The following is a 288,358-nucleotide window of genomic DNA, read 5'->3' on the forward strand; positions in this document are numbered from 1 at the left end:
CCAGCGCAGGTGTTCACACTGGAATAAACAAAGCAATGGACACATTGGGAAAATGTAGAGAAAGACTTTAGGCTTACTTAGAAGCTGAATCAAGTCGAGCTGAACTCATTGACTGAGCGTGGATTCCAGGTCGGCGCTGCTCACTAAGGGTCATCGGTTTAAAGCAGAGAACACATTTTATCGTGTGCACCGTGTGCTGTGCCTCAGAATGACAATGACATCACTTAACTTTAAATTGATGCTATGCTATATGATTCAAGACTCTTCTGGGTTAACCCTGGCACACAAACACATCTTGTAATAATTAGAAACTAAACTACAATCATAAAAGTTGCATAACCTACTTTTTTTGCACCCTCTGAATCTGAAACGCTCACCGACAGGTTAGCGTTCCTAACCCAAGTCAGTCCATTCGGTGGTTTTTCTAACTGGAAACATAGCTGAATCGGAATCGTTCACCGACAGGTTAATGTTACTAACCCGAGTGATCAATACATAACTTGTGATCCCTACATAATTATGAGATTTTTTTTCTCGTAATTGTGAGATCCTGATCTTGTAATAGCAGCATAATTTTTATAACTAGAATCCAAAATTCCTTGGACATTTTGATGGGCCTGTCCGGGCGATGGTCGCTGCAGCGGGTGTGGCCTCTAGAGCTGATGTCAGCTGTAAGAGCAGGCGGTATAATTACAGTAGCCGATGAAACAGGCGGTCACGTGACTTCAGGTGATGTTTGGAACATGTTCAAAAACTAGCATGTTAATGCTAGCACGATAATGTCAAAAATGCTAACAGGGCGTGGCCAAAATTCGAATGCTATCATGCTAACATTAAAAATGGTATAAGGGTGTGGCCAAAATGTGTCATGTTAAATTTGGTGACGTTTGGAGCATGTTTAAAAATGTTAACTAATGTTAGCATGCTACCATCAATAATTTAACAGGGCGTGACCAAGATGCGTCACCTTAAATTTGGTGATGTTTGAAGCATGTTGAAAAATTAGCATTCTAGCATTAGCATGCTAACTTAAAAATACTAACAGGGCGTGGCCAAGATGCGTCACGTTTAATTTGTGATATTTGGAGCATTTTGAAATAATTTGCATGTTACCATGGACTACCTTTTTAATGAGGAGCAGCGGTGCTAATATTTTTATTGCATTTTCAGAAAGAGTTGCTAGATTCACTGAAGTGCCTGACCAAGTCCAAAAACTTCTTTATGTAATTATGATATCTTTTCTCGTTATTGTGAGATCCTGGTCTTGTAATAACAACATAATTGTTGTAATTTTAAGAAAAATAAGTTATTAAAGAATTTTATTAAAGAAGCGTTGTGCTTCTTTAAAAGGAGGACTTAACTAAAAGAAAGAACCATAACCATAAAAGTTGCATAACCTACTTTTTTTGCACCCTCTGAATCTGAAACGCTCACCGACAGGTTAGCGTTCCTAACCCGAGTCAGTCCATTCGGTGGTTTTTCTAACTGGAAACATAGCTGAATCGGAATCGTTCACCGACAGGTTAATGTTACTAACCCGAGTGATCAATACATAACTTGTGATCCCTACATAATTATGAGATTTTTTTCTCGTAATTGTGAGATCCTGATCTTGTAATAGCAGCATAATTATTATAACTAGAAACCAAAATTCCTTGGACATTTTGATGGGCCTGTCCGGGCGATGGTCGCTGCAGCGGGTGTGGCCTCTAGAGCTGATGTCAGCTGTAAGAGCAGGCGGTATAATTACAGTAGCCGATGAAACAGGCGGTCACGTGACTTCAGGTGATGTTTGGAACATGTTCAAAAATTAGCATGTTAATGATAGCACGATAATGTCAAAAATGCTAACAGGGCGTGGCCAAAATTCGAATGCTATCATGCTAACATTAAAAATGGTATAAGGGTGTGGCCAAAATGTGTCATGTTAAATTTGGTGACGTTTGGAGCATGTTTAAAAATGTTAACTAATGTTAGCATGCTAACATCAACCATTTAACAGGGCGTGACCAAGATGCGTCACCTTAAATTTGGTGACGTTTGAAGCATGTTCAAAAATCAGCATTCTAGCATTAGCATGCTAACTTAGAAATGCTAACAGTCGTGGCCAAGATGCGTCACGTTTAATTTGGTGATATTTGGAGCATTTTGAAAAAATGTGCATGTTACCATGGTACCTTTTTAATGAGGAGCAGCGGTGCTAATAGTTTTATTGCATTTTCAGAAAGAGTTGCTAGATTCACTGCAGTGCCTGACCAAGTCCAAAAACTTCTTTATGTAATTATGAGATCTTTTCTCGTTATTGTGAGATCCTGGTCTTGTAATAACAACATAATTGTTGTAATTTTAAGATAAAGAAGTTATTAAAGAATATTATTAAAGAAGCGTTGTGCTTCTTTAAAAGGAAGACTTAACTAAAAGAAAGAAGCGTATTACATTGTCACATGATCACTAATAAACTAATCACATTGAGCTATTTTGATGATGTCATCACTTTAAACATATTTAAGCAGTAAAGAATCAAGGAGTTCACACATTTTTACTAAAGTGAGAAGAGAATTACGCTGTGTTTTCTTGAAAACCAGACTGAAAGAAAATGGCCAGTAACCTTTTAAATTTTTCTGTGACTAACATGAAGGACACAATTGGCAAAAATGAGCTGATTGCTATTGCAGCAACAGTCGCTGTTGGATTTGCCCATTACCTGATAGATAAGAATTTGAGCAGGCGACAAAATGACGATCTATTAGCAGCGATGGAGAGGATAAGTCATTTTGAGCAAGAACTTCAGAGCCTGAGGAACAATGTGGCTGCGCTCAAATATTGGCGTAGATGAAGTGACTGACCCTGATATGCACATGGAAAAACACTGGATTTTAGTTGGATTACCTTTTTAGAATGAAATAAAGGAAAACAAATGAATATTCATATAATTTTAAATTGTAGTAAATTTATTGCAAATTCCTGCATTTAATTGTCAGGGTGAAAGCATGACAACGCCGGTGAAACAGAAATGTAAACCTAATTGCAGAATAGTGCAAAGGAGCCGGTGAGTATCGCGCTTTTAGTCTGTGAACGTGGATCAGTATATACTGCAGCGCCCACCGGCGCAGGTGTTCACACTGGAATAAACAAAGCAATGGACACATTGGGAAAATGTAGAGAAAGACTTTAGGCTTACTTAGAAGCTGAATCAAGTCGAGCTGAACTCATTGACTGAGCGTGGATTCCAGGTCGGCGCTGCTCACTAAGGGTCATCGGTTTAAAGCAGAGGACACATTTTATCGTGTGCACTGTGTGCTGTGCCTCACAATGACAATGACATCACTTAACTTTAAATTGATGCTATGCTATATGATTCAAGACTCTTCTGGGTTAACCCTGGCACACAAACACATCTTGTAATAATTAGAAACTAAACTACAATCATAAAAGTTGCATAACCTACTTTTTTTGCACCCTCTGAATCTGAAACGCTCACCGACAGGTTAGCGTTCCTAACCCGAGTCAGTCCATTCGGTGGTTTTTCTAACTGGAAACATAGCTGAATCGGAATCGTTCACCGACAGGTTAATGTTACTAGCCCGAGTGATCAATACATAACTTGTGATCCCTACATAATTATGAGATTTTTTTTCTCGTAATTGTGAGATCCTGATCTTGTAATAGCAGCATAATTATTATAACTAGAATCCAAAATTCCTTGGACATTTTGATGGGCCTGTCCGGGCGATGGTCGCTGCAGCGGGTGTGGCCTCTAGAGCTGATGTCAGCTGTAAGAGCAGGCGGTATAATTACAGTAGCCGATTAAACAGGCAGTCACATGACTTTAGGTGATATTTGGAACATGTTCAAAAATTAGCATGTTAATGCTAGCACGATAATGTCAAAAATGCTAAAAGGACATGGCCAAAATTCGAATGCTATCATGTGAACATTAAAAATGGTATAAGGACTTGGCCAAAATGTGTCATGTTAAATTTGGTGATGTTTGGAGCATGTTTAAAAATGTTAACTAATGTTAGCATGCTAACATCAACCATTTAACAGGGCGTGACCAAGATGCGTCACCTTAAATTTGGTGACGTTTGAAGCATGTTCAAAAATTAGCATTCTAGCATTAGCATGCTAACTTAGAAATGCTAACAGTCGTGGCCAAGATGCGTCACGTTTAATTTGGTGATATTTGGAGCATTTTGAAAAAATGTGCATGTTACCATGGTACCTTTTTAATGAGGAGCAGCGGTGCTAATAGTTTTATTGCATTTTCAGAAAGAGTTGCTAGATTCACTGCAGTGCCTGACCAAGTCCAAAAACTTCTTTATGTAATTATGAGATCTTTTCTCGTTATTGTGAGATCCTGGTCTTGTAATAACAACATAATTGCTGTAATTTTAAGATAAAGAAGTTATTAAAGAATATTATTAAAGAAGCGTTGTGCTTCTTTAAAAGGAAGACTTAACTAAAAGAAAGAAGCGTATTACATTGTCACATGATCACTAATAAACTAATCACATTGAGCTATTTTGATGATGTCATCACTTTAAACATATTTAAGCAGTAAAGAATCAAGGAGTTCACACATTTTTACTAAAGTGAGAAGAGAATTACGCTGTGTTTTCTTGAAAACCAGACTGAAAGAAAATGGCCAGTAACCTTTTAAATTTTTCTGTGACTAACATGAAGGACACAATTGGCAAAAATGAGCTGATTGCTATTGCAGCAACAGTCGCTGTTGGATTTGCCCATTACCTGATAGATAAGAATTTGAGCAGGCGACAAAATGACGATCTATTAGCAGCGATGGAGAGGATAAGTCATTTTGAGCAAGAACTTCAGAGCCTGAGGAACAATGTGGCTGCGCTCAAATATTGGCGTAGATGAAGTGACTGACCCTGATATGCACATGGAAAAACACTGGATTTTAGTTGGATTACCTTTTTAGAATGAAATAAAGGAAAACAAATGAATATTCATATAATTTTAAATTGTAGTAAATTTATTGCAAATTCCTGCATTTAATTGTCAGGGTGAAAGCATGACAACGCCGGTGAAACAGAAATGTAAACCTAATTGCAGAATAGTGCAAAGGAGCCGGTGAGTATCGCGCTTTTAGTCTGTGAACGTGGATCAGTATATACTGCAGCGCCTACCAGCGCAGGTGTTCACACTGGAATAAACAAAGCAATGGACACATTGGGAAAATGTAGAGAAAGACTTTAGGCTTACTTAGAAGCTGAATCAAGTCGAGCTGAACTCATTGACTGAGCGTGGATTCCAGGTCAGCGCTGCTCACTAAGGGTCATCGGTTTAAAGCAGAGGACACATTTTATCGTGTGCACCGTGTGCTGTGCCTCACAATGACAATGACATCACTTAACTTTAAATTGATGCTATGCTATATGATTCAAGACTCTTCTGGGTTAACCCTGGCACACAAACACATCTTGTAATAATTAGAAACTCAACTACCATCATAAAAGTTGCATAACCTACTTTTTTTGCACCCTCTGAATCTGAAACGCTCACCGACAGGTTAGCGTTCCTAACCCGAGTCAGTCCATTCGGTGGTTTTTCCAACTGGAAACATAGCTGAATCGGAATCGTTCACCGACAGGTTAATGTTACTAACCCGAGTGATCAATACATAACTTGTGATCCCTACATAATTATGAGATTTTTTTTCTCGTAATTGTGAGATCCTGATCTTGTAATAGCAGCATAATTATTATAACTAGAAACCAAAATTCCTTGGACATTTTGATGGGCCTGTCCGGGCGATGGTCGCTGCAGCGGGTGTGGCCTCTAGAGCTGATGTCAGCTGTAAGAGCAGGCGGTATAATTACAGTAGCCGATGAAACAGGCGGTCACGTGACTTTAGGTGATGTTTGGAACATGTTCAAAAACTAGCATGTTAATGATAGCACGATAATGTCAAAAATGCTTACAGGGCGTGGCCAAAATTCGAATGCTATCATGCTAACATTAAAAATGGTATAAGGGTGTGGCCAAAATGTGTCATGTTAAATTTGGTGACGTTTGGAGCATGTTTAAAAATGTTAACTAATGTTAGCATGCTAACATCAATAATTTAACAGGGTGTGACCAAGATGCGTCACCTTAAATTTGGTGATGTTTGAAGCATGTTGAAAAATTAGCATTCTAGCATTAGCATGCTAACTTAAAAATACTAACAGGGCGTGGCCAAGATGCGTCACGTTTAATTTGCTGATATTTGGAGCATTTTGAAATAATTTGCATGTTACCATGGACTACCTTTTTAATGAGGAGCAGCGGTGCTAATATTTTTATTGCATTTTCAGAAAGAGTTGCTAGATTCACTGAAGTGCCTGACCAAGTCCAAAAACTTCTTTATGTAATTATGATATCTTTTCTCGTTATTGTGAGATCCTGGTCTTGTAATAACAACATAATTGTTGTAATTTTAAGAAAAAGAAGTTATTAAAGAATTTTATTAAAGAAGCGTTGTGCTTCTTTAAAAGGAGGACTTAACTAAAAGAAAGAACCATAACCATAAAAGTTGCATAACCTACTTTTTTTGCACCCTCTGAATCTGAAACGCTCACCGACAGGTTAGCGTTCCTAACCCGAGTCAGTCCATTCGGTGGTTTTTCTAACTGGAAACATAGCTGAATCGGAATCGTTCACCGACAGGTTAATGTTACTAACCCGAGTGATCAATACATAACTTGTGATCCCTACATAATTATGAGATTTTTTTTCTCGTAATTGTGAGATCCTGATCTTGTAATAGCAGCATAATTATTATAACTAGAAACCAAAATTCCTTGGACATTTTGATGGGCCTGTCCGGGCGATGGTCGCTGCAGCGGGTGTGGCCTCTAGAGCTGATGTCAGCTGTAAGAGCAGGCGGTATAATTACAGTAGCCGATTAAACAGGCGGTCACGTGACTTCAGGTGATGGAACATGTTCAAAAACTAGCATGTTAATGATAGCACGATAATGTCAAAAATGCTAACAGGGCGTGGCCAAAATTCGAATGCTATCATGCTAACATTAAAAATGGTATAAGGGTGTGGCCAAAATGTGTCATGTTAAATTTGGTGATGTTTGGAGCATGTTTAAAAATGTTAACTAATGTTAGCATGCTAACATCAAGTGAGAAGAGAGAAGAGAAGTACGCTGTGTTTTCTTGAAAACCAGACTGAAAGAAAATGGCCAGTAACCTTTTAAATTTTTCTGTGACTAACATGAAGGACACAATTGGCAAAAATGAGCTGATTGCTATTGCAGCAACAGTCGCTGTTGGATTTGCCCATTACCTGATAGATAAGAATTTGAGCAGGCGACAAAATGACGATCTATTAGCAGCGATGGAGAGGATAAGTAATTTTGAGCAAGAACTTCAGAGCCTGAGGAACAATGTGGCTGCGCTCAAATATTGGCGTAGATGAAGTGACTGACCCTGATATGCACATGGAAAAACACTGGATTTTAGTTGGATTACCTTTTTAGAATGAAATAAAGGAAAACAAATGAATATTCATATAATTTTAAATTGTAGTAAATTTATTGCAAATTCCTGCATTTAATTGTCAGGGTGAAAGCATGACAACGCCGGTGAAACAGAAATGTAAACCTAATTGCAGAATACTGCAAAGGAGCCAGTGAGTATCGCGCTTTTAGTCTGTGAACGTGGATCAGTATATACTGCAGCGCCCACCGGCGCAGGTGTTCACACTGGAATAAACAAAGCAATGGACACATTGGGAAAATGTAGAGAAAGACTTTAGGCTTACTTAGAAGCTGAACCAAGTCGAGCTGAACTCATTGACTGAGCGTGGATTCCAGGTCGGCGCTGCTCACTAAGGGTCATCGGTTTAAAGCAGAGGACACATTTTATCGTGTGCACTGTGTGCTGTGCCTCACAATGACAATGACATCACTTAACTTTAAATTGATGCTATGCTATATGATTCAAGACTCTTCTGGGTTAACCCTGGCACACAAACACATCTTGTAATAATTAGAAACTCAACTACAATCATAAAAGTTGCATAACCTACTTTTTTTGCACCCTCTGAATCTGAAACGCTCACCGACAGGTTAGCGTTCCTAACCCGAGTCAGTCCATTCGGTGGTTTTTCTAACTGGAAACATAGCTGAATCGGAATCGTTCACCGACAGGTTAATGTTACTAACCCGAGTGATCAATACATATCTTGTGATCCCTACATAATTATGAGATTTTTTTTCTCGTAATTGTGAGATCCTGATCTTGTAATAGCAGCATAATTATTATAACTAGAATCCAAAATTCCTTGGACATTTTGATGGGCCTGTCCGGGCGATGGTCGCTGCAGCGGGTGTGGCCTCTAGAGCTGATGTCAGCTGTAAGAGCAGGCGGTATAATTACAGTAGCCGATGAAACAGGCGGTCACGTGACTTTAGGTGATGTTTGGAACATGTTCAAAAATTAGCATGTTAATGCTAGCACGATAATGTCAAAAATGCTAACAGGGCATGGCCAAAATTCGAATGCTATCATGCTAACATTAAAAATGGTATAAGGGTGTGGCCAAAATGTGTCATGTTAAATTTGGTGACGTTTGGAGCATGTTTAAAAATGTTAACTAATGTTAGCATGCTACCATCAATAATTTAACAGGGCGTGACCAAGATGCGTCACCTTAAATTTGGTGATGTTTGAAGCATGTTGAAAAATTAGCATTCTAGCATTAGCATGCTAACTTAAAAATACTAACAGGGCGTGGCCAAGATGCGTCACGTTTAATTTGGTGATATTTGGAGCATTTTGAAAAAATTTGCATGTTACCATGGACTACCTTTTTAATGAGGAGCAGCGGTGCTAATAGTTTTATTGCATTTTCAGAAAGAGTTGCTAGATTCACTGCAGTGCCTGACCAAGTCCAAAAACTTCTTTATGTAATTATGAGATCTTTTCTCGTTATTGTGAGATCCTGGTCTTGTAATAACAACATAATTGCTGTAATTTTAAGATAAAGAAGTTATTAAAGAACATTATTAAAGAAGCGTTGTGCTTCTTTAAAAGGAAGACTTAACTAAAAGAAAGAAGCGTATTACATTGTCACATGATCACTAATAAACTAATCACATTGAGCTATTTTGATGATGTCATCACTTTAAACATATTTAAGCAGTAAAGAATCAAGGAGTTCACACATTTTTACTAAAGTGAGAAGAGAAGTACGCTGTGTTTTCTTGAAAACCAGACTGAAAGAAAATGGCCAGTAACCTTTTAAATTTTTCTGTGACTAACATGAAGGACACAATTGGCAAAAATGAGCTGATTGCTATTGCAGCAACAGTCGCTGTTGGATTTGCCCATTACCTGATAGATAAGAATTTGAGCAGGCGACAAAATGACGATCTGTTAGCAGCGATGGAGAGAATAAGTCATTTTGAGCAAGAACTTCAGAGCCTGAGGAACAATGTGGCTGCGCTCAAATATTGGCGTAGATGAAGTGACTGACCCTGATATGCACATGGAAAAACACTGGATTTTAGTTGGATTACCTTTTTAGAATGAAATAAAGGAAAACAAATTAATATTCATATAATTTTAAATTGTAGTAAATTTATTGCAAATTCCTGCATTTAATTGTCAGGGTGAAAGCATGACAACGCCGGTGAAACAGAAATGTAAACCTAATTGCAGAATAGTGCAAAGGAGCCAGTGAGTATCGCGCTTTTAGTCTGTGAACGTGGATCAGTATATACTGCAGCGCCCACCGGCGCAGGTGTTCACACTGGAATAAACAAAGAAATGGACACATTGGGAAAATGTAGAGAAAGACTTTAGGCTTACTTAGAAGCTGAATCAAGTCGAGCTGAACTCATTGACTGAGCGTGGATTCCAGGTCGGCGCTGCTAACTAAGGGTCATCGGTTTAAAGCAGAGGACACATTTTATCGTGTGCACCGTGTGCTGTGCCTCACAATGACAATGACATCACTTAACTTTAAATTGATGCTATGCTATATGATTCAAGACTCTTCTGGGTTAACCCTGGCATACAAACACATCTTGTAATAATTAGAAACTCAACTACGATCATAAAAGTTGCATAACCTACTTTTATTGCACCCTCTGAATCTGAAACGCTCACCGACAGGTTAGCGTTCCTAACCCGAGTCAGTCCATTCGGTGGTTTTTCTAACTGGAAACATAGCTGAATCGGAATCGTTCACCGACAGGTTAATGTTACTAACCCGAGTGATCAATACATATCTTGTGATCCCTACATAATTATGAGATTTTTTTTCTCGTAATTGTGAGATCCTGATCTTGTAATAGCAGCATAATTATTATAACTAGAATCCAAAATTCCTTGGACATTTTGATGGGCCTGTCCGGGCGATGGTCGCTGCAGCGGGTGTGGCCTCTAGAGCTGATGTCAGCTGTAAGAGCAGGCGGTATAATTACAGTAGCCGATGAAACAGGCGGTCACGTGACTTTAGGTGATGTTTGGAACATGTTCAAAAACTAGCATGTTAATGCTAGCACGATAATGTCAAAAATGCTAAAAGGGCGTGGCCAAAATTCAAATGCTATCATGCTAACATTAAAAATGGTATAAGGGTGTGGCCAAAATGTGTCATGTTAAATTTGGTGACGTTTGGAGCATGTTTAAAAATGTTAACTAATGTTAGCATGCTAACATCAATAATTTAACAGGGCGTGACCAAGATGCGTCACCTTAAATTTGGTGACGTTTGAAGCATGTTGAAAAATTAGCATTCTAGCATTAGCATGCTAACTTAAAAATACTAACAGGGCGTGGCCAAGATGCGTCACGTTTAATTTGCTGATATTTGGAGCATTTTGAAATAATTTGCATGTTACCATGGACTACCTTTTTAATGAGGAGCAGCGGTGCTAATATTTTTATTGCATTTTCAGAAAGAGTTGCTAGATTCACTGAAGTGCCTGACCAAGTCCAAAAACTTCTTTATGTAATTATGAGATCTTTTCTCGTTATTGTGAGATCCTGGTCTTGTAATAACAACATAATTGTTGTAATTTTAAGAAAAAGAAGTTATTAAAGAATTTTATTAAAGAAGCGTTGTGCTTCTTTAAAAGGAGGACTTAACTAAAAGAAAGAACCATAACCATAAAAGTTGCATAACCTACTTTTATTGCACCCTCTGAATCTGAAACGCTCACCGACAGGTTAGCGTTCCTAACCCGAGTCAGTCCATTCGGTGGTTTTTCTAACTGGAAACATAGCTGAATCGGAATCGTTCACCGACAGGTTAATGTTACTAACCCGAGTGATCAATACATAACTTGTGATCCCTACATAATTATGAGATTTTTTTCTCGTAATTGTGAGATCCTGATCTTGTAATAGCAGCATAATTATTATAACTAGAAACCAAAATTCCTTGGAAATTTTGATGGGCCTGTCCGGGCGATGGTCGCTGCAGCGGGTGTGGCCTCTAGAGCTGATGTCAGCTGTAAGAGCAGGCGGTATAATTACAGTAGCCGATGAGACAGGCGGTCACGTGACTTCAGGTGATGTTTGGAACATGTTCAAAAACTAGCATGTTAATGATAGCACGATAATGTCAAAAATGCTAACAGGGCGTGGGCAAAATTCGAACCGTATCATGCGAACATTAAAAATGGTATAAGGACGTGGCCAAAATGTGTCATGTTAAATTTGGTGACGTTTGGAGCATGTTTAAAAATGTTAACTAATGTTAGCATGCTAACATCAATCATTTAACAGGGCGTGACCAAGATGAGTCACCTTAAATTTGGTGACGTTTGAAGCATGTTGAAAAATTAGCATTCTAGCATTAGCATGCTAACTTAAAAATGGTAACAGTCGTGGCCAAGATGCGTCACGTTTAATTTGGTGATATTTGGAGCATTTTGAAATAATTTGCATGTTACCATGGACTACCTTTTTAATGAGGAGCAGCGGTGCTAATATTTTTATTGCATTTTCAGAAAGAGTTGCTAGATTCACTGAAGTGCCTGACCAAGTCCAAAAACTTCTTTATGTAATTATGAGATCTTTTCTCGTTATTGTGAGATCCTGGTCTTGTAATAACAACATAATTGCTGTAATTTTAAGATAAAGAAGTTATTAAAGATTTTTATTAAAGAAGCGTTGTGCTTCTTTAAAAGGAAGACTTAATTAAAAGAAAGAAGCGTATTACATTGTCACATGATCACTAATAAACTAATCACATTGAGCTATTTTGATGATGTCATCACTTTAAACATATTTAAGTAGATAAGAATCAAGGAGTTCACACATTTTTACTAAAGTGAGAAGAGAAGAACGTAGTGGATTTCTGAGAACCAGACCTAAAGAAAATGGCCAGTAATTTTCTAAGTTTTCTTGTGACTAACATAAAGGAGACAATTGGGAAAAGTGGGCTGATTGCTATTGCAGCAACAGTCGGTGTTGGATTTGCCTGTTACCTGATAAATAAGAAATTGAACAGGCGACAAAATGACGATCTATCAGCCATAAAGGAGAGAATGTGTCGTTTGGAACAAGATCTTGAGAGCCTGAACAAAGATGTGTTTGCGCTCAGATATCGGTAAATGTAACGTAAATGAAGTGACTGACACTCATATGCACATTGAATACAAATGTAGGATTGGTTCAGGTTTACACTGTTGGAATGAAATAAAGAAAAAAACTTGGTGAGATCTACAAGACAACATCAAAAACTTCTTTGTATTTCAAACCATCTGGACACAAAGTCCAAAAAAGTCAAATTTTGGACTTGAAAAATAAACACATTCTGAAACCGGAACCGAAACCTTCGGCCTGACCTCTCCGTTTTTTTTTGTGCCCTTCGCGGTTTTAGCGTTTCAGCCTAAGCGTGGCAGCCTTGAATGTAACACATGTCCTTTTTTGCCTTTCCCAGTTTTCCAGGTGAGTGAGTTTTCCAAACCTTCGTTGGCGGCATCAACTCGTCCCATATGTCGGACCGTAGTTTCTGTGCCAAGGGAAAAGGATAAATGTTCTAGCATTACAAACACACTGTGTCATGAATTTCAACGAGTGAATTTTTACTCATTGATTTGCCGAACACCGTGATTCTCACTGAAGTAATGCTGGCGAAGGCTTCAAAATATGTAGGAAGCACTGCTCTAGTTCTGTCGTGTCCCGAATTGCACTTGTAACGTGTCATATGCCTCTCCACGCTGAGTCATTCTTCATTCGCCTCCTTCTGTGAAAACAGACTTGAGAGGATCAAGCCGTTTTTTGCATCAAACTCGGTTAACCAAGAGTTCTTAATGCCTTTATTATTTTGATGTACAGTATTTATTGCAAAGCATCCAGCTACTGCACCCAAAACTGTGCTCTGGTAAAGCAGAAACTACAGCATCTTCATCCAGAGTGTCCCAGTGGTAGCTGAAGGAACGACGGTCCCTTTGGAGATCATTACTGTGTTTGGGGGAAGGTCTGCATGTCTGTTGCGCACAGCCATCTACCTGCACCTTCAGCTTCTATAATAAGGCCACTGGAGGATGAAGTTGGGCCTCAGCTTTGCCTCCAACACCTGCACAGTAGACGAGAATGTGGGGGCAACAGAAGAGAGTGTTCCAGAGTGTTTCTCACAAGGAGCATAGAAAATAGTGTCTTATTTTTGAGGCAAATGATGAAATGAAAAAAAAAACAAAGCATGATGTCATGAAATTAGAGAAGACATTGAAGTGATAAAATGAGTAAGAAAAAAATTAATTGTGTACTTTAATAAGGCGGATTTTAACGCACGTTTATGGAGACTTTTTGAAGAATTCAGTTCAAGAAACATTGTCATCATCAAAACCGCTTTATGAGTTGACATGAGTGAATGATAAGAAAGTGTTCAGCATAAACCTTTAGGACAGTTGGAAACCGTGCCCGTTATCGAACTTAAGGTGGCGGAGAGAGTGAAATGGTGCCATCACAGCAAATCTTCCTGCTTAGGAGAGATGCAAAAAAATTTTTTTTTTTGCTTTTCTTTGTTCCTTCGATCACCTTTTGCTTTTAAGGAAGCCTGTGCCGAATCCTTCAGTAGCTAAGACCACTATCCCACTCCGCCGTTATTGATGACATGTTTCCTTTAGTTTTCTCTTTCTTCAACGCGAGACGCCTCCAGGGCGTCTGGGTTTCTTTAGGAAACCTCCACTGTCTGGGTGAGCCTTGTCAGGCCTCTTATCCCTTTCTGGACAAAGCCTCTTGAGGACTTCTCTTGACTTTGTGAGGTGAGTGAGTGAGTTGGTCGATTTTTCTCCCGGGTGTGCTTTGTGGCTTATTGGCTGTCGGCCGGTGGGGGTAGCTGCCCCGATTGCGACGCAGTGGAACCCCCGACCCTCTCTCAGCGGGCTGATTATGGACCCGAAGCCTCATTGATTACATGAGTGTAGGGAGCGAACACAAAAATACCTCCACTTCATCATGAGTGCAACCAGTCAGCCGCAAAACTCACTGGTGCATCAATGTGACTCCTGCACAGTCATTTCTCGTTACTTAATTCATCTGTTGATCAGAATCAGGTCGTGCTGAAGTGTGAAGTGCTTATTTCTGTACACAGAATACAATTCGGTGCCAAAAAAAGTGGTTATATGATGAAGAAAACCAACATACATTCTGCTATGTTTTGTCCACAGAAAGATATGACCTAATCAAGCAAGAAGTCGTCAAAAAGTAAGTGGGGATTGAGCCTGTGACTTTGGGGTCATCTGGTTCATAGGCGTTACTGAATAGGCTACTACCATGATGACAGATCCCCTTGGTGCAGCTTTTGGGGTCCTCAGCCCAAGTGTTTTGTGGGTGGGTGCTATAAGGGTTTGGGGATCCAGCCTTCATCCCACACGACAGAGGGGTTAAAGAAGACAGGGTGGTGGATCAGGCCTCTTGCAACCTGAGATGGGCTGGAGGTCTGAAACAGGTCCTGACCGAAGAGGAATGAGGGATAGATGGGATTGGGGACCCAACCTCCGAATCTGGACACACGGAGAGGAGGCTTCAAAGTTCACAAGCCTGCCTGTCTGCTCACAGCTGTCAGAGGACCATGGCTGGGAAAATATGGCCAAAGGAATTACTAATAATTTTTACTTTCTTTTTATATTTAAAAATATATATATTTTTAATATATTTTATTTAAAAAATATATTTTTGTTTTGTATTTGTTCATTGAAACTTGGTTGCTTTTTTATTGATAGAACCGCATCCCAGTTCCAGGTCTGTTTTATCCCAAGAGACGCAATTAGCCAACCTCCCGCTCCGAGTTTTATTTATTAAATTTTTTTCATGATGCACTGGCACTGCCTGCCAACTGCACTGTGTCATCCGATTTTCAAAATTGTTACCATGGCATTCGCAGCCGGGCCACACCCTCCTTGTGCTCCCCACCCCATTACACTCCTCTGTTGCTCTGTCATCAGCTAAATGCAGGGGCGCAGTCGTTTTTCTTTTCTCGTCTGGATGACACCGTGGGAGCCTCCACTGAGTCTCTGGGGTCACCTTGTGTCACGAGGCTGGAGCAGGTAGAGTCTCGCTTTGTCTGTTTTCTTCTCTGCCCCTCGGAGCGAGCCAGGGGAAAAAAGATGATGGGATGGGAGGGGGCTCTGTTTATACATATTCATCAGCGGATAAGGTCAGGCCGGAGGAGCGGCGAGGAGGGAGTTCGCCGCGTGGCGCTGGAGCAGTAAATCCTCTCCGCCTGGTGCCAGGGCCACCGCGAAACGTGGCATTTCATTCAGCTCCGAGAACAGAGATCTGTCATTCTGTTCACCTTCACCACACAAGAGCTGTCACTTTGGCCACAAGTCAGCTAGGAACCTGACGTGTCATAAAAAGGTCAGGTACAGTTATGAGACAAATGGCCTGGGGTCTCTTTTATAGACACATCAAGTAAAATTCTACCTTCAAAGACTGAGATAGAAGAGGCTTTGCTGATGTCTCCTCACACATTAAACACCTTGTCCAATACAGAATGATCACAGAAACCATAATTGCTTTGCTTTATTGGATTTTTTTTAACATACAGATGAAGACAAACATTCAATTGGGAGACATGAAGGTGCTACTCAATTCAAATTGCATTTAGTTTAAAAGAAGAGCATATGTACACTCTAAAAAAAGCCAACTTGTTAAAGTTAGTTAAATTAATGTTGCTGGGTAAAATGAACTGTGAAGTGTAAACTTGAGAATCTATGAAGAAGATCCATTTTATCCACTTTACAAAAGAAAAGAAGTTAGAGAACTTCCCAGAATGCTCCGGGACAATACTACACAATTTAAAATCAAGGAAACCAAGGGTTGTCCTGATGGTATGCCGCCGTGTACTCAGTTCCGGATGATAAGGAGACACTTATTTATTATTATTTGTGGAGTTTTAAGAATTATGCCTGATTAGAGTTTTTCTTACAGGTTTCATTAGCTGCTAGCATCTGCCATTACGATTACTCAGACAGGCAATAGATCCAAAGCAAAGTATGTAAATCATACCAACCTCCATTTGTAATTACAGCAAAATCAGATTTTGATATTAGTTTGATAATGAAGTACAGGAAGCTTTAAGATCTGTTGTAGTTTCTGTGTTTCATGCATTTGGTCAATTTATGGATTAACTAAATAAAATAGTGCAACACGTTGGTCTAGGGGTGGTAGTAGCCTAGTGGGTAGCACACTCGCCTATGAACCAGATGACTACTAAACCACAGGTTCAAACCCCACTTGCTACCAGTATGTTGCTGAGCAAGACACTCAGAGCTTGAAGCTAGAAGGCACTCTCAGTGCAGCTACCAGTGATTTACATTTTGACCCAGCAATGTGACTTTTTGTGTTCTAGACCACCTGTAGTACTAAACCCCTCTGTCGTTTAGGATAACACCCACCTTGCAGCTATACTCTCACACCGATTTCTTCGGCCGATCTGTTGGTCATTTTCTGCTTATTTTTACATTGAAATAACACAGATGCAATTATTTAGTAAAAAAAAAATTGAGGATCTTCTAAGTGGTGGGGATGGATTTGAACTGACCTGAGCATGGTTCCTTGTTGCTGCTTTTCCTTCACGAGTGTCTGATAACATCAGAATTGCCTTTAGAGATGCAACTCTGAACAATCTGATCCATCCAACACACTTTGTTTTCTTCCGTAAAAAAAAAAGAAAAACAGCAGGCCGTGGCTGGAAGTGAATATCTCACTAATATCTTTAAGGTGTCCAGTTACACGCTGTAGCCCGTCTGCCACTGTTTATCATAGTTTATCAAGCACCCACTATGCTATTCATCAGTGGCATCATTTAAGTTTGGAACCTTTCCCACCACAGCCACCAAGTAGGCTGAGAAGATGCCAAACACAAAGTGTTCTTTTTTTTATGTACATTGGTTAAATAACATGATGGTATACTTTCAGATCTATTGCAGTAATTGCATTTTCTCTGAATTTTGAAAGATGTCCTGCAGCATTGCCCTGTGGAAGCAGCTGTCGCACGAGAGAAATTGTGGAAAACCTTTATTGTCTCTGGATCATTTTTAGTGCCGCAATGCTACGCTGCTCTCAGCACTGGAGTCCTCATCGTCGAGCAGTTATATCGTTATATTTTATTGCTTTCATTGTAAGGACGCAGCATTGCTTTGTTTTCATTTCAACATCACTAAATGGGTTTCGGCATACATTTGTTATATATTTTTTTAACATTGCCACCTTTGTGAATTGGAACTGCATCTAAGAAAAAAAAACCCCCAGAAATTAAAGTATTCATAACACAGTGTATGGGATCACATTGATGATACTACTTTCTTTTCTAGACTGTAACTATAAATGTGCTGCTTGTATTTTTTTTCCCTCATTTAAATGTTAAATCTCATTTAAATGTATTTTCCATTCAGACTAGCAACTGTGGCTCCATCCCTATGGAGAAGTGTGGATAAAGGGGAGCACATGCAAGGCACACTAAAATTAATCAGTTCATGAGCGAGAGCTGTGGGCTCCCCGATCTGTGAGATTTATGGGGTGTTGTTGGAGAAGGTTTGCATGGTACCCGCCTGCTAACTAGAGCGATGGGGGCTAGCGGGGAAGGGAGATACTAGTTCATCATGTTAACCTAGTTACCCTAAGGCGGGAGAGGAACGGTGAGGAACAACTTGCGCTGTGTCACAGTGCACTCATAACCATCAGTCACCTGGAAAGCCATGCATCACATGCGCCCCTAGACACAGAGCACATGCAGTCATGTAGTTACAACACATAATGCGCTTAGACAGCAGAATTAACTTTTAATATTAATGTTGCAAGCTACATATATAATTAGTACAATGTATCATTTTCATTATAACATGTTTAAATATGTGTAATATATGTGTTTGTTTAAGTTAAAAATATTAGTTGGCTCTTTTAAACTAAGCTGTCTAATTAATTTTTTTAGCTGGTTTGTTTGGTTTATTCACTTTTCGGCAATGCTGTAATATTAGATGTGACATATTTCTTCAATTTTAAAACTGTATCCTATGTTTTCATTTTGTTTAGTATGGGTGAATTTTGGTATAATCATATCGATATAGTATATTTTGAGTCCTTGGATGGAATAAGAAAAACAACATTTATTTTTATATTTAAATTTCAGCCTTACTTAACACCAACATAATAAAAAGAAAAAAAGAAATATAATTTTTATAATGACTTTTTCCACCACACTGTTCTCTCACTGTAAATAGTCACATTCTATTTATTCATTTCTATTAAATGTATTCATTTTATGTTCACATACCAAAATTGAGCATATAGTGAAAATGTATCATATAAATGTATGCAAAGAGTCATTGTTTGTTAAATTACCTTGATTTTGCAGTGAATTTATGCCAAGAAAAGCAAATCCCTCATCAAGAAATGTGCTACAATTGTTTGCACTCTTTGAAATTAATGAGAAGCAATGTAATTAAGTGTGTTCTCACTTTAAATCTTGCCAATTGATCTGAAATGCATGTCCAAATCACTTCTGCAACACTTATCTTTTCAGAAAATCAAGGTCCTGCCATGGCCATCTCATTCCCCTGACCTGATCCTTATTGAAAACCTGTGGACGAAGCTGAAGAGGAGAGTAGACAGGAGATTGGCTAGGACCCTGGATGATCTGGAGAACTTCTCTAAAGAAGAATGAACTGAGACGGCTTGATCTGCCTTCGTCAACATTATAAAAGAGAAGACTTCATGCTGTTTTGCATTTATTCTCAGAAAGAAAGGAAGGATTAAGCATAAATGCAGACACAATGCTGCATGTAGTCATTGTGAAGTATTTCAGCTTAGTAACATGCTTTTAAATGAATAAGGCCTTTAATCTTGCAGGTTAAGTGCAGATTTAGTGTGGCTAAGCTGAAACAGATATAAGATAAGATATATATACGTCTGGCTCAATCCTATTACATAAGTAATATGTGAATGCTGTTGCATAAATCAGATTTTTTTATGCTGTCATGGACATGTAAATGTACCATGGTGTCTCATGGGGCCTACAAAGCTTCCTGGCAGCCTTGAGTATCAGACGACAGGCCTACACAAACTAGCGCTTGGCGTCACTAGCCCTTGACATTTTCTTGACATTTGTTGACATTTCTGGACACGTGTAAACAATAGAAATGAGAAGTTAATGGAAGCCGAGGGAGAATATTGATGCACATATGTTAACATGGACCGCCATCTGCCCCACTGGGGTCAATGAGGTCAAGGAAAAGGGACACCGCTGTCCCGATACACACACGAGTGTGTTGATGCACATCAGACGAAAAAAAGCCCCCAATTTTGAGTAAATGGAGCAGTTATTACATTTGCCTACATACTCGATAGATGGCAGAAGAGATTCAAGCGCAGTCTCATTTGAGATAATGCTTTGCTCTCATGCAAACGTTTTATCAAGCCTCATGAACTGGATTGACATTCCTCCTTAATGCACTGCTCGGACATCGTGTCCCCGCTCTTTGAAAACCAGCCCTGTCTCGGCGTTCAAATATGGTGGAAATTATTTTTAAAAGAATGTTATCTGAGAGGAACTTAACGTTAGTAAATGCTATGACTGAACTAGAGCTCCTCTGACGGCTTGTGGAACCCAAAGCGCACATGTGCATTTTTGTAATTTACAATTTTATTTTTCGAACCCCGGTGAGTACAGCCCTTGTCACTGAAGGAAGATCGTAAGATACGGTTAGAAAGGAGCTTGGCAAACCGAACGCTGGGATCTTCAGAAGATTACAAAAAAAAAAAAAAATCACTTTTCAGTTCTTTCCTGTCTCGTATCTCGGCCGACCAAATTACTCCATCTCCACCTCCTCCGCTCCTCGGTGGAAGTGTACACAATCAGGATGATAAATCTGAAAAAAATAAATAACTGCCATACCCCCAGCCTGACTGTGTGTGTTACAGCTCTTACAGCCACTCAGAAGTAGCTTTGGATCTAGAGCTTGAATCCATCCCTCATCCATTCTTTTCGTGATTTTCCTCCTGCCTTAGGGACCCTGTGATGCCACCAATCTTTGACAGTGATACTCTGCCTTTGGTTGGTCCCAATCCCTTGTAAACACCATGTAGGCTTTCATAAGGTCCCGGTTTCTTCTCAGCTGTGCCAAGAAGCAATTAAAATCAGTTTAAAACAAGTTATGGAGCATTAAGTACAGAATTCTTCAAATTCTTCTCCAAACAGCAGGTTTCTCCTAATGGAAGCTGGATTTGTGCAAACAGTTGTGCAATGCAACAAACCATAAAATAATAAGTCGTTAACAAATACAAAGGCTATTTGTAACTAATAAATATTTAACTGTTCCTCCCCCTGCCATCACTTAGGCATGTTCGAGCCTGTTTGACAGTACAAATATGGATCAATTTTCCTTCTCAAGAACATGCTGTTTTCGACAGACACAAGCCCATCAGCTCAGAAATAAGTGAAAAAAAAAAAAGCCTCCTGATTTTTTAAGCCTGAGGCTAAAGATTTGTCCATGAACGGACATGCACTCACGTCTAGTTTTAAGTTATGTGAAGTAGACAGAGCCATGCATGCTGCAGAATGCCACGTGTTCTAAAACATTTTAAGGGGTGAAGGTGTACTGAATTTTTTCGTTCATCTCTTTTTTTAAAAAGCAGTGTTCGTTTGTAGTTAGTTATTTTTGGATGTATGCATATTTGTAGCATGCTGTTGGACAGTAACATCTACAGGCTCGCTATGGGCTAATATGCTGATGGCATTTTTAGCAAACGCTGCGTCCCGATTAAAGCAAGCGCCTATAGCTACACTGCGCAAAATGCGAACGCTGCATTTATTTTACTTGATCACATGCAAGGTTGACAAGCTTCTACAACTAGTCACCTCTGTGGAAATTCTAAAAGCGTTATGAAGCAATGCATGCAACAGCAGAACCCTGATGTGACAACTTGAAGTTAAAGTTGAGCTTTATTGTCATTTCAGCTACATACATGTTGGACAGCACATAATGAAATGAAATAACGTTTCTACGGAACCCGGTGCTGCATGTAACATTTGGACGATTAGACAAAGTTACATACTGACATAAATTGCATGTGTGCGACACAGGCAAACTGGTCTACCAAAAGTGCAAAGGTGGGACACAGGCAGCGCAAGAATAACAAAAAAAACATGTAGACAACAATGAGACAGACGGCACTAAACGGGTGAAGTGAATAATAAATGTGCCAAATAGTGCAAATATTGCTGTGCAAAATGGAACGGTGCATTAATACAGGGAGTGCAGAATTATTAGGCAAGTTGTTTTTTTGAGGAATACTTTTATTATTGAACAACAACCATGTTCTCAATGAACCCAAAAAACTCATTAATATCAAAGCTGAATGTTTTGGAAGTAGTTTTTAGTTTGTTTTTATTTTTAGCTATTTTAGGGGGATATCTGTGTGTGCAGGTGACTATTACTGTGCATAATTATTAGGCAACTTAACAAAAAACAAATATATACACATTTCAATTATTTATTTTTACCAGTGAAACCAATATAACATCTCCACATTCACAAATATACATTTCTGACATTCAAAAACAAAACAAAAACAAATCAGCGACCAATATAGCCACCTTTCTTTGCAAGGACACTCAAAAGCCTGCCATCCATGGATTCTGTCAGTGTTTTGATCTGTTCACCATCAACATTGCGTGCAGCAGCAACCACAGCCTCCCAGACACTGTTCAGAGAGGTGTACTGTTTTCCCTCCTTGTAAATCTCACATTTGATGATGGACCACAGGTTCTCAATGGGGTTCAGATCAGGTGAACAAGGAGGCCATGTCATTAGTTTTTCTTCTTTTATACCCTTTCTTGCCAGCCACGCTGTGGAGTACTTGGACGCGTGTGATGGAGCATTGTCCTGCATGAAAACCATGTTTTTCTTGAAGGATGCAGACTTCTTCCTGTACCACTGCTTGAAGAAGGTGTCTTCCAGAAACTGGCAGTAGGACTGGGAGTTGAGCTTGACTCCATCCTCAACCTGAAAAGGCCCCACAAGCTCATCTTTAATGATACCAGTCCAAACCAGTCCTCCACCTCCACCTTGCTGGTGACCCACTCTCATTTCATCAGTCCATAAAACCTTAGAAAAATCAGTCTTGAGATATTTCTTGGCCCAGTCTTGACATTTCAGCTTGTGTGTCTTGTTCAGTGGTGGTCATCTTTCAGCCTTTCTTACCTTGGCCATGTCTCTGAGTATTGCACACCTTGTGCTTTTGGGCACTCCAGTGATGTTGCAGCTCTGAAATATGGCCAAACTGGTGGCAAGTGGCATCTTGGCAGCTGCACGCTTGACTTTTCTCAGTTCATTGGCAGTTATTTTGCGCCTTGGTTTTTCCACACGCTTCTTGCGACCCTGTGGACTATTTTGAATGAAACGCTTGATTGTTCGATGATCACGCTTCAGAAGCTTTGCAATTTTAAGAGTGCTGCATCCCTCTGCAAGATATCTCACTATTTTTGACTTTTCTGAGCCAGACAAAATCCTTTTTTTGACCCATTTTGCCAAAGGAAAGGAAGTTGCCTAATAATTATGCACACCTGATATAGGGTGTTGATGTCATTAGACCACACCCCTTCTCATTACAGAGATGCACATCACCTAATATGCTTAATTGGTAGTAGGCTTTCGAGCCTATACAGCTTGGAGTAAGACAACATGCATGAAGAGGATGATGTGGACAAAATACTCATTTGCCTAATAATTCTGCACTCCCTGTAGATACAGTACAGGCCAAAGGTTTGGACACACCTGGACACATGTTTTCTTTATTTTCATGACCATTTACATTGGTAGATTCTCACTGAAGGCATCAAAACTATGAATGAACACATGTGAACACACCCAGGATTTTGGGGCGAATGTCAATGATTTGGGGAGAACATCTATTTTCATTACTTTCTATAAACATGTGGCTGCACAAAATGACTTCTCTTCCTTTGCCTTCTATTTTGTCACATTTTTTGGTTTTAATTGTGGCCTTAATCTCTTTGAGAAAATGAATCATTTGCATGCAATGTATGGATTTACATTCGTTATATTTACATTTACATTTAAGGCATTTGGCAGACGGCCTTATCCAGAGTGACTTACAACATGCTTTCCAGTTACCAACAATGAAGTGATCAGTTCTAGTTCATTAGGACCCTCAACTATGAATACAATCTTTTTATTCACTCTGTTGTAGATTCTGTACACAAGTTCAACAACAAGAAAGTTAAAAGTTCATCTAAATATTCTTTAAAGAGGAAGGTCTTGAGCTGTCGTTTGAAGGTGCTCAGTGACTGAGAAGTTCATTCCACCACCGAGGGGCCAAGACGGAGAAGAGTCTAGATGAATGTTTTTCCTTTTACCTTTAGCGATGGAGGGACCAGGCGAGCAGTACTGGAGGCTCGGAGTATACGAGGTGCAGAGCGAGGTGTAATAAGGGCTGTGAGGTAGGATGGTGCTACTCCATGTTTGACTTTGTAGGCCAGCATATTTTGAATCTGATGCGTGCAGCTACTGGGAGCCAGTGGAGGGAACGTAGCAGAGGGGTGGTGTAGGAGAATTTGGGAAGGTTGGAGATCAGTTGTGCTGCTGCATTTTGTATGAGTTGTAGAGGTCGGATGGTACTTAGACGTAGACCAGCTAGAAGGGAGTTGCAGTAATCAAGTCGTGAGATTAATAAAAACTGAACCAGTATCTGGGTGGCCTGATTCGTCTGATATTGTAGATAAGGGCAGATTCGTCTGATATTGTAGAGAAAGAATCTACATGAGCAGAAAACACTGCTGATGTGAGTTGAGAAGGAGAGTTGGTTGTCTATTGTTACTCCAAGGTTGTGTGCTGTTGTAGAAGGAAAGAGCTGTGAGTTGTCCAGAAATTTGCCTTAATGCATTCACTAATTAACCATTGATTTGAAATGGGTCTGCGCAATGATTATTTTATTTTATAGCAAAAAATTATGTCTTATAATGCTGAAGGTGATGGCCTATTGCCTGTTGCAAGTAGGTTCAAATGTGGTGAAGTGTCAAAAATTTTGTGCGATGTGCCCAGGGCCTTCAAGAAAGCGAAACAGCACACCCCGAAGATCATATGAAACATTATGTGAGCTGGAGATTATGCACAGCGTCTGGAGATGTCAGTGGAGAACATGAAATGAAAAGCCACTTGGAGCCCCAGCACCGGCTCTGGATGTCCTTTGGCGTGTGTTCAGAGACGCTTGTTCCCTAATGTGCCCGGTGTGAACACAGACAGCGCGTGTGTCCAGGACTCTTCGTCCCTGGCTCCGCACGGAGCTATTTTGCACAACCGCGGTAAATAAACTTGCATGCGGACGCTTCATGTCCGGTGTGTGAGACGAAGGAGGGCTGATCTGGACCTACTGGGCCATAGACGTATGTGTGTGTGTGTGTGTTTATGTATGCAATGTAAATGATACTGTACCTATAACATCTGTTTTGCACAGCCCACGAGCCTCTGATCTGCTTCCAATTTACATTCCTGGCCGGCGATTTCTATCAGCGTTCGCCGATAAATCATACCAAGCAAATTGCATGGAAGCAACGCTGTGCGCAGTCACGCAAACTTTACTAACTCGGGTGACTTCAATGTCTTAGGAAAAACAGAGCAATTGCACAAAAGAATAGAGCTGGGGGAGGGGGAGATATTCATTGAGAACAGAACAAAGTCGTCTGCATCCCACTTTTCACTCATACCAGATCAACCGTTCTGACATAAAAGAGCAAAAAAAAGGGAAAAGCTGACAGACACGCCTGAGCCGCAGAGAGCCTCGCAATCATTAATTCCTCTCAGAACGTCGTATTGATTCCTTCCACGGGCGGCCTAGTTTCGTCTGAAAACGAACAGGGAGACAAATGCAAAGTCTTACTTCCTTGTTTAATCTCCTTTCAGTGAATCTACATTCTCAAACAAGGAGGCCTCGATTTTGAAATGCATTGCATGGTTATTGTTTTGTTCCACTTACAGAGACTGACCGCTCCAGAATGTTGCAGGCCTGATGATTTTCACCAATTACACAGTCATGTTTTTCTCCCGACCCTGGTTGGCGTGTCACTTTTCACCACCACGTCCCTCATTCACCATGAACGAAATTATAGAAACTCGTATACATGCGAGGTCACCCCTCTTTCATCCCTCTGAAGGATTTAAGCAAAGGCAGAGACACACATATAACAGACACGTTTTAATTTTAACAATAGCCTTGAAAAACATGAATAGAAAAAAATACTAAGAGAATAATTGATAGTCCTCGACAATATTTGAAATAATGATGAAGGCCGAACCCACATCATGTGCCAGTTTTATTGCTTTTTTAATCACTGATACTGTTTTCAGTTATATAGAAATATTTGAAAAGGGTTTTCTAATAATTAATGAGGCTTTTAAAGCAACAGACGTGGGCTAACAAGCATTCCATTTTTTTCTCTACAGTTGATCTGACTAGTGTGGTGTCGATTCAAGCCCTAGTCTGTTTTTGGTCTTGGTCTCATCTTTGTGTGTCTTGGTCTTGGTCTTGATGCCCTCCGGTCTGTGCAATATCTTGGTCTCGGTTTAGGCAATCGTGACTACAATAGCCTGTTTGTCCAGAGTTCCCCTTACAGCGCTTGGTACGGCCCATTTTACGTCACTGCGAAAGCTCCGCTACTTGTCAGTGCACAGATTGTCCGGTTGTCAAAAAGAGAAAGATAAGAAAGAGCGAGAAGAGATAGAGAAGAAGGGGGGACAGGTAGTCACCTGCTTTTTTTTCAAAGTAAGGTTTTTTGCTCAGTCATAAACACACACTTTTCTGACAAAGCTGCTAGCTGAATTATCTTCGTTTCCACTCACTTTACTTTAAATGAGAAGCCTAAAGGTCAGGTTTGTGTGCTTATTTAATATAAAAGGTTATTTTGCTCGGCCTGTAGGTTGTCAATGCCCACATCTCATCCAAACATTTAGTCTATTGTCCTATGTGAGACGCAGTTGCATATTCTGATGAATATTCTGACTCGTCCTAAATGAATATTGTTATTGATGATTTAGAGCCAGGACCCTCTTCAGAAAGTTAGTAGCAAGAAGTTAGTAGGAAGAAGTTAGTAGCAAGGTTAGGGTTAGGAAACACCATCAGTTGTGTACGTTGGGTCCCTTTGGGTCACTTACAACATGATCAATGACTGGAGTGGAGTTTTCACCCATTGTATGTTTTTTTTTATTATTATTCATCTTTAAAATGAGGTCAGCATAATCACAGACTTTGCATGTCTTTTTAAAATCTGTATCAATTTATTTGTCACACAAATTTGCTGTGTCTGTACAACACATTGGTTTGCCACTGCATTGCTTTTTAATTGCGGTTTCATAAATACATTTGATCAATCGATTCATTGATGCAATAAGCAACTGTCTCCTAACCAAAAAAGGAAACATCTAAATGACCGTAAACTTTTGAGCAGTAGCTTCCATGTTTGGTCTGTTTACAACTCAGGACTGTCGCCAAAAGTGACTCAGCATTATTGTTTATGCAGTCATATGTTAAACACTGCATTTTATTTATTCTATATTAAAAAAAATAGCAGAATTTGTTACCAGCTGTTTGGAGCATCTCAAGCAATACAATACAATATATGATTAAAAATATCTATACAATATGAAACAGAATCATGTAAAATTATGATGATATTGACAGACTTGGGTAAAATGGGCGAGATCCAACTTTTCTTTGTTGTGAGCAAAGCTGTCATTTCTTTGGTCTATTTTCTGCTGCTTGTCAGGTGGAGATGGATCTTGGCCTTTTGGCTCTCATTTGTGAAGCTGCAGCTGAGGCTTTTTTCGTCAGAACGAATGGGAGGGAGCTGGGCCGGGTCAAGGGTCACAGGCACCCCTCCCATGTCACCATTTACTTTCTGTGCTAACGGCCACGCAGTGAACCTTAACAATGTATTTGTGTGTGTGTGTGTGTGTGTGTTATTTGACAGCCATGATATTATGGTTAATGGAATTCTACCCGTTTTTTTGATAGAACACAGATATAGCATCGTTATGTTAACTTTAAAGAGGGAAGTTATTTTAATTAACTGTGTGTCAAATCAGATAATCGGGGGGTGCACAGAGTTTCTTTGGACAAATTATTTAAACAGATAGAAATTGGTACAATTTGACCACAACTTTTTTTCAGCCATTCAGACATCCTCACTATATAGGAGGGTGTTATTTGGAATGAGCTCAAGTGTTAAAAAAAAAAAAAAAAAAACTAGTGTGGCATGGATGGATCAAAGTAGATACTAACAAACTTAGCATTAACAGACTTAGCAACACATCTTATTAAGGCACATGCCACTAGGCAAATTATTAAGAGCTACCTCTTTCTAAGCAATAAATTAGCTCAGCTGTTACCAGGAAGAACCTTTTTAATGTTCTGACTCCATTACTCATCCTTAAAATGTATGCCGACACTCCACTGAACTCAAAAGGCATAATTTTAGGGGAAGAACTCTCTGTGACTGAATGGCTGAATTATTAATGGTCCTTTTAATTATGGAAATGAAAGTCATGACAGTTTCTGATCAGGGAGCAGTTTTCCCAAAAGTATGCAGGAAAGTAACTATTTTACCTAAAGCGTCTCCTCACTTCCCCCTTACCCCTCTTAAGGAACTTGAGTGGCTGATGGTTGACCTTTCTTCAAGCGCGCTGTCGAATCACTGTCAATGCTCTGCAACTGTAAATAAGTTATTGTATTTTATTTTTCTCTGCGCGCCCTTGGTTAAAAAAAAGGCATCTTAATTTGTCAAAACACCAGTGGTGAACGCGTCCTGTGGTGTGTCTGTGACCGATTGCTCTGCCGTAGTACATTCACTTCTGCCAATATCTCGATCCAGAGCGGTCAGATCAATCACGGTGCTGATGGCTCTTTTTGCTGCATGACTGGACTATTTTTTTTTCTAGGCCTAGACTGTGGTTTTGTGGGCAGTGCTTAACTTTGTCCTCTAAAATGTGAAGGAGAACATTTTATTTCTAGGTGCACTCGCCATTCTGTGCTAATGACATTAAAAGGAATATTATTTGCATTTCAGAAAAAGTTGAAAGCCCAGAATTTGGCACCTTTTTGGTCTGGAATATCTATTTCGTGTCAAAGTTTGTCACCATATCCTCATGAAAACAAAATTAAGTAAAATTAGAATAGGGATCGACTGAATACAGACCAGAAAAAAGCCTGGCTATCTTGGTCCTATTCGCTATGGCTGGAGGTGCGCCAGTGATCCCTCACATCTTGCCAGCTCCATCTTCCAGCCAGTGGCTTTAGGGGTGAGATTCGGGACAATCGAAACAAAAAGCCCATGTCACAGAGACAGATTTTCTCCCTCTGGCCGTAACTCCCTCTGGCCATAAGGACATGGAGCACCAACCACTCCAGCACTGAATATCATTCAGTTTACCTGCCTACCTGAAACTGCAAATTCTACTCATGCCAGAACACCCACTGTTTGCTGTATTTCCATATTCTTACATCATTTTATTTGACTGTCCATGTGTATACATCAATTCAATCAGTTTTATAAAATGGGTGATTCCTCAACTATATTGCGTGGTCTTGGAAGAAATACAATAAGTAAAAAAACAACAACACTTAAGTTTGATTATGCAATAATATTCATGCATGTTTTTAACTACACTGCATCAGTATGACTTTGGATCCTCAACATTTTGAGTTAAATATAAAAATGATGTTGACCTCAAATACAGTTTTAACATTATTATATGACAACCAAATACATTATGCCTCCTAATATGTATTCAAGTTTGTCTTTTATCTAAAAAATAATTATTGTCACTCGGTATTACTCTCATTTCGACAACACAATTCAGTATTCTGGGAACATTATTAAGGATTAGTTTACTTGGTAACTATAGCAACAGTGAATGGTTGTGAATGGTTAGAAAAAAAGTGATGACAATACAAGTTAATAAAAAGGTGAAAATCCTTCAATGGCGAGAGTGTTTACAGGTGTCAGTGCCAAATAATCATAGTTCACCTACTGTAAGAACAACTGAATCAATTTCATTTCCACCACCTCGCTCCACAAATAGAGATACTGGTCAGCCGGTCATCATTGTCATTGTTGCCACAGTTAAATGTCAATTTCTGTTATTTATCCTTTAAAAAGAATTACTCAAATGAAGAGAAATGTGTAAACCATTTTTTTAAGTGAAGTGATTGTCATTGTGATACATTGCAGCACAGCTCACGGTGACACAATGAAATGTGTCCTCCCCCTTGGTGAGCACTGGGCAGCCATGACAGGCGCCCGGGGAGCTGCTAGCTGAATTATCTTCGTTTCCACTCTCATTCATAAGAATAATAAAATGAGAGTGTAAGCTTTTTTGTCCTTGTTTAAAGACCTACCTGATACACGCTAGAAAACCAACAGTAAATTAGTAGGTTTGTGTCTTATTTAATATAAAAGGTTATTTTGCTTGGCCTGAAAGTTGTCTATGCCCTCATATCAGCCAAACATTTAGCCAATTGTCCTCTGTAAGATGCAGTTGGCTGTTCATTGCAGCATATTCTGACTCACCCTAAATGAAAAAATCTGCCCCCTATTCCTAGTGTACATTAATACTAGTTATGGTAAGACAAAACACATCTTCTACAGTCAAGACCCTATGTTGGCAAATGCGACATAGTCCAAAGATACTTCTTTGCTACAGAAAATGTATAGCACCATCACCCACTCGACAGACGTAAAATGATATGCATAAAGACAAATATGATATGCATAAAGTTGTTGCACTGTAACCAGTCTCATTAAATAGGGCAAGTGGTAGATATCTAAACTGGGTTTGAAAAATCGGCATTTATTCTGAACTGAATACTGAATTTCCATTTTTATTTATTCGCTAGAATTCTAAAAGAGCCATGGATGATGTTCAGTGCTGGTCTAACTTGAACAGTATTGGTCACAGATTGCATATATATGGTTTCTTTTTTATTGGATAAAAAGAGATTAAACAGTCTGATTATCTTACACACCCTGACAAAAGTCTTGTCGCTTATGTACAAATTGCCCCAATCATGGTCTGGGGTTACATCCTGTATGGGGGTGTGCGAGAGATCTGCAAGGTGGAAGGCAACATCAATAGTCTGAAATACCAAGAAATCTTAGCTACCTTTTATTTTCCCAATTTTCCTATTTTATAGTCCAGATTCTGCAGCAGTATGGTGCTCCATCACATACTTCCATCCCTTCATCAAAGTTCCTCAAGGCGAATAAGATCAATATGCTCCAGGATTGGTCAGCCCAGTCACCATACATGAGCATCATTGAGCATGTGTGGGGTAGGATGAAAGAGGAAGCATGGAAGATGAACCCAAAGAATATTGATGAAACCTGCGAAGCAAGCAAGAAGGCTTTCTTTGCTGTTCCTCATGACTTCATCAAAAATATTGTATGAATCCTTGCCAAACCGCATGGATGCAGTCCTTCAAGCTCATGGAAGTCAAACAAGATATTAAATTTGGATCTCACAGCACCACTACTTCATATGTTCTGACACATTTTTGTATTTGCAGTAATTTTGTTCAATTTCTGTATAGGCGTCAAAACTTTTGTCTTGCCAAAATTGGACTTTTCTGTCTTGATAAAATGCTAAAACTTTTTTCAGTGAAACTAATTCATTTCAATGAATTAGACATCATTTGGTAGGGTTTTAGCTTTTCATATGAGCTATTTCTAACAACAATTGATTAAGTAAAAGTCAGGTTAATAGCAGGTGTTTCTACAAAATAGATAAGCGACAAGACTTTTGTCATGGACTGTGTAGACCGGACGTTTGTGTACACTGAATGCTCATTTACCGCACAAGCTCAACCTGACCCAGACCTAAATACTAGAAATTTAGCCCGACAGCGATTGGATGTTTTTCTGGGGGGAGGGGGAGTGGCAATCTGTGCAAAAACGGAGGGAAAGAGTGAACAAGATGAGAAACGTGTCATCTAATTTGTGCCTTTTCCCAGTAGTATTTCATCTACTGTAGTAAATCTTGTCCATATTCACTTTGCGGGTAATCTATAATTTTTTTTCTCAACTTTTAAGTGTTTGATTTATGGGGCAAGGCTTTTGTTTTAGGGTGGTAGTCGCCTAGTGGGTAACACACTCGCCTATGAACCAGAAGACCCAGGTTCAAATCCTGCTTACTACCATTGTGTCTCTGAGCAAGACACTTAACTCTAAGTTGCTCCAGGGGGGACTGTCCCTGCTGTAATGTAATGTAACTACTGTAAATGTAAATGTTTAAGGGGGCATTGCCCCCTCTCGCCCCATGGACAGATGTCTCTGATTCCAGACATAACACACCTAGAAACCAATTTGAGGTGGAGGATTAGTGCTCACTGCAGTAGAAAGCTTTTCACAGCTCGCTAGCTGCTTTGTCACATCTCAAACAAAAGTTGCACAGGGTCATATTCGTTAATTATTGCCTTCCTCCATTTATTTTTTTTTGCTGTTGCATATATCATTCAGAATCCTTTCTCCTATAGGGGAGACCGCACACTAGGCTTGATTCCTTTCTTCTCCAGGAACTTGCTCTCAATTTTGAGGTGAAAATTGAGAACATTGTTGTTTATCACTGTTTATTGTTTTTTTGAGAACGGTGTCTTTATGTTCCCCCTGATGGTGGAACCCTCGAATGATACAGCCAATTGCCTTCTATGTGTTATAGCTTTCCCAGAATGCTCTCATCATCACCTTCTGTTACGTCCCACGCCCTGTGGGCCGAGTCTGTTTGTCTGTCTTCTGTGTATCTACAGGACTGTGACGTCCAAAACGCGTCCTTCTGGCATTGGTGGAGTTGTGGCCCCAGCGCGAGCATTCAAAGGAGAAACTCGGCTGACCTGTAGTTCCTCTTACCATTACTTACTGTTCACTGTAGTTATTATTCACGGAATAACACCTTACTGAAACCTCTCTTTGTGAGTTAGTGGGCTTGGACTAGTGCGGTCCAACACTGTTTTGTCGTTGTCTCCTACCCCTAGACATGAGGACATGACACCTTTTTGAATAAAGGAAGTACCACAAACACAAAAACGTCTATATAGGCAAATGTTTTTTTTTTGTTTTTTTAATGATACTGTCTGCCTCATGTTTCCAATTAACCTCTTCAAGCCTTCTAATTATCATAGCTAAAAACATAGCTGGATTTTAGCCAGATTTGACTTACAGACACTCTTATGGTTTGACATGTAGTGTGTAATAATTATTGTGAATTATTTTTTACTTTTTTGGATTATTCAGCAATAAAAACACATATCCAGCACAGATCTTGGTAAAGTAATGCTGATTCATATATATTATTGTGAAATCACCATTCTATTTTCTAAGACCTGTGCTCAACAGTTTTCTTAAATTAGTTTTAGAATTCATAGGAACGATAATGCATTATTAATGAATGGCGTTATAACATCAGAACTTAGTGCGGTTCAACTTCTCAAAAATAGTGTTTTAATTCCCTACCATAGATGGCAGTGTGGTAGAAAAATAGCTCTGGTGTCTGGTGCAAGAGGCATATGTTATGTGTGTGTATGTGTGTGTGGTGCATTACAGACAGAAAGAAAAACTGGAGCATATGTCTCTTTTTTTTCTCTTTTTTTTTGTTATCAAGTGTGTAGAGATCTATCAGAGTGACATTAGGTACGAGGATATATCCATCATGCTGCTTCTTCTGAATATGGGCCGGGCTGCTTTAGGAGGATATTGGCTGAGTGCTTGCAGGTGCTGCTGATGCCCTTTTCTGGGTTTGTAATAAGAAGCTAGGGGAACCAGACAATGCTCTTTACCACTGACACACGGCAGTTGGACCGATGCAGATACTGCAGAGAGAAATTACTTCCCCTAGTGGCCACGTTTATTGACATCACAGGCATTACACAATTTTCCTTCAGTAGCTGTCAGAACATTCCTCCCATTCGCTTTGACAGGAGCTGTTCCTACGAGTGTTGGTGGATTTCAAGGATTGTTCAGGTTGATGTCTGCAATTTCAGATCTCTGACCCTCTAGGGAGGACCAGATGAGAGAGCACTGTTGATAAATTGTGCCTTTTTGGAGGTGACAAAAGATGTCTCAAGTAGAACATCCTGTTACCTGCAGATTTTGACGATCCTAGTATATATCTATGATGTGCCAGATGTGTTCAATTGGATTCAGGTCTGGGGAACGGACGGGCCAGTCCATAGCATCAATGCCTTCGTCTAGCAGTGCCTCTGTGCCAATGCCAGTGCCAGTGCCAATGCCTCTGAGCAAAGTAGCCTGAGCAAAGCACCGTCCCCACACACTGCTCCCTGGTCGCCTGTCATGGCTGCCCACTGCTCACCAAGGGTGATGGTTAAAAGCAGAGGACACATTTTGTTGTGTGCACCATGTGCTGTGCTGTGTATCACAATGAAAATCACTTCACTTTCACCTTTTCACATTCACAAACTGCTGACACACTCCAGCCACATGAGATATAGCATTGTCTTGCATTAGGAGGAACCCAGGGCAAACTGCACCAGCATATGGTCTCACCAGGGGTCTGAGGATCTTATCTTGGTACCTAATGGCAGTCAGGCTACCTCTGGCGAGCACATGGAGCCCTTGTGCCCTTGTGCCCTTGTCTTTACATGCATCATACATGCATACATACAATTGCACATTGTAAATCTTACAGAGTTTTAACTTTATTATTATGTGGTTCTGAGTTAACGTTTTTTCATAAAAATCACTGTAACATCACTGTTACACATGTACCAGATTCATTTGTTTATGGACAGTTCTGTTTAGTTTGCATGTATTAATACACACATAATAATACATATAAACTCAACTTAATAGTCACTGTATAATATATTTATATATATAAAACTATGTATTATATTATTGGATCGGCTAACAATGCTCTTCTATTTCTCTTGCCTAAAAAAAACATCCCCGGTGATAAACGAACGCGGTCCAATCATCAAGTGGGTTTGGTCCAATTCGCAACAATCCCCAGCTTTTTATTGGCCAACAGTGAAGAATGAGATTCCAGCTGTTCGCCCGCCCCCCTCCTCCTGTTGAGCCGCGATTGGCGGGTGGCTGGGCCAATAGGAAGGCGCGGTGCGTGCCAGTCCCGGTGCGTTTGGTGAACGGGAGAGAGAGGGGGGGGGCGGGAAGTGAAGTTGAGTCCGAATCCAGATGAGAGGAGACTCGCTGTAGACGCGCTGCTGCCTGGGAGAGTACAGAGACTTCTGACAAATTCTTTTTTTTAATGTTCATGGTTTCTTTTTTCTTCTTTTTATTTGAAATAACACCGCGTGCATTTTTAAGCTGCTGCTTAGACCTGCATCCCCACCCCTAAAAATCGGATATAATTCATGCGAGGATGAGGAGGCATCAGCGCATATGTTGGGCGTCGGGGGAAGATTGAACTTCTTCCGCTCTTTCATCTTTTTCATCTTCTGTTCCTTGTGCCTTGACGGGATCGCTCCCTAGTGATTCTCCCCGAGCGCGATTTCGGGCGCTTCCAACATGGTCTACGAGAGCCCCTGAGTTCCAGGGGGGCGTCGGGCTTTTGGAGATGCCCACAAACCTGCTTCTGCTGTAACCTGAACTCGGACCCGGAGCCCCTCTTTCCCCGTCCCTCCATCCCTCACTCGGTACGGGGTGCGCTTATCCAGAAAAAAAAAGATGGTCATGCGATGACTGAGCCCGGTCCAGGCGCATCGGCACAGTCAATTACAGGTAATTCCGCGCAGGGACGGCGCAGCGCGCACGCCGTTCCACACTTATAACAAAATTCTAAGTCAGACGTCATCTTTGTGTGTGTGTGTGTGTTTGTGCGTAGAAACGAGTGAAGTGCAGTGGAAAGTGCATGCATTGTTCAGTTTGGTGGTCTCTCTCTCTCTCTATCTAAATCTCTATCTATATACACACACACACACACACACACACACACATACACTAAATTAGTCTATATATCCAAAGTAATACGCTGATACACTTCACCTAAATGTCTGAAAATCACGATGCATCCGTGCTTTGCGCAGCAGGTGATGGGTTAAAATATTTAGTCTGTACCGTTATAACACATTCAAACCGGCGAAGTGTTGCCATCGTGTTCAAATTCGCACTTCCATCGACATTGTCCGACAACCAGTCGTGTATAATAGCGGAGTGGATTCATGTTACGAACGGCCGCATCCCCGGTGTCTCAGACAACAGTTCTTAGCAGCTCGCGCGTTCATGAAATTATTTAATGTGCCAGTGAAAGTCAGCGGTGAGTGATGCATGTTTATTTTTCATTTTTTTAGTAATCATATTTATGCATATATATATACACACACACACACACACACCACTGGAACAAAATGGCTTATTCATAAGTCGTTCAATAATGCATCGTAAAGAATGCGCCTCGGAGATGCGTGGAACGTCACGTGTGGCCAGGTGAGAAAGTCCTGACTCCGCTCCCGTCCCTCCAGGGGGTGAATGATGGCCGAAGATGGAGGAAACCTCTCCGAGGACCAGAACGGGAGGGAAGCGGAGGGTGGGCCCTCTCTCCCGCGGACTTTTATCCGACTCAACGACCTGTCCGCCGGAGGGGAGCGCGGCGAGGAGGACTCGCCGGAGCCGGAGCCGGAGCCCGAGGCGAGGGACGGCGCGGCCGGCGCGGAGGAGGCGTCGGCCGGCGGCGAGGAAACTTTACCCTACCCGACCCTGGCACCTGTCGTGTTTTTCTACCTGAAGCAAACCACCCGGCCGAGGAGTTGGTGTCTGAAAATGGTCTGCAACCCATATCCTTTCTGGTCCGTAAATGTTGTGCGTTAGTGTCCAGTTGAACTGGACGCAGAGGATCGACGTCATAGCGCGCAGCTGTGGAGGTAAGACGCGCTTTTTACCTTCCGCTTGAACCGAATGGAAAGGTGTCTTAAGCCGCTTCGGAGTCGGCTTAGCATTTTTCGTCATCTGAACATATATACAGCGAAAACATTTGTCTTCGTTTTTTTTAGGTAGCCACTCATTTTAACCTATTTGCAGTGGGTTTCGTGGCATATCTTGTTATTTCTTCCCTTTTGTGGGTTAATCTGAGGCCTAGAAGGCTAGCTAGATAATCGGTTTTTGATATTGTTCATCAGGAAAACGGCTCTGGTTAGCGAGTTTATAAAGTAAAACGATGTACATATTAATAACATGGTAAATAATTTTTTTTGGGGGGGGTAGGGGGTGGGATGCACACTTTGCTGGATGTTTCCGATTCCTGGTTCATTCAGACTTTACGTTATCATTCGGTACATTTTTTATTTTGTTTTGGAATGTTGCTAAGATGGTCTTCCTATGGTCCTACAGCAGTTTTGTAACTTATTTTGTTCAGGTGAAGCAAAAAGGGACTACTGTGTACATCTTGCTCATTTTCACTTTCTGAGTGGTCTGAGGTAATCTGTTTGCTCGGGATGGGGATCTTCCACACATGGCACCTGCAAGAAGGTGCACCAAAGGTCACTGCACACTGTGGGAGTGAATAAAACAAGCTTAAGCTTAACAGGGCAGCGAGTGGTGAGTTTGGCATTCTTTCTTCTTGACCACCATTTGTTTAAGCTCAACCTTTGTGCTGAAAAGGAAAAAATCCTTTGTGTAAAGTATCGAGCGTGAGTGTGTGTATTGATAACGTAATATCCTCTTTATTGCTCTTTATTCACTCTAAACTCTTTGCACAAAATCACTTTGCACAAAATCTTTTTTTTTGCTTTTTTGATCTTATACATTGACTTGCACACCTTCAGCTTACCTGTTACACAAATTTTATGTTGTAATATTTGGTTATTTTTGCAATATTTGCATATTGGTTTTCATTGTATACTTGCAACATTTGCAATACTGTGGTCTGTAGCAGTCGCAAAAAGCATTTCACTGCACATCATACCGTGTATGACTATGTAAGTGACAAATTTGAATTTGGCAGCGGCTGGGCGCATCAGATGTTACTGTTCCGGAGGTCGTGGTGTACAGCGAGTCGTCTGGCACGGGAAGCGATTTTGTGCGCGGCCCGGAGAACGTCAGGGTCCTGGTGTTCCGTTGAAAGGTCAGAGTGGTGCCCGCAAAGGTGTCCGCCCTGCCTCTCACAGCGAACCCCCCCTCCCAGGTTCCCAGTCTCAGTTGTCCGTTACCGAACTCATCTAAAAAAAAAAAAAAAAAAAGCAGGCTCCCGGGCGTGGAATTTGTATGGGCATGCCGAGAGCAGATCTATTTCGGCGCGTGGAGGTGCTTTGTTCAGATGGACGCGCCGCCTCATCTCTGAAGGAAAGAATGCTGTTTTGGACCAGCAAGTTGGCTGGACCTCGTTGTGATGTCTGGGTGCAGATGCTTTGTTTTTGTTCTGAGGGAAATATGATGAATCTTGTGGGGCCTGAATAACTGCCCAATTAAACACACATACTCTCTCTCTATCTCTCTCTCTCTCTCTCTCTCTCTCTGTCTGTTTTTCTTCCCTTTCTCTCTGTATCTCTTTACAATCTTCCTTCAAGCCTCTTGCCGCGAAGAAACCTCTTCACCTAACAGACAAAAGGAAAAAATAGCATTAAAGTCTGGGTGCTTTGGTGCGCTTCCGCAGGTCTCGACTGTTGTAGAGATATTTGACGCCTGGGATTCCTTAGAGAGCCGCTCCTCGTGTTTTCAATCTGCTAAATGCCAGCACTTTCCGTGCCTTCCCTTTGGTGAAGAGGTCCCGGGAACCTAAAGGGATCTCATTAAGTGTGCTTTGGTGGAAGAAAGAGAGATGTGAAAACGTTCCTCCTTGTGGTCCCTTGGTCGGGGTAACAACAGCTGTATGGCCAATCTGTTCACTCTGGGGACTCAATGAAGCAATGGCAATCAATGAAAGAATGCCAGCCAATGAGCAGGCATATTTTCTCGGCATGTGAATGAGTGCACTTACACACAGTGACAGAACGTTTGTCACAGATGATGGGAACTGTGATCGGAGCCAACAGAAAGGAAGCAACTCTGACATTTTATTAGAGACACCTTGTACGCAATGCTTGGACTACAGCCTTGTACCTACAGTAGCAATGCAACTGTGTGGATACTATTGGGAAGGCAGACATTCCGATCACTCCAGTCCATGCCTCCCTACCACATCAATTTTTCAGTGTTGTGAGTAATGGTCTCAATCAGCAGTGGTCTTTTTTGGGGCTGGAAATTGACCACCGATGAATGGTCTTAAGGTACAACGAGCCAACAGCCTGTTTTTAGAGTAGTTTGCATAGTTGCACAGTTTATTAAGTCTCGACCCGAACGAGTCCTGGCACTCCGGGCCAGGTTTTCCTGTTGTTTTTGTGTCCATTGTGCGCCTGATTCTTCCTGAATGTTATCTGTCATGTTGGTATAAATTAGGGCTGCACGATTTGGGAAAAAAAGACATATTGCAATTACTGAGATCAATATTGCGATATGCGATTGCGATATGATAAAGGGCACTTGCTTGTATATCAATGAAAAGTCGCATACAAATTACTAATAGTGAAATGTTTAGTTTCAAAGTGAAACATACAAACTATTTATAACAACTTGAAATGCCCAGTGCTTTCAAAATACAATATTCTACAAAATGAAATAATCACAAAAAACTCTTTACATTACTGTCAAACGACAAACCCTGGTAAGGCTAAACAACTGTTTTGATTATATTTGGCCATTATAAAATCCCGCATCATAGTTCTAACGTTTAACCAAAACGTTGTTTGGAGGCTGACTTGAACACAGGGATGCATAGCTTTGCTAGCTTAGGTAAGGTTAAGATTTGTAAACTGAGGTGAATTTCTTTAGGAACTTTTCTATGAGAAAAGTTAACTAAACAGCTAAGAACAGTCTAAATAGTTAATACCTATGTTTAGCCAAAACGTTGTTTGGAAGCTGACTTGATTTGAAAACGGGATTTTATAATGGCCAAATATATTCAAAACAATTGTCCAGCCTTACCTATGAAATGTAATCCCCCTGGATCTGGTTTGGAGCATACAGCGGTTTGTACAGCCCCAAGCAGCACAAGAGTGAAGCATTTTAAACATGTATATGCTTCACACAATATGGCGGTGACGCTGACGTACGATGCAGCTCGTCATGCGGCGTCTACCCATATGTCTCCGAATCGAAAGTCATGTGACCATACACGTCACATTCGACTGAAGTGAGACTTCAGTCAGCTCGCAAACTTTGAGAGAAGGAGTGATATGTTGCCGATTCAATCCATGTACTAATCATTTAAATCGCATTTTTTTGCGTTCATGTAATCGCACAGACTGACATCGCGATTACGATTGCGATTAGATTAATCGTGCAGCACTAGTAAAAATGTATCCTGAATGTATCCGGTTATGTCATTAAATCACTGTTTGCATTTGCATTCCCCCTGGCCTGCACTGTCGTGACATATTAGTATACACTACCATTCAAAAGTTTAGGGTCTCTTAGAAATTCTAATTTTTGATGGGAAACAGTAGTTTGGTACATTAAAGTGAATGTGAAGTAATTGCAATGCACATGATGCACATAATGAAATATGTCCTCTGCATTTAACCCATCACCCTTGGTGAGCAATGGGCAGCCTTGAAAGGTGCCTGGGGAGCAGTGTGTGGGGACACTACCTCAGTGCTCAGTGGCACCTCAATGGCTGGGTATTTGAACTGTCAACCTTTACGGGTTACAGGTCCGCTTCTTCACCCGCTAGGTCACCACTGCCCTGTCATCATATCTGTGAAAACTCCTGTTAAGACATTGTTAATGTTGTAAATGACTGTTAGCTGGAAATGTCTGTTAATGAAGAATTTCCTCTCTATATGGCTGCAGATATTCCATCAGTGACTATTAGTCTTGAGTGGAATGTTCGTCAACCAAAGTTGGTCAATTAAAAAGGTTATTTGATTATTAGAAAACCCCTTTCAATGACCCTAGTATAGCTGCCCTGATTAGTGAGAGTGAAGGGATTGTCATTGGGAAACAGTGCAGCACAGCACAGCACACGGTGACACAACGAAATGTGTCCTCTGCTTTTAACCATCACCCTTGGTGAACAGTGGCCAGCCATAACATGCACCCGGGGAGCAGTGTGTGGGGACAGTATCTTGCTCAGTGGCACCTCATTGGCACCTTGGCAGTTCAGGATTTGAACCGGAAACCTTCCGATTGTGAGTCCGCTTCCTTACCCGCTAGGCCATCACTTCCCCAGTGTCCCTTTACTCAGCACAGTTGCGTACTCTGTGAAATTGAACTGATGAAAGAAGCAATAAAACTGTCCCTCATCGCACTAGTAAAGTATCTAGTGCATCATCTAATGTGGGTTTGATTGCATTATTATTTCAAGCTTTGTCAATAAGTATTGTTTTTTCTTTTTGTCATTTTTCTTTTCAAACCCATTTCAGTTTTTTTTTTTCATGGTAAAACAAGCTTTCTAAATGACACTAAATTTTTGAATGGTAGTGTAACTTACGGAAACATGTCAACATCAAGGTGTATTTATTAGAAAACACATTTAACATGTAACATCACTGAATGGAAAGGGCAGTCATTTCACAACTGTGTTTAGTTTTGAGCAAATACATAATAGAAATTTGATTAGTTATCAGAATTCATGACAAAAGCCCTTTTGGTTTAATGGAGAGCTTTTTGTTATTGTACATTATATTTTTTTACATTTTCTTTTAAAGTTTATAGCCTGATTGGTTACTTGAATACTACTTGGTTAGCACACCAGATGTAGTGGTCAATTAGTTGGTTTCAACTATTTGCAGGTTCTAATAATTACTCTTGTGCTGCTTATTTATTTTTCACCACAATTTCTCAGTATTACATCATAGCTGAGGCTTAGTGTGTGGTCGTCTCCAGGGCTTGTTATGTGGTCTACATTTATTTGTGTGTGTACTACTCATGTCTGCCTTTTAATGCATCTCTGTAGCCATTACAGAAAGGTCAGTGGTTTTATAATACTTGGTAATGTAACTGAAATCGATCCTGTGCCATCCCCCAGTGCCTGACACACTTGCAGGTGGCTTATGCTTAGTGACACATTGTCTCCCTGGCCACGTGCCGATGACAAAGGCAGCATGCTTCGCTGTCATGTGTGGTTGGGATATGCATCCATGGGGGCAGGCAAGAAAACTGTTTATTTTTTTCTCAAGAGGACAGAGTGACACGGCGCGATAGCTCGCTCGCTGGCTCCCTCACTCTTAAGTGACTGGATAGGTTGACGCAAAGCACCAGACAATAAATAGACTGGAATTTTAGTAAGCTTTTATTTTTTTTAAGCCAAAAGTGTAAGCCAAACGTACTGGCTACTGGCTACAGTTGGTTAACAGGCGCAAGTTTTCACAAAAGAAACGTAAAACCTGTAAGAAGCATTGTTGTGTTGATCATATGGCTATTCTTCTCTTCCTCCAGACAATATTCGCACCAACCCTGGTCTCGGAGAGCCTTGAGCAGCTTCGATCTTCCCAAATTCCTGTGACTCAACTCAAGAGCTGTGTGGTTATGAGTAGAGAGGTTAATATGTGCCCTCCTGGACCAGTTCTGTTGGCAGCATCTCTCACTATTTTAATGTTTTTGCACTTGCAGTCTACTCTGCGTAACCCTTCAGCACTTGTTCTTTTGTGGTGAACCATGGTCACTGTGCAGATGGCGAGTGTAACGTCCAATTTGTCCTCAGGATTTACATAAACAGATCACATATAAAAGAATCACTTGGTCCTTATAGCTATATTTTGAAGAACAGAAGCTAACTTTTTGAAGGTGTAAGAACTTGGGAGGAGCCTGTTGAGTGACAGCTGTTGCTCTCACAGCTTCCTCATGTTGGATGATTTAAACCCGCACCCATCAATACGTTATATAGATATATTTTTGCTTTGCTTCAACCAGTTCCCACGCCAGTTTCATACACCAGCAAGGCCAGAAAATGCTTTAAGAAATTGATAGGAAGGGAAACCAGACTATGTGCAAACTTTGTCATATTTTGTCATTTGCCCCTGTCCTATTCTTACTGGTTCAGCCCCTCGGAGTTTCACTTAAACCTTCACTGGCCTTTCTTCCCTGTGTTTTTGGGCTTGCACCAGCTCCTCTCCACCGCGCTCCCCAGGAACCATTAAGCATTTGGCGCCGCTGGAGTCGGCACGGCGAGCGAACGCTCCCCTGACGTGACGTCTGTGGAAAAAGGCGTACTGATAGGTTTGCAAACGACTCCGACTGGACGCTGCAGCGGTCACGCGGGAATCTCATAGGTGTCGCTTCTCGGCCAACAGACCTGGCCATTGCCAAAGCAGTCTTCGTGGACCGCGCAACATGACTGGGAGGCTTTCCAGCTCTCTCTGTCTTTGATACTGATTTAACATGAAAGGATTACGGGCCCTGAAGTCCTGCATAGTGGCAGATTGCTCCTAATTCCCTGGTATTTTCTAGTTGAAGACCAATTTGTGCTCGTAAGAAAACACATATATCTCGATCTTTACACATCAAATTCAAATCAATTCTTTCTTTCTTTCTTTCCTTCTATCTTTCTTTCTTTGTTTTCCCAAGAATCAAGCATCAGCGCTCGGCCCGTCTGCATTTCCCTGTAAAATAATAGGACATGAAGTGAACACTTACTTAATTTGCAGAAAATGCTCGGCTTGCGGTGCCAGGAGAACGAGGACTGTGCATCTGCACTTTCCTGGGAGAAAAACACGAGCAAATTAAAGACACGCACACACAGATGCAATTTTTTTTTTATTATTTGTATTTTCCCTAGCAGCTTTCCGCAGACACTCGCAGGTTTAGGCGCGTGCGAGATTTTTAAATTCCGGCCCCCGTGCTGTGCAGTGTTACGCCGGGGCTCTTCCATCCCTCTCCCTCGCTCTGCATGTCCGTGTCCAAATATGCAGCCTTAGCCTGGCTGGGCCTTCGGTGATGTGCAACAATGCACTAGCCAACCTGCATAATCAGAACACACACACACACACTCCAGTACCCTTTATGCACTTCCTGTCCCTTAAGATCAGAGACAGAGCTCGAGTGCGTTAGTAAGTGTGTGTTTCAGAGGTTAGTGCAATATGTATATTCCAAGGGGAGGGGGGGGGCAATGTTTTTTTTATTTCTTTTACACCGGTACTCCATCATATTTGACCCCGTGGCCACCAATAAGCTGCATATTACAGTATCGATTGTTCGGCAGCCCTTCTGTCGGAGCTTACGTAATAGAAGCCCTCAGTGTCCTGCCAGTCATTCATGTACGGCTGTATTTCAGGTAGTTGTCTTCATTAGCAAACACTGAACTCCTCGCCTCACCCCTACAGTCCCCTCCTCGCATATCTGGAGGTAGATAAATGACAGCTTGTCACGTTGTCCCATTAACATTAATGATAACATATTTCTGCTGAAGCATGACCACCCCAGTCACGCCGTGAGTGTGTTTGAAATCTGTTTGACATTCCTGTGGCTACATCGACGGGGCATGAAGGCTTGTGTTTTTGTAAAAAAAAAAAAAAAAACAATGGGATGGATTTTGGATTGCATGTCTGGAATGTAATATGTTCTGCTGCAGTGTTCGAAACTCAGGGTCAAAATAATAAAACTTCATAAAGAGATTTTAACACATTGCTTAAAATGTATAAACTTTGCTTTTTTCACCTTCACTGTAAAACAGATGGAAAACAATGCAATAAAAGCATACGTATGAGGTCACGTGCCAACCCAAAATGCAACTGAAAAAAATAGCAAATAAACAGAAAACCAACATGTTGGGTTTATTTGAGGATGTTGGTATCTGTATATATATACCATACATTGCATGACTAAAGCAAAGTGTTAAAGATTCTGGGTTAATGAAAGCTTTATCTTTTTAGTTCGGCGTACATTAAGAAATGATTGATTCGATGCTACTGTTCAGCATGTAGAAAATCGGTTCTTGGCTTTGATCAGACGAACCGCTTCGATTTATTTATTTATTTAGACAGTGGAATTCGGCAGTCAGAAAGTGCCTTTCATTAGGAGAAGATCTCAATCACAGAGCGGCTTTCTGCTGCAGGCATCCATGCCTTTTATCTCCGTGGCCTTGTAACATCACAAGTGCTTTTGGATCTGGAGGAATTTTTTTTTTTATTTTGTTGTCCTTCTGGCAGTTTGGGTTACAGCTTCCATCATCCTGTTGATTTATGGAGAAGGATCGTTCCCCTGTAGGCAGTCACAATTTGAACGATAGTCAATTAATCACAGTTTAGCTGCCGATTCTGCGTAAATTGACCACAAACAAAGGGCCAACACTGGAGCTTCGAGGCATAAAGTCTGACTCTCCAGGCAGAAAATGGCCATTACTTTGTGTTCAATATTTCATAATTCCATCATTTCTCAGTTTCAACTTTTTTTCCACCCCCTTCTTCTTTTTCTTCTTCTATCTTCTGTGGAACACGGGAAGAAAAGTGAGCGCTCATATATGCCAAGGCCATGAATTAATGCATAGCGGAATCATTACGCTGTCCTGTCACACCGGGGGGGGGGGGGGGGGGGGGGGGGGGGGGGGGGGGGGGGGGGGGGGGGGGGGGGGGGGGGACTGTAATTACAGCTTTACTCATCTCGTCTTTAAATAACCCGTCACTTTAAACACGCCAGATATCTACTGAGGGATGCTGTGCACTGTGCTCAGTGCTGTGTTGAAGAGGGAGGGGAGACACTGGTGCCTCAAAAATATCAAAATTGTAGAGCCTGATATCTTTTTAACCCAAGTAACTGTTTTAACTTTCCTAATTGGCAACAACTGTCTTCTGGGTGACAACAACCAAATACACATAAAGTTATAGATTTTTAAATTTTTTGGGTCGTAGTAGGGTGATAGTAGTGGTAGTAGTAGTAGCCTAGTGAGTAACACACTCGCCTGTGAATCAGAAGACCCAGGTTCAAATCCCGCTTACTACCATTGTGTCCTTGAGCAAGACACTTAACCCAAAGTTGCTCCAGGGGGACTGTCCCTGTAAATACTGATTGTAATTTGCTCTGGATAAGGGCGTCTGATAAATGCAGTAAATGTAATTTAAACGAATTGATAATTGCATTACTTAGATGGATGGGTGATTATTAAAACTTTCTTCTTAAAATTGCTATAAGGTCATCACATGTTTAACTGCTCTATAGATAATTATATTAAATATTAAAATTTTAAATATTTAAGTATTTTCACTCTATCCTCTTTCCTTGTCTGTCCCCATGGACACAAATCCCGATCACACAGGACAGCGAAGCATGCTGCTTTTGTCATTGGCACATGGCCAGGGAGACAATGTGTCACTAAGCATAAGCCACCTGCAACATTATAACAGAAAGTCTATGATATTGGGATAAATATGAAAATGAATATGAAAGTACAATTTGTAAAATCTTTCAACAACTACTTTCATGATTTAAAAGAATGTTTAATCAACTGTTGCGCTCCTCCACCGTGACCCTCAGAAATGGGTAGTGAACAGCGTTTATGAAAAAATATAGTTTGATTATTGCAGTCGTTTGTGAAAATACAGAACACTAATTTATCACTAAGGCAACAGGTCATGGAATTTCCACAACCGTTCATAGCAGTAATAATGGAGCATCTCATCAATTCATCACTGGTGATATCACTGGTTTTTGTGTATCAAGATGTAAGGGGAGGGACAAGGCCACTCATTTACTGCCCTTATCCAGAGAGACTTACAATCAGTATTTACAGGGACAGTCCCCCCTTGGAGCAACTCAGGGTTAAGTGTCTTGCTCAGGGACACGATGGTAGTAAGTGGGATTTGAACCTGGGTCTTTTGGTTCATAGGCAAGTGTGTTACTCACTAGGCTACTACCACCCTCCTTAAGTGGGTGTGGCTACCACATTCTTCTATCCGATTCTTGGTTGGTTGTTTTGTGACTGCAGGTCTTCTCTCCTATGGCCCACCCATCAAGGCCACGCCCACGTCGTGAAGGGCGGCGCATCTAATGTTTTTCTTTGTATCAGAAAGAGATGTGTACATGGTGTATGAATGTAGTGCCAGTATCTGCGTGTGTGTGTTGCATGGTTTGGCTTGGTTACTGTGTGTGTGATGTGAAAGTGTGTATGTGTGTGCTTTTTATTTGATGAGTGTTTGGGGTCACGAGAGGCGTGTCTCCCACTAATTAATTAAAATTCACAGGTCTGACTCTCTCTGAAGAGAGACATCCAGCCAACAAAAGTGTGTCGACTGAAATAAATAATTGAAATAGTTGTTTTTTTTTTTTTTCATTTCAGAAATCGTCTATTGTTATTATTATTAAGTATGTTTTTTTTTTTTACTTGACCTTTCTGTTGATTCCCTCTGTTTTCAGCCTCTGCTTCTCCTTTTCTCTCCCTGGGCTGTTCCGTGAGATGTCTGTAAGTTTATATAGGCATCAGGCCAGGCTTTTCCTACCAGCTTTTTCTCATTAGAGTCCTGGAGGAGACTGAGGCTGGGGGCTGGTGCGGTGGTGGTGGTGAGAGATGGAGGGGGTGGCATGAAGCGTGGAGGGAGGGGAGGAGGGGAAATGTATGTTGGGCAGCCCAGCCAAATCCCCTTGTGGCCCCTGAAGAAAACCAACCCCTATCACTGCTCGCCTTGGCTTGGCTACGTTAAGCATGATTATTCAGAAGCTTAGCCTGAGTGCAACATGTGCTGCAGGCCAGAACTTTGGGCCCACCCTCACATTAGCAATACCTAAAGTAAAGTAAAGTCAAAGATTGCTTTTCAGTGTTTAACAGTCTACATTAACACATTACTTTATTATATAATATATTTTTAAGAAGAAGACAAATCAGGTTTGTGTTTAGTACATTGACATTCACTTTGGATGCTTGGAAAGGTTCTGGGAGGGCTTGGATAGCAGATTTCTCCAAAAGAATGTATCCAATCTGTTGGGAAAAAGATGAAACTTGTACAGAGACTTTCACATCCATTCAACAGCACTTACAGTGGTGCAAGTTCTCACACTTCAGAACCAATCATTTCCTTTTGTTTGTGAATGTTTTCATGACTCTAAGGGTGGGCCCAAACGTTCAAGCTACGTGTGCTTTTAAGCGCCTTTAGGCAACGTTTGTTGTTTTATAGATACCACTGTAAAAGGATCTGCTGAACTTTTGCAAATTCTGGCGATGGAAACTCATAAGATGCTGTTCCAAAAGCATAATTGCGGTCATCCCACATCATCAGATGGCAAAGCCCCAGATAGCTCTGAGACCTGCCCTTCATTTGTTGGCATTTTTTAAAAACTTCCCATCGTTTGATCTGACGCCGTCCAGAGCGGAGATTCTCCTCTCGCTGTCTTTTGACAACAAAGCTTGACTCCAGAACCCCCAACTGTATAACTCTGGCTCATTTCCCAGACCTAAATCCCAACTCTCAACACCACTTTTTTTTTTTCCTTTTTAGAAGAATTGACGGATTTCACAACAACATGACATTAGGGATTGTCTCACTTTTGTTTTTTTGTCCAAGTCAGGGATCTTCCTTGTTCCTTGTTTCGCCCTCTTGCCATATTAAGCCTGGATGACGTGTCCATGAGGACTGCAGGGGTTCGGCCGGGACAAAGTACGACACCCTTTCTTTGCTGGGTCACCAACACTTCTAACGTGGAATTGCATGTATAATTACTACACTGCTCCCTACAGTGTACGTTTGAATGACAGGGCAAAGCTACGGTCCTCTATAAAAGGTTCAAAGATTTATTGTCAAATGTATAGAATGTAGTATTCAAGGGACAATTAAATTCTTTGCATTTACACAGCCAAGACAATAAATGACTAACATTTAACAGTGCCAAATCACAATAAAAAATACAACATACAGCACAAGTAGAGGTATACATGTTATAGAAAAGGTAGAATTTGAAATATGGAAATTGCTGTGGCGTCCATTTTTTGCGGTGCTGCACTCGAATGAAACTTCTTGCTTGATTCTCCTGTTGTTGTCGTCATGTGAAATTTCAACTGTTCTTTAACCGCAGGCTGCTGTAGTAACAGTGTTTTTCACAATAAGCATGTTATGGACTGTCACAGACCCGTACGTAAGGCTGTGCATGTGACTTTGTGTCCACTGGAAAATAGGCCCCCGAAAGCAATAGAAATGCTTTCAGAAATGCTCACTAGCAGTAGAACCTTAGGCATTCATACATTTACATTTATGACATTTATCAGATGCCCTTATCCATAGCGACTTATAAATCTGTGGTTACAGGGACAGTCCCCCTGGAGAAATTCATGGTTAAGTGCCTTACTTAGGGACACAGTGGTAGTAAATGAGGTTTGGGGGTGGTGGTCTAGTTCATAGGCAAGTGTTTTACCCGCTAGCCCGCTGCCACCCCCACCCTGTTCTTCAACACTCCTCACATCCCCTAGTGTCTGTCCTCTCTCCCGCCTGCTGTTCTGTAAAGGTCCATTTTAGGATGTGTTGGTTGACTTAACTGGAGGCCCAAGGTGGCAGTGATGATGACCAGAACTGACCAAAGACACTTATCTCTCCTACTTCACCTTCACTCTCTGCCTATCTCTCTCTCTCTGTCTTCCTCTCTCTCACCCTTTGTCCCAACGTCATGCAAATGACTGATCAGAATTCTCATCTGAGGAATGTGTGTCTGGGAAAAAATAACAGTGATAAAGAGGCACAGAGGAGAATCTACGGTCTAATTTAGAATAAAACGTGTTCATAAAACGTAGATTATAAATAAGGAGTATCGTGGTGTTATTCAAGAGTCTTGATAAGAAGGTTCTGGATTTACACTTGTTTGTTCTGGAGACCAGGTCCTGCTGGATTAATTTGCATTTTCTCCCAATCCTCAAACACAACCCCGCAAACATGCTGGTCATCGGAGCTCTGCTGAGTGACCTCATACCAGTCAGAATACCCAAGCCAACCCCTGTTCACTAACAAAAAAAACTAAATCACGGTATCTTTTAGGTCATGGGGATCAGATGAAATAACAATTTCCTTGGGGACGAGATGCACGATAAAGCATGAAGGCCAAACAGCTAACAGGATCTGCTGCTAATCCTGCGGAGTTCACGCCTTCCAGAGATGAACAAAAATAATTACCATGGTCCATTTTGTACATGCAAGACATGTTTCTTCAATGCCACGCAAAATACCTCCCCTTTTTCCCATCGCCTACCTTGTAGGGTATCTCTCTCATGAACTTCCAGCATATCAGTGACAAGTCTGGAGACAAGAGGGAGGCAGCATTGACTGTAGAAACGTCACCTACAATTACAAGAGCGAAACGAGGACAGTTCCTGTCTGCATTAAGAGCTGCGTCGTTAACGTTTCTACGCGTCACCACGTGGCTTGAACATGGGACGTTTTTGGTGATCGTTACACTAGTAGTAGCGACCCAAGCCGTCCGTGGGTGACAGTTGCTAGTTTTGCCTCTCAAGGTACAGATCACTAGCAAGCAGTCACCGGAAGCCCAGCGTATGCAAGTCTTTCAATGTTTAATTAGAACAGTGTCCTGGCAACAACAGTTAAGATTTGCAGTAATGTGTCACTTGCTCTTTCTGTGCACTTTGTGGTGTTAATAATGCAGATACGTTGAAATTTTTATGTTAATGTAACGTATTGTTAGTCTTTTGCAATTCCTGAAAAAAGATTGCATCCATACGATTTTTACTTCAGAAAAAAATTGGTTTTCCTGTATTTGATTGCACTATATTATTTAAACCAATTGTAATCCCTTTGTGGGGTCAAATGTGTTTTTGTTGCATATGAGCCACCAGTATCAGGCTGGTGATTTTAATGTTGCGGCTCATTGTGCGTTCCTGAGCTTCCCTTGCCAGCCCGAACCCCACCGAAACACACTGACCTCAGAACGCATTTTCCTAAAGCCTCTTTACGAAATCGTTGTATAAGACAAACGAGAAAACTTGGCGCAGTCGGCCAGTGCCACAATGTGTCAGAATCAAGCGGCCGAAGCGACACAGCGGGAAGAACTCACACTAGGCAATAATAATTGCCGTCCTGAGCTTGTCAACCCCCCCCCCCCCTCCCCACCCCCCCAGCATGCTTAATTAAAAAAATGTCTTCCGGCGAGTACACCTCTGCACCTTTCCCTCCCCAACAGCGGCACTTCTTCTTGTAAAGCGGTGCTTCCAGGTCCGGGAATCCGTGTCGTCCCCCTCCTCTTCCAAATCCCGACTCGGTGCGGTAATTGCCGCGCGACTATCCGTTTGCGTTTGGTTGGGTTCATTTTGCTTGCACCCCGGCTACGACAATAAGACGGCAAGATCAGAACGAGAGCCGCGCCTGGCAGCCACGGCCGGCGCCCATTTGTTGATGAGAAGCCGCCGTGACATTTACACTTTCACAGCCATTACCGCTAATAGCTGCCGGTGACGGTGTCCATGATGACTGCAAAATAAACTAAACTTTCTCGGCCCCATATTCCTCTTTTATTTAGTTATTTATTTATTTTGAAGAGCAAATTCGGACCGCGAGGCCTCTGTGAAAGCTATGCGAATAATAGCGAAGTAGCTGCTAGTCTGCTTTATAATAAGAGCTGCAGACGAAAGATTACTTTACCCTTGCGTGGTGTTCATGTTTTTGGCGGGGTGTGTGCATAGTGTGTGAAGTTGTCGAAAATTCGTTATGTTAGTTCCTCTTCACAGAAAGTTGTCAGTCTGAATGAAATATTCAGATTTTCTTAAAACCCAATGACTTAAACGTTTATTGAAATTTAACATATATTCGTCGATCCATTATGTTTTATTTATTTCAGAAGGTTACAAAGTGTCACGACTACGGACTTACGAGGGAAGGAAGCGCAGAGGTCTGACATACTGGGGAGGGGTTTTTATTCTACAACAAATAAACAATAAACTCAAAGAAACAATGGCGCGGTGGCCGAAAACAGTTTAACGTAAATAAAGAACTTAAACAAACCCGTAGGCGTGTGGCGATTGCCAGAACTCAAAACACATGAAAACAAAACTAGGTCAAGTTCGTGCAGCGAGTTCACGAAAATGCCAGCGACCCCGAACGGGCGAAAACTTCCGGCATTTATGGGGCGTCAGGAGTGCATTCCGGTGTGGAGCCCAGCTGCAGGCAATCCTGACAGAGCCCCCCCTCCAAGGGCTACGTCCTCGGAGCCCCAACAGTACCATCAGTGGAGGCGGCGGGGCGGACGGCGGCAACCACAGGGCTCCTGCCCTGCTGTATCCTCCCCTTGGAGGACCCGGTCCTTCGGGCTGGCTCCCCGGCGTGGTCAGGCGTGGCGGCCCCGGTCCCTCGGGCTGGCTCCCCGGCGTGGTCAGGCGTGGCGGCACCGGTCCCTCGGGCTGGCTCCCCGGCGTGGTCAGGCGTGGCGGCCCCGGTCCCTCGGGCTGGCTCCCCGGCGTGGTCAGGCGTGGCGGCCCCCGGTCCCTCGGGCTGGCTCCCCGGCGTGGTCAGGCGTGGCGGCCCCGGTCCCTCGGGCTGGCTCCCCGGCGTGGTCAGGCGTGGCGGCCCCGGTCCCTCGGGCTGGCTCCCCGGCGTGGTCAGGCGTGGTCAGGCGTGGCGGCCCCGGTCCCTCGGGCTGGCTCCCCGGCGTGGTCAGGGCGTGGCGGCCCCGGTCCCTCGGGCTGGCTCCCCGGCGTGGTCAGGCGTGGCGGCCCCGGTCCCTCGGCCTGGCTCCCCGGCGTGGTCAGGCTTGGCGGCCCCGGACCCTCGGCCTGGCTCCCCGGCGTGGTCCCGCTTGGCGGCCCCGGACCCTCGGCCTGGCTCCCCGGCGTGGTCAGGCGTGGCGGCCCCGGACCCTCGGCCTGGCTCCCCGGCGTGGTCCCGCTTGGCGGCCCCGGACCCTCGGCCTGGCTCCCCGGTGTGGTCCCGCATGGCGGCCCCGGACCCTCGGCCTGGCTCCCCGGCGTGGTCCCGCATGGCGGCCCCGGACCCTCGGCCTGGCTCCCCGGCATGGTCCCGCATGACGGCCCCGGACCCTCGGCCTGGCTCCCCGGCGTGGTCCCGCATGACGGCCCCGGACCCTCGGCCTGGCTCCCCGGCGTGGTCCCGCATGGCGGCCCCGGACTCCCGTACCTGCACACAATAATCAGGGCCGATCCATCTGGGTACGTGTGGGCCCTGTCTCCACATGTCCCCTCTGACACGTCTTGTGTCACCCCCTGCACCGCGCAGGGAGATTGTCCCAGAGCCTCCGGCGACTGTTCCAGGCACCCCAGGCTGGTGCCTTCTGGGACTATGCAGCCCCTCTCGCTGCACGGCCCTGGTGCCAAGGGGGGGGCATTGCCAGACCATCCGGCTAGCCCCTTCTGCGTCCGTTGGGACAAGCAGGCCCTCTTCCTGCCTGTCCCAGCTGGGTCCTCATGCCTACCCGGGGGCTCTATGGCGCTCCACCCCTCTGGAGGCAGACGCAGGCCCATGCCTGGCCCGCCCTCCTCACTGGCTACCGGAGGACCCAGCTCCATCGCTTCCCCACCTCCCCTCCCCTCAGGAGGAGTCCCCAACCCGAACTGCACCCCCCCAAAAAATTCTTTGGGGGAGCACCCCCCCCGGCTGGACTTCGGGGTACCTTGGGGCTTGTCCACCTCGCCTTGGACCAGCACATTCGGGTCAGGAACCTCCTCCCTGGGGTTCGGCTCCGCGGCTGGGTCGCCATCTGGTGGACACAAAGAGGGGAAGTGGGGGGCGACATACGGACACATATGCCACGCACACACACACAGACAGAGACAGACAGAAGAGAGGGTCGTCTGGTTCCCTCTCTGAGCTCTCCGGGACCTCCTCAGGGGGCACAGCCAGAATCTCGGGAGGCGCGACCTTCTCGTCGCCCGCCAGTGCTTGGTCTTCTTGCCCCGGATCCTGACTGGCGCTGGATGTGGTGGAGGGGCAGAGTTCGATCCCTGGCTCAGGCTCTGGCCGATCAAACTCCGCCCTCAGTCTCTGCTGGAAGTCCCGAAAACTCCTGTCGGTTTCTCCCTGCTGCCAGGCAGCGTCGCTGGAGATGGTGGTGGGCGTGTGGCGTGGGGGGTGGTGGACGTCTTCTCCAGCATGCGGGGGCGCTGGTGATGCGCTGCCGTTCAGCTGGGGAACGTCCGAGCAGAGGGAAGGCGGGTCGGCGACTGGAACTGGGAGGGCATCTTCCCTGTGAGGCAGTTCCGACAGTGCAGTTGCTGGTTGGCGACCTCCTGTCGCCCTGTTCCACCAGCTTACGCCCGCATCGCTGTCCTCCTCCTCACTGTTGTCGCACCTCTGGGACTGACGTGGGTTTCCACGGACCTCGCAACGGACGGGCACGATGGGCGGAGCCATCCCGGCACCGACTGCCCAATCGGCGTCATCCTCGTGTTGGTCCGTGTCGACCTCATACCCTCGGAAGTCACGTGGATCTTCACGGATGTTGCGACAATCTCGGACGCACGCGCTGGGTGGAGCCATCCCGGCCCTGACTGCCCAACGAAAATCCACGTCATTGTCGCTTTCGTCATCCGTGTCCTCCCACCTGTGACTCCGAGGGTCGTCCACCCTGCGGACATCCTGGACCCAGGGTGCGATCAACTCCCAGGGACAGTACTCTGGCCATTCGGGCTGGAGGCTGCCCATCCCCTCGCTGGAGGAACGCCGCCGTTGTTGTCGCTTCTCACCCCCCTGGAAGTGACGTGGGTCCCCACGGACCTTGCGACGATCGCAGACTGGTGCGATGGGCGGAGCCCAACTCTCGTCTCCCGTGCTCTCGTCGTCGTCCGTGTCGTCCCAGTCCACGGGGAGCCTTGCCAGCAGAGCGCAGAGTTCTTGGCTCGACATGGCGAAGATCGTGGGGGTCGCATCTTCTGCGCTCGCTGCCCACGTCACTTCCTCGCTGCTGCCGACGCCAACGTCCTCGCTCCGCCCACTCACCCGCCGACGTTGTCGCTTCCGGGTTTCGCGGAGTTTCCCGGGGGTGACGTCATCACGCGGCGCCGCGTACCACGGCTTCTCGGGGAGAAAACGCTCCACCAGAACGGGCGGCGCGTCTCTCCCCTGGTGTCCGCGTTCGCCGCGCCGGGCTGCGTCCTTCGCGGCGTTTCTTCTCCTCTGTTTTTTACCTCTGCGCTTTTGGGTGGGTCGCTGGCATTCTGTCACGACTACGGACTTACGAGGGAAGGAAGCGCAGAGGTCTGACATACTGGGGAGGGGTTTTTATTCTACAACAAATAAACAATAAACTCAAAGAAACAATGGCGCGGTGGCCGAAAACAGTTTAACGTAAATAAAGAACTTAAACAAACCCGTAGGCGTGTGGCGATTGCCAGAACTCAAAACACATGAAAACAAAACTAGGTCAAGTTCGTGCAGCGAGTTCACGAAAATGCCAGCGACCCCGAACGGGCGAAAACTTCCGGCATTTATGGGGCGTCAGGATTGCATTCCGGTGTGGAGCCCAGCTGCAGGCAATCCTGACACAAAGTTACATGTTTTTTTTATAGGACCTACTACACTGATTTAAATTGCCCACTGATTTAAATATATCCACTGGCTGAAATTCTGAAAATACAATTACACATCATATAATACAATTACACATCAGCTGGGCTCTCAGACGTCTAACTTGGTCAAATACTATGACACTGTTTGAATGACTCAGTTTAGTCATTACGTCACGAGTTGGTAGACGGCTGCCGTTTCGTCAGGGTTGAGAAATGTTTTATTGTCATCGCGGGCCTGAAGACAATAAGACAAGCCAGCGCAAGGCTGCAGAGCAACATCAAAGTACCGCAACGACACAAGTTTGGCGACGGGGCCTTTAGCAATTAGAAGCATTGCTCGCGACAAGTGCAGGAGGCCTGGGTCTGATTAAAGGCCACAGAATTTTTACACGCTTTCATTTCTCCCCGGCCCCTCCCCCTCGCCGAACTCATTCGGCTTTACTGCATTACCGCTGTCGGCCAGCAATTGATTTAACCGGGTTTTGTGTCAGCTGCCGCACTTGTGTATGGCGTACGCAGGCCGCGCAGCAAACATTTGTGCATACGCCGAGAGCGCTCGTGAGCGCTCGTGAGCACGAACTCCCGGTGTAGCTGTGTGACGGGGGGCCGAATGGGCGACAGCGGTTTTCGTGTCGCTTGTTAACATTTTCTGTTCAGGACTTCCTACAAGCAAAAAAAAAAAAGTTCCAGACTGCCTTCCACCCATCCTCCTCCCTCTACTTCAGAGAAGACAAGAAACAAGGAGGGGAGGGGAAAGGGGGGTAACCAGAAGTCTGTTTTTAATTTACCAGAGGAGTCGGTCCTCCAGGTCCTAGCTCCAACCCACAGGCCCGCGTCTAAGCCGGTTCTGCCAAGTTAGTGAAGGTGGGAGAGAGAGCGAGAGAGAAAGAGAAATACATATTAAAGCGAGAAAACGGTCCAGTGCCTTTGGCGCGGCAAGAAGACTTTTATTGTCTTTTTTTTTTTTTTTTGTGTCCCTGCACGGGCGCCCGTCTCTTATCCAGCACGTGCGTCACACTCTATTCCGGGGCACGTTTCTAGTGTGTTGGTGTGTGTTGGTTTTGCAGCGTGCATGTGTGTTTTTCGCTGGCGTCGAGGGGGGAAGCTGGGGTGGCATCTGATAAGGCTGCTCGAAGGAAGTGAACAGATGAAAGCAATAAAAGTTTTCGCATACCGGGAAGACACCCATCGCACCGCATGCCGCGCTCTCTCTGTTCTAGCAGTACGTTCTTGCCCCAGGCAATTTGTCAAATACCAACAACGACGTTCTAACTATATCATTAAAAAAAAATAAAAATTATATATATATATAAAAAAAAAACATTTTTAAGAACTGATCTCCTAAAATGATGTTGAATGATCCATTTTTTGGAACCTATTCTGAGATTTTTTTTTTTCTTTCTTAATGTTCTACCAAACATATTTCATAGGTTCCTGGAACATTCTTGTACTTTTTGGAATTTTTTTTTTTTTTTTTTAAACAGCACCCTCCGAACTCGCAGTGTGCCAGGAATGTTTGCAGATGCCCCAGAACATTACCCACTCTGACAGGTTAGTGTGGATGATGGGGGGCATCACACCAGCGAGACAGTTGCGTTTGAATCTCCTGCTGCCTTTTCTTTTAGTCACGCCGGATTTTTGGACGATCATTTCAAAAGTAATAATAACGTTTTATGCCTTTTGTTTATGGCCGATTTCATGCAGGAAGAACGCAAGCGGAACGTTTCAGAAAGGTGATAAAATCAATGGATCCCAGGGTTTTACTTAGTAGAATATGATTAAAGAGAATTCCTTTGAGAAATCTAATTATTCCGGGAAAGAGCACAGCAGACAAGGTCTGCGTGACCCAGGAAACCTAGAAATCTCATTAAAACTTGTTACTGCCAATCGGTTTCTTCGGTTCATTCTTATTCTTATAATCCACCTCAAAGCGTTGAAGCTTTGTCCTCTTTTGTGATTTAAAATGCCTCTGTGTGACATGGTAGCTACAGTGACACGGAAATGTACTTTTACGGCAATATTTTGGATTTTGGTGGAAGATGGTCGGCCGCCCGACTCCCGGGGCCGGGCTCTGTCTCCGTAGGGTGTGAGTAATCGGGTGAGACGGCACAAAAAAGGCCCAGACACCTTGAAGCGTGCGGCCCATTGAAGCCACCGTCCTTCGAACGGAGACGTGGCGGCGAGGCCGATGACATTAGGAAGGTGCCGGAGTCGACACCTGCCGCCGAACGCGGTGCGCTTAGCGCACCCCCTGGGGAAACGTGGCCGATGTTTCTAGGTCGGCTATCAGCACGGGGACCTCAACGTTCCGAAGTATGTACACGGTTCATTAGCACAACAAGCATAACCCAGCCTGCTGGCTGTCGTCTGCTTGGGCGGAGCACGTGACCTATCCCTTAAATAGGAGAAAAAGAGAGAGAGGAGGGCGAGAAAAAAAACGAAAAAAAAAAAAAAACGAAGTCTATAAATCTCGGAGGACAGGAGCAATACCAAGTTGTTGTTGTGGCTCGCGCGCGCTCTGCCCCCCCGGGGGAGAGGAGGTCCACCGCACCATTTATCTTGTCCCGGAAAAAAAGCGTAATCGCCGGGGTGCCGCGCAGGGTCCGGGGGAATCACCCCGGGGGAGGGGTATCCCCCCACGTCCGATCTGCCCTGGATAACGGCCCGGGTTACGGAGAGTGTCCCGGGGAGCGGTGGCGAATCAGGGCGGGAGGGAAAAAGAAACGTGGCAGATGTGGAGCGGTAAGACGGCCGGGCTGCCGCTGGCCATTATTTTAACCACTAAGTGTTCTATCGATTGGTTGAGTTAATCAAGATGAATCAAGTTATCAGATGGGACATACTTTTTCTTCATAAAAGAAAACAAATCAATTTTGATTATATGGCAGAATATTATGTCAAACCCCCTGACCTGGTTAACCTGTAGTGCATTGATGTGCCACATTACATTCTTGCTTAATAATCATTTAGCCTTGTTCTGAACGATCAAATTCCAGTCGCTGATTTTCAGCTTTTTAACGTGAGACTCACCTCGTACCAAAACCAGAACTGACATTTATTAGAAACAAGATTACGTAATGGTTGGAAATACAATGATGAATAAAATTTTTCTTTTTGTAGTCTGCACCATCAAATCCCGTCTTCCCCTCAAATTCGACTTCATGGATTAAATTTAGCGTTGACGTAAAGATTTCATTCAAACGATTTTTTGAACATGTGCAAACTGATTCAGCCCTGTAAGAAAGTAGGTGTGTTGCTCAATTAATCAATTGGATATTAATAGCTTTAATCAATAAGAATTTAACATGAATAAATAGCTATGTACAGTGTTATCAATGGAGAAATGAACACATTAACAAATCCATTTTGAATCCTGCAGTGAATCCTGCAGACTGTTGGCTGGGTTCATGTGAGTAGGAAAGTGTGACGAGTAAGAAACATTATCTTGAGAAATGTAGCCTGTACAGTACTGATAATGAATTTGCATAATTGGCATAATTGAAACATTTTTTTGGACAAGTTCCAAAAGCAGTTGCATCCAGCCCGACACATAACCCTAGGTGGCAGTATCCTAGTGGGTAAGACACCTATGACCCAGAAGACCACAATGTCACAGGTTCAAACCCCACTTACTACCACTGTGTCCCTGAGCAAGACACTTAACCCTGAGTGTCTCCAGGGGGGGACTGTCTCTGCAACTACTGATTGTAAGGCGCTCTGGATAAGGACGTTGGATAAATGCCATAAAATGAAATGTAGATGTACAAAATAAAGAAACAAACAGTTCTAAATGCAGCGCCTGGAGTCTCGAGATTCCAAAACCTGGCCGCGTTCGCCTGTTAACCGTCTGACCGCAGCCTCATTTCAGATGATGTATTGAATTACAGTCGAGCCACTGTCCGCTATTGTTCAAATGCACGCCTGTGTTTGTGCTTATGGTTACAGGAAGCGGCTTTGTCGGGTTCCATCTAGGGGCAAGTTCCTCTCGTTTCCACCTCGCCGTAGGCTCATCACACGTGAATAATCACCGCTGCACCTTTTTTACAGAGAGGCTGTTAAAAGGCGGGTAACGAGACCCTCGTAACGATTTTAAATAAAAGGCAAGTGCCTGTTTAAATCAAGCATGAATATGAATTATTTAAGCCATCTGACTTCCTCCAGGAGATCTGGAAGCAGAGAGGGCAGGGCAAGAAGTCTGGGCTTGGCAATAACTCCAGGCTGTGCAATATGGTGCTCCCTTCTTTCTTCCATTCTATTCCTTTATTTTTCTTCTTAAGCGTAAGAGCCACCAGCTCTCACCTGTCTTGAATTCAGCCAGAGACACCTGACAAACTCGAAACGTATGACGTGATGGGTGGAAATTGCGGATGAAAAAAAGTGCAAAGATGACACTGGATCTGTCCAAAACTAAAAATGGAGTAATCAGAGTACGATGAAGGTCTTCAACATGCTAGACTACCTGGTCCTTATCCCAAGACCAGGAGGATGCCTCTGACCTTACAGCCCTACACTTAGCCCTGCGCTTATCGCTACTTTGAAAATAGTGCCCTTTGTGTTTTCCATCCTTCTGGGTTGTCATGGTGATCTCTTTACTTTTTTCGTGTGTGTAAAGTGGAGCTTGCTTCTCCACTTCATATTTTTTTTTTTTGGTTGCCATGGTTTCCCTTCACAGGGTATGGTAAAGGTGTTCTCGATGCTCTGTGCCACAGTTACTATCTGTTGTCCGATTTATTGAGCAGTTCGATTGCGCTCTGGGGGGTGGGGGGAAGGGGTGGAATGTCTGCGTTGAGAAGCTTCCAGAGCCTATGGATTTTCGTCCTGTTCTGGTACTCATTTCCAAATGATTTCCACATTTCCTTATTTTGTCCTTCCTTTGTCTCCCACAAAGAAGGAGAATTTGCAATGATGTGCTTGGATTTCTGTCTTCACACATATGCACACATGTTTTTGCAGACACTTTCACTTCAAACAGTGTGCGTGGAGGTGTTGACTCAGGGAGAAACCCCCTCTGTCTAACAATAGACAGGGTCTCCACGGCCGCCGGAGAAGCGCCTCCTTTCAACTCACTGATCGCTAATGAAGCCAACAGTGGCCCGTCTGGGCGCCACCGTCTCCAGCGGCACGCAAAACGCAAGCGGATAGAAATCACGGTTCTGCAAGATAGATTTTCCTCGTATGAGACGCTTCTCATTGGGAGTCAGCGGCTGGTGAATGGGGATCAGTGTGGCTGGTAATATCCTAAATGCATAAGTGGAAATGGCAACGTAATGGAAGAATGAATTGAAAAGAACGGAGACCTCTTTCGCTGAGGCCTTATGCTTTTTAGATTATGAAGGAGGGGGAAAAAAAAAACATATTTTTCTCAACCAAACCTTTTATGAACGTTGAGCACCGTGCTTTTTTTTTTTTTCTTCCCTCCCTTTTGTGAATGCTGCACATCAGCTGGATTTCGCCTGCGTTCACTCAGTCCACGTTGAAGTCGGATCGTTTAGAGGAAATAGAGGAGATGTGCTAATGTGACCTATGGGTACGATGAGCCGATGACAGCTGAAGACAATGCTGTGACACAGGCATCACACACCGGGCCACTATCTGCCCCGACAGTCTGTCTGGGGCCATAAGTGTGTGTGTGTGTGTGTATTTAGGTTGAGTCACAACTTCTGGCAGTAGTCCATTTACTTTTTAATGCAGGGGTTGATGACCTAAAGCTTTCCTTTTGTGTGTGTGTGTGTGTTTCATTTGTAGCTTGTCTTGGTATGTTTGAACTTCACATTTCTGATGATTATGAAACATTAATGTGTGTGTCAGCAATTCAGCATTTGGCTTAGAACTTTGGTGGGAGAACTCTGCGAACGTGCACACATTAGCGTCAACTTGTTATTATCAAAGTCTCCCTCGCACACACTCAAGTACTCACACCCCAGACTTTCACCCCCGCCATGTTAAGTAAATATTCATGCCTTCTCCTGAGGCGGTTTGTGGCGAATCACATGCGCCGCATTTTTAGCGCCGCTGCTCAACCCCATAACCTGAGTGGCCAACTGAGTCAGCACTTACCAGCTATTAGCGTCTTTATACCACACATACTTATTTTTTCCGACATTTTGCCTCCTATGGTTATGTTTACTTTATACATTGCACGACTCTTCACCGACACTCTTATCTGGCGTGTTTTATTATGCCTTAGACGTCTTCAGTAAGCCAGTAGAAATCACATCTGCACATGTTTAGCTTTAGCTTAATGTTTAGATTTAATTGTCTTATAATCTTGCACAAACATCATTGACATCAGTGACCAGGGAGTAAAAAAGGCTTTTAAAAAATAGCTATAATTTTTTGGCAACAGTTGAACATATAATGTAACCCCAAATATTTGGCAACACTACCCCCAACACTACACTACACACACAGTTTTTCACAAACTCAGTGCTGTTAGTGAATTATAAAACTATTTATATGTGCTTTTTCCAAAATCCATAATCTGAAGCCCGAAATCCATAATCGGTTCCCCTCATACTTATTTTCCCAGTCGGGGCTGTGAGAGTCTACGGACAAAAAAAGTGATACTATGAGTGCTAGGGTATGAATGAATACTGTCGTATTGTTTAACGAGATTGAAATGTTCTGAGGACACAGCTTAGCAGAACCTGTACAAAAGTATTAACACGTGATTGTGCTCGAACTGAACCGTCCAGACTCACTGTTAAACAATAATTACTCATCCACTAAAAGGTCACCGTGCAGTATTTTGTCCCCATACGGCTGTGCTCGGTCTGCCAGCTACCGTCTCTCTCTCTCTCTGTTGTTCCGACTTCCTTAGGGGAGGGGTGATGAGAGAGAGCGGAGCGAAATCGTCTCAGTCCATCCCATTGTTGACTTTGATCCACTGTAAGAAGACCGACGGTGCACTTTTTCTTCTCCGATTCACACTACCTGAAAATCTGAGGCTGTGATGGGACTTCATTCTTAAATACTTCCACAGCATAGGAGAATGAGTTGGGAAATAAGATTGCTGATTGCTTTGCAGACTCATGTTTTACAGGCATTTTCAAATAACGTTTGAGTTTATGTAAATGGTAAAAGTCCACATTCTATAAAGGAGATTATGCCACAGATTACGACCCTGCAGTTTTTCTTCTTGTCCTCTCCTTTGTTTATGCCCCTTCAGACATCCTGGGTTCTCCCTGCCTGGTAATTACTTCTGTGAGTAATGTAGAGGTGCCTAGGCCGACTGGCACAGGTCAGTCCTGTCCGAGTTTAATGGAGCGTGTGGACTCAGGAGTGCTTTGCTTCCCTAAGTACACCTTTGGGATTATGGAAGACCCCCGTGGCCTGACATTCCCAAACTGTTGCTGAAGACATATGCCTGGGCTGTTATGCTCTTGGTCGGCTCTGGGAACCTCAGGCCCCTGAAAGTGCTGGGAACTCACTGGATTCAGCAGAAGCGGTGAGACAGAGCCATCCATCACGGGGGTTTATGAAAGTGGCACTACATCTCCCAGTCCTCTCCTGGCTGGATCGTGTGCACTCTCTCTCTCGCTGGCTTTTTTGTCCATTGTCTTGCAGGGCCGTGTGGGAAGAGTTTAAGTATGGACGGTACCACATGGTCAGAAAACAGTGTGGCACCTTCAACATTAATAACTACCGATATGTAGCTATGCACTGTTGAAATCAAATAAAATAAAGAGGTAAAATAAAGAAGTTCCGTTGCTGCAGTGTGATCCTAGTCTAAACACCCATGTCCATAAGTCCTACAAAACGGTGCTAAACACACGGGTTCATGCCAACAACCACAAACACACAGATGGGCATGGCTTATTCTGTATGTTGAGGTAGTTTTAGGTTGAAGCCCGACTTTATGTTTCTCTGGAAACACATCCCTGGCATGAGACCCGAGAGTAGATGTTGCTTTAGGGTAATAGTGAAATGGAACATATCTTTGAATTCCAGAGCTAAAACACTGAGAGTGTTTTATTTTACTTTTTGTTTTAAAATGACTGTTTGATATTTATTTTATGCCAATAGATAAATTCCACTATTGAAGAGCTTCATATATGATCAAGCTTATCCCAAACATGACATTTAGCAGCACAATATTTAATATAATATAATAATTTAAGAATGTTGATATTGTGAGCTATTCTGACTCCCAAGAGGCCTCCAGCCTACTTTTTTCAAAGAACCATAATAGATGTGGTGCATGTACATATAATAGGTATAAGGCTGTAAGTTGCTTTGGATAAAAGCATCTGCTAAATAAAGTAAAGTAATGAAATGAGTATTGGGTTCCTCAGTACCTATTGACGTCATAGTGAAATCGCTAACGTATAATAAATTGCTCCCTCTGTTGTGTTATGTCACATCCGCAAACTTAAAAAAAGAAAAAATGAAAAAGTGAAGCGATTGCCATTGTGATACACTGCAGCACAGCACACGGTGCACACAACGAAACGTACCCTCTGCATTTAACCCATCACCCCTAGCGAGCAGCCAGGCACCCCGGGGAACAGTGTGTGGGAACCTTCCGCTTCCGTACCCGCTTGGCCTCCACTGGCCCGTAGACTGCGGCGCGAGAAATAGTTGCATTGTTGAGATATATGTGTCATATATTTGACCCTGTTACATGTTGATGGAAGTCAGGGAGGAAACACTTTGTTGCATTTGGGATGGTGAGCACCATTTGCTGGAAATCGAACGTTATTAATCTGATCAACTCCAGATTAAGCCTTGGTGAGTTCTGGCCTCTCCTTCTTTCTCTCTCTCTCTCTCTCTCTCTCTCTCTCGATTGTTTGCTTCCAATCTGTTGCAATCCGGCCCTGCCAAGAAGCCTGGTGATTTGACAGAGATACCGGGAAATACCTTCCAGTTTAGTGACCGAACACAGTTAAAATGAAGAGGAAATAAATAACCAACAATGAGAACAGCTGATCTGATTGCCGGTTGCAGTGGGGATGGTTTAAATAAGCGACAGAGAACTGTTTTTTTGGGCCGGGTCGCAAGAACAACGACTCATTTTGGTGTTTCCTTGGCCGGGAGGGTGAAATCACAGTGAGAGGACATAATCGCACCGTTTTAATTCCACTCACTACAATCGCTACCCGTTTCAGCTTTGCGCCCCATGGGACAACGATCTCAACTTGCCTTTTTTCTTTTTTTGTTCTTTTGCGAGCAAAGCAAGACAACAAAAGAACCCAGGACGCTTTCTTTGCAGTGCTTTCTTTAAAGAGGTCACATGGCTTCCAGTTTATAATTGAATAAGAAACACTGAAGAACTTGGAACATCTCAGCAAAGCGAGGGGAAATGTGCCTGCAGACAGGATTTTATAGGCCTTTCCATTAGATGCATTTTCAAATCAATCAGAGTAGTTATACATCCTGTGGTTTTTAGGTCCAGAAGTCTCAAATATTGGATTAAAAGCTTTTTTATTTAGTGTGAAACAGCATAAATTGCCTATTATATGAAACATATTACATTAATTGTGCTTTAGTGCCAGGTGAGTGGAATCGTAATCTCTCCCATTTTCGACTGTGAACACAGTAAATGGTCTAAAGAGTTTTTCATAGCTGATCGAGATGAGGGAGATCTGTATATGCCAGCCTCCCTGCCACAAGTCCCACAGTTACTGTGCTTCCAACATTTGCACCCCTTTCACTTGACCTAAGGACCTCAATATGACTCTTTGACTTAGAGACAGGAGTGAAGTTCATATATGGAGCAGTTATGGAGCAGTATGGAACTGATATTGGGTCCTATTTATTAAATCTATTGTATCAATATTGTGATATGTTTTCTAACATTTTAAAACTGAAGCTTGATCATCAGAAAATACAATTTTTTGCTATAGTCATATAATAGTACATTTTATAATACTCAAAATGGGAGGAAATAGAAGTCCAATGTTCCTTGTTTGGCTGATCTTATCATCTGTTAAGCAGCTCATCATGCTGAAGGTGTTAATAATTAGTAATAATAACTAATGGACATGGAATGGCTGCCACAGAAACATAAGAGCAGATGTTGGGGTGACAGTATTGATATTGTACACCAATGGCGGTAGACTGTATGTAGTTGCACTAAACTTTGTTGTCATTGCTGTGGTCAGGTGACTGGTCACGATGTTGAGAGTCGACGTGAGCCTTTTTTCTGCCCTCGGTACGGCACCACGGGGAAGTCCTTGGGTGAGCGAGGACCTCGCCAGCCTCTCTCTTTCCCCCTCATGCTGTCAGGCTGGAATTTCACCCTCCTGTCCTTCCCAGTAATCGATTGCTCCGGCAGTCAGTCAGCGGGTTCTGCCAGCCTACTGGGCCACCACACTGAAACGATCCCATTGATGCGCCCTACTTTCATACTTCTGCAGGGATTGATCTACTGTACCACCTCTTACCTCATTTTGCCCATGTGCCACTATCTCGCTCTCTCTCTCTCTCTCTTTCTCTCTCCCTCCCCCTCATTGCCCATAGCTCTAGAGCATGGGAACCGTACAGGGAGGGCTTTGTGAATGAGTGTTTATTTTCATTTGCCTGTATAGATAGCAATTTAGTTCCCAACTGGGGACGTCTCTGAGAAGAAGGGCAGAGAGAATGATGGGTAGCAGATAACAGGAGCATGACGGACTGGCTTGTATGCGTGCTGGGCACAGAACACGTAAAGAACCACACACACACACACACACTCACACACGCACATGCTCAAAACAAGCAATGGCAGTAAAACAGCCAGATGTTTATTTGGCTTTTCTCGTGAAGACAGTAGAAAGAGAGCAGAGTTGACGTTCGTGTAAAATATGAGATCTTTTTAGTTAAGTTCTGTGACAACCCTGAGAAACCTCTAGTCTCTCTCTCTCTCTCTCTTTATTTCTCTCGAGCCACCTTAAGAGTTCCTCTGTGGGACTCTGGCCTTTCTGTTTATTTATTTATTTGCTCTCTTCGCCGGGGTCGGTTCCGTTCCGAAACGCGAAACCCAAAACAGAACGGAGACCCGCCTTCCGATCCTTCGTCCTCTTAACACTGAAAGTGTTAGTTTGTAAGTCATTAAGAGAAAATAATAACGTAAAATAATGCAGTCGAGAGTATGTTTGGTTTTATTTCACTTGTGCCTTGGCTTCAGCTGAGAAAACAGCCATTCCTCGACTGACGTCACGACTGCTCAACCCCCAAGTGTTTGGTGCTGTAACTTCCTCGGAGGGTCGGAGGTCGCTATTTCAGTTTTCTCCCGAGACCAGTGAGGAGAACCAGCGAGACTCGTAAACCGGGGCCAGCCCCTCAGAGCTCACCCAAACACGGCAATTTTATTAACATGGTCCCAGGACCCGCTGTCAATCAAATGTTGATCTGTCTATGAACTTGTCCCCTTGCCCCTTCCACTCCAAGTCCTTCTGGACATGTGCACTGTCAACCTACTCCTATCTGAATTAATGCAGTTTATTTGCCATTTTATTGTCATGAATTTCTGTTAATTTTACCTTTAGTTTATCTTAAGCCTAATTATCATTTATTAATAAGCACTTTGTAAAGAAAGTGAAAGTTTCTGAAATTTTGGTACACAGCATAGGACACAGTGATGAAATGTGTCATGCCATGACAGGCGCCCGGGAGGCAATGTGTGGGGACAGTGCATTGATCAGTGGCACCTCAGTGGCACCTTGACAGTTTGGGTTTTGTGGAACCCTCAAAATTTCAGTTACGAGTCCACTTCCTGACCCCATAGACCACCACTGCCCACAAAGGATAATAGTTAGAAGATGCATTTGTTTGCATGCCCTGTATGCATGGCTAAAATGTCGTTATGTTGCCGTCGCTCTCCGCCGTCAATGTGCAGCAGACCCATGGAAAGTCCAGGGGAGATGAGATGCTCTGCAGAAACACAGCCAATCATCTTCTCCCGCAAGCCTCTCGGCATGGATCTTGCAGCTCCAGTTGTCTTTCCTAGTTCGGAATAATCGGTGAGGGTGATGGATCTGCAGGTGGGTTTTTTTTTTTTTTTACTTTATTGGACTCTCTATTCCCGCTTGGCTTTGCAACTAAGTTCCTCATGATTCCTGTCCTGTTAAACTGAAAGAGCAGTGTCATTAAGATCCAGTCAAGCATTGTTCTGTAGAAAACTGAAATACATTGTTGTACATATACAAAAGTAACAATTACATCAGATTAAATAACTACAACGAGGCGATTATGGGATTACTGTCATCATGTAATTATTGTTAGATTATAAAAAAAACAGTAAAAATTACAGTTTATATACTCCACAGGGCGCTTTGATGAGCACATATTAAGATTATTCGTAGATTATATCTAAACAGCTCCCTATGGCGCAGTTGGCCTGAAAACAAAAGCAGAACGACGATGCAATTCCACACCCAACAGTTGATCACTTCACCCGACTGTCCAGAGGGGCGACTCCGTCACAGATTACCTTTCATTTGTCTTTTATAAACAGAGCAAAGTGTGCTGGTAGCGTCCTGCTCCATGGGACACTTCTCCCAGAAAGTTTTTCATTCCAACCCACACTGATTGCAACCATCCACATTCATTACTGGGCCATTAAGAAACTCCTGAGCCTAATTATGGTCGCGTTTGACCGAAAATGTTCTGGCAGCGGTGCCTCTAGGAACACATAGCCGTCAATCCTGAGAACTTCGTTTCATCCCTCCGCGCCTCCAGGCTGCGATTATTAGTGTACGAATGATCATCTCAGACCAAATGAGGTCCGGAAGGAACAGAAGTCCCCATCCCACCGTCCTGCCGGGCTGGTCTGGGTTTCTTTACAGTTTTATCTTTTTTTTTTTTTTTGCGCCTCTGCTTATCTGAAGTGCTTATTATACTCCTACACAGGGCACACGTGCACCGCGCTCTCCCAGTGTGGGGGCTGCTCAGGGTAGTTCAGATAACTGGAGTGAGCTTGACTTCATTACCCATTAGTGCCAGTGATTTGTTTTTCATTGGCTGACCACTCACGTCGCTCATACTCCAAATACTAACGCTATCTTAGAGACAAGCAGATTTCAATGCAGAACCTCAAAGGGTTTATTTTTGGTTTCAGCCAAAGACCCGCAAATACTTAACATACCTAAATCAGAATTGGGTTCCACGGTACCCATTCTCTACGAGGGATCATCCCCCAAATACCAAAAGAATACAAAACTGCCTAATCTGGCAACAGATTCTTCCATAATAAAACTTCTGGAGACCACACCCACAAACCAAACATGCAGATGAATTATCAGTGACTTCTTCAGGATTTTTGGTTGCCGATATATATAGTGCACAGAGCGAAATGCGGTCTCTGCTTTTAACCCATCCCATGGGTGAGCAGTTGGCACCAGTGTGTGGGGACGGTACCTTGCTCGATGGCACCTTGGAGGTTTCCTTCCCCGCTAGGCCACCACTGTTGTTTAGCGTTGTGATCTTTAAACCTTTGACGTGTTGACGTGTGCGCCACTCTCGCGGCGCGGGTACGGGATTCTCTGACTCAGGAGGAATGCCAGGGAGGCAGGAGGGGATGGGGAGGCCACGAAAATCTGGCCCCCGGTTGTATTTCTCACGGCCGACTGGGCTCTGCAGAGTCACTGTGCCGGACTGTCACCAGCCGGGAGCAGCTAGCCGTCCGTCGCCGCCTTCGGGTGACCTGGGCACCCTTCACTGGTTTGGCAGACGAGTCGCTGCCGGTGTTCTGGAGTGGAAAATCCGTCCTGCTTCTCTTTAAAGCCGAGACCAGGGCAGAGGACGGAGAGAAAAAAGGGAAATGTCCCAAGGGAGACATTTTAGCTTGGAGATCCATCGCTCTTTGTCTCTCACAGAAACCTCTGGCTTTCGGTTTACGCCTCGCCTTCCGAATCCGTCTCTGTTATCAGGCTATTGATGTCATTTCCTGCTACACGAGCGGGACGTTTGATCGATCGCTACCGCGGCCAGAACAGCCTTGTCGAGAATGGATGCATCTGTGGATATGCTTCTTAGTCGTGGGTGAACCGCAGTGTAAATTTGTCTGGTCAGTCATATTGTGCTTACACAGTCCAAATATGAAGATTGAAGCCTTGTTATCCATGACGATGAGGACGTGTATATTTGTCATAGCGTTGGCTTCGACCTTGCTTCGTTCCATCATAGACCGTCCCACTACTTAAGAAAAAGTTACAATAAGAAAGTAAAAGGAGATGTAAACATGTTTTCGCACATTCTGAAAAAGCGAGGGTGCTGAGGCAGCCATTTTCCCATGTATGTGTTTTTTTTTTTGGTGGTTTTCCAGTGATGCATTTGGCGGGCAGCGGGACTGTGGCGTAGATGGTGGCTTCTGGAAATTGTCATGCTGTATGACGGCCTCAAAGCAAAGATAGATAATTGGGAAATATATGGTGTAGGGGATCTGGCTAATTGGACGGAGCAGCTGGATTGCACATCACTAATGCTGCACATATGGGCCTGTTTAGGGTTCGAATGACGCGGGGCCCGGCGGGCTGTTTGGGACGGGGGCAACGCGTCGTATCTCTGACCTACAGCGAAGAACAGAGGCCGCCGGAGATCAGACGAACCTCAGGATGTTTAGGCGAGCAACAGCCAGCCACCGGGTGGTGGTGGTGGCGGAATATATTGCTGTTTTTTAACAAGTCTGTATAAGACAGAAGACAAGACGCCACATTTATTGACACAGAGAAGTGGGTCGTGTGTCCTCTGTCGGTTGATTTGTGAAGATGGTGCTTTGTTACAAGGTTAAAACAGGATATGAGACACGCAAAAATATATATATATGTCTTAACAAATCTCAAAAGAGATTTTTTTAGTTCAACTGACTTGGTTTTTACCTGTAAAGAAAAAAATCTATTTAAAAAAATTTATTATTTGACCTAGCAGATTTTAGTAAATTCTAAAAACTTGCATTTGTTTTGCAAGTATCATCCTATAATGGTAAAGTTAATGTTAAAAATAAAAAAGGTGCAGTAGATCAAAAGTTACATTAAACATGTATATATATTTTTGAAGTGTGCCTTTTACTCTTTTAGTGGTTCTGACAGTCGATGTAGAAACAACAAAGTGAATCACCTTTTGCAGATTCTTTTTATGACCCTATTTTCAAGTCAGGAACATCAAAGGGACATTTTGTATATTGCTTTGAATTGTAATTTTTATCCCAGATGTCAGCTTGTATACATGAAAGTGGGCCGAGAGCAGCTCGTGCTAATTTACTCCTGATGTAAATCCTGCAATGTACACATAGCTGGAGCAATACTGAGCAGGCTCATTACATTGTATTGCATGGGAGGGGTGTTGAAAGGGTTTGTATTATTTCCAGATAACAATGACATTATACTATTCAATATGCTGAGGCTATTACCGTCTGTGTTGAAAATCATTTCCCCTCCCCAAATGATTATTCAATAGTCCAGTCAAAACACCTCACAGCTTCTTCTGGCCTTTTTTTCGTATTAACATTTTAATACTAATTTTGTGGTCTGACGTTTGGACATCTATACTCTATGGATGCTATAGAGACTATACTTTAGTTTGAAGAACCTAATTTTGGAAACGTAAGAGAAGAAAGCATAATTGTGTTTAACGGATTAAATCGTTAAACACGCCTCTCTTTACCTCCTTCACACACCATCATGAGCAGCTTCATGAGATGGTCATTAAGCTGAGTGAAGGTAACTGCAGGAACAAGTGTTCATAGGGACTCTTACAGGACTGTTTCATCCCCATTGTCTAACTGGTGGACGAGAGAAGCCAATAGTTCAAAATTCTGTCAACACAGCAAAAGCTCCCTGCTTTGAAATATGAAAACTTTTGCTTGGTATACAGTTGTTTTGTCTTTAAAATGTAAAAATTGGAAGACCAATAGATGAGTAGTTTTTGTAGTGAATATGTATCTGTTGTTTCTATGAGCTTTATTAGGACTGCAAACTAAGTGTGTTGTATTGGCAAAATGTCAGGGCTTGACAAGACGTCAATTTGCTTTTTCTGCTCCACTGGAATTTTTTTTTGGTAGCATGAAATCATTGCACAGGAAAAACTCTTTAACTGAATTTAACTGCATGCTTTTCTTTTCTTTTAAGCAAAGATTAGGCTTTGACCAATCCCCTAATCCACAAATCTTTCTCTCACTGTGTCGGTGGTGATGTCAGACAAAAGTGTCCCAATGTCCATAAATCAGCACAGGTTCCACAGAGGGCGTCAAGTGACAGTTGGCTTAACTGTACCGAGATTGAGGACGTCTTCATCACGGTACACCAGTTCATTGACCAGCTGAGGTCATAAGCAGAATTGTGATGCAGAGCCGATGCCATTGGCAAGTTTGAATAATAACCACGCTGTAATTGCCCAGCCATTCCTTTTCACTGTCAATCAGGGAGTCCCCTAATGAACGGGAAATTACAATATTACGATCCTTGACTGCTTTCACCTAATAATCACCCCCCGGCTCAGGAAATTTGGACTTTCTCTTAGAAAGTAAAAAGTAGGGTCCCTCCTTTTCAGTCATTCTCAGATGCAAATGCAAGACAGTTACAAACGCTTAGTTAGTCATATATTTGAAGTCAATATTTTAAAAAAAATTCTGTGTGTGTGCGGATAAGGAATATTATACTGATCAAACACTGCTACAGTGACCTTATATGGCACATGGTCATTTAAGATACATAAGCACTGATATTATTGAAATGGGTATTGAGTTGACACTAAATGAAACACTTTCCCCATTGCAGGATTTTACTTGAACTAGTGATTCATGGGGAACAGCCTGTACCTGTAATATTGTAGAGCCGTATTTTGGTGATCTGTCAGAAAGCAGGAAAATAAGAGTCCATTTTGACCGATGTCGAGACACTGCCAAGTGGAAAGAGGTAGTCCTTAATCTTCTAATTAGTCAGAGGTGGTACGTCCAATCAGCAAATGAAAATGCATGGGGACATCATGCATGGAAGCACAACAGTTCCACCTAATGGATGCAATGTCACTTAGTGAATTAAAATGATTTTCTATATAATGCCAGTCATGTATCATTCAATTGCATATTTTGAATTCATATTTAGATTAAGAATCCATAGCCTTTTATTTTTTAGATGTACATCCAACACAAGCATGCTGCAGTCTTCAGTACCGCCATCCATACCTCATTTACCCAAAAGCCCACACCCAACAACACTAAAAACTCCGTAAATAATTTATTGTTTTAAATACACCTCCAGAAAATGCTTAACGGAATGTGATTTTGATCATCAAAAGAGGGACCATAATGTGCACAGAGGGGCCAAAGTTTATTGACTTTTATTGACGGGCTGTATAATTCACCTAGTGCAGATACTGTATACGGTATTGCATACTTTATTACACTAATTAACCACAAGCAATGAACTCTGTCGGCATGATTAACATGAAGTGTCTTTTACACGTGCACTCTCATCATTTTCAATGGGAGCACACAGCTGGCATGCGCAAACACAAGAGCAGTGCACTTGTGACACGCTTGTGTCTCCACGTTCCCATTTTTCGGGGGGAATTTTAGTCCGTTAGTTTGCTTCTCCATAGCGGCATGATGCCATGCATTCGTGCGGCCTTGGCGGAAGCCGCCCGAGCTCAACCCCTGAAGGGCCACCTTCATGTTTCTTTTTTAATTTCTTTATTTCTGCCATTGTTGCGGCCTGTGTCTACACACCAGTCTATTTATTTGCACTGTCGGTCTTTACACTTGCTAATGAGGCCCTGCTTAAATCAGTAGCAACATTTTATATTCATTCTGCGCCGGCTCTGGAGCATTCACTGGCACTGGCAAACGATCTGTGTGTGTGTGTGTGTGTGTGCTTTATGTGTGTATCTGAACTATGAAGAGTGCGCAAATGCATCTGTGTAAACTATGAGGAGAACAAAGGTGTGTGTGTATAAACTTTAAAGATAGTTTTCAACCTTTTGGCTCTTCCGCACGGTCAGGTTTTCCTCATCTGCCACAAGTGGACGACGATCCTTTTGTGCGGGTCGGACCGAACCTGCATAAATAAAGCACGGCTGGCTAATTTCACCGTGCCGTGAATCACTAATGCGGCCTGTCATTGTGGCTCTGGCGACGCGACACGAGCGGGCGCAAATGGCCGATGTGTATTCCACGCGGCGCCTTGTCCGGGAGGAGCTCACCTGGCTTCGCTCATTTGCATGTTGCTGCTTCGCCGGCTTCTCCTCCGCATGAGGAGGCACAGGTGCGTTGGGTGCTGTGTGGAACATTAGCATGTTCTCACCAGCAACCATCTCATCTTCCTTTTCTTTGCTTTTTTAACCATTTTAATGGCCACTGATGTGACAAAGGTTTGGACCATCATGATCAATTTAACGGTGAGACACTTATAACATATAACGCTTTTTTAACTGTTACAAATTAACTCAGTTAAGCAGATAATTAAGTTGTTCAAATTAAGTCAATTTTGCAATACAGCAGAAAAACTGAACTTGTTTGAATTACGTGTTTTTGTGTGACAGTTTTTATTAGTTTTTATTCTTTTTTTTTTTGTCTTTTTCTGTGGACATAATGTAAATTCAAATTCATGACACTGAAATCAAAATAATCATAAAAATCAACATGCGAACTGTAACGATAAGCAAACAATACAAACAACGTGGTACATACAGTAACACTACAATGAAATATATCAAAACTTTTATGACAATTATTATCGCTATGAATCGTTGAGCAATTGTGTAGCACAGTCTATGCTCTTCCCGTGTGGGTTTCCTCAGGTTCTCCGGTTTCCGCCCGCCATCCAAAGGCATGCATGCTAGGTGAACTTTCCATAGTTGTGAGTGAATGTGAGTCAAATGTGACTGGTCTGTATGTTCTATCATGTTTGTTCCATCACTGGTGACTATCGCCTTTCCTGCAGTGACTGAGTAATCATAACAATGGAGTTAAATAAAGCCTCACCTCCTTTCACTGCATCTATCTATAGACTTGTTTTCCTCACCCACACATGGTCTTCCTTTGCAGTCACCCTTTGTTCTTATATCAATTTAAAAAAAAAAGTGTGTTTTTGTGGCTCCAAATTGAGCTCCAGTGCATTTGATCAAAGGGCAGCTGCAATTTTCAGCCCAGTGTCGAAATCACGCGAGGGAACACCCCAGGAAGTGTTTTCTTCTATTTTCGGCATAATCATCTCTTGGCTCACGTGCAGTTTTAGTCACGGCGGCTCCCTCAGCATCATGCGCTTGTCATTTACCTCCTGTTTTTAATTAAGCCCGTCCCTGCCGCGAAACACAAGCCTTGCCTGGTGGTGATTCCGCTCCTGGTTTGTATTCACTTCCTTCTTGGAAGGGTCCTCCTAAAGTGCATCCCCGAAGTCACTCGAACGTGATTATCACCATTCCCTGCAGGAAGAAAAATAAAAAAATAACCAGCTAATAGCTGACTCGCCATCGCCGTTCACGCCGCCTCGCTACCGGCGTGTGGCATCTTCCGCGTACCCTCCGCGCTATTGTCACTGTAATGATAACAGTGCTGGAGACAGTAATGGATTTGGCCGTTCGAACTGGCGTCTGCAGTATGCAGGTTTGGCTAAATCTAAGAGCAAATGCAAGTGAAGGTGGGTTTGTTACCATGTTGCCATCATACAGAGTAGTATTACCTTAATGTGCTTAATTACGTTAATTACAGCAAAAAGTAAATAAATACATGAATAAACAAAACTATAAAAGGGGCGAATGCATTCATTAATTAAATGGCACGAATTGATGAATGAATGGCAATGCTAAAACTGGGGTTAATTACTAAAGCAAATTCTAGATGAATGAATTAATGAAATTAACAGAAATCCAAAAATTGCCCTCCCACACACTACCACTGTCAGAACTGTTTTGCCAGTATGAACACAACAAACATACTAGCTTCTACACACACACATAAGCACATGCTACATTTTCACCGAAGTTTATAGATGAATTTTTCTATTGTCAACTCGCCTCATTCCCTGTAGGTAACCTGAAGAGTACGGAGGAGTAAAGGGAGTTTTTCACAAGACGCTCTGTGGGACTTGATTAGTACATTTCACCAGTACAGGCTGTGCCCGTAAAAGGTGTTTCATCGCGTTCTGAATGAAATCCGAAACTTGGAATTCTTGCCCATCCTCCCCCCCACCCAGTCTGGTCCCGACCGTCTCCAGCACAGAACAATATTTCAGCCAAAAGTGTCACAAGGAGTCTGCACAAGAAGCCACGAGTTTATTTGGTAGCAACGCTTCCCAGTGAATGTTGGCGCTAATGATTTTTTATGGTGATGAGCATCTCTTGTGGGAGCAGGCGCTCCAGAGCAGCTCAGCTGCCAAAGATCTTCTGTAGCCTCCTTCAAAAGGGAGCATTTCAATGTGGGTTTTCAGAAAAGTGCTTCACTGTGCATAAAGGAAGGTAGTTTCTCTAATTACTGTTTTCCTTGAGGGATGAGTGAGATGACATTTCTACCCCTTTTAAAAATTTCACAAGATTATCTGCAGTGGCAAGCAGCGTTGAATTGCTGGAAGCCACAAAATGCCTCCGACTGCACTTTTACCCCCTTTTTACCATCCTCCACAAAACATACAGGTTTCGACAACCAACACGGCAATATGAAATGTGCTTGAAAGAAATTGCTGGTAAATTTGATTTGTGGCCGTTCATTTACCAACAAATTGTTTGAGACTGTGGATGATTATTCACAAAGTGAATCCGCCACAGAAATATTGTACGTAGAGTCACAAAAACATAAATCACCCATCTCAGCTTAATTCACAAAAACATTTATTTTGCCTAATTCTGCCCAATTCCAATCCAAAATTGCAACATCCCACACATAAACATGCACATTGGGGCAGTGGTGGCCTAGTGGGTAAGGAAGCGGATCCGTAATCAGAAGGTTGACAGTTTGAATCCCGACCGCCAAGGTGCCACTGAGGTGCCACTGTGCAAAGCACCGTCCCCACAAACACTGCTCTACCGGGCACCATTTATTTAATTTTCAAGTAGAATTGATGATAGAATACATACTAATGTTATGTAATGTTTGTTATGTCAAATTATGCATATATCTGGTATTATGGTGATTTTATGACAGACTACTTCTGTCAAGGGGATAGAAAGGAGGAGAAGGAGCCAGGTGCAGATTTGTACCAACTTATATTTGCAAAGAACTCACCTTCACACATACACACACACACACCTGTCCTCAGGTGTGTCCTGTCGGCCCGGGACCCACCCTGATCTCTGGCATACAAAATGTACCGATTTCACAGAATAACCCATATACACTTCAAGTTACAAATTATAATGCAATCAATATTTTCCTAAAAAGTCGGCTTTCAAGTCATCAACCAATAGAGTCTAATTTGAATGTGAGTGAAAGTGAAGTGAAGTGATTGCCATTGTGAAACACAGCAACACAGCACACGGTGACACAACGAAATGTGTCCTCTGCTTTTACCACTTTGCCTTAGTGAGCAGTGGGCAGCCATGACAGGTGCCCGGTGAGCAGTGTGTGGGGACGGTGCTTTGCTCTGGGGGACAGTGCTTTACTTTACTGAACAAACCTCCCATTGAGGACAATATTTTTTTCAAAATGAAAAAAATTAGAACTGATGATTTTGTTACAGAAAAGTCATTTTCACACATTCAGTGACCCTAAAAGGGCCGACCAGCTTTCTCCCCATGATAACGTCCAAAAAGATAACCTCCTTGCTGACATTGCAGACTTGTTGGAACATGGTGTTCGTCCACCAATCCTCCACCACTCCATCCATCTGGACACCCATTAGAGGACTGAAGAAAATTTGTCTTCATGTATTTCTGGGCCACACTGTAGCCATTTCTTCTTGTAAGCACTGGTTAGGGGTGGCTGAATAGAAGGTTTATGCATGACTTCAAACTTCGGGAGGATCTACACCTTGATGTTTGTGGAACTCCAGGGGCACCAGAAGCTTCAAATACCCGTTTGCTGCTTTGTAATGGAATTTTAGCAGCTGCTCTCTGATTCCAATGTCATTGTGCCTTTATCTGCATGAACCCATGTGTGCTCTGAATCAGCCACAGATCTCTTTACAGTATGATGATCCCGCTTAAGTTTTTGTGAGACCTTGTCCAAAGCATTCTACTTTTTTAGGCTTTTTCGGCAGCAGAGAGATCATTTTCCTTCCCATAGTAATGTGGAACGTCCCTCATCAGTAATTTTTCTTTTCGTTGGACTCATCTGGCAGACTGATAAGCCTTCCGAGATTCATTTCAGTCATCCAAAGAACCATGAGACTCAATACCATCCATGAGTTTAATTGTAAAATACATCTTTGACGCTTAATACAACTTGCATAATAATTTGGAATGCATTGTAAATTTAGACAGTTGCATTGACTTAGGATAATTAGGAGTTATTCTCATGTTCTGAAGGGGTTGGTTGAAGGAAACGTTCAACAACATTTACATTTACAGCATTTATCAGACGCCCTTATCCAGAGCGAATTACAATCAGTAGTAACAGGCCCCCCCGGAGCACCTTAGGGTTAAGTGGGGACACAATGGTAGTAAGTGGAATTTGAACCTGGGTCTTCTGGTTCATAGGCGAGTGTGTTACCCACTAGGCTACTACCACCTCTACAACAATGGGCTGCAAAAATACCACCACATTGGGGGTATTTTTAAGATGAATTTAAGATGTTTCTCAAAGTACATTTGAAAAAAGTGCTGCTGTTTAAGATTCATGTCATAGACACGAAGCGCAATACCAGTAAATGCTGCCATATACAATGTTTTAATTATTCTTGGGAAAAGGGATCATTTTATATTTGGGGCTGTTTTATTGTAGGGGTTAATAAGCCTTAAGAGATGCAAACACTAGGAGGATAAGTGGTGGATAAGAGGTTAAGTGGAAGGTTGATCGTGTTTACATGGCAAAAAAAGTGCCAGAACTTTACAGATGATGAATCCCTTAATGAGAACATAGTACAAGAATTTCCATTCATTCTTCCATTCATTCTGTTGTCGACGCTACAGTGTGCCGACAGTTAACTTGCCTTTGATTTCATTTGTGGTGCACATCTTAATCCCATTTGCCGTCATGCGGCAGAAGCTGTATTTCACATCTGGCGGCCCATGTCAGCTGAGTGGTGCATTTTGCGGGGATCATAAATCATGCCTCGGAGGAAATAAGTGAGCTATTATTTGACGCCCCTCGCCAAGTTCGCCATATCATTATGCTTTCGTAACAGACTGAACATGTTGTGGCGTACCAGGCTTGGCTGCTAGTGAGTGATCAGTCCTTCAAAAAAAAATTTGACATGAAGTTCTGAGATTTCCTCTTTCCACTTGTTCATATCGTTTTTTTTTACAGAGTTTTGTTTAATTGCTTATTGATTTTTCATATGCGTAATATTGGGAGACTGGAACTATACAAATCTGCCTCAAAATGTCGCCTGCGGTCTACAAGTCGCTCGCAACAGCTGGAAATAGCTTCTGTTCTCTACCGAGAAAAGATGAATAGTCGAATAAAAAGCGATCCCTCTTGTCCCTAGACCTCGTCTCATAAATATTATAAGGAAGACTATAACTTGGAAGAAGGGGAGAACTGGAGGAGGTGGGAGAGCCCGTTCAGATCGGCGGAGGGAAAGTAGGGCACCGGGAGGAAGAGGAGAACAGCAAACGATGATGATGGGAGGAGAATGGAGGGTGGGCGTGAACAGAGGCACTTTAAAACTCTGCCCAACACTAATGAACAGCGGTGTCACAGGCACACTGGGAGAGAAAAAGAAGGGAGGGAGGGAGACGGAGGGAGACGGATGAATAACAACGCCACTCTCCATCCCCAGGGGTCCTGCTGTGGCGTTACGGAAGCCCTTTTTTGTCTGGGTCACTTTTTCTCCCCGTTTCAACGCTATCTGCACCCACCTGAAGACCCAGGACCAACCGATGCTTGAGCTTGACTGACTAAACTAGACTCAGGAGCCAGGAGCTGGGCGAGGGTGTTGAACAGGCTTCTCTTTATCTTGTTAAACCAGAGGAGGAAACCCCTCCATTAAGGAGCGGCACAGATGTCTCTGGTTGGCAGAAAACACATGTGGAGGCCTGGAGGAGGAGAGACTTCGCAGCTGATAGTCGCCAAGGCTCCTTATCTTGGCAGACGCTCCGGCTGCAGCGTCTCCTGTCGGGGCGGCGAGCTGAGTGGAGGAACCTCGCAGAAGCCCGGCGGCGGAGGTGGAATATGTTTGCACGCGCGCACGCACGCACACATGTGCTGAAGCCATTCAGAAAGCATGACTGGAGTCTGACGTGATGTCATCGGGGGGGTATGCGAAACTGTACACTGTACGCGCGGGCGCGCTCCATTGTGAAATCCACGCGCTCTGCTAAAAGCGTCATTGGGCAGCGTGTCAATGTTTTCCACGATCACAGGCAATTTTACATTTATTCACGTCCACGTCTCTGACGCTGTCATGCAGAGCAACTGCATCAGACTCCAGTAATTATATCCCATGCAGATACATAAGAATTCACACACATTAGGGCCGCATTTTCCGGGCAATCGGCCATAACATTATGACAGGTGGAGTGCACGACCCCTTTCATCTTGTTGCAGTAGCACCCGGCAGTAGCTGAACAACTTCCTATGGTCGAATCAGAAAAAAACAGTGGATGGATTTGAGCAACTTTAAGACAAATTTGTGATGGTTAGATGGCTGAGTCATATCATCTCTGAAACTGTGGGATGTTCTCAGTCTGCGGTAATCAGGACCTACCAGAAATTGTCCACGAAAGAAATCCATGCGGCTCAAAGTGTTGTGTGATTCACTAGAAGAGCTACTGAATTTGGTATTGTGTACTGGGCTATGTTGCTGCAGACCACCAAGGTGCCAATGCTGACCACCAAGCTATAATGAACATGTGAGCACCAGGTCTGGACCAAGAAATAATGGAAGAAGGTAAACTGGTCTAATGACAGGGTGCTTCTCAATTGGGGAAGATATAAAACCATGGTGCACCATGCAAAGTAGGCAAGTCGGCAGAGATAGTAGTGAAAGTGAAGTGATTGTCATTGTGAAACACAACAGAATGTGTCCTCTGCTTTTAACCCATCACCCTTGGTGACCAGTGGGCAGCCATGAAAGGCGCCCGGGGAGCAGTGTGTGGGCACCTCAGTGGTACCTTGGAGGCAACCTTCTGAATACGGGTCCGTTTCCTTATCCACTAGGCCAACCACTGCCTAGAATAACTAAGCCCATGTCCTTTTTCAGCAGGATAATGTACCCAACCACACTGAAAAAAATGGTTCAAGCATTCATTGAGGAGCTCAAAAGGTGTTGAACACAAATTGAGGTGTTGACTTGACCTCCAGATTCTTCAGAGCACAATCAAGTCATGAATCTGTGGTATGTTCTGGTTAAGACAAGTCAGATTCATTCAAGATGGAACCAGCTCTGCTACAGACAGCTTGGTGGCGGATACTACAGCATACGTAGTACGTACAGAGGTCTAGTGGAGTGTATGGCCCTAAGGGGCAGGGCAATCTTAGAAGAAGTTGGACCCCCTGTAATGACACCCTGTAGTACAGATGATTGAAGGTTATTAAAACTGAATGGGTGCTGGTCCTTCTAACCCTACTTTATACTCCTAATGCTAAAGAAATGCTGTCCTGGATAGACACATACACACACACACACACACACACACAGTGGTACTGAAATGTATTGTTTTCCAGTAATTGCTTACCAAGCTTTTAATTTGTTTTTCTTTTTTGTGTGCGATGAGTGTGTAGGAATGAAATGAGAAAGACTGCGAAAAGACCAGTGTGTGTGTGTGTGTGTGTGTGTGTGTGTGTGTGTGTGTGTGCCTGACAGAGACTGAAAGAGCAATGAAAGGCCTGACATGCCTCTTTTTAAACCTGTAGGTTGAGAATACCCAGCCCATTCTGTGTGATAGATCATAAAAAAACTGTACAGTCCCGGGCTATGTTTGTGTTTGTGTGCGACTGGAAGGTTGTCTGTTGATAAGCCCCTCGAAGTGGAGTGCCTGCTAACGTGCCAAGCAGCGGGGCAATTCGCTTGTTATTAGAGTAGCCAGGGGAGGCCTGCTGAAAAAGCAAACATCGTCTGGATCCATCAGGAGACATGGAGAGCAATTTGCTCGCGCCTCCCGATTACAACGCAAAATAGTGGGGTGTCACTGCACTAAGCGGCGAGCTTCTCAGTTACTGGGGTAGGATCACAGCTTCGTGCAAGAAGAATAACGCAGCGGTGCGGAGGGGAGGGGCTCGTTTTGTTCCATCAAGTCATTTGCTGTTACATTTTTTTTTGTTTATTTCTTGCATTTCGTTGAACTGACAGCAGCACGATCCTCCTTCCCACATTAGATATAAATAGAACATAAAACGTGGCAACATCACCCTTAGTGAGCAGTGGGTAGCCATGAAAGGCACCCGGGGAGCAGTTCGTGAGGACGATGCTTTGCTCAGTGGCATCTCAGTGGTTCTGGGTTCTTTACCCGCTAGGCCAACCACTGAAAGTGAAAGTGAAGTGATTGTCACATGTGATACACAGCAGCACAGCACACGGTGCACACAGTGAAATTTGTCCTCTGCATTTAACCCATCACCAGTGGGCAGCCATGACAGGCGCCCAGGGAGCAGTGTGTGAGGACGATGCTTTGCTCAGTGGCATCTCAGTGGTTCTGGGTTTGAACCAGCAATCTTCCGATTACGGGTCCATTTCTTTACCCGCTAGGCCAACCACTGCCCCATGGACAAAGAAACTGGAGGGGAATAGCTGGACACGGTGCTATAGCTGGTTGTGTGATGTATAGACTGGAGGAGATTTAAATCATACAGAATGCAGAAGTAGCTGTCAATCATGCCTTCAGGCTCTTCCCCTTTAAATCTTTGTATACAAAACCATCATAAAAACTCATCTTCTGTTTGTCATTAACAATTTAATATCCAATTACAGGTAACAATTGACCTGCATATTTCTCTAGCTTGTCCCGTACTTAATCCATGCAAGACTTATTTAGCCCCAGGGAAAATATGTATGAAAATGTATTTTTGAGTCTGTTAAATCATTTCTTGAAACATACCAAAAATAATGACCAATATGGCAGAACAATGTCATTTAAAAAGCAAAACAGTGTCAATTGCTTTTGACTTGCTCTTTTTCATCCAATTATTATAGAAAGGTTGTCAAAATGCTACAATGGAATCTAATCCCTGTTAAATACCGAAGTTCAAACTAGAGGGTGAGAAGTCTTAAGACACAGACGTGCATATGACAGCGCTTCTTGACATTCAGTAAATGGCAGGATGTTACCGTCGTTTCAATCCTGGCAATCAAAGCAATGAAAAGAAATTCGATCCTGCCGAATCGAACCGACCTGAATCCCAGCCCTCCGCCTTTTTAAAACGTGACGGCTGAAGTAAGCAGTACTTTATCTCTAACATTTAACCCCGAGTCAGCAGCTCTGTGGTGTCCTGTGTGCGCGGACACCAGGCAGAAGTAATGATGTGTATTACGAAATGTCTCTTAACCGGGGGTCTCGTGAAGGTTAATGAACATGGACCTGATCTCCTATGGCCCAGATGATCCATAGGTTGTCACTCTTATGCTTCACATATGCATGATGAATGATGACATTGTGAGCATGTGTAAGTATGTCCTGTACCTGGGATATAATGAAACCTTCTTTTACCCTGCAGATGAAAATGGAAGTCATATGACAACGCGCTAAAGAACTGCATAGTTCTAGAAGCGGTATTTTTACTCATTTGAAAAAAAAAAACTTTGCAAAACTGCAATGGAATGACTCGCAATATTTAACTGAATTATAGTTTTAGTTTGTGTTTTAGCAGTTTTATCATGAGGCTTGTGGGTATCGCTGTAGGGTTCATTTGTATTTTCCCCAGGTTTCTGGCCACGTGCAGCCTATAATAATATCCTCATTAGGAGTGTCTGAGGTGTATTGAACTTTATGGCAAGTCAAACGGCACCGAAATATATCGCTATTGCCCCTGCTTATATCAACCAGCAGACTCCACTGCCTCATTAAGGTCTAGGAGCTCTCAACACCATGACCTGCACTTCAAAGAGCTGCTGCGTCCCAGCCTTTCCTCCTTCATTCTTTCTTTCTTTCTCTATCTTCACGATTCTCCTCATCATGCCTTTCCTCCTCCCTTTACAAAAGTATGTACATTTAGGCAAACGTAGCACACGTCTCTCACTACTCTTGTGGGCAAAAAAAGTTAAAAAAAGGAATCTCAGACATGTGCATGTGAAGGCCCATAAAGCTATCGACCTGCTATACATAAAGTCACGTTTCTCATTCTTCAGGCAGGGACATGAGGCAGTAAGGTAGTAAAATGACACAGTTTATTAATTCCACCCGGTCTGTATCATAAAAATCGAAATAGTCTGTGGGCAAATTGCTAATGTGCGAGGCTTCGCGTGCCAGACCATAGCTGGGGTTTGTTTATGTGAAGTGCCTCTTAGTGGTCCATTGACCTGGAACCATATCATTACCAATGGCTTCAATAATAGCTTCTTTAAAATTCCACTTCTTCAGAAGAATTCAGTTGGAGAGAATTAAACAGAACGCTAATTGGTACACTTCGAATGCTGATTAATGTTACAGAGTTAGATGTTAGTAAAAGTTCAGATTAGGTTTGTGGTGATGGTCCATTTTGGCTCAATGAAGTGAAAAACCGATGTAATCCATTAATGTTAAACAATTAGCCTCACTGTGCCGAGCCACAACGTTCTTGTTTTATATACATCACTTTTACAAGACTCGGCTGTGTGACCAAACCATTTTCTGTGACGTAGAAACATGCACGTCTATTAATGGATATAACTAATTACGGACAATTAGATCCTGTTCTGCAGCACATTAAATTGGGAATTATTTTCGCTGGAAACAAAATGGCCTTATGCCTATGAAATGTTTAAAGTTCCAGCTGTTTGGGTCTCCCATGTGGCCCCTGGTTTTAAGAGGAAGTCTTGACTCATTGCAACTTGCAGAATGTTCCGGCTTCCATCGCCTATGGCTACGGAAAGGCTGAGGTGCCCCCTTCCCTCCCCCCATCCACCTGAGGGTATTAAAAGCTTTGTTAATTGTGAAGGATCACAAATTAGGGGAAGTGAGCTTTATTTGTGCAAGGAACAAGGGAAAAAATCGTCCAGCCAATTAGCCGAACTTTGAAATTTTGGCTGCCATCGCAATGTTCCACAATGTGCTCTCCTGCCCTGAAGGGGGGGTGGGAAGGGGGGCTGGGTTTGGTACTCTGTCGGCGGGATAGCCAATGGGAAGCCTGGGCTCGCGGCAGCCAGCCAGTGAGGGCCTGGCATTTGTGTGCATCTCCCGTAGACTCTACAATAACGCAAACCAGATGAAGCCAGCATGCGGCTGGAGTTTAAGGGCCGCTTTTGTGCATGCGGCCCCGCCAAAAAAGCAAGGCCTTGCAGTTTTTGCTAAGTGGGCAAGGGTCCTCTGTTGCCTCGCCATTCCTGCAGAACCACATAGCTGGTTGAAATATTAATCAAGGCGAATGTCTGTAGTGACTCCAGCTTTAATCAGACATTTAGCCCTCTCTCAAAGCAGTCAAAGTATCTGGCAATAAAGTCTGCTAATGAGCATTACTCACAAGTGCATTAAGTGCTGGCTAATTGCTGTTGTTGTTTTTTTTTTTTTTTTACCTTTTCATTTTGAGCTGTGCAGAAATAAAGGTTCTTGACTTCGACTGAAGAAAAATTCAGTCGGCCGCTTTTACTTCTGCGCGACAAATGTTGCTCAGTTGAGATTTGCGCTAAGAAATGGTATATAATTGTAAAGGAATAGAGGGTGTATAAAGGAATAGAAACTGAAAAGTATGGATGAATAAAAAAATCTCTACTTGTCGACGATTCGGCTCTAAAAAATGACGACGTCAAATCCAGTAGTCGACACATCACGCCCACAAAACAAACGTTACTCTCGCCAATGTTCACTAAATTAATTGCATGTTTGTGTAACGTTAGTAGTGTATTGTGCAACGTGTACTTGAGCTCTCCGCTTTCTGATTTCTGATAATAACTAGTGGCTAAACAGTGTTGCGCTAACGTTAGTTAGAAATAGCATATACTGCTGGCATTATTGGTAACTTATAGCTAAAGGAACACCGCTATCTAGTGTCGGCATACGGCCAGTTTGCATCACCAAAGTGGCGAGCTGCGGCACATAGCAGATCTTTTATACAAGAGATTTATTCTCGGGCTGTAAAACCGAGTGCTATTCCTTAAAAACTGTGAAACAGTACATTTATTTTGTCTTGAATAAGCTGAGATATCCATACTGTGAACTCCACAGTGTTTTGTTTTGCACTACAACTTTTTTTTGAGTTATTGGTACTGTAAAAGAGTTTTGTTTAACAAAACCATTTTGTATAATACTGCTGCTATTTTGTTTTAAGCAGAAGATGTTTTGGCTTTGGATACTTTTGTATAATAAAGTAATCTATTTAATCTTTAGGGGCAATTAGTGATTTAATGTTTTTTTCATCATGCAACAGAAAAACAATAGATAAATCATCTAATTAGTCGTTAGATTAAGCGACTATTCGGTAAAATTATCGTCTGAATAATCGTCTTAAAAATAATCGCTTACCCCCAGCCCTAGTATCTATGCCACATTCAATAAAAGTGTTAATATCTGGATGGTGCACAAAGACACAAAAAATGACACTCATACTGAATGGTACTAGAGTATCAAACTTGTTCTGAAAATATAAAAGAATAAAAAATAATCTAGCAAAGATTCTAAAAACAACAATGGAAAGTTTTTTTTGGTTTTACTTTTCACATTTATAGGTCACATGGTGTCATTGACATGGATCCATATGATTACCCATGGAGTTCATAATATTTTTTAGAATATTTCTTTTAAGTGCTAATTAATACACTCTGTGTAATTAATAGTACAGAATTATCATTAACAGAAGTTAACAAACTGGTGGCATAAGTCCATTTTGGCTCCACAACTAGACTGAGATAAATATATAATTAGTAATCATTCTGTAGATTAATTTAATGTGAATTTAATATAAAACAGACCTCATTTTTTTCTTGCAGTTACATACTCTATCTAGTCTGCAAAATTTCTTCAAAAAGGTTCTGCTGTAGTAGATGGAGACTCATGGCTGTTGGCGAATTTCACGATGAAGGCAGAGATATATATCCTGCGTGACGAAGCCTGGTTCATATCACCAAAAACAAGCTGCAGGCGGTGAGATCTCTTAGTTTCAGATGACTTCTTCAGTCCTTCAGTGCCAAGCGACACCTCATCTCTGCTGTATCTGTATCTTATCGACTCTGCAGCAAAACAGGGGCTTTTGTATGTGTTTGTGTAATCTGCTCACTGTTGTCCATTTGTTTGCATGAGAAGATTGTGCTAGCGAGGGAGAGTGTATACTTTTCACTGCACTGCTTGACACTACATGTTCCATTTACCTCACTTATCTTCTGATACATTCGTTAGTTTACCTTCCCAAGATGATTGGTTCCCTCTCCGATCTGTGGAGATGAAGGATCTTGTTGCATCAAAACGTTTTCTGTTGTTTTTCTGCAGCTAGACATGGATCAGAGGAGTTTTCGGCATCATTGTCATGGACTCAGGGGGCTTTCATATGGATACCCCCCAGCTTTGATAGTGTCCTCGATTCGAATTGCGGCTGGCTTTAATCACGCCTTGCCTTCTGGTTAAAATATAATCAATACACAGTTTCAGAGCAAAGGCTTGTCGGCTTCAGTTATTTACTAAAAAATATGTTTTTTTCTTGAGATATTCAAGTTGCTTTGAGCCCTGGTCCCAAAAAATACATACACACACACACACACACACACACACACACACACACACACACACACTCACACACATTCCATTGGTCTGTATAAACAGCCTACCACTGAGATCAGACCTGCATGTATTATATCATTAAACCTGTGGATGCCATACCAACACAGAGCTTCTTAGGCTTTGTGTCAGATGGAATTCTTCCAGTTGTTCATCACTGCTGTTCGGATCGCCAGCCGCAAGCCTGAATCGCTCTCCCCACTTTGAGAAGGGGGCCATTGTTAGTGAAGGACTGAATCCGAAGGTGGCCAAATTAGCTTTAATGGCAGAAGGCTAGGGGGGGGTTGCAAACACACACAGACACACACACACAAACACACACACAGACACACCATTTATTATTTTTAGGCACCAACGGAAGAGATATAAGTGAGAAGTGATGGAAGTTGACTGTAAGCTGGGCCACGGGCCATGTTGTCAGGCTGTTTCTTTCTTCAGGGAGGGCCAGTTGCGAAGCGATTTCCTGAGCACTCCCTTTTGGATAATGGATGTCCACGTTTCACGCATCATATTCCTCCACTCCTTAGTCTGAAAGAGGAACGTTCAATGGCTTAGTGCCAAATTGAATTTTGTGCAACCATAAAATATCAGAAACTGGGAGACTTGAGCCACCCCCCACCCCGACCCCACTTAAAATTTCCCTTATACTTGCTATGGAAGGTATATAGGCTTACGAAATCAAAGAATATCACAACATTGCATAATTCACATCATAATTCACATTTTACATTTAATTTATTTTTGAATGCCCTAGACTAGATGTCCATTTATGAGAGATGAGCTTCAGCTCATTCTCATTCCTCCATCACCGATTATGGTGCAGCAATGGTCCCGATCACGAGTGTGACACTTGCAGAGACCCTCATCAAAACAGAGAAATGGAGCTTCTCTGATCTTCTTTTGTGCTACTTGCTAAGCGTGAGGACCTTTCAAGAATGTCCTCAGGATTTACATGAAAGAAGAAATAATGTGGAAATTGGACTGTTCTCTATGTGATGCACAGGACATTTTGATAAGTTGCTATTGTGTAATTCAGTGTAAAGTTATGACAAAAGTCATACAAGCATTTTGAAAACCATGTGATGCACGGGACACAAAAAAGTTCTACAATAAAATTCTGTGAACTCTTTAAGCATTCACACAAAACTATTGCACCAAATATTTCAATGTTTAAAAACTTTTTTGACAAAGTGTCAAAACTGTGCAACACTAAACAATAAAATAATGTTTATGCATATATGCAACTAAAATGACCAAGATGATGTGATGCACAGGACAACAATTTCACTGGTCTAAAAGCTACACAAAGGCTGTTAGGTTTAACATATGTAGTACTAAGAGTTAAAATGTGGTCCATTGTATGTATGTTTTAATTAAGCCTGATGCACCATTTAATATAACATATATAAACTGATCTTTGAATGTCTAGGTTATGATAATAATTTGCTTTGAATTTCATTGAAATGAGTAAAGTGTTACATCAGGAGAGGTAACTGTGTTATGTCTGCAAAACTTTACTTTTTTAAATATGTTGAAATTAAATGATGTTCCACATTATCTGAGTACCCATCCTAAATACTAGGACAAGTAAAAGTGCATTTTGGTTTTATTGTCCAGATAATTGCCCACTTGAGTGCTTGGTGCACTGCCTCAGGGCCATGGGGCCTTCACAGCATTTACATTTACAGCATTTATTAGACGCCCTTATCCAGAGCGACTTACAATCGATAGTTACAGGGGACAGTCCCCCTGGACACTTGGTTAAGTGTCTTGCTCAGGGACACAATGGTAGTAAGTGGGATTTGAACCTGGGTCTTCTGGTTCATAGGCGAGTGTGTTACCCACTAGGCTACTACCACAGCAGGTGCCCAATACACCTGATTATGGAGTCCTGATCCATCCAAGCTGACACCAATTAGGCTTAATGGATCTGGACTCCGTGAAATAATCCGAGAAGCAGCCCTCGTGCCATTTCTTTTGTTGTTTTTAAGGACGCCTGTGCATTCTTCACCTCTCAGGCATGACACTTGTGAGCTGTCCATTTAAAAAAAACATCATTAAAGATTGAGTTCTGGGTTACAAATCATTATAAATCAGTCAAAAGCATAGTTGGTTTCTCTTCTTCAAGACACAGATGGCTACCAAGCAGTTCTTTCTTGTTTTGTCAGTTTATTTATGTGAATCCCGAGGAATCCCCATATTTTAACATTATACATACTTTTTCTATATTTAATGTTAAAACCAACATGTGCATGCTAATGCATGAAGTTCTAGTGTGAGTACAAGCCGATTTGTGCTCCAGCCTGGTAAGTGTGCTGCACCACTTCATCATGGGACCAATGTTTACATTAATACCTTAAGACATTATGATGTGCTATATACACTCCATGCAGGGCATGATGCAGCAAAAGAAAGATGGATGATGCCGTTTCGTATGCACACCAAAGGAATTCTGTTTAAGTTCATAATAACATTTGGGGAACCCTCAGTTTGGAGGCTCTGGGGTTCCAAATGCATGCATTAAGGCTTTTAGAAGCATGACAGAGCTGATTTCTTGTCATAAATCATGAGAAAGGGGTAAATGTAAGCCAGTGCCGACTCTGTGGACCTCTGTAAAACCAGGAGAGGGGAATGCATCGGCCAGCTGCGGCTTACAGTCCCTTTCTGAGGACAACTACTCAGTACAGACACACGTCACAAAAGTTCCTGGTCCCATGACACACTGACATTTCTATACAGCCAAGTGTTTTGTGGATGGAAGGCACCTAAAAATCACATTCACTCTGAGATTATGAAAAAAGTTGCAGTAAGTGCTCAGTTTTGATAGAACATACTGAACTCTAATCCCATGTAAGGATTCTAGTGAAGGGCTTAATGTAGAGAGAGTGAGAGAGAAGGTTTTAAAGGGTCTTACGGTGAAAATTGACAGTGATAGGCACAGTTTAAGAGATTATGCAGTGTCTCAAAAGTCGCATGGTGTATTAAAAGTATATATGTCTTATTATCAGCTATAGTCTTCTTTGAAAAGAAAAGTACTTTGATCCATTAGCTTCAACTCATTCTGTCATAGTGATGATTTTGACTCTAGCTCTCAGACTTTATTTGATCTGGTTAGGTGTTGTGGTTGTCAGCAAAAAACGTAAGGTAACTTGTCTAGTATGACCGGTATCCCACCCACTACTCAGGCACAAAAATGCGTGTAACCGCACCACTGGGTTTAAAAATCACTTTTGCGATTGCCGTAATAGCTTTTGAACTGTGGGTCCGATTTGTGAAAACTTTGTTGTGCAATGATCCTTGTCTTAAGCTGCAACTTCACAAAACCACGCCCATTAATTTTCGGCATATTGATTTTGTTTTTGGTAATTTGCACTACTGCTAGTCCGTGGTTTCTGACCCACGTATGGAAATTTGATGTCTTTTGGAACGAGAATCAATGTTACACAAGCAATAGTTGCTTTAAGCAAATTAAAGTAGTCAAATTTGCATACTGTCATAAAATCAGTAATTACTCTTATATCCATGTGGACTAGGGCACCAAACTTGGAACACACATGTGGGATGTAACTAAATAAGACAGCCAAATTGCGGCACCATTGGCCCCTAGGTGGCGTTATCACACATAAAAAAGCACTGACTTCACATTGTTGTTAACCTTGGTGGATCCTCATCAAACTTGACACACGTTAACATTTCCACTTAGAGCTTATGGTTCGAATTTGGTTAAATTTGGCTACTGGGTGGTGCTATGGCCGACATGCAAACTTGAACATTCTTTTTTGGCTCTAGCTCATGAACAGAATGACCAAATGTTGGCTTTTTTAAATGCATTGCTATATACCTATATATTGCTATAATTTAAAAAAATGTGGAATTTATTGTGCTAACTAATTTAATTTGCACACAGTTTACGTGAATCTTAATTTTTTTAACTAGTCCTAGGATTCTTGAGCAATCTGCATGAAACTACTCTTAAATGTCCCAGGAGAGTCCCCAAGCAATTAGTTATTGCATGCAACTGCATGCAACCTTGGAGTAACAGACAGCCAACTCTTCTTCTTGACTTACATCACCAATCCTTCCCGCTCATGTACGTTCCTTCTCTACAATATGAGACGTATCTGCTCTTATTTATCAAAACAGGCCACCCAGATACTTGTTCAGTCCCTAGTAATCTCACGACTGGATTACTGCAACTGCCTTCTAGCAGATCTACCCCTGAATGCCGCCTGGCCTCTACAACTAATACAGAATGCAGCAGCATGAATGGTTTTCAACACAAATTCTCTAACACCACAACCCACTGCTACACTCCGCCCACTGGTTCCCAGTAGCTGCCTGCATCAAATTCAAAATACTGGCCTACAACTGGCCAATCATGGGGTAGCACCGACCCTCCAGTACTGCTCGCCTGGTCCCTCCACCGCTGAAGGAAGACACTCATCTAGACTCTTCTCCGTCTTGGCCCCAAGGTGATGGAATGCACTTCCCCTCGAGATAAGAACCGCACAGTCGCTGAGTATTTTCAAACGGACCTTCAAAAGACCTTAGACTAAATTGTAACTTTCTTATAGTCTGACTTATAAGAGTAACAGAGTAAAATGTAATGATTGTATTCATGGTATGAGTCGTAGTGAACCAAAACTGATTACTTCAGTGATGGTAACATGAAAACATGCTGTAAGTTGCTCTGGATCTGCCAAAAGCCATACATGTAAATGTAATTATCCAAAAAAAATTGGACTTTTCATAACAGAATGGTTGCCCTATCGGCATACTTTATTGAGCCATTGGCGTTAGTGAAAGTGATTGCCATTGTGAAGCACAGCTAGCACAGCCCACGGTACACAAACAAAAAATGCGTCCTCTGCATTTAACCCATCACCCTAGCTTTTGGCTATTATTTATTATTATAATTCTTATTATTATTTTATTCATGTCAGGGCCACAGCAACAGAAGACTCAGACATGCATAAGGATCCGTTCTGGTGGCCTTGCCTGTCTGCTGTCTACAGACAGACACTCTGTTTTACTGTATTATAACAATAGTATTTTTGAGCAAACAAAATTAATGGGGGCTGGGCAGGGTTGGACAAACAGAATAAAGGTGTGTGTGTTTGTGTGTATAATTTTTACATTACCTGTTGGTATTTATCAATTTGAACTACAATTTTGTGTGTTTGTAGACAATTCCCTTTGGGAAGTGGCTGACTGTGGTATGTCATTTGTTATAAGTAGGAGGTCAGAGATGGGGGGCTTGTTGTACAAGTGTAGATGGTAAAAGCTCTCTTTTAAAAAGCTCATCGGGTGATTGTTCACATTGCTCTCTTGTGTCAGTCTATGTGTGTTTGTTCGAGAAATTGAATGGCACTCAGGATCGATGCCCGTGTCTCAGAGGATATTGTTTTTCGGCACTCCTCCTGGGTGCTCGGCCCTCGCCGAGATGGGGGGGGTCATAGCGAGGCGAGTGGGTGAGGGATTAGGCGGGTCAGATTCGTAACGAGAGGCAGAGATCCGTCCGTGGGGAAAGGAGAAAGCTCCGGATCCACCGGCTGTAATGAGAACACCAGGCCAAATGCAAATCAGAATTGATTCTGGCGGCTGTGTTGTTAACAGTTGCTCGCTTCCAATAGACTTTGTGTTTGTGTGAGAAAGAAAAACATATATCTGCTACTTTTTAGTGAGAATTGTGAAATTGGTACATCTTGGTTATATGCAAAGTACATAATCAAAATAATAAAAAAAAAAGTAAATGAATTGCACAGACATGTGTACATGTGTGTTTTTTGAAGCGTGTGAGGATACAGATGTGTGCATGTGTAAGCAGTGCCCCCCGCCGTGCCGCCGCGTCTCTGTTTGGTATCTGGAGGCATTCAGGCTGTTGACTGAAAGAGAGCAGACCTCCGGCGGGAAATGAGTGACATTTAGACAAGCAGTCAGAGCAGGGCAACCATTGATCACGACCGTCCACACGCAAAAACAAACTTCGCGCCAGAGCCCGCAACGTAACTTTATACAGAACTGGGGTCACCATGGTGATCGTATTGCTCCACCATTCTCATTCTGATGAACGTCTAATTAAAACGAGCCGGAGACGGATATTCGGCAGTCCATTCACTGTGATTATAACCATAGTTCAAAATACGAGTTAGCTCCTTTGATAACCCCCCCTCCCTGAGCCACTTAAAGTAAAGTGAAGTGATTGTCACATGTGATACACAGCAGCACAGCACACAGTGCACACAGTGAAACTTAAGAGGAGCTCTAAAAATAACAGTGTACTTTTGGGTTTATATTATTATAATTCTAAAATAATCATTTAAACACAGCATAACATGTCATTTATCATAACATTTATTTGCTCATTACGTTCCATTTTCTGAACATTCTCCACTAATAAACACAATGTGTCTACTATGCAGTGGCCATCCACACATTGTGTTAATTTTTTTAATTAATAATATAAGCAGTGCCTTTATTCAGTAATTCAATGGAGGGGAAAAGTGGAATTTCAGATTTTTGTAGAAATGGCCCATCAAAGTCTTTCTATAATAATTCTGATGTGTCAACATGGAAGTGTGGTAGTAGCCTAGTGGGTAACCACTAGCCTATGAACTTACTACCATTGTGTCCCTGAGCAAGACACTTAACCCTAAGCTGCTCCAGGGGGACTGTCCCTGTAACTACTGACTGTAAGTCGCTCTGGATAAGTCCGTCTGATAAATGCTGTCAATGTAAACTATCATTTCAATGAATATCTTTCCAATAGTGTTTTGTGCATTAGGGGGCGCTCAACATTACAACCAACCTTTTAGCTGTAGACATCCTAAGGGGCGGTGCTACATTTTTTCCCACTGCTCTGTCTGGAGAAATACAATGATGTCATATTATGTAAAACATTTAATAAATCAGCAGTGCAGTTGTTTATGCCCCTCACAATACCAATCACCATGGAAGCAAGACCTTAGTTTATGGCTTTTTTTCCCCCCATTTGGTTCATTTCAGTGATTATATCAAGGCTAGTGTTTGCATTTCCATAGCCACTAATACAATTGGCTTCCCTTCTGGGAAAAATGTATAATACAAAATGCATTTTGGTTTTCTTAATAGCAGTAGTACTAGCATGGTGCACCATCGGGCTAATGTCTTTCATCCACAGCCCTCCAGTCCAATTCCTTGGTTCGCTTGGTTCACCGCAACTGGCCAAATGCACCCGTTTCAAGATCCTTGTTTGTGATCTGACCACTTCTTCTTACCTTTCTACGAACGTCACCAAGGTGTGTCCTTCAAAACCTAGTTGTCGTTGTCACCTGCATGAGGACGGTTGTGCAGTAGATGTTTCTGACTGTAAGATGCACCTTTAATCAAACTCTCGGTCTTGTGCGCCTAACAACCGTCTAATTTGCCTATGGATTATTTATATATCTTTCTGAAGCCCATCGGGACTGAGATCCAACAGCTAATTATTCCAGCGTGCCTGCTGTTGCGTGCCCTCCGCTTCGGAAGTGAGGGCTCTGGTATAAGTGCAACAATTACCATAGAAACTAGATCTCCTAACAACTAGGAGAATGAAAGAGAGACCATGTTCTTTGGAGTGTAAACACGCTGTCAAACTGTACCATGTTGCCATGGTGAGCCGCAACGTGTTTACATGCATTTCCTAATTTGATTCATTTTTAGTATGGCTATGTGTATGCGAGGGAAGTGGGCTGTGAGAACCAGACAACATTTTTTTTTTTCCTGGGAGACTTTGATGACCTTTTATATAAAGGGGGTGAGTGGGTGGGGGCATCTTACACACATCCATATTACCAAAGCAAACTAAAACGTTTGACATACTTTGTAATAAGTAAATTAATTTCATGTAATGAATAATTTAATGAACACAACATAAGCGAGAGCTGGGCACCTCAAAGAAAGTTTATTACCGTTGAGAGGGAATAATAATTTTCCGTTGTCCCTTCCATACCTTTTAATAGCCTATTTGCTTCTGTTGGTGCAATTCACCAGGCGTAATATTTTGCTTTATTGCTTTTTTATTGCGATTTTATTTCTGAAATCACAAAATGCTGCTGGTTTTGTGATTATTTAGTTAAGCCTGTTCTGCTCACACTATTTGTCTCGACCAAGGCTTGTGCACTGTTGAACAGTCATAATATCTGGAATATAGACTAGATTACAGCACTGTTACACAAGACCTGTGTGCTCGTAAATTCACACAACTGTAGGTGCTTTGCCATGACAAGACAGTAAATTTCAATGCACAGAGCTGCAGAAGTGCTGTACTGTAGAAATAAGGTATAGTAACTGTGCAGGTCATCGTTTCCAGATGCAGCGCAAACGTCAGCGTGTCAAAATTTGACACTTAATTACTTTAACATTTAGTAAAAAATCAAGAATTTGGATACTTTAAGTGCTGGTTTTTATGTGTTAAGTCCTGCAAGGGGGTAGGTGGTAGTAGCCTAGTGGGTAACACACTCGCCTATGAACCAGAAGACCCAGGTTCAAATCCCACTTACTACCATTGTGTCCCTGACACAAGACACTTAACCCTAAGTTGCTCCAGGGGGGACTGTCCCTGTAACTGCTGATTGTGTGTCGCTCTGGATAAGGGCGTCTGATAAATGCTGTAAATGTAAGCCAGAAGACCCAGGTTCAAATCTGTGTCCCTGAGCAAGACACTTAACCCTAAGTGTCTCCAGGGGGCACTGTCCCTGTAATTTCATTTTAAGTCGCTCTGGATAAGGGCGTCTGATAAATGCCGTGAATGTAAAACATAAAATGTAAATGAAACTAAACAGGTTTATAATTTTTTTTTTCCTGCCCTTTCTAGCACTTGCGGCATCCTCGTTAGCGCGGCAACAGACCTGTCGATTTCCCTACAGGCTCCGCCGTCTTTATGTGGAACCATTTCCGGCTGGTGTATCCAGGAGCTCGCCGTCTCTCCCGTGGCTTATTTGGGTGCTTAGCGGGCAAGCTTTCTGCTTTATTTACTGAACATAATGGGCTGCAAGGTGCCAGGAGATTGGATGGGCTATTTTAGTCATTCTCATTGTCTTGGTTCTTTCTTTTGGTGGAGCATGGATGAAGGTGTGTGTGTGTGTGTGTGTGTGTGTGTGTGTTTCGACTTGGACGTCTGTGCATCTCCTTGAACCAGAACGGCTACTTTGCAGTTAAGGGTAGAAGGGGGAGGAACGGAGACAAGCAGAGTGGAGAGAAACCCTGACCAGATGGCGTCCAGACAATGGCGGCAGCTCCTCCAGAGGGGGGACCACCGTGTCCACACGCACCACCCCGTTCTTATTTACTTTGCCTCCTATTTACCCCATTAGACGGCACTATTTGACTTCCTCCACACTTTTCTCGCCCCCTTTGTTACTCCACCTCCACCCTCACTTCCTCATTGTTGGTTGGCAGCACTTGAAGAACTCTGCACATCCCATTTGGTTCATGTTCTCGTTGTTTGCTGGAATCACAGGCTACATACTTTTGTTCGTTTAGCCGCGGGCCGGCGTGGAATAAACAGCGTCGCTAACATGTGCTCCGCTGGCATTTGCACGTAATAGAATCAAACGGGGGCGGCAAACGATTCTGACAACTTGCCCGGCCCCGTGTCGTGCTTTCTACCTTACGTAACCTCTGTTATGTTTTTTGGGTTGCTATGTTTGCAACTCACGAGCGCCAGCGAGAAGCCTATAGCTTGTGCTAATGCTAACACGCCGTTAGCCAGGCCACGGTTAGCTCTGCCGCCACCTCCTCAACGTGGCTTCTTGTGTGATACATAAATAAATAAGTAAAATCCGGCACCCCTCAAGTGGTTTGCTGAAATCCATGCCAACTTTGCCATCGCTCCGCGGCGATGGAGCTTTGAGGCTTTTTAATAGACTTCATAAAATGATAGCCCGCCCCTGTCATTTACTTCCCAGCCATATCTCCTCCATATGTCTCAATCCCGTAAAGTGTCTGTGTGCTTTGAATTCACCGGGCATCTGTCAGCCTGTGGTCGTGCCAGGCTGCCGGTGCGCGCTTGGGATGGGAATTCACCCTGCCAGAAATGCTGAGAAGAGTATTCTCCCGTACAAGCAGTATAAGCGCAGAAGGTCAACGGTTAAAGCGTCTATTTGTGTAGATGCCGAATGAATGCTTATGGGGCACATAATTGGTGACTTTGATCTACCCTGATCTACATGACATATGACAAGGAACAGAAAAAGAACATAATCTGCAGTATGTACAGTGTTTATGTAGCCATGATGCAAGCAGATGACAAAAAACTGAAATTGCCAGACATGATATAGTCACGTGCATGTTCACAGGTGAAGGTAAGAATCAAAAGGAAGGCTTATGCATAGGGGTTTCTGTCAAATCCTGCTTTCACGGGCTATTATAAATTACGTGACTAATTACGTCAAACTATCTATTTACGTTATTTACTAGTGGAAAACTCAAAATGCTAAAATGTTAAGACGTAAGTAGATGGTAAACTGGAACATTATGAAGTTCACAAACTTACTTAGAGTCTGTAATTTAACAAATTTTTAAAAAGTAAGACACCTCATTGCTGAGCATCCATTGGCACTTCATTTACAACAGCATGGCTTGCTGTTTAGTCACTTTAGATTTGGAAAGGTTATCCATTTTTTCTAAAAGACTATTTTTTCATTCGACTGAAGTTTTTGAATTTGAATATGCTTAGATAAAGTTGTAATAGCAATTTCCAAACTGGGTATTATAAACTTTTGATAAGCGCGATTTGTGGCTATTTGCATTGGGAATCACCATGGAACACTGCTATTGACATTAAAGAAATGCAGTTGCGCCGGCAGAGAGCAGAACTTTTTCATATTTCATATTGTTTGCGTTCTCCATCTGAGTCCCGACCCAGAGATGGTGAACAGACGTTCTGAGGGATCCAGGTTTGACATGAGAAGACACTGATCTCACCATTACTCAGTCCGTCTGTGTCACCACGTGCACGACACACAGATGAATCATCTCTACACGACATATGTCTGTTTTACGCTTACAGGGGTGTATTTGTTGGCTCTGGGTATTTAAATGTTTTATTTCTTTGGCAGTTATCAGCTCACAGTGTTTCTGCTATAAGCTCCTCCATGGGAACGGCATTTCCAAACTTCACCAGCCCTATCAATCGCTCAAAGTGTCTTACCGACTCCAGTAAGAGTTTTTTACGGACTGAGCCAACCTCAAATTTTAACATTTCGTTTTGTGGTTCTACAAGTATCATTTAGTTAGCAATTTAATAAATGACAAGGTCACTCGTTGTCTGAGCATATTAAGCAAATGCTTTTGAAGTGTGACTATGATCTTCTGTTCAGTGGTCTCCATCGGGTGTCAGTGCCATGACCTTGCAGTTGTGTCTTTCTGATAATTAGCATCAAAGTGTTCTGAATGCTAAATTAACATAACTTTCTATTGTCCTTCGGAGTAATGTTTTCAAGCCAAAAAGTTCATTTTCTAGTAATATACAATGTTGCTCTACATGTGCATCTGTAAAGTCACTTTTATCACATTTTTTTATGTTACAGCCTTATTCCACCTAAACCTTTTTTCACATTTTCATTATGAGGCGTTGTGAGTAGAATTCTGAGGGGAAAAAAATTTATACAAATTTTTAATAAGCTGTAACATAACAAAATGTGGAAAAAGTGATGCGGTGTGATTACTTTTCGGATGCACTGTGTGGTTTACCTTCCATATCATACAAACATGTTGTATTTTATTGTATATTTAGCATAGCAACTGTATCGTGTTTAGTATTTATTTATTGGGATATTACTCTGGGGAAGCTTTCAGAGGAGAATTCCAGTGAACCCTGTACGCTATAGTCTAGTAATATTTTGGTCTGTTTGCTGGTATCTGATCAGGCGTCCTCACGTTATACACAAATAGCTGCTTTATAGTTGTCTGCATCTTGAAGGAGAAGAGAATCATGCAACAAGTTTTTTTTTGTCGACATACAATTGTTCACCCATGATCTTTAATGACGTTTTCATGAATAGAGTTCACAAAATGGGAGGCGACCGATGAGTGAAAGCTGTCACATCATTTACATTTACATTTACATTACATTTACATTTACGGCATTTGGCAGACGCCCTTATCCAGAGCGACTTACAACGTGCTTTCAAGTTACCATCGATGAAGAGATCAATTCCGGTTCACTAGGACCCCAACTATGAATACAATCTTTTTATTCACTCTGTTGTAGATTCTGTACACAAGTTCGACAATAAGAAAGTTACAAGTTCATCTAAATATTCTTTAAAGAGGAAGGTCTTGAGCTGTTGTTGGAAGGTGCTCAGTTGTTCTGACCTCGAGGGGAAGTTCATTCCACCACCGAGGGGCCAAGACGGAGAAGAGTCTAGATGAACGTTTTCCTTTTACCTTCAGAGATGGAGGGACCAGGCGAGCAGTACTGGAGGCTCGGAGTATACGAGGTGCAGTGCGAGGTGTAATAAGGGCATCACATGATTCCAGATTATTTAAAACAAACGTCATTGCAGATCGTCTAATTAATCATGTAAAAAAAAAAAAAGCTCCACATTTATTGCATCTTGCTGCACTTAGTGAGATTTGTAAAATAGCGTCTTTTGAATATCAAGAAGCAAATGATATTTTGTGAATAGCACATGTTGTTCGGCTGTGCAATAACATGAAAAGCCTGGCCCGTATTAAAGGAACAAATACATGCACACACAGGAGATTTGTGGGATCTGTGGAAGTCCCTCTTGTACTGATAAGGACGTTTGTTTACAGTTAATTAAAACCTTCTAGAATGATCCCTTTGATCGTCAGCCCCCACCCGCCCTGCTTTATGACTTACAAGTAAACAGAAGAGCGGAACAGACCGAACGCCGCGCTCTCCTGCCCTCACGCCGGTGATAACAGCGCGGCGTTCGGTGTTAACTTGGCGTAGAGCCTGATTCGCGGAGGTAGCCGCAGCGGCATTTACATCTTCCTGCTTCCACGTTTTTTTGGGGTTTTTTTTATTACGCTCTCCCCCAGTCGGGTACAGACTTTGTGCTTAACGCACCCTCCTTTTTCTAGAACAACTTGACACCCACCTCACACAATCTCGCTCACACACACACACACACACACACCTGTTCTCTATCCGCTGTCTCATTGCTTTATGGTAATACATGCAGCTACTAGCAAGAGGTGTGTGGTGTGGAAGTGCTCTGGTGTTTTTCTGTTGCGGTGTGTGTGTGTGTGTGTGTGTGTGTGTGTGTGTGTGTGTGCGCCTGAAAGCAAGCTGTCGTAGAAAACTCAGAGATGGGCTGGCTTTCATCTCGCCAGGGTCGTGGCTGCGGGGAAGATGCGACCTGGCCTCGCTTTAGCCGAACCCACGCTGCCCGCCGGACCGCGGCCGACCGAGACAGGCACACGTCAGATGGATCAGAGGACGGCGATTCATTGATGAGAGTGAACACATCGAAGTCACGAGGCGTTCATCCCGTTCTCTTGTCCTCACCGCACCTTCGCCGTGCCGCCAATCAAACGTTCCTTCTGCCAGGATAAACGGGGGGCGTATCTCCCTCCTCGGCTCCGGCGAGGAATCTCCACCAAATCCCCCTCTGTGCTCACATAGACTTGTTTCGTTTTGTCTCGTTTTTCCCTTTTTTGTCTAAGAGCCGCGTCTGGCAGGTTTTATTTTGTGACCTTTTTTCACAAGAGTCTCATAAAGTAGTCGATCCCTCACTCTTTTAATGATCTCTTTTAACCTGTGTAAGTCTGTAAAGATTCCGCACACAAAGACGATGACGCGGGTCGTTTGAGTTGCATATTGATGTCCATTGTTGCAGCGATTCGTTATGCGAGGTGGAAGAGGAGCTTTGCACGGTACTCCGGCAAAGGCCAGATGCATCCACCTCAACAATCCAGAAGTCCCTCATATCATGTAGCCGTTCCCACACTGGATTCCATCATGTTTGCATCGGTTAATGAGCTGCAACATAAATGAACCTAGAAGTACGAATTTTTATGCAAATAAAAAAAAAAAAGGATTTTTTTGGTACATTGAGAATTTTTCACTATATATATACACACACACACACACACACACACACACACACACACACATATATATATATATATATAAAAACTTTATGCTTGTCTAGTTTTGGCTGAGTTTAAAATGTGCAAGTCAGTCTGACCCACACCATAATGGATGTAATTTTGTAACATTACAGGAGGGTTAAGTTAAAAGGGAGTCCTTTTTTTTTTTTTTTTTTTAACACTAGTCCTGCCTGCTGGTTCAGAAGGTTAAACTCTCTGAGCCACGCTCCCTGTGTTGCTCCGTCTGGATTAAAGAGCTACACGTCCCCAAAATCTATAATTCATCACTTTCCTTCCGTTTGTTTGGCCCTGCGCTGCCAGCAGACTGGATGGAGACCTGTTATGCGAGAGTACGCTTCTCACCACAATGTATAAACTGTTATCTTTTTCCCCTCCAGTATGCTGGATGATAATTCCTGACATTTCTGAGTGTTATGAAGCTCCAATTCTGCGCTGCAGAATACGGCAAATTTGATGCAATGCCGGGTAAAAACCTGATTTCTTTTTGGCGTCGCAATTTAATTGAAAATAAAAAGTTAAGTTTGCTTGCCGTCTTATGCTGATCAAAATGACAGTAACACTGTGTTGACATTCTGTTCCTATAAACACGGTGACATCATGCTTAATTCTGGTGTTTGGCTGCGTGAGCTCGAGCCTCTTCTGGCTGGTTCGACTCTCCGCCGTGGTTTACAACGCTGCCCGCGCCTAACGAGCGGATGGCAATATTTACGGCCGTAATTGACGGTGCAGCCAATGCGCTCAGACACACATGTCTCAGCGGTTCCTAAGGGGGGTGGATGTTAGCGAGAGAGACAGAACAGCCCACTAGCTCGCTACAACGATCAGGAGAAAAATGTGTTCTGAAACCCCAATGCGCAATGACAGTGGCAGCTTGTTTACTGGTTAATGAAGTCGATTTTTATTTAACATTTTAACATTTAGTCTTTTAAGAACCAAATGCATTTTCTTTATGAAGCTTGTTTTTTTTTTTAATGTAAAACGGTTCACTTTTTTGAAAAGTCCTCTGCTTTTAACCCATCACCCTTGGTGGGCAGTGGGCAGCCATGACAGGCGCCCGGGGAGCAGTGTGTGGGGAGACGGTGCTTTGCTCAGTGGCTGCTCAGTGGCACCTCGGCGAATCGGGATTCAAACCGCTCACGTAGCTCATTCTTCGGGATCCTTGATGTAGATTGCTGGTGATCTGTTTTCATGTTTGGTTTTTGGCGACCGCCAAGATGTTTAGAGCAGAGATCACATTTGTGATGGCCCTTTGGTTCCTATGTGTACAATGGGGTATTTGGATTGTAGAGAACGGAGTAAAACTGAAAACAGATTACGAAGAGGAGACAGATGCGGTTGCCATGGTTGCCGATTGTTTGGTAGGCCGGTTCGAATGAAACACCCCTCAGTTTGTTTAAATGCTCCAGATTGAGGAAGGAGGGTGTCATACCTATGGGCTCCTCCCACTTTAGTCTGTAATTATGAAAACCTCATTATTAAATAGTGTCCTTTGAATAAATCAGTGTTCAGTGGCCACACTTCTCAAAGACTGTTTAAACAGGGCATCCTCAGAGGAAGAACCAGGTAAAGAGCTAGAAGTGCAGCTGAACACCAGCCGGTTGTCTTATCGGCGACCTGCCATCATTGTTCCCTAATGTAAAAATAGCGGTGAATCACCTCCCGCCCGTCTGCACAAACCATTCAAGTACGTGTCGCACTCCGTCCTGCCTGCAGTTTCGGGTGTTTTTCTAAGCCGAATGTTTTATTCATCTCCCCCTAACGCACGCTGTTGTGTTTTTCATCATCTGCCGCATTCTGGTCTTGAATTGTTTTTGTCGGCCCGAGCCCCAAAAACACACTTTTCGCCGACGCTCGCGCTGTAAAGCAGCCAGTGGTAAATGCAGACTGCCACATGCTAATGGGCTTCTGCATCCCAGCAGCCCCTGCAGAAGTTTTATCAGCTGTCAGCAGCAGCTCAGCGCAGAAGTTTGGGAATCAATGAGGAGCCGGCGGAACAGAAATGATCGACGAGGGGGCAGAGCGAGTTGGCCAGACGGATTTTTCCCCTCACAATGCAAGATAAGATGAAATTAAGAAGGGGGTTGGGGGGAAGTATGTAGTTTTTCATCAAATACATTCATACGTTTCTGTCATTTTTAACCCAGTTATTCATCTGTATCCAAGTAAACAAAAGAGTCTGTATTAGACTCAACTGTCCATGCTGTGTGAATTGGTGTTCCCAGGATGGCCTATGGGTGACAGCATATTTATTGTTTCCGCCCATTTAACGGTTGAAGCATCATAATAACACCAGTTTTAAACACATTTCTTGAATAAATATCGCTATATATGCTACATTGAGCCTGGTCACAATAAGAATGAAAATGAACATTACAGTTCATTTTGTATATTGCCGATATTCAGAAAATCCTGAAATGGGTCTTTTTGGGGTCTTGTTGGTTACGACAGTGAAACTCGAAGTTATTCTTTCCCAGCCCTCAGAGATATCTCCAACACTAGGGTTACGATGACCCTGCAATCATTACAGCATAGTTTCGCATGATGGTTCACCCGACACGATGCTCGGGATTACATACGATTGCAACTGGAAACATAATTATTTACTATAACAAAGAAAAAACCCGTAGGGTTCGTCTGAAGGGTTTGCCATTTGTCAAGATGTTGAAATCCTGTTTCCTTTGATGATTGCAATTATGACAATGACATAATAATTACACTATATGTCTTATCATCATTAAAACGAAGCTAACTCTATTAGTTTGACTTGAATAGAATATGGCTATTAGATCATAACTTTGGTTTCTATGCCATTTATCTGCTGTCTGCCGTTGGCACAAAAATGGCAGCTTCCCCTGTGCAGCTTCACCGCTGGCCTGTATGCTAATCCACACTCTCCCAAAGCAGGTGGAAGTGTCGACTCCAGCAGTTTATAGTGCAGCTTAGTCTCAATAATGCTCTCTTTCAGGAGCACTGTGTGTGTGCGCGCACGTGCATGTGTGTGTGTGTGTGTGTGTGTATGAGAACCATTGTTGCTTCCCGCTCGGTGCTTCCTGGGCACTAGAAATAAGACGGCCGATAGCGGCGTGTTAACGCGGGAGATGGACGTGGTCCCGGCACGGTCCCGGACGCGCCATTTTCAGGGTGCTGATGTGCGCGAATCGGCCTGGATCCAGTTCGCCGTTTCTTTAAAAGGGTGTTTAGCCGTACTGATGTGTACAGGCTGGTGGCTTCACTTTGTTCAGGTCCCCGCTGTGGTTTTGGCGACCGGATAGCACAGTGAGAGCAATTGTAACTTTTCTAAGTAATTGTTGCAACTTGCAGGAAATGCTGAGCGCCGTGACTCGACTTCTTTTCCCTGCTGAGCAAAATCTCTCCAGCACCCTGATCCATCCCCCCATCCCCTCCACACTTTTCTGCGCACTTCTTTTAATTTTCTCTCTAAATTCCACCCTGTCTCAGTCCCCTTCTACCAGAGAAATCATTTGGACAGTCATAAAATCGCAACTTTAAACAGGGATTAATTTAATCTCTCCGTAGCACACAGCAGCAGATGTAGTGCGGGGAAGTGCGCCGGGGCAAGCGGTGACCATTGTCGGCACTAGCATTTGCATTTCATCCATTTAGCTCTCATACAGGGTGACTTACATACGCTAATGACAGGGACCGTCACCCTGGAGCAACGTGGGGTTCAGTGTGATGATATATTGTCATTAGAATGTCTGAATGTAAGATGTTTTCTAATTCTTTGAATCCTTCTGAAAAGGTTATGTGGTCTCTAGACAAATATGATTATTTTTTTAACAGCTGCCTTGTGATCCGGCAGTTAGGGTCGTGAGGTCGAATCCCCGCTCCAGTTTTATGTCGGTGCCGTCTCCAGGCATGCACATGTGGGTGCCGGTATCCTCCAGGTTCTCCGGTTCCCTCCCACCGTCCAAACGCATGCATTGGTGGTTCTCAAGTGTCCATTGGGGTGATGGCAGCCGCGACCCTGCTTGGAATTAAGCGCTTATGGGTAATAAGTGAGAGAGCATGAGTTAGTAAGGATCATGTTAAAAGTATTATAAATGTCACAGAGGCCTGTTAAAGAGGCGTGGTGGACAGACAGGCACATTTGCACGACTTTCACAAACATGCGTTTATTAGTATGAACACGAACACGCACCAAATCAAGACATACGAGGACATTCATGCATACAAAACAGCGGCACACGGTCCGAATAAAAGCGAACGAACACAACGAAATCCAGATCCTGACAAAAATACATCAATATTGTGTAATATTCATTCAGTACGTTCCATTTTCTGAACATCTACCGGAGTAATACAATTCTGCGTATATATCTTCTATGGCCGTCCATTTGTGGAAGTTCTTCACTGGAGTTACCAGATTTGTATTTACCTTTTCAGCACTTATCAGACGCCCTTATCCAGACAAACTAATAATCAGTAGTTACAGGGACAGTCCCCCTGGAGACAATCAGGGTGAAGTGTCTTGCTCGGGGACGCAGTGGTAGTAAGTGTAAGCGTACTTCGAGTCATTGAGTGGTCGTGGAAGTAATTAGTTAAAAAAGCAACTACTCGACGACTTGTAACTGTATGAAATGTTCACCACAGACTGCAGTAGGAACAGTGGAGTAAAGCTGTTATTCGCTATGCCGCAAACACACTTGCATGTATGTGGCCCGGGAAGTAGCGGGAAATTGTTCACTTCCACTGCAAGAATGACAGACTTGTGTTCTTTTCACAGAGCTTCCAGAACATCAGCTCGTTCTCCATTATTCAGCTTCCCAGAGCCACATTCAGCTTCTTATCTGGCAGCACCTGATGGTGGAGGTTTTTGGAATCAGCGATGGGGGGCTTTGGGAAGGTTTGGAGGTGAAGGAACCTGATTGCTACGGCGCCTTGGGGTTCCCTCTGGAAGATGTTGCGCGGCAGTCCCTCGCGGCGTGGGTCTCCTCCACTGTCAAATCACAGCGCAAAACGGTCGAATAGATGGCAACCGATGGAGGAAAACTTTCCTTGTGCCACACGCTCGGCTCATGCGACACATACACAGTCACGCGGAATGTAGGAACATGCATGCACGCACCGAGGAACGCATGAGCTCAGCGCTCGCGGCAGTCTTGCCCGAGCCAGGAAACACCCCTGTCCCCGTGCGCTCTGAAATGTCTGTTGCTAGGCGACGTTGGCTTTCGCGAGGGAGACTCATGGTTCAGCAAAATAACATCTCAATTACTGTCTCGGGTGACAGAAGAGAGGGACGGACGCTTCCGAGGATGCATGATGGTGCGTTCTGATGTTCTGTAAAAAAAAATTCTTAAATAATACCAATAATAATACTAATAATACAATTCCGGTCTTTTGAAAGCCGATTTGATTCCATAACACTAATTATCTTTTGTGCAACATGCTTTAAAGGCCCATGATTTCCTCACGACTTGTTCCTTATCATCATGAAAAATGTGCAATTTGAAGTGATGCACAATAAAACTCATTATAATCTCCTTTGTTCTGCTAAGAGAGCCCTGCGGTGTGTGTTCTTGTTCTTTTCCGCAAGGCAAAAATACCAAAAAAATACCCCCCAAAAAAAAAACGTTGCTTGGATTTGCATTAACCCCGTTAAAGGTGGCATAAAAAATGATGTTGCATAAAGCTCCACAGTAATAGATATCAAAGCAACCGCGTGGCGTTTTTTTTTTTTTACAAAGCAACAACAGAAAGCTACAAAGAGGCGAAAAGCGAGAAGCGGGGAGGAAGGTAATTACACTATGTTTGACTTAACCGGTGTGGAGATTTCTCTAGAGGGGATCTTTTTTTTTTTTTTTTTTTTGCGCGGGACTGTTTGCAGTGACTGCTGTCTTATTGCAAAGTGAGATTAACAGCAGTACACTGGTGCATCTAAAAAAATGTTATATTGTTCTTGTTCTTTTTTGTAATTTACTTTAAATAGCTCCAAACCTTTAAACTTTTAGTCCCAGTGCAGTGACTGTATAAATGAAGACAGTTTTTATTTGTTAAACATTTTTTTAGTTATCATAGTTCTTAAAGCTCAGATATTTCAGATTTACTGTGAAAACAGCGTATATGAATGGTTTTTGGGATGGAATTACAATAGAAAGTTACCTATTTACATTTTGATAGATGTAGTTTTCATGAATATTTGCTTATCATCACCATCTTCTCTCCTACTTAGCTATATATTGCTAAGTTATGGTTCTTATATTAAAAAATAAGCGTCAATATAAATGTTATTTGTTTGACCTCTTTTTGAACATAGCAGAATAGAGCAATGCAGATAACCAGGTCTCAACTCCTGCGTGAATTAGAATAGTTTTTTGAGGATTTGATATTTGTTCAGGTTCTTTTTTTTTTTTGTCTACGAAACAGAAAACCGCTGAATCATTCTGCTTCTTGTTTCTCCACATTAACATATCAGCATACTTTAAAGGATGTTAGCTACCTCATATCTCATATCTGATAACATCGTTTCCAAGAAAACATAATTTCAGCAGTCAGCAAAGTCATCCATAGTCCAATTGTTGTAAAAAAATAAATAAAAAAAGAAGAAGAAGAAAAGAAATACTGAATTCCAGGAATCGAACGCATTAAACGAATGCATTAAAGCAGCAAAAAATGGAACACTGGGGGAGGAGGTAGAGGCGTTCAGATTTTAGATGACGGTTCTACTCCTGTGTGTCATTCATCTTGCTGGGAATAAGTGGATTTGGCACTACAAGGAGACGCCAGGAGCGGCTGGGAGACAAACTGTGATGCAATGGGGTGACCAAAGGGCCAAAGCTGAGCCTGTGCTCACGCTAGCACTGAGAGGCAACATTGCTCGAGTTCAAATGACCTTTGTCTTGTCGGTCGAGTACCCATCTCATCCTGGCTTTGAAGCTTTCCACGTCCTCTTCACGCTTCCTGTTTGCTTCCTTACACCTGAAGCCTTTCACGGTGTGAGCTGTGTATTGTGCTGAGGATGCTGCCACAGGCCTTGGACAACAAAGAAACGTTGAGTCGGACTGAAGGACTCATTCAGGGGACTCCTGGAGTTCTAACATTTCAAGACGCTGACTGACTCTCACCCCGTTTCAACCCACGAAGGTCAGGCTTCAAGCATTTCACTTGCAGGGCACTGTTTTCAATACTGCACTAAGCGCAGTGCTAAATGTTGCCAAGCTGTAGGGTGGTAGTAGCCTAGTGGGTAACACACTCGCCTATGAACCAGAAGACCCGGGTTCGAATCCCACTTACTGCCATTGTGTCCCTGAGCAAGACACTTAACCCTAAGTTGCTCCAGGGAGACTGTCCCTGTAACTACTGATTGTAAGTCGCTCTGGATAAGGGCGTCTGATAAATGCTGTAAATGTAAATGTAAATGTTAAGCTTGGGATTTTTGCGTGTAATAGATTACAACCATTAGGCTCCTCCCAGTTTTCAACTTATTTGTAAAAAGCATCATTACAGTAACGTGTACCTCTTCTTTGAGATACCGGTAACCACCAAGAAGTTCTCTCTTGTTTTATCTATTCATGTAAATCCAGAGGAGGCCTTTGATCTTACACTAGTTAACAAGCCTCATGCTTACCGCACCGTGCCAGCACACGTGAGCAAGGTTTTCGCATGTTTGGGCATTCGCTCGAGCCAAAATTCCCAGGGATCCTGCACTTCAGCGAACTGCTGCTTGAGGAACTGGGGTTTTCGCACCACTGCCACGTCCTCCATTACTGCTTTTTGCAAGCTGTGAGGCGCTCCCTGGGGCGGTGGGGAGTCCATGTCTCCCGTCACTCATGCCAAGCTTGCTTTTTAATCTGAAGTCCACCGCGAGCCTTCCGTCCCTGCCAGGGCTGCACGTCACCTCCTCTCTGCAGCCATGAGACGGAGGTGAAGTGCTCAGTTTTCCTCCAACTCCTTGAACAGGCGAGTGTCTTTTTATACTAGTGTCTTTTTATATGTCTATTTTTTGCAACATTCACACTTAGATTTATTCATGTGCACAGGGCGTCTTCCATTCATCAAGTACTGCAGCCGTGAATTTATATGAGTTGCCATAAAAAAAAAAAAAAACCAGACATTTGCTCCTGCTGTATCAGTTGTAATCTTGGTCTGGCATTTGGAGGGGAGGGGGGGGGGGGGGGGTGGTTTAGAGAATCACTTTCTACGGTTTAAGTAGGTTGTGTTCCAATGAGATGTGTGCCATAAAGCCGACAAATGCTTTCTTTTGGTTGCCAATGAACTTGCACCATTTCCTCCTCAGGGATCTCCATATTTTAAAATCTGACTGCAACAGCAATTTTTGCGAGGGGCTCAATGGTGCTCAAAAAAAAAAAATGTTGTTGCCTGATGCTTACTAAAGAATAATTACAATGATGACTGCATAACTGCTCCAGTGTGCCAAAAAAGATGAAATATTCATCATGGCTGATTAACAACACAAAAAATGCTGTATTTCCCCCCTTTGACTCGATGTAGATAGATTTTCTGTGTCTTGTAGAGGAGGAAGTAACTACCTACACAGACCTTTTAGTAGATGAATATTTTCTTTCTGACATCCAGAAGATGAACTGTTTTTATACATTTAAAAAGGGGGAGGAGCCTGTTTGAGAGCTCTCACATATCCTCGTTCTGGAGGATCTAATCGACCTCCCGTCAATACATCTCTCGCTCATGTGATGTCTGCTCTGGACATGACCACGCCCCGCAACAGAAACATTAAGATTATTAGATGTCAAACTCCAAAGTTCTGATGGGCGATCTAATGAATGTGACAACAGTGAATAATATCAGGTGAATAGGGAAACTCTATAATACTGAAATTCTATGCAAGACTAACAGTGGAACACTGACAAAGTCCAAATCGAGTTCTTTGTTTCATCAAAGTGTGTGTTCTTTACTGTTGGACCTTCTTTTTTTGAGGATATTTGTTTGAGAAGAAGAACCAAGAACATGTCTGAATGAAGTCTGAGGGAGCAGAAAAAATTTGACTAGTCAAGCTTGTACCCCTGTTCTGTCTGGACCAGGGGTCCAGGTGGGCATATTCTTCACAATTTTTTTTTTTTCTCAAAATTATGCATGTAATTATTTTCATTCCATTATTAATCAATAACATCATTGATGTATTAGCGTAGTGCTGCATACATTTTTTTCAGATTTCGTATATATCTGTCCTTCACAAAAATGTAGAAGTTAGCATTTTCAGCACTGCACGGTTGGAAGAACAAGAGCAGGGCTTCCACTTTAGATCATAATGTGCACCGGACAGTGTCAGAGTGTGGAAATGAGGCCCTGGAGACATGTGCTACAGCATTACGCTCTGTCATGGCCGACCATCAGTTTCTTGGTGGGTCGCACAGAATGATTCTAGGCATAGTAAAGATCTATATGGGTCTGGCTACTTTGCCCAGCAGCTAAAGGAGGGTGGGCGGATTGCCCCAGGCAGTGTTTGAGTGAATGTACCGATGGGTGAAGAGACAGCATTTATGCGGCCACATGTGACAGAATGTCCGTAACAGCGACACACATTCAGGGTACAAAAGTATCACAAGAGTTCACGTTGTTTTTTAATGAAAATAATGAACCAACGTAAAAGACATGGCGTGATTTGTTTTGTCTTTGTTTTAAAACCCAAACTGTGTGGCTAAAAGATGAAACGATTAAGCACTGCTGTTCAACAATGTTTGTATTATATCTTTTTACATGTTGGAAAATAATACATTTATGGTGATAGAATCTGTATTCAATCACAGCTTTTTTTTTTAAATTACTTCACCGTTTTTCTAATCTAATTAATCATTATTATATGGTTCTGGAAACAGTGTGTGGAATAATGAGTGAAATGACAAACACTATCTGTCACGTCTCGGGGCTCAAGGGGGAAAAAGCGCAGAAGCGAGGCATTGTGGCAAAATGGGATCTAATAACAACAAATGGAATCAGGAAAAGGAAAAAGGAAAAAAAAAAGCCTCAAACTAACCCATAGGCGTGTGACAAGATGTCAGGAACATAAACAGAAACATGGATATGAACAGCGTGACCGTGTTCATATCCACATTAAGGCAGCAGCATTGTCCTGCTGCTCCCTTATGACAGGTCACGCTGATCGTGACCTGATGTCACGCTGATCGGTGCAGGCTGTGAACACCATATTACAAAATCCATTAAACATATATAATATCGTATTTCTGATGTATTTAGACTGTTGATGACAAAAAAAAAAACCTGTATGTCTCTCCATGAAAACTGTCATCCTTTCATCTGTCTGCCATTGCCATAATGTCTAGGGAGTAGACGTGGTGTTGTGATAGACTGAGCTGGGTGCTTTTGTTGAGTAGGGGTGATACACTGCAACCCAATGTCAATATTGGTCTAATCAACCATTGAAACATCGAAATGAATCCAGCAAGATCATTTCTGTTCATTTTCATTTGATCTATCTAAGCAACAGACTAGTAACGCCCTGAACTGCTTCTCTATGCTCTATTTTTAATGCTTCTCCTCTTATCTGGATGTCTATCATTAGTCTGCAGAATCAGCCACTGGAGATGTCAGGAAGAGGTAGAGATTACAGTCGAGGACGAGAAAGACGGCAAGACTTTTGGGGTTTTTCAGACTCTCTTGCTCCCTTTTTGCCTTGTTAGTAGAGCAATAAGAGGGCTTTGGTGCATGAAGAGACTGCCACGAGGGAATTTGGCTGCACATAAATAAACCAGGAGGTGTTGATGAGGTTTTGATCCTGCTGTCACCTCTGAGTGAATTCCACCTACACTTTCTCGTGATTGGAAGACGCACCATGTGGGGACTACACGTGAAGTGTGAGGTGCATGGGTGTGTGTGTGTGAATGCATTTCACAAAGGTATCCATCTTCTGGAAGTACAGCACCGCGTTAATGAATTTTTCTGCCACTTAATTGCACCTGGTGGGCCGGCCTTTAAATGAAAGACATGTTTCACATCCGAGCCCTTTGTATGATCTTATTGAACACTAAGGGCATGCGGAGAAGAACCGAAGAGGAACGCGTAGCTACATCTCAGTCCAACGCAATTAATCAGTTCCCTGAGAGAAAAGCCCCGACTGTGCAAGCTCTCGCCAGCACAGTTTCTCATGCCAACATGTAATTAATGCTTACTGGTCCATGCTACAACTTATGATTGATTCTCACAAAGAACTGCAAGTGTCTGCAACAACTGAAAAAAAAAAAACAACAACACAGCAATCAAAAATTCACCGGAATTCCGGTCTTTATTGGTACTTCCAAAGTTGGTCTCAGTTCCACACCAGATTCGCATAGTCCGTCACATCCATCCTCTTCTTGTGGACTTTGGAGCTGGTGCTTCCATCCATCTCCGGAACGCGGAGATCAATGAAACCCTCAGAGCCATTAGCAGCTTGTAATTAGTCTTTGCCCAGACTGCGGGAATGAGACACATTCTGCCTGTTTACATTATTAATGAAGAATGCACTATATCACAGGCGCTTGCAGTGGGGCGCTGCGAAGTAGCGCACTTGTCGCAGAACGTCATGCTGGCAATCCAAAGCATCAGGGACCCCCTGGCAGACCAGGAGGCTAAGCTAGCGGTAGAAAAGCGTCGCTGAAGGCATCAAGCCATGCTTTCCCACAGGGCGGCAGTGGTCAATGTCACCCGTGTTACATCATAATTCTTTCACCAGAGTTACGTTTCAACCGGCAAGACCCTTTAGAACTTCATCTCCCCCTTTTGATGAACCTTCCTGTCATTTGTTCCTTAATTGCGTCCCTTTGGTAATGCTGCCGTCAGTAATTGAGAAAAACGAGTTCCCTTTGTGTGGCGCGACGGCGTTCAGACGACGTCCCGCTGATGCTACATTAGCTTAAGTCCCGCAGATTTAATTTGCATGGAAATTTTGCCACAGCGACCTCCTACGATGAAGTTGGTCTCCACCGGTTGGGTTCACAACCTCCATCCTTTTGATCAATTACCAGCCCGGACAGTAACGGGATAAAAGTGGCACGGGTCATCTGTTTCTCAACAAAGTAAATCAAAGGGGCGAGACAAGATAGAAAGTTCTCCTTCCTAATTGCCACATGACCTTGGGAAAAATGGCCCTGGTCCAACCTGCATAATGTGTATTGGCCATTGAATTTTAATTCATGTATTTTGTTTACCTACTAAATCAACTAAGGGCTTAATTTTAGTTGATAGTCAATTTTCATTCAGAACATGCTTTCAGAACATTAGAACATTTACCCTTTTTTACTCATTTTTTTAAAAGGTATAATTATTTTATAGCTTTAAATTACAGTGAATAAATGAACTAATGCCTGAGCTGTGTCGCTGTTATCTTTGTAGTTTTTTTTTTTTTTTATTGTTCAGCCAAAAGGTTCAATGGTCCAACATTCTTATTGATGGGATACAAACAGGTCACACAAGCTGGATGAGTTTTATTTTCGTAGGTTTTTCCTTACCTTTTTACAGCATGAGGTCTTCTGTTTCACTTTCAGAATGATTGTGTCAGGTGAGAACTGCCAATATCTTGTTTTGTCTCTTTTGTTTCTTTCTGACCCTTAAATGATCATGTGTCTTGAGCATCTGCTCCAAGCATATAGCACCTGACCAACGTAGGAGGGTCACCATGAAAATGTCTGGTCTCTGTTTAATACACGCATGAAGAGCAGACAGGGAGGCATGTTTTGAATGTGGGTGTCATTGCCGGTGTTTTCCTTAACTCCGCTTTCCACATGGTTCGAGAGAGCCAGCATGCTGGTCATTCTGCTGAACTGCGTCACACTAGGAATGTTTCACCCCTGCGAGGACATCGACTGCGACTCGGAGCGATGCAAAATCCTGCAGGTGAGTACCAACCTGAGATTTTGGATTCATATGAACAGACATTCCCATCAATTTGATCTTGGAAGTATATATTATTTTTAAAGGAACATACAAACTATTGAACCTTGGGTTATTTTTGCTGTAATATTACATATAAAGACATAATATTCAAAATATACACATTTGGATCATTTTGTGAGAAAATGTTTTAGTATACATTTTAGTTTAATTTGCATTTTGAAGAAAACATGTTTTGAATAAAAATCATGTAAAAGTGATGAATTCTCCGTAGCTGTGCTTTCATGACTTGTTTTTCTTCTTTTGCTCAAAAATCTCCCGGTAATCAGGTGCAGCTAAGTGGCTTCTGCCAAATCGGAAGCAAATTGCAGAACGAATGCTGCTAAAAAGCCAAAATTAAAAATAATAATTAATACTAATTCTGGCGTGCGGAGTGTGTTCTGCGTGCAAGCTGATGGAACGTGAAATGTTTGGGAACTAAAGTGTCACTGGGTCTTCACTTGGGCCTTCAGCTAATTTGCTTTAATACTTCCGAGTTTAGTAGGTCTCATTTAGAATAATTACTTGTTGCTCAACAATTTCAAAGATGCATTAGTGCTATAAACACTAAAACAAAACACAATTTATTTCCCACAATTGTAATGTACAGTTTATGGCAGTGTTTTGTCAGACTTTATTATGTATAAAGCTGCAAAAATGTCCTACAATTACCATAACTAATTGATTATTATTCAGTAAACTTTATAGCAATGCTCTAATTAGATTATATGATTGTTTACAGTACAGTCAACCTCTCTCTTTACAAACGTGATATAAGATAAATAATATTATAAACATTTTGATAATACGGTGGCTAGCGGTTAAGGAAGCAGCCCTGTAATCAGAAGGTTCGAATCCTGTTCTGCCAATGTGCCAATGAGGCACCGTCCCCACACACTGCTCCCCGGGCGTCTGTCATGTCTGCCCACTACTCACCAAGTGTGATGGTTAAAAGCAGAGAAGCAATTTAATAAAGTATATAAAAAATTCAATAAGTGGCATGGTGACTAGTTACGTGGTCTTACGAGTTTGCATGCTCTCCCCATGTTGGCACGGGTGTCCTCCTTCCGCCCAAAGGCACATACGCTAGGTGAATTGACGACTCTGGATCGTCTGTATCTGTGAGTGAGTGGTGTGTGTGTGTGTGTGTGTGTGTGCCCTTTGTGTGGTGTGCTGGGCCCTTCGCTCTGAGTGAGTCCCCACCCTCGCCCGTTCTTCCAGGATGGGCAGCCGCGACCCTGAGTAACAGGACTGAGTGGTTATGCAAAGTGAGTGAGAGAGTGAGTGAATATTTTCATAATGATCCACCTCAGCATGTGCATGTAAATGTCAAAACAAATTCAATTAGCAGTAATGCTAATACTGAGCTCTTATTGTAATGTGGAACCACTGCAGCCTTTAAAGACCTTTTCCTAAATAGAGATGGACATTTGAGAATTCAAGGAGGAAATTAAGAGCACCAAATAAACTGTTTTGCTCTATGGCCTGCCTCATTTGATTACATTGCCAGGTCACACACACACACACACACACACAAAACAAAAAAGAGAGATCAGAATTTATAGACTTGGCATCAGGGAAGATTAGCACATAAAAAGAAGGCTGGAAAGTCGACGCCGGTTCACTGGAGCACCGCAATCAGCTGTCTCGGCTACAAGATGAGACTTATTCTGACGTTGAGTAAATCACCTCTCATTTCTAAATGATTAAACTAATGGCCGCGGTAATGACTAAAGCTAATCTCTAGCCGTGCTATGACAGTGCTACTGTATAAATGACACCCCGCGTTAACTGTATAGTGGCTGCTCCGCGTTTCATATTCCACTGTAAAAATTTGGACCCAGTCCTTGTTGGGGACATGAAGGTTTTTTTTTTTTTTTCCTTTCTCAGCGCTGAGGCTGAAGTGAGCAGAAACCCCCACCCACTTTTCAAGGTTTGCGGTGATTATATCCTCCAATGACTGTAATCAAATCACCCCCCCACCCTTTCCGTCCATTCCCTTCCCCTCGTGCAGTCGGTGCCTCGGAGGAACGAGAATTAGGCGGGCGGCAGGCCCAGCAAGAGTGGAACTCCCGCCTGTCATGGGATTCACAGAGACATCAGATCCGCTTCCCATTATCCTGCATGGGGGAGGACATTCTGCATGGCTCCTTGGGCCCCCCCCACAAGCTACGGTTTACCGCTTGGCGAGCCGAGAAGAACGCCTTTGGTGGAATAATGGAAGTGGAGGCGATACAATAAAAAGCCTTCTGGCGCGCCAGGGCTCCCTTTTTCCTTATGATCCGCCCCCGCGATTTAGCCCACACAAACATCATCTGCTCTTCCGCTTTTGCGCCCCGTTTCCCATGGCAGCGCGGCAGCCCGGGCCAAACACGTTCCTCACAGACACCCGCTGTTAATTCCGTGCGATGACGTGAAGATTCAGAGATGAAGTTGCAAGCGCGCTGTGTCATCCCCACAACACTCCAGCAATCAGCACCATGGACAGCTCCCTGGTATTTACACTTATTAACTACATTAAATTAATGCAATACCAACATGCATGGAGTTAGGATCTACTAAAGGGCACAGTCTCCACAATGACCTACAAAGATCGGACCCACAAAATAACAAAGCATGCCAAAGCATCAATATTGTTGTGTACAATCCAAATCATGACCTCTGTATAGATCCCTCAAAACAAAATCGAACAGTTTTGTGTATGTTAAAAAATGACCATATTTCAAATGTTACTAAGGTAAAAGTGGCCTTTTGTTCTTCTGATAGAAAAGTTTTCCGTCATGCAGGGGTTAAGGGGTTAAACCTTGATTTACTGGTACAGTGTACAACTCTCTCACTCAGTTACTCACTGTCCCAAATCGGTAAAGCCCAACTATTATTTAAGATATTTCTCATTATATCTGAACCAGTCATGAATACAAAATGGTTTGGCTGTAATGCTGTTATTATCATGAACTACATTGTATCAATAGAATACATAGATAGCTGTGGTAGGTGATGTGGCCTCTAAGGTTGTGAGTTTTAATCCCTGCTCGGACTGTCAGGATTGCCTGCAGCTGGGCTCCACACCGGAACCCAATCCTGACGCCCCATAAATGCCGGAAGTTTCCGCCCGTTCGGGGTCGCTGGCATTTTCGTGAACTCTCTGCACGAACTTGACCTTGTTTAGTTTTATGTGCTTTGAGTTCTGGCAATCGCCACACGCCTACGGGTTTGTTTCAGTTCTTGATTTATGTTAAACTGTTTTTGGCCATCGCGCCATTGTTTATTTGTATTTGTTTGTTTATGAATAAAACCCTTCCCAGTATGTCAGACCTCTGCGCTTCCTTCCCCCGTAAGTCCGTAGTCGTGACAGAATGCCAGCGACCCCCCCAAAAGCGCAGAGGTAAAAAGCAGAGGAGAAGAAACGCCGCGAAGGACGCAGCCCGGCGCGGCGAACGCGGACGGCAGGGGAGAGACGCGCCGCCCGTTCTGGTGGAGCGTTTTCTCCCCGAGAAGCCGTGGTACGCGGCGCCGCGTGATGACGTCACCACCGGGAAACTCCGCGAAACCCGGAAGCGACAACGTCGGCGGGTGAGTGGGCGGAGCGAGGACGTTGGCGTCGGCAGCAGCGAGGAAGTGACGTGGGCAGCGAGCGCAGTAGATGCGACCCCCACGATCTTCGGCATGTCGAGCCAAGAACTCTGCGCTCTGCTGGCAAGGCTCCCTGTGGACTGGGACGACACGGACGACGACGAGAGCACGGGAGACGAGAGTTGGGCTCCGCCCATCGCGCCAGTCTGCGATCGTCGCAAGGTCCGTGGGGACCCACGTCACTTCCAGGGGGGTGAGAAGCGGCAACAACGGCGGCGTTCCTCCAGCGAGGAGGTGGGCAGCCTCCAGCCCGAATGGCCAGAGTACTGCCCATGGGAGCTTATCGCGCCATGGGTCCAGGATGTCCGCAGGGTGGACGACCCTCGGAGTCACCGGTGGGAGGACACGGATGACGAAAGCGATGATGACGTGGATTTTCGGTGGGCGGTCGTTGCCGGGATGGCTCCGCCCAGCGTGCGCGTCCGAGATCATCGCGGCGTCCGTGATGACCCATGTGACTTCCGGGGGTACGAGGTGGACACGGACGACGACCAGGATGACGCCGTTTGGGCAGTCGGTGCCGGGATGGCTCCGCCCATCGCGCCCATCCAGGATCGTCACGAGGTCCGTGGAAACCCACGTCCCTCCCAGCAGTGTGAGGAAAGCTGGTGGAAGAGGGCGACGGGAGGTCGCCAGCCAGCAACTGCGCTGCCGGGACTGCCTCGCAGGGAATCCTCCATTCCTGCTCCAGTCGCCGACCCGCCTTCCCTCTGCCCGGACGTTCCCCAGCGAAATGGCAGCGCAGCACCAGCGCCCACACCTGCTGGAGAAGACGTCCACCCCCCTCCACACCACACACCTACCACCATCTCCAGCGACGTGCCCAGCCCCGTGTGGGACAGCCCAATTGTCCCGGGACCCTTCAGTGGGGCAGCAGACACTGATAAGACCACCACCATCCTATCGTGTCTGCTTGGGTCAGCATGGGGCTGGAGCGCAGCCCTCTGGCAGCAGGGAGAGACAGACAGCAGTTTTCAGGACTTCCAGCAGAGACTGAGGGCGGAGTTTGATCGGCCAGAGCCTGAGCCAGGGATCGAACTCTGCCCCTCCACCACATCCAGCGCCAGTCAGGATCCGGGGCAAGAAGACCAAGCACTGGCGGGCGACGAGAAAGTCGCGCCTCCCGAGATCCTGGCTGTGCCCCCTGAGGAGGTCCCGGAGTGCTCAGAGAGGGAACTAGACGACCCTCTCTTCTGTCTGTCTCTGTCTGTGTGTGTGTGCGTGGCATATGTGTCCGTATGTCGCCCCCACTTCCCCTCTTTGTGTCCACCAGATGGTGACCCAGCAGCAGAGCCGAACCCCAGGGAGGGAGTTCCCAACCTGACTGCACCGGTCCAAGGCGAGGTGGACGAGCCCCAAGGTACCCCTAAGTCCAGCCGGGGGGGGTGCTCCCCCAAAGAATTTTTTGGGGGGGTGCAGTTCGGGTTGGGGACTCCTCCTGAGGGGAGGGGAGGTGGGGAAGCGATGGAGCTGGGTCCTCCGGTAGCCAGTGAGGAGGGCGGGCCAGGCATGGGCCTGCGTCTGCCTCCAGAGGGGTGGAGCGCCATAGAGCCCCCGGGTAGGCATGAGGACCCAGCTGGGACAGACAGGAAGAGGGCCTGCTTGTCCCAACGGACGCAGAAGGGGCTAGCCGGATGGTCTGGCAATGCCCCCCCCTTGGCACCAGGGCCGTGCAGCGAGAGGGGCTGCATAGTCCCAGAAGGCACCAGCCTGGGGTGCCTGGAACAGTCGCCGGAGGCTCTGGGACAATCTCCCTGCGCGGTGCAGGGGGTGACACAAGACGTGTCAGAGGGGACATGTGGAGACAGGGCCCACACGTACCCAGATGGATCGGCCCTGATTATTGTGTGCAGGTACGGGAGTCCGGGGCCGCCATGCGGGACCACGCCGGGGAGCCAGGCCGAGGGTCCGGGGCCGCCATGCGGGACCACGCCGGGGAGCCAGGCCGAGGGTCCGGGGCCGCCATGCGGGACCACGCCGGGGAGCCAGGCCGAGGGTCCGGGGCCGCCATGCGGGACCACGCCGGGGAGCCAGGCCGAGGGTCCGGGGCCGCCAAGCGGGACCACGCCGGGGAGCCAGGCCGAGGGTCCGGGGCCGCCAAGCGGGACCACGCCGGAGAGCCAGCCCGAGGGACCGGGGCCGCCACGCCTGACCACGCCGGGGAGCCAGCCCGAGGGACCGGGGCCGCCACGCCTGACCACGCCGGGGAGCCAGCCCGAGGGGACCGGGGCCGCCACGCCTGACCACGCCGGGGAGCCAGCCCGAGGGACCGGGTCCTCCAAGGGGAGGATACAGCAGGGCAGGAGCCCTGTGGTTGCCGCCGCCCGCCCCGCCGCCTCCACTGATGGTACTGTTGGGGCTCCGAGGACGTAGCCCTTGGAGGGGGGGCTCTGTCAGGATTGCCTGCAGCTGGGCTCCACACCGGAACCCAATCCTGACGCCCCATAAATGCCGGAAGTTTCCGCCCGTTCGGGGTCGCTGGCATTTTCGTGAACTCTCTGCACGAACTTGACCTTGTTTAGTTTTATGTGCTTTGAGTTCTGGCAATCGCCACACGCCTACGGGTTTGTTTCAGTTCTTGATTTATGTTAAACTGTTTTTGGCCATCGCGCCATTGTTTATTTGTATTTGTTTGTTTATGAATAAAACCCTTCCCAGTATGTCAGACCTCTGCGCTTCCTTCCCCCGTAAGTCCGTAGGCGTGACACGGACCTTGTGTGTGTGAGCATGTTTCTCCGGATGCTGCAGTTTCCTTCTGCCAGTTAAAGGCATGTACAACAGGTGAATTGGTGGCTCTAAATTGTCCTTAGGTGTCTTTGTGTGCACCCTGTTGTGACCCTTAATAGGACTAAGGGGTTATGTAAAGTGAGTGAGTGAGTGAGTGAGTGAGTGAGTGAGTGAGAGCAATATCTACTTTAGCTACTGCCATGTTTCATAAATAATATGTGATTTGGGAGTAACACTTGTTCTTCTTGCAGAGAGGAAGTTTTCAAAAGCAAAGGTAGATGAAACAGAAGGAACAGAACTGGTGACATTAGAGAGAAAGAGAGCCAAGCCTGGCTTGAAATGAAAGCCTTCTTTACCATGCTATCTCTCCAAAACTGCTGTAGAGGTGCAGTGGGGCAGGAAACGCCAGGCAGCTTACATGATCTGTTCGGGTGTGACATTTCACCAGAAGGCTTTGTTTCAGGGCTGAATCCGGCCAGACTGAATTGATTCTGATGCTACACAAGAAATATACAATCATCTGATGCAGGAGGCCATTAGGTTGTATTAATGATCAACACTGTCAAGGAGACTAAAATAACATATCACACCACAACCATTCGAAAGTTTAGGATCATTTAGAAATAACCTTGTTTTTCCATGAAAACAGAAAACATGGAAATGGTTTGAAGAGAAAGACTTGGGTTAAATAACAGAATTCCATTGGAATTGATAATGTTCATGGCTGCTTACTGCTCACCAAGGGTGATGGGTTTTAATGCAGAAACACATTTTGTTGCACCATGTGCTCTGTTTCACAATGACAATAATGTCACTTTCACTTCACTTACAACATCAACAATGTCTTTCCCCATTTGACAGCTTTTAATGTGTTTCCAAATTGTTTCTGAATTATCTTAAACCTTTGAATGGTAGAGTAAGTGAAAAATAACATACAATAAAATGTGGGGGGAAAGCCACCTGTTGCATCTAAATGTATTAAAAGTGCATAGGCAATGCTGTTGATGTCTAAGAAAAAATGACCAATTCGTTTTACTATTTCCCACATTAATCATGGTGGTAACAAAGTTGTTTATTTTCAAATATGATGACTGAAGACCAGCAAACAAAGACACGGTTTTACCTTATAGAGGCAAGAGTAGACAAAAGACAAGACACATGACATATATGTATATATATCACAAGTATGCATTTCATGCATGGTTGGCATGGCCGATAGGTGAATGGAGAGCCTCGACTTAAAACTAAATTGATTGTCTCTAATATTAAAGATTTTATATGTACACACACACACACACACACACACACACACACACACACACACACACACACACACATATATATAGATATATATAGAATGGAGGGTGGCTAGATCAAATGGGGCTCTAAATGAGATTTCAGATGTTTGAGTCTTTCCTGGTGAAGCTGGTGACTGGTGGCACACTGTGTGTGTGTGTGTGTGTGTGTGTGTGTGTGTGTGTGTGTGTGTGTGTGTGTGTGTGTGTGTGTGTGTGTGTTTTCTGCGAATGGCATCATTTAAATCATGAACACAGCGTGATGTCATTAACACAGAATTCACTCCCTGGTAATGTGTGAAGAGTGGTGCTTAAACAAATAGATGAAAGGGTGTGGTTGTGCTTTTGTGCATGTCTGTGTGTGTGAATGTCTGTGCATGTGTGCGGGGGTAGGGGATGTTAATATTGATAATGCTTTATAAACAGATTGGTAACGTTTAAATAGGCGATATAATAAAAATATAATGAGGCAAGTCACAGAAGGAAACCCTAGTCTAGAGACACGCACACACACAGACACACACAGCATGAAAGAGGGAGTGCCCCTGTTTTGGTGCTGTGGGGATGTTTTCACAGCGCCATCAATATCAATATAATTTAATTAGACTATTGAATTATTGCAAATATTATGTAAACAAAACTTATTATGTCATTTTTTAGATACATCATAAACATGCACACTAACAACCAGACATTTTTGGACCACAATTCTTTGAACAACCATACAATACAGAGATTTTCAAAATTTAAATACAAGAAAACTTAATAAAATTTTAAATACAAAACAAAAATAAAGAAAAAATGTATCTGAACAGGTTTTCATTTGTTATTGAACAGGACACATGATGTTTATTATTTGATTAAACTTTCACAATCATTTAACTACACTTATTAAAAAATAAAGCATAAAAAAAATCAACAGCATAATGTGTTTGTAGCAAATGAGTGTTTTAGCTTTTCCCAAATAAATATTTTTTTTTCCCCCTTACTTAATTATGATCTTGTAAGGTGAGTTACCCAGGGCAAGATGTCCAGGACCAGACCTGAGAATGGACCCTGTTTAAGTCATATTGTTCTATATTCTCAATAAAAGTTCTCATGAAATCTGCATGAGAATAATATATATATATTTTTTTATTATTGTTATATTAAGCAACTTTTAAATGCAAAGTTCGTCTTTTTAGAGACAATTGCAGAGGATTGGGGTTGGGTTGGGGTTGTGTTGCTGTGGTTTTGCAAAAAAGCAGAGAGCTCTCAGCCTGTCAAAATTACCCTGATCCAGCTTTATCTGTCCTCATTATTATTAATGGGAAATAGATGGAAAAAAGTGAGAAACAAATTGGCACCATAAGCAAATACTCCAACAGAACATACTGCGATTCAAAGTAAAGTAAAAAAAAAAATCATAATAACTGGGACTTATCTGCACACTTTCTCCGTCTAATTGGCAGGCTTTGCATCAATTAATAATGTACTTGGCACTGTTGATTGATTCGCTCTTTTATTTATTTCTTTTCAAAGTTCCCCCCTTCACAAATTCCTGAAAATCCACTTTACATCCTCTGTGATATAAATAAATGAGTGGTTCTTGTTAAAGAACATTTTGAACCCTCGTTTGGGGTTGCAGTGAAATGAATGAGTCAGGAGGCACGAAGCTCCATTCAGACACGCGTTGCTCTCCTTTAATGTGTGCTGCCAGGAGCGGAAGGAATTGATCTCCCTGATCTGCATAATGTGGGAGTTCCATTTTATTCCATGTGCATCTTTTTTAGTCCGGCTGTGTTTGTTGTGCTCATGCTGATCTCGGTGGGTGTGTGCATCTGTGTGTCTGCGACTGGCGCTTTGATCTGTGGAAGGGCAGCTCTGTGGAATTGGAATGCGCACCAGAGGAGGGTTAGGATTAAAAAAAAAAAAGAAAGCATTCATTAAAGTATTTATTGTGACACTGATTAATGTCCCACTTATCTTCCTTTTCAGGACTTTGACGACTTCATCTTTGCTTTTTTTGCTGTGGAGATGGTAATAAAGATGGTAGCCCTGGGCATCTTTGGGAAGAAATGCTACCTTGGTGACACGTGGAACCGGCTGGACTTCTTTATTGTTTTGGCTGGGTGAGTGAACCCTATGAAGTCATTTACTTATTTACTTTTTTAAAAGAATCTTGCGTTTTTATTTGATGAAAGGGAGAAGCATTCATCTGATACTGTTTACCTGACTAACAATACTTATCATAACAAGAGTCATTTTAAGTCATATTCCTTGATATTCTGAATAGGTCGGTATTATATCTCGTAACATTTAAAGCAAAACAACATATATAACTGTTAGAATGGAATAGGTATGAAAGCCTTCTTAAAGTAGACTTTACATAGTATTAGCATAGACAATTAATTATCATTGCTTGCATGATCTCTCCATCAATATATATATATATATATATATATATATATATATATATATATATATATATATATATATATATATATATATATATATATATATATATATTGATGGTGAGATCATGAAAGCAATGATAATGTCTGCAATGATAACGTCTTAAGGTCTGAAGGACGCGTAGATATGGATAATCTTAGATTGCAACGCCTTCACATGACCTTCTTCTTTATTCTCTTCATGTACATGAATAGAGCCATTGTGCCCCTCATGTCTCTCCATCCCGCTGATGCTGGCCCACTGTGAAGGTCAACGGCATGTAAACAATTGATCACTTTGATAGTGATCTGATTCGCCAGAGGCGGGACACCATGCTTTCGATGGTGTGGTCCTCTTCTGCTACATGAATCAGCGATCTCTTATCACACTTCACTGGTGGCTTTGTGGGACTCGACACTATCTGTGTAACGCTCTGGCCAGGGTCCTGCTCGCACCAGGTGTTTGTCCTCCAGAGGAGCCGGGAGAGAGGAACACGGCTGCCGTCGGCGGTTAATGCGCGTTCTGAATTTACGGCATATGTCATGGTGCATCATAAAACTTGGCTCGTTGATAACCGAGCAGAACGTAGCGCAGCAAGGACACGGTTTACACACACATGAAACACACTAATGCACTCCGCCTACCCCACAGAGCAACGTTTGTAGGTTATCTGGGTAATTTAGGAGAAAGCCTCCAGATTGGCCTGTAGGAATCCTATGGATGGATTATTATAACCCACGTTTAACCCTTTCTGTCCATTTTCCACTTTTAACCTTAAATACCTGAAAACGTGACTTTGCTCTGCCTTTTTTGTAACATTCAGATTTTGCCTGCAAGCAAGGCATATTAGTTTAAGGTTTTGCATGGAACACCCCCAGTGACCTCAGCATATGGGCCATTTGGACAAATACATGAAGGCTATTTGTCCAGGTGTGTGTACACAAGATAAACTTAGGGGACAGGTTGGCCTGTATTTGAGTTTATTGTGTATTGTCTGGAGCCTTATTGGAAGATTATATTGCAACATCAGTTCGCTGCATTGCTTTTTGTAAATTTTACTGGGAAAAGTTGGAAAATGGACCCTGCTGCACACAATAAATATTGATTTGCTGATGATAATTATGTCTGTCTTAGTAAGGGCAGAAAAGTAGCATGATTCTGTTTGGGGTTTGAAGCTTAAAATACAACTGGGATTGAAAGGTATGGGGCCCATAGAGAGAGTTCCCATATTATTTCCCATATTAACCTAAGATATACCAGCATTACATTTTTTTATTGTCTACAACCAGAAGTGTTTTCACCTGAAAAAGAGATGCAGCCAGGCCCAACAGGCACATTGTGGACTGGCTGTAAAAATCCTTCACTATCCGTCTCCATCTTCATGTTTTTTTCTTAGTTTGGGTCCCACATACAGGACTATACAAAACACAGTTGTGTTAATTGTGTTACTTTGTTTTAATGTGTTAAGTTTTTATAAATCTATCTAACAAGTATGTGTGTATGTGTGTGTGTGTTTCCCCACATTTGCAGTGGATCCATTCAGAGACTGTAGTAACCAAGGTAACAAGCAGACTAGTATACATCAAATATATTGGCAGCTAAGTGTCTGGAATGTATATTGCCATTCCATTGAGGTTCTCCTTAGAAGGGCTTTTTCACATTTTCAGCCATTCAGCATATTGCTTCAGTCATTTTCATCTTTTCCATTCAAGTCAATTATATTGATTGTTTTTAGTGCATAAGAGCAATTGTTGGGAGCCCTCATCCTGTGGACCTGTTAGTGCCCTCACACCAGGTGCTCATGACTCTAGTAAGCACAACGTTTGGCGATGTGAGGACAGCACAGTTCCTTGTTTCTCTGTCTCCAGAGAAACTATTACACTATTACGTCTATAAATCAACATTTTCATTGTTAAACTTTGTAATGAGTGATTTAATTGTAATGTATGTATGAAACTTGTTCCCTAAGGGTGATGGGCTAAAAGCAGAGGACACATTTCATTTTGTCACCGTGTGCTGTGTATCACAATGACAGTAACTTCACTTTTAAAACAGGGCACAGACCATTACAACAAATGCAATACATAAGTGTCAAAATTGACAATGATTTAACCAGATACCAATTGAACATTTATAATGTGAGTAGGCATAATGGTGTTTTAACTGCCTTTTATTTAAGGAACTGTAATAAAAAACAGGGGTTATTTTTTGTAGAATTTCTGTGGTGTTTCATATGAAGTCATAATAGTAATGATACTTAATGAAATTGCATTGCAAGTTGCCCACTAAACTGTTAAGGTGAGGCCTGTTAAATCAGCCTCACCTAAGTTGAGTCTGTGCTTTTTGCTTTCTGTTTTTAGGGAAATGCCACCAAGTAAAATGGAAACACAGCACGGCCACTGAGACCGTGCCCATTAGGTTGCCCTCACTGTCATGTCTGTAACTAAGGGCATGTGTTCTGCTTTTAAAAAAGATAATAGCACAGCAGTCCACACCCACTGGGCATACACCCTCTGTGTATGAGCACATGGTTTCAGATAGAGTTTTAGAGTCAGAGTTCTCAGAGAATATTTTGCTACGAGCAGCTCATCTTCTGCCCGATAATGTGTTGATATCACTTTCTAATTAGATTCACACACACAGAAACTTGCATTCACTAGCTGTGCTTGAAGCTCCACCCCTTCCTCTCTACGTAGCCACCTGTTTTAGATTTATGCCTCGTCCTCGTCCTCGTTGTCCAACAGCCCAAGACCAGCTGTGATGGAGCTGTATTGGAATAACAGGGGGGGCTCCCTCTTACAGTGAGACAAAGGAGAGGATACCCTCCTACATACAGAAATGTGGAACTCATTTCCCCAAAATCAAGAAATCAAGCTCACAAAGGAAAGAATGTAGAGCAATGGATCTCCTTTCCAAAGAAAACCTGTTGTTTTGATGACATTGAAGCTACTATGCATTTTTGTAGGCCCATTTATCATTAAAAAGTGAATTTTGCATTTAATTAAATATGAACAGAGACACGAATAGGAAAGAGGATTAGATGGGGAATGATGGGAAGATGATCTAGACATTTAAAATAAAGTACGCTGCAGATGCATGTTTGACCATCTCGGCTGCCACGTGTCTCCGTATGAAAATAACGTTAATTCACAAGCAAAAAAATCTTATCTCAATCGGCCCCAAAACCCATTTACTGTCTGTCTCCACCTTTATGTAGGGAATTCTCTCTGGCTAGGAGGAATCTTGCATACATGTCATAGAGCAAGCCCAAACAGGAGGTAAACATTGCATCAACATTAATTACTTAATATTTATGGATTAACATTAAGCCTAGATGATAGCTGGTAGCTTAGGCTGATGAAAACATTTGAAGGACGACCATCTTTTTTTTCGCCATGGTCATGGCTATACAAGTGTAGTTGTACTCTGTCAGCTTAATGGGCATCACCCAAGTCAAAGGATCTGTCAATTACCCACTGTCCATCATGTGACAGCTGCCATGAAGAGTCTCAGTGGGACCTGTCATTCATTCCTCCAGGCTGGCTATATACAGGCTATGGGCTGTGTTGGGCCCATTAGGCTCATCCTGTGGACCTGTTAGTGCCCTCACACCAGGTGTTCATCTGGATTCATAAAACCCAGTCTAGTTGCTCAGCATGGATGGTTCGAGAGGTGCACTGAGGCCTAGGCTTAAATGTGACAGATAATGCAAAGCATCCATTTACAGTTGCAGTAGTGAATTTTATCTGACTGATAGCCCGGTTTGATGGCCAATAGGCAGTTTTGAAATCTTAGAAACTGAGCTAATGGGTCTATGCTCAATACAATGTTGATGACCTCAAACATGCTCTTTCCAATGTGAAAATTAGGATTTAAATATTTGCCACACCTCATGGAAGGTTCTCTGAATTCAGTTGAGTTAGGTATTCATTTCATGGCAATATCTTCAAAAGCAAAATAGCTTTTGCAAAGCAAATAGCTGGATGATTCAGAGTTAGATAGTTAGAGATGGTCAGAAGGCTTCCACACATTGATCAGTGTGTGTTGGTCTGAGAACTGATGATTCATTGGCTGTTAATGAGTCATGTAGATCATTTAAAGTGACTGCTTAAAAGATTGATTATGCTCTAATTGACTTATTGACTTAATTGACTAATTTCACATTATACCAACTCCTCTCATTAATTCAGGAATTTCATATACTCTAATACTTGGTATAATTTGGCTAGTAACAGAATGACAATGCTACAATGTGTATTTGTCATGAAACATTCCTGTCCTATTGTGGTTCAAACTAGTTTCTGACAGAAGGTATCTTCACATGATGCAGTCACCAAAGGCGTTCCAAAGAGCATCCTCAAGGGCAGTAAGCCTGTGAGGGACAGCCTGTCAGGAGCACCTCATGATGGCCAATAACTATTAGCTCACAAAGCACGTTATTACCTCAAAGAAAAATCCGTCCCTTCGAAGGGCGTCCCTTCTGTTTGTTTATTTCCTCTGCAGCTGTCATAAATTTGCCTTGCCAGGTCTCTCTTTTCAAATTAGAAATAAATGGGAGATGCTCAAGGGATGAGACACCTCTGATAAAGTAACGGAAGAAAAGAAGGTTAGTAATGTATTTTTCATTTGTTCACACAGAGACAGAATCAACATGTTTTGGTGTAAAAGATGGTCTTCTTTCAGGTAACTTTCTAATTAGCACCCTAGTAAATTGACATTATAGATCCAAAATAGAAAATAGAAAATTGAATGAAGAAGATTTGTCAGAGAGAAGCCCTTTTGGAAAACTGAACAACATGCCTGAGAAATTATTGCTGCATTAATGCACGGTCAAAAGCCAGACACCATACTGAAATGGTTATTGAGTCATTATGGATATTTTGCCGTGATTAATTATGTTTGTATAGCTTACCTAGCTAAAGAAATAAAAGCACAATGTAAAACTGCATTGTGACTCTATAATTGTTTAGACTGAATGACTAAATGATGATATTCGTGTTAATGGCAAATACACACTAAATAGATGTTCCAGGACACCTTTTGCTTCAGTGAAAGAGCTTAACTGAGAAAGAGCCAATAACTACTTAAATTGTACAAAGTAAGGATTTCATTGGGCTCCCCTCACCGTGATTTGTGAGATCTTCTCAGCAGAGGGCTCCAGCCTGCAGCCATTGTGATTGCTCAGCAGATTTAGAGATTGGGTGAAACTGGGAGCACTTTTTATTTCCTCGCTTATTCCCCTTCCTCCACTGGGAAGCTGAGAACAGGAAGTGGAAGTCTCTCAGAAGCGCGCTTCATTAACCTGCCAGGTGGTGGAAGATACAGAGCCATGATTGAACCGCGTCCAGGGCTAATGCTTTGAAGACCCCAAGGAAGATGGGAGGGAGGAAGAGAAATTGATAGAGAAAGTAAGAAAGAAAGAAAGAAAGAGAAGAGACTGACAGATATTGAACCAGTTTATTATCTTAGTGCCTTAGAACATTGCATTTCTGTGTGTTAACTCAAGTGACATTTCACTTGTCTGTAGTTTTGAAAAACCTACTCCTTCATGGGTATTTTTATTTTGTAGGACAAAAGTTAAGAAACAAAACTATGAAATTTCACATGAGGTTATGTAGTAAATAAAATATGTAAACAATGGTCAATGTAAATCACTGGAATTACAGCTTTTCACACTCTTGGCCTTATGGTTTGAGGTTTTCTGGCTGATTTTCCTTCAGTCATGTTAATAGTCACATCATGAAGCTGGATATGATGATGATAATAATGTGCAGTGTAGTCACGATGGTAAAGAGAGGCAAAAAATCAGATTAATCAAAAATGCTGTTTTCATAGTTTCCATAGCCTTCATCGAGTAGGCATGTTGAGAATTTTGAGAATGACCCATTACCATTCCTTATGCCAGCTGTATTAGAATGAATTAAACATGGTCCTAAAAAGACCACACCCAAACATTAGCTACTATGGTGGCAAATAGTACTTTTTTCTAATTACCTAGTAGAACAGGTGCTTGGTCCCGTTCATTGCTTCCCTAATTTTGTTCGCTGTCTTCCTCTGGTTGCATATCAGGGATTGTCAGTGCTTGTGGGACAGTCTGCCATCTTCCACCAGCACCTCTGCCACACATGAGCTGGTGCATAATGAGGGTGCAAACAAAAAAAGTTTTCTGGTTTTTGTCTGTCCCGTAGCTCCCAGACACCCCACCCCTGCAGTCACTTTTGCCGTCTCGTGACATGACATGGTCCTTGTGCCATGTTCTGTTTCTCCTTCTTCATGACATTTTTAGCATTCGGAGTCACTGCTGTGTCCTCTTCAACCAACAGCTGCTTCCCATCCTGCCTAATCAAGCTCTGCTCCAAAGATTTCAGCAGCTTCAAAGGCCAAATAGCCAAATAAGATGAGCCTTGTGTTTTTGCCCCGTGAACATTTTCTGGTCTGTTTTCATGGTTGAGCCCAAAACATCTCAATTGCAGCAACAACAACAGGCTTAATTGTGATGATCAATCAATGTTAGAGAGAAGCCCTTTTGGAAAACTCACCAACATGTCTGAGAAATTATTGCTGCATTAATGCACGGTCAAAAGCCAGACACCATACTGAAATGGTTATTGAGTCATTACGGATATTTTGCCGTGATTAATTATGTTTGGTGGGAGAACAACACAAAAATGTTTAATCACCAATGCCACATGTATCGAAAATCAGCACGAAAAGCACAAGAGACAGAAATGTCACACATTAATTCAGGGCCGGTGTGTCAAGTTACGGCGAGACATCAGAAAACCCTTGCTAGAAGTGTTCTGAGGGAACGTAGGAGCTCCATGGCCCATACATTGCTGGTGGGATAAAATGTATTGTTTACAATGCAGGGTTGTGATTGGATGTGTTGCATTCGCTTGTCCGCCAGTCACAACTCTTTACTAAAGGTGTTGATCGTTTATTTGGCTTGGCAGCAGACAGGATCTTGAGGTCATTTTAACAGAGATCTCTTTTGATCTCTAACAGTGATTTCGTCTTCATTTAAGGACAGGAACAGAAGACATGTAAACAGAACAATGAGGAGATAGGATCTTGTGTTGCCAGAATCTTTCTCTGTTTTGTGTAATTCGGAAGAAATTGTTTGCTGATTATAGGTATTGAGGAAACAACATGTAAATACATATCATATAGTTTTGCAACTTTTTTGCTGAAACAAATCAGAAATCTGGCAACACTGATTCAGTGTGTGATGTATTAGCAAGCACAGATTTAAGTCATCCAGAATAAGGAAGTAGTCAATGTGAGAGCTGTTGATCGTCACCGGTGAACAAGCCTCACGCTCCCTGTCTATGATAAACAAATAGGGCCCTAAACATGTGTTTTAGAAACTGCCCCTGAGTCTAAACAACTACAGATGGGGAAATTACATTAAACAGCATATAATTAATGCTGTTTTAATATTCGCCTAATTATGGTGTTAAGTTGGGTTATTAGTTGTCTGCATAGCGGCCAAAATAGGTGTTTCACTCACATCTTGCACAAATACAATATTTACTTATTTATTTATTTTGCTTACAAAGCCCCTCTTACTCAACCATGATGCAACATAAACCAATCGCACAGGCTGGCTGTCAGAATGCGGCGTTAATCCAATGGTGGATTTGCAGCACTGAGGACGACCCTGTAATTATGATGTCTCAAAACCCTTTCATTTCCAGCCATTTCGCACCAACAATCTAATGCCAGATTAGTCATGTCTTTAACCTTTGGACAACTATCTCATAACCAATGTCTGCAGGGTGTGTAGCAGCTCTCAGCTTGAGACAGTGCACATTTTAAAAAATGTGTAAATGTGTGTGTGTGTGTGTGTGTGTGTGCATGTGTGTGGTGTTTGCCTCATTATGGTACTATGAATATGCTGCATACTAACAGCAGTTTGCATGGTGGGTTGCAGCTTGCCCTTTAACAATTCATATACTTTCACACTGAGTGAAGAAGTATGGGATGCATTGTGTGCAGTGTCCTTTTTCATTTGTCTGTGTTGTGTCTTCTCTTTAATGTTTAATGATTTGCAGTCACGCTTGATTGATAACTGCTTTTGGGAGCTTAACTCAAAGCTGTTGACAACAGATGAAAAAAAAGAGGTGCTGACATAGTAGCCTACTGGTAAAGCCATTGGAAGGAGGGAATTCCTCTCACGTGCTGCCGTCCAAGTCTCACATGTGCACAGCAGCTGTGTGTGTGCGTGTGTGTGTGTGTGTGTGTGTGTGTGTGTGTGTGTACACATGTTTGTTTGTGAATGTTTCTGCCAATCGTCTTAAAACTGTGCTAGCTGCACGTGTGCTGCATGCAGTGGATTCTGATTGCAGTGGAGTGGATTTTGCAACTTGAGGCAGAGGGATCTCTTTATGATGCTGGCAACGGTATAAAAAAGGAAGCCTCACTAGTAGAGCTGGGCGACATGGTAAAAAGAAAAAAAATGATCGCGATTTACTTTTCCATTTTTAACAAAAACATTTTCTGGATCGATTTTCATCATGATTTTTCTGATATTGCCAGACTGAAACACAAAGACACAATTGTTATTAACATACAAAGCGGTGAACCTAGGCACATAATGCTGCATACGTTGCTTCCATATCCAGGCTGTATACAGCAGTCCAGACATTCCAAGCTGCAGTCTGAGGTGAAACATAATTTTTCAAAATTTCATTTTTGGGGCACTCTTCCACTGCCATGATGCTCCACAGAACTAATAACAGTTATCAGTTTTTAAAGTCAAAGTTATTGTTAACAAAGTTATAACTTTGGTCAGTGCATCTATAATACACATTACATGCAGCGATAAATGTACTGGCAAAGCGTCCCCTCTCCCCCCGCTGCCTTTCAGCATCAGACAGAGATCATAATCAAGTTCAAACCTTTAAAACACTTGCACTGTTAATTTAGATTTCATTTTATTTCATTTATCTTGTTTAATTCTCGGTGAATCACTTTAAGCGCCAACACATTTCCAGTAAGTCACCTTTCTTGTAGAATAGTGCTTCTAATAAAGAACTTTAAAGAACTTATCAGTTTGATATTTAATAATTTACAATTGAATATTGCCTATATGCATGGCGACTTAAAAAGATGAAAAAGTGAACCTGTAAAACTGCGTTGTTAAATGCGATGCGTCGAACATTTGATGCACCGAAAATGTTGTGGTGCCGGGGAGCAATGTAGACTGTGACGGTGCTTGTCTCAGTGGACTTCCACAGGATATGGCAACAGGCCATCAAGCCCCTCAATATCAGTGTGACTCAAGTAGAGGGTGAGCAGCAAATACCTGGGTGTTCACATCTTGGAGAACCTGAACACATCCGAACACATCCAGGTTCAGACTAAAATGGCAGAAAAAAAACGCCAAAAACCACCACACCAAACACATCACACCAAACCTTACTTCATGGTTTGGAACCAGCTGTGTCCTGGAACGCAAACTCTACCGAGGGTGATCCGCGCTGCAGGTCACCTCTTCCATCTCTGCAGGCCACTTACATCAAGATGCAGGACTCGAGCCGTCAAGGCTGTTAAGGACAAAACACACACCAACAACAGTCTGTTCCAGCACCTGAAATCGGGCAAAAGAATCAGGAGCATCATGACCAGGACTGAGAGAGGATGCTGAAAGAGGACATGCTATTAGTAATCATGTGACAGATAAAAATCTTGAATCTAATATCAGTATGTCTCTGTGGACATATTTCTATTGACATTTTGTTGGTGTTTCCAAATGAATAAATCTATAGAGTTATATAACTACCTTTTCCCTTTAGGTTTCTTCATCAGATATGTTTTCTAATTGTCCAAACCACTGCATGAACAGTGGTTTACGATAAACTAAGATAAGAGGAGAAGAGAGAGAGAAGTGAGGCTGTACTTTGAACAACTCGCAGATTTCTGGAGGACTCTCTCCTGCCCTTGAACCCTGGCGCTGAGGATTTCAAAACTGTGAAGCAGACTGCTGGGACTCCATGGATACTCTCGCTGAGTGGAAGAAGACCAGCAGCTACCAGAACCTGATCTCTTATGGGAGACCCATCACAGTCTGACATCGGACCGGTCGATTGGGGCGGTCTGGTTGCTTCCCGATCGAACCTAGAAGATCACCTGTGTCAGGGGGACACAATGAACCAGGGCTGCTTAACGGCATGAACTTTGCTCTACTTTCATTGTCTAGTTAACTGTGTATTTAACTGTCATTTGTCTTTTTCTTTTTTATTCCATGTAATGTATTTAGTCATTTGTGGCATCTGGCATTATTGATCTTTCTGTCATGGTGGATCTGCATTTGGAGATATTATAAATTGGAACATCCGTTATGTAACAAATTTCAACAAATGGGGTGGTCGTGGCCTCTGAACTACAAGAGCACAAAATCACTTGGTCTGATAAATGCCATAAATGTAAATGCAACAAGTAGTGAAGTGCATTTTAGCTATGTTGGCTGTATTCTTCAGGAGGAACTAACTACCCACTCATCCATTTGTAATTGTGTGTAATTATTTAGAAGACCTTTTATAAACAAAGTTTCAAAAGACAGAAGCCCATAGGCACCATTGACATTTTATCAATCTTGTCAATAGGTCACCCACCCAACATTCGTTTTTCTCTGATGAGTGAACAAGTGACATTGCTGAGCATGTCCCAGACACTTCATCTCATGTAGAACCAGGAAAACAAGATCAAGTCTGAAGTAGCACGTGCCTCAAGATGCACAACCTCTGATGAAGTATTCTAATAAACCTAGCGTGTTGCACTTCAGATGCGTTTTATGATTTTTAATATTGCTGCTCAATCCAACACAGGTATCCTAAGAAGATGCACGAGCTTTTTTAGTTTGTGATACCCAGCAAGGCTAACTGCGCTCGTGTTTGTCGTCTCTGTCAGGATGCTGGAGTACTCGCTCAACCTTCAGAACGTCAGCTTCTCCGCCGTGCGCACTGTGCGAGTCCTGCGGCCGCTGAGAGCCATCAATCGAGTGCCCAGTGAGTACCAAGTACCTTCAACCACACACACACACACACACAAACCACACCCGAGGACGCGAGTCTGGGTCACTGTGAAGCATCAATGAGCACACCAGTCCACACCACAGGCTTCTGAAGGTCTGAACCCGTCTGAAAACCAGACATTTGTCTGTTTCCACGTTGTGTGACTTTATATGGAAAAGCGTGTTTGCAAATGCAGACATTGTACCAGGTCGCAGGCTCCATAGTCGGGGGAGGGCGAACATTTCATAAGCCCCTCCACGTCGTTTAAAGGACATTTTAATCAGCGTCCGTGCCAAGGAGGTGCCTGTTCCTGCAGTCGCTAGCTCAAATTTCACAAGCCCAGTTAACGTTGCCCTGATGTCTCTTCTTGTCGGCCGGGTTATAAAAATGGGTTCTGAAAGTGAATTCAGTCCAGCACGAATTCCCTCCGTATAGATTAGGTTTCTCGTAAAACGTAAAGCACTGCCGCTCAAAGCTGTCACTCACTTTTCACTTCAGCTTTATTGATCTGAGGTGTGTACAAACACACACAAATATATATTCACAGAAGCGCTCAAAACAACAAAATCCATCATTTTCTTAGTTTATGGTGTCAGCGTCATTAACACTGTCAGCATTCAGAAGGCCAGGCTGGAAAAGGCCGCCTCCATTCGTCATTCAGGAGCCGCTGGGGCTAATTAGCGGCCTAATGGCGGCGTTAATGTGGAAATGGCTTTTTAGCTGGTACCTTACCTCTTGCGAGGTGCCACGACGGGAACAGGATCTGCTGATTATTGTTGTTGTTTTAATTTTATGATATAATAACAAAAAAAAAATCCTTTTTGTAGATGTGCGTGACTTTTAATCATGATTCTCACTCTGAAGTGAAGTGACTACAACATTAGCATTTGCAGCGTTAGGGTAGCGGGCAAGGAAGCGGCCCCGTAATCAGAAGGTTGCAGGTTCGAATCCCGAGCCGCCAAGGTGCCACTGTTGTGTCACCGTGTGCTGTGCTGCAGTGTTTCAGAATGACAATCACTTCACTCTCAAACACTCTCATTAGCAGTCCTCATTTTTCCTCATTCTTTTGTCATTAACACTCACCATGACTTTTTCTACAGGTGCTTTATAGCAATATTTTTCTCATCTGACATATCTTGTCGTACCTTTTTTCACTACCCAGCCACTCTTAATTTGAACATGAAGCCGCTGTCTGAAAACGACAAACACATTTCGCTGCCGATGGGAAATGCTCGCAGCCTCCAAAGGGGAGTGTGTCCTCGACCCCGGCCTCTTTCGTCATGGTCAGTGAGACCATATGTGTATATTTGAAGGACAGACGTCTGTTAAAAGCTGTGTCCACTCGCGTGCTGGTTCCAGTTTAGCCAGCAGTAACTTGATAATTGGAGCGGCTACTGCACACGCTTGGGTGGAGAAAGAGAAAAGGTGCTGACTAATGTGTCTGAGACGTGAAGTAATTAGCACGCAGGATGGTGGAGAGAGGACTAGGTCATTAAAGAAGAAATTCAATATAACATGCCATTTAGAATGTGTGATGTTTTAGTTTGAAATGTATTAGTATTGGTACTATTTACAGACAACTATTGGACAAAGGCAGTTCCGGTGTAAAGCAAACTACTGCAGACTCAACGATAAAAAATTATACACACGCACACACAGAGAAGAGGTTCATGTTTGCTGTCAGGCCACAAGTTAGGACACACCTTTTCATTCAATGTGTTTTCAATATTTTCATGACCATTTACATTGGTAGATTCTCACTGAAGGCATCAAACACAATGAACACACATGGAGTTATGTACTTAACAAAAAATGGAGACCTGGCCTCCACAGTCACCGGACCTGAACCCAATCGAGATGGTTTGGGGTGAGCTAGACCGCAGAGTGAAGCCAAAGGGGCCAACAAGTGCTAAACACCTCTGGGAACTCCTTCAAGACTGTTGGAAAACCATTTCAGGTGACAACCTCTTGAAGCTCATCGAGAGAATGCCAAGAGTGTGCAAAGCAGTAATCAGAGCAAAGAAACTAGAATATAAAACATGTTTTCAGTTATTTCACCTTTTTTTGTTAAGTACATAACTCCACATGTGTTCATTCATAGTTGCCTTCAGTGAGAATCTACCAACGTTAATGGTCATGAAAATAAAGAAAACACATTGAATGAGAAGATGTGTCCAGGGTGGTAGTAGCCTAGTGGGTAACACACTCGCCTATGAACCAGAAGACCCAGGTTCAAATCCCACCTACTACCATTGTGTCCCTGAGCAAGACACTTAACCCTGACTGTCCCTGTAACTACTAATTGTAAGTCGCTCTGGATAAGGGCGTCTGATAAATGCTGTAAATGTAAATGAAATGTCCAAACTTTTGACCTGTACTGTACTTCAACTGAGTCTCTCAGGAAGTTACATGGTTGGGTGGTAGTAGCCTAGTGGATAACACACCAGCCTATGAACCAGAAGACCGCAAAGTCAAAGGTTTAAACCCCATTGTTATCGTTACGTCCCTTGAGACACCCTTTAACTCTGAGTGTCTCCAGGGGGACTGTAAATTGCTCAGGATAAGGGCATCAGCTAAATGCCGTAAATGTAAATAGTGGACACATTATTGTTCAATAAGGGACTATATAAAGAAAGTGATAGAACGTTAAGTGATTGTCATTGTGAAACACTGCAGCACAGCACATGGTGACACAATGAAATGTGTCCTCTGCTTTTAACCATCACCCTTGGTGAGCAGTGGGCAGCCATGACAGGTGCCCGGGGAGCAGTGTGTAGGGACCGTGCTTAGCTCAGTGGCACCTCAGTGGCACCTTGGTTGCTCAGGAATCGAACCTGCAACCTTCTGATTACGGGGTCGCCTCCTTAACTACTAGGCCACGACAAATGATAATAAAAAACTATACTGTTTAATAAACACTGTTGATATCTAGATATCTGCTAGAAGAACATATTAATGACATCCTATGAGTAAAAGTTATCAGATGGAGAGCAATATTGAATTTCACTGCAAATAGAATGTCAATTTTTAAATAATAAAATTGACAACAAACCATTTAGATAAATAAATTTTTAATCAATACTTGATATTGGTATTTTGTTACCTAAAAAAATTGGTTGCATATTAGATGAGCAGCTTCACTACACTGGTCTATATTGGTTGCTCAGTACTCTACATAACTGTGTGAATCAATAAGTGATTACTGCGCATGACCTCGGAAATATCCGTCCGTCCTTAATGAGTTTTGCCGCCGGAGAAAAAGCGTTGTCGGGCTGTGCCCTTTACAACTTTATTGAATTAGTATTAGGAAGCATTGCACCTTGATCAATATGGTTTATTAGGTAACCTCTAGAAAATGTTCCCCCGCCCTCTCCGATGATCACAGGAAGCGGAGTGCAGCTCTGTGAAATTAATTTCTGGCCTCTTCGCTAGAGTAGATTATTAGTTGCTTTATTAAGCTTCTGAACATCAATCAAATCCCTGTAATATTAAGTGCACCCGGAAAGTATTCACAGCCCATCATATATATATATATATATATATATATATGTGTGTGTGTGTGTGTGTGTGTGTGTGTGTGTGTGTGTGTGTGTGTGTGTATATATATGTATATATATATTTTCACATTTTGTTATGTTACAGCTTTATTTAGTCAAATGTGTTAAAAATAAAATACTGAGAAAGCACGTGTACATAAGTATTCCACCCTTTGCCATGAAGCTCGAAATTGGGCTCAGGTGCCTCTTGTTTCCCCTGATCATTCTTGAGATGGTTCTGCAGCTTAATTGGAGTTCAGTTGTGGAAAAAAGCGCTGCTCATCACCAGGCCAATGCCATTTCTACAGTGAAGCATGGTGATGGCAGCATCATGCTGTGCAGAAGTTTTTCAGCTGCAGGAACTAGGAGACCTGATGAGGCTAGAGGGAAAGATGACTGCAGCAATGTACAGAGACATCCCAGATGAAAACTTGCTCCAGAGCGCTCTTGAAATGGGGAAGTCTGGGGAAATCTTTCATCTTTCAGCAGGAGAACAGCCCTAAAAACACAGCTAAGATATCAAAGAAGTGGCTTTGTGAATGTGCCCGGAGGGTCCGGGGAATGTGCTTGAGTGGCACAGGCAGAGCCCAGACTTGAATCCGATTGACCATCTCTGGAGAGATCTTAAAATGGCTGGAGCTTGAGAGATGCTGCAAAGAGGATAACTGGCCAAGGATAGGTGTGCCAAGCTTATAGCATCATATTCAAAAAGACTTAAGGCTGTAATTGTCCATTGACAAAGTATTGAGAAAAGGCTGTGAATACTTATGTACATGTGTTTTCTCTTTTTTTCTTTGCTAAAACCTTAAGTAAACTATATATATATACTGTATATTGTCTATTGTCTTTCAATTTAAATATCCACAATAAATATCTGTAATTTCTTTGAATGAAAAAAGTGCAATGCTTTCTAAAACTGCAATGCTATAAAAAACACATGCATTTTTGTGTAAATTTGTGCTCATATTGCATCATATTATTGTGATGTAGTAAACAAACAAAAAAAGGAGTTTTGTTTGGAAAAGCTGGATTTCTTCAAAAGGGCTGTTGGTGGAATGGTGGAGGGCTGAATGTTGTAGACTCTGAGGTACAAAAATTCCCAGGGGCAAATTCCCCTCTGGATTTTCACAAGGGACTTGATCTCCTTTCCCAAAAAAAGGGGCGGTATTTTAAGACCCACCTTTGGGAAATACACTGTTCTCTGAAGTGTCTTTTTTCCCCTCAAGTTTGATGCAATAATCACATGTCTGCAAAGAGAGAATTTTACGGGAAAAATAATTTTCTGAAAAAAATTACCCTTCATGTACATTGCATGATGCTAAACCGCACAGGAAGTTGCTGGAAGTCACCTCTCCAAAACTCCAGCATCTCTCACATAATGCTGACAGTGCCAGTGCTTATCTCACGAAGATTTATCAAAAAAAAAAAACGAGGGTGCAAAAGGGTGGGAAGAAAAAAACAGATTTGATCTGCATGTAAGCAGATGGCTTTATACTGAAGCAATTACCAAGCAGGCATGTATTTGGATGGTCTGCCATGTTTGGGTATCATAGGAGCCTGGAGATTCATAGGGGAAAAAAAAAGCATATTTCCATTTATGCAAATACACATCGACTGATTTAACGCTGTTGGTCCAAATATAATACACAAGTAGAAAATATGCAACAAAAATAAATGCATCCATAAAATGTTTATGAAAATGTAGTTCATATCATGATATTATTTATTACAAAGATAGTCAACAAATTAATATTTAATCTGCACTAATTCATTTAATTAAGTCACTCTGTCATATCTGAAGATAAAATGGCAGCTTTACATCTACGTCAGCTTTTCAGAAATTAACCAGGAGACATTAACGGCACGGGTGCTTCATTAGCATATAAGCATATTAGAGTCATATATTGTCCTTTTATTGCTGCACATGGACCAAAAGGTCAAGGAGAACATGAGGATGTGCAAGGAGAGCCTTATTCTGTCTAAGTGTCCTGTGTTCTCGGCCTTCTTTGCTGAGCTCAGTAAAAGTGTTTAATTTGTAGTTGCTCACGACAGCGAATAAATACAATCAGCTTCAGTGTGCAAAAACCACGTTATCTGTTTGCTGTTTTTTTGGAATGCTGTTCATTCAAGTTTGGAGTATTTCTATTAGCAATTCTAATTTTATAATAAGCTATAGTGGAAAAATTAAGCTCAAACATGTTAAATCATTTATGAACAAAACCCCTCTGCAAAGCCATTTCAATACTTTTGTGAATTTGGAAAGCTTCGTTTAGACGGCATGCTCTAAAACCACAGTTGCATTTAGTAATAAAATTACATAGTAGAGTATAAAAAAGGTGGCATGAAATGGGCCTTATTCTGAAGAGACCTGTGACTACACAGTGTAGAGGTTTGTCTGTGTGAGGAAATGTAGCTGCTCTGTAAACCCACGCAGCAGACAGGCGTTTTATCTCGGGCGACGGATCCTTCATTGTCATTCGTTTTTCTTTTGGCTGCTGATAATGCCCTCCCCCCCCCCACCCCCACCCCTCTCCCCCAGTTTTTCTTATCTGTCGCTCCCTCTCCTTTTCCAAATGTGCAAATTGCAGCTTGCTGCGGTTGTCAGAGGGAGAGCCGTGACTGGCCGGGATTACCCGGCTGCACCAATTACTTGTAAAAAATGATGGATATTTTCCTGTTATTTAACAGTCACCTTTTATTTATAATTTTTTTTTTATTATACAGTGGTGTCCACCCACGTGATGGGATTTGCGCCAGTTCGCACCAGCATTTTATCCCAGTTCCATTTATGAGCATGTTTCACTTCAGTTGGTATCATAAAATCTTTGGGTCGCATGGGAATGTGTGTTGGGGACAGTAACCATGTGTGTGTGTGTGTGTGTATATATATAAACACACTCTTAAAAAAAAAAAAAAAACACTTGTCCCTTTGCTCTGCAGGCATGCGGATCCTGGTCACGCTGCTACTTGACACCCTACCCATGCTGGGCAACGTGCTGCTGCTCTGCTTCTTCGTCTTCTTCATCTTCGGCATCGTGGGTGTGCAGCTGTGGGCCGGGCTCCTGCGCAACCGCTGCTTCCTGCCTGAAAACTTCAGCAAGTAAGGACGCCGCAGTGTGTAAACTGCTCTCAAGAAGCAGCTTGGCCCAGCTTGACGATTGCGTAATGTGAAGTCTGTCCTAAACTGCTAAATAGCTTTAAAGATTTTTTTTTTCTTTTTGCTCGGAGGGCTGGAGGGCATTCGGGAAAACCCCCCGATTTGTCCCGGAGGGTAATTGAAGCTACTTGGGCAGCTAATTTGCTGCATCACTTTCGCTGTGAGCTGAATTTGTGTTGACCAATTATCCCTCAACGGATCCACACACCATTAGAGCCGGGCCCGCGTAGAGCCAGCTCTGGGCTGAAGGCTGTTAATGCTGATCCCTCTGTACACTGACTGTTGTGTAAATGAGGGTTAGCTGCATTCGAGATGTTGGCTGTAAACCTAAGCAAATAGCTGCAGAGAGACGATTCTCTACGTGATGCATGGGACATTTTGATAAAACAAGTTACTTTATCCCCATAACTAATGGTCAGAACTATGAACAAGTGTGACATGTATGTAGTACTTGTTTAATTCAATGCAAAGTTGACAAAAGCCATACAAGCAGGTTGAAAACTTGCCATGTGATGCACAGGACACAGAGAGACAGTCTCACTATGAACTTCCACAATAAAATTCTGTGAATTCTATAAGTACTAAGACAAAACAATTACACCATTTCTTTCAGTCTATAATGGGTGTCAAAATGTGCAACACTTCAATAAAATAATGCAATTCCGATATATGCAACTAAACTGACCATGAGTGCAAAACCTTCAGATTTTAAATACATAAAAATTAAATGATTTTCCACATTACCTGAATATCCATCCAGTGGCACCTTGCCGGTTTGGGATTTGAACCCACAGCCTTTCGATTACGGGTCCACCTCCTTACCCGTTAGGCCTGATGTTGCAATTGCAAACATTAATTTCCAATTTTGGCCAATCACTGCAACCTTTATACAAACGTGACCTATAAGTGTAGACTCTCATGACCACTACCTGCTGTCACTATCACCATTTTGCATTTTCCTATTTTCCTTCACTTGTCAGAAAAAAATGTAGCCAATAGAAAGTGAAGTGATTGTCACGTGTGATAACCAGCAGCACAGCACACAGTGAAATTTGTCCTCTGCATTTATCCCATCACCCTAAGTGAGCAGTGGGCAGCCATGACAGGCACCCGGGGAGCAGTGTGTGGGGACGGTGCTTTGCTCAGTGGCACCTTGGCAGATCGGGAGTCGATCCAGCAACCTTCTGATTACGGGGCCACTTCCTTAACCGATGGGCCACCACTGGCCACCACTGCCCCAAAACTTTTTGTTGAAATAGCTTTTCATTTATATATCAATTTTAAAGTCTATTTAAACTGAACAGAAATGTACACATATTTACATTTACCAGCAAAAATTACTTCTAAAGCTAATGCTGTTTTATTACAAATTCACTGGAATTTTTACCACAAAATCAGATGTTTTAAGCTGCAACAATCTTGTGAAACCCTGGAGGCACTGAATAACATTAATGTTAAAGTTTGAACATACAAGACTCAACTTTAAACAGACATTACGCCTAATTGGAAGCTAAATAAAGAACTTAAAGAGAAAAAAAAAAACAATTCCTTCAGGCTAAATTCCTTCAAATGAATACCAACTGGTTTGTGAATCTGCATAGTTAATTTTTCTTTGCCAGAAATTGCCTTTAATTTTTTTAAATCTGAACTGAAGGCTTAAAAAGTAAAAAAAAAAAAAGTTTTAAAATTGGTGTCTAAAACAGCTTATGTTTCAGGTTTAAAACGTCAATGTGTATTTAATGCTTGTTCCATTTACAGCATAAGTGAATTGTTCCAGAATGTTCTTTTATTTGTTTTTACATTTGATTGATAATGAGAAAATGCTTTAATAATTTTTTTCAATATATTTATCTTTTTAAGACCCATAAAAAAAACTGTTAAGGGGCTGGTTTTAGTCAATGAAACAGCCCCAAAATGTCTAAAAAAAAAAGTGTGTCTATTCTGGTTATGCATTTTATGGTGGAATTGTCACTGTAGCATTTATTATAGGGATATGAGCATTTTTTGTCTTGTATTTATAATCATTTTCCTGTGTCTGTTCGTGTCTGGCCAATTTTTCCTGTGCTTTCTCATTTGCAGACCTTTGACCCTGGAGCTGCACAACTACTATCACACCGAGAACGACGACGAGAACCCGTTCATCTGCTCCCAGCCGCGGGAGAATGGCATGCGCCTCTGCAGCTCGCTGCCCAAGCTGCACGAGGAAGGCTTGCAGTGTAAGATGGACATGAGCGCCTACAACGCCACTGACAACACCACCTGCGTCAACTGGAACCAGTACTACACCAACTGCTCAGCGGGCGAAGTCAACCCCTTCAAGGGGGCCATCAACTTTGACAACATTGGCTATGCCTGGATTGCAATATTTCAGGTGCTTGAACATTTATGCACAAATAACTAAATGTGATGTAAAAACAACTGAACTCTACAGAAAGTGAAGTGATTGTGAAACACTGCAGCACAGCACACGGTGCACACAATGAAATGTGTCCACTGATTTTAACCCATTTTAACCCTTGGTAAGCAGTGGGCAGCCATGACAGGCGCCCGGAGAGCAGAGCGTGGCACCTCAGTGGCACCTTGGCAGATCGGGATTCGAATCATCAAAATTCTGATTACGGGGTCTGTAGATTAGTGTAGATTAATAGTGTAGTAGTGTCCTCAATACCTAATCGAATTTGGAGCATCCGGTTATAAATTTATAGTTGAAATTGACATTTGTGAAAGGGGTGAAGTTTCAGACACACACACACATACATATACATACATATACCTATATATATCCTGAAATGCTAGGGGGTTTTGTGTGTGTGTGTGTGTATATATATATAATGCCAATATTTTCATGATTTTAAAACTGAATTTTAAATCTTTCAGATTTAAACACATTTGTTTTTGCTGTGCTAAGCTTTAAAAAGAGTATAGGGAATTCTATCCAAGCGTTAAAGGGCTGAATGTAGCTTCCTCTTCAGGCACAGCACCTTCCAAGATTATCTATGCTCATTCCAATGTTTCATGTCAGAATGGATTGATAACATTTTAATTGACGGCTCGCACAGTGTGTTGTCCTGAATCTCATTTGAAATTCAATTATGAGAACAGCCCCCAAATGAGTGGCAGCCTTTTTTTTTTTTTTTGCAAACAGAAATCATCTATCAAATATTTAGGAGCTGCCAAATAATGAATGCAGGGTAGGGTAGAAGACATAATCTTTCTTTTGTGAGCTGCCAATACGATGCAGTCTCCAGTTGATGCCTAATTCAACGGCACCCCCCACCACCACCACCAAAATGAATTAGCTGTCTGCCAGCATTTCATCCCTCTATCACGTCCTGTAATGGTCTGTAAATTGCGGTAGGAACTTTGCCTCATTCGTCTCAGGAGTGACAGATGAGCTGGCAACACTGGGATCCTTTCCACTTCCTGAACGACGTCGGGAATGACTTCTGATGTTGCCGGATTCGCAGGGCAAAGCCTTGCGAAGGTCCAGAACTGACAGTCCGTAACATCTGGGGGCGTGTTGGCTAAATTCAGCAGATTGTCTTCTGACAAAGTGCTCTGAGATTAGCGTTTTAATAATTGAAACTTAATCTACTTGAAGGCATTCTGATCCTGACACTGTCCCTGCCCCCTTTCCCCTGTTTCCCTCTTTCACTAAAGGTCATTACACTGGAGGGATGGGTGGACATCATGTATTTTGTGATGGACTCACACTCCTTCTACAACTTCATCTACTTCATCCTGCTAATCATCGTAAGTAGCGACGACCCAAAGCTCGGCACGTGCCGCTCTGACTCTCGACTTCGCCTCAAGTTGACATTTCACAGCACGAGCTGCACAAATGAGCTCTTCAGTCTTAAGACTCTCTGTATTCTCAGTCACATTCTGGCCCTCGGCACGCAACAAACACATTCACCTGTAATAACGACTAGCAGCGAGAAACACAACGGAATAACCAAGCTCGGCAATGAATATATAATGGCGCAAATGGCAGAATATGCGCAGCGCATGAAGAAGCTGTGAGGAGGGTCGGAAGTCCTGAAATAGGCGAGCGAGCAGATAATATGTTGCTAAACATGGAAAATATTCAGCTGTTGTTACCAATGACACCGGCTATTATCCATATCTATATCTGTACCGACCCTCTCTGCAATTTTATTTTTACTGGAGCAATACCCTGGTTTTTAAATGATCAGTATCAATGTGAATACTGCTTTCTCCATTATGTCTCAGGATTGAAATATACATCCAAATTTTTGAATATAAATTCTGAAATTGTATTCATTAGTTTACATTTTTGCGCACTTACTATAATGTCCATCTTTCCAGGTTGGTTCTTTCTTCATGATCAACCTTTGCCTGGTCGTGATCGCCACGCAGTTCTCCGAGACCAAGCAGCGGGAGAGTCAGCTGATGAAAGAGCAGCGTGTCCGTTTCCTGTCCAACGCCAGCACTCTGGCCAGCTTCTCCGAGCCGGGCAGCTGCTACGAGGAGCTGCTGAAGTACCTGGTCCACGTGGTGCGGAAGGCCGGCCGACAGGTGGCCCACCTTGCCAGGTGTGCCGCCAGACGTGCCGGTTTCCAGGTCCGGGCCTCGCCGGTCCTGGAGCCGTCCTCCGGGATGACGGCCTCGCAGAAACGCCGGCACCAGAAGCAGAACAACAGACGAGGCTCCATGCACCCGTTCATGTTTCACCACCATCACCATCACCACGACCACCTGGGAAACGGCAGCATCGTCCGAACCAGCAGCGGCGGCCCGGATGCCGGAGGCAGAGATACCGAACCGGCCAGGGGAGGAGGGGGCGCATCCGGCTCTCACGTCGGCTCCACCGGACGACTGCCTGCCGTCTCTCCCACCAGCGGCTTAGACCCGGTTCTGCTGCCCCCGTCACCTGCTGCCGTAGGCCCGAGCGGAGCGGAATCCGTCCACAGTGTCTTCCACGTGGACCATCTGGAGCTGCTGCGCCAGGCCCCCGCCTCTTCCATGCCGCTGCAGGCCTACAAGAGGAACTCTGTGCCCTTTGCAGGGCCCGTGCACAAGAACTACCCAACGCTGCAGAACTCCTTCGCCCTGGAACAGTTCAGGCAGATGTCTCTGTGCGAGTCGACCAGCGGAGTCGGGGGCAGCGTGCTGACCAACCTCAACATCCCGCCACTCCCCATGTACACCTCTCAGTGTCTGCCCGAGGGAGAGAACCCGCCAGGTAGAAGAGTTTTGTGGCACCATTCATTTACATTTACATTTACAGCATTTATCAGACGCCCTTATCCAGAGCGACTTACAACCAGTAGTTACAGGGACAGTCCCCCCCTGGAGAAACTTAGGGTTAAGTGTCTTGCTCAGGGACACAATGGTAGTAAGTGGGGTTTGAACCTGGGTCTTCTGGTTCATACGCGAGTGTGTTACCAACTAGGCTACTACTACCTCCCATTCTCTTCTGATAATTCGATTCAATATCTCAAAGCATCACAATTAAAAAACATTTAATTTTCATTATTTACTGTGACTTATACCGATGTTGGTTGTTGCTGTGTTTTCCCGCTGTATCTTTTTTGTTTGTTTAAGCAGGTACCAAAGCAGATTGTCAGTGTTTGTTCTCTATCCTCCTCCTTTTTTTGTCTCCCACCTCTATATGCTCCTCTTCCTCCCCAATTTCTCTTTCTCTCTCCATTTTCTCTGTCCCCCGGTCTGCAAGTCAAAATAGGAAAAACAAAAATATTATTATAATAAAAAAAAGAGAGAGATGAGAGTAAATCCTACTCAGAGTGGCACTCTTATTACTTTTTAACTAGAACTTTAATGCAGACACAAGAAATTCACCAAGCAACGTCATAATGATATTTAACCTATTATGTTCTGCTCTACATCAATGCAGAATCGTCCACATCGAGATTATGAGATTCATCTCAACACCCCCAGTGTAAAGTCTGTGTAAAATCATTGCTGTCACACATTTGATCCACATTTAATTCACATTTAATTTCAAATTAAAAATAAACATGGATAAGCATCAGGTGAAGGTTTTCAAGGATTTAGGTCAACTGCATGTCAAGAAATGCAACCAAACTGATAATGTCATATTGTTAATTTTAATATTTCAGCCAAGGTCCCCAGCAAGTTGCGCTCTACCAACTGCAGCAGCACCAATCTGGACGCTGGCTTGACCTTTGACCCGGAGAACTGCCCATACTGTATGAGATCCAACGAATTGCTGGGAGCCGAGGGCTATGAGGTGGCCGACCTGGACAGCGAGGTGGGGCACGAGTTTACACTAGGTGCTCGGGCTGCGAAGGTGGTGCACTTCTGGAGGCTGGTGTGCGACACATTCCGCAAGATCGTCGACAGCAAATACTTCGGCCGCGGCATCATGATCGCCATCCTCATCAACACCCTCAGCATGGGTATTGAGTACCATGAACAGGTGAGCCCCCACCTCATCAAACATTACATTAGTTCCTTTAATTCATATTTATTTAAGCTACAGCATACAAAATTAACCAAGTTATGAACTCATTCACTCACCCACTTGACATGACCACTTAATCCTACAAAGAGTGGTTGATGGAGCCCATCCCAGGGCACACGGGGCGCAGGGTGGTGACTTTCCCAGGGTGTGGCGTCAGATCACCGCAGGGCGCACATGCACATGCACACACACCATTCACTCACACTCTCACACCTACTGACCAATCCAACTAGTGAACATGCCTTTGAAAACCTACAAAACCACAATGACAGCAAACAAACTCCTAACACACAAGGTCCGAGCCAGGATTCAAATCCACTAACGTCTAAGTTAACTTAACTATGTTAACAATACAATTAAACACACACATTCTGTACATTTACTGAAACATTTATTTCTAATACTAATCAATTAATGGACTGGGGTTGCCTTGCAAAATAAAGTGGCTTCCAGGTAATACAGCTGCTCTGGAGCCACGTGTGTGTGCATATTGAGTATATTGAGCATTTCCTAATGGCTATGAACATTCTGTAATACAGCTGAATTGCAATTAGAACTAAGCTTGCATGATTAAAAGAAGTATTTGAATGTAATATATGATTTTGTTACAGATTGAAGTTAACACTAAGAATATAGCATAATGCACTCATGTTAAAAGAATATGACATGGCGAGGCAGTAGATCTGGAAGGATGGCTGGACATGGCGAGGAAGAAGGACGCGCACGCACGACGTCACGAAACGGGTTTATTATATGTCGAACAGGGTTAGTAACAAGTAAGAATGACGAACAGGGCAAATGTATACAATCAAACACAGGTGAAACAATCAGGGAACATAATGGCACAGGACGGACATGAAACTCCGGACCCCAACCTCAGACCCAGAGCTGCCCCTGCCGGGAATTATATATTGTGCTCTGCCTTATCGTACTGTGTTTTTCTGTTCGTGTCATCATATTTTGCCAATCAAGTTGGGGGGAGGGGTGTAATGGAATAAATATGCCATTACCACAGAGACCTGTTTTTAGAGCATCAGCTGTTATCCATTAAGCACAGCTTTTAGCTTGTAAACACAATGTCAAAATTAGATTACCATACAAATTCCTAAATGAAATCCCTGCTGTTTCCAGACAGCATTCATAACTGACCAGCTATTCTGTTTTTTTTTTTGTTTTTTTTTTTGTTTTTTTGGCATAATCGTGTGGCACGAAACGCCCCCAAAGACACTTCAAATTCCATTTAATCCCCGGGCCAGCACCTCTTCCACGTGGTGTCAGTTTGATGGAGGTGGCTGGTCGATCCCTTACTTGTTTAATGGGCCATGGTATTGGCAGGAGATGAGGAAGAATCAGTGTGTGAGAAGTTGTGTGTGAGAGTTTGTTGCAGCTCGATGCGCTCCCATTTTTGACTCCCTCAGTTTTTGAGGTGGTGTATGCGTAACTTTTGAGAGAGCATTTTATCTTCTTGACCATATAAAAAGTAATGTAACTTGCATAGAGATGGGTAGGAGACTCAAAATTAAGAAATGATGTAAGTGATGCTATGTAGTAAACAACAAAATTATTTTTTGAAGTTCAGACTTTTGGCTCCTCTCATCTAGCTTATGTTGAAGGGTGAAAGAGTGTTTCCTTGAAGAGATTAATTAAATTGGGGGTGGTAGTAGCCTAGTGGGTAACACATTTGCTTATGAACCAAAAACCATTGAGTTCCTGAGCAAGACACGTAACCCTGAGTGTCTCCAGGCTGACTGTCCCTGGAACTACTGATTGTAAGTTGGTCTGGATAAGGGCGTCTGATAAATGCTCTAAAAGTAAATAAGTCTCCATAGAGTAGGTGTGTCCAAACTTTTGACGCATTGAAATTATTGTTAAAAACCTTCCTAGGGTTATGTACTGGCACTGAACCCTCAGCAGCAACCCTCCACCCCCAAATCGCTGATGGATATGAGACTAGTGGAGCCAACCATTGTCTTATAGTTAGTGAGGTATATTTTACCCCAGAGGACAAGATTTGCAGCCAAACATGCTTTTAAACGGGTTGATCTTTTGTAATTGGCTCGTGGTATGATGCACAGTTCCTATCAGCGATCTGCCTGCCTGTAATCCCATTCCCTATCGCTCGTTTCCAGAATCCGGACATTGCTGACTCTTCACGCATCTTGTGCTTGTGTTGTTTTGCTGCAGCGGGGTGGACTGTGGGGCTGTGTGCGTGTGTGTGTATGTGTGTGTGTGTGAGGTAATTAGGACCATGTTGGTGAGAGAGTCATGGTGGCGTGAGTGTGCGAAGGCTGAAATCGATGGGCGAGAGCCGCTGACACACATCTGAGAGCGATTCGGCTGTGTATTTACTGTGCTGCGCGCTCACATGCATCGCCGGACCCAAACACACACACACACACACACACCACCCCCTGATGTTCAAGGCAGACACGCACCGAGTTCGTGCCCCCTTGGTATTGTGTAACGGTGGGTTTTCCACATGGTTTTGGCAAAAAAAAAAAAAAAAATTCTATATATATTTGTGTGTTATTGTTTTTAGATGTCTTCATTTCATCAGAACTTTTTGTCTCAGAAATTAATATGTTGCTACCATTATGTTCATCAGAGCGAAACGTTTTCTTTTTAACTGGCAACACCCGGCAATGTAGCAACACACCAGAAACAGTCAACAAGCAGATCATAGCAACATAACAGATCATAAAAAAAGGAGAGAAATGAACATGAACACACTTGTGCAATATTGTCCAGGTCACACAGAGTGTAGCAAGTTTGAAGAAGTGTGTTCCGAGGTGGGATCTTGACGTTACCACAAGGTGAGAAGTTCCAGAGGCGATGGCTGTGGCGCTAAGGGCACGGATGGGTGTGGAAATTTAGATTTACATTACGTTTATCAGACGACTTTATTCAGAATCACTTACAATCAGTAGTTACTGGGACAGTCCACCTAGAGACACTCGGGGTTAAGTGATGGGGGCAGTGGTGGCCTAGCGGTTGAGGAAGCGGCCCCGTAATCAGAAGGTTGCCGGTTCGAATCCTGATCCACCAAGGTGTCACTGAGGTGCCACTGAGCAAAGCACCGTCCCCACACACTGCTCCCCGGGCGCCTGTCATGGCTGCCCACTGCTCACTCAGGGTGATGGGATAAATGCAGAGGACTAATTTCACTGTGTGCACCATGTGCTGTGCTGCTGTATATCACATGTGACAATCACTTCACTTTCACTTTCAAAGTGTCTTGCTCAGGGACACAAAGGTAGTAATTGGGGTTTAAACCTGTGACTTGAAAGTCTGAATAAGGACTTTGATGTCAATATCGTATTTAACAAGGAGTCCGTGAAGTAGATGATGGACAATATGTTTCCATATTAAAATCATTTGCGCAAAAGACTAAGCTTAATTCAGCTTAGTTCTGAAAAGAATTGTTGCATCACACAGGTTGCTTGAGGAATTGCCGGAGCGTCTTAGAAAAGTTCCGTCACTTCTACTTTGTGATTCTTTTGCAAAACTGACTGCACCATCCTCACGATTTCCAGTGTGCTGTTGAATCCACATTTTTGAAGGAACAACAGACTATACAGAACCCTGTTTTTACTCATATTCAATTTGAACTGCACCATACTCTTACATTTTATAATAAGTCCGTATCTGATCATTTTGTGAGATGGATGAGGTTTTTTTTCATAGTTGGACGTGGCTTCAGTGATTAAAGACAAATGATGCAAATTATTTGACTAGTAACTTTTTTCATGGACACGTCTGGTGGGACATCCCTGTAATTTGTGAACAACTGCTGCTCCGGTGTGGAGGGGTTGTTGAAGTGGTTTACTGGTCAAGGGTGTGGATCTATGCCTGCTCCTCAGGCCCTCACCTCGTTTGACCTCTCCGGGCCGCGATGGTGCTCTCAGTAGCCTGAAGGGATCCGTAGGGCAAATCCGGGCAGCAGGAGTGGAGAAATTTTCCCCTCTATCTGGGATCACGTTGCCCCCCCCCCGGCCTCTCTCCTTCTCTCTTGCCATCGTCCCCCCCCTTTCCTCCTGCCGCACTCCTGGGGAAATCTGGCAGCGCGCGCCACCTTTTATCGAGGCGCACCATCTGGAGCACGGCAGACAGAGGCAGGAGAAGAATTCTGGATTTACAAGGTTACTCGGGTTCTTTGACCCAGTCCCTGAACAAATAAAACTCCAGGCCAACCTGCCTAATTGCATCTGTTCTCTTATTTTCCCGGAGGTTTTATGGCCCTCTCACTTGCCCGCTCGCCTTGCCTCCTCCTTCATCCAGCTCTCTCTCTCCCCCACTTATCCCCATCATCACCACCCTCTCCATCTTCCTCCTCTTCAGAATTCTTTTGCTTCTTTTATATGTGTGTGTGTGTGTGTCTCCCCCATCCCCCCCAAAAGTAATTTTTCAAAAACAGAGAAGCTGAGAATTGGCAACCCAGCCAACTCCGCTATCGATATCCTGCATCCATTCACTCATCCTGACCCGACCTGCGAGACTAACGTCCTCCATCATTGGCGCCAAAGAAGCCTGTAAAAAAAAAAAAAAAAGCTCAAAAGGTGGCCAAGAAGTTCACATCTTCGATAGGTATGCCATGCGAGGTTCAAGGGCGAAGAGCCGAAGGCCTAAAAGTGTTGATGTTTTCATACCAGGGTACCTGAGTGAGACGCCGAGAGCCAAACAAAGTCAAAGAGGGAAGGTGACCGCAGAAGAAAACGGCTCGAGGAGACGCGCTCCGTTCCAGCCCCCGAGGGCCTGCCCACTTTCATGCCCGCCCAGAAACATCAGACTGGGATTTTTTTTGGAAGAGGGCGAGACACGCGAAAGCACTCGATCTCACGCTCTGCCTAACTGCGAGTCCGACCGAGCAGCAGCGGCAGCAGATATTTCAAAGGAAAGAGCGTGTTTTTAATTTCACAGACCCATATACAACCCCCTACAGTCATATTTCTTCCGGAATTTCTCGTATCTGTTACCACTTTTTATGTTACTCCTCATTCTCTCCATCTCCCGTTCCACTTCCCCGTTCTGTCTTCTCCATAAGATGAATACGCTGTCAGAATCCTCTACTAGTGTTGCAAAGTGATCGTTCTGGAGTTATTTTCTGATGGAAAATACCTTTTTTTCCTAGCTTGGACTATATTGAATCTTCGCCATGAGCACTAGCGATGTGTAGATCGATCCAGAAAGAAATATATCACTTGTTTCATGTGTTTGAAAATCAATATCTTACCTTTTGTATTCGGGGTGGGCGAGAATTCGGGGTGGGTGAGAAACCGCTTGTACATGAGACGGGGACACTACACGCACCAAACATTACTGCTTTTATGTAAATTGCCTTTGACTTTGCATTGGACCGGAAGCCCATGATTCCTCGATTCATTTCAAGGGCTCTGCTGCCCGCATGGTGAGCGCCACATGCTGTTTTTGTTCTGATGGTTGGCTCACGGTCCACTGGCCAAAGCAGCTCGTGTTGACTCAGCGCGAGCCTCGCAGGCTTCCATAGCTCCCACAGCTGCAACGACCCGGGGAGCCCTGAGAAAGAGAACACACACACACACACACACACAAAAAGTGCTTTATTATTAGCATTATTTCCTAATTATTTCCAAATCCAGTCCAAGCATGCTGCATGTAATTATGCACAATTTTATAGTAATAAGCATAATAAATTTGATTTGCGACTCTAGCAATGAACGTAAATCTGTACAATAGTAATATTGGACAACTGCGGGTTTATGGCAGGTGTGTGTGTGTGTAGTGTGTAGTGTTTTGCCTGACTGGGGTAACTCCAGGATTTGGGAGCTCCCGCTATCAGTAACACGCTTCAGGGCTCATGTCCTCTGTACCGAACTGCCTTCTGGAAGTCCTCGGTCCTCAGCGGGGAGGGTTGCCTGCCACTTCTGGGCAGAGAGGCTGGGGAAGTGAGAGTCTGTGATGGGAGGGGGTGGTGGGGAGGTTGTGTTATGGACCCGCAGGATTATACTGGCTGTTTCCCCCACGAGCCCTCGCTCTTTCCCATTAAGAGCTTCGCCTTTTATGGTGTCCCAGTGGTGTCCGGGGGCCAAAAATGCAACGCGATGCTGGGCTGGGCCGTGTTACGGGATGGTGTCTTAGAGGTCATTTCAGTAGGAGTCCGGAAGGAATAGAACAGATATTGCTTTCCTTATGCAAGGTTTTATTTTTGTTCCTTTCAATCCTCTGCATTACCATGCCAGCTTCTGTCTCCCAGTCGGCATGCTGTCGCTCCGTGGTGGAGCCTGTTGTGGTTAGCCTTGCCGTCACCGAGGCAGGCAGCCGGGCATCTGGTTAGCATCAGCTGATGTGCTGCTGGCAGCTGGGAGCCGCCAGGGCTCTGGTGGGGCGAGGAAGAGGCAGCGTGCTCCCATCGATATTTAAGGAGCGCACACCAAGCTCTCCTGGCACAGGTGCTTCTGCCTGGTTCAGGTGCTTCTGTTCTGAAAAGGTCGCTCTGAGGAACGAGATTGGGGGAGAGAGAGCACCATGTTCCTATCCTGAGGTATTTTAAGAAGTTAGATATAATCAATTAAAACCTCTAATATAATGTCTAAAAGCCCTATTTTCAAAGACTACTAATGCCTTCAGCATTTAAAGAAATAAACAGATAATTCTGTGACTGCTTGGTGGGTGTCTGTATCTCAAAATGGATGAACCCACCTGTACCTTTTCATTATTTCTGACACACAGAAGATGAACTTTAATGATGGATTTATACGTTTTAAATGTGAGTAGCCCATAGTGATGACTGACAGCTTTCACTCACCTTACTTCATCATTCTGTATCACTGAAACCAGCTCCCATCAATATGTCACGCATGCAAAATTCTGGAAGATGGGTTATTATTTCAGCTCTCAATTTCCATCAAGTTGGAAAACCACCAATATGGCAGCACTTTATTTTCTTTGATTGCAGTAACACTTGTTCACGCCACTATTGGCAGACATCTCGGCATCTCTGGTATAGGTGTCTGGGGACCACTGGGGACCGCCAAACATGCAGATAGATTATCATAGCTTTAATGCAAAAATTATGATCGACAAGCTGCTGAATGTGACAAATATAGTGTGCTGCCTCTTATAAAACAGATAAAGTACTACAAAATAAAACCCGAAGTTGTGCCCAGATGCGACCTTTTAAGGGGTGTTCACTCAATGAATGAATCGACCAGGACTTTAATTCCCAGTGACGATGATGTAAAACATGTATATGATGGGGACATGACAACTGGTTGCCCTTTATCATTGTTATTGTTGCTAACATCAGTCTTTTCTTGGCCCACAGCCAGTTCAATCCTCTTTTACTGTCTAGAGTGTCTTCAGCTTGAAAATAAATGTTTTTTTTTTTCTTCAAAGGGAAGCGGTAATAAAATAATAACCTGATTATGAAGTCTCCTTGTTGTCTGTCTGCTTTGGGAGCAACAGAGCAAGTTATCTCAGGTCACCTCCACCACGTCCTACACAGCTTGCTGCACACCAGCTAAAGCAAAGAGTATTTCAACTTAAGTGACTGAACTTAATCAGACCCTGATAAAAAAAAATACAATAAAAATAACAGTGTGTCCTTTTTTATTCAGTGGCATGATGAGAATAGAAATTAGCGTCTTTGCCAGAAGTGACATTTTTTACATCTTCTGCTTATATAAATTTCTGGTTGTGTAGCCACAAACAGTAGCTGTGATGTGAGCAGTAAGCTGCTGAGATATGACTCCCAGGAGGAGGCCATATGAAGAGGCATGGTTGGTTTGGGGTAGACCGCTATGATTCTGGGAGCACTTGAAAGCGTCTGCTTTCTCCTAAATCAAATGAGGGTGGAGCTCCTGGGGGCTGTTTGACTCGTTGGGACCTGGTTTGAGATCATTGTGTATCTGATGTTGTGTCACACAGTGAATGAACAGACTTTTTGAATAGCAGATATTATAACAGTATGGTAAATATCAGTAATATGTCAGCAATCCCAAATGTCCCAGCAGATGATGAAATGATGAATCCCAAACTGTGAGTCTAGAAAATTACTTTAAGCACCAGCATCTATTATGCTTTTTAAAGAGTAGTTCAATGAGAGCACTTCCTAGGGTAAAACAAAAAATAAAAAAAAATCATTCTTAAGGTTGCAGAAACAACCTTTTGTGTCTCTCAGTACGCTTGGTACAAATAACATATGAAAGTCCTATGAACACATAGAAATGTACTGTATATTACTCACTCTTCTGCATGATACAACTCATATCTGTATCTAAATTGTTTATATAAATGAGCAACATGGGCCAAGGATAGAGCCCTGTAGAACACCCTTACTAACAGACAGAACATCCTAACCACCACAATGTTGATTAGTTATATTTTGTTGCCTATATTTGCCATTATTATTATTATTATTTGGACCTTTGCATCATACTGAAACATTGTCCCTGCCTCTCCGCATGGTCTGCATATAGTTTGCTTCAGTGGGTCCTACGGGTTACCCACAAATCAGGACCAAAGTTGGAAAAACAAGGGGGTCGCATGGAATTCTCAAAAACAGTTTATTATAAAATTTCAAATAATAAAGCCGTTTATTATTCTAGTCCAAAATGCAACTTTTTTGGACTTTGTGGCCAGATGGTTAGACATACAAAGATGCATTTTATGTTGATTCATACATCTTTATTTGGGCCTGTCGATATTATTGCGTCACAACAGGTTTTGATCCCCTGTGGCTAGCCGTTGAAGCTTGTGACCCAGGAGTCAGGGCGAGGCCAAATCCATTCATGTTCACCAAAGTAAACTCAGTAAACATCAGTAAACCCTTTTAACATTTTGCTGATATGAGCCAGTCTCTGTCCACATCTTTGTATGTGTTCCTGAGTCAGGCTGGGTATGGGAGGCTGTAATGTACTCCCTCCATACCATGCAGCTGCTTCCTGGCATTGTTTAACGCAACCCTGGATCACGCAATCCTTGCTGTGTGGTCAGGGAAGACAGAGGACCAGCGTAGCTTTGTCGTTGGAGTACATTCTCAGCTACTACGTTCTGTAGTAGTTGAATCTGGTGGTAATAGGATGTGGCTGCTCACCAGCACTCGGTTGTTCTGTGGGCCCTATCCAGCAGCGGCTTAAGCATCTCCTTGAGTACAGTGACCACAGACGAAGTAGAAATGAGCAGCTCCTTAGAATATTGTTGTGGCGAGACCTAGCTTCTTGACCTTCACACGTATTGTCCAATTCAACAAAGTTAGGAGCTAGCCTATCAAATTTAGCCTTTAGCTCCACAAATCATGAGAACACGGAGAAAGAGACTAGACCCTTTCTTGTACAGGGCCTTAGAGAGTTTCTTATTGGGCACCTTAAGCAGCTAGCAAGTTGTGCTTTAACTGAAAGGTCATTACCCACGGAAGCACACTGCTCGTTTTTAAAATCTCTGCAATGTCTGCCCGTAATGAAGCCAGCAATTTTTGCCTCGCTGCCAGGTGGGGTCGACAAATCACAATTCATGGTGTTTTGTGCTTTTGGACAATGGAACCAAAAATTAAGACATCAAGAGCAGTTATCAGATGCAATTTCCAAACCTCTCGTCCTACTCCATGGCGAGCCCCCGCTTAGTTTTTTTAAGGTATGCCTTACTAAGATGAGGATGCTTACCCTGCCATATGTAGGATGAAACAATAGAATCCAGTTGATAAAAGAAAGATCTGGGGACAAAGATTGGTATGGCAAAGATGTATAGCAATTTAGGTAAGTCAGTCATTGGTAGTAGCCTAGTGGGTAACACACTCGCCTATGAACCACAAGACCCAGGTTCAAATCCCACTTACTACCATTGTGTACCTGAGCAAGACACTTAACCCTAAGTTGCTCCAGGGAGACTCGCCTATGAACCAGAAGACCCAGGTTCAAATCCCACTTACTACCATTGTGTACCTGAGCAAGACACTTAACCCTAAGTTGCTCCAGGGAGACTGTCCCTGTAACTACTGATTGTAAATCGCTCTGGATAAGGGCGTCTGATAAATGCCATAAATGTAAATGTAATTGACATGCCCCATAAGCGACATGGATGAGTGAGAAACCTGTGTCAATGTTTGATTTATTCAGTTTAGCAAGACAAATAATACAACACCTAAAAATTATCTTTCTTGATGCTAAAAGGGAGACTGGAGAACTCCAAATATCATAGATAACTCTATATCTCACCCAATCGGTAATGGAACAATTGTAATATTACAATTGAGCAGATATAACTAAATATCACTCAGGGCTACATATATCACTCTGAATGAGCACACAAAACACTCATTGTCAGTGACTTAAAAACTCGCTGGGATTCTGAACCAATATCAGCACTTGCGGCGCCAGCCGAACATGCACTACTTCAGCCATTACCCTCAACTCTGTTCGGCATGCGTCATTGCTATACATCCACAAATGAGTTCGACTAAATAAAAGTCCTGGAGCCTTTACAACAAGCTCACTTTTGTGGAGATTTATTTGTTACCTGAAAACTGGTTGTATTTGCTGAGCAGCGACAACACAGAAGGAAGAAAAGCAGCGGGGTCATCAGCATAAAGTGAGACTTTGTGCTCAATGTTGTTCCTCCAAAGTCCAGCCATGTGCTTACAGCTATGAAAAGCTACAGGAAGTGGTTCAATGGCCAAATCATAAAGCCCACGGCTCAGTGCGTAACCCTAAGTTGAAAGTTTTGCAAGTTTTGAACACGAATTGAAACAGTGAGATGGGCCTATAGGACCCTGATGCAACAAATTGGACCAAAGCCAGTATTGCCAAGTGCCTTAAATAAATAATTCTACTTGACCCAGTTGAAGGCTTTCTCTACCTTCTCTTGTTCACCACCGTGTAAAATTTGGGCACGTTTTGCTTAAACCGTGTGCAAGCAGGACACAGGACCCTAATCACAGCCAAAACAAACAGGATTCAGTGTGAAAAGAGGGATGCCATAAGAGGTTTTGCACATTTCGGTCAAAGCATCTGCAATCAAGGGGTGTTTTTAAAATGCTACCTATGCTAAAATTAGCCCTCAATGCATTTTCTATTGTGTTTGTCCATTCTATGGCAATTAATGTAGGTCAAACTGAAGTGCATGCCCCGGAAAGCTATATATCAAAAAATTGTGTGAGGTGAGCTATTTTTTAGATAAGTGATCCAAGTAGGCGTGGCCAAGTTATTAACGCTTAAACAGGGTCAAAATTCCATAGGAATGCATTGAATGATAATTGTTGCATTGTAGCATTTTGAAAACACCAGATGCTTTGAAATACGCCTCCAGGAGACACCCTTGATGCATTCAACCTGTCATTTTGGACCTGCCATCTTTTTTCAGTCTTTTCTGGCATCCCTGCTTTCACATGAATGAATGAATACCGTTCGCTTAGGCTCTGATTATGGTCCTGTGTCCTGCTTGCACACAGTTAAAAGAAAACGTTCCAAGTTTTGCATGGTGGTTCAGACACGCACACCCTGATCACCCATGCCTGGTGCCTGGTCAGCCAACGCCTGGTGCTGCGGCCACTTTGGCCACTTTATGAGAAATTACCACTCCTGGAATTTGGTTTCTAGTTATTATTATTATTATTATTTTATGGTAAATTATATAAGTGCAATAGCATGCTTAGCACATGAACTTCTCTCCATTAACTTTCTTGATTTATGACATCTGATAGTCATGCTACGTTTAATGTCTGAAAATAGTGTTGAAATGGTCTGCCTCACCCAAGAAGCAAAGGTAGCTTGGTTAGTGCCCAGACTAATGGACTTAAAAACAGAAAACATTGGCACCCGTACTCTCCATTAGACACCACAGGCGTCTTAAATAGTCCAACATTTCATCATAATGCATCCAGACCCAAACACCATTTCTAATAGATTAGATTAGGCTTAACTCAATTAACCACTTAGACATTATTTTTTCATTTCGGCACTCTGCGTAATTATGTTTTACTCCCATTATACTGTGGAAACAAATAAAAGAAATGACAGTGCTCTGTTTGTTAAGGTTTCATCCGGTTTAAATGTGCATAGTTTCTCAAATTGCTGTTTGCTTTTCAGATAAGAAAATTGCTGCATGCTTGGGGCTCTGGTTCTTATTGTGTGATACAAGATATCCAAGACTGCAGCCCTGATTTTTAAAGACTGTGTAATGTAGTGTCATGGTCTTAAACTTTAGTGAGATCAGAACAATAGAAATTTAAGGCATCCAGAGTGAGATATGAACTGGGCCAGATGTCTGCCCAGGGGATCCACCCGCACCTCGTAAAAGCCGCTCTCCGCATTCCACACCATCAACAACATCAATTACACTGGCCTATCTGCTGCTCGGATTTTGCAAACTCCACCTGGGTTGAATGAATTTTCGTCTCTTGGCTTTTGGGTTGCAGTTGAGCAGTATTTCAAAGGCTGCGATTAAGGGCCTGTTTTTAAAAAAAAAAAAAAAAAAAAAAGATTGAAAGAAACTCTTCTGGGAATGTGCTCAGTCAATGTTAATCCCCAAAATAATACAAAAGAGGCTTCTGTGTAAAGGTCACTTTGCCTGAATTCAAGATGCACACTAAAGGAGACGGTCAAACTTTCTACTTGAACTCATTTATTCAACTCACTTTGCACAAAAACAAGGCTTCATTTCTTTACTATATTTGGTTGCCCGAGGAAAGAAAAGCGGTACAGTGGTCAGGAAAACGGAAAAGCGTTTAACCAGGGCGCCGGATTAAGTAGTATTATTGAATAACACTTTACATTTTCGAAGCCAGGCTAAGGTCAACTTGGAGTCCGTTGTACCTCGGGGCAAATGCTTTCCAAGCGTCGATTTTAATGATTTGTATAGAATATCTTCACTCTCAATTTTGTTGCTTCGACAGTTATGATGCTGCGAGTTGAGGGATGTGCCGCTGTGCCCGTTTGCCGTGGGCATTTTGCACACCGCCGTCAATGCCAGTGATCTGCAGACACCCGACTTGCTTCTTGGAACACGTCCACCCAGTGTGTGAGAGTGTGTATCTTAATGATATCTTGATAATTGCCGGTTGACTCCAACCAGTTCGTAACGCTGGCGGCACTAATGTAAGCATCCCCCTCATCAGGAAGATGGGTGGTCTGCAGTTGTAATCATTTTTTTTTTTTTTCCATGATGACTTTTGAGTCGCCCACTTCAGAGGGTATAAGCTTTGTTATTGTATCTCTAACCTCTGCGGTAGATTATTCATGCATCGTGATACGCTCTCAAATACAAACCTCTTTGCTTCCAGTAGCTAGTGGACGTGCTGTGTGCGTTAACCAAACATTGGCTTCCGCTAATCTCCACCCACTCATCCATTTTACAGCGGTAATAATGATTTGTGCCAGTGTGTTTTCTCCAGATGTTCCTACAGACGACATCTGCCACTGCTGTCATTTCCTGGCTTATGCTGGGTTTCAGAATAAGCGACTATTAAACCTCCCATGTTAAAAAAAAAGGGGGTTTTGAGTAGATCATGACTTGCCCTTTGCTCAGCATTCGGTTCCTCCCTTTAATCCCTGTCTCTTTCTGTCCACTCCATTAGCCTGACGAGTTAACGAACGCACTGGAGATCAGCAACATTGTCTTCACCAGCCTGTTTGCCCTCGAGATGCTGCTGAAGCTCCTGGTTTATGGGCCCTTTGGTTACATCAGGAACCCCTACAACATCTTTGATGGGATCATCGTGGTCATCAGGTGGATGTTTACTGTCATGTTTCATTTAGCCATGCGCCTCCTAATTCACTTCCAGAGCTCTTACATTGTTGTTAACTGATGCATTCACCCGATTGTCCTCTAGCTTGTTTTAGCAAGAGACGCTTTTTTCATGTTTGACAGCTAATACAACTCTGCATGTGAAACCGCTGAATCTACTTTAAATGCAAAATGCCTCTCTTGTGGTGCAGCATGCTGACATACGGAAAAGTACTTCACCATGATTTCACCATGATTTCATTTGCTTGTTGAAGACAAGCAAATGAAATCATAAAAGAAATCAGGCCCTGACCATGACCCTGTGTTCCTCTAGCGTCTGGGAGATCGTTGGCCAGCAGGGTGGCGGCTTGTCGGTATTGAGGACATTCAGGCTGATGAGGGTGCTGAAGCTTGTGCGCTTCATGCCCGCCCTGCAGAGGCAGCTGGTGGTGCTGATGAAGACCATGGACAACGTGGCCACCTTCTGCATGCTCCTCATGCTTTTTATTTTCATCTTCAGGTAAAACATTGGCAACTGACAGACTCTTAGCTCATGGATTGCAAGTTATACTAAGTCCAGACTTTATGATTTGTGATCGAGTCATTAAAGATTCATACTACATGACTGATTAGGACAGGCTTGACACAGGGGGTCTTTTACCCATTACTGGCTCACTGGGTCTCTGTTCTGTCACAAACTAGATACATGAAAATTTAATCATGAGGGAATGATCCAACACCCCCTCCATGTTGCACATCAGACAAAAATAACAGCTATAAGTTCTACACACAATGCTCAGTCCTGCGATCTAATTGGCTCTATCTCTTTGGTCACTCAACCAGATATTTAGCATGCTGGTCCCATTTAGGCGACTGAGCTTAAAATCCTGCGGTCTAAAATTAGGCATCATCAGGATTTCATGACTAGACCCAATAATATGTCATTTATCTCTTGGTGAAGAACAACCTCCGCTGCAGCTATTTACTTATGTGTTTGGGCCTGTTTTATAGTATTTTGGGAATGCACCTGTTTGGCTGCAAATTTGGGTCAGAGCGAGATGGGGACACACTACCAGACCGCAAGAACTTTGATTCTTTGCTCTGGGCTATTGTGACCGTTTTTCAAGTGAGTATCAGTCAAGCAAATCAAAAAGGAATGTTCTGTTGCAGATATTCTTTGTTCTGTGAAAGTTAATTGTGACGCCCATTCTAATTACCTGTGTTATTTCACAAGATTTTGACTCAAGAAGACTGGAACAAGGTGCTGTATAATGGTATGGCCTCTACCTCTCCCTGGGCTGCCCTGTATTTCATCGCCCTCATGACCTTTGGGAATTACGTTTTGTTCAACCTGCTGGTTGCCATCTTAGTTGAGGGCTTCCAGACAGAGGTAATCAAAGCTTGCTACTGTTCCAATGTTTATCTATCTATCTATCTATCTATCTATCTATCTATCTATCTATCTATCTATCTATCTATCTATCTATCTATCTATCTATCTATCTATCATTCACCTTTTTGCTTCTCTTTTCCTGATTTAACTGTGCATATCACAGGCTGTGCCGAGCTCCTCTTCCTCAAATGGGACCACTGTGAGAGACATGAGCTTTTATCTGAGCCATAGCAGTCATACGCCCCACCCTGCGAGTCTTTCGTTTTTCCATGCCTCCCTCCATTTTCCCCCTCTTTTTCTCACTCCAATTATGAAACAGCTTTATCTGCTCAACACAAAATAGAAAAGGTTTCACTGTTGCCACATTGGACCAAATGATGGGCCTTCAGGATACAAGTTCAGTTGCCTGCAGTTGGCCTTCAGTTGGCTTACATCTCATCTTGGCTTCTTTGCAGAGAATCCCACCAAACCATGCAGATTGGCTTCTCCACTGTTTTAATTCTTCCCACTTTGCAAGCTGCGACAACTATTTGGCTTTAATGCTATCCGTATTTTGGATAAGCTGCTGCTGTGAGGCAACACATGTTTAAAACAGTGGAATTTGGATTGTTCTTTAAACGAGCACTGGTTTTCATGGCAGGAGAACCACTGTGGATGACCTCTGGTGACTTTTCTTTGGTATCCATCGTAATTTTCCTGTCCTTTTTTTTTTATTCAAACATTATTTTTTGCTTTTCCAGTCTTATGCCTTGAAAGACACAAGCTATTCTTGCGAATCAGCAGATACCAGGTCATTACAGGCCTTAGTTAAGCCATGGATTCTGCTCGCAGTGTTCTCTTCGGCTTGTCTCACGGCTTTTCAACCAATGATGGTTTAGCCAATTTTTTTTTTTTTTTTTTTTGTTTAATTTTTTATAACCTCACATCTTCTGCAAATACTCAGTTTAATCTTAGTCGGCTGAACTTTGCCGCATGCATGGGGGTTGCCAGGGAAACTGCAGAGTGAATGATGCGAGTTAAGGCCGAACTATGTGACGGACTCTGCTGGTGGCTGGTCGCCTCCGTGAAGGCTCCAAGCAAATATTGGGCACGTAATGATATTGCCTTAAAGATCTGGTCCCGGTCACCTCTGTTCCACTGCCTCTGCTCCAACGGCTGAGTAAAATTGCATCATCAATTGCATTTTTGCTCAGCTGATGAGTCCTCATGCAACGTCCCTATGAAATATGTGGAGCAGAGCGGCTGTATAATGGAGAGGCTGTTGAGGCGCCACACGTTCTTGATTATCAATTATTCTTTGATCTTTCACCCAGGGAATCTGGTTTTCTCACCCCATTAGGGTGCAAAATATTCTATATTTGTTGCCCTGTGGGTAAAAAAATGATCAAGATAATAATACCAGAGCATGTACCACTCTTGATTTAATTAACTCTATTAATGTAGACAATATTTTTTTTTTGCGCTCTAGTTTTTTGCCTCTGTGCCTTTGCCTGCACACCAAGTAGTTTTTGGGGAGTTGCTTATGTTCATACATTTTATTTTGCATATTAAGCTTGTTGGAATACAATTATTTTAATATGCATATTTAGTGAAATGCATGAAAAGAATTTCTTGTAGAATGTAGAATTTTTGTGTAGCCAAGCTGTGCTTTCATTATTGATCTTGATTTTGCGGTTTGGAAAAGGACGAAAAAAAAAAAAAATCTATATATATATATATATTATACATTTCCACTTCAGGAAGTGTCCAAGAGGGAGGACTTGCAGGGCCAGCTGAGCTGTATTCAGCTGCCAGTAGACTCAGGGGTATGTAGTCTTCCGCATGACACAACCCAAGAGACATTCACGATGAGGACCTCCGCGTTTGTCCCTGATGTCAGCTGTAGTTGTGGTCTTTTTTTTTTTTGGTATCATTATTATTTATTTTTGTCATTGAAGCAGACTTGGCTCAAAGTGTCCCTCTCTCTGGTTCAATGGTTTCATACCTGAGGGTGGGTTCCTCAAAACATTGAGAGACTCGGTTTTATTTGGCTCTGAGAATACAGCCACCTGAATCCAATGAATAAGATTTAAAATATACTCCACATTTAAAAAAACAATATAATTATTTTTTTTTAATCTAATCTCTTTCTGTTTTACCTTGATAAGGACAGGTGGCAAATGCAAATCAGTCTAAGGTGTTTTGTAAATGTTTTTTTGTAATAAATCAAAGCTCTTTGGCCATGAAGGGCACTTTGAAGAGTCTGTTGTCTGATTTCTGGTCTCGTGGTTGAAAGCGTGGTGCATCGCTTGCCGCCATGTCTCCTTTTTTTTTGTTAATTCTCTCGACCCATGTTCTGTTCCCTGTTCCCAGCTAAGCAGCTGTGCTAGGTGACGTTAGGGGTACAGTGGACTGATTCTAAAAGGTGCGTTTTTGGCCCGGTCCCTGTTGTCCCTTACTTGCCTACCTGGGCCCCATCGGCAAAACACCTCCATCCTTATCCATTTTAATTGTGCTCCTGTTCCAACCCGTCCATCACTTTCAATTAGGCCCCATTATGCACAAGCCCAGTCTAGCCCATCATCCTTACCTGATGCATTCGCAAATTGAGTTCCCCTAGATTGTAAACAATCCATTTTTTGATATCCTCACATTTTTAATGAAGTGCAAATCCTATTAATACAGTGACCTCTTCGATTTCCCAAGGCGGCAGAGTAACTGTGATTGCCAAAAAAGTTTTTTACAAAGTCAATCCAGTCTTCGTTTAGTCAATTTGTCCAAAGAGTGATCCCCGTCTCTCTCTGCATAGAAAGGCCATTTGGGAGTGAGGACTCAGATAGCCAAGGCCTGGCCAGACAGGGCGTCCGCCCTGCCAGCAGACCAGCAGGGAATTGAGCAGGGTGCTTGGCCCGATGACGGGGAAGTCGTGAGTAATCAGAAAGGAGAGCTAAAGCTGAGCCCTGAAATCTAACATAGGCCCTGGTGGAGTGGGAAAATGTGGTGCTTGGGGACCCCATAATGCTTTTCACTGCTGTGTTCAGCCTATCACAGCTGTTTACTTACTTATTCATTTAGAATTAATGTGCTTGTCTTGTTACGTTTTTTTTTTTTCCCTCAATGATGGAGAGATGTTTTCCTGTCTTTTAATGTCGCATTTGTTTCCAGTACTGCAGTCATGTTGTTATATTATTTGATTCTAACCTGTCTTGCTTTTATAGAGCTTTATTGACCTCCTCACTGTTCTTGTTCTTTAGTATTGGTGTGGATTTTACACTTTTTATACTGGTGATGTGTTTCCATGTTTCAATGGTCCCACTGGTTTTAGCAAAAATAATTGAAACAAATGTAAAAATTGATGATCAGATGCAGAGAAACACATTGTAACCTTGATTTAAAAAAGGAAGAAACAGTGGAAGCATTGTAAAAAAAACAGCGGCTTGTCAGAACCGCCACCACTGCCGCACCCTTTCTCTTTGTGCCGAAACCAGCCATTGTTTTATTATAGACATCATAGCCCAGTGGGTACGCGAATCTAAATGCCAAAAAGGGGATTGTAAAAATAATTAATTTGGCATGGGGTCTACCGTTGGGTTGTTAAGATCTAGATTTTGGGGGTTTGTCATCCGGTCCTTCTCTCACTCATGTTTCGCCTTAAAGAGATTGGTTTCTGGGCTTTTTATTTGAAACAAAACATTATAATTTATAATACACTTTTATCAGGCTATTTTTAGACTAGCCATTAATATACTAAAGTGGGCAAATTTAATTGTATACATTAAAAGATTTGTCAGTGTACTGATTTGGTATTCTTTTGACACTGCATATTTCATTCTTGAATACACATTAAGTAACAGTGTGTAATAGTTTTTTTTTTTTTTTACACAATGAGCTTAACACTGATTAAATGTTACACTGAGTTGATGTGTATTTGAGTATATTAAGTATTTACTTTTAAATTTATACAATTAATATTTTAAACCTAGCCGGTCCAGAAACAAGCTTATAGGGTAGTCAAGATGTTAACGTTAACAAAATACGGAGAGCCAGAGAGAGAGAGGTGCGCAAACAGTTTTGCCAGTCTGACAAACCGCACAAGGGGTCTGTGATTTGTGCTCGGACCACACTGAAACACTCTTGGCTGGGAGCCCTTTTCCAAACGGGCCACGGGGCTATATAGGCAAAACAAAGAGACTATCCCCCGTGATAAAAATAGCCATGTTTATTTCCCCTGCGCGATTATTGGACGTGCCTGTTCCACCGTTGGGTAAGAACAGGGCCCACACAAAAATATTCTCGAGGCATTTGAACGGCGCTTATGCACAAATAAAAAGAGATTGCAATGCCATGAGGTCATCCTCACAAAAAAAAAAAAAAACTTTTCAATCGTCCTCTTTTTGCATTGAACGCACGCTCTGGCCGCGTGTTTAAAAGTTGGTGTAAACTGTGTAACTTGTGTAAACTGAAGCATGTGTCACACAAAATATGTTTTGTATTGGCAGTGTCAGATCACGTAGGTGATGGCACATCTTATCTGGTGTCTGGTTTTGTGTAAATAGCCGTTCTTGGGTATAAAGTCAGCGCCCAGTTCGATGTAAACAAGCGGCTCCTATGAAACGTTTTGTTTCAGAGTGGTAGCGGTAGGCAGGGATGTGTTTTGCATGCCAATATGTTGTTGATGTATGTCGTTCCCACACTGTGTGGGTCATTCTTTTACACTGACCTCAGACCGACTTCTTCCTGACCAATCCTAACCGTAAGAATTTCCAGGGGAATACCACGGCTGATCCTAGGTCAGTGAAAAAGATTACCCTGTTTTATTTGCAAGGATGTCTCTCCCTTTAGATGCTAGCTGTCCACTGAACTTTGAACCCCGACAGCATCTTGGCACAGGGAGACCACACCTTCACCACGCCTGCCCCCATCACACACGCACTTAATAACCTGGCTACTCGCTAATCTGTTTTGCCCCCCCTGACCTTCAATTCTATTCTGCACTATGAAGGGTGATGCTTCCAAGTCTGACTCAGAGGTGGACGTCTATGCTCGCAGCTTGGAGGACATCAATGGTACCAAGAAGGACACATCTGCCTCTGCTGGTGAGCGCCAACATTATCGGGTACACCAATTGAAATATGGGTTCCACCAAACCTCTGAAGGTATAACTTGAATAACTTTTGGGTGTTCCAGACCCGGAACATCTCATACAAAGCTGCAGTTTTATATATGATATGACCTAGTCATCTAGACATAATTTGGCTCTTGTCAAGCTGTCAAGATCCTTCGATTTGTCCACCCATTGCCAGGTGCCAGATAACCAGTTATTCCCTTCACCTGGTCAAATTGTTAAGGTTGAGTGGTGTTTGAAAGTGAAAGTGAAGTGATTGTCAGTATGATGCACAGCAAGCACAGCACACAAATGTGTCCGCTGCATTTATCCCATTACCTTGGTGAGCAGTGGGCAGCCATGAAAGGCACCCGGGCAGCACTATGTGGGGACTGTGCTTTACACCTCAGCTAGGCAACCACTGAGAATTGAGAATTAAAATTGTGTGAATGCTGAATGGCCAGAAAGGCATTGAGTTGTTTTTTTTTTTTTTTAAGTATAATGGTAAGTACTGGTGTCTTGCCGTAGCCTGGGCTAAATATGCAATCTTCATGCTTGTAGTTCCTTGTCTTGCAGCGTAGCATTATGCTTCCACATGCATGATTTTTCACTCTTTTTTTTCTGATAATGAAGAGCCCAGTGAAAAATTTATGATTCTGGAAATGGTTCCTCATCCATTTTTGAAGACGCCTGTCATGTTTTTTTGTGAAGTTGCACTTTGTTGAGAGGGTGTCATGCCTCAACGCCACCCACTTCTTTCTGTTCCTGTGCAGTGGTGCCCATCAACGGTCACGTGGACTTGAAAACCAGCCTCACACCTCCCCTTATCACCCACACGGCAGCTACACCCATGCCTGTCCCCAAAATAGCAGGAGAAGTTGCCCTGGGCTACGAGTCTCGGAGAGGCAGCAGCGTCTCCATGGGTCCCAGCGGCCACGACAAATCTCCGGTCAGTCAGGGTCCAGGGCTCATGCTATCTAGGCTACCTGTTATTATCATTACATTCCATATTTAAATCGCTTTAAGTACAGAGTAAGGGGGGGGGGGGGGGGTTGGCCGCAGGTTCAACTACTTCACTTACTACCACTGTGTATCCGAACAAGACACCCAACCCTGAGTTTGTTCAGGGGGACTGTCCCTGTAACACTCTGGATATGAGTGTCTGCTGGTGATGAGGTAATATCGGTAATATACAGAAACTCAGACAAGTTACAAAGTAATGCCACTTAAAAACTCACTCATTAGCATAATGCTAGTCACCAGCCAATAGAACAGACATTGTACAAGTGGCCACCCTTTTTGTGGTAGCGATAAAAGCATCAACGATTATTATGTGTTCACGTAATAATAAAAAAAAGTTTCAATTTTACAGTCGTGACAGACATAGGGGCTGGTCCAGTGTTTTTGGACACAGGCTCATGCTGTACTGGCTCTCACGGCGAAGGCCATGAGCTTGTGCAGAGTAACAGAACAATGGCATGTCCTTTGACTTTCTGCTTTGACCTCTGCCCTGCAGTCGAGTGCACGCAGCTCCTCACCACACGCGCCCTGGAGCACGGCCAGCAGCTGGAACAGCCGCCGATCCAGCTGGAACAGCCTGGGCCGCGCCCCCAGCCTCAAGCGGCAGAAGCGGCAGTCCGGCGAGCGCCGCTCGCTGCTGTCCTGCGACGGCCAGTACAGCTCCGAGGACGAGGAGGACAACGAGGCCGGAAGCGGCCAGGGAGAAGCCGGGGGTGGGGGGAGAGGGGGCAGAGTCTCAGAGGCCGACGACGCCTCGCTGACCCGCGCCGATTCGGTGGGACAGCGGCCATGTCACCGGCGGATGGAGTCCCTGGAGACGCGCAGCTCCCTGGACTTCCCGCCGGACACGTTGCAGGTGCCCTACCTGTTCCGCTCGGCCAGCATGCACAGCGCCCGTCCACCGCACCCCCATGTTGCCAGCGCCCGCGACTGCAATGGCAAGAGTTCACCCTCCGGTATTGCCATGCAGCTTTCACTCGACGAGCACCAGAGTGAGGATGACAATGGCGATGAGGAGGGCAACATGGTGACTGTTTTCTTGTATTTTCATTATAACTTTCTCTACATTAATTACAATCAAAATACTGTATTGGCTCAACTGGCCCCTCATTTAACAGGAGAAAAAACATTTTGCACCATCTACTGTAAACGTAACACCGCTTTTTCAGACCTAGTCAATAAGATCATATATGATTCATCTAATACGCTATTCTAACATTTTTATATCATATCGTAGAGTCGTCGAGAGCGGCTGATTCGCTGGTTTGCACAGCGACAGCCAGAGTGGTGTCGCCAGAGGAGTACCTGGTCCCTCTACCTGTTCCCTCCTGAGTCCAGGTGAGGCCACTCGCCCACCAGGAGAAAGAGTCCTCAGCACCCCAATATTTAGGAGGGATGTAGGGGTGGGGTTCCTGTGCTGCTCTGGGAATTGCTTCCCGGATCTGGATATGTCTGCTGTTGGACGGGCACACGGCAGGGGGCTTCTTTCTTTTTTTTCACTCCCTTCCTGTCCTCTTTGAAGTTGAGCTTCTCCTCGCATCAGGCCTGGCAGGGCAACATGCTTATTAGAGGGGGAAAGAGGAGAGGGAGCGCCCTGCCTTTACTCTCTGCCAGCTCTTAACTAATTAAACATCAAACGAGTAGAGGATCCTTGTCCCTCTCGTCTTCCCTTGCTTGCCTCTTCCCCCGGACGACCCGCCGGTGACGCAGCTTCCCAATACGCCTCTTGCTCTGTGAATAGGCCCCTTAAAATTATTTAACATTTGCTCCTTACACTGCGGTTCGACCATGATACAGATCTTGTACGACATGGCTGAATTACAGCGCTAAGTGATGAGAGTCTCAGCTATTAATGCTTTAAATGGAACAGGCAAAATAATAGGCATATCCCAATATACGCTCTTCTCCTCTACTCATGTTCGGTGACCTGGCCAAACGTCAGAAGGCATGGATCGAGGACCGCACCATCCTAAAGTTTGCCTAAAGTGCAGGTGGAATACCCGGATGTGTTCTCAGTTCTTGGCCTTTATCGGCAATGCATCAGGTGGGGACTTGGGTTGACTAAAAAGACACCCTAGTCACTGTGTAGTTAATGAATGATGACATGTTCCTGGTGGTGGGAGTACGTAGCTACGGTCAAAACGTTATGCACCAAATATGCAGATCGATCATCGCTCCTTTAATTCAAGAATTATGATTGGTGAGCTATTGAATTTATATAAACACGTTAATCAATGACAGCATTAGAGGTATTTCATTTCGTTAGGGTTTCCTCTGCGGCTATTGGACCTTCCTTGGCCAGAACAGCTACGCTCCCTCACCAGACATGCCCGACACTCTAGATTACGTTAGAGCTGCATCGTATGGTTCTCTATCCTATACTATACGTAGAATTTGGCAGAACACGAAAGTTCCAGAAGCTGCAGCACTTGCGCCGGAGACCTCCGTTTCCCAGGGAACAGTGACACTGCGCATTACCTCACATGGAGCGTGTCAACTGTCCAATTTAACCCTTTTGTTGACTCCATTTGCCAGGGGAATGCATAATGTAGCACCGGGGAAAAGGTGCGTGCGGCGGCAGCTTTGTTACACACGGCACACACGCGGAGAGGGAAGCGTAGGTGGACGCGTGCGAGGGAACAAGCAAACGCCGGTGTGCGTCTCTCTGCGCTTCAGCCACGACGCGCTCCCTCGCAGCTTGACAGGGCTCGGCGCGATGGGGGTGAGGGAGTGGAGGGGTTGGCATGACAACCTTTTCCGAGTGCCCCGGCCGTTTCCCACACAGCCACAGACGGGAAATAATGTTCTCAGTCAGTCAGGATCTTCAGTGGTCGGAGCACCGCGTGAGTCACCCCGCTGCTCTGTAACCTAGAACTGTATTACACATCTGGACTGTACAGATGTAACATCATCTCATGGGGCGGGACCCAAGTGGGGTAAATGACGTTTTTTTGTCATTTTTTAAAAATGTATCTTACCTGTGGACAACCCAGAGGTTATAACCTCTAAGTATTCAATGTACAGCTGCTACAGCATGTGTAGTTTGTTCCTGTTCCTGGCCTTTCTGACACGCGCCTTCGGGTTTGTTCATGTTTGTTAATCCTTTTCGTTTCGCTTCTTGGAAACAGTCATGCTGGTTTCCTTTGTTGTCATTAAAATCCCTTTTGCAACACAATGAGTAAGGTGAGGTGAAAGTGACTAGTTGTCACATGTGGCACAGCACAGCACCCAGTGCACACAGTGACACGTGGTCTCTGCATTTAACCCATCCCCTGCGGGAGCAGAGGGCTGCCATGACAGAAGCCCGGGGAGCAGTGTGTGGAGCAACGTGTGAGCGTTTCCTTCAGCCCTCAACTCCAACACGTGACAGAGCGCAGCAGCCCTATCGAGAAAGTGCAATAAGCAGAGCAATAAGCAGAGGAGAAGACAGGCGAGAAAGAGACCGGGCGCCAGCGTGTAGCGCTAGAGGGCCAGTTCCAGGGGAAGGTCGCACCATGGAGAGCCGCGATATGGCCAATTAATGATTCCCCAGCGAAACCTCGGAAGTGGCCCGACCAGTGGGTGAGTGTGTGGGAGGAGGAGCAGGACGAAGTTGACGTCAGCCTCAAAGAATTGTGGGAGGATGGTGCGGCGTTCGCATCCTCCATTGTGGAACAAGGGACTCTGCGCTATCCTAAACCGTGCCCACGTCAATTGGGACGACACAGAGGATGACTTCGGTGAGGAAGACGATGATTGGTGGGGATACGACGCAAGGTCCGCATAGGCTGAAGGGGTCAGGGGTCAGCCTGTCACGATACGGGACATACACCGCATCAAATTGGTCTCCATGGCTGTTGCCTCAGAAGGTAGCTAAATATGATACTCAAGAAAGCTCACAAACAGTTTGCTGAAGATAAGCAGAGTAAGGACATGGATTACTGGAACCATGCCTTGTGGTCTGATGAGACCAAGATAATCTTATCACACAATCAAACCCTGACGCCAAATGCCAGACTGAGAGCAGCTTCGGACCTGTTTTGCTTGGACAGACTGGAATGTGTTCAAAACTGCAGTCACTATGCAGGACTATTTAATCGTTATTCAAGACTATTTTGATTGGTTACATTAGTATTTGTGCTCATAAAATGGTCCCCACAACACAAGTCAGGAAGTTCCCCAACTAAAAGCCCTGGATTAACAGTTGCATTCTTGCTGTGGAATGTCACACTCACCTGTCATCAAATCATGAGAGCCTTAAATATTTATCATGCCATGTCAAGTGTTTTGATGGAGTGGTGCTGGTCCAGATTGGCATCCCAGACATTCTGGACCCCCTGCAGTATTCCAACCGGCCCAAAAGATCCACATCAGATGCCATCTCTGCTTCCTTTCATTATTCCCTCTTCCACCTGGAAAACTAAGACTCAGAAATCAGTATGATTAGAGTTCTTCTTTCAACATGGTCATTTCCCACGAACAGATCAAACTAATCCGACACCCCACCCTCTGACTGGCTCCTGAACATTTTGACTGACAGACCTCAGTCTGTTTGTGTCAGGATTGGTATTAGGATTTTATCCAGCATCATCACAAACAGTGGAGAAAACGTTGACCAGCTGCATCACTGCGTGGTATGGGAGCAGGACTGCTATGGACTGAAAAGGCCTGCAGACAGCTGTAAAGGCATAGGCATATCCCAATATACGCTCTTCTCCTCTACTCATGTTCGGTGAAGGTCAAGAGTCCTTCTGCATCAATAATCAAAGACCCCAGACTGTTTCACAGAAGTGTGAAATCCAGAACCATCAGACTCCAGACCAATAGACATCTTCACCTACCTCATACTGGCATTCGTGTACATTAAGCTCTTTTGCACATTTTCTCATTTCTTTCTTCTTTCTTGTATTTGTGTTCTATTCAAAAGTTTGCCGTAGTGTGGACAGCAAAACAAGAATTTCATTGCACAGTGGAATGCTGACTTCTACATATGGCAATAAATGATTGTTTAGTTCAGATGGTGTCAAGCATGTTTGGCGGCAACAAGTGAGGGTTTCATAGAGCATGGAGGTGGTAGTTTGTGGCTGCATGATTGCTGAACATGAATACCAACATGCTCTGTCACATACTGAAGCAGAGCATGATCTTCTCCCTTCAAAAGTCAGCCTACATGTATTCCAACATGACCCTAAACACACCTCCACGACAACCACCGCCTTGCTATAGAAACTGAGAGTACAGGCACTGGACTGTCTCCAGACCTAAACCCTTTTGAACAAGCAAAGTTAAGTAAGTTTTGGTGCTGGGGGGGATTCACTCACTGGTGAAAATGACTCCTTCTGCCTGTCTGCAGATTTCGCATGACCTGCAATAAGATCATCACCCACAAGATGTTTGACCATGTGGTGCTCGTCATCATCTTTCTCAACTGCATCACCATTGCCATGGAGAGGCCCAGGATCGACCCCTATAGTGCCGTGAGTAACAACACGCACACACACACACACACAGTCCTGTGTATAAAACACACACACACACACACACACACACACATCTGATAAATGCTGTAAATGTACATCTTATGATGTGAACATACAGGCTTTGGCATATTTTTGTAAAAGTTGAATGTTTCCCTGCATTGTTACGTTATAAGCAGGAAATAAATGCACTAATGATGGCTGATTTTTCTAGCTGAGGTAATGCACTGGGGCCAGGTCTCCAGAGGACATATTTAGTTTGACTGGTTTCCCAAGTGAAGCCAGACTAAGCCTGTGTAACGATAATTGATTCAATTATCTGCAAGTCTGCACTTTGGTGAGGAAGTAGTTATTTAGTTCATTTGGACGTCTCCTGTCAAAAAAATGACACAAATATTCAAAAGTGATTGAAGTCACTGTTTATGCTGATATTTATGAATTCTTTTAATTTCCAACTTTTTAGTGGGGCTAAAATCCATAAAAGCCGCAGATACACACACACACAAACATGCACACCATCTCACAGCACCACATCAAATGCCGTTTCCACAACTGTAATTTCCATCTTACATAATGAAGTGATTATTAAAACTGGATGGGTCTCGGAGATCATCTCCCAGCCTCTCGGCATCTTCAAGAGCGAATCAGAAGATTCTGTCAAGTGCACATTTAATCGCACCGTTCTGCTCCACCCGCGTTCTGCTCTTATTACTGTGAGGCTCATTTCACAGCACAAGGTACGCCACTTGATTTGATCACAATGTTCAGGTCCACACGCACGTTGTTCTGATTACATATTAGACACTATATATAGTCGTGGCCAAAAGTTTTGAGAACAACACAAATACAGTTTTTCGCAAAGTTTGCTGCTTCAGTGTTTTTGGATCATTTTGTCAGTTGTTTTTGTCGTGTATTGAAGTAAAATTACAGGCATTTTATGAGTTTCAAAATAATTTTATTGACAATTACATCAAGTTTTGTCAAATATTTGCCGTGCTGGTCTTTTTTTTTTTTTTTTCAAGACCTCTGCATTCATCCTGGCATGCTGTAAATCAACTTCAGGGCCAAATCCTGACTGATGGTAACCCCAAACTGGAGTTTTTGTTTGTCAACCCGCCTCTTGAGGATTGAAGTTCTTGAATTAAGGTCCGGGGAGTTTCCTGGCCATGGACCCAAAATTTCAAGGTTTTGTTCCCCAAGCCATTTAGTTATCACTTTGACCTTATAGCACCGTGCTCCATCATGCTGGAAAAGGCATTGTTCTTCACCAAACTGTTCTTGGATGGTTGGGAGAAGTTGCTGTGGGAGGATGTTTTGGTGCCATTCTTAATCCCTGGCAAAATCATTTTTCCAGATGCCCCAAACAATTGGAAAGGGGCTTCATTAGAGAAAATGACTTTACCCCAGTCCTCAGCAGTCCAATCCCTGTAATTGCAGAATATCAGTCTGTCTTCCATGTTTTTTCTTGGAGAGAAGTGGCTTCTTTGCTGCCCTTCTTGACACCAGGCTGTCCTCCAAAATTCTTGGCCTCACTGTGCATGCAGATGCAGACCTGCCTGCTGCCATTCCTGAGCAAGTTCTGCGCTGGTGGCACCCCGATTCTGCAGTCGAATCATTTTTAGTAGACGGTCCTGCCGCTTCCTGGACTTTTTTGGGGACCCTGAAGCTTTCTTTACAACACTTGAAGTTTTTGATGATCCGACAAATGATTGATTTAGGTGCAATTTTAGTAGCAGCAATATCCTTGCCTGAGAAGCCCTTTTTATGCAACACAATGATGACTGCATGTGTTTCGTTTCAGGTAACCGTGGTTACCAGTTGAAGAACAATGATATCAAGCATCACCCTCCTTTTAAATCATCCAGTGTGCTCTTCTTATTCTTAAGTTCCTTTTCATGGCAAAGAGGTACTTTGCAATTTATCTGATAACTCTTCACAACATTCTGGAGTATATGCAAATTGCCATAATAAAAACAGAAGCAGCAACCTTTGTGAAAACCAGTATTTGTGTAATTCTTAAAACTGTATATTCATGTTTTTTGTCCCTGGTTTAGCAGCAAACGCATTGTTTGATGGCATGTTAACCATAGCCATGGTAACTTTATTTAGACAAATTGTGTCTCAGGTGTCTACCCTGCGGAAGCCCTTTATAAGCTTTCCTGCAGGACACATAGGTGTCCTGCACTGTTGTGAAGTGTTGACGTTTCACTGTGGTGTTACAGGTTCTCTTTATGTTTGTGGCCATCGCGTCCTTTTCCACTGTGACATTACACACACTAACATTCAGTGAAATGCATCCTGAACCTATTTCATTTTTGACTGTGCATAGACAGATAAATGATAAATTAAATAAAATTAAAAACGATCAAATATTAATAAAAGAAGCAAGCTAATATAGCTTGTATGTCAAAATGGACTTATGGAGGAATTTTTTTGAAGTACACACTGACACATCAATCTATGACAACAATAATACTATTAATTTACAATTATATAAAACAACACTGACCAGGACAACAGCATGATAACCAGCTTTGTACGATGGTTGTGACTGACTCTGAAACATGCTCGCATATGAACCAGAAGACCACAAAGTCACAGGATCAAGCTCCACTTACTACCATTGTGTCTCTGAGCAAGACATTTTATCCTGAGTGTCTCCAGAACTGTCTTACTCAGAGACTGTGCCTGTAACGTCTGGTTGTAAGGCACTCTATATAAGGATATCTGATAAATGCTATAAATGTAAATGTAGTTACAGTTAATGAAGAGTTTCTGCCCTATATTCCTCTTTGCATGCATACTGTCCTGTTTCACTTCCGCGGATCAATGTAAAAGTCATTTTGTGTGACAGTGACCATCATGTCAGTGTCAGATGTTGACATGATGTGTCAGTCAGTGTCACATCAAGCTTCTATCACTGCCAGTCACTGTATATCAACAAGTAGACAACAATTTTGTATACTGTATATGGTCTCTCTTTGGTTATCGTGATAATTAAGACAATTATTTGTTCCATATTAATACAAAGTTTGAAATTTTGTTGAAATTGCCAGTGAAATTGTGGTCAGGTTGCTGACTAATATATCTATATAGACCATGACTGAGCATATTGCTCTACCCATAACAGTGTCTGACCCCATATTCCACCTTAAGATTAGAATGAAGCACAATTTCAGTTTACAATGTTCAGTTTTCGAAATTCAAATCTTGACTGAAGGACCAGCGCATGACCCCCCCCATTAAGTGAGCCTAAGGGAAACTGCAGCAGAGTGAAAAAGTACATAGTGAGATAGAACTGAGCAGAACCTGACTCAAAGCTGTAGGGGGAGGAACGCAGAGGAGCTGCAGAGTGAAGATAGTGGCGATAAGACAGCCGTGAGATGCGATGAGCAATGAGGAGGGCTGCAGAGTATTGGTTGGACTAACAGACGTTCAGGGCGCACATGTTTACGGCCGAACAGGAGAGCTGATAGCAGCTGATGGATCCAGGTCTGCGGATGAGAAGTTTATGTTTATTCATCGTCTCGGAGCCCGAAGGGGAGACAACGAAGAGGCTCTGGATCAGTAGGCAGTCAGAATGGGATTTGGTGGAGGTGGAGGTGCGAGACGAAAACAGCTGCACTGAACTGCGATATGATGACTCAGTGTAGCGCCGTATTCATGGCACTCTCTGACATCCAGCTCCCAGCCGTAGCCTTCATCCCTCATAAACCGCACGAGTCGTTCCAAAGAAAAGAGTCGACCATCTGCAATTCTTGGAATCGCATGAAAGCTGCACTTGATGAACCAAGCGCTTACCATGGAGTTTAAGAAAAAAGTCTGTCATAAAAACTAAGTGATACAACTTTTACCTGAAGGTTCTTGCCATTAATAGTTGGACCTGATCCAAGCTAACACTCATAGAGCAGGGGTCACAAACCCTGGTCTTGAAAGCCACTCATCCTGCACATTTTTGGGTTAACACACACAATTTAGCCTTTCTATTTATCACCTTCCAGTTCTTACGTTCTTAAAGGTATGATGGAACACAGTAAGATCCAAGCTGTACAAGGCTGGTGCTGTCCACATTTACATTTACGGCATTATCCAGAGCGACTTACAACGTGCTTTCCAGTTACCATCGATGAAGAGATCAATTCCGGTTCACTAGGACCCCAACTATGAATACTCTGTTGTAGATTCTGTACACAAGTTCAATAACAAGAAAGTTACAAGTTAATCTAAATATTCTTTAAAGAGGAAGGTCTTGAGCTGTCGTTTGAAGGTGCTCAGTGACTGAGCTGTTCTGACCTCGAGGGGAAGTTCATTCCACCACCGAGGGGCCAAGACAGAGAAGAGTCTAGATGAATGTTTTCCTTTTACTTTTAGCGATGGAGGGACCAGGCGAGCAGTACTGGAGGCTCGGAGTATACGAGGTGCAGTGCGAGGTGTAATAAGGGCTGTGAGGTAGGATGGTGCTACTCCATGTTTGGCTTTGTAGGCTAGCATCAGTATTTTGAACCTGATGCGTGCAGCCACTGGGAGCCAGTGGAGGGAAGGTAGCAGAGGGGTGGTGTGGGAGAATTTGGGAAGGTTGAAGATCAGTCGTGCTGCTGCATTTTGTATGAGTTGTAGAGGTCGGATGGTGCATAGTGGTAGACCAGCTAGAAGGGAGTTGCAGTAATCCAGTCTTGAGATTACTAAGGACTGAACCAGTAGTTGGGTGGCCTGGGTTGACAGATAAGGGCGGATTCATCTGATATTGTAGAGAAGGAATCTACATGAGCGGGAAAGATTGCTGAGTCCAAGACCATGGGAGGTGACATCTGGCCCACCAGGGTAACAAAAATCCATATGTAGCCACATTTACATTTACAGCATTTATCAGATGCCCTTATCCAGAACGATCAGTAGTTACAGGGACAGTCCCCCTGGAGCAACTTAGGTTACTTGGGGACAAACTGGTAGTAAGTGGCATTTGAACTTGGGTCTTCTGGTTCATAGGCAAGTGTGGTACCCACTAGGCTACTACCACATTTGTTCCAATGTATCTCAAAGATGCTTTCACCTCCAATCAACACCATTCAAAAATGTGCTGATCATATTTAATATGGTTCCCTTCTGTATGTAAATTCACATACGGTAGTATTCAGTGCACAATCTGATAATACATTTGTCTTTGAATGTAATCATTCTGTAAAAACTGTGGAGAACAGAGTAAAAAAACTCACTCTCTCTCCACACACAAAAGCACTGTATTCAAACCACTCCAACTTGATGTTTCCTGGCAGAAAGAGGCATGGCACAATAGAGATTAATAGAGGAACAGTTTCTAATTTATTAACACCAGTAAATTATTATTGCATTTACATGTGAAAATTGTATGTAAAAAGGTACCAATGTTACAGAAAAAAAACAAAATGAAAGACAGGAGAAAAGATAGAAAAGGACAGCACAGCCTAAACCAAGTTTCAGAGACATCACCTGATCCAGGACAAAAATGGGAGGAGAGAAAAGACTCGGAAACCGGAAGGCTTCCGATGGAAAAACAGCTGCGAAAGAAAGAAAAGAAGTCTATTCCCCACATGGCCTTTATACACCTGGCCAACAGGAAGCTGTCACAGACCTGTTGTTTCTGACGTCACGCTCCCGGTGCCTCCTGTCTGGGGAAGACAAAGAGAGTAGGCGGTCCCGACGGCCGGCACCTCACACACTTGTCTATTATAGTAGCCAACATCTAATAATTTTGACGGACACTGAGTTCTAGGGTGGTAGTAGCCTAGTGGGTAAAAAGACCCAGGTTCAAATCCCGCTTACTACCATTGTGTCCCTGAGCAAGACACTTAAAGTTGCTCCAGGGGGCACTGTCCCTGTAGCAACTGATTGTAAGTCGCTCTAGATAAGGGCGTCTGATAAATGCTGTAAATGTAAAAAAAAGCAGTTTTGTTTTAAATTAGTTATTAGCTTTGTAATATGAGGCAGTGTCATGCCTTGGCTGAAGCAAAGTGAAACACAGGCACTCGACATGGTGTGAAAGGGGGGTAATAATAAAGAAAAAAAGCGTAACAAACATAAGCATGGCATAGCGTTAGGTCTCCAAAGGTCAAAGACCGACAGGGGAGTGTGAGTCATCTTAACATTTTAAAGGGCCCTCATCACCTGTGGGTGAGTACGACCCAGCACAAATGTGAAATCGGTGCCTAAGCATCACAGGCATCTGAGGTGACAGCGAATGTGAATGAATTTCTAATTTCTGCAGGAGATTCAAAGTTAGAAAAACACAGGGAGAGGTTCTAAGTATCCGAGTCTGAAATTATCCAAAAAACAAGGAAAAACACCAATAACTCAAAACTAACCATAAGGTGTGTGTCAATTTACAGGAACTGAGCAAACACAAAGTAGCCACATTAATGTTGCAGCAACGTCCTGCAGCAGTCTAGCGCATTCTAACAGGTTATGATCACTCCTGCTCAATTGGCATCAGCTGGGAGAGATCAGGACCAGCTAAGCAGGTGCATGAGCGCCCGCTGTGTGTGCCCAGGAGCCTTAAAATCTATCTGAGATTTTAGGATGCATCTTGACAGGTATTGCTAACAATGGATTGTTCTAACAATGGAACAATTTGTTCAGAAAAACTGTAACGTGGAAAATACCAGTAGATCTGACATCTGAGGCTAAAGGAATGCACCATCGCTTCAACTTGCCACTGCAATATGCCCACAAATCACTCGCACTTTCTGTAGTTTTGTGAGATGACTATTTCTGAAAAAAAAAGCAAGCTGAGGAAATGTATTTCCTTCTGAGACACGTTCTATGCTGTGGAAAGGTTTGTTTTTTTTCACACTCTCCATTCAAGCGGTTTACTCCGTGTAATCTGCTTTTGCTGTGTGTGCATTTTGCCACTTAATTTTATTCCCACCTCTTCTACTCTTGAGCTGCTTCTCTGTGTGAGCATTTGCTCCCTGTCTCAGTCTGATGCCCAGTGTTCGAAATGATGAAACTGCAGTCTGCCGGCTCTCCAGGTACAAGAAGGTAGCAAGAAAAGAAAAAAGGAAAATAAGAATACCAACAGGTTCTTCATACGCCCAGCCACACTGCCTGCAACATGTATCAATAATTGATCGATATTTTTCTTTCTAATTTGGATATTGATAGGTCTCCTCTCGCTTTCCTAGCTGGGTCCCTGTTGAAGGCAGGGAAGGTTCCTTTTCTCTGGAATGTTTAATGGGAAGTTAATAAAGAAGGAGGAACTGGGGGACGTCACTTGCTCACCACTTAGACTAAGCCTGCCTGCTACTACTGAGTTCAGTAGTGGGGCAGTGGTGGCTGGGCAGTGGTGGCCAGTGGTGGCCAAGCGGTTAAGGAAACGGCCCCGTAATCAAATCCCGATCTGCCAAGGTGCCACTGAGGTGCCACTGAGCAAAGCACCGTCCCCACACACTGCTCCCCGGGTGCCTGTCATGGCTGCCCACTGCTCACTCAGGGTGATGGGTTAAATGCAGAGGACAAATTTCACTGTGTGCACTGTGTGCTGTGCTGCTGTGTATCACAAGTGACAATCACTTCACTTTAAGATTGGGAATGCAGAACGTTCCAGATACAAAAATCATCTCTCTGAAATATGAGCTTTGCCATCAGATGCCGTTCACAGCAGTCAGACAGACATAGAGGAAGGGAGACAGACCCCAGTGGAGATGATGTGTGAGATGTCAGTAGGTCATGGGAATGGTGGAGCCTGAGGTCAGTCGGCTCAGACGTAGAGGAGAAGAGGAAGGAGGGATGACCTGCAGGCGCTGTCTGGTGCTCAGTTTGTTGTTCTTCTTCTGCTGGTGCTCTTGTTTAAAGAACAAATCGCTTTCTCATCCTCCCTCGCTCTTCGCTCGTGGGACTTTCAGCGTTGGCCTCAGACCCTCTCTGCCAACATTCTGACAGATTTGATAAAAGAGCAGCTAAACGTGGCGTCTTCCAAACAGAGGTCGGTCACGCCCCCCTTAGACTTTTACCACGACCTCAAACCCCTTTGATCCTGACTTTTACTCACAAATAACCTCTCTGCAACAAGTGCTTATTGGAACATTTTAATTCAACAACTGCTGAATTCACTCGTGAATATTCAGTAAACAGAAAACTACACATATTCCTACAGTATTTTTACATTCCCCATATTCCACTAAACTACATAAAAACATGCATTCAGAATTCTTTTAGAATACATACACATCAACACAAACAACTGTCCTGAATCATTATTCATTCAGTTTTCTTTTTTAATGCTTGTAGGTTGGTGAATTTGTGAATTACTGTTTGCATAGCAGCATCAAAATTGTATTATTGTCTGTCATCTACATCCACATTGAAGCAGGTTTTAGTACTACTGAAGTAGTATTCTAAATACTCCCTTGTAAAAATGTAATGTGGACTGAATACAAATATCCTTCATTCAATTCTAATCACACCGATGCTTCTAAAATCTTGAATATAATAAATAGGACATATGTTTTCATAAATTATATAGGGAATATTAATTTGTCATAACCATTAGCATCAAGCAAATATGAAGGTTCGCCTTTTGTAAAAGAAATTCCAAAAATACAAAAGACCCTTTTTTTCCATGATATTCTAATTTTCTGGCCACGGGCTGCATCAAGTTCTAACATGTCCGTTCACGACCTCCCGTCACCGCTGGCTCTGGAAGGGAGGGGGCGATTGTTTACTGGACTCAGCTAAGCAACGTTTCATTAGCTGTTAAAGAGAGCTGGCAGAGGGCAGAGCGGCTGGCAAATCCGCGAGCCGAGATAATGAGGGCCAGGCGCGGCTGAAGAGTGTGGGCACCGTGATTTCCCATGATTCAGCAGGGGCTCGCGGGAAGGTGATCTGAAGAGAGGAGGTGTGAGTGTGTGAGACGGAGGTTGACAGCACCTGCCTCTCATGAGGACAGTGACAGAAAAGGGAAGGGAGGAAAAGTAGTTTGCAGGGGACAGAATTTCTTTTGATTCATGCAATATTATCAATGTTGTATGTGTGCTACATGTAGCAATAATGCATGATGCCTGCAGAGGTGTGTGTGTGTGTGTGTGTGTGTGCATGTGTGTGTGTGTGTGTGTGTGTGTGTGTGTGTGTGTGTGTGAAAAAGAGAGAGAGGGAGAACAGTGTAATGTTTAAGAGAAAACAAATCTGGGTTTGCACTGAATTTGTCTATCATTTTCGTATCCACCTGGCTTTCATGCACACACACACACACACACACACACTCTTCACCACCATGACTCACCAATCGTTTTCATTGCTCACCCAGTTCCCGTCTCCCTATCTGTCCATTTGCAGGAGAGGATCTTCCTCAGGCTGTCCAACTACATCTTCACTGCCATCTTTGTGACTGAAATGACAATAAAGGTAAGGTGACAGGGTGGTGTTTGCCTCAGCAGGTGCGATCTGTACTACACTGGGTATCTGGGCTTCTCTGGCCATGACAAGTTTATTTAACGTCCAGGTCACTGAAAAAAAAAGTATTTTTGCTAAGCAGCTTCTAGCGTTTTATAATTCTTACGGCAGAACCGGACTTCCTGGATGGGAAGCCTTCCAAATATTCACTTTATAACCATTCCGTCCAGCTAGGCTGGTGTACCCAGTGATATGACGCAAGTGGGGGCAAAAGTTCACACAATCTTCTCTTAAGTATGCAAAAGAGATAAAAACTCTCTACACAAAGCACTGTATTAAAAACACTCCAATCTGATGTTACCTGGCAGAAAGAGGCGTGGCACAATGGAGGTTAAAAGAACACCAGTAAATACATGAAAATATTGTATGTAAAAAAGGTACCAATGTAACAGAAAAACCCCAAATAAAAGAAAGGAGAAGAGGATAGAGAAAGATATAGAACAGCCTTGAGCCAAGCTTCAGAGAGGTCGCCAGGTCCAGGAGAAAAACAGGTAGGGGAAAGGGCCAGAAACTGGAGGGAAAATCCCCCAGTTCCCATTGGAAAGGAAAAAGAGTGCCCAGAGACCAGAACAGAAAATTCTCTTATACATTTGACTCCCAGGAAGTTGCCACAGACCAATCAGAATTTGTTGTTTCCGCCCTGTTGCTCTCGTCATCATTTGCCGGCCCTTGACGACTCCTGCTTGGGGGGTGCAGCAAAGACACAAGCGGTGGACCCCCAACAAATGGCTGGCATTTCACACCTCTTGCTCGGGGGAAGGCCGTTTGACAAAGATATGGAGAACAGAGGTGATGAACCTCTAAGCAAGACAAAAGTGGAGAACGTCATGGACCTGCGACATCCCATCTTACAAGTAGAAGCATTAAAAAACATTGACTTTATTTAAGTTAAAGTGGAAAGGTATAGGCTCTGAAGAAAAATAGAAATGTAAAAAGTAACTTAAAAGCTGATAAATGTATTCATTATTAACAAACCATATTTAAAGCACAAGCCAAGAAAAACGAACATGGAGGTGAATAAAAGAAGCTCTGCTTGCCATTGTCACTATCAGACATAGTGGGCAGAAATGTAAGTAGTGGAGTAAAGTAGTTAACAACAACGTATGGGGGTAGAGACTGAGAGGGCTGTGTAGGAAATCTCCTTTCGGATCGTGCAACACAGTAACACTGGCATAATATCGTTTGCTGGAACAAGTGGACCGTTTGTTACTAGGACTTAAATGCCAAACGGCCCTGTGCCCGGAAATATTTGTTGGACAAATATGACCTTGTAGCAGGTCACTGCGGTCATTACTGCAGGTTTTTTTTTTTTTTCAGTATTATGACACGGTTACATAACTATTATGGCGTACAATACCAGTAGCATTGCCAGATTGCCTAATAATAACCGCTGCTCTCAGACAAATGAGGGGCATACTCGGCAGGCTGTGAGGCGGGCAACGAGGTTCAGTATGGCAAGAAAAAAAAAATAGCATCTAGGGTTTTATAGTCTAGTCGGAGATATTTGCCCCTCAGGCTACAAGGCTTTCTGAGTCGAACTTCCTGTTTTTGCGAAATCCCTGCTCAGTCTCCATCTTTACCACTGAGCATGTGCTTCAAGGTGCTTATGTCCTACTGATCTGAACCACTTTTTCCACTGCTGCTGCTGCCTAACCTTTTGAAGAAATTGAGTCGGGTAGAAAAGAAAGCGGGTTGAATTTAAAACGAGCGACGGTTCACCTCATAATACCCGTCTGGCAGATGGGGAAGGTGGAAAAGTTCACCGGTGTCGTTCGGAGGGTCATTCTAACCTCAGACCTCGTCCGATATGCCAGGTCACACCCACTGAAGAGCTGCTGAATGAAAATCATGCTGCAGAATAATCTTACCTGCATGAGGTTAATTAATGGGGAATGCCAAAAAAAAAGGGGGGGGGGGCGAAGAAATCTTTCTATTCTCACTGCTGAGAAGCGACGACAGTGGCACAGAGACTCTTACCCTCCTCCGACAGGCCTTTGTTCATCCTGCGGTTTGATCAGTTCCCGCCGTTTGATATGTTCCACAGCCAGCCTCAGCATGATTAGCTGTTTTGCATACTGGAAACACAAGGAGATGACGTGAAGCTTCCTGTTTGTGTTATGGAACAATTTCTTCTTTTTTTTTTTTGTCTGTCTGTCTGATGCGTACAACTTTTACAGACAGAATACGGTGTCCTTGGTAATAAAACACATCCTGTATATCTGCAGTAAAAAATGGTGTACATTTCTGCACATTTAAATTTCAAATTGATCTGTTTATCTTGAATGGTGAAGGTGGTGGCCCTGGGTTGGTGCTTAGGTGAGAAGACGTACCTCAAAAGCAGCTGGAACATTCTGGATGGCATTCTGGTGATGATCTCAGTCAGCGACATCCTGGTGACCTTGATATCCAACAGTGGCACGAAGATCTTGGGGATGCTCCGCGTCCTGAGGCTCCTTCGGACTCTCCGGCCTCTTCGGTAGGTTGGTCGCACTTCAGGCCTTTCAAATTCAGTTCTCCTGATGCCGCTGCATTTTCTTTGGGTGCATTAAACAAAATAAAAAAAAACCTTACAAACCTTTTCCATTTACACTGGTTTTGCAGAACTAATTAGAAGTGAATGGGCATTGTGGAGACATGTCAATAATGAATTTATAGTCGAAGTTGAACACACACAATAATAGCATTGTGTTTAAAGGATGTTGGCTTTTTTCTGTGTTTGATAGATGTCTGACTAGGAAGCCCTCTAGGGAGAAGGTCTCAAGACGAACATTGCAGGAATGTTCCACATACGTTACTGTTTAAGGGGCTTTAGTTAATGATACCTTTTAGGCAAAAGTGCATTTTCTTGAGACTAGAAAAACTTGACAGCTGTCCAAAAGCTTTAGGGCATTGGTGTAACACAAACCTAGCCTTTTTTTTTTCTTTAGATATAATTTTGATCCAGACTGTGTGTGTGTGTTTGCACACTTTGCCTTGCCTCATGCCACATCTCTCAGAGAGTGAGAAAAAAAAAAAAGCCTCTAGAGACTTTACTTTCTTTAAAATATTTATCACGCATTCAGGAAAAGTGCAGAGCTCAAATATTCATCCTTCTTGCCCAATTTGCCCCACAAAAATGCTTATACTGGCACTTCAGCTCTGTCTTCACCTCATAACGGTTTGGGCTTTCCATTGGAAAACTGCACTTCACACAGGGGTAGCAGACTAGCGTTTCCTGCACCTTGTTGTCCAGTGTATTGGTGTGGTACAATTTGCCATAAAAATCACTAAAAATGTGTGGTATCAATATTTATTCATTTGAATGTTTGGCTTAGTATGTTGTACAGAATCAAAAACAGTCATATCAACTGTTTTTAAGGTTATTGCCTTCAAGAATCAGCAACCCGCGGCTCTGTTATTCTCACACTGCGGCCCCCTGTGTCTTTTAAAATAACTTAACTTTATATTGTAGTTCAGATTATTGTGATCTTTTAACATTAAAATGCTATATGTTTAATTATAAACATAATTTGTTTATAATCCCATCCTCTCTGGCCACCCCCACCAGAGCTGTTTGTTCAATTAGAGTAGCATTTCAAAATCTGATGCCTCTTGGGGTGAATAAAGGGTTGTATGTAAAATTTTGTGACTTTAAGTTGATAAGTAAGTTGTGTAGAGTTAATAGAGTGCCGCTAAGTTGACTAGATCTCCTCTTTTCCCAGAACATGTCTCTAAGAACAGGGTGATTAAACATGCTTCACGTCATCAGCTTCTACACGTGCTAGTAAAAAAATGGCGTCCCGACAGCGTTCAGCCAATGTTTGTGGTTCTTTCTCTTTTGTGGAAACCAGGTCCAAATGGCTCATTGAGTGTTAAACCCGACCCCCGGTCTGTGTATAATACTGAAAAGACCACAATGGGTTCTGTGTTTGTTACATCGTACACCAATCATGAAAAAAAAATGATCAGGATCCTTTGTCTTGAAGCCAAGGTCCTTGAATCACGCCCTTTTCTGCTAATTACAAGAACAATATAAAAACCAGATGCTATGCAGCTTTTAGCAGCTTTATTATGCCAGTACAGTAGCATGACCCTCCAGAGTTAGAATTTGGGATCAATGACTATGATCTACCTGCCAAAAAACTTGTTCTGTATCTGTAAAACTGACTAGCTAAATATAACTAACAGAACACTGATTTTGTGGCTTCAGACTGGCTTTTATAGAGCTAAAGTGTCAGGGGGCGGGTTTGTGCTAATCCGTGGCTCCAGTGCATCCTTGAGTCAGGATTTATGCACCACCCCCCAAAAAAAATCCTGAACACATAGGTGATAAAAAAAACTGTTTGCTGCTATGACGACATATTTCTGTACTATATAGTTTGCACTCTTTGCACACATTTTCAGCAGTAATTTTCTAAAAAAGTCTCAGATTTGTAAGTTTTGTCTTTTTTTTCATATGAAGGACAACACAAGAATTCACTGGTGGTTGGTGTGCAATCAGCATTTATTCTCTGTCTGTACAGTAGGTACAGAGTTGGAGTGAAGCTTGCTGATGTCAGATTTAAGTGAAGACATCAGCGCAGGCACTTCAATCAACACATCATTACGAGTGAACAGATATCGCGCTGATTGCGGCTCTCAGAAGAGGATAAAAAAGAGGCTTTTTTTTTTTTCTTCCTTTGGTTTGAATGCTGATATACCGAATTTAACATGTGGGGCTTTTATAAATGTTTTTGACTGTTTCTGTCGTAGCTTAAATGGCACGCAACCTATTTTTTAAAGATTCTTGTTAACAATTTCTAAACAGGAATAATTGGAAGTCCCAGAGTGTATTAATACTGCATAGTTGGTTGTTGAGCTACTTCAATAAGTTCATTTTCGGCTTTGGAAGGAAAGCACACAGAGGAGTGAATGATCTTGTTTGGTATTTTGGTATTGGTATTTTGAAAACTTGTTGGTAGATGGAAATAATTGGGTTAATTTTGCTAATTTATTGACCTCATTGAAGTGGTTAAGGTTCAAGTGAGCTTCAGGAGCATTCCAAAAATGCATAATTACACATACATTTTTATAGCAAGTTTTCATGAATTATGCCTGGAATGTAAATGATTCCAAACCAAAATGTGAAGTGAATGGCTATAGCATCGCAGTTGGCACCCGAGGGTCTCCACCAGGACAAAGGGGCAGCATCAGATTGGCTATCGCAATATTGACACGAAGAACTATTGTTTCGTCTCCCTGTGGCCCAAACTCACAAAGCCGTGTGAATTAAACATGAGTCTCTGCACTGAGATCCTTATCCCGGAGGCTTTAGTCCATTCCATTTCACGAGGTAAACCCTCCTGGTGGGCGTCTGAGCCACCAAAACCTCCCGGATCAGAGGACTCAGCATCACCAAGCTCCGGCAGAGAGAGACTTGATTATTTTATTAACGGAACTTCTCCGAGCTTTTCCGCGAAGTGTAGCGTTCAATACTAGCCTCCGCGCTGGAGAGAAACAAAAGTAAAATTGAGCAAAGGTGTCACCACAGCTACTCCGCCCTGCCGCGAGTGAGTCCATTGACCCTCCCTCGCCGCAGATATTAATGTCGCCATTAAACGGGAACAGTGTGGAGGTGTGTGTGTGTGTGTGTGTGTGTGTGCGTGCGTTCGTTGCTGACAGGATGATGTATGGAATTTGTTAAAGTGCGAGCATGCGACTCTGCGCCCTATTCATCAAGCCTTCGACCTGGAGGTCCGTTCTCTCCCCGTCAAGCGCTACAGTTCCGGAACAGTCTGAGGGAAAAATGTCACAAAATGGAGGAAAGCGGTGTGTAGTGTGGGCTGACTTGTTGAGCTGTCAGGCTGTCTAGATACCGGCATAAATGCTTACATCTCAGAGTGACGTTTTCGGCATCTTTCAATCCAAGAAAATCCCGGGTGTGTCCAGGACCAAACACTTGCTCAGGGAAATGATCCTAAACCGGATCTGAGGAAACCAGACGTTACACCTACCAAGTTTGCGGTTGGGTGTGGAATTGTGGCCTTTGAAATGCATCTCGGAGAAAGAAGGATTCGGGATTCCTCAAAACCGAGCGATGCCATGCAGCGCCAGAACTTGGATGGAGCTCCACCCAAAGCAGGACAGCTGGTCTGGGATCAGCTGTGTAATACTAAGCAGTGCTGCTTAGCCCATTTGCTTTTGCCCGACCCCCCGTTGAGGATCTCCAAGGCTTATTGTTTTTTACTCGCTCTGTTCATAATCCTCCAGAAACTGAGCAGGGTTGGGATTAACCTTGTCGCCTTTGTTGCAGCACAGATGTGAAGTGCCACATGTGACCTGCACATGTACATTAATGCGACCCATAAATTCTAAAGTATGTATATATATATATTTTAGCAATCGCTATTCATTCTGCTGAGTTGGGTGAACGTGAAGGTCCTGGAGAGGCTCCAGCTGTGTGATGCTCCTTCTGATCAGTTCATACACAGAGTGAAGCTGCATAATGCAAGAGAAACTGCCTTGATTGCATCTTCCCCCATTTTTTTTTTCTCCATTTCCTTCAGTTTGATTGAGTGAAGTACAGTATTGGCCCAGATACAACACCTTCATTTCTTCTCAGAATGCTTATAAGAAAGTGGTGTCTACTTACATTTGGGGACTAGACAAAAGCTGAAACATTAGATAAAAAGCTAGATGATTTATCCAACAATAACCAACAATAATTAATTAGTCTTAAAAAGGTGGGTAGTCTCATTTTGGACCAAAATGGGTGACTGTTTCTTGGGGATGGAAAAGTCTTTAGGAGGGAGCTTTGCGATGAATTAAAACTTTTCATGTTCATAAAGCTAAACCCAATATGGTTTAAATGTTGTACGCAACTTTTTACCAGGATAAAGGGATACATTTTTTATCTTAATTAAAAGCTATTATAATACCTTTTGAAGGGGGTATTTTGGAGGTGTTATGTAAGACGTAGTGCATTGGGGTGTTTGCAGATGTCAAATTCAGTTGTCTGCCAATTAACATTCCCTTATTAAAGTTTTGATAACCTGGTTAGTGGGCATGGTCTAATGATGATAACTAAAATAAATCACATTTGTCCCTTATATAAAGTATACAGAGTGAAGGAACTCTTGTCTGTGTGATGTATTGGGTTTAAATCAAACCGAAAAAAGAACATTTTAAATTTAGTTTGTCTTCTGGTCGTCCAAAATAACCACATACCAACAAATGAATGAGTGGAATGGGAAGTTACATGGACTGCAGTCTGCATTCTTGTCTTGTGTGGCGTTTGAGTTTCGGATCCACTGCATTCCCGCCTCCATCAGAACAGCTACTTAATTACGGTGGGAATGACTGCATATCTTCCCCGTCCTCATTTTCTTTTGAGATATGAATAGATGGTGTTGCCAGTTGGAGAAAGGGAGGTGCAAGGTGGAGGAAATTGAAGCAAAATTTTATGTTGAGGATGCGGTGTACTAGACACGTGCAGAAAGAACCAGAAATCCAGGGCACCATGCTGTGTACTGTCAGGACACATCAGGGTCTTTCATGAGACGTTTGGGCTCTTCAAAGCTACTCCCAGTTCCACAGAAGTCTGTTCTCCTTTGCTGGTGCATTAGTGCATTTTACCCCGATGCCGATATCACGGGTTCAGGTGGAGAAGAGCATGAAAAGAATGGAACTGATAAACTCTCTGCATGTGCGCATGAGACACAGCTTCCTGTAATTAGTGTTGTTGCTTCGTTCGGGTCTGCATCACTTCTGCTTTTCATGTTTTGTTTTTTCCGCTTTTTCAAATGCTCTGCTCTGTCTGTTCGGGAAAATCCCACTGCAACAGTACCCTCTGTTGGTAGTACAATGGAAGTGCATACAATTCCCTGTCAACAGAGGGAAAACGGCATCAGAGGAGTTGAAATCTCTTTGTTTCCCTCCAGTCTACTGTAGATCAGCACTTGTCCCTGTCCAGTCCAGCTGACTGTCATGTGTTTGCATTATCATTATTATTATTATTAATATAACTATTATAATAATAATTATAATCGTTTCTTGGAATTTCTTTATTTTTCTCTATTTGGCTTTACTGTCGGCCCCCAATTACCTTTGATCAAATCCTCAAGACAGCAATATGACTAAGTCACAAAAACAGAAATAAGATCAAATTCTCACTGTTTTTGCTTTCATCTTTTGTCCATGATTCAGTATCATCTTTTTTTTCTACTTGGTTGGTATTTTTTGGTAGAGAGAGATATTCTGCCCTGGGGTTGTCAGCTTTTTTGTGCTGTTAATAATTAGATGTTGTCGTTATTTCTAACAGATTGATTTAAAATGCCTCCTTTTTACTGGATGTCACTGCGGCATCACAAAAATCGCAAGCTTGTTATGACCTGGCTTCCTGTCTGGGAGGAAGAGGTGTTGGATGTGCTGTAGCTTTCATCACATGAACCATGTGACAGGCCGATCCATCAACACATTCACACTCGCAGACCCACACACACTCACACACACACACACACACACACACACACACACACACACACACACACACACACATGCTTCCACAAATGATTTTACATGAAAAAGACCCCGCAAAACCTGTCTGTCATGGAGCAAGATCACATCACATAACAGCACAAGAACATAAGAAAGAAACCAAAATGAAGCGCTTCCATTTATTTAAATGGCATTTCAGGCATTTCTTGCTTGCACTACTCACCATAGGCAAAGTATTCCAACTAAAAGTTTTTTTCAGGTCTAAACTAGTATTCTCTTAGGATGTTATATACATGGATAATGTCAAGGGAATTAAACTACTTTAGTATTTAATACACAGCACGTTGGCTTTTTGGTGAGAATGGGGCATTTCTCTTGAACTCATAAATGATGCTTCCTGCATTGATCACTTTATTCACAATTTCACAATTTGAAATTGTCTTTTTTCAAAAATTGTGAAAAAAAAAAATCCAAGGTCTACATAAAACACTAAATGAGTGAGAGAAAAACAAAGCTGACAGACAGACAGATATATTGTTGCTCGATCAAAAAATATGCGGCTTCACAAAAATATGCAGTAAATTGCCGATTTGCGCTAACACAAAATCGTGAAAAACTAGAAGGACTGACTTGACATTGTCCAAATGAAATGTAATCTGCAAATTATCAGCCCTGTCTTTAATTAAACAGCGGACTCAGAGGACCCCCTACTGTTCTTAGATTTAACCAGATTAACTGATTTAACCTGATTGCTGCATATGTTGACTTGGCATCGATATCATTTCTGTTTGTCTCATAATTCAATTTATACTCTGTTTCTCTGTCTCACCCAGAGTCATCAGCAGAGCCCCTGGACTCAAACTGGTGGTAGAAACCTTGATGTCATCCCTCAAACCCATCGGCAACATCGTGGTCATCTGCTGTGCCTTCTTCATTATTTTTGGCATCCTGGGTGTGCAGGTAGATTCCCATTGCCTAGCGGTTAAGGAAGCGGCCCCGTAATCAGAAGGTTGCCGGTTCAAATCCCGATCTGCCAAGGTGCTACTGAGGTGCCACTGAGCAAAGCACCGTCCCCACACGCTGCTCCCCGGGTGCCTGTCATGGCTGCCCACTGCTCACACAGAGTGATGGGTTAAATGCAAAGGACAAATTTCACTGTGTGCACCGTGTGCTGTTCTGCTGTGTATCACAAGTGACAATCACTTCACTATCACTTCCTCGCACAGATCAGGTCTCCAAAGCACAATACTAGTCATGTTTCTATTAACCCTCAAATTGCTCGAACTGAAAATGTGAATAAAAATATATCTGATAGAAAAACATACCACAAGTTGAAAAAAAGGCACACTTCACATTTACAGGTCACATGACTCATGGCAGATGACATGGCACACCCCACATTGTAAACATTTGAAGCAACACTCATCCCTTCTGGTGGGGATCTGTTTCAAGTGACATCCATTTGGCTGAATGAAAAGATGAAGAATTAAAAGTGCCCTGTCTGTTTGACAGTCTAATTGGAGAAGACAGCATTATTTTCCTGCACTTATTAATCTCTAACACACTCTAGTACACTCTAATGCTTATACTCCCAGTCAAAGTGGAGTTGGCTTATATCGAGGTTAGCGTGACCTCGTTGGAAATATCTGTGCTATGTCAACTCAGATGTCACAGTGGCTCTCATATACATATTTTTTATGTCTGACTCGCATATTTTGGAAACTCAGCTATGACAAGTTTTCTGGACTCTGTGTCACTGTAATTTGCACAGTCGCTATCCCTTACCATCTTTTAATAATAAAGAAATATGGTTCCATTTTATTCTTAAAAGGCATATCCAGTGATATGCTTAAACGCCCTTGTCAGCGTCCTGGGCTTAACATGCTGACTTAGGGTTTTATTTTTCTGAAATTAACTCCCCATCCTTCCCACTTCAACACGAATGATCCATCTTTTAAATAAAAAAGGGCAGACTTTAGTAATTAATCATTAATGTGATTAGCTGATGAAAGACGTGAATGTGAACATGTGTGTCCTTCTCCTCCGCAGCTCTTCAAGGGAAAGTTCTTCGTCTGTCAAGGTGAGGACACCAGGAACATCACCAACAAGTCTGACTGCTTGCTTGCCAGTTACAGATGGGTCAGGCACAAATACAACTTTGACAACCTTGGCCAGGTAAGAAGCCCACTGGATGTGTAGGTAACAGATTGGATGTATCCCCAGGAGCTCTTTGATTTTCATTTTAAACCCTGCACTCACGTTTTAAAAATGCCTAAAATTGTATTTCAGACAAGACCTAAAATTGTTGATTTTTTTACTGGGTTAATAAAAAGACAGTAACAAAAGTATCTCAATATAAGATGCTTTTTCACTTTTATATTTCAGTCATCCTAATATTCTGTTTTCTGCTCTCAGGCCCTGATGTCCCTCTTTGTTCTGGCCTCCAAGGATGGCTGGGTGGACATCATGTACGATGGACTAGATGCTGTAGGCGTGGACCAACAGGTAATTAATAAGTTATAAGGATTTTTTTGAATGATAAAATGAATCCAGAATTAAATAAAAATTCACATTGCAGAAATATCTTCTTCCTTTATTATATCAATACTATTTTTATTATTATTTTAATTGTTATATTCTCATTTTTTGAAGTGAAAGAATATTATGATATTCTCAAAAATGTTTATTGCCATGTAAAAAAATTAATTTAACTATGGAAGTATGGAAGCATCACCTCTGCTGTTCTTGCCTGTGCACCCTTCTGTTTGCTCATTTAAAAGGTATTTAGCACCACAACAAGTGTGAACAATCAAACCTGGTCTGTGCTTGTGTCTGTTGGGTGGAGAATAGCACTTCACCAAAAAACAAAGGTTGGGCAAGCTAAGCGCTCACAATCTGGGCTGTGAAACAGCAGATCTGCATTTCTGTCTTCATATGGACTCTCCTGCCAAATCTCCCTCTCCGTAAGCTCCTTAGTGCCCATTGAACATATTTCTTACTTTCAAGTGGCTCATTATTCAATAAAAAAGTTTTTTTTTTTTTTTTTTACTTTCCTCCCCCATTTTGCTCCACATAGAGAAACAGTAAAAAAGAAAAAACTGTGTTCCTGCTGCTGCTAACAATGGCCAACTGGAGCGGCGGCCTGTTTCATTTGAACAGGGGGGGGGTGCGGGCCGAAGCCGGCTCCTGCCACTCACCCTCCTATTCATGTGTTTGAATCGGGGACAGGTTGGCTTGTTGCAACGCTGCCAGTGCACACGGCATGTGCCACAAACCGCTTTTGTGTGATTTTCAAAAAGCGGGGCATGCAGAAATGATTTATTTTCTCCGCAGCGCTTATGAACGCGGGTGGCGACCGTAGCGATAACCACGTTCGTACCGAACTTGTGCGTGCTCTTGTCACCCGAGCATAATGTGCCTTACACTTCAATATTATTGACTTAGTTGGCACTCAAACACCGAGCCACTTACATTAACCAATTATAGGCACAATCGCGGTATGTTGAGTTATGGATATTGCTCAGGGACACAATGGCACTGAGCATGAATAGACCTGTTTACCACCAATATAAATTAAACCACCAAATTATTCTCTAATGTGTAAATTGAACTGATATTACAGAGATAAACAGTTGAACGCGTGAATATTCAGAAGAGGATTTTCTATGCAAATTTTTATTTAATAAGTAGGCTGTGCTGTTGGCAAACTTGATTTTGTGGTTAGAATACTGAAGTACTGATTAAAATACTTTGTCGGGTTTTCAAAAGTTTTCTCTGCCTTATATTTATATGGTGCATTATGATGCAGATGCAGATATATATATTTTTTTTTTCTCCCCTCAGTTCTTATAGACATTTTTGTGAAGTGTGTTGTGATTTCTCACTCCACAGCCCACAATGAACTACAACCCATGGATGCTGCTCTACTTCATCTCCTTCCTGCTCATTGTGGCCTTTTTCGTGCTCAACATGTTTGTGGGCGTGGTCGTGGAGAACTTCCATAAGTGCCGGCGCCACCAGGAGGCCGAAGAGGCCAAGAGGCGCGAGGAGAAGCGCCTGAAACGTCTGGAGAAAAAGAGGCGGAGTAAGGAGAAGGAGCTGGCTGGTCGGTAGTCTTTCCACTTCTTTCTGAGTCCTGCTTGAAAACCGGCCCTCCCCACTTTTTTTATTTGAAGCAACCATTTGAAAGACCCGGCGCTAAATTTCCCTCCCCCCTTTTGCAAATGCCGAATTGCACCCCTCGTTGCCCGCTGGAGATGAAATGCTATGGATCGCCCGTAGGATTTAGCTTGCGCCTGTCCCCTTTTGGTTTTGGAGTGGCTCTGGAGCATGTCTCAAGGCCAGCATGGTGGTCTGCTTATCGAGTCAGAGAGGGGAGTGGGGGCGGATAGATCTTGCCCCTTAAACAAAACTCTGCCCCCCCCCTCTTCCCATCTCTTGCATGTAGGATAGCTCAGCTAGAACGTTTACCCACCCGGTACCTTTAGATTGGTATGGTTCTGCCAGTGGCTTCCATTCCACTGCCTACTACCCTCAGTAATGGGGTTTGGCTGGCTGTACCCCCTCAGGGATCTGCGCCTGTTGCTAATTACTGAATTCTCAGTACCAACCTGGCTCCGGACCTCTGTGCGATAGTCGTCCTTGGAGATACGACTGTGGTAGTTGACAGTGGGAAGGCATTTCTTCCTTTGGTTAATCTTGAGAAATACAGATGGACAATCGTTTTCATTGCCCTCTAGACAGTTCATGGTTCTTCAGATTTTCAACACTATCTACATAACATGGTAAGCGTCCAGCCTTCGTAGCGAATTAGATTCACCACGTGCCAAAATGCCAAGGAACCAGCAGGCTACCTACACCCGCGAAGGTTAATGAAAATGGAGTCTCAGGGCCACACAGAGCAATACATGTGGACCTGCTGTGCCCCTTCCACTTCAGAATGCAAAATTTCAGAACTCCCTTTTCTTTAGAGCCCTTCATTCACGCTCTTATTGTGTTCATTTTTTTTTCTGTTCATTGACTTTGTGTTTAGCAGTTTAGCAGAATGGCTTATTTATTCATTCAGAGCAGCCATCTCATTGCCTGTTAGTAACTGCAACAGCCGCTGATTTCATAGACAGCACGCAAAAGGACTTGTCAGCTGACAAAAGAGATCCATAAGATCTTCAGGAGACATTGTGGAAGTTACCAAGTTCCTGTTTTGCAACCAAAAGTGTGGAAATGGTTGCAGTAGGAGTTGTGCTAGGTCCAGTTGAAGGTTGTGCAAAATTCAGATCTTTGGCTGCTGGGATGTATGAACACAAAATGGAGCTTCAGACGTTGCGTTGCCAAAGTGAGATGTGGGCTAATTAGCCAGATGTGATGTTCTGTCATTCAGCATTCGGTACTGAGACGAATACAGATTCAGAGTCACACACGGAATGAGTGGAGACATCCTTCAACAAAAATAATTGTGTTTAAGTACTAAAGCAGGTCAGCATGTTATACTGGACTCAGAAATACTGGAAATATAACAGTGGCCGTTTTTCTTTTTTTTTTGGTTGTGAACATTTCTCTACTTCTTTTGACCGTGGTTTCGTTCTTCTAGATGTTATGCTGACGGGTGTCAGTTGGTCCAGCTCGGAAGGCACAGTGGCAGGTATTGACAGTGTCTGGCATGTCTGTGTGTTCTTCACTGTTGGGGAGGGGGTTGGGATTGAGGGAGGGCGATGTTCCGGCCCCCGCCCTCCACCAAACAGAGACAAATCTTTGTGAAAGACTTTTTAAAGCATTTTGTTTTGAAATTCCTTGTTTGTCCGGTTCTTCACAACTCATCCACAAGCACTATCACCGGACGCCAGCCAAGACTCATGCTCACAAAGGGGAAGAACAAAGTTGAGCTTCAGACCATTTGACATTGATGGGTTGGCCGCAGTGTGACGTACAAAAAAAAAGTGTGTGTGTGTGTTATTGTAGCAACGACTCGGTACATTTGGATTGTAACTCCTCATGACATGATATTTAGCACACTGTCATCTGTTACAACAAACTTTGTCACACTGTGTAATGGCTTTAAGAAGTCTTACCGAGTGTAGCGCTCGCTGCATGGCAGGCTCTTACACAGGCTAACGGGTCTGTCTGTCAGAATTAATCTACATTATGTTGGGCCCTCAACCCTGTCCCCCGATGTGATGCACTGTGAAAGGAAAGGCGTCTGAGTCTGTTTTTTCTTTCTGATCAGCCCATGGTTCTGCTCATTGGATGGTGGTTGTTCTCTGGTGCACTCATGTTTTGATTCTGTGATGTTCCCATATGCCACTTTGTCCACTGTGAGAACAATAGCCTTTTTGTTTTTTTAGAATCTCTTAATCACACCGACCGTATAGTGATATAAATACTTGCAAAATACATGGCAACGGCTAAGCTCCTTTTTCACCTTCTGGGGACTCCCATATGGCACTTGTGTACCTACTACTTGTCCTGTGTTTGCTGGCAGAGTACAGTTGTAGAAAGCAGACCTCATCGTGCAAGGAGAGCCTAACAGATGGGCAGGTGGTGACTGATGCCAGACTTGGATCTTTCAGGCACCTGCAGCCTCCAATTCCCATGGACAGCATAGCGAACAGCATAAGGGCGCTTTGTCCATTCCAGCTGTAGGGCAAAAAACTAAAACCAAGTGGTGAGATAAAAGGTGCCTTTGTGTTATACAAACATGGCTAGACATCAGTAGATGGTTGGTAGATCATGTTTTATATGAAATAGCATGCTTCAGACTACCTTGTTTCATAAATAAACCTTCTTATTTTCTCATGATAAATGAACATCATTTGCAACAACATGGAGTAAAATGGAAATTTACCAGTTTAGCTTTTGAAAGTGTGTTAAGATGTAATTACGATATCTGAACTTGGAAGTAGGCTGGGATTCTTGTTCTAGTGATACAAATTAATGTGGTCTCATCCACTGGCCATCACATTTTGTTACATGTAATTGATGTGACAGTCTGTTCTCCAAACTTAGTGGCGAAAGTCGAAACTCAAAGACCCGAACATGAGTGCAGCCTATCAACTCTTCGGGGCGAAGGGAGATTCTCTACGCTACCATTCCTACACTATCAGAGGCTGACGAATTAGCCTCGGCTAATTTAGGGGCTTTCCTGTTCTCGGTGCCATTTTCTTATTCCTCTCTGTATTCTCAGCACAAAGACCCCTTGAAGCTCTCGCTTTGCCCTAAAATCGCATCTGGAGCACAAAAGAGCATGAAAGCCTTCAGCTCATTTATGCTCTTCCGCCCACGTGACTCTGACATTATCCGTATGACAAGCAGACCTGCAAAAAAACTCCAACGCAACGAGAAAGAAAAGCAAAAAGCCGGAAATTGTGTCTGTTCTAGCCACTCCGCTCTTAATTTGCGTAAAAACTAGCATCAGCACAGCGGAGATATTCAAAAGCTCCTCGTGCGCTGTCGGTGGGACTGGGAACGGCACCTGCTTCCCGGGACTGGTTGAGGCATTGATCCGCACATTTTGTTCCCAATTAACAGACAATGTGTTAATGAGCCTCGTCGTCCGAGCCCGCGGCAGCTGACTCGTCCCGCGAGGAGCGAGCGAGGGAGAATTTGGGGACGGAGGGAGAAGTTTGGTCCCCCCCCAAAACCCTCATGACCCCTCCCCCACCTAAGCCAGTCTAACTCCATTAGCTTCTCTCTCCCTCGCGTACGTGTGCCGTGGCTCCTGTACGCTAGCACCCGTGATCAAAGGCGGTGGCTAATCGTCTAGCCCGGTGGTTGGGCTGCAGCCATCTGCTTCTCCTCCACCTGTGTCCTCCTCCTCCTCCTCCGGCCTGGCAACGCGCCACGATTTGCTTAACGCCGCGCTTCCCCTCTTCCTTCAAGGATAGCCCAGGATCTGCCTGGGGAGTCTTATTTTCCCACTGATGGTAGCGGGCAAGGGGGCTTCTGCTCAGGGTCATCTTGTTCCATTTCTTGTTCCTGGCTGACATTTGGATTGGCCACCCCCCACCCCCCGCGGTTAGAAATCAAAGCTATCGGTGCCAACTGATGCCATAGTCTGGAAAACAAGCCTCGCCGGCTTTACCGGTAGGTAGGCCATCCCTGGACCCTTGATCTTTCTCCTGACAGCAGGATTAACACACCCCCACAAAACACGAACATGCTATACCTTACTCTCATACAAAAAAAAAAAAGACCATATAACCTCTTCAGCAAGAAAAGTAGCCTTTTGTTTTAATAGGAATGTATATATCTCATTAAATTCAGGATGCATGTTGTTTTAAAATGCTTAGCTTGCCAAATGCAGCCCCTATTATTTTCAATCAATCCACCCTTCTAATTCTAAGCAATAAATAAAACGATAGGACTTTTTTTTTATCCTTGGGGTCGTGACACGAAATGCGCTTTGACATACCGTCCTATGTGTCAGACTAATGATGAGGTGTGTCGAGCTATATGTGTGTGTGTGTGTGTTTTTTTGTTTTTTTTTTGTCAGCAAAATTATAACCGTTTTTTATTTTTTTCCTTCACATAGTCACCGGGGAGTCTTGAGACAGACTGACAAAAGCAGGAAAAAAATGCAATTATGGACCACGGTGTAACCTCCACTTTTGGCAGCATGAGGCAGTGTGGTTGCTTATGTAATGTAGCAGCCAGGAACAGGGTTTTCTTTCTTCTCACAGTGCGAGTGAAAAAGACTCAAAGTGTCCTTTACATAACTTCGGCGGAAAGCGGCAGATGGCTAAAACTTTCCTGCTGAAAAGAATGTTTTTTTGTTGTTTTTTTCTTAGCATTTGCAGGATGTCTTTCTCCTTGAAAGATTCTTCTTGTCGTTGTTCGGGGTCTTGTACGTTGGTATATCACTTTTTCTGTTTTTAACTTGGTTGTTCGGGACATAGGTGCACATCCCTGCAGACAAGCACAAAACACTTTATATAGCAGTAAAATATCCAAGCACAATCTAAATAGTAACGTTATTAAAAATATGTAAATATTGCTGGATCCTCAACAGAGTCTCAGGGTTAGTTGCCTAATTTGATCATTTTGGGCTCACGTGGAGTTACTGTTGCTCAGTTACTGTTGGATAGGAAAGATTGTCCCCCGATACGAGGATTTGTACCTTGAGAACTGACTGACATTAGCATGAAGTGCCACTGACAAGAAATGTTTTTCTTAAGTGAAGTGAAGTGATTGTCACATGTTATACACAGCACACGGTGCACACAGTGAAATTTGTCCTCTGCATGTAACCCATCACCCAGAGAGAGCAGTGGGCAGCCATGACAGGCGCCCGGGGAGCAGTGTGTGGGGACGGTGCTTTGCTCAGTGGCACCTCAGTGGCACCTTGGCAGATCGGGATTCGAACCGGCAACCTTCTGTTTACGGGGTCGCTTCCTTAACCACCACTGCCCCTTCGCAAGCTGTTGTTTGACTGGGTTTAAATGCCGGCCATCATCATGGCACCTACTATGAGAATGCAGTGCATTCTGAACGCTCCTCCCTCAGCTTTCATGTGCGTTCTGTTCGTTATGCCTTTGCTGCAGTCCGGCGTAGCTTGGAGAGGCTTGAGAGTTCTGCTGCCCGGTCAACCTTTCAATATAGAGCAAAATTAGGAACATTTATGTATTCAGTAGGAAGTATTGAGCATGAGTGTATATCGTGTCTATGGTATTGTGATGAAGAGTATGAGCATTAATAGAAAATGACTGCTATTTTTAACCGTCTGTTTCCACTGGATGTAATTCATTCTAGTTGCTTTACAGCATCTTATCGGAACTTCTTTATTTACGGCTATGTTGGCAAGTATAGTCGTGCTGGCAGAACAGCAATGATTTCCTACATCCCTGCCACTGCTGTATGACCCATAGTCCAATCACGGCTCCACCCTCACCTGGCTCTGCCATCCACTCTCCATTCCAACCGGCCCATCTCAGTCAAGTCCGACTCAGAAAGAACTGTGGTTTGTCTGCCATGCCTATCAGCATAATGCCTGTTTGTATGTCTACGTGTATGTGTTCTGAGAGTGTGTGTATGTGCATGATGTCACTTATCATTGTTGAAGATGCCATGATTTTCTTTTCTCGCCTTTTTTGTTCCTACCCTTTTCTTCGCCTGGACTCCTCAAATCGCTCAGGTGCTCTTTCTCATTCCTCACCACTGATGTCTGTTTTGCTCCGTCCATTTCTGCTTCTCTCTGTACTTAACAGGGCAGCAGAGCGTTTGGGAAATCCAGCAGATTCCTTTTGTATTCATTTATTTGCTTCACAGCTAGGGCCTCAGTGCGTGCTGGTGGTCTCACCCCACCAAATCCCCGACCCCCATCTTCAATTGGACTATACTGCAGAGCGAAACAGTGATGTCTCAGACTAGCACTCACTGAGTCCCATAACAAGCAAAATCATTGAGCCTACTGGACAGAGGTGTGTATTTGGCCACAAGCGCTGTGCACAAAGCTAATCAATCTAATAAGGCTTCCTGGACCCCAAATTATTAAAGCGCAGAACAATGTTATAGGACCCACCCAAAGGGCCTACTTTATCTGATTGTACTTAAAAACAAAAAAAATCAATTTTAACACAGAACAGTTCATAAAGTCTTCGAACAGGGATATCCTATCTGCACCTGCTGGACGTGCATACTTATAATGCTTTGCATGATCAAGGAGAGAGGCAAGCTCAACATACTGCTTCACCACAGGCAAGAAAATCTTCTTACATGGAGAGACCCCAAATACACACATTAGGAATTCATACCCATAATGCATTATACAAACAGTTGGAGCCAAAAGCTTTCACATCATAAAAAACTGTTGACAGGCTAGGGGCTTTGTAGGGGGTTTTAGACAACAATCATCAACAGTACATATGTTATCATGGAGTCGTTGGCAATCAAGCCAAAAACAATGTCAGAAATGGAGTGGCTAGTAATGTTACTGACCTAGGATTGTATCCCATATGAATAATTTTAGGTGGATTTTCCAGAGAAAGTCTGATTATTTTTCTCCGTATGTAATGTTTAGAACATTGTCAGACGTCTGTTATCAGGACGTCTGTTATTAGAAAGCCCTGTGAACAGGTTTGGCTGGAAATGTATGTATTTATTACTTATTTATCTTTTCATAAAGACAGCATGATTTTACTCTAGCGTAACTCACTGTTGCCTCTTTAGGTACACAGTCGTATTGCAAGCTAAAGGACACCTATGTCTTTGTCAGGGAGGACACTTTGCTCTAGGAGCTAAAGTACATAGTAAAAGCACAGTCAGAATTGAACTATTGAGTCAAGCAGAGGAGTCCCTCGTTTTTTGAGTATCTGAAGTGTCTCAGTGTCGTCCCGGACATGAACTTGGTGACCACCCCAGTATGGATGCCCAGCAGGTGCAACCTTGCAAACTCTGCCAAATTATTGCAGATCCTTCAGTGACACTGCATCTCAGTCCGGGGTTCTGTGGGATATGCTTTTACCATCTCTGTCCATTTCTGGCATTTTCTTTTTGAACACTGATGGGCTCAGTGTCTCTCTCTGTGTTGACTTCTGTTCACCTCTCCACAAGCCCTCCACTCAGGACAGTGAGCCGTTTAGTCTCAGACCAGTTTAGGTGCTGGATGCAGCGTTTACGATAGTGTAAAATATTGTGTACCTCTTCAGTTTTTTACAGAATCAGGTTTTGGCCTGAGCTGTTGGGCTAATTGGAAAACCGTGAAAAAACACCCCAGGTTTTCACTGGGGGAAGAAAAAAACCCTTGGCGCGCACACACTGTGTGCTGAGTCAGTCCTGTTCTAATAACTGTTTTAGACCTTGAACAATCCACATCCGTTCTTACCGCTTTTTACACAACGGCTGTCATTATCACAAACAGCCTTTTGCAGAGAATATGCAAATGTGGCTTGCTGATGTCAAGCAAAAGTTCAGGCCGAGAACAGTTGTGAAGTTAGCGTTAGTTCAGGCAACTGCTGGAAAAAAACAAGTTGCCTCAGACCTACGGTGAAATTGAAAACACACGCCTGTGCAGTCTCACAGTTGTCCCTGTGATGTTCTTTGTATATCTGTCATATGATGATGGATCACTGTGTGTCTGTATTTCCCAACTATTCAAAGCTTTCAAGGTACAGGCTGATGTGTGTATGATGGACATCTCTTATCTTGTCCTCAGAATGTGCATGTTGTGGGTTCTATAAGGGGCCATTGATCTTTAGCTCTATTTGTTATGTATTCTGAATATATATATACATATTTTTTGTAGATTTGATATTGAACACACCCTTTTGCATACTTTACAGTATGCAAAACCATTACCATGATACCATTACCATGATAATTAAAAATGTATTTTTGTTTTAGGAGGTCCATGGCCCGATTAGTTGGACAAGTTAGAGGTGTGAGACTGGTTGCATGTCCAGAGGCACACTTATGTCATCAGAGGAAGCATGGGTTCCTTGCAAGGTACCTGGTTTGGCTGGCCAGGTTGAGATGGATGCTGCACTGAGTTTCTCTTCTGCCACTATGCACCTCAAAATTAAAATCCAGGCTGTGCTCCTCCACTGAGCCAGGAAGGGCTGTTTGTTCAATGATTTCAGTGCTAATTCACTCCTGCATACAAAAAAATTACCACTATGTACAACCAAGTCTCGAGTATATGCATATTGCAGTTTTGACCTGTCTGAAGACTTGACAGCTACATCACTCCTCGTTCATTTGATTAAAACAGAACCTGCTACACTTTCTGCACCGTTGTAGACAATTTGGCCGATTGGGGACATTGAGGTTCGCTTCAAGCGTTGCTGTGGCATGACATCAGGGTGGCTCAGATGCCAATTCAATTCAGCTCCATCCATTCACCCCTGTGTAGAATGCCAAGCTGCTCTCTTTAGAAGGGCAGGGACAGAGGAAACAGGATATGCTGACGAGTCATTTGGCTCTGACAAGCTCCCCTGTCTCCTTCGTCATTGCTCTTCTGTTGTGTGAAAGTGGACCTCAGAGACTCAAGCCAAATAGAAAGTTCCGCTCCTCCATTCTCTCTCTCTCTCTCTCTCTCTCTCTCTCAGTGCAGCATTCATACCCAAGCATTGGTGAAACATCTCAGCAGGAGTAAAAAAATAATGCGCTCTCTTTGCTTTTGCCTCTTTTTTCATCTTAACCTGCTATTTAAATTTCTTCACAGCGCCTGAACTATTACGGGCTGGGGAGGTGTCTTCATCTTTAAATGATTTATGGGCAAATTAAATGTCAAGCTATGATTTCAGCATATTAATAAACCTGGTGGACAAAGAGAGGGCATTTACTTTAGGGGCTGAAGGCTGGGGAAGAGCAGCAGGGGTCTCTTCTCTCCATGAGATGGGAAAAGCCAAGCAACACTTTGTCATGACCCCCAAATCCACAGGACGTGGAACCGCTCCAGGCCTATCGCAGACTGGTTATATAATAGGACCAATCAGTGATCCTAGAGAAAAAAAAGATGACCCGGTATGACTATGGTCTCCCAGATACCATATTCCAAACAGACCCGACATGGCGCAGAACAACAAAAATCAAGGGCTCCAGCACCACTTAAAAACATGCCGGTGCCAAGCCGAGTTTGGTTGCCCGAGGTTCATAAGTTATGAATTATGAAAAGCGGTTAATGTCAAGTCAGCACATTTAGGAACACGAGCAAACGTGGCTTCAATTAGACAGAATTAAAGCCAGATGCCATGGAGGATTCCTGTAATAATTAACCACAGGAGTGGTCTGGCTGGTATCCTGGTCGGCCTGTTGGTGCTATAGTGACCCCTGTAAGATAAATGCGTGGCCATGTAGAGAAAAAGTGAAAGTTGAAAGTGAAGTGATTGTCATTGTGAAACAGTGCAGCACAGCATACGGGGCACACAACAAAATGTGTCCTCTGCTTTTAACCCATCACCCTTGGTGAGCAGTGGGCAGCCATGAAAGGCTCCCAGGGAGCAGTGTGTGGGGACGGTGCTTTGCTCAGGGGCCTTGAACCGGCAACTTTCTGATTATGGGTCCACTTACTTACCCGCTAGGCCACCACTGCCCCACTGCCACTAGACCACATGCAAGTCCACCCAAGGGTGCCTACACTACAGTGCTGCAGTGTTTCACAATGACAATCACTTCACTTTCTTACAGGCCAGAAGTTTAGGCCCACCTTCAAAATTACAGGACATTAGCTGTCCCGCCACACTCCCCCACTATCTCCCCTGGATGATCTGTAGGTGGTGTGTTTATGTATTAGTGCATCACACACACAATACCTTTGGTGCCCAATATTGCTGATGTGGCAATGCTGGGATTTGGCAGTGTAGAGGCCAGATGTTCATCCAGCCTGGTGCCCGCTGGCAGGGCAGGGGCCACCAGGGGACGGAGAGGGGACCAGCCTTCCTGCCAGGGTATCAGCCGGCACAGCTGCCACAACCAGCCTCTCCACCGTCTTCCAGAGCGATGAGCACCTCTGCTGCTCAGCCCTTCTCCTCATCCCTCCATCTGTCCTACAGCTGGGGAAGGGAGCTCCAGCCTTTGCATGAGTTCTACACTCTGGAACACATGCACACGTTTTATTTATTTATTTATTATTTGTATTATTTTGTCTGTTGGCTGATACATAATGACGTTAACAACGGCATCTTCTCTGCAGCTCTGTCTCATAGTGACAGTTTCTCAAGACAAATGAGGAAGCTGCTGATCTGTTCTTTTTTTTTTGTTGTTCTTTTGTTTTTTTTTTTTAGAAAAAGAGAGGAACAATATAGTCAGGCTGCCACCCTCTACCCTGTGGGCCCTCCACAGCCTTAAAAATAGAAACTCGTCTGAACCCAATGTACCCTTCCCAAAACTGGCACCCTCCACATTTTGGAATTCCTAAAAGAGATGCTGTTTATTTGAGTCTGCTGGCTCTGGAGGAGAACCCATTTGAATAATTGTGACTTGGAGAGGAATGGCACTGATGAGATCTCCGATGACAAGCGGTGTCCGCAGGTTTGTGAGGCACGGTGGGGACAGGGCCCTGGCTCTGAACCCCAGTGTGGCTCACACTGCATGACCCTGGCCTTAGTCTTTCTCCATCTAGGGTTTAAAAATGTCAATTGTTTGACCTCTCGCTGTCTCTCTCCTGCCTGTCGGCAGCTTGTTCGTGAACTGTGTTGTGCTCTAACACTTTTGTTTTGTGTCTGAGTACTGCTGTCTCACGCCTTCACCACTGCCCTCCACCTTCACTGCAGAAGCCCAGAGCAAGCCGTACTATTCTGACTACTCCCCCACGCGCCTGCTCATCCACAAAATGTGCACCAGCCACTATCTGGACCTCTTCATCACCATCGTCATCGGCCTCAACGTCATCACCATGAGCATGGAGCACTACCAACAGCCCAAGGTAGGCGCCGAACATACAAATCTGCTTTTCCAGATTTTCCTTGATGCATTGCGTGGGGAGGGTTCACTAACTTTACGTCGACTTACTGAAATAAACTGACAGAAGAGTCAGAAGGGAGTAACAACCCACCCAGTTCTTTTTGTTTTACTGTCACTATGTCATTGCGTAAGAAGAACTGTAATGAAGTTGGAAAAATGGGAGGAGCCAATGGAAATGCTTTCTCATTAGGGGCCATTTCGAGAAGTCACACTCACAAGTGTCCCTTCCTCCTCCATTTCCCTCTGTTTTTGCTCATAATTAATATGTCATCTCAAGACCACACCCACTACCAAAACAAATATTTCGATGGATTATCAGCACTTTGATTCAAGCATCCTGGCTGGTGAGCTACTAGACATGACATTCACAAACACACTCCCTTTGTCTCGTATATACAGCGCAGTGAAAACCTCACCCATGAGGTCCAAACGTCACTTCGCACATTGTTGCCCTGTATGTAATGCTTGGTGTTTTAATTCATTCATTTTCCCCCCCAAATTATCTAGAGGTAATGAGCTACAGTAGGCTCTGCTCAGCGGGGTTAAGCTCTAATTTATGCTGCACAGTTCAATAGCATCTCTGCTAATTGAACAGTACAGTGGTGGGCTGGAGAGAATAATGACTTAATTTGGGATACCACCCTATGGACCTTTTATTGGTAATCTGCTGCTTTTATTAGTCCGCCGTGATGTGTTAATGTTGATGCATCTTTATTAAGGCTGCTCGACTGTCATTCTTGGCAAATATGAATTGAGTCGTAATTTATTTGCAGCAGCTGTGGCACTGTGTCCCCATTTCTGCAGAGCCTCTCTGTTCATGTTCATGCACAGCCAAACTCATGAATATAGAGTAGAAAGACAGCAAATAAAAAAAATTATAATAATAACAAGTTTGCAGGGTAAAAGTGGTGCCATTTTAAATCCTTTTTTCAGTCAATGTTTTCCCTTGGAAATGACCGCCTGTAAATCATGAGCCAATCCAGACATTTTTATGGCTTTTTCAAAGAGCAGGGACTGATGTCTTGGAGAGTAAAAGTCAGAAGGGTGTTTGTGGGTGAGCGTGCATGCGAAAGAATGACTCCGTTGTCATCAATCTACCCAAGAAAAAACAGAGAACCTCCTCCTCCAGCTCGATTTAAAGGGACAGGCTTCAAATCACCCCGTGTTAGCCGCGCGGCGAGCCTCGACAAGCAAAGAGTGAGTGGGCGTGTCCACCATGACCAACGTTCTGCAAACTGCTGGAGTTTCCTCTTGTTTACCTTCAGTGCTTTAAACTGCACCTTACATCTGGGGAGGGTGTGTTCAGGACTGGCACCCCACTCTGATGGCAGTCTTACGTAGCAGCTAAAGCTATAAATACCAGGGCGTTTTAATTAGGAGGCCGGGGCATGCTCACCTCCATTCCCAAGCTTCTTTTTTAACAGTCGTTCAGTCTGCAGACTCAATAGATTTCTGGTGAAGCGTTGAGGCCCTGCCCTCTCGTCATTTCCAAGCCTCAAATGACAGGCAGGGGTGGGGGCAGACATAAACATGCCAGTCGCCAGACGGATGCTAACGACGCATCAGTTCCTCCTCTATTAAAACCTCCAAAGGCATTGATTAGATGGGCTGAGATACATGGTGACTCGTAACTCATGGGGCCGCTATTCGGTTCATCCTTTCTTTCTGATCCACAGGTTCTGGATGAAGCTCTGAAAATCTGCAACTACATTTTCACCATCATCTTCGTCCTGGAGTCCGTCTTCAAGCTCGTGGCGTTTGGCTTCCGCCGTTTTTTCAAAGACAGGTCAGAGATTGAAATGCCGGCTGCTTGGTTGGGTAAAGCCTATCTGCTGGAGATCCAGTGATGGATAGTATTCGGTGGCTGATTTAAATCCCAGGTTGACTGGTTAATCGCTCCAGAACCCACATCCTGTTAGTGATATCATCGTATTAAGATTCTTGGCCTCTTCTACAACATGTCATGAATTTTGACTGATTGGTGTTTTGTATTTTTTTTTTTTATTTGGCTGTACGAACGCTTTCAAGAGACCCTTTTCTCCTCCTGGCATTCAAGCAGGAAACTTTACCACATCGGTCAGAGGCACAGACGTTTTTAAAACCTCTGGGCCGTTTTCAGTCCCTTCGGCAGCATCAGAAAAAAAAAACAGACTAGAAATGAACAGAAATTTCTGGTTTCTGGATGTCCAGGAGTCTTACTTTTAAAAGGCAATTTCTCATTCAGAATTGGGGCAGAAGATCTAATATCTGTTTAAATAAAACTGTACACATAGTGGTCACCACTATTGAATTCTGGATCAACTGGACCTGAAATTAGTGAAAGTGAAGTGATTGTGATACACAGCGACAACGAAATGTGTCCTCTGTCTTTCACCCATCACCCTTAGTGAGCAGTGAGCAGCCATGACAGGCGCCCGGGGAGCAGTGTGTGGGGACGGTGCTCTGCTCAAAGGCACCTCAGGCTCGGGATTTGAACCGGCAACCTTCTGATTGCGGGGCCACTTCCTTAACCGCTAGGCCACTACTGCCCCTAACAGCCTAACACGTGTGGTTTATATGCCGTGACCTCTGCAGTGATATGGATATCTGAAGACTTTCTGCTGGATCATGATTATAATAACAATGGGGGATTACTGACTTTCAGAACAAAAAGACTCCCCATAGCATGAGTTTAAAATAATGACGGGCTGCATTCACGGGTCAGCTGAAGAATTGCATTAAACCGGTCCTGACTTAGAACATTGCTGAACAACTTTGATCATTTGGTTCTCACATTAAAAAAAACATGTGAGACTTGGAACAAGAGGTCCATTAAAAAACTTGAGGGGCCTCATATATATATATAAAAATGGGGGAAGAAAAATGATTTCAGGCTCCATTTGAACTCCAGTCGTCGCTAATGAAACACCTTGGATGGCCAGAGGCCTCTGAGAATCGGGCGGTCTTGAAAGAAGCCTGGAGCGAGTTATCCCAACCACAACAGGCCCAAATTTCAGCCTGCATCAGAAGACACTGAGGGGTTTTAAAGAGGTCAAACTTTCTCTATAGGAATGGACCTAAATATATCAATCTAAATGTATGTAGCATGTAAAGAATTTTTTATTTTTTTTACATGTTAGGTGGAACCAGCTGGATCTGGCCATCGTTCTGCTGTCGATCATGGGCATCACCCTGGAGGAGATTGAGGTCAACGCCTCCCTTCCCATCAACCCCACTATCATACGCATCATGAGAGTGTTGCGCATTGCCCGTGGTGGGTAACTTTTTTAGAGGCACGCCATTGAAACGCCATTGGTCAGGTGATGCACAGAAGCTGTACGTTATACTGTATGTGCAACAGTGGCTCTGGGTAGTCTGCAGGTGAAATAGTCCGCCCTGCTCCATCTGTTCTCTGCCATGTCCTCATTTCTGTCCTGTAAAAAATGACGGCTTCCTAGAAAGCAGCACACAATTTTCGCCAGGCCTGCTTCTGAAAAAAAAAGGGGGCCCAGATGGTTCTGAAGATAAATTCATTTCTTCAGCACACACACACGCACATGCACATACACACACAGAGCAAGTGCAGACAGGGGAGGATGGTGGGATGCTTGTCTGAGTGATTACTCCCCCCTAATGAAAGACCGGCTCTGGGGGGAGTCTTTATCGATTACATTCCCTGCAGAGACATCCAGGAAAACACACCTGTTCATATGGTGAGTGTGTATGTGCACTCAGGCAAGCACGTGCTTGTGTGTGTGTGTGTGTGTGTGCACGCGCACACACACACTTTTTCTCGGAACAGCACAGACGCTGTTTTAATTAAAGTCACGGCCGTCCTCACAGCACTGATGGCAGATTAACCAGCGATTGCATCCGGCACAAGCCCTGCAGAGCTGAATGGAATCATTCAGCTCCACAGAAGTGGACCTGTAATAACACACACACGCAAACACACTGCTCCGGTCACACAGAAAATTACAGGGTGAATTATGCCATGATTATTGTATCACAGGCCTCAGTGTGCTCTCTGCTTTGATCTGGTGGTTGTATCATCAGGTCATTATTCACCCTCGGTCCATGCTCTGAATTGAGACTAGGAGAAAAAAGGCTTAATTCCAAAGAGCGACTCTGAAGCTGTGACAAGATTCGCATTAGTAGCACACCCACCTATGAACCAGAATGCCACAAAGTCACAGGTTAAAACCCCACTGACTACCATTGTGTCCCTGAGCAAGACACTTAACCCTGAGTGTCTCCAGGGGGGACTGTCCCTGTCACTACTGGTTGTAAGTCACTCTGGATAAGGGCGTCTGATAAATGCTGTAAATGTAGTTGCTCTTTATATAAGTACTCTTGTCATTTTGCCTGCAGAAATACTACTGAAGGTCATATTTATTCCTTTAATTACTGTAACAGTTTATAGCTGTTATAAGGTGCAAAGGTGTTCTAAGACTAATTGTTGCTGATAAAACATCATTTACCATGTGTGGACGTGTGGACAGAATCTTTGGAAAGTTTTGTACAATACATAAATTGTCTAGGTGCGTGCCAGATAGGTCCATATGCTGTGTCACATGTTTAAAGGGCAGTGAGCATGGCGTGTGCTCTGTCTCCCCACAGTGCTGAAGCTACTGAAGATGGCCGTGGGGATGAGGGCCCTGCTGGATACAGTCATCCAGGCCCTGCCTCAGGTACTTCAGCTGTAATGCCACAGCTACAGCTAATTAAAAATCACTGGCAATCACTCACCAAAAATAGATATTACAAAACAAAATGATCTGCAAGTACAGTGAGGATATTTCACTTCCTCTAACACTATGATATTTACTACATATAATATACATGTCAGCTTTTTCAAAAAAATTACAAAAAAAATGATGGTATTATTGATGCCATACTTCTATAGAGCTGTTCTACATCATGTCTGGTGGTTTTTGACACCTAGTTGTAGTTGTCAGCATATCTACCTGCAGATCTGTTTTTACCACTTCTCATTTGCTCCCATGAGCATTCAGAGCTCTGTGCACTTCCCAGGAGGCTGCTCTCGTTTGTATTGTCTATTCCCTGTGGGCAGCACTCAGCAACAGATACCACTTACACTGGGGTGTGTGTGTGTGTGGTGTTTTCCAGCACAGTAAATTTATCTAAATAAGAAGGAAACTACTAGCAACATATCCTTCCTTGAAGTCATATACAAAAGTAGTTACAAGGTCGGCCATAAGATGGCGACAATGCTTTACAGATATAAAGTTATATTATATGAATTGTACATTATGTGCAGTTTGTAGTCTACACATTATTTATTAAACTGTTTGTTCATAAGATCATGAAATATTAACAAATATTCAGCAATTCCAAATATCCTGAACTTCAGTTCCCTTTTAGCATCAGCAACAGGCTTTTTTTTATGCGTTTAGGGCCAGAGCTTTGAAGGTGCAGGGCAGCCATATGCTGACCTGGACTGAAGGTGCAAAACCCTATTATAACCCTATTATTATTATATTATTATTATTCTCCTTCTCACAGAATCTGCCATTCTCCAGACGCTTCCTTATATATCTATATATATTTTTGCCCCACACATCACAATTCATGTACAATTCACTCATACTAAGACAAGTTTCCAGGGGGCTCAGATGTGGCCAGGGAAGGCTCAACAGCACCACCTAATGGTTTACCTCTTCTAGTGCACACACACCACCAAAATTAATATGCATGTGTAAAGGGAATGGGGCACAAGCACTGTATTAAACACACTCAATCTGATGTTACCTGGCATGAAAGAGGCGTGGCACAATAGAGTTTATAAGAATGAACAGTTTCTAATTTATTAACACCAATAGATTACTATTGCAGTTTCATGTAAATATTGTATCTAAAAGGTACCAATGATAGAGGAAGAGAGAGGAGCCAAGATTGGCCCTTGAGAAACAGGCAGAGAAAGCAAGACTCAGAAACTGGGGGGAAGAACTGCAGGGTTTTTGCACTGTCTCTCTTGTCGCAACAAAAAAATGTGTTGCAGCCCGACAAGGACACAGGCGGGGGACCTTCGCGCAAGACAAAAGCAATGTGCCATGGACCTGGGATTTCCCATCTTAAACATGTGTATATCATTAAGACAAACGTATAATACACACTCATTAGCCCCACCCAAGAGGAAATGAGATAATCTCGATTGTTATTTTTCTCAAAGGTCAACTACATAAAAGTTGACTTCAAAATGGTCTTGAAATGGCAAGCCAGCAAATTTACATGTCAAAAATGATAAATTACACTAAACATTGAGAAATTGAGATGAAACTTCACAGAAATATTCAGTCTCACACCACAATCACAATATTCACACTACAATATTCATATATGAATTTTGACACCTTCATATAATGCCACCAACTGGCAAGAGAAAAAGTACCACTTTGGACTTTCTATTGTCGTGTTCGTACATCAGATTAACATAACATTTAGTCAGTATGTTGTGAACATGCTACATTTTATGGACCAAAGAATTAACATAAGAGAGCATAATATGGTGAGAAGCTGGAAAATGCATTTTATTGTTTGAATCAAATTCTGTGTGTTTGATAGTTGAACATGTTTATATCTTCTATAAATCAGACCGGGGCTGCGGTTTCTCACTTCACCTGTCTGTCCTCTCTGCAGGTGGGGAATCTGGGTCTTCTGTTCATGCTGCTGTTCTTTATCTATGCAGCTCTTGGGGTGGAGCTGTTTGGTGACCTCAGTAAGCAAAAACAAACTATTATTGTTTACATGGCATTTGTGACTTTAACCGAACTCACCGATGTAGCGGTGGTGGTGATTTAGGTGCACGCTTCTGAATGTAGAACGCAGGGAGGAAATCTGTAGACGTGCTGCAGACAGTCAGCAGTTTTTTCCAAGCGTCATCATCTGTGCTGTGCTCAAACATAATCTTACATAATGTAAGCTTACCCAGAGCGAAAAGGAAATGACAGCTTAGTTTGGGGGCGTTCAAAAGGCCCTGGGCTTGCGTTGTCGAGCACGAGCTATCACAAAACGCAGGGTTTTATCCAAGGGAGTTTTTCAGGCTGCAGTGCGCAGAAAGCAAGCGCTGCCTTGATGGCAGCTGCGAGGGGTGTGAACCCAGCTGACTGCAGGTTTCTCTCCTTCTGCATGGCGGCACAGTTTGCGATGAGACCCACCCCTGTGAGGGACTGGGGCGATACGCTACTTTCAAGAACTTCGGCATGGCTTTCCTCTTGCTGTTTCGCGTTTCCACCGGAGACAACTGGAACGGAATCATGAAGGTAGGTTGTGGGACTACCGTCACATTCATGTATCACCAAAGCAGGTACATTTACTGACATATAAGTGACTGCCACAAACCCGGCCCTGGGGCGCACTTGCGGAGGCAGGGGAATCGGGCTTGTGAGCACAGGTTGGAAGTGAATAGCACCAGTGGGAGAGTGTGAGTGGAACTGCCCGGAAGTGTGCTACAGTCCTTGGCCCCCACTCTACTGAACACTCACAGTCACAGGATAAACACTTTCACTATTTTAACCCTTGCGTTAGGCACAATGAAAAGGACAAATAGCCTTTCAATCATAAGCGCAGGTCCAATACACTCAAAGATTTTTTAGAAGCACAACAAGTCAGTTCAAGTTTTCCAAGCAGAACAGGCAAACTTTTGATTAAAATGTAACATTCACCACCAACATTATTAAAACTAAATGGATCATAGTTTGTCTTCCAAATTTTTCACTATCTACAGAGCACCAGACAGAGCTCCCGAAGAGCTTTCAGTTGATATACAAAATGTCACTTTCAGTGCTCTGACTGTCTGGTAAAGGATCTCTTGTTTTCAGTAATATTCCAGTGATTGATCTGTTTGTCCCGTTGCTGTCTGTTTAAGGACACGTTGAGGGACTGCGCTCAAGAGACAGGGCCGTGCTACAACACCGTGGTGTCGCCTATATACTTTGTGTCGTTTGTGCTGACGGCGCAGTTCGTGCTGGTGAACGTGGTGATAGCCGTGCTCATGAAGCACCTGGAGGAGAGCAACAAGGAGGCCAAGGAGGAGGCAGAGATGGAGGCCGACTTGGACCTGGAGGCGGTAGGGCCAGACGGAGGAGGACCCGGCTGTCTAACTGGAGGTCACATATTACCCCTGGCTATGGGAGAAGGCGGTGGACTGGGTGGCTCCTCTCCACCACCCCCACCCTGGTTCTCCAACAGGGACTCCCAAGACAGAGTGTACCCAATCGATAACAGCCCTCCAGCATACACACAGCCCGAATCCCCCCATTCTCTGGAGCCTCCGCCTGAGGTGAGCTGCTGCAGACGTCTACAACGTCTATCTATTAATTATTATCAACCTTTGTCCTTTTTTCTTAAAGATCCCCCTATTATGAACATTTCATTTTGTGTGATTATTTAACATTAATACGAGTTCACCTAGCCCTTTTGTTGTCATAAGGGGAAAGGTTACCTCCCATTTCTCATGCTTTACCCGCCCAGAGAACTTCCCACCCCTCCCCTAAAAAATTACGCATTTAAGTTGATTGGATTGGAGTGATTGGATGTGAAAATGAACACAAGTGTATTTTTTTAGTGCCGTTGCACGAGACTCTGCGGAACCAGTGGGTTCATTTAATTTTTTTCTGGAAAAAAAACGGCGGCACAGCTTCCTGTCTGCACCAAACATTCTTCTTGTTGAATCTACAGGCCGCTCTCCTCGTTGTCTCACCTCTCTCATCCTTATTAGCATTTAAAGCTACAGACACCGATACGGCGTGTCCTGGCAAAATCTGGAGCACCACGGCTGAATTGCGGAAATGTACTTCAGATTCAGTATTAGGGGACCACTAAGACTGTTGGCTTTGCACATTTGGCTCTGTTGTCCTGTTTGGTTCAGTAGCTTATGTGGCTCTGTAGAGTGCATTTGGGTAGGGTTTAGTGAAGATGGATCAGCTGGCACTGTGTCATTTCCATGCTTCACACTGTGTGGGAACACTCCTACCGAGTCTGCAGAAATTGGCACCCGGAAAGCAGGCCTGTTTTAAAACAACAGTTTGGACGTGACGGTGACGGTGACAGTGACACGGAGTCCCATGACTGTTGATTTCTATAATTTGCAAGCGATGGCAGTCCTCTCCAAATATGTTGGATTGTGGCTGAAGCACAATACAGGTTGAAGGATGCTGAGGTCATCCTTTCGAGTTGCAAGGGTCTTAAGTACTTTTTTTTTTAAGGTTGTGCCAATTTATGAACCATTTTGAGTTCAAAAACTAATTTTGAAGCCATATTAGTACTGAACAGAAAGCTCGTCTGCTTCCATCCCTTCAGATTAGTGTCTTGCACATTCCCTGTCAGTTTGCATTAACGAAAAACCAATAACTTATTGATTTGCTGTCTCGGGTGTTGAGTGAAGCATATGTTGGTTTACTTTGTCTCTGCAACTGTTTGCCACTTATGGGTCAGGTCATTCTGACAAGAAAGTGTTTGTTTTTACACATGTCTACCATTTCTGGGTGCGGACATGCACCTTGTTCCATTAGCAAGTACAACAAACACATTTAAGGCAACACACTCCTGCTGGACACCCTCTGCAAATGCAGACAGGTAGTGCAAGCCCATGGGGCAGTGGTGGCCTGCCGGGTAAGGAAACAGGACCCGGAAGGTTGCCAGTTTGAATCCTGAGCTGCCAAGGTTTTACTGAGGTGCCACTGAGCAAAGCACCATCCCCACACACTGCTCCTCGGGCACCTGTCATGGCTGCCTACTGCTCACCAAGGGTGAGGGTTAAAAGCAGAGGACACATTTAGTTGTGTGCACCGCTTGATGTGCTTTACAATGACAATCACTTCAATTTCACTTCATAATGTGTATGAGATATTTTTTATTTCATCCAGGTACTATATTCTATAATAATTTACAACATAATTATTTTAAAACTTATACAAAAAATGTGGATATTTAATAATCACCTTACATTATTAAAAGATTGTGTATACTGTAGTAAAAACTGGTCCTGAATTTTTTATAACTAAAATGTAAATGTAAATCAAACTGATACAAATTCAGCTCTATAATATAAAAAAATATATATATATATAGTTTTTAATGGCAAGACTAGGTAGGTGCACTAAAAATATTAGTGACCTCTTGTATAAAATTTTTGTCACCATGCCACATGTTGCCCTTTAATGTTGTCTTTGGCTTTATTTTTCCTACTGTGTCACTACTGGTCTGTAATATGTGTGTTGTGTGAACTCGTGTCTTTGCTGTGTATTATTATCTGCTTTTTCCTCTCTTTCTGAACTTTTTCCTATTTTCCGTTCATTCTTTCTGTCTTTCTGTCCCTCTTTGCCTGTCCTTCTATCTCTGTCTCTCACATACTGGTTCTTAAGCGGAGGCCAATGTTTGACTCGGTATCCCTGGTGATCCAGGGCTCGTTGGAAGGAGAACTGAGCCTCATGGACAACCTGTCAGGCTCCATCTGCCACTACTATGCCCTGCCCCCGCTACCCAGCAAGCACAGCGCTGAGAAACAGGTCATTGTCTCGCCCGCCTCGCCCAACACGCCCTTACCTACCGGTGCCACACACCTGCCTGCTGGCTTTGCCCTTCTTCCTTCGTCTACTCATCTGTCTCTTCTTCTTCTTCTTCTTCTTCTTCTTCTTCTGTCTGTTTCTGTCTTACTGTGGGTCTCACTTTCAAATCCTAGTGGAAAAAAATCCGGGTCTCACCTGCGCTTCCTAGTGGATGAGATCAATGAAATATAAATTGCCAATGAATTATGCAGTGTAATAAATATATAACCCTGCCCCCAATTCTGAAAGGGAGCATTTCACGAATACCCATCAGCATTGCAAAAAAAAGCAACTTTCTAAATGATTGTATATAGAATATTTCACGTAATAGTTTGCTTGTCTGTCTACCCCCTCAGCACTTCGTTTTGAAAGCTCAGGTCAGTGTGAACTCAGAGCCATAAACTCAGAGTCTCAGACAGGCGAGAAACGACAAAGAACCGTAAAGAAATTGCCCTTCGTCATGTTACTGCCACAGTTGGATGGGTAATGATGATAAGAATCATCACTAATTTCAAGTTTTATGGGCAGCTGTGAGTCCTACTTACCTCCAGAAAATTCAATGTGTACCTATGAGTGTGAGTGTGTGTGTCTGATTATTGCCATGTGGTCTGGGAGTGTGTGGTGGGAATGCTGTTCTCACCTTTGGCTCGTCTCTCCTTGTTTAGATTCCTCTAGCGGAGATGGAGGCTCTGTCTCTGGCATCGGAGAAATCCTGGTCCTTAGCTCTGACAGATGACTCCGTCCCTGACGATTTTAACCCCTTCTTACTAACCAGTCTGGAATGCAATGTACTTACTAGTAGAAATAAAAAAAGATGTCTTTCAGCGACCCAAAGGGCTTCCAACCTCACCTGAACCCCTTGTGCAATGTTTCTATCTGGGCTTAGCATCCTGGATTTCTGGGCTTTCATTACACAGACGAGCGATCAGTGGATGGATTATGTTTGTCTATTGCCTAATGAATGTGCTCCAAAAGGACTTTGAATGAGATCATGTGCAAGTGATAATTAAAAGGGAACGAATCTGACATCTGAAACTGAAGATCATAGGAAGAGCATGACTTTGTAGTCAGTAATCATTTTACAAGCTTATAATTACCCCTTCCAGCCATTCACATTCACCCCAAACACTATAAAATGGCATTTTTACATCTGACCGCAAAAATATTTGCCATGAATCTGTAACATCAGCAATAAATAGAAAAAATACTCAAATATGGGGCAGTGGTGTCCTAGCTATTAAGGCAGTGGCCCCATAATCAGAAGGTTGCCGGTTCGAATTCCGAGCAGCCACTGAGGTGCCTATGAGGTGCCACTGAGCAAAGCACCGTCCCCACACACTGCTCCCCGGGCGCCTGTCATGGCTGCCCACTGCTCACCAAGGGTGATGGTTAAAAGCAGAGGACACATTTCGCCGTGTGCTGTGCTGCAGTCAAAAATCACAATGACTTTCACTTTGACTAATAATCTTAAAAGTCATATTGTCATGACAAAACTGATGCTACTGGCAACATTAAGAGGCTGGAAGGGTTAAAAGAGCCACCATTAATCTTTTTTATACGGTCGATGAAACGAATGAAATAAAAGGCAGTAATGTTTTGCAGTGGTGTGTTTGGAAGCCCCGGGTGGAGCTGCCCATCCACTCCTCCATCTCTCTCTCTCTTTCTCTCTCTCTCTCCGTCTCTCTATCTCTCTCTCTCACTTGCTCTTTCCGCACACCTCCACCCTCCACAGCCTGGTGTTTGTGCGTTCCAGTCCAGTCCTGTAGAATAGCCCCCAAGTTCACATGCAATTTCTCTTTTCTTTCTCCTCAGCTCTGTCTCTGTACAAACATGTCTGGACCCCTGTCTACGTCCCTACATCGGTCTCGTCATCCTGTCTATATGACTGTCATTTTACTGTTTTAATAGATTTCCATGTATTTGACTGTGTACCCTACAACCTGTATGTCATGTTAATTTGTTATATTTACATATACAACGTATTTCATGTACGTCTGATATATTATATTTATGATCTGTCATTAACCGTCATTGCATTTCTGTCTTTAATTTGTGGTATTTTGAAATTGTGTGACTTCTGCCACACCCTCCTCCTGTTTGAGGAGAAGGAGGGTGGGCCAGAGGTGTCTGCTTTTCATGTCTGCCGGCTGTGGTTCAGTGGTAGAGGCTGTGGACGTTGGGATGTGCAGGAGGAAGGCGGACAGAGCCATCTCATCATCCTAGATAATCAGACTGGATTTCATTTTGAGAAGTCTGGCTAAATTTGCACCAAAAAATGCCATGAGGTGAACCTACGTCCGTCTCCTTGCTGCGAACCAGTGTGCAGTGATTTGTTTCTGCCGGTCATCTTGCACTGACATGTCAAGCCTCTCTGTGACAGTAGATCCAATTAGCGCCACGTCTGTGTGTGTCCTTGTTCAAGTGAGAATCCACCCCGGTACGCTCATAGTACCCCTTCCCCGCCGTCTCATCCCCGACATCCAGATGTGTTCTGTACAGCTCACGCTGATGTGCTGGTTCCGCAGATGGAGGCGACGGAATCGGAGGAGCCCCAGGAGGAGCACCTGCTCACCGTTCGCAAGACCCTGGTGGGCCGGACGCACTCCCTGCCCAACGACAGCTACATGTTTCTGCCTCATCAGGCCAATGCCTCGGTCACCCCTACCTCACCATCACCACGAACTGCGTCACAGCAAACACCATCGGGTACCTGGCTGCCATGCTAATTAAGCTAATTAACGTCACAGCGCACCCACCTTTAAATAGGTTTTCACATCTGAAAAGAAGTATTAAGTTAGACGTCTGAGTTTAAAATAGGAGGAGCCTGATGCTTGACACCTCACACGTTACTTCCTCATTATTATTTAAACCAGCGGCAGTCAATACGTCAGGCGCAAAAACAGCATGACATGAAAATTGGATCAAAGTGTCTGTAATTTTGCACCAAGGTTGAATTTATATAGTATATAGTATTAGGGGACCACTAAGACCTATATAAAAGCAAAAAAAATATCATAATAAATGACCTTTAATGCCTCCTTTATCCCAGCTGCCCAGTGTTCATACCTCCCTGCCGGGTCATACAATATGAGGGGACAGTTAGGTGACTTGCAACTGCCAACAGGTGTCAAGGCCGAATATCAGACATTAAATGCTTTATTTTCATTTGATACATTTATCATTTTTTTCTACCATTGAAGCATATTTTTTTTGCCTTAAATATTCAAATGTAAATTGTAATTTCGTTCGTGTCCTAGTGGCTATCACACCTTCATATGAACTACAAGACCACAGTCACAGGTTAAAAACTCCACCGTTACTACCATTGTGTCCTCGAGCAAGACACTTAACACTGAGTGTCTCCAGGAGGACTGTCCCTGTAACTACTGATTGTAAGACGCTTTGGATAACGGTGTCTGATAGATTCCATAAATACAAATGTTTTGGACATATTTCTCTTATATTATATGGTTAAGGTAAGGTTAGTTACAGATATTGACAGACAATCCATCTTGCCACTTGGCTGTAATACATTACACATGAATGAAATCAGATACATACTGCTGTGTTTTTTTTATTAATCTGTGACTGAGAGTAGCCGTGTCAATCACTTCAGCGCATATAAATACTTTTGATTTTAATTTGTGCTTCTCACCTCTTTAGGCTCCACTGGTTCCATTCAGTCGCAGCTTGATGACAACACCCAGAACCTGACCGTTCCTACAGAGCTCTTCCGACCCATCAGCCCCCACAGCCTGTCAGACTCAGAGTGTATCCCACGCATTCCTCCCCCACGGCGGGGACACACATTCTCACGTACCCTCCGGAGACAGGTGAGCCAGGTGGAGGTGTAATCTCTTCCTAGAATAAATATCGAGACACAGTGCACGTTGCGTTTCAGTTGACAGCTTAATTCTTTGTGAAAATGGACAGTGAAGCCCCCTTTTCCACTGCAAAAATGTATTAAATGTGCATTTTATTTTATACTAATGCTTTGAGACATACGTACAATTCATACAGTATTATACATGCAGAATAATTCCACAGGCAGCTCATTAATTCATTGTTATGTGGTGAAGCATTCGGTCACGCTTTCATCCAATATAAATATACAGTATATGCCAATATACAATCTATATATTTTTCCAGTTTTGTATGGACAAGCTTAATTACAGTGTACAGTGTTACAGTTCTGGATAGTATAATGCCTGACACTTTCTCCTCTTGGCATCTATAGTTCTCATGTCCTTGACTGTTTTTCCTGTTCTTTTCTCTTTCTCTTTATTTTATTATTTATTTTTACCTATTTTTGTTGTTTTCTTACCATGTTTTAATCTATTTTCTTATTTATGTGACTAATTCTACTCAGCCCAGCATGGTACAGCACAAAACAGACCCAGAGTTGCTCCTCAGACACAGATACTCCTGTTCCTGAAATGCCTCCTCCTGCCCCCCGATCCCCATCACCCTGCTACTGCCTCCCCTTCACTCACCTGACCCACCCACCCCCTACAGCCCTGCATAAATGCCTATCACCGTCTCAATTCATTTCATCTGGGCTACTGGTAGAGGCCACTGGTGAGGAGATCATTAGGACTGTAATATTTCTACGAATGAAATGTGGGGATCAAGATAACGCACAAGAAAATTGCTGCAAAATTCTAAATGAAAAGTGCAACTCTGATCTTTAAACTTAAATTGAAAGTGCTTCAAATTAGATAGAATGAAGCTCTGCTCTGTAAATTTACAAGTGTGTCCACAAGAGGGAGCCTGTAGCTATGAAATAAGATTGAGAAACAGGTGCGTGGTCTGACACGCTGCACGTTGTTTGTTTCGCATATAACTTATGAAGCCTGTGCCAATGACCTCCAGCCTCTGACCTTTCACTCACTTCTCCCCCTCTGGGCATGCGTCGGGATCCCACTCTCTTCACTCTCACTTGTAGGCTTACAGGCAGGGCTTTTCACCTCTCACCCCTGCGACAACTCACTGGGGACTTTGGCGTGCCTCTGTGCCAGGGGGCACTCAGCCACGGGCAGCAAGGCGGCGGTGAAGAGAGAGAGAGAAGTGGGTCAAGGCCTCTCCGGTAGCCCCGCGGGTTCAGAGTGAAGTGTGCCAAAGGGGACACGTCCTCGCCCCCGATTAACAGCTTCACTTTCACAAGTGCCACCGCTGTCACAATAGCTGTGCGCCGCTGATGAACTTGATCCCTCACGACCACAGCACACGACGTACCTCAGGAACACAGGGCTGAACGACTGCACTGTACCATTTACTCGGCTCTTTACGAGCAGGAATAGGGGGAAGGGTTACGGACAGACATCCTACAAATGCAGAAGCACAAACGCTGATTTGATTTTGGACTAAAATGTTTGTTATGAAATCAGACAATTTTCTCATTTTCGAAGCTGAATCACATGAAGATTCTCTTTTTGTGAGAATCTCTTTTTTTCAGGTACGTGGACAGATAAAAGTCACAAAATGCACACAGTACCATGTGACTAGAAGCAGCCAATCAACGAGCAGAAAGCGCAGCGTAATCCAGTCTCAGCTCTGACATTCTTGCAGGCAATTTAAATGGAATGAAACTACATGCAGCAGGGGTTATATTTGGGGCAGTGTTCCATGTAAATGCCATCTAAGCGGGTGCACCCACTTTTTTTTTGGTCCGTCAGTCGTTTTATCCCCCCAAAATCCATTTCGGCCCGTTTATCTTTAGTGTTAAATATCGGAATTGTTGGAAATGCGCTCAGATTCACCCAGGTACACTTTCCTGGGAAACCCACCGCATTTTAAATTCAGTAAGCAGGCTACCTCTGGGGGGGAAGGACAGGTGACTAGCGCTTTTTTCACTTCCGGTGAACTCTAACCTCTGTGTTCATCAGCCCATTAATTCATACTAACCAGTCTCCTTCTCATTCTCCTCTAACCCATCCCTCGTTCCCTCCCTCCCTCACCCGCTCACTCCCTCCCTCGTGTCCTTCCTCAGGTGGCAGTGAGGAATGACTCGCAGGAAGGCCTGTGCCCCGACGGGGGAGACGGGGCGCGTGCCAGCGAGGCGGGGGCGCAGCCACCACTCCTGCGCCACCCCCCGCTTTTCCTGGTGCCCGCCACCCCGGGGGTGTCGCCCAAAGCGCTGCACTCCAGCGTGCGCACCCAGCACAACCCTCACGACCAGTACAACGTCTGCTCCATGTCCTTCTCCACCCCTGCCGCCCGCTGCTCGTACCCCCCCGCCAGGCCACCGGGAGACGAGCTGGACCCGGTGGACAGCGAGGTGTCTCGCATCATCAGGGAGGGCGTGGCGGGAGGCAGAGACGCCAGCACCACCAGCCAAGGAGGCGGAGAGGACGGCACAGCCAAAGAGGGCCCTTGCTTGAGGCAGCTGAAGAAGTACCACAGCGCCGACACCCAAGGCCACCGGGCACTTCTGCTACCGAGACCCTCGTCCTGGCTGGACGACCCGCGGCGGCACTCCATCGAGGTGTGTTCATCGGTGGAGAGCAGCCCGCAGCGGAGCTCCGTTTCTTCGGGCTTCGTCTCCCGGGGCGACAGCCTGCAGCAGCAGATGACCCAGACCTCGCCGCACCCCCGCAAGAAGAAGATGAGCCCCCCCTGCATCTCCCTCGACCCCCCCGGGGGCCTCCTGGAGTTTCCGGGGCCCCCGCCTCTGCCCAGCCGCGACGCCAGCTGCCTCCGAAGGCGCGGCCCCTCCAGTGACTCCAAGGACTCCTTTGACCTGGGTGGAGGAGAGGGCTTGCCTCAGGAGGGGGTCCCCAACCCCAAACTGCTGGCTCTGCCCAGCTTCTCCTTCGAGAAAACGACGTCTGAGCACTGAACACAAGCACACAGAAAAAACACACACACATGCACACAAGCCACATACACCACACTCAAACAACACACCATGCACTTGGTGTATCAGTGATGGTGATAGTTATAGTAATAAAATTGTAGAGAGTAATATTACTAACTACAGAAATGGTTTTCAAAAAAAAAAAAAAAAAACTTCAGAATAATGAAGAATAGTGAAACATCTCTCGTCTTTGTTCTGTACTGCCAAAAAAAAAAAAAAAAAAAAAAAAGGACGTGATGGAAAACACTTTCCTCTTCCAACATGCCTGCAATGCTATGTGGGTTGAACTCTCCCCCAAAACTCCCGCAAGATGTCGGCATGGAGCCCCGCCCATCAGGCGGGGTGAGTCGTTTTTGGCTGTTATGGGGACTTTGCAGTATTTGAACTGTGGAACAAAAAGGGCAGTGTTTTGAAAGGTACAAAGCAATATGAACGTTTTAGAGACACTATTTTCTTAAATTATTGGGCCATAGTGTTTGTACAGGATGTAGAATTTTTTAATTTCATTATATTTTTATTTGTGTCTTTTTTTTGGTGATTTTCTTTTTTTCTCTTCCTCTTTCCAATGTTTAAATTGTTTGTTGTTTTTTTTTTTTTTGTTCTTTTTCACCATAGGATATTTTTAGCTCTTGTTTCAACAGAAAAAAAGGAAAACATTTTTCAAAGTGCCGAGATCAATGTATTTGTAGGAATAATATATATAAAACAACTCATTAAACTGCTCTGATTTTTAAGCACAAGTCCTAGGCCGTGGAGAATTAAAAAAAAAAAATATATATATATATATATATATATATATATATATATATATATATATATATATATATAACAATGATATATAGTACAAGTATATATAATATATAGTACAATCTAATATTATATATGTGTGTGTGTGTGTGTGTATGTTTATGTTTGACAAAAGTACAATTTAAATTTGCTCCCTTAATGTTGAACATGCAAGTGCAACCCAAAACTTTTAAAGAAGTAAAACTTACCTTCATGCTATATTCAATTAGAATGTTTTTAAGATGTTGATTATAAATACATAAAGTATTTCTGATTGTAAGAGTATTAAATATTAAAAACAATAACCCACAGGACTCAAAAAAATGTTTAACTAAATATATTAAGATTATATATGAAAATATTTTTTATGGGCAATACATGAAGGCGTGCAGGGTTACCCTTTTATAATTATTTTGTTCTAATCAATTAAACTAAATTGACAAAAAAATCCTGATATTTTAATAGATTATCAGTTATTATGCATGCATACATACACTGCCAGGGACTCACCATATTGGGCCAAGTCTAAGATCTACAAAAAATTGGATTTGTTGCCATCTAAAGGTATTGTGTTTTTTTGCCTGTGTGAAAATAACTTTTATAATAGTTTCAGAAAGAAAAAATAAAATCTTTGAGCCAGTACGGAAATTGGTAGTGCATCTCAGAATATTAATATATCAGGAATTTTTTTTTGTCAATTTAGTTTAATTGACCAGAACAAAATAATTATAAAAGGGTAAACCTTCACGCCTTCATGTATTGCCCATGAAAAAATATTTTCATATTTAATCTTAATATATTTAGTTAAACAGTTATGTATTTTGAGTCCTGTGGGTTATTGTTTTTAATATTTAATTTACAATCAGAAAGACTTTATGTATTTATAGTCAACAACTTAAAAACATTCCAATGGAATATAGCATGAAGGTAAGTTTTACTTCTTTAATAGTTTTGAGATGCACTTGCATGTTCAACATCAAGGGAGCAAATTTAAATGGTACTTTTGGCAAACATTCTGGGAAGGAGCAACACTGACATCTTAATGTGACAAAGCCTCTAACATGTCACCGCCACAAAAGGTGTAATTTGGACCTATAAGCAGTAATGCCTCCATCATACTGTCCCAGAGCAGGTGAAGACTGACACCTCCATGGGCCTCGTCGGGAATGAACAGCCCATCTGCTCCCTGCATGGTAACCCAGAAAACGCTGGGTCACATCACGCACACTTCCCTTCAAAGCTGTGATCTGACTCCAGGGCCGAGGGGTTTATGGACTTTTGGATTATTTTGTTAGTTACACCATAATCTGGCCACATTAGCAACATCACCAATCACATGAATGCCTCCTTTCTTTTCTTCTTGAATTTTTTTTTGCAGTCTTACATAAAAAAATGTCTTTGGTCTTTTTCCACTGCAAGGTGGTTTCACAAAATATTCAACGTTTGCTATGCGATGCAGCGATGCAAATTGTTTATATGCAATATGACCCTAACTCATCCAAATGGGAACTACATAGGAAGGTTCACATCAATTCATCTGTTTGCCATTACGTTCACCCTTAAAATTGTATTTCAGCTCCTTGGCACTGACATCTGAGACCTAAGGGAAAAAAAACTCCCCACTTTTCTACCATTTCTGGAAAAACAGTTTCGTGGAGCCAGATGAATTGCAAGTGTATCGACAAACAGCCATGTGTGGTAATCACATTCATCTTCTACATCGCGCCTCTCCCGTAGACACTGGTCCTCCTTTACAAGCTCCTATTAGTGTCCTGCACATCACCCAGAATGCACCACAGCTAGTATGGCCTTCATGCGATAGCCTAATTAATTTAGCCTCAATTTAAAATGAATTTGTAAAAAAGTATGCATCGAGGATGGCGGGCTTGGAGCCGCTTTTTTTAAGGAGGGTGGAAATAATGACGCCTTCCTGTGGACGCCTTGGGAGGTCCGGCTCTCGTCCATCGGGGTGGATCGGTGCTGATGTGCTCATCAGGTGGGTCGGGCCAATGGTGTGACGCGAAACAATTTGAGGCGAGGGTCCAGAGGGGAGGCCTTTGTTGCTGTTAGATTTTATAGTGGGTGAGTGGACCCCTGAACTCCGGGTCACGGTGGACGTGGAAGATAACAGAAACCCGCTGCGGGTGGAGTAGTAGCAGTGAGGTAAGTTGCCTTGGGCACCAGAAGCGCAAAAAAAATGAAACAGGAAGACAAGAAAAGGTAAAGGTGGGGGTGCAGACTGTTCCGAAACAGCAGGAACAGGTGCAGCTGCATGACGCGGTGAATATAAAATGAGGTTAAAAGGAGCTTGTAGAATTTGTAGCCCAGCTGGTGACTTCACAATTTTTCCATGGACTGGCCATCGAGCACGCATAGTAAAGTGCGTGATAAAAACAACTCCCCCCTAACACAGAACCAGTGGGAGCCCTGAGCTCTGGAAGCTCTCCAGAGATGTTAAGGTTTTTTTTTTTTTTTTTTTTTTTTTTATTTGTCTAGGCCCAGGTTGGCTTGTGGGCTTTAATTGATCAGACATGAAAACTGCGACAGACAACTGTGGAAAAGCGGCTCCGACGGGGAGTGGCAAGGAGGTGATGTGCATAATAAAACACTCTGCACACCCCGATAATCAGGAAAATAAAAAAAGAAAGTGTTTTTTGGTTCTTTTTGAGTGGCCCAGTACTGGTCCATGGCCCCAGCAGTGACTTTTCATTTCTGTTTTTTACTCAAATTATACTCAAAGCACAATGCAAACGTGCCTGTAGTTAAAGTAAAATGCTACTATGCAGATAAATCAGCTACATACACTTATCAGCCAGAACATTAAAAACCAGCTGCTGTCATAATTTGAAAGAAGGCATTGGCATCAAGGGGTATATTTGGTCGGGTGGTACGTCCTCATGAATGCAGGACACAAGGTTTCCCAGGAGAAAATTATCATTGCCCTGCCCCATATGAATGGTAACTACTGATTGTAAGTCGCTCTGCATAAGGGCGTCTGGTAAATGCCGTAAATGTAGTTTGGAGGTAACTGTCTGATGTCTTTGTGTGAAATATGTAAAAACGTAGGTCATTTTTAATAGGACCCCCAAACTTATGGCTAATGTTAGCCATGCTAAAGTTATTTTTGGGTGGTAGTAGCCTAGTGGGTAACACACTCGCCTATGAACCAGAAGACCCGGGTTCGAATCCCACTTACTACCATTGTGTCCCTGAGCAACCCTGAGTTGCTCCAGGCAGACTGTCCCTGTAAATACTGATTGTAAGTCGCTCTGGATAAGAGCGTCTGATAAATGCTGTAAATGTAAATAGGACCATGATGAAGAGCCATGACCAACATAACTAGGTTTCTAGCAGCCTGTGCTACACTAGCACTCAGAGGGCAAATTATAATTCAGTTTTACACTGAATACTTTTTCTGACATGTCCCTACTCAAAACACGGTCACCTGCATCACGAGTGGCTGGGTTAAACTGAATGAAAGTAGTAAGAGTAAACATTATTTTTATTATTTATTGATTTTGTTATACTAATATACAGTACAGGCCAAAAGTTTGGACACCTTCTCATTCAATGTGTTTTTTTTTATTTTCATGACCATTTACATTGGTAGATTCTCACTGAAGGCATCAAAACTATGAATGAACACATGTGGAGTTACGTACGTAACAAAAAAAGGTGAAATAACTGAAAACATGTAGCTGCCCTTTGCTCTGATTACCTCTTTGCACACTCTTGGCATTCTCTCGTCAACAGTCTTGAAGGAGTTCCCAGAGGTGTTTAGCACTTGTTGGTCCATTTGCCATCACTCTGCGGTCCAGCTCACCCCAAACCATCTCAATTGGGTTCAGGTCCGGTTACTGTGGAGGCCAGGTGTCCACTTTTTGTTAAGTACATAACTCCACATGTGTTCATTCATAGTTTTGATGCCTTCAGTGAGAATCTACCAATGTAAATGGTCATGAAAATAAAGAAAACACAAACTATTTTCTTAGGTAAGGGAACAAAAGGGACACAACATTACTACTACACATAGGTAATTTTGTTTATAGGGATCAAAGTTTAATTAAATAATCAAATTGTTCAATCATTAAAGAGCAATATATTGTGTTACCGAAGAGACTTTTCCTTTATATGTCTTGATGGACGATGAGTGGGTAAAATGTGATATATTGAGGACATTGGCGTTGGCCAATGATTTCCGTGCATGTAAAACATGATGGAAAACAGGTCGAGAAAGGAAAAAGAAAAACAGGAAGCCACCGGGGTGAGTGACTCAAGGCAACAATGTCTGCTTCCATGGAAAGAACAGCACGAAGGGGACGTGTCTGTGAGAGATTGGTGTCCCCGGTGGTAAGGACGCGGGTGGTGGAATCTCTGAAAGATGAAACTGCACTGTCTGTCTTTAAATGAGATAATAGAAAAACCACAAACATATTCAGAGTTCAGCACATCACTGTGAAGACCTCTATCTGAAGAGAGCTGTAACGATCCACAATCCGTGACTAAAGTCACAATTCAAACATGAAGTGTAAGAATGAGCTGTAGGCAGGATTTATTGCGTGAGCAGTCACTACTGTTTAAAAGTTTTGGGTTGTTTTTCCTCGAAAGAAAACACAAAAAACGAGTTTGAATAGACAAAAGAATAATAAATAATCATTGACAAAGTAGGAAATAATGATGGAGTTGAAGCCTGATTCACTAGATACTAGTGTGAAGGTTTAATGCTTCTTTAATCAGTACAACTGTTTTTAGCTACACTGAAATAATTGAAAAGGCTTTTTAAAATGACAGGCCTGGGTTAATAAACACATCATTCCTTTGAAATTAATTATTCCTCTCTACATTTATGCAGATGTTCCATCATTAATAGCCATATACAGTAATCGAAGTAATTTTACAACATAAACATACATGTTTTCACCCATTTTATGTTTCAAACCATTTTTCCTATCAAAGAAGTGAAGTTCTTTTTACTATGAGTAATTCAGAAAAAAAACGCAAAGTAAAATTTAAAACTTCCACATAAAGTAATTGAAATATTGTTAAATCCATGCCACCTATCAAACAACCCTAGAGATGGAAAAGGGCAGCCAGTACAGGGATAATGCGGTCCAGCGGTTTAGATTCTGTTACAATAAAAGAGAAATACAATGTGTTTCAATATTCAATTCAGAATCTTGCTGGGAACAGGTTCTTCGCAGTTTTACAGGAGAGTTATAATGGGCCATTTTTAGTCCTGTTTTCAGTGCAGAAGAATAGACATCAGAAATCTTGTCATCCTTTAGAACTACTAAAAGAGACTGCAGAGAAATGTTTTGGGTACATTTGATAGGAAATCTAACCAAGAGGGAAATGGCCACTTAAACAAAAACGGTGACATTAGCCCAAAAAGGGGCTGATGGGAACCTCTCTAAACGCAGGCACGTCCATTTGCAAATGTTCTAGGAAATTGTGCGATGCCCTTCGAGCTGAAGCATGGGTGGAGATTGTCAGGGGTGCTAATAGGCTGCATCTCCTGTTCCGAACAGCCGCATGCCCCACCCAAGATAATGCAAGGTCAAGCAGCTGAGCAATGGGCCTTCAGCACGTCGTCTGTAAGCTCCAGTGATGGCTCAGAGGAAGTCCTTATTCTACTAAATGTGACATTTCTTAATTTGGCAGCTTGTGTCAAGCTACAACAGACACTGAACTAAACCCTTATCAATAATTTAAATATGAAAAATTGTAAAATATGATAAAATTGTCGTTATGAAATGGCACCACAGAGAGATTTTGTCTAAGTAATAGTTGGTGGCCTAGCGGTTAAGGAAGCGGCCCCGTAAACGGATTGGGATTCGAAGCGGTTGCCAGTTCGAATCCCGATCCGCCAAGGTGCCACTGAGGTGCTGCTGAGCAAAGCACCGTCCCCACACACTGCTCCCCGGGTGCCTGTCATGGCTGCCCACTGCTCACCAAGGGTGATGGTTAAAAGCAGAGGACACATTTCATTGTGTCACTGTGTGCTGTACTGCAGTGTTTCACTTGTGGTTCAGAAGAAGTCAATGCGAAGACTGGGATGCAGATACAATCTTCTCAATTTCCTGTTTTTAAGATGGCATGTCTGGACCATGGTACGCTGTAATCACATACAGTACAGGTCAAAAGTTTGACCTGATCTGTATGTGCAGCTCACCCCGATAAAGATGGTTTGGGGTGAGCTGGACCGCAGAGTGAAGCCAAAGGGGTCAACAAGTGCTAAACACCTCTGGGAACTCCTTCAAGACTGTTGGAGAACCATTTCAGGTGACGACCTCTTGAAGCTCATCAAGAGAATGCCAAGAGTGAGCAAAGCAGTAATCAGAGCAAAGAAACTAGAATATAAAACATGTTTTCACTTATTTCACCTTTTTTGGTTAAGTATATAACTCCACATGTGTTCATTCATAGTTTTGATGCCTTCAGTGAGAATCTACCAATGTAAATTGGCATTAAAATAAAGAAAACACATTGAACAAGAAGGTGTGTCCAAACTTTTGGCCTGTACTGTTCATTTAGATGATAGAGATTATAGAGATGATACTGAGAGATTCTGTTCTGAGGTACGAAAGTAAACTATATACAGTTCTATGTGTCTTTGGATTTTTCTGACACCCACATACTGTCACGGCCATTTGGCATGACGAGAAATGATGAGATGAGGTGACGAAGAAGGTGTGGTAGTAGCCTAGTCGGTAACACACTCGCCTATGAACCAGAAGTAAATGTAAGAAGAAGGACGCATTTGCACAACGTCACGATACAGGGGTTTAATCTGTGCTGAACAGGACAGGGGAGACATCCAGCAACTGGTGAACATGTAACATAACAAAGACCCAATGGTGAACAGAAACAAACAGGGCAGCTTTATACAATTAAACACAGGTGAAAACGATAAGGAAGCATTACACATGACAAAAGTGAAACTCCGGTCCGGATCCCGGAACGGAGCAACCCCTTTCGGACCGGATCATGATAAAAAAAAATCTTGCTTAGTTCTTAGGTTTGAACATGAATCGTAATTTTTGGTCCAGACTGCTAGCCCTGACCTTGTTTAAACCAAGTCTGAGTGATTATAATGACACCACAGAAAGTTTAGTTTAGGAAAGTGCATGCCTCACAGTGTTGTTTTGGAGGTGAAGACAGAACAACCTTCTCACAAGTCCGGGGTGACTCTGTCCCTCCAGGTACAGACAGCTGTTTTTTGGCTATGATGCAGCCTATAAAAAAAAAGAAAAGAAAGATAAATCACTAAAGCTCTCTACAGTCTGTCTTTGTCAGAGACCATTAATGTCAACAGACTACTACTGCGTCAGTGCTGATTCTCACTCTTGGGCCAAATTAGCTTTGATATGCTTATGACAAACCAGATTTATACACAACAACCTTCATATCATGCAGATCAGCACTGGAGATGCTTGCAGAACAACTAAATGATGGCTTTGTTCCAGGACTTGATAGGGGTGTCGTAGGGGTCTGTGATAATATCTTAATTGCTGTTTAAATGAAATTAAACTGAAACATGCACATTCAGAATGCATTAAGGGAACTGTATTCAAGTGTTGGGCTGGTAGATTAAGGATGTTGTCTGGATTTACATAAATAAATAGATCGATTATGAAAGAAACATGGTCTTTAATGATGTTTGAACGTGAAATATTGATGGGCACGGATTTAAATTGAATTGAGTTCAAAATGAATTTTTAATTGTCAGGCCCCTTCCATTTTAAATGGACATTTTAAATGCTTCTAAACAGACATAAAAGATTCTGAGGACACCTTTGCTCTTACACTAGTGAAAGTGCCCATGCTTAGTGCGTAGCGCGTCACTCAGCGCCAGCTTGAAAATAGTGCCCTGACAGTCCACACATTCACAGTCTCATGTAACAGAGTGGTAGTAGCCTAGTCGGTAGTAGCCAGGGCGAATAAAGACTGTAAGTCGCTCTGAATAAGGTGCGCCTGATAAATGCTGTAAAATGTACATGCTACTTAACGCGATAAGTACTGGTTATTTCACAAAAAAAAAAAAAAAGGTATCAGATCTGTCTAAAAATGAACCAACAAACAGCATCGGGGATGAACGAGATCCTCATAGTTTAGTTTAGTAAAACAAATAGTTTAGCGTTGTGTGCTGGGAGCCCAAAGGAGAACAACTAAACAGCCACTGAACGGCTGATCACACGATCTTTGAAAGCGCTTTCTTCAAGGTTATTCATAGTGCCATTTTGACTCTCTGTTAAGCAACACAACCACGGAATCTTTACAAAGTGAGGCCAGTCCAGTGCGGTGCGGTTTGTTGAGGCTGATTACGTTACCCGCCAGACATCCTGGCTGCTGGAGGTCTCAGTGTTCCCGTGCCGCGGTGAACGGTGCACTCATCTAAGGACAGCAGACCGAAAACGGTGAATTGAAACAACAAGAAATGCACAGCTCATTTTCTTCAATGTATGGCCGCCTGGCATTCAGCATCTTTAGACGGATTCAATCAGATAAGAATTGTGGTTCTTAAAAAAGTGACAGTCACATCTATATAGGTGAGGGATCCTGCAAGGCAGGACGGTTCTCACAACACTGGCCAACTGTGTTAATTTATCTCAGGTCCCAAGTCTGAGGAAAAAGCCCACGCGGTCTGTCATTGAGTTTCGTATCCTCTTTCAAAGCTCCGCAATAATCTAACGCAAAGTTCGGGGGGCTTTGCTGTTCCTCGCTTAGACTTCAACTAAAAGGAGAGCCAGAGAGCCAGCAAAGCAGGATTGCTAGAAAATATCCCAACACCCCCCGCGCCCCCACCTGCTTTGTTCACTTCCTCAGTCCTTCCTTTCTATCCTTCCATCCTTTCAAACGTACCACCAGTCGTCTTGCCCTTCCAGTTAAGACCGTTATAAAGGAAAGACCCCTAAATTTACAAGGTGGGATACTTAACAAAGATGGAATGCATAAAAAACACTAATGGAGATGCCACTCAAGAATGTGCTCCACCAGGACTTCAATCACCTCACAAACCCAATTTCAAGCTATTCACCCTGGAGAAGTGTGTAAATGGGGTATCCGGAGATTGCAACACAAGATACTCCACAGAGGTGCGGAGGGGGAATTTAACTCGTGAGGGCATCCCTGGTCTTTGTCCATGGTGCAATTCTTTTCAACATGTTGCACAAGGAGGCCTTGCATCATAGACGGGGCATGCTTGTGTGTTACTTTGTGTCTTTGTCTATGAGCCCTGCTCTTACCATATCCAAATTGACCAGAGTATCCCGGTCCAAGTTCTGCTAGGAGCATTTAGCGATTTTGCTGAATGTTTTGCAGAGGCTTCCTTTGTGGTTTGTCGGCTATGCCAGTGGAATCGTTGCATCATGCTCTGCACCACAGTATGCAGGTTCTGGCCCTGTTGTGGCACGTAAGGAAGTGGCCTGCTTGCCAGTGTGGCTGTGGACAGGGCCTGAACCTACAGATCATTAGTGTTTCATTGTTTTAAGGCCTGCTTCAATCTTTGCAAGTTCCCATTGGGAGCCTTTAAATAGATGGCAGTCACCCAAACAACTTCCTCAGCCATTGTAGCAGGCCTCTGTGGCACCTTGCAGTGGGTTGAATGTTGTTAAACTGGATTTCTGGGTGGTCCAGTTGCATTGTTCAGCGAGAGCGACTGTGTGTTTCAGTCGAGCTTGGTAAGCGGACATCCTCGGTTTCTTCATGTTACAACGTGCCTCTGTGTCTTCTGGTCCCACCAGAAGCTGCACATATTGTGACGTGTTTTGATGAAGTCCCTCGAATGAAATCTGTGGTCAAGAAAACATTACAGGTGTACAGTACCTCCTGGATTTTGTGGGCTTTTTGTGAGATTGTTGTGGCCTAAAAGTGGCCTAACTTGCATTTTGTACTGTCATCCTGTGAAATTGTAAGAAAAACTTTTTATCCCTACCTTAATATGCACTAGAATTATGGATGGAATAAAGTATGTTGGGCTCTGCATATATGAATAATTTGAGTTAAACAGACGTCCTCCACACGGTACTTCATCTTTTTAACTATAGCTGTAGCTAATTTGTCTAAATCCTGAGAGAGGGAAGCTGGTGAATAAAGCTCACTGGGGAGTTGTGTGAGGCTGGGAACCTTTTTTTTTATTTTATGTGATTTAAGGACGTCTGAAGTCCAGAGGGACGGTCAGCGGTTTGGTTATGGAGGTGGATTGGAAAATAGATGTGGTGCCGAGCTGAGATTGCACTGTCAGGGGCCTGCAGCAAGTATGGTCTGTCGTAGCACGACATGGTCACCCATTCCAAGTAACAAATGAAAAGAATTGATGTTCAGAACACCCTGGGTTTGAAGTTAAGTGTTTTGTACCAAACAAAACAAAACAATTATCAGTCATTTCCAAAAGCTCCACTTTCAGAGAAAGATTTGGCAGCGCTGAAGCACGTCAGCGATAAACAAGACAACAGGAAACTGGTCTAGATAGAGTAGCAGTTTAGCAGGTTAAGAGTTAAAAATCAATGGGTCTATTTCAAAACATGTCCAAGAAAACAGCCTAATGTGGTTTTATCACGGTAAGTCCATGTCAGTGAGGACATCTTGAGCTCCTTCAGGTTTTGAGCTCCTTATGGTGTTTTTAAAATTGTATATATATTTTTTTTTATTGTATTTATACCTTTGTATTCAATGTTACTGTTTTGTATTTAATGTTACTTGTAAGCACCATGGGTCTGAGAGTAACGTAATTTCAATTCTCTGTATGTCCTGTACAGAATTGACAATAAAGCTGACTTTGACTTTGACTTTGACTTTACAACATACTCAAAAAACCGTAGGTATGGTCCCTCCAGGACCAGGGTATGTATTTAGTCATGTGCTCATTACGTTCTCCCTCGCTGTCGCTGTCTTACGTTTAGTCTGCTCTGCCTGTTGTCTTTTGGGTTGTCGTGCACCTCTTTTCATTTTACATCCCTACACAGTCTTAACTCAGACTTTCCTGGCCCCATACACCTGATCCGCGTTACCTCAGGGTCATAAAAAGCGGAGTTAAAATTGGGGGTTTGGCAATGACAGTTACAGGGTGATGCTCTCTAGTGAAGGAGATCTGCTGATTTACTGGCTCCTCAGAGGGCCACGCTTTGAACCTTTCTTGGCTTTTATCTTGAACAAATCACTGACTTCAAAACAGATTCAATCCCACAAAACAATGTTTTACCAGACAGATTAGTTAAAAGCGAAAGGCAAGATCTCGGTTTACTGCCAAGATTGCAGCTTTGCTCTAGATGCCCTACACACAGTGAAGTAAAATATTGTCTAAAGCCAGTTCAACATGATTCATACAGAATCAATACATACTACATGCTATTCTAACCAAGAGCTCTGCATAGCATATAGACTTGTTGGGGAAGAATGGAAACACATGGAAATAAAAATGATTCTCCATTATTTTCAAGGTTGTTTTTCATGCTCTGACATCTGAATATGATTGTCACACTATGAGATCCTGATCTTGTTATTTCCTTATTATATTTTCCACACTGATAGATCAAAATTTGATAATTGATTGCAATTACAGATTTTATCTGGTTACAACATTAGAGGAATGCAATGTTATTAAGTATAATATTTCATTGCAATCTGTATATTATGTTGTTGTGGTCTGAGGAATGTCAGAAAAAAATGAATCATTGCTTATTCAGTGCTGAAACTAAATATGGTTTTCATTATTTTATGCAATAACTCAAAATAAGTAACGGCTAAGCCTTTAAAAAAAAAAAAAAGACAAACATTGCCATACACCATAACCTCTAACCTCATAACTTGATTTCTTAACATAACATTAAATATGGTTTATGCTCACATTCACATGCCAGCTTATTACAACTGACATGATTTTTTGTGGCTGTGTCTAATTCTGTGAGTTAACACTTGACACTTAACCTTTGCTTTTTGAATTAATTGATCACAAAACAAGGACAAAATAATCTTAAAAATCTTCTCAAATTTCCTGAATTAGATGCATCTCATTAACAGTAGCAAAGGGCCCATTGTTGTTGTTTTTTATAAAATCCATTCTAGATGTAATTATTAAAAATGAAATAAATGTCAGAAAGGTTACTATATGGTTGTAGTTGAAATAGAAATCAACTTCTCGCATTCTTCAACATTTCCATTATGAAAAAAGGTTGAATCACTTCTTTCACTTGCTTCTTCCTGACAATACTTCAGAGTTGTTTTAGTCTGGCTTTGCTTTCTAGAATGTTTTGTCACAGACTTGATGCAAAAAAAAAAAAAAAACTGTGCCGCAGTGTAGGGGTGTTGAAATTAATTGTATAATCGATGCATCGTAATGCCGACGTGGCCGATTCAGCATTGATGCAAGTAAAGTGCTGGTAGTGACTGTGGCGGCCTGATCTACAGGGTACAGTGCCACTCCACGTCGGACTTTCACACTGCTGATTTTAACAATCTCTGATTGTCCAGAGATTTACAACACAACATTATCATCTTACCGGGGTTTGGTCTGAAAGCAACTTTAGATTTTCTCCAATGAGCAGAAAACCTGTCTGTGTTCAGTCCACTCTCACCTGACGCCACAGACGTCTTTCTGGATTTGGGGGCTCCGGGTTGTAACAGGTTTGGGTCGGTGTGTAGTGGAGGAAACTCTGGCGAAGCATGCAGAGAAAGGAGGCCACCGGGAAGAAGGGTCACTGCTAGGGTTTCCATCACGCTCTCTGTATCAGGACCGAGACATACATCTAACTCCTCCCACAGCAAGTGACATACTACTAGTATATATACTGTAACTGTCACAAGGTAAATAGCACCCCAATAGTCATTTAGATAAGATGTTTCTTTCTTGAAACAAGTTGTTTATTACTCATACTGAGACACTTCTCCCATGGGGTTGGTCTGTGGTCCAGACCCTCCTGTCCAGAAGATTGATATCCTCTCCTTTAAAAAGTTCAGTACAGAGGTCACAGTCTGGAATTTCAGCAGTCCTGCTTCTTTCGCATTGTTCCGAGGCGTGTACGGTAGACAGCTTCACTAATTGTGTGTTTAGAAGAACACCCTGCAAGAATACGCCTGAATGCAAGGAGTATTAACCTCCCAGAAATCGACAGCAAGCACAGCGGGCCGAGTCTGTGCTCACAGCTTGGCTCTCTGCCTTCTCTGGTGCAATTTCCGCATCAGGGCTAGAGGGCAGTGTGGTCTTAGTTTGTGCTCAGGAGGACACAGACGTCCCAGCCACACTGTCCTCTGCACAGATTCTCTACACACATTCATCCCAGCAACTGGGGGGAAATGTTGGAATAAATAAATAATATAGTATATATAGTATCCCATGGAGTAATTAAATGACTTTGCTGACCGTCAGATACGTAAAGAACGCGCAAGGGCAGGGCTGTAAAAAAAAACAACTCATGCCCCTACAGGGCTGAGACTAGCACATAAAATAAACGATGTACGCTGAAGTGATTAGGATTAGTTTCAATTAAAACAATGCACGTTTGAAACTTAAACGTGATTCGTTTCGAGGGCACCGGCACTTTTCCTCTGGAGGAGCACATATCTGCCCACTCCACCGTGTCCTTTCATCCCAACTAATAACCTAAATCGCACTACGGCCCACGGAGGGCAGTTTAAAGGGCACCCGTGGCGACCCTTAATCATGTACGGGTGACATACAGGCCACCCACCGGGTGCAATGAGTCTAGTCTGTCCCGAGGGCACGGCATCTTACGTCGCATTTCCTAAACGTTAAGGGCACTCAATCGTTTTTGGCCCCCGTGTGCAGCGCAGCCGAAGGGGCGAAACCATGGCACGTTCTGTAATACGGGCACAAGCATTTCCTGGCTCACTTTGCTCCTTTGTAAACACACATTCCTGAACGGCGCTATGTATTTCGGGCAGAGTTGGCGCTCAAGTGACGACCATGAGGCCGGACTTCTCAGCAGCGGCAGACTAAATGTGACACCACAGCTCAAGGTAATTTACCAAAGGGTTTATTTCACCGGGTGGGGAGGGGCTTGAGAAGTGCTCTGGGAACACAGTTGAAGAGCCCTCGGTTCATAGAAGTATTATTTTATGAATTCGCAAGGGGATATGGGGATGGGTGATTAGTAAAACGATTAGTAAAATGACAAAATGACATCACTCTGACTGAAGGCGGGGCGGCAAGAATGTGATCACACGGCGTGGATCGGATGACTTTCCTTGACAGCCGATGTGATTTTTCACAGGGATGCTGTCCAAATACATCATCTTATGACAGACGGTTCACTGAGAGACTGGAAAAAATCGCACTATTATTCACAGATTATTATTCCTGTCTGGAAATAGAAAAAAAAAAAAATAAAATACAATTTACAAATAGGTCCGCAAGCGGCTTCTCCAGTGCCAAGGGAGTGGTATTCCCTCGCCCCCATCTCTCCACAGCCTTTTCATCGAGTGTGTGTCGGCGAGGGTGCGAGTGTGTGATTCCCGTCGCTCAGAACGTGGCCTCGGCTGACCCTCTCCTCAGACCCAGCGTGACCTCATCAAATTCCTGCTCGCTGCCAGACCACTGGTGACAGCGGCCAGTTCGCCGTTCCCGACAGAGTGCCATGCGCTGGCATGAATTGTCCCATCACAGCTGTGTTTCACTCTTCGTGTGTGTGTGTGTGTGTGTGATATTTTAACTTTCTATGAGGGCTTTAAACCATATCACAAACAATAACACTTGATTCAATTTTTTAGGTGTTCTTCCACTTTGCATTTCCAGACACGCTTTTCCGGACAAAGTAATAAAAAAAAAAGTCCTTCTAGCCGTCTGATAGCATCCAGATGCAAGTTGAAGCCACAAGTGAATCTCCGATTGGCATAAAAAGAAAAAAGAATATGGCAGGACATCAACAACAGCAAGAATCGTGTCTGGTTCTGGTTGACGTGGCCGCTGGTGACGGTATTCGGGGGGGGGGATTTAGGTGCGGTTTTGCGGCAGTCGCGCTCCCAGGCGTACCTGTCTGTCCCGTCGCTTTCTGAATCTGCCGAGGCCCTTCGTAATGGCGACTCTCCCCCGAGACAGCATGCGGAATGAGTACGGAGCAGACGGAAGCTTCACCTGAGGCAGCCGACTGCTGCGTTGCCTGCGTAGCTCTCTAGCGCGTGTTCACGCATAATGTGGAGGACGTAGTAGTGGACTTCAGGCCACCATCAGCATGTTTCTGGCATAATTGAAATGAAACGTTTAGATTAGGTAACTTGGATTAAATCGGTATGCATTTCATTCAAGCACACGAAACTGTAATGTACCAGAAATGCAAGAAATGCAGAAAAAAACGACATCTGGCCAGAGTGGCAGCAAAATATCGTATAAGGCGCCACCCACAGCCATTAGCTTCAACGTCTGAGCCTTGTATTTTTTCGTCCCCATGACTTTCAAAAACATTAGAGCTAGCACGGCACCCTGGAACTGGTCCCTCAGGGTAAATTGGCTCTGGTCTGTGCTCCTTGACGTGAGGCGAGGTACGAACGTCACGTTTCTAAATGAGCTCCTCATCGTATGCCCTAACCTTTAGGTGGCTCGTGGTTTCTCATTAATTGAGTCCGATCTGGTGCACTTTGACAGACTCAAGCAGGATCCCTAACAAGGGCCTTGGTGTTGTGAAACAAGGAGAAAACGAATTACCGCGCCCAAGCAAAGGTCGGGACGAAAATACTTGCGCAATTTCACAAGGGGTCGCCGCAAATCCTTGGCATCGGAAAGCCATTCCTCACATCACAGGACCACGCTGAATTTCTTCAATGCGAAGGTCATCCTTTTACCTCTCGCACCGTAATCAACCGCAAGCCTTCCCGAATCCCCCCCCCCTCAAACAAATCAAGCATCCCCATATTGATGTGTAGCGCGGTCCTTTTCTTCCCCATCAGTGGGTCAAGCGCAGTAGAAGATTGGCCTCTGAAAGGGAAGAAAAAATCACTGAAAATACTTCCAAAAATAAAAAACGCGCATCTCATTTCTTGTGCTTTCAAGGGCGAAGAGAATTATGACCGCGAGGACACTTAAGAGCACCAGGTTTTTGGTGCATTATTATTATATCTGAAGTCAGAACATCAGTGACTTCATTGATTAGATGTTGCCGGGACTAAAAACTGCCAATAGGAATAGATTAAATGTTGCATTTGGGCTTATATATTCTAAATTACGAGCGTTGCTAGATTCTCTCGTACTCAGACTCATCTTTCAAAGTTTAGAAGAATACAGCTGTTTGCAGCTGTTTACCCCTCCGTATTACGTTCTCTGTTTCCGTCCCTGCTGCTTTCTCCTCCACCGTGACCGTTATATCTCTCTCTCTCTCTCTCTCTCTCTCTCTCTCTCACGCACACACAGTCTGGAGCCCGTTTGGCGTGCTTCCTCCCTCCCGCCACTTCCCTCCCACTCTGCGCTGGTGTGTGAGCACGCCTCTCTCTCTCACCGCCTCATACACGCGCACCGTGCAGCGGAGCGGATTTCAAATCCTGCCTGAAAGTGCTTAAAGTGCTCGTCCCCTCTAACAACTCTCTGGATCTTTTTTTTTTTTTTTTTTTTTTGCTGTAATTCCTTTTGTTTCTTTGAATGCGCTATAAGTGATTTTTAAATTTTTTTTCCTGGCAAATACCAAGACTCTTTTGCTCTGGAGAAGTTTCTTATTGGCTCCAGTCTAACGTGTTAAGCCACGTTCCCAGGAATATTGAGAGAAAATGATTACCAGATTGATGCCCTCACAGTGACGGAATCCGCCCGACGCCTCTGGATCGTGGGAGTTCCGCTGTCTTTTTCATGCACTCTCAAGATACCCTCTTGACACCATGTGCGTTAAATGATGGCACGTGGAACGCCTCCGGAGTGTTGAGCCTTTCTATGTTGGGAGCCACGCGGTCGGTGGGACTCAGTCAAGGTGGGTCGTTTTCGCCGCAGGAGAAGCTCGTGGTGCCTCGCCGGACCACTTGTGTGAGCTTCTGTCAGAGCTGATAAGGCAGCAGCTTCACTGCGTGATACTGATCAGTGATGCAAACACAGCGTCAGCCACTAAAACAAGCTCGTTTTTAATCCACATTAAACAAGGTTGGACTTTTAATAGTTTAAATAATGCGTGTTTATGGCATCACGTTGAAAACTGGTTTTGTGTTTTTTGCCCCCTACTCTGCTGCTGACCTGGTTACTCATGTACCTTTGATGTAGACATGGCCACCGTCTCCACAGAGCCCATGTTGGTGCTGGTGGAGTGGGTTCCCAATGCTACAGAACCTCCACAGAACACCTCAGCCCAGGACATGGCAGCCACCTTCACCATCGGCACCATCCTCTCGCTCATGTGCCTGGTGGGCGTGTCAGGCAACATCTACACCCTGGTGGTCATGTGCCATTCCATGCGCTCGGCGGCGTCCATGTACATCTACATCATCAACCTCGCCCTGGCGGACCTGCTCTACCTTCTCACCATCCCGTTCGTGGTGTGCACCCACTTCCTGAAGGGCTGGTACTTTGAGGACCTGGGCTGCCGAATCCTTATCAGCATGGACTTCCTCACCATGCACGCCAGCATCTTCACCCTGACAGTGATGAGTACAGAGCGCTACTTTGCTGTGCTGAAGCCCCTAGACACGGTCAAACGTTCCAAGAGCTACAGGAAGGCCATCGCCCTGCTGGTGTGGGGGGCTTCACTGGTCCTCACACTGCCAACAATTATTGGAGTTAAGCTCATGGTGGTGGGCAACAAGCCCATGTGCCAACCTACATTAGACCCCACATCCTACAAGATCTACATCTCATGTCTGTTCTGCACCAGCATCGTGGCACCAGGCATGATCATTGGGTACCTGTACATTCGGCTGGCCCGCACCTACTGGATCTCCCAGACAGAGACGTTCAAGCAGACAAAGAAGCTGCCCAACCAGAAGGTCCTGTATCTGATCTTCACCATCGTGCTGCTCTTCTGGGCCTGCTTCCTGCCCTTCTGGATCTGGCAACTCCTCGGCCAGTTCCAGCCACAACTGGACCTGTCCATCAAGACCAAGCGTATCATCAACTACCTGACCACCTGCCTGACCTACAGCAACAGCTGCATTAACCCCTTCCTCTACACCCTGCTCACCAAGAACTACAAGGAGTACCTGCGCAAGCGGCAGAGGACATGGCCGGCCGGCAGCTACTTCAACCGCCGCAACCGCTTCCAGCGTTCGCCGCGGCGCTCGCTGTCGTCCAGCAGCCAGCAGTGCACCGAGAGCTTTGTCCTCACCCACACGTCTCGCACCAACAACAGCAGTCTGTGAGGTAGGACCGTGGCTTTCAGAAGATGTCATTCACACCACTCGCGTATTTCTCGCTCACTGCCTGCAAGCTTGGTGCTGTTGCACTTGAGACTTAATAAAAATATAACAGGACACTGAATGTCCTTTAATGCAGGGTGGGTCATTTGCATTTTATTTCTGGTTCAGACAGACCTGGTTTGAATCTGTCTGGACTGTGGGCTGCTGTAGACTTCTGCGGTCGGTGGATCTGTTTCTTTGAGGTCTGCTCTTTTAGAAAGAGACTTATGAGATGAGACCCTTGCATGTCTGACGTTTACCCAGCAGCACCTGGGGCTCCCTTCATCTCAGATGTTGTGCGCTCTGAGCCTTTTTTTTTTTTTTTTTTTTTTTTTAGGTTCGAGTCGTGATTAGGGAAAGGAACACATATGGTGGCTGTGGAGAAGGAGCGCTCGTAATTAGAAAAGAAACAATGGGCCACTGGCAGAGGGAAGGAGAAGTCAATTAGACTCAGGGTAAGAAGCAGAGAGGGGGCACGAGGAAACACACAGGTCCGACTGCCATTAATGGCCTCTTCGCACGCGGGTGATGAGGACCGGCCGTGAGCTGGAGGTCGAGACTAGGCCATTTGTCCCCACCCCAGAATACTATCTGATGAGTGACATTTCCAGTAATTTACAAGGCTGATTTTTAGCTGCAAGGGTTAGGCGCTCGTCATGTGCGAGACACAAGTAGGGCTGCTAATGAGACTGTGTGTTAAAAATTCACCTGGTTGAATTTGTGCGGGTGGACAATTGTCCTTTTGTTTTTTGGTGCTTTTTAGCATTTCCGTGAATGAAAAGGCACTTAGATCTGTTTTGTGTGCAACAAATAACACACAAGGTTATGTTAGTAACACATATACTTCTTAAAATCTTTCATTACTGACAAGAGAAAACTAAATCTGAGAAAGGCAGCGTGTTGCAGCGCCAAAATGATCAAAAAATGTGCCAAAATGTAAAGAAATCTGCCAAAACCTATTCCCGAAATTCAAATTTGCCTACTTTGGCAGGCGACAGCGCAGTTTGAAGGAGCATTTGTGTCTGTTATGTGTATAATAAAACATGTTTCTTATTCAAGTCAAACCAAACATTTAACATTTTAGCATTATTGTGGTATTGACTTATTGAAGATCTCTATAAATATTTTTTTGCTCAAGAAATACAGCATCAAACCCAGATCACAATAAATGACTACTCTAGAAGAACAGAAAGCAATCAGATGTGTTCATTTCTCAATATCAGGTCATGGTCATAATAAAAAAATAATACCTTAGTAAAAAACAAACCTTCCTGTAAACATAAGCAAGACCAAATATAGAAGAGATCAAAATACTACAATGGACTTCAAATTAATCAAAGGGAAATTAAGTTAATGTTAAATTAGAGACACTCTGGAAAATCCAGTGGAAAATCTACCAAAAAAATCTGTGAAGAGGAACAAAGAAATGGCCTTTTCTGTTGAATGGCTGGCAAATGTCCAACTGTTAATCTGTGAATTTATTTTTACATCACTCGAGATCCTGGGAAGTTTCTCGTTTGCTGCTTTAGGAGCCAAAAGCAGTAACATGATGTTATACAAGATGTTGAACTGCTAAATATTGCCTTTTATTTTTGGTTGAATATTGCATGTCTATAAATGCTATCCTAATCACTCTTAAGTTGTTAACTCGCAAAAAAATCAGGCCAGCCTAATGAAAATCTATTTTGAAGACAATCAAAGGTCAATTTCATAGAGAGACAGATTAAACTTGGGACTAGATTTTCCTTCAGCTGATCAGAAAGGATTCATTTACAGACACATCTGTTGGTGGAGAATCAATGCTATATTCCTGGGTTTCTAGTTCAAGCTGGCAAGTCAAATTGCATCTGTGAATGCTAATTATGAGGTGACATAGTTTTTATTCTGCTTCAGTGCCTTGTACTCATAGCTCATCTTTGGACAACTTTCATTTTCTGTAACAGAATCTAGTGCACTTTTGTATTTCTGACCACTTCAGACAAGGATCGGTCACTACGTTGTAGCATGCGATATTTCACTGTTATAATAAGTTCAAATACCAGACAAAATGCTGAATTCATGTATTGAATGATGTCCTAGAGGATTGAAAGTCCTATAAAGGTTACATTAATGGAATGAAATATAAGTTAAAGAAGCGAATGGAAAACAGATTTCATCGAACCCACTGTGACCCTCTATGTTCACCTATAGGTGCTAAATATAGTAAATCTGACTCGATGGTTTGTGTTCAGAACGTAGAATTTTGTCTGCATTATTTTCCTTTGCATTGCAACTCCATCAGAGACCCCATTTTGTACCAAACATCACCGTTAAAGTTTTTATGTGATACTCAGAGTTGTAGTTTAGAGTCTAGGTCTAGATCTATCAAAAACATGCTTCAGTGAATCATTGAGAACATACGAGAGCACCGGTTTTCCACTCTCACTTGTTCAGAGATCACCTTGGAGTGTGTGTGTGAGACAGTGGCTTATTTAGGCATATTTAGGGTATAGTTTTAAATTTATATTTGCATCTCTCACTGCATAAGGGTTGATGGCAGTTTCTCATTTAACATTTCATTAGCCTTTTTGATATACAGCTCGTTTAATTCAGCTAATTTGCTTGCCATTCCAAGGTAAATAAAATGCTTTTTGCAGCATAATTGGTCCTAACTGCTTACATCCCAAATCTGAATATTAATTTCAGGCTTTTCAGCGTTTATTTAGCATCGCACACATTTTTTTGAAGATGCTTTAAAAAAAACTGACATAAGATCACGGTCATTCACTGTGATATCAGCAGATGCCAGCACTGCTACCCAAAGACTCGGCTTAATAAATATCCTTTGATCAGACTTAGGCTGTAAACATCCGTGTAATTAATGAAATTATGGTATGAATATATGCATTTACCTATATCACTTACCTCAAATTGATAGCTCCAGCAGTTCATTCAGATTTCAGAGGCAACAATTATTTGTTAAAGTGCCATTCAGCCGCGGAACTACTACTACGAACATGTTTTAATGTTAGTGCTAACCAGGAGGAAAGACTATCCTATCTGTGCATAGAAAGACAACACAACATGGGCAACATTTTTTTACAGCACATGCCAGCTCATCGGCACGATTGCTAAACGTAGCTCGGTTTTTCTCTGAAGCCAGTGATCCCACAGGACAATAATAGAGGGCAATCCATCACCAAATTATCACCAGAGGCACCAAGAGCATGTTTCACAATCTTGGATGTGTGACATAATGCAGAAAACAGCCATCTACGAGTGTCTGGTTCCATGTGCGGGCCCCACGACTGTGTTAATTAGGCTTTTTGGCCGGGTTACGGGTTTGTTTTCCATGCAGACAGGAAGAGCAGAGCTAGAATCCATTCTGGATCCATTCTGTAACTGCCAAAGAATAAGGATGCACACAACCTCTGTTGTAAGATTTACATTTTTTGTGTAATCTTGTGCATGTGAGCTGAGCTTCTGAAACACTTAACCTAATGCAAAAGGTCACAGGGACAGAAGCATTCGGGTTTTTTTTCCCTTATTGTTTCATTACTCAGGGCAGCAGCAAAGTCCAACCGAAAGGGATCTGGTCACACGCAGTAGAGCCTTAGAGACAGGCCTGCTTGGATTTGATTGGGTTAGTACCATGGTCAATAGACTCCCACACCGATTCAAGTGGGAGATTGGGCTTCGCTTGCACTACAGGCCATTTAATCAGACGAAATAATCTCATTATGCGACAACCCAGGAAAATGCGCTGCACATCCCCCGTTGGCCCATGTCATTATGATATACCGCGGAACACAAAAGGTGCTGCTTCCTTTTCAGCTGAGTGTTTGTGGGAGTTTTGCAAGAGCAGGGCACTTATCCAAGAAAAGAGTTCAAATAAACGCAAGCGTTTAAGAAGACAGAGTGTTGTGGAGGAGGACTTTGTGTGGTTCGAAATGACAGCACCATCGCTCACGGTGGTGGGTCATCGCACAGGAAAAAGAGGAAACCGGCAGGGGAACAGGAAATGTAAACACAGCAAGGACAACATATCTGTGTTTAGGGTGTGTGTGTGTGTGTGTGTGTGTGTGTGGAGGAGAATCCACATTATGATCTACTGTGCAGCGACGCTGATTATTATAAAATCTGAAGGTTAATAAAGGAGGGCATTCATGATGAGAATTTAACAATTCCCTTGTGCTTATGGCATTGATAAACGCAGCTTCAGAAACCTGAAACAGAATTCCAACCGATACAAGAAAACTCAATAATAACGTCATGGCAACAGTGGTTAAAAGAATGACGGTAAGGTATATGTCTCCAGTATGGTGCTTTATTTTAAAGGTGCTTAGGACATGACACGTTCACCAGTGTGATTTTAATAGCTGTTTTAGGAATGTTCGCATTGTCGCCTTTCCATGAACAAATATAACGGGTCAGTTTCCCATTCATGGATCATTTACATTTACATTTACAGTATTTATCAGACGCCCTTATCCAGAGCGACTTACAGTCAGTAGTTACAGGGACAGTGCCCCCTGGAGCAACTTAGGGTTAAATGTCTTGCTCAGGGACACAATGGTAGTAAGTGGGATTTGAACCTGGGTCTTCTGGTTCACAGACGAGTGTGTTACCCACTAGGCTACTACCACCCCATAGGATCAAGCCTAATCATAGACTAAAAGAGAGCATCAATGCAATTCTCCATTCAAAAGTCTAGGACTAGGCTGCATCCATGAATGGGAAACTGACCCAATTACACAAAACTAATCTGTTTTGTCTATGAAAATGCTAATGCATGTATCGATCGGAAATTAAATTAATCATGTGCAACATGACACTGGCAGTTCAAGACAAGCAGTGCAAGAGTAACAAGAGTAATAAAATAAAACATGTAGACAACATAGAAGACAGACAGTCCTAAAAACTAGTGAATAGTATAATTCATTTAAAAATAGTATACAAGTATAAAATCTGGATAAATTCCTTTTTTCATTGGACAACAGCATGTTTACAATCATCTCCACCTATTGGTGCTCCTCAGATGACACTGAATTCCTTGGCAAAGTAAATGTTTGGTTCTTTGGTGGTATAAATTTTCTAATTTATCAATATCTGAATCGTGGTATTATCCTTATGGGTTAGTCCCTTGGAATAAATAATATATAAAGCAACATAAATTGAATGCATTACAAAAGAAATGGGTAAAAAAAAACATCCCAGTAAGTTGAGGGATACATAAAGTAAAGGGGCCCAGCTTTTCCCATAACCTCTCACACACCCCTTGTCCATATGCATGAAGACATCCAACACAACTAAGCTGAAGACAGAACAACGTTATCTCCACATCCATAAATCAGTTTATTAGCCACTAAAAAGCAAGACATTTACTGGTCCCTAAATCCATCTTCTGACCATCATTTTGTTTACAATTACTTACAAATATCAGAATCTTGCAAAATCTTGCTCCCATAACAGCTGTACAGATGTTCACACCCACAAGCCAAGAAAGCATTTTTTTCTCAGATGGCTTTTCTCTGGTACACTACATCAAGATTTTAAACAATATGTGTCCATGGATTGGCTGGGGTCCATAATATATCATACAGCGTGCAGTAAATTATCTCTTGGTGAGGATTTGTGAGCGCTGAAGATGGATCGTTGCTGGCTGGTGAAGGTTGCAATGGTTGGTGCTGGTAATAAACAACTGATAAAATGTGCCTCTCGCACTGTGGACAGGTTCCATTAAAATGGCTGCAAAAATAAAGGCTACAGTAATGGCTGGAGGAGTGTACTGAGTGTGGGGGGGGGTGCTTGGGGACAGCACTGCAGACCAATGCACTGCAAACCAAATGGCTTTAACAAAACCAACATTTTATTTATTCTCTACTTTCTACCATGAAATGGCTATTTGCTCTCCAAACATAAAATCACTGAAAGGCTAAGTGAGGAATTTCATGAAGATCACAGCTTGAGGGCAAACACAGCGGAGCATGTTCCTCTGCTAACAGAAAACATTGTTTTAACTTCAGTGACCAGCTTCAAGGAAGTTTTACTCCTTAATCTGAATCGGACCACAGCAGATGCAAAAACTTAATGAATGAATTCCATCCTTCTGGATGGTCTCCATAGCCAGCATAGGGGTTCAATTCCTCTGGTAATGTCAATGCAATGGTCAAAGGGGATCCTTCTTCTGCGTAAAAGAGGTAAAGAATGGTGTATTACGTCACCATGTTTAGATGTTTTCCTGTTGACAGAATATTGCCATTTGTATTAATGATCGTGGTTGATTGAAAGCCCTGCATTGCTTGATTCCCATAGTTTAAACTGCGTGTTTTACCACCATGGCACCTCTGTTTGAACAGAAAAAAAAAAAAAAAACTATGAATCGGAAATTCTGAATCTTATCAGCTTCTGTACAGAAGGACAATTCCAAAGCACACAGAGAAGCACAGAGAAATTTGTGTACAGAAAAAACATTCCAGATACTAATGAGGGTTTGTACTCCCAGGCGTATTCCTATTCAGAATAGTCATTATGCGGCTTAAAGTCTCCAGAGAATGTATGTATTCCACACTTCCCATCATCTTCATTTCCTGCAGTTCTGCAAAGAATCCGACTAATTTGAAGTAAAAGAAAAAAGGAACAAAAGGCTGTATACGTTTTATATGTCATCAGGAAAAATGTATAGTAGAATTGACACAGAATTTCAACTGAATCAATAAAAATGTAATTAAGTTCCATTTCAGGCCTTGTAGGTAATGTTTAGAAGTTTGGTTGGATAAAGAAATTTAGTAGAGATTATGATATAGTCCATAAGACGTAAATCTGGATGTACATGTACACAAGACTCAAATGAACTCTAATTACTCCAGTGTTTTTTTTTTTTTTTCCAGTTGTGCGACTTCCGCAGAGCTGCTCACGGCTGTTTTTTTTTCCTTCATCTTTTTCCATATAGTCCAGGTGGTCGAGGAAAGCATTGTGTTTTTCTCTCCGTTCCCTGTGAGGCTGGTAATTAATGCTCTCTGGAGTGTGCAGGAAGAGGAAGCTGGAAGTGGAGGAGGAAGGGGGTCTCCCTGAACCTGGCTTGCAGTGTCCCGAGCCCAACGCAAGGATGCAGGGCCTAAGCAGATCAGAAGCGCGGTCCCGGCGTGCACTTCCTTTTGCATTTTTTCCGTCTGCCGCGTTTTCCAGCGGTGCAGGTCGGGGGACGGAAGCTGAGCTGCTGGATGGCAGGAATGCGTTTTTCACCGCATCAGGGAAGTGGCCGACGAGAGTAGGTATGTTAGTTGCTCCTTGTCTCTCGGGTGCTATAACCATTAAGCAGGAAAGACTCCAAGCATGATGGATAGGATAGGATGTAGAGCCCAGGAAAGTGAAGACAAATAACATCTGTGCAACAGAGAATCTCAGGTGGCCCCTGTTGCTTTCCCCCGTTTACCCAGATACAGCATAATAAAAGCACGTTTTATAGCTATTATCCATATTTTTTTACATGTGGTTTAATTTGGCACTTTTCAGCAGGCCTTTTAATGCACAAATAGTTGGTCTAATTGCTCTGGGCGCTCGTTTGGCCGGAGCCGGTAAGAATGAGCTGTCGGTGATTGAAGGTTAAACAGCTTGTGTTGCCATGTCGTGTATTAATGTTTCCCCTCTTCCTCCGTGCTACGTGAGAAGAATCACTGGGGGGATCTGGCCTCCTGGTAATCATTATTGTTATACGGGAATTGCGCCGCTGAGTCCATGTCTTTCTGAAAGGAACTGAGCTTTCCTACAAAGTGGAATGTGAAAATGCCTCTAAAACAGGGGGATTGTGGTTAGATGAAGATTTTGTGAGACTATTACTGTAACTCCAGGGATGGCCTTAGCGCACAAAACTGCACCTCCCCTAGTAGGGGTGGGAAACAGAGGAGCCGTTGATCCGTGATATGATTCACTGACCATAAGTTCCCCATGATAAGATATAAGATATAAATAATTCGGCTGTAAATCATATATTGCCCTACGGTAAAATGTGCCTCTGGTATCAGCCTTTGTTTTTTTTCTGCATGCCGTAAAACATTCTCACAATGTCATGATTCATGATATGTCAGCCAAATCAATCTTGTGTCCCACTGTGTCCCGCTGACACAAATCCATATCTGACAGGATCCCACGGTGGGGCAACGACACTTTATATAAGAGGAGAATTTAAATGTGTTGTGTTTTATTACATCTTCATGGGTGGAATAATGATTGAATGATTAAATAGTGACACAATTAGCATTCTAAACCATATTAAACATAAGAATATATTATGGATGTTTCTAACTCAGTTAAAACGGAGTTGTTTTCTATGCATTGTATCAATTATGACATGAGCTATAGTGTAGTACATTATACCAAACATGCAGACTACTAATTAATAAAATATTAAGATTAACTATGAATAATACCAATGAATGTTAATTTTATATGTTAAAGGGAATCTTTAAGCACTTCACATTCATAAATGCTTTAAAGCAGCTGTTTCCTAAAATATAAAGTCTACATGAGATTATGTTGACAGATACAGAGTTTAATATGCAAGTACACCTTAAAGCCAAAAAAAAAAAAAATGATATGCAATATTTGTACGTGGTACAGGGGTGTGTAGTCAAGTGTTTGTATTTAAAAGCTCAACATAACTAAAACTCCACTACCTAAGGAGCATGGTAGTGGATCGTTTTACCCACGTCTCAGTCCAAGACAGTCTGCTGCATTTGTACTTATCATTTTTATGTATTGATTTATATGTAACATATCATAAATTCCTTTGGATTGGTCTGTATTGCCCTGGCCCTACCTTTTTACAGAAGTAATTCATTAACGTAACTGGAACAGCCTCTCGGTTGTGTTTGCGCAAATATACCTATGTTTTTGATTGAATCCTTTCCACATATGTATTATTTATAAGCAATAAATCCCTTTGAGACATTACTTGGGGCAGTGGTGGCCCCAAGTAAGGAAGAAGTTTGCCGGTTCGAATACCCAGCTGCCAAGGTGCGACTGAGCAAAGAACCGTCCCCACACACTGCTCCCTGGGTGCCTTTCATGGCTGCCCACTGCTCACCAAGGGTGATGGTTAGAAGTAGAGGACTCATTTCATTGTGTTCTGTGCATACCGTGCTTCTCAATGACAATCACTTCACTTTCAACTCCTTTAAGCGTCTGCTGAAGTGTTATTTTTTCCTAACAAAATTCAGTCCTCTTACTTAGGGGAAATTAGTGTTGGCACACTGAGTAGAACAATGCAGCGCCGTTACGGAACGTCCACCCGTCTCACGTTACACTGACGTGCCGCAAACCTCTGACACTAGCCCCCCGGCCCTGGCCCCCATTCCCTGGCATGTGTCCATTTAGCTTCTGTAAATCACTTCCAGAAGAACCTGCCGTATGTACACAAGCGTGCACCTGCTAAAACTGTGGTCATAATGCTGTACACTAGACTTGGACAACTAAGTTTTTTTTTTTTTTTTTGTTATTCTTTTATTTATCGACATTAAGATGCGCTTAAAAAACTGAAAAATCTTCCCAGCCACATAATGTGTTTGCAAAAATGGGATGTAGTTATTAGTCTTCAACAATTCAACACTAATAACACTCGCCGTGGCTGAAATTAGCATCATTCGACAATAATATGCAAATGACACAGTTGCTACACTAGCTGTGGCAGCAAAAATGGACTTATCAAGATTAGGAAAGTCAGTATTTACAAAAAAAAACTATTTCTGAATGGTTAGTACTTGCCATCCCATAATGTGTCTGAATTCTTGATCAGGAAATCTTGTGGTATATCCAAAGCTGTGAAATAGGGCGAGGATGGTCTGTTGTTGTTGGATTTTTTTGTCAAGTGCTGTGTCCACGACTGACTTAATCTCAGATTAAACTTTATTATCACAAAATGCGAAACAAATATAAATATCAATTCACAATTCAGTTTCTTTGATTAATAAATCTGGAACGTATGCCTTTTCTGTCTATTATGAGAGAGTGCAGCATGAACATTTGAGTCCATTAAGCTACCTGTAGATATTATTGCATCTGAATTAAACTTTTACAATTACTTTATATTAACAAAAGTAAAAAGATACTAGAGTGGGACCCAGAAAATATCATGATTTTTTGTTCCCATTACAATGAGTGGCACCTTCATATATTTACAGTGCAAGAGATTTATATTATCATCATTATGATTCTTTTTAACTTTTCAACTCATTTTATTAACCTTATTAATCTTCTATATTAATTTAATCAACCTTTATATGTGACCCAAATTATTATTATTTTAATTGTCATTGTGAGAATACATCCAATCAAACATGGAGCTATGCTCAGTGTCCCCATATTGTGGCATACCGCTATGTGGTGTATCATGTTGCAACCTTTGCTCTGATTTGTCAGAAACATGGTTACAGGGGATTAGCAGATGACCTCTCAATATCCCAGAAGAGGTGACCTCTACACACCCAGCACCATAACACATAGTATCTTCTAGTCTGTTATTGTGACATTACGGAATTTTTTTTAGCTGCAGTATTTCAACCATTTAAAACAACTATATCTAAACTTATGGTCTTGACAAGTTCTCCTGTATTTTAATTTCATAACATAAAATTGCATGTATGATACATTATAAATATACAGTACAGACCAAAAATTTGCACACACCTTCTCATTCAATGTTTTTTCTTTATTTTCATGACCATTTACATTAGTAGATTCTCACTGAAGGCATCAAAATTATGAATGAACACATGTGGAGTTATGTACTTAACAAAAAAAGGTGAAATATTCTACTCCGGAAGAAAACACATTGAATGAGAAGGTGTGCAAATTGCCAATTTTCCCCAGCACCACCCCTGTTGATTATAGTGCAGCGTTACCTGTGGAGTTTCTGGGAAACATTTGGTAACTTGAAAGATTTTACATTCTTGACAAAGAGGACTTTTTGGAAAGAAATAATTACTCTAATAATTACTGCCAGTTCAAATCAGAGCGGTGACTAGAATAAACAGAGGCATAAAACTAAGGAAACCTTTGTTGTGGAAATGCTTTGTGTAAAGCACTCTGTTTTTTTTTTTTTTTGGACAGGTGCAGGGCTTATTAAAATTCTGCTCTCTGGAGCTGAAGGTTGAAACACATGCCAAAATTTCACATTTGCAAACTCGATGGCCTGCGATGAGGAGGGATGACGTTCACTGAGACACTAGCAGCTATCCACAACGCCTCAGCACGTTTCATCTTGTCCGTGCAGAGGCAGCTCAGGCTTTCATGCTTATAGGAAATAAACCACCACTTTCTGTCTGAAAGTGATCTTTGGCTTGGAGGAGAACTGCCCATTAGCAATTGGGAACTTTCTGTTTTGAGTTTTGTGGGTATATAATTAGCTGTTCTCATTCAGGTTTTCATTGTGCATCCAAGTCAACAAGTCCAGCTGGGACACAGCCATAAGATTTCACAGCGTAATTATGGCGGGGGGGGGATTAGGAAAATTGTGAGCAAGCTTTATACAAATTAAACTGACCACTCAGACCAGGTTAAAGCTTACATAATATATGCATGTTACTTTCACATATCTCTACGTTTGCCATCACTGCCATTTTTCAATCGTGCCATTCCCAAGGCTTTCTCAATTTAGCTAATTACTAAGTAGGTAGTTAAGAGAAGGTCTACACCACTGGTAAACAGAAACCTGCAGGATATCCTTTCTTGACTACTAATTTCAATTTCTAACTAGCCAAATCTTTTGGTGCCTCTCTATTGGTATTATAAATTATTAAAGTATGTTTAGTAATATGATATTGAATTGGCTAGACTTCTAAAATGTGTGGACGTTGTAGATATTTGACCAAAACATTGGACAGTTCCAGTCTTTAATATACAATAAGATAGCTGTTTTTTACATTATTGAACAAAAATAATGAAAATAAAGCAAAATGTTTGCAACTAAATCTGTTTCCTGTATTACATTCTTTAATATTGGTTTCACGAATAAGGCTCTTTAATAGCCTCCGTCATAGTCTCCATAGCCTCAACAGAGTAGGTGTGTCAAAACTTTTTACTGGAACATGGAAATTCTGACCCCATAGCAGTTCCAGAAGCATGGAATTGGACACAAAACTACAGAACTGAATCCTGCCATGTTTCAGTGCTGCAGACTTTTGTACCACTGTTAAACAAGCGAAAGTGTATAAATGTAATGGGACCATCTGCTTTAGACTGTGCCCTTTTGAGCTTTAGTAAGAAAGTTGAATTAGTTCAACTTCTTAAAACCACAAATCTTGGTTTGTTCCTCTGAATTCGGTCTGTTTTGGATTTTGTGGAACTAATCTTTCTGCTACATAGTTATAAAATAATACATGGGGACACTTGTAAACAGTGTCCCCGTAAATTTAATTTAATAAGGGGGTGGGGGGGTGCACTGATGTTGAAAAACAGAAAAAATAAAAGATGTAACTATATATGAAATCCACTCAACCTCAATTTCCAAAATTGGAAATATATAACAATCCCGTCTTATAATTGCCATTTTGCTGCCACACTTCAGCTTTGCAAATGCTGTTCATCTTGTCTACATGGTGTCCTGCAGGACAGATATTCCCTCTTAAAAGACCAACAGATTGTCTGTGATTGAGATGAATAAAAACACTAAATTAAAAAGAAAACATACTTTATACTTGTTTTACTTCTCAGAGTAATCTAAGTAATGGGAGGAACTATTTGGAAAAACTATTAGGAACTATTAGTAACAAATGGCAGCAAATGGTGTCAGAAACAGATGAAGAAATCAAACAAGCGTGTAGGTAATTTAATGTTCATGACTCATCAATTTATCTTTTATTAATGTATTATTTATTAAATGTATATTTAAATCCTTAAATCTAGTGTAGATTTACAGCAGTTATTTCTCCCACATTCTCATGTGCATCACAGACATTTTGCTCTCATCATATTTTAATGAAAACATATGGAAAAAAACCACTGCTGATTACTGTACCTTCATCATCGAGACATTAAAGAAGATTTTCTTACCAGATCTATTTCAGTGGGAAATTTCTGTGTCATTTTGTGACCGAAGCACTTTCTTTTCTCTTCCATGCACTTTTTTTCAGGAGCAAAGTGTCCTAATGCGATTAGCATCAACCTTCAACATCCAGAAATTTAATGATCTTTTAATTAACGGTGGAGTCACCGGCGCACCAGGACAAAAAGACGGACAGGAATAAAAAATAAAAAAACGTGCTCTCATCAACAATTTTGCAATGTAAGGCACATCAGAAAGCGTGCTGAGCTGCGATAGTGTTTGCAGGTAGGGCAGCGTGTTCGTGTTCAGTTAATGTTTCCACGCACCGTAAATCTTGCTTTATCATTAGCCTGCTTTCTGTCATTTACGAGGAACTTCTCCCCCCCCCCTCAGATTTACAGGCTGCACGTGTTCTTGTTTCCTTCACGCACCCCCTTTGTAAGCCGTAAAGAAAAGCCAAGTGCATTACACGCGCTTTTTGCGGCCTGCTCCGTTTTACCGCTGCAGGTGTGAAATTGCAGCCTAATTTAGAGTTCTGTCTTAAACGCAACACCGCGGATCAAAGGCGTTGGCGATGGTAGGTTTCCCTTACGTGCAAATGGTAGTGCCGTCTTCGTCGCTAACAAACGAAAAAGGTCTGTTCCCCGGAGGTGATGACATTGAGCCATGCAGTTTTGCACGAATAGTGATCACGTGGGCCACTCGACTGAGGACCGGGAGCAACAACCTGGGATTTATTTTGCCAACGTCTGAAGTCGCCGCAAAAAACGGAAACTTTTTCCATTGCCGGTTGCAGCCGCCTCTCATTTCGCAGGATGGAGAGTGCGTAATTACGGGTTTTGGTACTCTTTTTAACATGCCCTAATGATGTTTAACTGAAACTTCCCGGCGAGTTTAGCCTCGAGTTTATACCTTCAATATGTTTGGCCAAAGATGTCTTCTACTGCCTCTCAGGAATTGTTCTTTCCTGATTCCCACCAGGCTGGAGATTCCCAAGGTAAGAGGAGGAGGCCATGCAAGCCTTCTTCAGAACGTACAATTTCAGTGATCTTATCAGCAAAATAACCATTACAAAGGAATCCTGTGCGACATGGATCCACTAAACGACAGACGTGTAGAATGTGATGTGATGATACCAATGGAATTGCTGGTTATGACGCAGGCTTGTAAAGAACAAAATGTCATCGGCATGTGTTTTGTGGTAAGTGCCACTAGTGTGCGTAAACAGAACAAGATGAATCGCGCTCTGGCGAATATTCTGTTTATGTGTGCCGAGGAAAAAAGTCTAAGAAAAGGTGGAAGAGCACAATAGGCATTTCTTCTTGATTGCTGTGCCACGCAACGCTACTCCTCCATAACTCTCTAAACGATTTAAAAGCGACGGCTACAGTTGATCCACGGTTTTCATTTTTCATCTGGGGCAGCTAAAGAAAAAAAAAACTGTATATTCCAGGTTTTAGGCATTGAACACAAATATGAGGTGAAATGTGTCCTTGAACATACTGTGTTGCTTTGATGCTAACAAAATGTTCTTCAACATAGTGCTTTACAAGAGAGAGTGTAATGATGCGCAAGCAGAGACCGAGAGGGGGTTTGCATATCCACGTTGTGGTTCCAGAATAAAGAAATTGCGCTTCACACCTGGCCAAAAAGCAGCTACTGTACGGTGCAGGCGACATTCATTCTGTTACCAATAAAATAAAATCAAATTTTCATTTTACAATCACCAACATAATACAGGTAAAAGTTAAAGGAGAAATTGGTTTTGTTCAATGTTCTGTTTACATGGCTATGTAATCCACAAAAGTCATGTCTCAGAATGGTTGAATTAATGGTTGTCACTGTGATACACAGCAAGAACAACACATGGTACAGACAACAAAATGTGTTCTTTTGCATTTAAGCCACCGCCCTTCAGTGAGCAGTGGGCAGGCATAAAAGGAGCCTGAAGAGCAGTGTGTGGGGATGTTACCTTGGTCAAGGGGTCCACTTATGGTTGGACCCCTGTGGTAACTAGATGGTCTGGGATTTGAACCTGCAACCCTTCAATTTAGAGTCCACTTCATTACCTGCTAGGTCACCACTGATCTGATTACCTGCATGATTGGTGTTGGTTGTGGGCATGGTCCTGATATTTCTACAGCAGAGATCACCCACTAACACTTATGTGTACAAAGTACCAGTACACTCAACACCTACCTTTGAGGTCAAGTGGGGCTAAAAGGTATTGACTTAGTTTGATTTGATAGAAGGCAACCCCTTACTTTTTTTCTGTAGAACACCAAGGAAATTCTCTATAGCCTCAGAAATGATGTGTACCTTGCACTGTATTGGGCCATAAGGATCCACCCAGAACCTCGTTCTCCACACCAGCCACTAACACTAGCTGCAACCATGACCTTCTAGAAGTCACCAAGTGGTGACCAGGCTCAAACTTGCTTAGCTTCAGTGGGTTGTGAAGAACATTGGACACCCTAGTTTGACAAGAAAAATATACTTAATTTACAATAAATGCTATTTTTCACCCCATAAAACATTACATTAGCAAACTGCAAACAACGCAGCTACTCTTACTCGTATGAGTGACAACTAGTAATTCATTGAAAATGTCTTCAATGGATTTTGCACTCAAAAGTTTCTCAACATTCTAGATGGAGGCCTGCCATTTCAGTGCACTTTTACAGAACAATGTCAATTTAACAAGGGTGCAATGGAAATGTCAGTCTGAGAAATTGGCATTCATAGATGGTGCTAAACTCATTCATTCATAGACGGTTCTATCAAAATCAATTATTTTTGCAAAATAATATAGATTTTGAAATTTAAAATACATTTATATGCATATAGGTACGGGAGGTATAAGAGATAAGCTGTGGCAAGCAATTTCAGCACAAATACATACTGAATCTCGTATGACAAAACCTTATTTCACACATAATTATGTCCTCAGCACTATTGTTGCCTAATCCGTGTCACAACATATTACATATATTAATTTAATCATCAGGGTTCATCAGACACCAAGAGAGTACAGAAGGAAGCGGAAGTGCATTCAAAGTTGACCTAAACAGAAACAGTAGGATGGTGATAAAAATGAATGAAGATATTGTTTGGGGAAGCAGACAGTGATTAACATGTCTGAAGGTAACAAATTGCACTAGACCAGTAGGCAGATGATGCACACAAGTTTAAATCTTTTAACAAGTCGCTTCATTCAACTTGATTATTGTAGAATATGTTCTATCCCTATTAGATACATTTTAGGCACTTGGGTTTCCTTTCACCCCAGTGAGTCAGTCATCCCTGGCATGGATTTGGCTTTCATGTTCCATGTCCATGTACCTTTATCCCTTTATCTGGAGGTACCTTTATCTGAACGTTCTGTCCATTTGGAATGGCGGAATTGGAATTGTTTGCAGCCCTGTGTGTTTATACAGCTTTGTGTCTGTATATATCCAGAGTAATGCGGCCTAACCAAATGTGCAAGGTTCCGCATTCTGCACCTGCTCGCAAATTGCATTCTGATGACCTTGCACTGGTGGTGCCTGGTGCTTGATCCTGAGCTGTTCTGTAGCCTCCTCCAGGCTGGAGATGAAAAGCAATGGTAGATTGTCTTAGAAGTAATAGTAGTGGTCTATAATGTCAGTGAATGTTTACCTTTTTTTCAATTAAAGAGACAGCAAATTCGGGAAAATTAATATAACTTTTTAAGGGGAAAAATGCTGTTACTGATTGTCTCTTCCTTTGATTATTATCTCAGGCAATGTATATATATTTGGCTGTCTTATTTGACAGCTTACTGCTGCGGTCACAGCCGTGCTCCTGGAATATGTCAGTGCAAGTAAACATTAAATGAGCTCAACATGAAGTGACAGCACCACATTCAACACGTGACATGGCAGAAGCAGGACTGATGGGCAGGGATCAATGTTCAAGTCCTATAGCTCTTTGAATGGTATTGATGATAAATGGTATTGAAGGACAAAGACAAATCTATTAGGAGAATGTGGGCGTGTACTGCTGAAACAATGGGCACCGGTTCTTCAGAACAGCTAAGATGATTCAATCAGCATCTTTTATTTGGTGTTCTTGAAGATTGTACTCTTTATTCATTACATGACTAGGGATAACGTTTTTCCAATGTTCTGGTTTTATTTTCACAGAAGCAGGTGTATAGGCTGATTTAAACCAGCATCAGGGGCAGTGGTGGCCTAGCAGGTAATGAAGCAGACCCGTAATCGGAAGGTTGCCGGTTCGATTCCCAAGCCGCCAAGGACACTACTTTCACGGCTGCCTACTGCTCACTAAGATGATGGTTTAAATGGAGAGGACACATGTTGTTGCTATGCTGCAGTGCTTCACAGTGACAATCACTTTAATTTGACACTTTCACCTAAAAAAGAGGACACTGCCGATGAAAGTTGATCTCTTATAGCAGCAATTATGTTGCCTAAATTTAACTGCTGCTAAACAATATTAAGATTATAAAAAAGATCTGTAACAGTTATGTCAAAGACATGCTTCAATACAAATACATATACCTGCACATGCAACTATGTCTCTTTTTGCAATGTTTTGCACACTTATTGTCTCATTGCACAAAAATATAAATTGGGAGCCATTTTTGGCAAATTTTCTTTCAGCTCTTTTTTTGACAGTGGAAACACTATTGTCTCCTTCTATGCTTGAGAGCTTTAGGGAGTCAGCTGCCTGCTAAATTCACTAAACAGACCATCTGGGCTCCTATGCATTGTCGGCACGTGCAGAGAAGCGAAGCAAATGGGCTTGAGCCGAAAAAAAGGCAAGGGCGATTTCTCCATGGCCGGAACCAGCAGGGGACTCTAGGATATTGCAAATACACTGCAAACCGCTAATGACCCCTGAAATCGGTGGCCTGCCATTCATCCAGACCACAAATGTGAAGAGACACCTGAAGTGTTCCAAAAGATGTTCAGCCAAAGAGCTGCTTTTCAAATGAGCTTTACACGTTTAATTGATCTCTTTGCTTCGAGCAGTTCATGTACCTATAAAAATAGGGATCCTTGAGGGAATTGAATACGTGTGCCAGTAAAAAGCACCTTGACTTCAAAGACAAAAAGGCATAATAACACAATAATGCAACATGCTTAAAGCCCTCGTGAGCATCAGTACTTGACTGTTTGAAGCGCTTTGTCATTTAGATGGCTGAATAAATGAAAGGTCGTACTAGAAAATGAATGAACAAACAAATGGCCTTTTTTTGTCGCCATTGCCAGGCGTGGCTTCGGAGAAGGTCAGTGCATTCCCTGTTATTCTACAGAAAGTGTTTATTCTTTGTGGTTTTTACTACCACGGAGACACAATAGACTTTTCCTTCCTTTGTTCGTCAGAGGAAGAAAACAAAAAAAAAAAAGCCGGCATCCACTGAAAACAAAATTCCTCCGAGTGATTCTTCTGATATCGGTAACTTCAAATGTGAGACTTTGCAGAGATGAGCGTTGATGTAAACGCGGCGCCTACAACAATACGACGCCCGCCCTGCCCGCTGCGCGTTTCACATTCTGTCCGCCTTCGGTCCCTTGACAATGTAAATGTTAGCCCAGCTTTGACCTGGCTTTGCGCAAATCAGCCTCAGACAACGTCCTCTCACGATAGGCCGGTTCGTTACGCAGGGTTCTGGTGGGTTTGTTCACTTAATCCTGCATCTGATCTCCAGACGGCCTTTGGAAACCAAGGGAGATTGCTATAATTGCCAATTTAGCTGGGAATACATCTTTCTCGCCTTTTGAATTCAAAAGGTTTCTTCAGGACGAGGCTTGCCTTAGAGTTAGAGGTCAGTGTTTAATTCGTTCACCTTTATTCACCTTCCGCTTGGCAGAGAATAAAGGAAACAACAGAGATCACAGAAAATGACATACTGGATGACATACTGTCCACGTGTATGTGTCCATACGCTGGGTACTACGTTTACGTGTCTGTTTTTTGGGATCTTATTTAGAGTTCGAAAAGAGGCTGATTTATTCAAAGAGCATTGAATTTTAATCACTCGGTCTTCCATGTCTGACACAACATCACTTCAAAATGGCCAACAGGAACACAAGTTGTTTGTGTGTTTTTAAAGGACCATGAGCACCGAGAAGAAAAGACTTCCTGGAGTCTGGCGATAAGAAGAGGAATTGCACCCATGGAAGGAAATCCAGTGAGAGGGGCAAAGCGATGTGAGTGGCATCCAAATTTCGATGGTGGATTGGGCGCCATGTGCCAAGTGAAGCAAGCATCGCAGCCATCATTAACATCCCTGAAATGAAGAGACCCTCTCCATGAGAGTAATGTGCCTAGAGGCACTGAACAAGGCACAAGACTGCCAGGAGGAGAGTGGGGAGGGCTGGGTAGCTCTACTCACACAACCACACTAGAAGCTCTGCTTTATGATGGATGTCCACTTATGGTTGATAAAGCACAGGAACAAACAACCTGAAGAACACAAAGTCACATGTTCAAATCCCACTTAGTACCATTGTGTCCCTGAGCAAGACACTTAACCCAGAGCTGCTCCAGGGGGACTGTCCCGGTGACTGAGTGTGCATCGCGTCCGCCAAGTGCTATAAATGTAAATGTAAACCTACGGCACTACTTCTAAACTGATGCTACGTCGGGCTTGTTTGCTGGTTTTAGGATTTACATAAACAGACATTGAATCTTGACAAAGAGGAACTAACTACAATTTCTGTGTGTAAATATTTCCGTCACTCAAAACATGAACTTTAACAATGTTTTTATAAACGGGAGGAGCCTAGTGGTTGAGAGCTCGCACACACACCTCCCTTTCTCATTCTGGATGGTTTAAACCTGGCCCGTCAATATCTTATGTTTCATCACTTTATTTATGTAAGAAACTAACGGTTATGAATTCACGAAAACCTTTTACAATATTAGTGAAACTGAAAGTGAAGTGATTGTCATTGTAATACACACCACAGCACATGGTGCACACTGATTATGGGGCCGCTTCCTTAACTGCTAGGCCACCATTGCCCCGATTATTATTATTACCTTTTTTTTAATTTAAGGTTACATTGTTATTAGCTTATAAAAAATGTAAGTAATATACTGTATATATACGTTTGTTTAAACACATTAATAATGAAACACCAGTTTCCTGTTCTGCAGTGTTCTGTATGAACACACAATCTTGAAATAAAACTGCAAAAGGGAGTTGCAATCAGCAGCAACGGCAGCCTGATTGTTGTGAGCAGCTAACAAGTGCTCTGGTGTTTCAGCAGCTGTTTGCAATGTCACTTGTGCTGGTTCCAATAAGCACACATGAACATTTCCTCGAATTTTCACAAGAACCTGGCCTCATTAGAGTGTCACTTTAATGCTTTTAAAAAGGGATCAGTTTTATTTTGCAAGCACAAAAATGTTGATTATTCCTCCTACTACGTTAAAGGGTGAAAATGTTTGACACTTTATTGTTATTGTGACTGGGCAATATGGGGAGGAGAAATAAATCATGCATAATCTTGCTTCTGTAATTTTGTTACAAAACCAGAGGTGCAGTGCAAAAAGTGGGAGGAGCTAAATCTATAATCCCTAACCAAACGGATACTCACCAAAAGGTGAGTATCAGCATTAAAGTAACAGCATTCAACTCCTACCACCTTTTTTTATCCATTGCAAATGCGATCCACCAAATGGAAATGTTACACAAACGTTTTTTTGAACATCACACAGGGACCAAAAAAAGTCTCGCATAGGACGTCATGGTGAGAACCAATATGTAAACATTAGAGGACATTCAGGAGCAAAGTGACCGTGGTGGGAGGATCTTATCAAATGGTGACGGGGCGTGTGATGAAATTTATGATTCTCATATGCCTTGGTTACGCAGCGAGGTGCCATGAAGATGTTCTAGCGATGTTCCAGTGATGTTCTATAACTTCCTGCAGAGTTTTTGTGTCAGCGTGGCACAGGTTGAAGACCGTGTGTGACCGGTATTTTACCACTGGAATTAAGGTCTCTGCCCTGTCCGTCATTGGGCTACTTTGTATTCAGAATGACACTGCACACTAGACCCCGGATAGCCCAAAGCAAACAACGTTATTTGGCAAAATCTAATTTTCCGCCCTTCTCTCTTCTTTAAATCTCAGCTTTTCCAGGCTCAGTTTCGACATAATAACAGACTAGTTAGGTCCATCACACCCGTTTCCCCTCGTTGAACTCCAAACCATTGTATTTTTCCTGTCTCGTGTCTGATGACAACTAAATTGGAATTCTATAACTGTATTTTGTGGATCTTGGTGTTTTGGTGTGAAAACGCGATGAGCGTTAGGCTTAGTTGCAGCCCATAATGTTTACGTAACAACAATGCGACAAATCTCTACGCGTTCTGCTGTCTCCGGAGATTACCGTAATCCATATGCAAGTGTGAACTGGCTCTGTAGCATCTACGGGTTTTCATAAACAGATGCGGATGCCTGTGAAATCTGCATTAACTACGAACCCACAGGTTTTCAGGCCCTTTCATTTGGCCGGGCGCTTATAGACTTGCGGTTTGGCACAGCTCGGGCCCTCAGAAGAAGCAGATGCCGCCGCGTGCCTAATTGAATCCCGCAACGGTTGGAGGCCATTTTGAAATGTAAATAATCCTGCCTCTAATCTGTGAACACCGAGGGGGGCGGCATGTGTGGAGGGGGGTGGCGGGAGTGGAGGGCTGCGGTGTCGGCGTGAATGTCACCTCGATGAGCTTGCAGCCCCCCACCATTATTTCGCAGCCTCATGACTTTGGCTTTGGGCTATCACCCTTCTTTCCCAATGGGGATCTGACTAATGGCAGCTGCGAACAGCTGATAGGGGCGGGGGGGTGGGGGCTATTTAAAGCCAAAGGCTGCTACTTTATGGACTGCAGTGGCCGGGTCACTTTGCCATCCGCTGTCTCAGTTTCGGTGCATTTTCCAACTTTTTGTTTCACTTCCCTTTGCACATTGCTGCAGACCCAGTGTTGTACACGTATGAATGACGGCTGAAGATATGTGGGTCCCAAATCCACTTTGACCCGCATGGTCCGAGAGCAACTTGTTAAAAGCTATTTTAAAACACAGGCGGAGAGGGTTACACAGAGACGTGACTCATGTCAACAGCTTTCTAGGCAGCGGCACAACCACCGGTCACCAGTGTGTAGACGACGTTGAGCACGCCAATAGCTGCCAAATGCCTACTGCTTGTCTGTAATCTAGAAAGAGATATTTGAAGGAGCATTGGACATTATCACTCGGTGACACAGTCTTCATGGACTGGCAAGAGTGGCATCTGGGGAAAGCCACTGTCACGGCTTTGGCACGAGACGGCCTTTTCCAGAGCATTGCTCCAAGGTCCGTTTGACTCTGACCTCAACTGCAGGGCAACTGCTAGGTCACCTCAGACCCAAAATACATTTGCTCACCTATGCTCCATGTTCCTGTATCATTTCTATCAGTGTTCTTCCGCTATTGATTTCTATTTCACATGCATGCTGACTGGGAAAACTGCACCTTCTGCAGAACTCTGTCCTGGTGGTTTTGCAGATACAGCAATGGCTCAGAGAATATATAGCAATAGTGAGCATTTCAGTTGCCTGGTGTATATTGTGTGTAACTTATGTTTCTATTGCACAAAAAAAAAGAAATTATATTTAGCAGTAGATACAAAAGGAGGAATATGGCATGTGCAATAATACTGACATAAATTAATAGTATTTAATATCAGATCTGGACAATATCAATAAACATAGTAGAAAATCCATGCCACGATGATACAATGCTGCCAAAAGACTGAGGCACAGAAGAAAAGGCACATGCCCTGTCACCTTTACGTAAGTTCGCTTTTATTATTTTGTAACAGGCAATGCATAACATTGCAGGTATGGAGGACTACCGTAATAGGCAATACTGTGAATGCCAGATAGATTCCTGGCCAGAGGTCTGGGCCTTAATCAGTTCCACACCAAAAATAATGCCCAGTGCAGACACACGCTGTTCTGTAGCTTTTGGTGGGAAAAAAAAAAAAAAAACAGACAGAGAGTGGGGGGTGCAGTGGTGTGCAACCGAATAAAGAACAGATCATCCCTCATGCCGACCACCTGCTAAGCCCAAACCTGGGGAATTAAAAGCGGATTTTGTCTTTTTTTTTTGCAGGTATGGCGGAGAGTTCAGAGCCAAGCCCGACTGGGAGAAGCCAGGCAATAATGACCAACGTCCTATCCCTCAAGACTGAGGAGGAGTAGAAGGCGGAGTCATCTGTTGGCTTGCCATTCCAACCTGCAGAAGAATCCCACAAGACCAAACCCTCGACTCCTCTGCATCATTATAAATCTGCATGTACATTATTAAAATGAAGGGGAAAAAAATCAGCTCTGCTTAAAGTGCACTCACGATGCCATGCTGTCCTTCACAAAGGTCCTGTCCCTACTGTACTGAGGTGAAAATGAACATCTTTACACCCTTTCATGTGTACTTTTGGCCATTGGCTCCATCTGTAAGTGGCAAAAATAACCGATTTATGTCCAGAGACGTAATCTCTCCCCCTCTAAAATCTGGAAGTGTGTTCACTCCGCCTTGCATGTGCTCTACCTTCACAAACACCTTTTACTATTAGGATGGAGATAAGTGCTCCTCTACCCTGCCCTTTCAAGTGGTGGGCAGATTGGGGGTCGGTCTAGTATCACCTTTCCATCATGGTTGCCTGGCCCTAAGGAGATTTGTTGGGGGCGGCTGCTGAGAGGAGCTGGCAGCCCAGAGACAATGGAATAAGAGAAGGTCCGCGAAGGACCTCAGATCGATGAGTCAGCTCCAGTCCAGACAGTTGTGAGCTTTCACCCGTATCAGGAGATGGGTGTGTGGGTCTGTCAGGCGGAACTAGATGCTGCGTGCAATTCGTATAGTGCACATCACGCTGGGAGAGAAAATAAGAACTTCCCTACATTTCCTCGCAAGAAACAACCATTCTGCCGCACCAAGAGCTGCATTTTAACAGCATTCGTTACGTCTTCAGCATCTCCTCATCAGAGAGCAAGCACAGAAGGCACTACAGGGTATTCAGAGACAAGCAAACCATCAAGAAGTCCCTGACGTTTGTGGGAATTCATGATGTCTGATGAAAAAAGCCCTTCAAGGAACTTTCCTTAAACTACTGGTGGAAGTCCGACACTTTTGTCTTGTTGGCACATTTCACAGGAACAGGCGTAGCTCAAGGAATGCCCGTTTTGGCTACTTTAGGGTCTAAAACACTACACCAGGAGCAGCCAGTGACAAAACATTCGGCCAATAACAAAAAAAAAAGTTTTTACCTCATCTGTACTGGCTTTAATTATTTAGTCTTGCAGTGAGGTTTTATGTGCTCTGAAACACGCCTCTAGATTTTGGTAGATTTAGTTAGCCTTTTTTGCTTACATCAAGCTACAGTTCCTACTGCCGATGCAAATGTAACCAGAATAATAACCGTAGCATGAAATGAATTATTGGGGGAGCTTCCCAGATGGCTAGTGCATTCCTATAACTGCATTCCTAGAACTAATTGGCCCAAAAGTGCCATTTCACATCTACTATATGTTCCATTTGGACCTCAAAAGGGTACACACAGTTTATTCAAGACCCAAAAATTAGTCCTAGATGGTGCATTCTATATAGAAGTTTGAATTGATAGCTGACGCTATTCAAAGAATGTCATAAAATGTTATTCTGACGCAGCCTTTAACTTTCTGAAAAGCAAAATAGTTCACACAAGAGCTGCCCTAAAACAACATCCATTGCAACACAGTGTGCCCTTTGACCCCAGGAAGTAAAGAGAAGCTTGTCTTTCCTACCGGACTCAGATGGGTCCAGACCTGTGCGCGGCTCGACTGTAAATCTCCCAAAAGGCCCTCGGTGGGGAAATCGGAATGCGCTTCCCCCGCGGGAGCTGCGCATCGTACACCAACAATACCGAACGGTGCTACCAAATGACTAAACCAGCTGAGTCAGCAGCTTGCGATTTATTCATCTTAAATGAGATTGCGGACACATAGACAGGCCTTTTTTCAGCGGACACGAGTCAGATCCAAGTTATCATGTAGCTCAATAAATGAGAGATGTAAATGCGCTGTGCTTTATTGACTGTTCCTTGCTTCACAGCTGGGGGCGGGGCTTCTTTTCTTCTTCGTCTTGACAACCTTCAGAATGCTTATGTTGCATTTAAATTTCTATTCATTGTCTTATTTAAGAGAACCATTGATGTACAGGATAAGCATTTATTAAAACATGACTGAATGTGAAATGTGTCCTGTGTTTCCTCTGAGGAACACTTTCCACACATTGTCATGAAGGACATGGTCAAGTGTAATGCTGCGTGTTAACAAATCGTCAAACATCATTTGTATGTGTGTGCACCGGTGAGGTCAAGGTAAATCAGTCAAATTAGTGTTTTGTTCTGCAGACACTTACATATGTTTTTTTTTTTCTTTGTTTAAAAGCTCAAAATCCATTATTGCATAAAACAAGCAACGGAAATGTTAATATCAGGATGTTATAGGTGCCAATTATGAAGAGTCTGAGTGCTTAATTAGCGCAGCTTGACCTCGGGCCACTGCTGCATTTGAATGTCAAATGCTGAGCAAAACTACATGCAGCCTCGCTGACTGCAGTTTTCAGTTCATTTACTGCTTGATCCAGTCTTATTTAGATTATTTACCATTTTCAAGCCTAGATGTTTATTTTGCCTCTTGGTCCTCCATTAGTAGTATGTACATCCAACTATCATGAGTTGAGATGATCAGCAGTGGGATTTTGGTCAGAATCTGACGCTTGATGAAGGTTATAGTGGGTGTTTGATAAACTGTGCAGATGGCCCACAGTCCATCTGCCCATCAATGGTCACCTTTGAAGAGTTGATCTAAAGACCTCATAAACTGAACAAGGAATGTTGGCACAAGCTGAGTATTTGCAATGGTGTACACCATTGGTCTCTACCAATAAACATTAAATCACACAGTTTTATGAAAACTAAGCCTCCAAATGCTCGAGATGTTTATCTTTACCTGACCTCTGACCTGCAGTAAAATCAGGGTTGGCGGTTTCACATCGGCTTCATTTAATCTGGACAGGTCACTAAACGGGCTGACTTCAAAGAAGGAATTTCTGAAGATTGACCCCCATAACCTGCAGCCACTGTAAGTTATGTTAATGTATGCTCAATGTAGAGAGCAATGAAACTGAATATCTGTTTCTCAATAATGTGCATTGTGCTAGAGAATGTTATATCAGTTTTTGAAGTCATGTCTATTATTTAAATGGAATATAGCATTTGTTCTGTTTTAACAGGTGTTCTTCCATTCAATTAGCGAATTCACTCTTCGATTCAGTTCACTCAAGGTGACAAAACAGAGTCTTGAAGAAGTGTTGATATGACATTTTTAATGTTATTTATCAGCATCTATTTTTTGCCTTTACCTCCCAGCCCTAATTAGATTTTAATGATCTCAGCAACCTGTTGATTTTCCCCGGGTTGAAGACATATTATTCTAATAATCCATTCATCTGATAGGAGCACTTCACTGCACAGGCAGAGTGAGGCACAAGGTAAGTGCCCAGTGAGATCCGTGCACTTATTGAAATCATTGTGTATGTCTGTGAAATCAATATCTAATTTCCATTTGGACCTTGTTACCCATGCTAGCCAAAAGAAATTCCACTAGACTTTTATAAGGCATGAATTTTAAGCAAAAATGTCATTTAATGTGGAAGAATAAATGAAACATTATTCTTGTATATTAATCACTACCATATAGTACTGGACGTTTTGGATGAATCATGATCTGTGATAATAGCCATGTCCACATCCAATTCACATGGCATTTCTGAAGGCATATTTCATATCCATGACTACAACGGCTTGTGTTGTATAACATAACATGCAAAAATAATGACCTACTCATTAGCTGATTAATCACAAATTTGTTCCTAGTTGCTAAAGTATTAGCACCTCTTTGATTTCACTTTTGTTGTGTTGACGATGTGATCTGGACAGGAAAAAAAGCCCAAATCAGACCAATGTGATTTCTCATGTCATTAAATTCTGGTCTCCACCAGTCGCTAAATTCCTCAGCAAAATATATTTGGTACACAAACTGCTCTGCTGGTAGTAGTTTTAGTTTTATGGTGTGCATAAAATCAATTTAAAATCTTATCCATATATTAACTACTATATATATAAATTGTTCTGTCCTCATTGTAATATTTTATGCTGTAATTTTTCTTTGAAATGTCAAGGTTTGCAAAATGTGATAAGCTACTTTCAAACAAATGTAATGAGGATGAAACATAGGGTCCCCCTATGTGCAAGATCACATTTTCTCAAAATTATAGCCTGAACATTTTCGCCAAGATAATTGCAGTTAATTTTCCTAACTTTTTTCCTAAGCAGAAAATTGGGGATTACTTCAAGACTTACATTTAGACCTGCATTTACTGATTTATTTAAAAAATCCTGAAAGCTATCTATTTGTGAAGCCATCATTGTATCACTTTTTGCATTGAAGGTCAAAATATTCCCAAATATTAAATTTAATTATAGATCATTAAAATTAAATATTTGACTATTAAAATGTTTTAAATAGATACAAAAAATTATAGTAATTCGATTTTCTGGAGGAAAACCCTTTGTTTACAGCAGACATCACAGAAATAATTTCTGCTATAGACGTCTTGCCAAAATGACCACTAGCAAATTCTAAATGCAGATTACCAGTGCTTTAATTCAAGCATTCAAGATAATTAATGAATGCTACATTTAAAAAAAAGTGAACACTGGCTAAACTAAATAAAATGGCTAAACTGGATAACTAAAATAATCTGTCACACCTAATATTTTAGAATTGACATAATGTAAACCATGTTACAGCAGGTTTGACTGGTTTATTCACATTAAATCAAATCTAAAATATTAGGTGTGACAGATTACAGACTACCAGTGTTCCCTTTATTCTGTGTGTACCACAAAAATACGATACTCTCAAATGTACAATTCCTGTGTTGTTTATACTTTAATCCCACAATATATTTATGAAAATGTGAAATTAAATGTTTCATTTCAAGATGACTTTTTTAGATTGTGCAACATATAATTTATAATAACAGCACTGTTTATTTCTGATGGAGATTTGCCGCTTGTCATTTATAGGTCCATGGTAATTGGCATGTTTAAGAGCATGTGTCATCCGTACTTTGTAATTTGCTATGCAAATTCAAGTGTACTCATTTCTCCTTTGCTCCCATGGTTATTAATACACTTTTAGTTCTAAGTTCTAATTAATTTCTTGCAAATTCAGATTCCTGCACTCCACGTGAAAGCTGACAGCTCAGTTATCAAAAAACACATCAAAATCCATACAGTGTAAGTCAGGGCCTTATATATTTATGTGTGTGTATGTGTATGAATATATATTTATATTTCTTCAGAAAGAAAAACTTACTTTCCTTGTTACTGGAAATAGCAATGTCTTGTCACAACTGTTTCTGGAACCACCTGTCACAGTTTTTTAGCCGGGGTGAAGAGAACCTTAGAAAATGAAACCTTACTGTGAAATTCCCACAATGTGACAGTAGATTGTTTTTATTTCTTTATTTTTGGTTCATTACTGGTGCTTTTCCATATTCCAAGTTTGCCACAGCCCATTGAGACATATGTATGTGATTTTGGGCTATATAAGAAATAAATGTTGTTGTTGTTGTTGTTATTTCAAGCGGTCCGTACACTGAGGTGTTCCTGTATTTGAAGTGTACTAAAATTATTAATTAGTTTACACAAATTAAATTACAGAAATGACAGCAACATAAGCACCAGGTATGTAATTCATTTGACATTTTTGGCAACACAGCAAAGCAGGAAACTGGTACTTCAACTCCCAGAAATGTTGTACAAATGTTCCACCATTATCATACAGTAGCATCTGTCAACCAAATGTAACAAATACAATTTTTTAGTATGAAGCATGACTTGATAGCCATTACAGTACAGTGTTAGGCCCCCACAACCCGGTGTCAATCATAAATCAACCTTCACACACTTTCTGGTTCTATTATCCTGATTTAAATGCTTAAAAATTAAATAATAGTAATCAAACCTTTTAGATAAACCAATAGGAGGTTCCAGCTATAATAAAAATAATAATAATCTAGCTATAATAAAAATTCTTCCCTTCATTTGAAAGCCTGCACTGATAAAGTGAACTCTGGATAAACTTTGTAATTGGGTTGATAGTAGCCTAGTGGGTAACACACTCGCTTATGAACCAGGAGACCCAGGTTCAAATCCCACTGACTACCATTGTGTCCCTGAGCAAGACACTTAACCCTGAGTTGCTCCAGGGGGGACTGTCTCTGTGACTACTTATTGTAAGTCGCTCTGGATAAGAGCGTCTGATAAATGCCGTAATTGTAAATGTGAATGAAGTAATCTGCCGGTCAGGATTGGGGGCACCTGGGGACGCACCTGGGCCCAATCAGGACTGCTGTTCCAAGGCGCTATTGAGCCACCCATTAGAGGCTGCGACATTTTTTGTGAACCAACCTCCTTATGTGTGTAGTTTTTCAGTTCTGGCAATCGCCACACGCCTGCGGGTTTGTTTTCATTCTCCCCTTTTGTTTCCCCCGTTTTCGGCACTCGTGCCATGTTTCTTTGTTGGTAATTAAATCCCATTACCAGTATGTCCCACCTCTGCGCTTCCTTCCCACTGACACCTAATAATTTAGGATGGACGTAATATGAATAAACAGGTTACAGCAGGTTTCATTTATTTATTTACGTTTCATCAATGCAAATTACAATTTTTAATGTTGAGCCAGTGTTCACTTTTTACAGTGTATGGATGCAGCATGTGGTTGTTTGTTAGAGTTAGTTAAAAAAATATTAGTTTGCTCTTTCAAACTAAGTTATCTGATTTTTGGTTTTTGACTTTACAATAATGCCACTAACAGCAAGTTTTCTTTGGTTTATTCACATTATGGTAATGCTAAAATATTGGGTGTGGCAGATTAATAAATTGATAATTTAGCCAGTGTTCGCTTTTTTCAGTTTGTGTTTTTCATTGGCTGCTTCATCTCCTGCTTCATCTCCATTTTGACATGATCTTGGACATTGAGGTGCAAAAAAGGATTTACTATAACAGGAAAGCAAACTGGCACGAGGGCTGACAAAGGAAAGGCATAAACCAAAGTGGAACAGAAACAAACATAAACTAACCCGAAGGTGTGTGGTATGAACACCAGGAAACACGAGGTAACAGCCCTGTCCACATTAATGCGGCTGCTCTGTCTGTTTGAACAGGTCCTAACTGCCCCGTCTCAAGTAGTCTCCGGTAGGGGCAATTAGGACCCATTCATCAGGCACAGGAGGGCCTGCTGTGTGAGTCCAGCCCATGGGCTCACTGCTATGTGCTGTTTTTCTATTAGTTGGAAATGCATTAGATAAAGTAAGTTTTTTTGTTTGTTTTCACAGCCCACACATATTTGTACAGAAGTTCTTGACATAATGTGACAATCTTTGGACACACTGACCCCCAAGCAGCATCCAGTAAGCGTTTGCCAAGTAGGTTTAATTGAAGAAAACAATTACAATTGTATGTGCTTTACACATCAGTGCAGAATCTCTGAAAACTTTGTCATGGGGCACAAAGTCAATCCATGGATTTCTATATGCAAATGCTGCAGAATTTATACTGTTCTATTGTCAGATTAGAGTGGGGAGGGTGATTAAATACAATTTAATTAAACATTTTGGAAACAGCATTTACAGCATTGAGAAATCAGTGATACTGAGTACAGAGTGACATTGAAAGAGGGGGAAATCACTACTTGCCAGTTTTATTAAATGATGACTAATTATATTATACTCAGGTCTCCCCTAAATTAGTTCTCTCATAAAGAAAAATTTAAAACATTTAATTACTCCACATTCACTTCATTGCTAATTGAATTACCTTTTACAATTTTTTTTCATTCACATTTACATTTACGGCATTTATCATAGACCCTTATCCAGAGAGACTTACAATCAGTAGTTACAGGGGCAGTCCCCCTGGAGCAAGGGACACAATAGAAGTAAGCTGGATTTGAACTTGAGTCTTCTGGTTCATAGGCAAGTATGTTACCCACTAGGCTACTACCACCACTCCTCGGATTGAGTTCAGTTCTGCACTTATTCACTCACTACTCATGGTCACAGCTGCCCACCTTAGCCCTACATGGGGCAACACAAGACACATTACATCCTCGCTGAATATTCTGATCAAGGCCTTTTCAGTCACCACACCGACTGTGGGATTAAGATCCTGTCTGGGAAAACACTTCGAATACGTGGTCGAGGCCCTTCAGCAGGGTTGTATAAGGCAATCGCGCTCTCCTGCCTCTGATTACCTGCAACCTGCACTGATTGAAGGGGCTCAATTCGGTCACAGTGATGTACACCTACCCGCTCCCGTTGAGTCAGGCAACCATTGAGCCACTCTGGGGGGTGAAAATATTTACAAAGCTCAACCTCCATATTGCCTACAGTTTGGTGTGAGCGCGAATGGGTGACAAATGGAAAACATACGTTTTGTTGAAGTTTGTCGTTGTTTACGTTGACGACATTTGAATCTACTCCAAGATGTGGAAAGACTCTCTTCTGATGGAGGTAGCATTCCTTAGTTACTGCATTAGCTCAGTTTGTATGGCTATGGACGAGATGAAGGTTCAAGCAGTTACTGAGTGGCCGGAGCCCACCTCAATTAAGGAGCTCTTTGGGGGCTTTTTTGGGGTTTGAAACTAACTATCAGCGATTCATCCTGAATTACACTTCACGCTCACTTCTCTCCTCCAAAGCCAACCCAAAGGGTTCCAATTCACACCAGCAGTCAGGGACCCTTTCCGGACCTTAAAAGCCAGGTTCATGGCCTCCCCGATCCTTAAGATGCCTAACCCGTGAAATCGTGATAAAACACTAATTTCACATTAACAGACTGATTCTACTGGTGTTTGGTGATTAGCGGAAGGAACATGCACGTTTTTTTATCTGTGGTTTAAGAACCTGTTACACATTCTCCTTAAGAAGATCGGTTGTCTTTGGGCAATGTTCCTGTGGCTTCGCCACATCTGCAGAACAGTGTGATTTTGCAGAACTTGGATGCTCACCTGTCACATGCACAGATTATTAAGTTAATAAAAATGCATGGTTTCCTGGTTTTTGATGTCCCATCTTGCACCACCTTGTTGGAACATAATACAGATGTGGGCAATCACGCCCCAATCAAGCAGCATCCGTATCGCGACAAACGCGACAAAATCAGTGGTGCAGGCTGAGGTGATTAGCAGTGCCGGGTTCTCCCCGTTGTCCTCCTCCAGGCTCACCCACAATATTCGCAAGGCCCCCCTGAGCAGTGACATCACCCAGTGATCTGGGAACGGTCAGAAGGCTCTGGGTTAAAGGCAAGGCGCTGGTATTGTGAGAGAAGGGACTGTGGGACTTAACTTGCCGGCTGCACTGAGCCAGACTGGGACAAAGACAATTCAGCGCACGGCGTGGTGGTTTTCTCTTTTTGTGTAACCCCAAATAAACTTTTTTGGATCCTTTTAGTGTCCCATCCTCCCTCATCCCGCCTCAGTCATGACATCATTCCTACATTAAATCTAAGACATATTACGTTCTTTTTTACATATTATCTAATATAATTAAATGTATTAGTAGAGACTATAAAAACCTGACATTTTGTTTAGTGCAACAACTTTACGTTAGCAGGTAAACATGAAATATTGCAAGCCCAGCCCTATTTCTCCTAAATTTAAGCAAACACCAGTTCTATTTATAGTAACTCTGACTTGGCCAAGTTTGTAACTAACTTTGCATGTTCTCAAACACTTTATTCAATAGTCTCTGTGTTTCACTTAATCATTTGCCTTCAGTGTTCTGTGCTCATGATCATTATCATGAGCACAGACTATTATACAAAAATGATCAATCTTTCACCTATAAGTTGATTACAATATCAATTAGTAGATTAAGCAAGTGCTCACTTACAAAAAGAATCGTAACATTATAACCATAATAAATCACTTTACATTTGGAGGCAATTTTTTTTTTTCAAGTGGTATTTTAAGGGGAGAACTTTTACTTATACTGGAGTAAAAAAAATTCTCTTGTGTATCTTTAACACAAGTACATGGCTTTTGTACTTCGTCTACCACTGTAACTGCTGTAACTTCACCCTGCCAATAAACAGCCATTTCTATAACCATAATGAACTAGGCACACTAGGCATTATCATACTAGTACTCAATGTGTCCTGAGCCTTGGAAAGACCCTCACTTTCACACAGATGGCCACTAGCTGGAGCAAGGGCTAGTGACACATTCTGTGATCTAATTTTATATATAGCTAAAGCCAACTAGCTTCGTCTTTTTGGCAAAGCACAGAAGTACTCGTCTTTCTCCATGCATGGCTTCATTTTCGTTATTATAATGAAATGAAGTTTAATAACCAAATCCACTCTCTGCATACTCATTCACTGGCTATAAATGCTGACTATTCATGCTGAACGAGTTCCAATTAATTAATTACACCAGTAGGCAACCAAAACTAATTACATACAAACAATGTTTTAATTGAATGCTGTTCATGAGATTGGGGTTCTTAAAGGTCACTTAATATTAGTTGAAACACAAAACCCAAATTATACTTAGGACATGGTTATTTAGCCATTTGATGACAAAAAGAACAAAACAGTCTAAAATGTATGTTCTTTTTATGAATGAACTATGAAGAAACTGTATAATCTTACAGGACTTGGAAGGTGAGCGTTGGATTAGAAGATGGCTATTTTGGTTATGAGAATGTTTCTATTGTTATCATAATGATTCCCACTACCACCCACTCCCATTTAGTTATTCTCTTGTTCTGTCCTAGAAAAGTGATGAATGAAAAATTTACTCCGATCCCAAGTTTGGGAACATTTTTAGGAAATGTTGTTAAAAAGCTATCGATGTGGGTAGAACATCTTATTCCAGCTGTTGCAAACTATACAGATAAAGATAGCCTCATGCATCAACTCAACCAGTGCCTCCTCTGTGCCAGGGGATGCTGTGTATGAAGATTTCAGGCTCATGTGCAGCTGGTTCACCATGAAAGCATGGGATGTTCGGCTCCTAATGTACAGTGTTTGTACTGATGTTGGTCCCAGACCCCACTGATATGATGTGCCATGTCTCGGCGGAGCTGCCAGACATTTCCACTTTGCAATAATTTACAGACCAGGGTGGCAGAAATTTGACACACACAAAAAAAAAAAACCTTTGAAGGCATGGAGTTCAAAGCGCCTGGGTTCTACAGAGTGAACTAGCATTTTTCCAACAGTAACTGCATGTGTGGGCACACAAGGGGATATTTTTGCAGTGTTATTCATCACAAATGTCGAACGTAGCATTCACTAGGACGCAAGACAGAAACCGTAATTGTCTATCTGCATGTTTTGTATGGTGCACTACACTGACTAACTGACAGGAATTAGCCCAGAATGTCCATTATTGGCAAGAAGGGGTCCAAAATAAGGATGCAAGGGGAGTATTCGCTACTGGCACGTTATTTATTTAAGGGAAAATACGTTTTGATTTTATTGTTTAGCATCACATTTTTTGAATGTAGCATTAGATTAAAAACAATATGCAGCATTTAAGCATTTTAATATGTCAGTTATTTTGCTTGCTGCTTTATCAGTCTGGATGAAATTTTTAATCACTTCAAAATTTTCATTAAACCCAGTTTCCTAGGGTAAATGTTTTTGTCACATTCTCATTTGAGTGTAAGATAATCACTCATTAGTAGCTGTTACAGTCATTTGTAACACAGGGTTGAGTATCTTGCTGTTAGTAAATTGAGGATAATGTTAAAAAGTGATGTCGGTGATTGCATTGCACCTCGTCTTTTCTCTTATATCAAGTCTCTCCTCATTCCTGCAGTGACACACACAAACACACATTCAAACACCTACATGCTGCAAAGCATGTCTAATTGCAGAGGGATTTACACCATTTTCCCCTCATAACATGCCATCGTTACTAACCTCAACCGTCTGCAGACCACCTAAACGCAGGGTGAGTTTTCCCCTGCGATACACAGCAAGTCGTAAAATCCTCACGTGGATTTCTTTAAAAATCAGCAGCAATGGAAGCACTGGAGACACCGTTTACCCTCTCACTTTACTCCCGTGTTATTTCTGCAGAGTTTCTGCAAATTCTAACAAGTCACATTTAAGACTTTTTTTAGAGACCATTATGAATACAATTTAAGAACCCAGCCACTGGGGATGCAAGTGACAGTGCAACCAGGCCTTTTGATCCACTGTGGTGACAGGAGTAACCAAAGAAGATTAATGAAATTTAAGACGGACTTGATAACAGCTATGCTGTTTTAACATTGCTGTTGTATGACTGATGTTGCGTTACATTGTGTAAGATCCAAAGCACCTATGTTTAATCTAGACATTGTCCAGACATTGCTAATTGTTTGCAGAGTTGATCCAAGGTGTCTCACTGCAATTTTGTGCTTAAGACCAAGTGTATAAAACAACATCCATCTTCTTGCCTAATGTGCAATGGGCTTCACAGTCATTACCGATACTAGCCAACTACTAGAAGATTTCATTAGATTTCAAAAATAAAATAAAAGTGCTTAGTAAAAATATTTAGTCCACAATCACAAATTCATCCAGGCAAACTGATATACGCTGTAACAAAGACTTTTTGCAACAGAAATTGAACATTGATATTTAAAACCTAAATATAAGTTTGGTAAATGTAATTTTTTTTTTAAAGTTTAAGGTCTTTATTTAGACTTTAAAAAAACCTGGTAGGATGTATTATGAATGCGAAACAATTATATTAATTACATCACTTTTCCTGTGGCTATAATGTGGACCACATGATTACAATATGATTTTTATTCCAATTCTGTGCTTTTCAGTCGACTGATCCTCACAGGATCATATTGAGGAATAACAATCTCATCTCAAGTCTTTTTTGTAGCACGGTTCTTGCACATAACCGGCGAGCAGCACTGCCTAGAGACAGGAATAGGAACCAATATAATGAGGCTGGCATCCTGTTGCGAGACAAAGTGATCAACCAGGTGCGGCGGTCTGGCCCAGCTCAAATCGGACGACTTAACGTGACGCCGTTTTATAGACCCGCATCAAGGACGTCTGCGTCCAATGTGGCCATGAGCTCATGAGGAGTCTGGAGGGAATTATTACTGTATCCGTCTGAGGAGCCTAAAGGAGTCCCATCTGCCTGGTCTTCAGGGCCGAGTTGCTTCTTTTTAAGTAAACTTGTTACTTTGAATTTTTTTTTCCTGGTCGTTTGCATTCATCCCTGGGTGTCTATATATCTGTAAAAAGCTCCATCTGGCTGTGCCCCCCCCCCCAAAAAAAATAAAAGGCCAGCCCACACCATTACTGACCCACTGCCAACATAACATTTTAGATCTTTTCTCCTCGTTAATAAATAAATAAGCAGTTCTATTCTCATACAAGTCCGGTTTAATCATCCACCCATTAGAATAGCCCTACAAAGCAAACCGTTTAAATAAACATTTACACCAGTTGGCAAGACGCAAAGTGCTATAATAAAAACCCCTTGATGTTTTCCATCATCTGGCCATCTTCCCTCGATCAGTCCGTGTATAAAGTGCACAAAACCCACACAGAGGCTCAGCTCGTGACTGTTGCGGTGCCACGGGCTCCGCCGCTAACTCTGCGTCACCTCTAGAGACCGCCGGGTTTCTCACAATATATTTAGCTCAAACACCGCATTAAGCGCTGTGTCCACTCTGCCCCACGCCACTTGTTTGCACTTTAAAAACTGAGTAAACAGGCACGAGATTAAATTGGTAGTAGCCTAGTGGGTAACACACTCGCCTATGAACCAGAAGACCCGGGTTCGAATCCCGCTTACTACCATTGTGTCCCTGAGCAAGACACTTAACCCTAAAAATTGCTCCAGGGAGACTGTCCCTGTAACTACTGATTGTAACTCACTCTGGATAAGAACGTCTCGGTCACATAAAGATCGTCATGCCAATTAGCCCTTGTTTGAGAGACACCGGTCATGCAACAGAGTCAGAGTTCATTAAATAGGCTGCTAAGATGAATGCTAAGTGATTCCAAAACCGGCCAGCTGCACGTCACATGCGTTCCCAAGGTGAGCATTCATTTACTTTTCATTATCTACTCTCACTTTTCAATATCATTATGTCCCAAAGAACAAGTTCGCGCTGAATATGACTGAATATGACTGAATATGAATATGGTCTGACTACATCATGTCAATTCATTACTGGTGTCAGTTCAAACAAAGCCGGATATAGATATATTTAATAATGCATGTAGAGAAGGTTCTTATCTGCATATAGATAGATGCATCTATGTTATATGAGTTGCAAAGTTATGACGGCTGCGTTCAGCAGCTTCTCTGTCTTTGCTGTGACAGGGTTTGACCCTCAAGGTTCTGACTGGTAAATGATGGGAGCCTCAAAAGCTAATCTGCGTGATGGATGCGCCACAGCTGAGAGGGCAGCGTCCACATTAGTGCTGACCTCCAACACAAATGGCTCTGCCAACACACGAACAAGCTACCTATCACATATCAAGCAATATCCGGGCAATTTGACGAAACGCCGCTATCGCGTTTAAATTTATTGAATTAAGCAACGGTGTGGAAGACCGCTCCTCGCACTCCTCCTCCAGACCTTCAAACCCGAGCACAGCACTTCAAGTACATTCTGACTATTTGAAAGTCTCCTGATTGCTACAGCAAATGCTTTAAAAACACACAAAGTTGTGACCAACAGATCAAGTCAATCCCGCATAGTTTCTTGTCCGACACAACACACTTGTCACAACACAAACTGTTTGTGGAGACTGTTATAGCTAATAAATGACTGTACTTGTTCTGAAATCACAGTGTCATGCTTACCCCTGGCCTTTACTGTCATTTAATCATTTCATTGCCATGGCGAGGACTTATTGCTTTTTTTATTTGACAGCTGCACAATGGACTGAAGGTAAATAGGCGAATGTCTGCATTGTGTGGGTCCAGAATATCGGCCTTCAGGGGGAACCTTCAAGCGTAAGCATGAGCATGAGGTAGCGTAATGATTTCAAAAATGGTTTTCCCTTAAAAAAAAATGTAGGTGGGCGCAAATAAAATTGTTGAACACCGATTAGATGCTCTCAGAAAGGTGTTACTGGAATGCAGTCTAATTCAGTTTAATAAGCAGGTGCTACATAATGCAATGCACATTAATTTCTTTAAAAATTTAATTTAAAGAGCTGCACTAGTTGTTTGTCATTTCGAAAACCAACTTTCCTATTACATCAAATCAAGTCCACTATGTTGCAAGTCAACCTGCTCCACATTTAATAATAAACAATTATTCAAGATTTTAGAAAAAAAAATATTTATGTCAGTACTGTGGCAGTGCGGGGAAGGTCACATTCACATGACTCAACAAAAACAGGGGTTTAATACAAAAAAAAACCCATAAAAATCACATTACATGTGGGAACAAGGCATAAGAGACAATGACTGCTCAAGGACATGACACAACCAGGATCCATTTGTACTAACAGTGACAACTGCCAACAATCTGACAAGAAAGGGCAACATGTGTGTAGTACTGAAAAAGTCAGCATTGTGACAATATTGCTTCAGGTACTCAAATGAAGTAAAGTCAAGTAATTGCAGGCAAAGGGAATCATGGTTTGAGTTTTGAGTTTCATAAAAAGTGAAAAGGGGAAGAAGATATGTCCCGTATCAAGGGTAATACAAAGATTTACAAAAAAAATAGATTATTTTTTCTAGTACTCCTGTATTAGAGGTTCAGCCGGGTTATTTGACAGTAAATTGACAGAAGCTTTGATTATAAAACATAGGTTTCAATACGTATTCAAGTACTTAAATGGGTCTTTTCAATACCATGTGAGCAGAGTGACGTTTGACAACTGTTTGAAAAGGAAAAGGCGTTCTGTCCTGAATTGGGCTGATAGCATGTCACACTAAAAGCACAGCAAAACCCATTTGAAGGAAATTCTGAAAAAATATAATTATAAATCAAACAATGAGATGTATATATTTTTTTTAAATAGATCAACGGTGGGGGTGTTGCAAATTAGACTACATTATTTCACTGTACGCCTTTTTCTTCTTTTTTTTTGTGCTAATAAAGTATGACTGCCACAGCACACCAAGGGGAATAGCTTCAGCACATCAACAGCAAGAGGTTCTTCTCTTTTTGGGCTTATTAGTACACAGCCGAAAGCCACGTTGGTGTTCACGGTCGAGCCTGTCCCACTGCGGTAATGAATAATAAGAGCAGCAGACAAGGAGGAGAAAGACTAATAATAACTTTTAATAAAAAAGAATACAAAAGAAATTGTCTCATCACTGGGGATTTTTCGCTCCTCTTGCCTCACAGGGAATGGTACATTACAGGTGGTATTGGTACCAAGACCCATACCTGCTTTTGATGGAAAACAGATTTGCAACTTTTTTTTTTGTTCAGTTTATGATGTTTGACTCATATGGTCTTCAAACCTGTGTGTAGAACACGAAAGTCAATGGCTGTATCCCGAGCCTATAAAAAGCACATAAACCTGATTGATAACCGTGTACAATGTCATTCTGAATAGCCTGGTCAGAACTGGATATTAGTCTTATATTATTTTAGGGGAACAATAATTTCATGCACAGATCTTTTTTTTTTTTTGATAAAAAAAACTGTTCAGGGACAAGCAGCCCTCTTTTGCTATTGTGAGCTGGTAATTGCAGCAGTAAGAGAATTTCAGACCTTCAAGTCACCATCGTTGTGCCATGACCAATTTAACATTTAAAGAAGTGAGTCAAAATTTGAGATACATTTGAGTTCTCATCGTACCACGGGTGCAGTAGGTTAGTGAAAATATCTGCAGTGCACACATTGTACAAGGCAGGTAGGGCACTATTTAAGGTGGGGCTAGTTTTGGTTACTTTTTTTAATTCCTGTGGAGAAATGTGTGCTGTATTCTTTCTTTCTTTCTTTCTTTCTTTCTTTATTTATTTTTATGAAATGCACCAGTATCCTAAAACGACTGTAATAACGTAATTTCACACTCGCCACAATGCCCTATTCACGAAACTATGAGTTCAAACGTTTAGCAATGAATATTTTGCTGGCTGCATTTGGCATTCATTAAGGGTCTAGCCCTAAATTCAGACATCTTCAGCCATGTTTATCAGAACACCGTGACAACTGACAGCAGAACTGCAAGTCCGGATGAAATGGCTTCATGCAAATTGTTCTCCAGAATGTGCCTTCTGACACCCTCGGAAATGAAGTCTCGTGCCTTCCCTTGATTAAAGGAGACGGCAGGATTCCTGCTTCAGTGTTTCGCCGTGGTAACAGCCATCAGTAGTGAAGGTTAAGCATCTGTGGGGAATAAGACCTTCGTAAAACATCTACTTTGACTATTTCTGAATGGCAAATAAATGTAAATCAGATACTAATATATACAGAATATAAGAACAGAATATGAAACAAACAAAAGCCTAGTAAATTCAATTAACTTTGAAATGATCTGCACTTTCTATTGAGGGTATTAATTCATCCCTTCCACATGTATCCAGAGGTTGTATTATTCACTAATTACAAGTGTGCTGATCATGAAACAATTTACATTTATGCCGAATGTAATTGTAAATCTTTCAAGTCACCCTTGTGCACAGTGCTTTAATTTCCCTGCTTTTGTTTTTGAAACAGTGAAGCTCCAGAGCCTCTGGTAACTTCATCCCTGAACTTTCAAAATCCTGCTTTTTCTCACATGTTATTGCACTCACCAGCAGATGTGTTCTGATATCTGATTTTACTGAATCAGGAATAGTGAGGCGGGTGAAGTATGTTCTTACATTTATGTTTTTCTAAATCAAATGAGACAAGCCTTCAATCTTGTCTTTTCAAACTGTCCACTCAGAAAGCAACACTGATCGACCAATAATTTCACATGCTGTTGTGCAAATGGAATAGACAACAGGCGGAAATCATAGAAAATTAGCAAGACGTCCCCAATAAAGGCGTGGTCCTGCAGGTGGTGACCACAGACCACTTCTCAGTTCCTATGCTTTCTGGCTGACGTTTTGGTCACTTTTCACTCTAGTGGTAGCATGAGACGGAGTCTACAACCCAGACAAGTGGCTCAGGTAGTGCAGCTCATCCAGGGTGGGTGGTAGTAGCCTAGTGGGTAACACACTCGCTTATAAACCAGGGCAGTGCTGGCCTAGCGGTTAAGGAAGCGGCCCCGTAACCAGAAGGTTGCGATCTACCAAGGTGCCACTGAGGTGTCACTGAGCAAAGCACCGTCCCCATACACTGCTCCCTGGGCGCCTGTCATGGCTGCCCACTGCTCACTAAGGGTGATGGGTTAAATGCAGAGGACAAACTTCACTGTGTGCACTGTGTGCACTTTTGTCCTTCCAAAATTTGTCTTGATTAAATGATAAATCTTTTTTCAGTGAAACTAATTCATTTCAATGCATTAAACATCATTTGTAAGGGTTTTAGCTTTTCATATGAGCTATTTCTAATACCAAATGATTAATTAATCAGGTTAATAGCAGGTGTTTCTACAAAATAGATTGTCAGGGACTGTAAACCCTACTGGGAATCGAACCCAGAAGATCTCGTAACTTAGACAAGAGTTTTATTTGTGGTGTAACTAGAATCATTAAAAACCAAAAGTGAGATTATATACCAGATGATTAAGCACCGCCACGGTACCAGTCTTACTTTACCATTTTTACTTCCATTGCTTGGTGGTGGGGACAGGATTCGAACCCATGTAACCTCAGATATTCAGTACAGGCCAAAAGTTTGGACACATCTTCTCATTCAATGTGTTTTCATTGTTTTCATTACCATTTACATTGGTAGATTCTCACTGAATGCATCAAAACACATGTGGAGTTATGTACTTAACAAAAAGGGTGAAACATGGTTACACAGGGCAGTCTTTTTGGGGCAGTGGTGGCCTAGCAGGGCAGTGGTGGCCTAGCGGTTAAGAAAGCGGCCCCGTAATCAGAAGGTTGCCGGTTCAAATCCCAAGCCGCCAAGGTGCCACTGAGCACACACTGCTCCCCGGGCGCATGTCATAGCTGCCCACTGTTCACTCAGGGTGATTGGTTAAATGCAGAGGACAAATTTCACTGTGTGCTGTGCTGCTGTGTATCACATATGACAATCACTTCACTTTTTTTTTTTTTTTAAGAAGACACATGCAGTCATAATTGTGTTGCATAAAAAGGGCTTCACAGGCAAAATCAAATTGCTGCTACTAATATTGCACCTAAATCAATGATTTATCAAATCATCAAAAACTTTAAGTGTTGTGAAGAAGGCTTCAGGGTGGCTAAGAAAGTCCAGCAAGTGCCAGGACCGTCTCATAAAGCCACCAGTGGTGGCTCAGGAATGGCAGCAGGCAGGTGTGAGTGCATCTGCACACACAATGTGGAAAAGATTTTTGGAGATTTTTGGAGGATGGCCTGGTGTCAAGAGGGGCAGCAAAGAAGCCACTTCTCTCCAAGAAAAACATCAGGGACAGACTCATGAAGCCCCTTTCCAAACAGAAACTGCTCCCAACCATCCAAGAAGAGTTTGGTGGCTCGGGGAACAAAACATTTACAATTTGGGTCCATGGCCAGGAAGCTCCATGGACATTAATCCAATTTAAAATTTGTGGTCAGTCCTCAAGAGGTGGGTGGACAAACAAAAACTCCAGTTTGGGGTTGCCATAGGTCAGGATTTGGCCTAGCAGTTGAATGACAGCATGCCAAAGGGAATTGCAGAGGTCTTGAAAAAAGGACCAACACAGCAAATATTTGTAGAAACTTGATGTATTTGTAAAAATAATAAAAGCCTTTTGAAACTTATAAAATGCTTGTAACCCCCAAACTCCAAGCACTGATTATGATGGAATGGTCAGTCAGGATGTTGGCTAATTGCAAAGGTCTTGAAAAAAATACTGCAAATATTGGCTCTTTGCATTAACTTGATTGTCCATAAAATTTAAAAGATGCTTGTGATAATACTTCAATACACCACAGAAACAAGATTTAAAAAGATTTAAACACACTGAAGCAGTGTCACGTCACGGGCTGACAGGGGAAGGAAGCGCAGAAACGGGACATACTGGGAACAATTTCTTAACAATAACTAAGGAAAAATGGCAAGAGGGCCAAAACGAAGGGAACAAACAAAAACAAACTTGCAGGTGTGTGGCGATTGCCAGGAACTGAAATCATACGTAACGTAACGTAACGTAAATAACGTAAGCCCAATTTGTGCCAGGTGCAATGGATCAGGACTCCATAACCAGGTGCATGTTTTTTTGTGAAAAACAGTATTTCTGTCATTCTCAAAACTTTTGGCCATGACTGTAGTCTACATGCTTTTGGATGGGAGAGGAAACCGGAGAACCCGGCTGCATTATTGCTTGCTGTGTGACAGTCACTTTAAATTGGTAGAACAATTGGCAGATAACCTTTGACATCTAGAAAGAACTATTTCACAACTCAACAAAGCGTGAGCGTGTGATATCAAAAATATGATTCTGCTTTAAATGATTTTTAAAAAGGAAAATTAAATAAAAAAATTATACTGTTTTTTTGTATGGTAATTATCTGCTGTGTCACAAGATAAAAAAATAATTGGCTATGGTTGTCACATGGCATTGTTTCATTATTTTTTTAAGGGTGTTGAGGCAGAAACAGGCAAATGCTAATATGTGAGATAACAATTAAAAACAATTATTAATTAACCAGGAAACAATGAACTAAGTAGTTCAACACAAATACAATGCCAAGCAAGATGAAAATAAAATA

General features: G+C 42.8%; 2 protein-coding genes and 1 long non-coding RNA gene across 14 annotated transcripts; 2 read left to right on the forward strand and 1 right to left on the reverse strand.

The window, feature by feature from the left end:
* The first annotated feature begins 34,707 nt into the window (after window positions 1-34,707).
* On the forward strand, window positions 34,708-225,548 carry cacna1g (calcium channel, voltage-dependent, T type, alpha 1G subunit). 10 transcript variants are annotated; one of them, XR_003747853.1, is made up of 40 exons: window positions 34,708-35,244; window positions 35,985-36,296; window positions 113,593-113,704; window positions 123,373-123,506; window positions 134,740-134,837; window positions 141,320-141,479; window positions 143,616-143,907; window positions 145,197-145,289; window positions 145,866-146,742; window positions 147,641-147,960; window positions 161,549-161,700; window positions 162,032-162,217; window positions 162,709-162,823; window positions 162,932-163,087; window positions 164,830-164,895; window positions 168,072-168,165; window positions 168,947-169,122; window positions 169,690-170,220; window positions 170,431-170,531; window positions 174,526-174,649; window positions 183,956-184,024; window positions 186,364-186,548; window positions 193,360-193,486; window positions 194,576-194,701; window positions 194,942-195,031; window positions 196,418-196,610; window positions 198,114-198,164; window positions 207,727-207,878; window positions 209,593-209,702; window positions 211,036-211,169; window positions 212,516-212,586; window positions 214,556-214,634; window positions 215,057-215,178; window positions 215,784-216,197; window positions 218,281-218,424; window positions 219,129-219,251; window positions 220,989-221,169; window positions 222,127-222,296; window positions 222,833-223,041; window positions 224,453-224,586. XR_003747853.1 is itself a non-coding variant. In XM_028968135.1 (39 exons), the coding sequence occupies exons 2-39, from the start codon at window positions 35,992-35,994 to the stop codon at window positions 225,299-225,301; spliced, it is 7,482 nt and encodes a 2,493-aa protein (XP_028823968.1). In that variant the 5' UTR covers window positions 34,708-35,244; window positions 35,985-35,991; the 3' UTR covers window positions 225,302-225,548. The 10 variants fall into 10 exon arrangements, 9 of the variants coding, with proteins under 9 accessions (XP_028823968.1, XP_028823970.1, XP_028823985.1 ...); XM_028968135.1 differs by lacking the exon at window positions 222,833-223,041 and having other exon boundaries at window positions 224,453-225,548; XM_028968137.1 differs by lacking the exon at window positions 222,833-223,041 and having other exon boundaries at window positions 218,320-218,424; window positions 224,453-225,548.
* On the reverse strand, window positions 183,042-186,138 carry LOC114782086 (uncharacterized). Of its 2 annotated transcripts, none has more exons than XR_003747856.1 (3): window positions 186,050-186,138; window positions 183,923-185,904; window positions 183,042-183,505 (listed from the first exon to the last, which is right to left on the reverse strand). It is a non-coding gene; the product is annotated as an uncharacterized LOC114782086 (long non-coding RNA). The 2 variants fall into 2 exon arrangements; XR_003747855.1 differs by having other exon boundaries at window positions 183,903-185,904.
* A 17,119-nt stretch (window positions 225,549-242,667) lies between the features above and the next one.
* Window positions 242,668-269,607, forward strand: uts2r (urotensin 2 receptor). Of its 2 annotated transcripts, none has more exons than XM_028969505.1 (3): window positions 242,668-243,009; window positions 243,294-244,385; window positions 267,590-269,607. In XM_028969505.1, the coding sequence occupies exons 1-2, from the start codon at window positions 242,892-242,894 to the stop codon at window positions 244,382-244,384; spliced, it is 1,209 nt and encodes a 402-aa protein (XP_028825338.1). In that variant the 5' UTR covers window positions 242,668-242,891; the 3' UTR covers window position 244,385; window positions 267,590-269,607. The 2 variants fall into 2 exon arrangements, with proteins under 2 accessions (XP_028825338.1, XP_028825339.1); XM_028969506.1 differs by lacking the exon at window positions 267,590-269,607 and adding an exon at window positions 244,758-244,835.
* The last annotated feature ends 18,751 nt before the right edge of the window (window positions 269,608-288,358 follow it).

The sequence above is a fragment of the Denticeps clupeoides genome, chromosome 2 (genome assembly GCF_900700375.1).
Source record: "Denticeps clupeoides chromosome 2, fDenClu1.1, whole genome shotgun sequence".
NCBI lineage: Eukaryota > Metazoa > Chordata > Actinopteri > Clupeiformes > Denticipitidae > Denticeps > Denticeps clupeoides.

Bases quoted from the DNA above. Each gene is read 5' to 3' on its own strand.
- cacna1g (XM_028968135.1), top strand. From the start codon at position 35,992: ATGATGGCCGAAGATGGAGGAAACCTCTCCGAGGACCAGAACGGGAGG. The intron at 161,701-162,031 runs GTGGATGTTTAC...GTGTTCCTCTAG, and splicing joins GGGATCATCGTGGTCATCAG to CGTCTGGGAGATCGTTGGCC. The intron at 170,532-174,525 runs GTGAGGCCACTC...GCCTGTCTGCAG, and splicing joins CTGTTCCCTCCTGAGTCCAG to ATTTCGCATGACCTGCAATA.
- uts2r (XM_028969505.1), top strand. From the start codon at position 242,892: ATGCACTCTCAAGATACCCTCTTGACACCATGTGCGTTAAATGATGGC. The intron at 243,010-243,293 runs GTGGGTCGTTTT...CCTTTGATGTAG, and splicing joins GTCGGTGGGACTCAGTCAAG to ACATGGCCACCGTCTCCACA.